The sequence below is a fragment of the Phaethon aethereus genome (assembly GCF_964289735.1).
Source record: "Phaethon aethereus genome assembly, chromosome: 2".
Classification (NCBI taxonomy): Eukaryota; Metazoa; Chordata; class Aves; order Phaethontiformes; family Phaethontidae; genus Phaethon; species Phaethon aethereus.
The window spans coordinates 136,099,623-136,343,415 of record NC_138582.1 but is presented as its reverse complement, the minus strand read 5'-3'; the positions used below and the strand labels follow the sequence as shown (position 1 = coordinate 136,343,415).

Below are 243,793 nucleotides of genomic sequence, written 5' to 3'. Positions count from 1 at the left end.
CGCCTGCTGCCTCTCCCCTTCGCACAGCTCCTGAGGAACAGCCCATCACTGCCCTCCCTCAACCGCTTTCAGCTTCAGTGAAAATGCAGGGAGGGCATCGAGCAGAATTGCAGGTCTTGGCCATTCAAGCTCCCTTTGGTTGACAGGAATGGAGAAGGCCTTGCAAGGCAGCCTGAAGAGCCATCATCTGGGGATCAGCGGCTGAGTGCAGCAGCCTCTTCTTGTGACTCCCGTAGCCCAGCCGGAGCTGCCAGGCAGCGACCCTCGGCCCCACGCCTTCCCCTTTGCAAATCATCATACAGGCACCGTCACTCCAGCTTCCTGTGACCGTCTCCCAGCAAGGCTGACGGGCGGAAGGAGAGCCCTCCAGTGCAAAGTGAGCTGCTTGCAGGCAGCCACGTGTGGCTTGACGGATCCAGCTGGCAACTGCAACAGGTCCAGAGGTACTGCCCAGGTCTCCTTCTGGGCCACGCTGTGGGGAGCAATGATCTCCAGTGAAGGGACAGTAACAAACAGCCGGGAGTGCAAATTCTTCAGCTTGCACAGCTGGATCTGGGGAAGGGTGTGTGCCTGTAAAGTATCTTTAAACATCGTTATAGAGCTGTGTCAACAATTCGGGCTTGTACTGTTTTAACTATTCCAGCTAAAACTCACCCTACCTGCATATTAATACTGGCACAAACACTTTGTAGGTCAGGCTTAAGACTATTCAAGGTGCAGGCACTGAGAGGACTGAGTACTGCCTATTTGTAAAGCACTTTGAACATACATCACGCTGTAAGTGCCAAGTGTTATTTCTGTGTGAAACAGCCATGTTTGGCTTAGTGGTTCCCAGGGTTTGCAAGTGGAAAGGGTGAAGGACAGGACAAGCCTCAGCTGCATCACAGAGCACTCGCAGCCCACCACGGGCTCTGCCTTCCCCACTGCTGACCAGCTGAGAGGAGGGAGAAGAAACCACGCTGGCAGGGACACCTGATGAAGCGGAAAGCGTCAGCTGCCCTCAGCAAGAGGATGAAGTGCTGATAAGCAGACACCAGAGGATATGAAGATAGATTTACTCCTCCCCTCTCCCACAGGGACTTCTCATGGTGGCTTCCAGGACCCTCTTAAGACTGCGCCGTGATGATAATGCACAGCTGAGACCCCATTAACATCATCTCTGCTTCTGAAACTGCCTGGAATGCATTGGTACCAGCAAATCCCACTGACCAGAGACGAACGAGCAGCTCTGCACAGGGTCAGGGTCCTGACCCTCCTGGTCTGCATCCACCTTGCAAACACCGCGAGGGTCTGTGGAACTGAACAACTGGGAGCATGAGCGTAAAATATTCCAGTTAGGAACAGTAACTACGTGTGACAGGCATGGAGGCACAGAGCCCAGACTTCATTAAGGTAGTTTTTATATTTTGAAAAGCAATATTAAAAAACACTGGAAAATACAAGGTAAATGTAACAGTTGCTTCTACAAGTTTTAACCTTATATTGCTTGGCCATTTTGACATATAAATTATTGCTTACTAGCTCTCATAAATACACAACACAACAATATGTACAGAGGCAGACAAGCATGAAATCTGAAAAAGAAAACATTGGCAACACTGATTCTGGTAAATCAGATTATTTCATACATACCAGGTCTCATAACGGAGGATAACTACTAGCTGTAGTCCCTGAGAAGTTAGGTAAATACCTTGATTTGGGGTTTTCTATTTTATTACTTTAAATGCAAGCTGACAGCATTATGGCACTCAGAGAGAATGGAACAGGCAGGTGTTCTTAAATCAGCTCACTGACTTCATCCCAGTATTTCTTAATAGTGTAATAAGATGACAATAAATAGGCTATGCAAATAAATATTATTCTGCTAAAATGTTTAGTATTTACACCTTTCCTTGTAATTTTACAGAAGCACATGTCTTACTACTTCTGATAACACCTTTTTCTTTTTTGCCACTGTCATGCAAATACAATTTATTCCTATCTATCTGAGACGGGGCTGGAATCAAAAAGATGTGTCATAGAAGCACCTAGATTTGATGCAACAAAATCCCACATCAAAGAGGTATAAAGTGACCCAGCTTTTTCCTTTGTTCTGTCTAATTACTCCTCCTAGCTACTAAGGAAAATATGCAGAGTATTTAACCCCAGGTGTGATTGTGATAAACTCAGATTTTATCCTATGTAACATAATTGCGCTATTGAAGGATTTAAAAATCACACAGTATCACCAGTGCTGGACCCTGGCAGAGGCTGGGTAGTGTCCCCCTCTCTTTCACAGGGTTTACTTCTGGTTCTCCTCCCAATCACCACACCTTCAAACTGCTTGCCAGTCTGCAGCCCAGCTCTGCAATGCTTCTGTTGAATGAAGACTCTGATGGGCCGTTTTTTGTAAGATATGCTAGTTTCAGATTTGGACTATTTGCCCTTCCTTTATGATAAATTATAATATCCATATTTTCCATGTGAAATTGATGCATCCAAGTTGGCCCCTCAGGCCAGAAAGTTATATTCTAATTATACAGGCCACTATGAAAACTAGCTTGTAAAGTTTTAAACAGTAGTCTAATTAGCCACAACACAGATAACAAAGTTAATTCTGGCTATGTGCCTTCAAACTGAGTTTATGCCAGCTGCAAGGGGTACATAACACTTGATTTAGTATAAAGTTACAGCGGTGCAGATAGATAGCCAAGACCCCAGCTGGCTTGAAGCCTAATGGTACAACGTTAACCAGTCCATCTACTTCAACCAGTTTGACCTGGCAGAGTTGAGGAGCCTTCAAGCTGGCTCTAGCACGCTTTCAAAGCAAAGCCTGAGCGTAGAGTCATCTTTCTACTTCTGTTTTCTTCTTTCTTTCTTTTTTTTCCCCTCCTTTCATTTCCTTGTCTTTTATTCTTCTCTGGCACCGCTACTGCTATCATCATCAGTAACTACCAAAACAGAGCCAAATGCAGTGAACTGAGGAACAGGCCCACTTTCTCACCCTGAATACCTTCTCATGCTCCTTCTCCCACAGATTTCAAGAGAACTTGCGGACTAGAGTATTACACCACGTGAGCTAAACCATGCAGGCTGGTCTACATACAGGCTCCTAAAAATAATGCCACATTAAAAAGATTTCGCAAGGGGGAGCTCAAAAACCATCAAACCACCCAGGTAATGCGTGTAGGTGGGGATTGGGGGAGTGCTGTACGTAGCCAGAGGAAGAACTGCAGTAAGACAAGCATCAAATTCTATCAAGTTTGTGTTCTTACATTGCAAAAAGGAGCCCATCGCAGCTAGTATCCTCATCCAAACAGTTTTGGTCTGTTTGCACAAAAGAGTTATTTACAATATGTGCAGTCACATCTACAGAAGAACATAGGAAATTTTTACTCCATGGCCAGCAAGAGTTTATTTTTTTTTCTTTTTACTGGGTAAAAAGAAGATTTTTTTTTCTTTTAAAAAAAAAAAAATCATATAGTATTTGATAATAACAAAGTACAAGCAAATACATTTCTGAAACATTTGTTTCCTTTACAATAGATCTATACAATATTTCACAGATGGGAAAACCAAACGCATTCTACAGATTCCCCCCCAGACTACTTGTTAAAGCTGCTTTTTTTTTTTAAATCCCTTTAAACCAGAGATAACACAATGATGAAGAGCATGCTACTTCAGTATTCCCACATCTCAGTAAAGGACCATTTTCTTGGAAGTCTTCCTCATGTGGAAAACATACAACAGAGATGGGCAAGCAATGCAACGTATCCTCACTGCTCTGTAAAGGGACCGCTACCACGTGTGCCAGACCACGTAGCACGCCGCACGTTGCCTGTGGCATTCACTGGATTATTTCAGGGCAACTTCTTAGCACTGAAAACCACAGCTATGGTGATGGTGGTGCTTAGATGTAGGTCAACTGTAGACAAGACTTTAGAAATGCTGCCTCAGTACATGCCCAGAAGTAGTACTTTTAGCTACATGAGAATTGGCTAGGGGAGGGGTATGAGAGGGACAGAAGCAGTAAAGGGACTCTAATGCTGAGAGCCCAGTGTGTATGCAGGTAATTACACTGGCACCCTGTAAGGTGTACCCTTTTTTCCTTTAAAAACTAGAAGCGTGGGCAAGTTAGGTGAAGTTTTACCTGCTGAAACAGTATTTCCAGGAGGTGAGTTAGGAATGTAGGTGGATCTAGGCATTGCCTCTGAATAGACACCAAGGAGGCTGTAATCCAAGCAGAAAACAAAGCTCCTGCTATAATAATTTATAACATGTTAACTGCAGGAGCTGGTGCTTAATCTGATATAACTGAAAAGGAAGAAAATAACGTGCTTTCAGTGTACAAACAATTGTGTCCAGAAATTGCAACAATAAGTGGATTGGTTCTTACAGTGTGTTTTATAAAGCAGATTCCTAAGGGGCCATAATAGTGTGAACTGTTTACTGCTGACCTCCACATCACGACGCGCTCTTGAGTTTCATCTGGTGCGCTGCCTTTTTATATTCCCATTCCTGGTTGTCTGCACTTATCTCAAATAAGATGCTCCAGTGGACTCAGGGGAGCTGCACGGATTGCACAGTTTTTGGCAACAACATTTTGGCAGCCTTGAATTGGTGAGGTACGTACAGCGGTGAAATGAGAATCAATCCCCTTGCGGCATGTTGCTTGCTGAAATGTTTGCTGCTGTGACAAAACGTTTCCTTTCATTCTAACACTGGCAGAATCTGCATTGAAAGCTACACTGGACCAAACACTATTTTCACAGAAACCAAGCTCCTGAGCTCAAAGGATGCTGCTCCGCTCCCTCCATCCCGGTGACCAGCGGGGATGGCACCAAGCTTGCCCTGCAACTCTATGAGCAGCTCCTTTGCTGGCTCTCGCCTGATTTTCCTGCGCATGTTGTGTGAGCTACTGATAAAACTCAGTAAACTGTTCTTATATAGGGAAGCAACATGCTTGGCATAAACATTCACTTAATTCAAAGTGCTGCAGTTACAAGGTTATATGAAGCTGTGTACGCTCACGCTCGCGGCTCTATCCTGTGAGAAAGCTCAAACAGAGCTTGCTGGCTGTCGATGACATGCAGGTGATGGACGTATGGCTTCAGCTCATGATGTTCTTTCGAAGGAACTTCATTGCCTGCAAGACAGGAGAAAGGGAATGGATCAGAAAGCCATGCCTTGCCTGCTCCTCTGTTCTGGGCGCTACAAAGCCCCTGGTGTGCCGCCCTGCCAGGTCACAGTCACAAAAAGTGTGGCCCGCCATCCCAACGACTTGCTGTTTTAAGTGCAAGGTGTGAGGTAACAGCTAGCTGCAGAAAAGGGGAGAAGAAAGAAAGAAGTAGGCAATCCTGGGCAGCTGGCATGCACGCGGGAGGGACAGGTTTATGGCAAGAAGCTGACTCTTCCCAAGTGGAAGGTTTACTGCTGCTGGCAGTACAGGCAGCCCATCCCCGGTACGGGTGGTTCCAGCTTTCCTTTGTGCCGCCCTGGCAGCACAACAGGACCTTCAGCAGGGGTGAGCGACCCAGCCTGCAACTTTTAAACAACCCTAACACAAGTAACACAAGACAGCAGGCCCTCAAATCATTTTCTTCGGAGCAGGTGAAAGGTGACAGTGCAGCAGATAGGCAAGAAAGCTCTTCAAAGCTGCTCTGACAGGCCCCCACATTTTGATCTGTTACGCTTTTGATTTCTGATCTAGTAACAAGATGAGAGTCATGCTGTCATTTCATGGGGGCTTACATGGCAAGAGGAATTAGCTGCCTAACAGACAACTTGAAGGGTGGCTCGAATAGCAGATGTTCTCTGTTACAGGTTTTTACACCCAACATCGGCTTGTGGGAACGTGCTGCCTGTGAAACCCTCCAGCATGGCTGGTGGTCAGCAGGCGTGGGAAAGGGAAGGCTAAGCCCATGGCCATGAGACCCATAGAGAGGCAGAGAAAGCAATGACACACGTTTCCCACACATTGCTGACTGCTGACAAACGAGTGAAGGTTGAAGAGCTCCATTCTAGTCCCTCTCCTCAAGGAACTTTTAATAACACTACCACAAATTAAAAAAAGAAAAAAAACCCTCAAAATTCCCTGACCCCATCAGCTTAACTCGCACATTCCCTCTCCTTTGTTTCATTCTCATCCTTTTCTCCACGCTCCGCAGCTACACAAGCAGCTTTCCAGGAACCGACCATCCCCAGCTTCTGAAGAGCACCCTTTGATGTGGGTGATCGGGGTGCCCATGCAGCCAGGTCTGCGGGCGGCTGCCGACGGGGCTCCCGGGCAGCTCTTTTCAGGTGCTATTTCTGAGCAGCTATCTGACTTGACAAACGTGGGGGAGAACAGGTCGACGTGATAAATTTCTGCTGGGATACAGAGATGACCTCTCTGTTCCGAGGGAATAGGATCCCAGCAGCTTGTGCTGAACATACTGAAATACATTTGTATTTCTCATTAATACCTGAAATTAGAAAAGCTTAAATTATGTTATTTGTTCAGGCTGCTTTGCCTTGTTTTGGAAACCCTGTTATTTGTCTTCAGGAGTTCGGATATAAAAGTATTGGAAACGCTATTATTTGTCTTCAGGAGTTAGGATATAAAAGTATTATTTCCATTAAAAAGGCATTTCAGTCTTGCTTGGAACCTAACCAGTTTTTAATCCAGAAAGATTTGGCCTGCAAGCTTAATACACATGATACAGTTCATAAACAATAATAATATTCTTTGCTTAGTTTTGTTTCAATTCTTTCCTTCAGTGAGATGCCTGCTCTTCTTCGGCCACTCTGGGAATCGATGCAGTAGAAAGATTCACATTCCTGAGAGCAAAATAAGCCCACTAGAAAAGGAAACTATCCATAGAGCCTCAATAAATATTCAGTGAATTCATTTCATGCCTAAACGAATTTAAGAAAAAAAGTGCCTACAGGGATGTCTGTATAAGCTACTACTTAAATGTCAGCTTCACAATAAATCAAGTCTGTGGTAAAATAAAGTAACGATCACGTACTTCAAAATACTAGATTATGTGATAAATCTCAGGTATTAACCTTGGATTTATGTTGTAACACTTACAAAACCACTTGGAGAAAAAAAGCAAAAAATGAGATGAAAGATTTGCAAAGAAGCTGCAAAAAAAAAATAAATCACATCATTAAAAGGAACTGATGCTACATTTTGTAACGCCAAATAAAAGACATTCTAACTTATAGAGATGTGGTTTGGAATCAGTATTTCCTTCAGTATCTGGTTTAACAGAATAAAAAGAAATGGCACGTCCTTCTCCCTCTTCTATACTTATATCAAAATAATACACAGAGTATAATAGTAAGCAGCCTTTGTTTAAAAAGCAGGACTGTACATACACAGGGTAATTCTATAGAACAAATATTGAGCAAAATTCTTAGCAGTACCTATCATTCTCCAAGGTACATGTATTTCTACACAAAATTATTATTATTTTTCTTTTTGACAAGAGTCCATGCTGACAGCTGCTGAAAATTCAGCTGGAAAAAAGAAATTACTTAAGCTCTTTTTCCCCAAAGCTACAGCACAATTCTGAACTTCTCTTTGGAGAAGAGGCTTCAGTGGCCTCAATAAATGACATTTTTAGTGTGTTTGGCTTAAAAACTCTAACCACTTCCTAATGTAGTGTTCCGTTTGTCCCCTTCTTGTGTTTAACCTCTCTGCAGAGAATAAGAAATGCTGAGAAGGAGAAAAACAAGCTTTCTCCTCTGTGAGCAGCAGAACAAAGCAAGCTGGGGTCTTCTGGCATGGTCCCTTCTGGCATGGTCCCTTAAGGTTGGATTCCCTGGTGGCAAATAAGGTGGAAACACACAAAAAAAGGGCCTTTCATGCAGCTGAGGTACTTGTAACTGTTCCCATCAGCGCAGATCCTCCAGGCAGAGCTCTGTTTGCAGGCTTCCTCTAGCAGAGGTACTCACACAACCTCCTCTTTTCTACCTTGTCAACTACTTTCATGAAACCCACAGGATCTCAGTATCTTCAATGCTTCTACCACTTTCTGAAATGTCCTTAAGAACCCAAACTAAGCAAACAATTGCTCTTGGTAAAAAGCCAAGTGAAACGCTGTGGTGATGAATACCATCTTTTAGCTGCTGGAAGCCAAGACAGCTGTGAATCCATTACCAAAACACAGACTAGAAGGAGACTGAGGTAACTCAGTTACAGCCGGGAAAGTGAGAAACCCCAGTGTACATCACAGGCATCCATTATTATGTGCAGCTGGCACAGAGGTTACACAGTATTTTGAAGAGGTAATAATTTTTGCAGGAAAATAATTTATAAAAAATTCGGAAGCTGTTTCTACAAACATTTTTGTAAAATAAAATTTCATTCTACTGTGGTTTCTGCTATGTTGACCTTACAACAATGATGCGCCTTCTTGCCAACTGGTTAAATAATTTTGCTGCTGTAGTACATCCGAGCAAGTGGGAAAAAAAAGAAAAAAACCAAACCCTCAAGGCTGTAAAAAGGCAAAAGTAGCAGCAAGTTTTGGTTACTCACCGAACTGGTTATTTCTACAATGTCTCAATGATCGAACAGTATCTGCAATCATGTGCTGCAAAGACAAGATATAAAACATCAGTGCAAAAATCTGAGCTGGATTCTCTCATTAGAAAGGCCTGAAAAAAACCTTCTTGTCCTACACTGTACAGCAAAAAGCAACTGTAGTAAGGTACAAAATGAAAACAGCAGGAGAGAGACTTTGCTCTTTGTCTTAGTGATAATATATGATGAAACAAGGTTAGTCTAGAAGGTCTTTACTGATATTACACAGATTAGATGAGAACAACTTCCTAAGAACCCATAGAAAGTGGCAATGAAAAATAGCCAAACAATGCGTTATTTTTGTTCCTGTGACTTTTATTAAACTGAAAGCCTATAGCAGGGAAGTCCTGTGGCCTAGGTGGGTGCTTCTGGATCCAACCACCAGCTTTAGTGCATTATTGAGGGCATTTGGTAGTCTGAAGCTTCTCCTTCGTCTCCACGTTGTCTAATTAGGCTGTAAGCCCTTTGCACCACAGACTACACCTTAGTGTATACTCGTACAATGCCGAGCACAATCAGGCACCAGTATCAGTGAAGCAGTTTTCTGCAGTGTGATAACCAACACCAAAAAACCCGGCCCATACCCTAAATGCTGTAGAGCAAGCACTCTGACATCTCTGCAGACATGTACTGAAGAAGACTACACTGTAGGCATACTATTTTAGGAAAAACTGGTGCTAAACAGAGGTATTGGATATCCACTTAGATTAAGCAGAGGAAATAAAAGGTTTAAGTTTGGTTTGCTATTCAGGCTCAGGTCTTCAACTTATGAAAACTGGAATTGTTCACTGTAAATCAGTGGGCTGCACTCATTTTCACTAGATTTCACCCATAAAGCTCTTGAGGCATTACATATTTCTCTTTAATTGACTGCTTCCGTGGTATAAAGGTGAAATTGGCAACTCTTCACCACATCTAGTAACTAATTTAAACAAATTGCAGTTATCAGGAATGATATAACAACTCATGCAAACAGCTGATGCTCTTCTCACATTTCCCTCAAAAATAATCAAGAGGCGGAAAGGATTAACTGTCTTGAGCAGAGTGTGTTTAAGACCAGAATGACACAGAATGGCTCATCTCTCAATACCAAGAGTGGCTTAGAAGGCTCCTCTACAGAAAAGCTTATCACAAGAGCATATTTAACGGAAACGTCATATTCCTTTCATCAGTGAATCAAAATAATTTTTCTTGTTACCTGCTGTGCTTCATTTGCTATAAAATCATACAATCTCTTGTGCTGCACCGATTATAATGAAGTTCTAATGAGATGGTCCAGATTCCATGGGCAATAGTGTGAATACTGGGAGAGCTACAGCTTCCACCCGTGCTGCCGTGACATTTTCCAGTTGAAACCCTTTGCATTTGGCTTTTCGAAGTAAGAGACCCCTTTATCACACACACTGTCATTCTTTGCTGTTTCTTGTTCGTAGTCAGTCAGTGTGGGGGTACACACCAAGACTGGCTTCTGAAGATGATGCCCTGGTGATGAAGAACCTCTTTGTGTAACACTCTCTTAAAGCAGAATCCCCAGTCTCCCTGCTGTAGTAGCCTAATTAGACATTTCTGTCTCTCTGTTTGCAATTTTCTGGGATCCAACTGTAATACAGAAAACCAGCCAATTCATCTGCAAAGCAAATACTATTTCCTGACTGTTTAAACAGGTACTGGCACACCATTAGTGTGGCGAGTAACACACATCTCTTGTGGCCTTTCAGCCTACTGGCTACCTAGGATCATTAGCACTCCTTTAACTGAGGATAGCAAAAACTCAGGCTTGGGCTTTGCACAGGTATTTGAGGGGTTAAGAACCTTCAGCTGCATATATACAGTCCTTACAGCTGAAGGCACTAGGCAAGAAGGTGTTATCTAAAATGGTAATGGCCACTGACCTGTATTAGAGTTTGCTGGAGTGTGGCTAAGACATGTCATTGCTAAGATATGGGTGATGGCTGACTGAGGAACAAAACCTGAAGCAGCCACATTTCAGTGAAGCAGCTCTGTAAATACCATAGAAATACCTTGAGATGCAACAGTATAAGACCATATTTTCATTTATTCCTTCAGATTTAGCTGAGGAAGTGGATATGGAACTAAGTATTGATCAAACATTATTCTAAACTCCATGTTTGCTAAACTCTAGTCAAGTAAATCACTGCAATTCCTTGAACTTTTTCTAAAACTGGGCAACAGTCCTGAATCAAAAGATAATTTCATTTTCTTCTCTTTGCAAATTATATCCTTTATATTTTGAATTAACTTTGTCTTCACTGCAATCATGTCATGTCAATCAAGTTCAATCACAGTAGGATTGTTGTGGCCACAACAGTCTAGAATATAAAGGAAACAGGGATTGTAGGGAGAGATAGTATCTTTTATTAAACCAACTGATATAGCTGGAAATAACAATGGTTCAGACTGAAGAGTCCTCCTTCAGGTCATGTGCTTAAAGCAGAAATGAAATATTTTAAAATACGGATCCAAATGGAGACATAAGAAACAGTCTTTGCTTTGAAATTCATGAGTAGAAATTCTATGCGTTCATGACAGTGAGTAAATTCCTTCCCCAAAGCAGTAATCTGCTACGGTAAAATAATTCTCCTTTTCTTTTTCTGCAACAGCAAATTTTCAGGTGAGTTTCAGTGGCTTGATCCAAACCAAGCAGCAATGCCAATCCTAATTCTTCTCAGCACAGGCCAAGAAGTGCTCAGCACAGTGCAAAACATGAGGAAGACAATCTTTCTTGGGACAAAGCCCTTATAATTAGAAAAGAAACATGAACTGATATATATACGTGATCATGTGTGATGGAGCTGGGTGGTACGTTCATGTCCATTGACTAAATACCTTGGCATCCAAGTGAAGCTGTGTAATATGCGTGCTGTCTGAGTTTCCACTACACTCATATTTACATCTCTCCTAAGCTCCCACTTTCCTGAGCCTCCACTATTGCCTGCACTCATATGTACCCAGGGCTCCGTGAGACAGCATGTTCCTGGAGGTGTGATCTGCCTACTAATTCGGAGGAAGTGTCAGTTTGAACAACGCTCACCCCATCACCATCACCTCAGACTCTCTCCTCCCATTTAAAATGCCCATTATCCATTTGCATGGAAAAGGTGAAACCCTGGCTCACGGAAGTCAATTAGCAAAGCTCCCACTGCCTCTGGAGACACAATGGTGACAGCAAGGTGACTGAGCAAGCCCAGCATACATTAAACATATACATGATTAAACAACAAACAAACAAACTAACTAACAATGTCTGGTTAAGATTGGAAGAAGAATCAGATCCTACATATTCACTAAATAAATATATGGGCCAGTGGGGGGATTTTAGTAACAATTATTGTGCATCAAGGGCTAGTTTAATTTACATGTTAATTGGATGTACTTCCAAGAGGCAATGAAGAAGAACATGCTAATGAGTTTTATGCAAACACCTAAAGGTCAAACAGTTAATGGACTTGGGACAAGAAAACCTTTCATTAAATGTTAATCAGTGCTCTTGTAAACTCTGCAACAAGGTACAGAAATCAAATAGAAAACACAAAAAGAGGAGCTCAGGTTCAAAAGTCAAAGTCTACATCTGCTTGCAAGTTGAAAGACAATGTACATTATGATAGGATGTGAAAATAAGTTCAACATCTGGCTCATGAATAACTCGATGGTTGCAAGCTCATCCTCAAACAAGTGTAAACACATGGAGAAAATAGTTAGGAACAATTCACCAGGCAGAGCCATCTGGACTAGCAGTCCCATAGCACATCTAGAGCAATGGGGAAGAACATTTTGGTTTCTTGATCAAATACTCCAGGCCAACAAAACAAAACAAAACAAAACAAAACAAACAAGAAAAAAATCAAAGTTTCCCCACTCCACCACTGTTCAGATATATAAACTGTAGCTTTCAGCGCTACAAAAATGTTATTGACAAAGAAATGAAATATGCAAATGAAAGCAATCAAACCTCTATCAGTAATATCATGCCAGAGTAGATGTCATATGATGTTGAGTAGATGTAGCCAAAGATACAATGTTAGTTAGTGCCCTTCTACATAAAATAGTGGTAGTTACTAGTATAGTAGGTAGTTAGTTAGTATAGTGGTGTTTACAGTCAGTTTAATTCATATTTCAGGCATTATTTTCTTCATCATCTAACCTAGATAAAAAATTTTACTTTCATTTAAGATCCCTGGAATTAGCGTATCAGTGGCAAGTGTTAAACTAGAGAAACCTTTTCTTTAGTACCTTGAGGAAAAAAAAAGAAACATAATTCAGAGAAAGCTGAAGCAGGAGAACTTAATTGAGGAGAAATGGTCCATGAGGTGGTGCAAAGGAGACAAAACTGTGTAGACTGTGCGGCACCTATGGCGGCCATCACTGGCTTAGCCATTTTGCACAGAATTGGGGGAGGAAGGAGTGAGAAGAGAGAGGAGCAAAGGAAAGGGGCAGGGGAGATAAACCGCTGGCTGTTTTATCCTGTTTACTCTTTTTTACCCCTGTTTACTTCTTCCCAATTCAGCCAGTAGAAAACCTTTTAGTCTTATAAGATAAGGAGGGGAAAGGGAAGAAGAGAATGTGAATCTCTTTGAAAAACAGGAAGGACAAAATTAGCTTACCAGCTTTTCAAAATTAACAAGGTTATCCAGAAAAGTTTTATTTCCTTCGTGGATGAATGTTACATCTAAAAAAAATAAAGGAAAAAGAATTATTTTTTATGTCTTTGTTATTCCATACAAAAAAGTAAAATGACTAAACAGCAACCAAAAAAAAAAAAAAAAAAGGAAAACATCCCATTAAGGACTGACCCAATACCTTACAACAGGGGAACAAAAGCCTGGTACAATGACATGCAGAGATTATTGGACAGCAATATTAGGTACATGTTGTAACCAGAGGATTTTCAAGTGGGAGCACGATTTCTTCTTAAACCTGGTCTGTGTTACTTGTGGGGCACGTATCATACAATGTCTGGGAGCAGGCGGGGGCATCCAGAGGGATGGTCCTGCATGGCGTGCCTCCTCTCCCCACCCTGTGGCACCCAGCCGGCTGCGCCGCCCGCGACTGTGCTCGGGCTGGGGCTGGCCGGTCCCTGAGCCCAGAGCTGCACTGGGGCAGAGCCACCAGACGCTGGAGTCGGCTCTGACACCCCTTCATCTCTCGCTGTGGGACACGGTGACTCTGAAGTCCCCTGCAAAGATGTGGGCTACAGCAGTAGCCGGCCAGGGAGATTACACGGAAGCCAGCAAACTGAAGTTCAAAGCCTTAAAATAAGCATTACGGCTAGGGAAAAAAAAACCAAACCACTTTTACACAGGGTTGTTGGAGAGAATTTGCAAAGGCAACAAAAAGGTCAATGAGAGGAAAAGGAAAAGGTCTATATTTGGCTCCAGGAAGGGAACGGAACACAGTGGGATCAACTGGAGGCAGGGGAAATATCAGGCAAAACAAATGTTGCTAAGTTAAGATTATAATTAAAACAGTAACTTGAGGTCATTGTCTCCATTTTTCTAATGCATTTTAGGACACAAAGCAAGACCTATCTTGGACATGAAGTACCAAGGACATGGCCAGACTCCTCGTGGGGACTGATGCTCTGCCTCCAATAGTGCATCCTCCGGGTCACTGAAAATACTAACAGGAGCTCCGCCACCATACTGTACCCTGCCAGCTCTCTCCTGGATGTGTGGGTACCCAGGAGCACCAGGAGGAGACAGCGCTGGTGTCATGAGATGGCACTCCCATACCAGTACTTCTTAAAAGTCACAGCAGGCAAATGGCACACAGCAAAGAGGCAACGTCTCTCTCTCGGCAGAGGTGCCAACCTCCAACCCACCAGCCTCACGGTGCATCTCAGCATTTCTCCTGTGCTCATCTCCAGGGCCCCCTCTGATGCCCCCTCGGTGCCCCTAGTTTCGGGGGATTTTGGGACTGGGAACCTGCAGCTGACACTGGGGGCTGCTTTGTCACCCCCCCCACTGCTTCATCCTCCCCCAAAACAGCCAACCTGATTTATTTCCTTTTGTTTCAAAGGCTCACTCTGTGCCCGAGGGGCATTTTGTAATTGCTTAGGATGGAAATGTTAACGGTTTCATACGCTGGTGGAAACCCAGGGCTGGGACTCATTAAGCAGAGCTGTGCGTGAGGGGTGACGGGGAGCTCCTGCACCCCTGGGGCGGCTGGGCTGGGGTCTGCTTTGGGCAGGCAGGACGCCAGCCTGGCCACGCAGGACACCAGCCGGCACTCCGGAGCAAGTGGGGCAAGCATGGGATATGCTGGGGATGCCTCCAGCACCTCTCTGCCCCTGGGCAGCATCCTAAAAATCAGGGGGAAAGGAGGGAGCGGAACCCTCTGCACCTCCTCTGCCGGGCTGCTTTGGGGCACCCAGGGAAAGAACACGGCTTCAGGACCCAGGCATTAGTCGTCTCTATATCAACGCAGTTAAAAACCATCTGCCACTTCCAATGAAAAAACTTACACTGGAAGCAGAAATTTCCACACAGGTTTTCAAGTCCATGACAGCAATGTGTATATCTCTGAGGTGGAAGGAACAGAAATTTGCTTTGCAGCCAACAACTAAGAGTGTAGATAAATTCAGTGGAGCAGAAAATTGCATCTGAGCTATGTTGTAAGGGTACATCACAGTATTTTATTACATATTTGAAAAATCTGCCTGATTTTCAAAAGCTGTGTCTGAGTGCCGTAAGAGAGCTCTGCATTTAAATTTAATTAACTTTAAAAGGACACTCTAAAGCTATTTTTCATAATTAATGAAAGGTTATTAATGATTTTCAGGGTTTTTTTTTGAAACTACTTTTATTCCTCTTGTGTTGAAATCCAGTAATTTGTTGAGTTACTAATGATTTCTATGTCATCAACGCTTATTTTACTGGTCTTGGAAATGATGTTAATATAAACAGGCTTGACCTGGAAATAAAGTCCTACGTACTGTGCAATACTTTAGGAATTGCCAACCTTGGCAACATCTCCTTATGGGTCACTGTACTGAAGAAGATCACTGTATTATTTTGCAAAGTCTCCTTGCTATCTCCAATACATTCTAGGCACAAATGCTGCTTACGTGCATGTTCTTATACACCATATTATAGCCATGAGCAAACATCATTGCTACAAGTTACTTTTTTATGTTTGCTGCCTGTGTTTGCAGGCAAGACATACTCCAGAACAGTTAAAAAAAAAGATTTTGAAGCCTCAATAATTGTATCCATCTGAATTAATGCAAACTCCTTTGATGTGTGCAAAGAGGGGAAGTGCCTGATGGCTCCCAAACTGTCACTGACTGATCTGGAGAAACGTCTTCAAACATTTCTAACTCACAGCAGCAGCAGGTTGGAATAAACAGCCTAAAGAGAACACTTTTGGAATACAGGAATAATCAAATGAATTTGCGGTGTTCAAAGACAAGGCAATTAATAATTAACGACTCCAAGACAATGGGATTATTTGAAATACCTGCCACTTACTTAGCTGCCCAGCTCACTGCGTTAAGCAAGTAGTTTTGGTTTGGTTCAAAAAAAAATTTTTTTTTAGTAAGTTGTTGTTTTTTTTTTTTTTAAATCTCTTTCAGACCTATAAGAGACTTGACAATCCCCTGGTCCCAGGACAGACAGATGGGGCAGGTTCTGCCTTCAGGATGACACCTCGGAGCAGCAGCGTGGCCGAGGCCGGTTGTGCGGGTGCGCCCAGCGCAGCCCCCTTCACTGGCGTTCTCCACCGCGGAGGATGCGGCCAGAGCAATGGCACACGGCTCTACCCATGCCTGACAGGAAGGTACTGAAGTCTGAAAAGCTGTGTGATTATTGCCACCTTCCCCCGTCTTAAAAGGCAGCCGTTTATTACCCAGACCGAGCACTACCTTGTGGACACCACTACATCTGCCACATACTTATCATAAGGCCACCTGAAGGAAAAAAATCACCTTACACTTACGTTAATTAACCACAAAGAAGAGGAGCAGCCAAGCTTTAACATTACCTTTCAGAAGTAAGGGCATGAAGGGGATTTTCGGAGATTTCATTTTCTTGAATGCATCTCTGTAAGCTTTGTGATTCAGAGACGGGTCCTACAAAACCATTTGGGTAATAGAGAGAAAAATCAATAGGCTATAAAAAGAGCAATTCTAAATCCATTACGGGCTTATGATCTGAACATGATTTAGATATAAAAGGTTTCTTCAGGAAACAAGGTAGACAGAGGTTTTCTAAGCTAGGTGACTTACTGAACTGAACAGGAAACATAAACAGTGAAAGGAACAAAAGCAATTACGTTCCTCTAGATGAAGCAGTACTAAAATGGGAGTAAGCGGCAGAACAGATTCACTGGGACTGCTCTCTAATTTCCCCACAAATTTCTATTAACAAAATCTCTTCAGCTTACTACCTAGCAAAAATGTATCCCGGAATGTATCGCTGGTTAATTTCTTCTTAAAAAACCCTCATACCAAACAACAACAAAAAAAATCCCAATAAAAACTGCTCTCAGATCAATGGAGCATATTGGACATTTTCAAAGACAGTAAGAGAGTATGTTTCAGTGGCGTTATGCAAGTAATTCAAAAAATCATCTCCATTTCCCATATAAACGAACATTTTTGTACACCAGCTCACACACAATCTTGAAAGCACATTAATTTATAAAGGACTCGAAGTACAGAAGCGTGACAACTGTTAATGGCTGGATCTCATGTTCCCCGCGCCAGGCGCTGATCTCACCACACACCCACTTCCACAACAGCCAGAGCAAACACTTGTTTATTCAGCCTTGATAATGGTGACAAAGACCTGTAGACTCGGATTTTTTTTTTTTTTTTTTTTTAAATAAACTATAAACTTCAGCTGTCCTCCTTTTCTCCTGATCTGCAGCACATTGCTTTGGATAAAGGCTGATTAACCACCAGAGCAAAAGAACAGCTTCCAAATAGATGCTGGGGAACTGACACTACATTTGCCCCTCTCTGCCCTTCCTCCAGCTGTCAGGGAGGCAGCCTTTTTCTTTTTCATGTTTGGAGACCACCTCTGAGCTCTGGAGGGCAGCGTGCTCTTCGGCAAATCACAGATCTGACATGACAAGTTCCAGCCCCAGACAATGACAGGCAGCCTCCAAATAAACAGGGAAGAAGGAAGGCAGGTAAAGACAAGCAATGCCGTCCTGCTGTCAACACCATACTCACCGTCAAACTTTCAAGTTCAGTGAAAAGCTTCTTGAACTTCCCAGGAATTTTCTGAAGTGGGGAAAACAGAGGAAAAAAAGTGAAGTTGATTAAAAAAAAAAAAAAAACAAAAAACCCATAGAAAAATGCTGAGGCATTTTTTTCCATGAGACTGTCATGTGTGAAGCGCCTGTTCTAAGTACCAAGAGACCACTTTGTCAGCCAGCTAACCTCCGCACCTCCGCTCCTCGGCTCCAGGAGCCCCAACTACAGACCGTGCTCGGTGCGGTGCCAGCAAGGCACCAGTCCCTGCAGCCTCGCCTTGGGGACCTGCATCCTTCTTCTACGGAAACTGCTTGTTAGCAGCTGTTTTTATCTTCTTCCCTAGCTTCCATGTCTGATGAATTTACCTTAACATCCATATCAAGGTAGAAGCAGTAACACAGGCTGAGAATTCAGATATTGTGATCACATCCAGGTTAAATAATTTGTTGTAATCAATCTTCCCCTGAAACATGGGTTCTACAAACGAACAGGCGTAACGCTCAGTGCTGTTTGAAACACCGTCCTCAGGGCTGACCAGTATTACTACTGGCACATAGTGGTGCCAGAGAAAGAAAACTTTCCTTAAAAACCAATTACTCCACCTCTGGTACGTTATCCCAATCCCACCCGGAGGTACACAAAACACCTTCCAAGGGAGCCCAAGCACACACTACTTTCTTGCTCCATATGATACCTGCTCTGCTCCACATGCATCCGCTTCTTTTTGTCTCTAAGATGCTCTCATGGATGCACCTCATTATACTCAAAGCAATAGTTCTTCAGTTTGAATTTTGCTGCTGGTATTTCAGATGAAGAATGGTGTGTGGACATTAAAGCCTGCCTATTTCTTCTAACCATGCTAGTTAGTCTAGTAAAAGATATCCCCTCTTAGTACAAATCCTGTCTTGCCTTTGTCCTTAGACCCTGACAGCCACAATGACACTACCAAGAGAAAAGAGATTTAGAACAATTAAGATTAAGTGGATGTGCTGTATGATTAAAATGCTAAAATAACTAAACATGGAATTGCAATTGCACATTTTAATATCTTCAATCAGGAAAAGTTAGGCTCATTAAAACGCTGCATAGTGTAGAAAAAAAGTTGTAAGAATATGCTTGGGAGCATACTACTTGTTTAAGAATTCAAGTGCAGAGACAATATAATTTAGTGTCTAAATGGTTGCTTAAATTTAGGTGGCTTCATTTACATGTGTAAGTAATTATAATTAATTTATAAACATTGCTCTACTTTCTACAAGTCACATTACTAATGCAAATAATCTTCTGCTTTTGAAATTTCCAGTGCAGTGAAGTTTTACAAATAAGAAAATATGCATGTGACTTCATAAATATTTTACACACAGAAATGCAATGTATTCACAATGATACATATGCGGATGCACTCCTTGTTCCGACAAGCAATACATTCTGCTTTTCCTGAGAGAAGTTCACCAGCAGCACATGATCTCCAGAGGTGCCTACGGGTGCCTTTGATACAATATCTAGTCCCTTCCACTCTCCTACCAAAGACCAGAGAAATGCGATGAAGGCAACCTGCAAGAGCGGGCAAGGGCAAAAGTTCCCTAGAAGGGTGTTTTAGAAATACACCTTTAGAAAGGTGTTTCTGTATTGTCATCCTCAGGTATGTATTTTTCTCTAAAATTTTTGCTTTATCTGCTATTTAAAGTTAGCTGCCCTTGCCTATTTGAGTCCCTGTAAACTCCTCCCTGCCAAAGCAGTCACTGCCCTTGTTTCTCTCTGTGCTGAAGCCACTGACATACACAGTGATGTTTCCATATGCATCATTTCAGCTAAGGGGGAAGTTTTTGCTCTGGACAGTGTCAGATAGCTTTGCAACTCTCTGATGCTGTGCCGGTTTTGGCTGGGATAGAGTTAATTTTCTCCATAGTAGCTAGTACGTTTTGGATTTGTGCTGAAAGCAGTGTTGATAACACAGGGATGTTTTTGCTATTGCTGAGCAGTGCTGACACAGAGTCAAGGCCTCTTCTGCTTCTCACCCCAGCCCGTCAGCGAGGAGGCTGGGGGAGTACAAGAAGTTGGGAGGGGACACAGCTGGGACAGCTGACCCCAACTGACCAAAGGAATATTCCATATCATATGATGTCATGCTCAGCATATAAACCTGGGGAAGAAGAAGGAAGGGGGAACACATCTGGAGTTACGGCATTTGTCTTCCCAAGTAACCATGACACGTGATGCAGCCTTGCTTCCCTGGAGATGGCTGAACACCTACCTGCCCATGGGGAGTGGTGAGTGGATTCCTGGTTTTGCTCTGCTTTTGTAGGTGGCTTTTGCTTTCCCTATTAAACTGTCTTTATCTCAACCCAGGAGTTTTCTCACTTTTACTCTTCTGATTCTGCCCCCCACCCCACTGCAGGGAGTGAGCGAGCAGCTGCACGCTGCTTAGCTGCCGGCTGGGGTTAAACCATGACAGGTGGCCACTTGGTTTCTGCTGTTGGTGCTCAAGAGTATCTCCAAGTCAGGAGATCACAGCCATTCCCTGTCACTTTGTATTACAGGTTGGTATTTTTTGAGTACTGCCTGCTTGTGGTGTTGGGGGCATGGGGTAGCGATGAAGCTTCACCCCATCACACTGTATTACTCCTTCCCCAATTTTTGGTTCATCAGCAGATATAGTGAGCTTGCAGATACTGCCACTCAATAATTTACTTAGATGAACAAAAAAATCCACAATATAAACACAGATCCCAGTGGGACCCTCCTCTAAATATCCCGTGCTCTGTCTAGCATCTGGTAGCTTCTTTAGCAGATAATCACTGTTCTCCAGAATGCTCTTATTCATGGTCCATTTCCTAACTTTGCTGTTCAAGATTAGCAGCTGCAAAAGAGCTGATAAAGGAAAGTTAAAGAGGGTTTATTTCTATTTTGTATTTTTTTTAATTAAATTATTCCATAATAAGGTATTGCTTGCTTGGAGTGACTTTTATAAGACTTTCTGTTCTGACATCTACTTAAAATGCAAGGATAATTTACCTGACTTTGTTTGTTTGTTTTTTGTTTTTTTAAAGAGGGTAAGATCTCCTTGCTCTTATTTAAAGGCTCCGGAAGGACACATTTAGTTTTATTTGAATAGCTGTGTATCTCATGTTTCAGGTCACAAAAGTTCCTCTATTGACACTCGCTCCTTGTTTGATTTCAGCATAAAAGCCCAATAATCAGAAAGAAAAGGTAATTCACCAGTACACAACCTCTATCAGAAATGGTTTTGACAGGGTCTGAATGATACAAAGACATGTCTTACCTCCCAGGTCTGAGACAGCCGGCTGACAGATGCAGTGTTGAGACCCATAACAATAGCAAAGAATGAATTCAGATTTCTTTGGGCTTTACAGCTGTGGAATAAAAATATGAATACTGTATTATGATATTTTGTACTCGGAATCAGAGATAAATGGAATGCACAGGTATCCTAGGTTACTGAGTCCCATTTCAACTCTCAGCACTAACATACAATCATCTTCCACATAACGAACTCATTAAATGTCCTCTCATGACCACCTGCAGTCTAGGTGATGGGGTGTCTAAGAAGTTTTTAGCAAATGTTCCACTGTCTCATCAACCCTGTTGTTGGCAGGTAATTTTTTTTTCCCTTTGCTGTCAAAAGTAATTTTCCCTTTTCAGTGTTCAAGTTACTCTCAGCTGTCCTTTACCATACAGAATAATTTCTTGACCTCTATTCTGTTGTATTATAAATATTTTCATCCCCTTTTTCATCTTTTCTGTAAATTGTACATCACTGGTTCCTTCAATTTCTCTCTGTGGTCATGGCCTGCAATCTCCTTTTCCATATTGTTATTATCCTTCATTGAATTCTTTGTCATTTATTTTAACTTTTCTCTCATGCGTTTCCTTCTTATCAAGGAAGACAGTGGGGAGAAAAGGATAAACATAATTACCATTTTGGCTCTAAGTTCTTACACCTTTCTCCTATGCAAGTATAAAACAAATATCAAATTATTTATTTGGAACAGCGTCACACTTTGTCCTTGCCTTTAATTTGTCATCTATTATCACCCAAAGACCTTTGTCGCAGTACTGTTCTTTACAATCATGCATTTATTTCTTCAGCTCAGTATTAGCATTCCCTAGCTGAATTACTTTGCATCTATCTAAATTAAATCTTATCCCACTGTTGTTTGCACACGCCACCAGACTCTTCAGATAATTCTTTTTTTTTTCTATCCTCCAATGCATTTGCAATCCCTCATCATTTTTATTGTCTGAAAATCTGATTAATGTTCAATTTATATATCCCTATAAATTAGTTGCAGTTAGCACTGGTTCCAATACAAGTCCCTACGGAATTTGCTTGATACCTCTATTCTTTGACATTTTCTTATATACGGCAAGTCCCTCTTATTTCTAGTCCATTAGGAAATTTGAAATCCTGAAATCCTGAAAGATCAAGTCCTTTTCAAACAAAAAGACTCCCCTTTCTCTTGCAGATTCTTGAAGACCACTATAAACATACGTGTGCATGCATGCGTGAGTCTGAGAATCCTCTTTTAAGGTAATTTTAAGTACCAATGAATCCATTGCCTTCACTGGGATTTATCATCAGGGAAAAGTACGTGCCAAGGCATTAGACTGGAAACACGCCAACACTTGTTACAAATTTTATAAAGCTTGCACTCATTGCTGTGTACTATCTTGAGATGGTGTATTTCTCACGTCACTTCAGCTGTCTTAAAGTTAATCCTAACTTTGTTGCTTAGACTCCTTTTATCATTACCCTCAGGCAGCTCCCAAAGGTAATTTATTCTAAAACAAGAAAGGTGTCCGGCACAGCTCGGATAAAGTCTCTATTGGATGGGCCCATTTCTCACAAATAACTGTAAAGAGAAGGTACTTTTACAGTTGGCCACCGCTTGCGAAGCAAGAAGGCTGCTGCTGTAATACGTTTATTCTAACCCTACGTTAACGTGTTTCTATTACTCCTCAGGATGTTTATTTCTAACAACATGCTAATTCATTCTCTCTATTGAATCACCTGTTTTCTATTTTGGACTAGCTCATCTACAGAAGCATAGGTATCCAGGTTCCAAACACTCTGTCTCTCCTTTACGTATTGACACGCTGTGTAAAGGCCTTCCATCTTCTTCAGGTGTTCCTCAACAACGAAGCACACAAACGTTGAACATGAGACCTTAGTCCTGGTGCTTTACCAACAAGCTGGAAGTCAGAGATACAGATTCCTGGCCAAATATGGGAGCAGAGAATAGGGAGCAGCCAGAGCTGCTCACAGCTTCCTACCTCTCTGCCTTAGTCATACACAAAATAGCAGCGCTGCTTGGCTTGTGCCTCATGATGAGAGTCCTGTGCCTGGCACACCATCCCTCCACCCTAATTGTTGCTCTTTCCTCTTTCATCAACTCTTCCACAACTGATGACATATGATAATGTCTTCTTTTAGAAAGATGCTTTTCTGACTAAAAAAAGATCTTGAAAAAACTAAACGCTTACTTATTTGTACATCCATTACTTCGCAATCTACACACTACAATGATGGGTGCTTGTGCAATGCCCTGGGAGAACCTCTCTACCATTTACTGACAACTGTATTTAGTCTCCACAACTTTAGCTTTTCACTTAACAGAGATGGAATTAATTCAAATAGAGCAACATTTCAGTCTGGTGACAAATATATCCCTATTCATGTGGGATAGACATGAAACTTTTCTTGGAATGCAAATTAATGCTACTGTGGTGCAAGGCAGGCACACAGAACCAACCATTTTTGACGCAATTGGACCAAACTCGGTCATTGATAAGGCAAAAAATTAATGTATTATTGGATACCATACAACTTGCAAACTAAATCAAATCACATTTATGAGTTACACTAGATTAGATTAGAAGAATTCATTTCACCAAAGGCACTGCTTCAGCCGAGAACGGTCCTTTCTATGTAAATCTTGCAAATTAAATCAACCCAGTCGATGAAGGAACAAATTATACATTTTCCACGAACATGCATATTCAAATATTGCTGAAGACCAACAACTAGAGAGAGGGGCGAGGAGAATGGTTGCACATATTTAAATTGCTCCTTTCCCTTGGTTACTAAAACAAGAGAGATTACACAGAAAAGAACTCTCTGTGTATAGTATATATTTGTATTCTGTTCCAAGGCATAGAATAAAGGTCAGCACTATTTAGTAATAGTGCAAGAATAGACCATCAAACTTAATTAATGAAGAACTCCCCCCTTCAATAAATAAAAGAGTACTCCAGAGAGGCCAACATGGGACAACAGCTTACTGTAGCCAGTTTCCCCTTTAGAGGTAGGGCTTTCAAGATTATAACAGAGTTGTTTGGTTTCTGTGCAGTCTTTGGTGAGTAACTTTGTTGCTACTCTAATAGTTTTTTAATACAGTCTTCAGATTACCTCTGCTAAGAAAGCAGGTATCTCTGCACCATCAGGGATTTTGCAGCTGACGCTGCAGATACAGCGGCTAAGCTGCTGGGGAAGATTTGAGCAGCATATATTCCACCACGTCTAGTCTTGGCCCGTGTTTGCTGTTGTTATTTATGGACTGTTTTATCTAAGCATGCTTACTACACTGTTAAAACATGGGATGACAAATTCTTTTCTCTTGCTTTTTTTTCTTTGCGCTTGCACCTACTTCTCCTTCCCCACCAAATAATGCATGTGAACGCAAGGATTTCTGTTGCAACTTTGGTAACTTACTGGGCAGCAATCTTGATGAACTTTTTGACTAGCTGTACACGTTTGCAGAGCTGGCTGCAGAGGAGTATCTCGGTGGCGACCCAAAGCTGGACCTCGTTGCACCTTTGAAGCAGAAGACTGAGATTCTCGGTGTTTTCAGCACTGCCCTGTCTGCTGAACGTGAAGTATATCAGCTCTTGCTGGAAGACATTGACAACATTATTCGGGATATAAAAACAATTTAAATGTAAATGAATTGTAAATTATTTAGAAGTATGTTTTTGAAACAAGACTTGGTTACAGACACTTATTTTTTCATTATCCATGAGTCAATCACAAATGATTCAGGGTCCAGATTTGGCTTAACAAAGTCTAGAGGCAGGTGGACTGCAAGATGTGCTTTTCTTGTGAGATTTCCTGCAATTCCACTTCTGGTGACAGCCAGATATAGCACATAAGCAATCTGTTTCTTTCTGTATTTCATCACTTCTGTTCCAGTATGAAAAAGCAACTATATCAGACCATTGCAGAATCTGAAAAATTTCTATTCAAATGTCTTCCTAAAAATAGCCCAGATTTCAGGAGAGGAGGCGTAGGTATTGATTTCTGCAAAAAAAAACCTTGACCGGTGCTATTTAAAGTGTCTAACCTGAATAAAAGAACCTGAAATGAAAGATCAAGGAAAGCATCTGATGAAAAGCAAGGGAATTTCCCATTCATTTTCTCAGAAAGCCACCATGCTTTTCAGTGAATGATATTTTCAAGTGACATTTTGTACTGTTAACTGTGTGTTTTACTCAGCAGCTCACACCAGAAACTATCAAAGCCATTGAAACAACCCAATGGGCACTGAAGTGGGCCATTATCCCATTTTATAAAGCCTGCCCAGTATTTTTTTACCTCACTGAAGCCTAACAAGAACAGTAATGTGACATCTAAACTGCTGAAACTGTGAATTCTTTTGTGATTAAAGTGATATCAAGGACACCTATTTGTGGAGTCCTATATACACTGGAACATTATGGAGTGCAAAGAACAATTTGCATATATAACATGTTCACACAGACAGTTTTTAGAGAATAATCATATTCTTTTACTGTCTGAGCCAAATCTCAACAAAACCCATCAGGTATACAGGGAAGACATGAGATGCCCCAGCCCAGGGAAGCTACAAACCTTTAACAAATTTCTTCAGAATCAAGGATTGCAACACATCTCTTGGACCTGATTCAATGCCACTACTACTGAGAGCTGCCAAATCATATTGCCATGATGGTGAACTGAGAACCAAGGAACCCTGATGCTCCAAAATGCTGGTGCAACATCAGGAAATCATAACGGCACAATGCAGCATGAGAGTAACATACCTGGAAGTGGACATAGTGCTTCTTACCTCATGAATCGCATTGAAGAGGCTCCAGTCAAAGTTTGTTAGTTCTAAGGCAAGATCCCAGGTGTTGATTCCCAAAATTCTCACAGACCTTTGCTGCAACTCCTCGTTTTCAGCAAACGGGTTCTAAATCAATAGCCAAGAACAAAAAGATCCTGAGCAAATGCCAAAAGTTCTGCAATGAAACAGCTACTGGACCAAAGTGCGAAACAGCCGAGTAAGTAATCTTCTCTAAGTGCACTCTGAGGGTTTTCCCTGCCACTAATCAAAATCAAGGAGTTACAGCCTATTTAATAAATAGCTTGAAAAAGGAAATGGGTCAATAGGCTCAATGACTTCCTATTGGATTATGCCTCTGCTTCTGTCTCTCTTTCTCTACACCTTCAGTATAAAACACTGACCAATGATGAAAAAATAAAATCCCTGAAACCACCAGAAAATAAAATCTGAATTAAGACACCAGGAAATTTTTGTATTATAAGATAAAGGCATCATTCTGCAAACACACCGGATTTAGAATAAATACACGCAACTTGCCCACCAATCCACCCTTACAAAGAACATAAATCCATCCATTTTATGATTAATTTACTCCAAATGTAATCACCAACGAACAGTAAAACACTGTGGGTCCTGATTCATAAAAGTTACTTTGCGTATTTCTGTAAAGTGCACTGGTACTGCTGGTATTAAAGGTCATTTGACATTTCCATTATTAGCTCAGATTTTCAGAGGTTTTGGAGGCTTGGGGTTTTTTACTTCATCAGGCTGAAACTTGGCACATGAACCATCTGCCAAGATGAAAGATTATTCTTATCAGTTAAACCATTACTTTGGTGCTATATTTCTGACAGCTGCAGCAAGTTTTGCAATTTTTATTACATAACTAATGAAACTAGATTGGCTGTCACCTGTCCGCACTGGAAACCTTCCCTTAATATTCGCATTTTTAGAGGTGGCTAGAACGCCAGAGATAATGGGGATGACAGATTACAATGATAGCGGTGTGTCAGCTCTTCGGGGCACAACCAATCCAACAAAATGTAAACAGACATTTCTCATCCCTAGGATGAATGCACAGATCCTAGTGGTACTGACAACGTGTAAAAGTCAGTTGCGATACCGTCCCTGCGCTTTCCTCAAAACGTCTGCATAATTAGCAGAAAACTATTGAAAGAGTAATTCTTTGAGTGCCTGACCATTTCTGCCTCACTCAGGTTTTGGGAAATCATGGGGAAAAAGAGTTTGCAATCCCAGCTTCTGAGGACAGAGGGAATGAGACAGACCTGCCGCCCTTCAACCTGCTCCCCTCCCCAGCACCAGCAAGAGGATGGAGAGACAGACAGACAGAAGGAAGGGAAGAGGACATACCACCAGCGATATATGCCAGCCACAGGCTGACCATGTGGCTGCCACAACACTGAGGTCACACTGATGCCCAGCAATTTTGGTAGAACTCACGTGACATCTATTTCCACATATAGCAGTTGCGCGGCGTTTGTCTATCACCTTGTATGATTATGTACCAGCCACCAGAGGCACAAGGTGGTGGTGGTGGAAATTTTTTTTAAAAGAGTCACACAGGCCCTGAATAATCCTCATCCCATCCCGTTCTGCACAAGCACAAAGTCAGCTTTTCCAAGCTGATATAGATTGAAAGATTTAAGCTGTACAGAAGCTTTGGTCTATTTGAAATTGATGAACAAATTCCATTACTGTTCAGTAACCACTGTTAATGCAAGTAAAGCTCAGTAAGCTTTACTAAGGAAGCAAAAAATAAATTCCGTATAGAAAAAGCCCTCTGAGAGGAATATTAAGTTCTCCATCCGGAGTCAGACAAATAAAAAATGGGAAGTGTACAATACAGATCCTTACCAAAGAATCAGTCAGATCTTTTCGGTAGACAAACATACGACTGGATGACTCAAAAGATTTTGAGATAGCCAAGTCATTTGGTTGTAGTTCATGTTTTTCTGTAAAAACAGAAAACAAAACACAAAAGCTTCAGTAAAGGAGTAAAAACTGTATAAAAATATGAGAAAAACATTACAAATATATTTGTAAAGCTACATCAACTTAGAATGTAACTAAACATCAAATCCAGTCCCTATGGGGACAATCACCACCACATTATTCAGGCACAATAAAGGTGAGATGTCTCTGATGCTGGACTAGAGCACAAAAACTTCCAGCATCTGCTTTCAACCTGGACTTCACATAGGATAGAACAGAAAGAAACCCTCAAATCATCCAGTCTAACACCCTATGCATTACAGAACATTTCATTTCAACCCAGTGTATTTACTGTAAATGTAGTGACTTTAGAGCAAAGTGTCTTGACCTCCAGAGGTGTCATCAATAGCCACAGCCATTCGACAGGAAAAGAAGTTTAAAGGATGCCAACGCCATGAAATTCACCTCATGGAGCAGAGCTGAAGAGTACTTCATAGTATGGTATTTACAGAAATTTCTCTAGGTCTAGAGTAATTCATTTAGGAAACATCTGAGTAAAAGAGCAGGATACACCAAACCAGTAATAAAGAGAAAGGACTTTTTTTTTTCCCCACTCAAGAAAACTGGTACAGCTCTAGGCAATCTGGGATGCACCAGAGAAAGGTGTAGGGAAAAAAAAAAACCAAAAACCCAGAACATAGCTAGAAGACTGCCCTGGTAAAACTGTCTCTTCCTGTGGGCTCCAAGCTGTCTTCTGGAGACCTGACACATGAGATCTGATTACAGTGATTGTATTAATGTAGACCCAAAAGCACTACATGAGGGAAGAGTAGGACCAGGAGGAGTCTGAGAGCCAAACATCATTTCAGACTGTTTTCCCTCTTTTATCCGTGCTCACACTGACACCAGATACATTTATGTTGAAATACCAGTACGTGTTTTCAAGGTGATTTTGAATAAAAAGAGCTAGCTTGTTCATTTCAGGAGAACAACAAAAACGCATTCTCCAACGCTCAAACTGCCGCCCTCCAAGTGGACAGCAGATGACAGTTCTGAGTCATGCAAACAGCAAAAAAACAAAGAAAAAAGAAAGCATGGCAGGCTGGTGTTTATTGCTCGCAGCACAGGAGTGACAATGCATAAGAACAAAGATACTGAAATTGTGGTATCTCAAATCAATTCAGGCAAATAACACTAAATAACACTTTGGGGGTTACAGTGGTCCTGTACAAATGACAGTCCTATTGTACCTGTATTTTAATTACTGTTTCTTATTGAACAGCTAAGTGGCAACCACTTCTATTGTGTGGCTTTCTTGGGAACCAATGTGGTCTAAAGACAATAGTGTGTTTCATTACTTATGAATTGTGGGTTTTCCTTAGCTAAGTAGGCAGTTAGCACCAGATTTATTGCTATCAGAGCAAAACTTGCCCTGCTCTTGCAACAGGAGTGCAAGACCTGAAAAACAACAGCAGGCACAATGATTTTCCAGTGCTGTAAAATGCACTGGAGGCGAGCTTGGGCACATGCAAGGGTAAAAAGAATATGCCTTCAAATGATGTAGCCCAGCTGGCCAGGACACCTACGTGTAATGCTCCCGTGCGGCCACTCCATGCCCAGGCTCTCGACAGCCAGAGCAGGGCACCATCTCCCTGCCACCCACACTGGTGCCCTGCAAAAAAATGGTTATTTAATTGAGCTCAGCATGGAGGCAAAAAATGTGACCTTCCACTTCTGAATCAAATAAATAAACAGAATAAGGCAGCCCTTGTGTGTATTTCATTTAACTAGACTGACAAAGTAGTAGCCATGAGCGCTGTATCTCCAAGGGTGCTTCCTTTGTCCCAGGGGATGGACACCGACTACTGGTATCTGAGAATATGGCCAAGATATTCTACTCTTTTAGCCCCTTTTTGTAGATCCAGCTTTGCATCTCTACGCAGTTAGTTAACTTGCTGCCTTTATATTCCCTTAGAGCCAAAAGAACCAAACAAGCAAAACAATCTGACCAAAGAGCTTGAGATGTGCCAGACACCAAAGAAAATCTTGGGGGGGGTTGGCTGGTCCCCAATATCAGCCCATGATCAGTCTGGTCTTCCTTAAAAAAGACAATAAGCCTTTCTGTTCAATGAGAAACACTACCGGAATAGGCAAAAAATGTCAGTTGTAAGCCAGACTGCTTACAAAGTATTGCTTAGATTGCTCCCAGTATCGCAACTGTGCAAATATGTCTCCCTCCTTTCTGCTGGAGAATATTAATTACCCATGCCATAAATGAGGAAACAGCCACGCATATAGTATTTGTTATTCCCTTTTATATTTTTAAAGCAAACCATGCCTCATCGCCTTCCAAATTAATTTAAATGTGAAAGTAGGAGATTTATCTATGGGGAAAAATTAAAATCCTGCAATACTGCTGGAGACTGAGAGTCCTTTGCACTCCCTTCCCAGCGAGGAGATGCCATATCCAACGGTACCCAAGAATGAGCTGTTGCCATGGAAACGACTCTCTGGGAAGCAGCTCCTCATTGTTCCCGTGGTCATCCAGCTGTGGGCCCGCACAGGAACAGCTGTATCCTTGCACCAGAAAATGTCGGCCCCCCGTTACGTGATGCACTAAAAGGTAAGTAATCAGACGAAGGGAAGTTATTTACCACCAGAGAACGTGACTGTCACCAGCGCCAACTCCTCCTCCGGGTACTGGATCTTTTCTGCTACAATCTTCAGTATCTCCTGAGCTGAAGTGGATCCTTGAGCTTTCACACTGACGTAGGAGTGCTCCGTTATATGCACACGGCAGAAAACTGCACAAAGGAAGACACACACACTCAGCAGTCGGCAGCGACACCTGAGCAGAGCAGGGGAGAATCTCGCAGACCTGACCATGGAAATGCCCCAGTAGCCTGGCGGCTGCTGCACCCTGACCTACAGGGACATGAAACTAAGCACAAACATCACCATTTTCCCCCTTCCCACCTCCTGTCCCTGGGAAATGAGAGGGCCGAGCAAATGGAAACAGAGACCCCATAGCCACATTTCAGCAATACCTATTTAAGACCTCCCACCGTGAGGATTTGTCACGGACAACCTCCTCTGCTGCCTCTCTTCTTTGCCAAATTCAGCTGTTGCCATCTTTTCCCCCTTTTTAAGTTTAGGTAAATCACCGTCCTTAGTGTAAATTTCACATCCGCTGCAGAAATTATTTTGGACCTCCACTTCCACCTGGAACAGGAGGCTGCACAAGCTCCCCTGGTCTTCAACCACTCCCACTAGCTTATCTGTCTAGACATCTAAACGACATGCACTGCCAGGGTGTTTTAGCACTAGTAGAGGCTGCCCAAACAGCACTGCAATTAGTTCTGACAACTCTTCCCCTGAACCACTTGCAGCACACATAAAAGAGGCTGGTTTGGAGAAATTCCATGGGCTCATCACTTCCACTGAAGTCCGTGAGTTGGTCCAGCTCCGAGAGGGAGATTCCCAGCAGTAATGTTGTGGTCAGCTCAAGCAGCACTTTGTTTCTGCTACAAAAAGGGATGTACATTCCACTCCCCCTGCTTGCCAGAATTTTAGGTTTACATCTTCTGCTGAATTTGCTGTAGCCAGTTCTTTGAAATACAGCTGCCATACTTAAAAGTGAAGAAACAGAGCTGCATAAATATTTCAAAAATTACATCGCTAACAAGAATCACCACAACTCTTGGTTTCACTCACTTCGGTGCTTAATTAAACTTGCCATTTCCTTCTACTCTAGCACTTACTGCAGACAGGCTGCTACCATGTCAGCACAACACAAAACTCTTCTTCTGCAGAAATGCTCTATTTTTAAAATTATTTGTATTGACAGATGTATGTAGCAATAGCTCTTTGTTTGTCCTACAAATCTTCATGGCTTCAGGGCACTTTAACTGAGATCATGCCAGAAGTGGTTAGGAATTCTATCCTCAAGAATATCTTTTTTTTGTGTGTTTTAGTAAAGAGAAAATGAAGATGAGAAGGAAGGAGGAACTTAACACTTAACCTTGGGGAAGAAAAGTAATTTGATTTTATAATTTTTTCTTAACCTGTCTCTGCTGACAGACAGTAAATCAAGATGCTGATCTTATGGCAGAATATCTCTTCAGAATGGATATAACTCATGAAAACATAAAGACATCAAATTGCACTCTAAACTACTAAGTAGAAAAATAAATTAAAAAAAACCTGACAGAAATATTTGGCCTCCGTATGCAGTGTGCAACACAACTTGCCTACAGTGAATTTGTCTGAAATCTCCCCCTCTCTGTCAGATGGGAGATGACAGCAGTATGTTAATTTATAACTGGGCTGCTGACATATGCTTTGTTTAACTTTGAACTAAACCAACCCACAGGTCAAGTCCTCAAGCACGACCATCACATTGATTCTCCCAAAGCCTGCTCCCACACACACCTTTCAAATGTCCTGTCTGCGGTATCTATTGGCACGGACCATGTCATCTCTTCCAGGAGCCTGTGCTGCTCCTCTCTGAGACACAGGAGGGAATGCCTGTAGGGGGAAGCAGCTACCGGCTGCAGGTCTCCCTGGTAATGCTTAGATCAGGAGATAAAACGCCTCCGGTCAAGTGGCATGGTGCGGCTTGGACAAACCCATCCACTGCACCGATTCAGATGTCCACGCTCAGCATCTGTCCCTCCTCTCCCCAACTCCACCTTTGCTATTTCATTCCCTCAATCCCATCATCTTTCATGGCTCATGCTCTCGAAGAGTGAGATAAAAGCAAAACAATTTAAGCATGTCGCAGCTGGCCTTGCTGGGTCCTGCCCTTTCCCCTTCCATGCAGCCTGTCCCCTCTCTGGTGCCGGGACACTTCCATTCCCATTCACCCACGAGCTGTGTCCAACTTTTTAAGAAGAACGAGGGTGTGGGTTTTCATCCAGAAATGACATTTTTAGAAGCAGCCTTGATAACATAATCCTCAAACAAAATTTATACTTGAAGCACGGAAAGAGGGTACCTATCAGCAGCATGTATTGTGTGGAAAGACTTGGCATTGAAGGAGCTCAGTTTTTATTCTGTCACAAATGAGCACTAAAAATATCCTGACTCCAAGTGAACTTCCGGAGATTTATTCCCAGTGAGAAATGAAGATGTATTGTCCAAGGGCGAGACTTCCAGGTAGGAAGCCCTTCTGCCTGTTCCCTGCTTGTGTACACAGTGCTATCCTCCTCTCTGCCTCCTTCCGCGTACAGGCACTACTGGAGGGCGACAGCCTCACTGTGTTACCGCATTAGTAGCGAGGAAGGGAAACTGCATTTTGAAGTGGTTGACAATAAAGCGAAATGGCACCTTGCACTCCACACGGAGACGTTTTCGAGGGGAGAAGGAACTAAGGCAGGTTCCCAGAGTTAGCAGGTCCTGGCCCATTTCATGTGACAGGCTTATTCATGCACCTTCTGTGACCAAGATCTAGGTCAAGAGACCGAGAGCATGAAATAGAGCAGGAGTAACGCCTGGTGGATGGGCTGCCAGCACTCCTGGGAGGCACACAGCTCTGCTACAGGGCTGCTTGGAGCAACCCGACCGGGGCAAAAAGCCCGTGAGACGTCATGTCACTGCTGAACCCCTGCAGAGTAGGAGGTGGAAAGGTAACCTTACACAATTAAATCTTTCTTCTTTTGTGGCCCTGAGGTCCTGTTCAGAAGCTGTATGTCAGTTGAAAAAAAATTTACATTATGGGCAGCTCTTGAGAAACAATTTTGCCATTTTGGAGTTTCTCGTCCACTCTTTCATTCATACTTACTTTCTTCTGTTTCATTCATGGTTCCTCTGTGCTGCAGCCAGTTCTCCTTTAGGCTGAAGTGGTGGAAAAAGGTTTTATTCTGTGAAGGAGTGTTGCAGAAGGGAAAAAAAAAAAAAAAAAAAAAGAAGACAACAGTGACTCTTTGCACCCCTGCCCTTTACAAAGCAGTAATTCACACAACACACAGCATTCAGCCCATACATCTGGCCAAAAAGGTTTCTGTATAGGAAATCTCCCCACCCTGTCTTGGATCAGTGAACTGGGAGTTGCCTTACTAGACAGTGGCCAAGGTGGGGATTTTGGAGGAAGTGGGACATGCCCAGGCTAAGCTGCCCGCACAATCCAAGGTTCTCCGTAGCCATGTTCAGAGCCTGTATCTTATACACTTATTCTTTCCTATGTACCAATCAGTCTATTTAGCAATTTCACTACAATCTCATGTTCTGCCTTCCACATCTCTGCAGTAACATTTTAAGCTTATTACACACTTCAGCCCAGTAAATTTCACAAGCACAGCAACTCACCTCTGTGCACTCTGTATGCCAACTTTCTCTGGCTGCATCTTCTCCCTCTGGTTAAATAGATTCCTGTTCCTCTCTTTCTTTCTCTGTCCCTGTCACAACAAATCCCCCACTGTGCCCTGTCTACTTGACATCCACAGTCAATGCCTGTGCTCAGCCTGGTTTGCCCAGGTTGATAGATCTCCCCAGCCTGGTGGGAACATGCTCCCAGGCCTCTCCTGAATGCTGACATCTCAGAGCATCTTATTAAGATGCTAATACTGCCACAGCCATTGCAGGTTAGCTCACACAGCTGATATCCAAGCTGCACTGGCAGAAAAAAAAAAAAATCCTTAATGTTGCAGGCCTAACCTCGCTGATGTACCCTGTCATGTTTTTGGCCACCAGTCACTTTCAATTGAGAAGCCAAGAAAAGAGAGTGAAGTGGGCAGAGGGGGAGAAAGTGAGATGAGAAGTTATCTAGCAACCAGCAACAATCAGGTTTGCATTACCTTTCGGTGAGGTGAATACTCATCTACAGTGCTGAAACAAAAAGGAAAATCCAAATTATTCTTTCCAGCCAAAGATTAGGAAAAGGAAGTTTTAGCTATTACAAAGTTTACAACGTAACAAAGTTTTTAACATTAAACGGCCACCGCAGAGTGGCTGCAGAGCTCTTTCAGGGAAAGCTAAGGGTGCCTGGCTCAGCCAGAAAACTTTTCTGTGACTGGCACAATTGATGTAGTGACAAGCAATGCAGCCCGCGAGCTGCCCGAGAACACGGACACAGCTTGGGCCCCCGGGGTAAGCAGCCAGGGTCACCCTCAGGGACACAGCTCTTTCCATTTCCCCAACAGTCAAACCACAGAAACAAACTCCATTTGTTGGAAAAACGTGTCAAGGAAGTATCTTTTATAAATACCATAATTATTAGTAAAATAATAACCCTGAGACAACTATTGCAAGAGAGACTTGCTTCTCAGTACTGCAGATTGCAGAGAGAGAATGAGAATGAATGTACCATCTGAAATCACAGACTGCAGCTTCTGAGGGAAATTTCACCAGCTTTTCCACAATGCATCACTCTACTTGCAAGTCATCCCCAGCAAAATTGAGGGGAGTCACTGCTGAACCACACACCACCCAGCAAACATCAGAGAAGACTGAATAATCTAGCTTTAGTGTAAAGAAGACATGATTTATAAAAATGAATATGGTACTTGTATCACTCATCACTTTATCCTTCCTGAATTACAGCAAGGTACAACAAAAATAAGTTACACTCTAAATAGAAGCAGACTTGATCACAAATATAATCAATACTTACTGACGACGATGCATGCCAAGTATCTTCTGAAATTCTTTCAGTTCCTTCTCAAGAATGGGATATTCATACACATCATCTAACACATTCCTGTATATCGTCTACAAAACAAAACAGTATTTGCAAACATCTGATAACTCAAACATAAATCTAAGGCATCACATCAGTGGTCTCAATCAATTCAGGCACTAGCCTACAAAACCAAAATTTCATTATTGTATTTATGCAAGTCCCATAAGGAGAGAATGCTCCTGTTTAAATTGCCAGACGGGTCAATATTCAGCTTGCCTTTGGTGAAACACTCTTTGTATCATCAGCAAGCGAGAGGGTAAAATGTTGACACTCATTAGTCTACAACAGGAAGATTTAAAATGGCACTTGTGGCTGTTAACGTGAAATCTGGGTTAGGTCAGAAGAACACATCCTCAAGCATGGGAACATACCACAACATCATTTATCCAAAAATGGTAACAAACAGGTTCATTTGATTACGACACTTAACACTTCACTTTTTCTCACACTTGCATGCATTTTAAATTTAGTTGATGTCTCTCACAAGCCAATAACAACATACTCCTAGTTGTAAAACAATAAATAAAAAAATAAATAAATAGAGAAATTTAACAAACAAACCCTGCTGCTTATTTTTGGGGGAGGCATTATCTGAGTATCATCGATCAGGAACCTCAGTTAAATGTAAAAGTCACTACCTCAGATAAGAGTTAAATAAACTGTATCGGCTTTCATGATTGAAATTGTAGGAAATATTTTCTCTAGACTTTTTCAGAATCTGCACATAGATCCTTCTCTTTCTCTTCTAAGAAAATGAGGATCATATGTGTGATCCTGAGTCATCAGGTTTGCTTCAGCCCAATTAACACTCCTACATTCATAAATTTCAGCATGAGTGGTTCTGGCCTACAATCCTATACATTGTGTTTGCACGTATATTCAACCGTCACTAACATTATTGCTGTTTAACATTGCACAGAAGCCTCAAGCAGAGAAGCTGTGTGACAACACACAGTCACACACCTCCATGGCCATAAAGACAAGCCCTGCATCAAGGTAGGTGCAACGCAGTGTAACCTGACAGCTGCAATGATGCCCGCTTTCCAGTACACACCTAGCACCAAACAGCAAAAATACGAAGGTCTCTGCTTCCATATGCAGTGTGTCCTAGTCCAAAAACAAAACAGAACAAAACAGGAAGCTCAAGACTTTCTTCAAATCTAGTTCAAAGTTTCATCCCCCTGTCTCGAGCAAATGATTGAAGAGAACAAAAAGGCCCTTAAGAAAATCTCCAGTTGCAGACAAAGAATTTCACCAGGAAACGTGGAAGATCCTGCAAAGTCTCCTAAAATACTTTCACCTTTCAACAAGCAGGGAAAAAACAAAAACAAAAAACCCAACAACCAGATGGATCTTGGGTCAGTGACGACATGGCTATTTGCAAATTTACAAGGGAGTTATAAAAGCTTTTGGGACTCCTTCAGAAAGATCAGAAGATCCTTGCTAATAAGTAAGAACATAATATTATTTATTAAAAATACATAAAGCAGTACTGCGCTCTGTGTGCACCTGACAAACACTGTGGAATAGCGTTTCACTCAGTCAAAGTAGCATCTCTTACAAGGACCACAAAGCTCTTTATCCGTGATCCCCTGGATAATGACTGTAGACCCTGTTCTGGCAGACACAACCAGAGTGTCCAAGGAACCTGGAGGTCTTTATAGTTCTCTTACCTTCCTAAATTTTCCCATTTTCTAGAGACCACAGAGTTCAGTAAGTTTCATATCTGAAAGTAATGTTTTTGACGCTGAATGTATTAACATTGCAGATTTTCTGTTCAAACTGACTATCTCCAAGGCATGCAAGGAAGACACATGTAAATCATTTTTTTATTATAGATTTCATGGAAAAAATTTAAGTATGAAAAATTATGCTTTACAGATTTTTGCTCTTGGGGCTTTTTAGACACAGTATATTAATTAAACAGCGTTGAGAAGTGTTTCAATACCTTTAAAAATTGTTTTAAATGCTCATCTTCATGTAACCAATCTTTGTAGAGAGAAGTCCACTGAGACACCAAATGCAAGACTTTTCGTTTTCTACAGGACACATCAGAGTCGTCTTCTTTCCCTTGGTGGTTCTTAGCACAATAGGTACAGTAGGTTAAGGAACAAATACTAAGGTCTCACTGAAGCCTAAAAATGAAGTGATGGGAAAGACTTTGCAATCCTCTTGTTTGCTAATGAAAGATTTTTTCACTATATTGCTCAGTTTTAACTGGTTTATCCCATCTGGAGCTTTAGGAGTTCCATGAACTTTTTGGAATGAAATCCTCAGTAACAGAAATGTCAGTTCATCCTCTGAGCCAACAGGGTTTTTTTCCTTTATAGATTAGAGAGGCAAGTCTATAAGAGTAAAATCAATTCAAGAGGAATTATACAATGTTGAGTCATATCTTTTCTGCAGAATGGGGAACGAACCTTTGTCTTGCACACTGATTGCCAACGTGAATGTCTGTGGGAAGGAGGCCAATGCATCATTAACAACAACAAAAAAAACCCAGGCAGAGGAAGTCGGTTTCTTTTTCCCTGCACAAATTACACTATCTGCAGAAATAACACTATTAAAATTTTTAAAAGGTGAAAATATCTATTTCCACCATTGTCCTCTATTCGCAAAGCAGAAACACCAAATGACAGAAGATACCTACTTCATACATTGTTCCCCTGCCTTTGATATTCTTTCCTTTATTAGATGAATAGATGATGTTTTCACCACAAAAGGTAAAGAGGAAAAAAGAAAAGAAGAAAAAAAAAAAGGCAAGTTCATTCAAACAATACTCCATAGCTTATGGAAGTAATTGGAAATACAAGAAAAAATTTCTTTTATCTCAGAATGAGTTAGACTTATATACTGTATCACATGATAAAAAGAGCAGAGATTGTAAACACTTACTTTTCCTTTTTTCTCTTCACACATTCTGAAATGTATTACACAGATATAGGTATTCTAGTAATTAACATACAGGTCTGGATAGGTTTTAACCCCATTTTAAGTGTGATTTTGTAACAGTTATAAAGACTTACATATCTTTTAAACAAAACCAGCAGATGTAAGATTACATTGCTGCTATGAGTTAGGCATCTGTTTCAATAGATCTTTCAAGCATTCTTGTGAAATAAGTATGCACATACACAAATGCGTATGTTTTGGACATAGGTTTATTCAGAGGCAGCTTTAGCTTTGTACATGCAACTTTAGAGCAGGATTTTTCTGTTCATTGATTCCTCAGCTATGCAAATTCTAAATGTTCATAAACGCGTATACATCTCTCTATATACAGGCACGTGCCAATTAGGGGGACTCATACCCAGATTTGGATTTAATGTTTCCAGTTTGAATCTTTTCCTCCATAAACCATTTGAATTAAGAAAACAATCTAACCTGAACTTTGAGAAGCTACAGATTTGAATGAAACTCCAAATACCATAAAACCTTATGAAAATTGGACTGGAGAAGAGATCTTGTAAGATCAGCTAAACTAGTCCATCCAAGTCCACCCTAACTAGTACACCCTAAGAGAGGCTCAAGTACATCCTATGTTATCCTTAGAATACATTTCTAGTTTCTTCTTCTTAGTATTCTCTAATATCAAAGATTCTACTGTCTCACAGTTTTTCCACTCCAGTGTTTCTTTTCTTAATGTAAAAAAATAGTATTTCCTGGTATCTAACATGAAAGTGTCTTGTAGCAATTTCATCTCACTGCCTCTTGTCCCATCCAGCAGTGATATGGGAACTGATTCTTCCCTTCCCCTTTGGTACCTGAAGACTGTCCCATTCATGGTTTCCCCTTTTCAGTAGAACAATCCCAATTCTTTCAATCTTTCTTTGTAGGTCTTTTTTTCCTAGAATACAGATAATTCCCATTGCTTTCTTCTGAAGTTTCTCCTATTTGTTCATGCACTTCTTGGGATCTGATACTAAAACCCCAGGTGCAGTCCACCTGTTAAGTGTGCCATAGTAAATACTAGACAATCGTTCTCTTTTTCACCATTTTTACATGCAACCTCAAAATAATCATGCAGGGTTTGTATTTCAATAATATCAATATGCAAAGAGCAAAACCAATTAGCCCAGGCATGCAGTTTACAACATTTGATATAAGGCTTAACAATATACAAACCTAGGTGTAACACTTAATAAAAGGATATTGCCTCAGAAGCGCCTGGCACAAGTCATCAGTCGTCATGAAGACTGTGTACGTGAGAAGGAAGTCATCCAGGAGAGTTTCTGCAGAGGAAGACAAAAAAGCCCAAGGTAGAATATATCACTGAGAGGAGGAAGAGAGTATCTGCTCCTGTTAGGGCACATGGCAGGAACAGGATCCCCCCTGAAAACAGAAGTCCAAAGTGTACGGAATATATCAATCTTCAAGTTTCAAACAGTTAACAACATGCTGCCACTGCAGAAATCAGATCCCTATTTAACAAGCACATCCTCATTTCTCAAGGAACCAACAAGCAGGAAAATAAGCCGCAGTTCAGGAATCAGTAAGAGTCCTTACCACGAACACCACCCTCCTGGTTGGCACTACTGCAGGCAAAGCAACCTTTCCACCAGCTAAGTTGTTCTGGAAATTCAGAAGCTTTTAGTAATAGGAGAGAGAAAGCTGTCATTGCCATGTACTGTGATTAACATCTACACAGAGTAGTTGAGATGCATGAATTAAAGATATTCATATCTTTAGCTCGTTAGTCTTGTGGCCACCACCATAAGCGCTGAGTAGTTTCCTCTAAGGTTTATTTAATTACATTATGGAAGGTTTCTTCCTCCATCTGGTTTCCATCAGTGTTACAAAAATGGGCTGAAGGTACTTCAGCATTCTGTGATGGGATTTGAGTTTGCTTATTTCTCCTTGGGGCCCAGCTCATCATACTGTAGCTCTTCTGGTCAGAATGAATGATTATTCACTTAAACGCATACTTAATTTTTAGAAAGTTGAATTCCTAAAGTGAGGGTTTTTTTCCTTTCAAATAAATACTTGAACCACCTTATTTCCCATCCCTGGAAACATTACAGGTCAGGTTGGACGGGGCTCTGAGCAACCTGGTCTAGTTGAAGATGTCCCTGCTCATTGCAAGGCGGTTGGACTAGATGGCCTCTAAAGGTCCCTTCCAACCCAAAGATTCTATGATTCTGTGACCATGATACTTCAGCCATCTCCACCCACTGCAGCTGTAGCAGCTCCGGCTCTCAGGAGGAACTGCACTGATGGTTCGGACCTCAGTGTAACGTCCTCATTCCTCATTCCCATGCCACATTAGTTTTAGGATTCTTCCAAACCTTTACCGCACACAGCAGGAAGGCTGAGAAAGGACTACGTTTGCTCTACGGTGAGAGGACTCGGGGGCAACCTTGAGGTGGTCTTCAACCCAAAGGCAGAGTAGAAATAAGGCCAAGCCAGACTTTTCCTGGAGGTGTGCAGCAAAATGACAAGGGGCAACCATCAGAGATTGCAACAATATAAGATTTGCCTAGATACAAGAGATTTTTTGGTTTTTTTCTCCTGTGAAGAGGGTCAAGCACTGGGACACGTTGCTTAGACAGACTATTCAACATCAGGTATATACAGGGCTTGCCTGGGGATGCCCTGAGCATCCTGATTTTACTGGACCTGCTTCGAGCAGGAGCTGGACGAGATGTCTTCACAGATCCCTTCCAACTGAAAGTATTCTACAGTTCTTTAATAAACTTCCTTCCAATTTTAATAGATTACTCATCTATGATGGCTGATCCAGGAATTAATTTGTATTTGGTTCACAAACAACAAAATCTTTAGCTTTCTGCAAACAGACAAGAGAATTATATTGATCTTTTCAACCCCCAAATAAAAATGTTTGTGTTCGGGTTTTTTTGTTTTGTTTTTTCTTCCCAAAATGGCAAGGCTTCCGTTGAGTTTTGAAGAGTTCCTGTTCACTGTATTTCTTTGAATACCAGCAAATATACCATGTTTCCTTTCACAAGAGTACAGGTTTGGACAACAACAGGAACAGCAGCAGCTGAACAATAACGGAAGTAATTCTGGTTATATCGCAGAGCAAAAAATACTTTACTACTGTAACTAGTTGTTACTAGTTAGTACCAATTATCCCGTTGCGATTTAAGTGGTGGATTTACAACTGTAAAGACTAAGGGACAAACCATACCTCACATTAAAAGGGATAAGGCTGAGTCCCCATTTCATCATCCCGATTTTCTCACCATTTGTTCATGATCTGTGCCGGTCCAAGGTAGTGCTTGTATACACGTGTGCAGCCGAGAGCATCCCAGCAGCTTTTCACGATAAGGCTGCAATTTCACAATAATTTAGACCAATTTCAGTTACAGCTGCCTTGGACCTCCTTGTCAGTAAATTATTGACCCCACAGCTGTGGTGCAGGATGGCAATAAGAATTCACCCATATATCATTCAAAGCCAGGTATCATGTGGCTATCACATGGACAGATAGCTAATGACATCCCACCCTGTGAGCATGGGATTCAAAATACCTCCATTGTCTTTAAAAAAAGAACAAAATCTAGATAGATCAATGCATTTAACACAGCTGGTCTAACAAGAGTCCTGATCTGAAGACGCACAGCTAAAACCCCTTGCATTCAGAAACAAAACAATTAAATTCTTTATATCTCACCAACATTGTTAAAAACGGTGGAAAGTATTATCTCTGTATAAAAAGAATATTTTGTCTCAGTAAATAAAAAGACATTGTGAACAGCTTGTTCTCTATGTGAAAGGTCATCTATTCATTCTGTTGCACATCTTTTGGGCGATACAATGCAGCTATTAAAGTTGGAGGTTTCACAAACATTTATTTGGAAACGGCTGATCTTGGAGTCAACAACCACATTTTAATTCTTCACTAAACTATGTGACCGTGCAGTGATCCTCATGAAGTCAGAGACATTTACAGCAGATTATTTCCCCAAGTCTATACTCTGTATAGGTGATACCCGAGTTTCAGCAATACATAACCATGTGTTCAGAAAAGAAATTAAGTACTAGCTGAAGGAAAACTGCAATGCTTATCAATGAACTTCTGCAACTGTTCAAAATAGCAGGACTTTTATCATACTAACTGGTGTTAAAATACCAACTTAAAAGTTTATATTTATTACCTGATCATCTGTTTTCCAGATTTTTATCTTCAATCCTTCCTGCAACCCAAAGTGCTGGGGAGGGAAGAAAGGCTGGTTTTGCTTAGATTTAAGGTTTTTGCTTTTTTGCTTAAACTTTTTGCAAGAACTATGCTACAGATATTACTAATGCAACTCTCCCCAAAAAATTAATGAAGGGAAGATTAAAATTGTATGTTTGTTCAGATCACTTACAAGTGTTTTTAAGCTCTCTGTTTATCTCCTCCTCTCTGCATGCTCAATCACATACATCTATTTATTCAGTCTCTGGCTTCTAACAACCGTCCCAAAACAAGGCGTATCAGTCAGATGACTTAAAGTCGCACATAAGTATACAGAGTGATTTCCTTTTTCTTCTAAATGCAGAGGAAATGCTAAGAAGAAGAAGAAAAGTTCACAAATGTTGATTCCCATAGCTTGCATATAGGCTAGATCTCTTCAAATTGCCTCTTGAGCTTGTTTAGAAATTTAAACCCTAAAAGAATGTTTTGAACAAAAACAGTCTGGATTCTGCATGTGGTCCACTAATAGCATCACTCATCCATTAAATTACTTTAACAAGTAAGCAATGAAAGTGCTTTGGCTAGATTAAATATCTATTACCACACATCATCTAAAGACTTTACAGTAATATTCCTATTTTAAAATGCCTGTACTAGCTTGTAGGTATTTCCCTCAAGTCCTACTGTTCACTGTAACTATCTTCTGTATTTTCTTCCTAAATGCACTGTAATTTAAAATCATACCAGAATGTTTTTTCATGCCATAGCAAGGACACAAGACCTGAGGGTATACTGATTCTTCAAAAATAATTTGTTCAAAACAAATGTTTGCACACTTCTCAGATACTTTTGGACATTAATACATGTCCACAAATAACGATCTGCTGGTCCTAACCTGCAAACAGAGAGAAAAGCTAAGCACGAGAGAATTTATTCACAGCAAATTTTTCATTCCGTGTTACTAACAGCCACTAAGAGCAGTAAATTTGAATGAGGATGGGCTCTAAACATAAAAGTTGGGCTGATAATTATGAACAGAAGTCTTCCTGGGGTTTTTCTGTTTAGTTACAGTTGATTTAAGAGTTTAAAAAAAGGCAATTCCAGTCGAATCATTAATTATTTACAGTGCACCATACCCTCACTCAGAACGGCAGTGAAATGCATACCTCTGCTTTTGAATTTTACTCTGTGCCCCAGTTTCTGCATAAATTTGTGACCATCTTCCCCACTATTCCCACAGAAAAAGTTTTTCTAATATTCGTAGCAAACAGGGAGAGTAAAATGCACAGAAATGGTTGGAAAAGAAAAAATCCCATTGGAAGGGAAGTCTTTGTGCAAAAGCCTGTGATGCCACGCTTTTTTAAAATTTCTCTTCTTCATGAATTTTTTATTTAATCATTTTCTTCTAGCCATCAATCTGATTTTTCTTTGTTCCTCACAATTTTTCTTTATTTGGCTAAGCAATTATTACAAAGTATGCAGTTAGCTTGCAGCTATGGAATACTTCATTTCAAAGACAATTTCAAGCATTTTAAAGCTTCATTAAGACATGCAACAGAACCAGCACGAGTTCAATGGGCTCCTGTTCTTGCAGCTCTTCGGGGGCAGCCTTCGGCAGCAATCTCACCACACTGAATGCAAGTACCGTAGCATAAAAATCATACAAAAAGCAGGCACTCTGCTTGTTTGGTATTAAATAATCAAGTCACACCAGCTTCTCCCGAGACAGTTTCTCACAGGCTGTGTCCCCCGCTTTCCCCAGGTGAATTAAGGCAGCACAGACACTAACCTCACTGGGAGCAGTCAGTACCGCTCTTCCCATCTTCCTGGGATACACGTAGAAGTCCTTCTGCAAGGTACACTCAGGGTGGCTGAGGGATGGCAAGAGCGATATAGACATGGGATGTTCTGACACACATGAATTACCCAGGGAACATTGGCTTTTGCCTCCTAACTAAAGGACCCAGCAATACGCCTACAAGAGAAGCTGCAACTGTATTGCGTGTATAAGGTGACGACAGCCCACGGCAACGACAGTGAATTTGGTGAGGAAGGGGGACCTTGAGTCCCAGAGACAATAAATGGTCATATATTTGGATAAATAACACATGGTACGTTCCCCTGTACTTCAAAAATCAGAGAGTTCCTTGCTACTTTCCATGTGCCCACTAACCTCTCTAACCAGATCAGACCCTTTCTCTCCGAAAGGGCAACTCCACACATGCCAACTCAATGTGAGGGCATGCTTTTAAATGCCAGGAGGGTAGAACAGGTTTCTCACATGGGTTTACACACCAAATTTGATTTTTCAGTGGTTTCTTTTCTCCCTTCTCTACCCTCTTCTCAGGCAGGGTATCAATTAGTAACCCTTAGGACAAAACTGAGTTTGGGTCTGTAGCCAGAAATCGTCCACGATGCACATTTAAGAAATCAGGCAGTACACTTCGTGGTGTTGCCATGCCTAACACCTGTAAGCTCTTCTCGAACTTGAGCATTTTCTTAAACTACCACAGCAGTACAAGGCATCAATGGAGCAGTCTCACATTAATGGCTTGCCACGTAAACATGAAAAGAGACTTCATCTAAAGGAAATGCCTTTGTCAAATGGTGTAAAAGGTAATTTCTTTTTATTAAATATATCTGAGGACAGTTTTTAAAAAGCAAATATTTCAGTAAATAAAGTAAAGTAAGGAGTAAAGAAGGAAAAGTAGGGAAATACTCCAGTGTTACAGGTAGATACACCTCTCTAACTACCCACCTAGCAATTTGGATGTCCATGTATTATTTACTAGCATGCATGTGCACCAACCAGTGTCTTTAGACCAGCACAGCTAAAACAATACTGTATACGCATTTACATTACAAATATGCTCAATAGTCCAAACTGTATTCCGAATATACCTATTGCTCTATTGCTAATATTAGACACCCTGTCCACCTAAGCCAGATATAATCATATAACCATGCCAGCACTGAGCCATTAATCCCTTTATACCCGCAAGAAGAGATAACTTGAAGACAAATTCGAGTTTGTCCTGGTTTTCTGATCACCCTGTTACATCCTCAATACTTTTTGTTTTGCTGCTTCTCAATGGCTACCAAAAAAACCCCCTAAACCTGGTGAAAAATAAGCCAGAGAAGTCCTCCCACTTTCAGTGACAAACTGTGATTGCCAAGGTGACAAGAACCTTTTCAACAGAAAAAGAACTCTTTTTCATATCAGACTTCACAAAGCAACTTTTCACAAGCTATTCTTCCCACTCTATAGCATTTCTGGTTCCATGTTTTTTCTTTGCTGTTACGTGCTTATTTACATATTAAGAAAAAATAAAGCTATGCAAAAAAAGAAGCCCGACATAATTTTAAATATGCAATGCATAAACCTTTTTTCTTATAATTAAATGGTTTACAAAAGGTAACTTCCTTTATACAGAGCAGTATAAACATATAGACACAGTGCATATAGACTATATATTCCTTTATCTGCAGACTGTCTGTATCACGTACTGATAGTTGAGGAGAGGGTACTAATAGTGAAATCTGTTAAACTGCAAAGAAAAACAGCTCATCTGTGTTTGTTTGGTTTTTTATTTTTTTTTAAGACTTATCACCATTCTGAACCCAAATCTCTTCCACTTTTGCACTGTACAAATCCATTGTGAATGGCTGTGCAAGAATTACAGAAAGATTTAAGGGTTTTTCAGACTTGTATTCCACACTAAATCGGATTATAAGAAAATATAGATAAAGTGCTGGAATGCAAGTCTTTTTTCCACTTTATGCAAAGCAGCTATTCAGCCTTCTCCAAGGATTTGCTGGAGGAGGCCAAACCTGTATGGAGATTGGGGAAAAAAAGAAAAAAAAAAATTGCCTGAATGAACAAGCCACTGGAATTCACAGTTAACTGTTAGGTTAAAACTACTCTTACAGCAATTAAACTGAGTAAAAGGATGAAAACTTGTGTACTGAATTAAAAACATTACTCTCTAAACCGTCTGCTTTCCAAGCCAAGGAAATTGCTAAATGCCCTTACTCCTCAATTTATCTTTCAGAAACACACCAAATAGAAGGAGATCATAAGATCTTCTTCATCCTGAAGCACGTTAGAACCTGAGTATAATGTATTGGTGGGCAGGCAGCGTGTAAGAACTCCAGCAGCATGAAATGTGAACGGGGGTTACACACACATTTTTCAAACATCAATGCAAACTCTGCGTTTTGTGTGGTAATGAGACCTCTTCGGAGTTTTGGGGGTGGATTTTTTGAGAAAGACAGAGAGAGAAATAAATGTATTTTAGACAACATACTGCAAATTCTAAGACTCTTTAGCTATGCCTTTTCCCGTTCGCGATTATGGCAAAGATGACGGGATGACCATATGGCCAGCTCCTGACATCCTCTTATGTTAATACACTTAGCAGTATTAGCCAGAATTCTGAATTTAAAAATGACCAACAACTTCAAAATTTGCTCTCATTTGCATTCACTGCATCATCCCTACCTTGCAGGGCCAACCGCTTCTCCTTAACATTTAGCAAGGCTCATCCTCCAGAGTATATTTGGGGGAAAAAAAAAACACCACAAAAACAACTGAATCCTTCAGGGTTTTTATCTTCCTGTGTATGACTGAAAAGCTGGGCTCAATAATGCTAATGCACCTTATGACTTCAAAACACATACTAGAAATATTTTCTTTGAAGAAAATATTCACTGATGCGGTTAGCAATGCTATAACTGCTCAGAAATAGTTAAAACTTGCATTTCTCACAACCATCAAGAAAAGTAGCCCTGTGAGATGGGGTTACAGCTGGGCAAACAGATGAGCTCCCTGTGCCTGAGTAAAATGAATGCTGATTATTTACTATTCTATAGGGACTAGACATTTTTTGCTGTTTTAAATATTCACTCACTGAGCTCAAATTAAACTAAATGAGGGCTACAGCACAGCCTCTCAGCACTGAAAGCTCTTAGGCTTGATAAATTTTGTCACCCCTCTTGCTCCTTTCTCTAAAAAGAGAAAAATTATAATCACACCTCGAGGCAGACACTGCTACACATAAAATTTTTTGCATGTTTTGGTTCATATAATACTATGCAATGTTCTGAAACCTTTCAGCAATGCAAATGCATGTCCAGCCAGTCGTGGCTGTAATCAGAAAATTGCTTGTTCTGCAGAAACGGAAAAACAATTCGAGGGCAATTCTTTTCAAAGATAGGAGTTTCTCAATAATCTGTAATTTCGCAGCAATTTACTAAAAATGTCAGGATGTCTCCAAGTACAAACAGTAAATGCAAACTGCTATCATTACTATCTGATCTAGCAAGACACTGCTCACGTCCGAGAGGCTGCTGAGTGGTCCCGATCTCCCCTGCATGCAGCAGATGGCAATGGTGCTCAGGACCCTGCAGGATTAGCCCTTAATCCAAAATCAAATCCTCTAAAAATGCTATGCCACCATGGACACAGCATGAAGCAAAAAATGAAAATTATGTTGAGAAAGGTCACTGGAAAAAAGAACGTCAATATATAATTTGCTGCTAATGTATTAAAACAATTATAGCAGTTATGTCACCTAACCACCAAAGCACCGAGAAATCAATGCACAAAGGAATAAAGAGCAAGCCATTTATTTCTGGCATCAGCTTAGAAAAAGAAAATACATAAGGGCAAGATATTTAACCTGTACAACCAGAGTTTTTATTAGAGCACAAAAATGAGAACTAGGAATAATTTCTAAGGTCATCTCACAGAGATTTCTGGCAGTATTTTGACATCTGCAAAATGAATCAAATGCATTCTGTCTGGTAAGGTCAAAGATCCTCCTAAAGTTGCATTCCAGTTGCTGCTATCACATGTATTGGAGCGGTTTCATATTTTGTTTGAGGGACAAAAAGCCCTGAAACTACAGGCAGAGAGCAAATGTCAAACTTGTCTGGCTTTAATGAGGCACTAATTTTTCCACATAGAAATCTGAAGCTCTTTTTTTTTTTCCCCCAGGTAGGAGGGAGCCCTGGTGATTAATGTGCAGCTATAACGGTAGAGGTTATTTGGAATTATTGGACAAGTCCACTATGCCTTATACTTTTTGAAGTATTAGAAATATTGCCTATAGCAGTCACCCTAAGATATTGCTACTTTTTGTTAAAAAAAGCCCTTGACTACTGCAACTAAAACACTCAAGCTTTCCACGCAGCAAAACTTCACTTGAGAGTAAGTGAGGTACTTTAACACGCAGGTGAAGCCCTCACGCAAGCCTGGCTGCAGAAGGCAGCCACCCCTTGTTCCATAAGGCATCTCCCAAAGTGCTTTAGGGGAAAAACCCATCCTCTCTTTCCATCAATTGTTTAAAACAAGCCAGCCAGGCCAGGATTGCCTGGAGCAGCAGGACTGAAGATAAAACATTTAATGGTTCCCTTTCATCCTTCTGCCTGGGGTCCAGCTGCCTTCTGGGGCAGAAGAGAGGGGCATGCTGCTGGCCTGTCCTCATGGCTGCCCTCCGGCAGGCACACCGCCTGCCACCCCCGTGGCCACTAGCCTGCTTCAGTGAAAGTTGCACGAGCAAGTGCAAGGCAACCTTCTGCTCTTCTGCTCCTGTCTTGCACCTGGACTTCCTTGCATCCCTGCCACCACCCTCTCCCCCAGGCACCCAAAGAGATGCAATGCTCTCCAGCCCGCACCCCTCAATGACGTGCGTTCAGGTGCCACCAAGAGCGGCCACTGCCTCAGTGGGGCCACTTGGACCTTCTGCTGCCTCATAGCAGCACAGTCATCGCACACAGCCATCCTCCCGCGACAGACGGCAGCGCACACGAAGGGACTGCCCCACCTGCCCCCCTGCCAGAGCAGGCTTGGTCCTACCAAGCGTCTGCTCAAAGGTGCTCGTGGCCAAAGCACTCAACCCGCTCCCCAGGTCCACCGGCTCAGCACGCATTTGAGTCTAAAGGGAACTTGAAAATTGGACTAGACATTTGACTTTCAGAATGTTAATATAAAGGAAGATGTACTTAATCTTCATCCTTTTCATCTTTGCTGTCCAACAGTCGTATGGCATTGAAGAAGAACCAAGCTTCAAGTTCACCATGTATTTCTCATCGCTGAATTGGAAAATCTACTCCTAGGAAACAGTAACCTTCAGATTTAATATTATATATTAAAATATCATCATATCTTCAAAAAAAGATAGTGAGTTTTTCTTTTGTGTGTCTTCGAGATACTTTAAAAGTGCCTACTTTTCAGTGACATTTCTTGAGACTATGAACCCAAATTTTCTGTTTACAACTCCAAAATAACATCTATATATATTAAAAAAAACCCCTTAATTGGCAGTATTTTCAAATACATAATAAGTTAAGACTATTAGCCCAAAAAGTTTTAACTTCAGTACCTAATGACAGGCTACAAAACCCACTGTGTTTGGACAATATCCAGTCCAGCAGATTGTGACGACTACAGTATAGTGACCAGAATACATTCTATACCAGTACATAATATGGATAAAGAACAGGTCAAACTACATATGGCAGTGCCATATGTAAAGCTCTGCAAGTCAGGTGCAACGCCTGGACTTCAGTGTGCAGTGTTATCCCCATTACCTGCTGCTAACTGCTTTCCATACCAACCAGCAGGATAGGTCCCTTAAGGGAACAGAAATGTACGGATCCACACTGTGTGTTTTTAAAAGTGTTTAGCAAGAAGCTTTGATCTATTATTTCCCCCCCATAAAGCAACATGGGGAAATTTCTTTGTGCTTCAGCGCAGGGAAGGAGATATATGAAGAATCTCATTTGCCCCTGGGAGTCGAATTATCATAAATATGCTAAGCAGTGCAAACTCCCCAACATGTGGCAGTGGAGCATGTGCAGTAAACATCACAGCATCTCTTCAGGAAAGCCTCGCACGACAAAGCCTCCACGGGCAAAACGCTCCTGGCTTCTATAGATTTGGCAGAACTGCCGACAAAGCGAATGACGGCATTTTCATCGGAGCAAGACCTGTTGGATGTGGTCCAAATCTCTGCAAAAGACGACAATAACGTGCCCTAGACTAACGTACAGACCATGGACTTCCTCCAGCGTTGTGAAATAGCAACACGTTGGGTCAAGTGGTGGAACAGTTTTGGTGTATTGGGTCACAGAGACTAGGTTAGGGTCTTGCAGCTGTGGCCCACTGTCATGTAACCTCATAGGCAGAGACTTTGCCATCATCTTCTGACACAGGGAGGCAAAAGGCCCAGGAAGAGTGCTGCATGGCTGCGATGCGTTACAGGCTCTGCTGGGCAGGGGGCAAGGAGGAGGGAATATATCCTGCAAACCCCATAAAAGACCCAAGAGGCATTAGCATACTGCAGTCTGGCTGGAGAATGCACTTCCAGCCTATTGCCCCAGGGTATACAATAGTTTAGGCTGGTGGCCAGACTGCTCAGTTTACCTCTGAAATAACTTACGCAATATCTAAACACCTACAACGCACAGCAGAGACCTCCTCATACTGGGAGGGCGACGGCAGGAGGGACACGACACCCAAAAGAACCCAAAACCCAAACAGGGCCATACTTGCATCTTACATCTCTCGCACCTGCCTTCGTCCCCGCTCCCCGCGGCAGCGAAGTGCGTCTTCACAGCATAAAACCAGAACAACGAGCGTCAAGAGCACTCATAAGGCAGCTGCATTTTGCCTTCCCATGTGGTGAATGGGTTCCAAAAACCCTGATGTGTTTCATGGTGGTAGTGTTGAAACACAACATTAATTGTAGACTTATTTACATGATGTATGTCCTTAAATTATGAACCTGAAACTGTACTTGCTATACTGAGACACCCAAATCATTCCAATGACAGGTTAACATGTAATTAAAGCCAGCTTTTCTCCTCATTATTACAACTCAATGGAAGACAGCAATAAAAAATACATCTTGTACATAGTCTGTGTATTTATTAAGAACATCTAACGACTTCAAACTATCGGGTTTGTCAGTACAACCCTGTACTGACAGCAGAATGAAAGTAGTAACAAAGGTTCTTGCTTGCACGGTTTAAAGATCATACAGGGGTAGGACACAAGGAACAGGCACTATCTGGAGTTCAGCTGCTTGTGAGTATTAAAACACCTGCACGGGCATCATACCCTGTGGCAGCAGAACTGCGTTCCTGTGCAAGGACCTTCAGCTGCTTGCCAAAGTAGTTCAGCGTTACACTTTGAAGAAAGAACACCTTTATTTTGATAATTTTCACTCACTGGAGGGCTCAGCATTAGATAGTTGATTCAGCTGTACCATAATTACTCAGGGATTTTATCTGATGGCCTTGCTTATTTCAGGTAAATAAAGCAGGGATATTAAGCAATTACAGGATGAAAGCCCGGTGGGGTAATTTTCTAAATGTGTGTATTCGCTTTTGCCATTATTTCAGATTTCTAGTGCTATTTATTGATTCAGTCACAAAAAATACACGTGGAATGCAACTCTCAGATAGGCATAACTTTGGACTGGTATAGTCCAGCTTTCTTCTTTTGTAGCTTGCTTTCCCAAGCCTTACGAGATCCTGTCTCTTTCATGCACAAATTGGAAAGCATCTGATGGAAGAGATGCATTCTGTATCTGGTAGGAATTGTTTTTTCAGGTTTTACCCCTTCATCAACACTGCCAGCTGTTCCCTGGACTTCCTCAGGGCCAAGGAATCTCCTCGGCCGAGATGTAAACCATATCTTTTTGCACAAGCATACATTAACTTGATGCAAAGGTAAAAAACGTGAACTGCGGTAACGGATACGATATGGTATCAAGCTGGGCATTTTGGCTCATCTGCTCCAGGACCACGCCTCACCACTACAGGTAACAACACCTGGCCGTGACTAGTGCTTGCTGCCATCTTTCATTCCTGTATCTCCTTTTGGCCACAAGTACCAGCACGGTTTTTGTAAAACGTGCAAGCTTTATTTTTCCCCTGTACAGAGAAAGGGAGGCGGGCACAGGCTCAGTGACGGCACCAGCTGAGGTGGGAGGTACCAGCCAAAGCTGAGAGGACAAACCCAGTATCCTCACTCCCCTTCTGCTCACCTCTCCGTGGTCCCATGCAGACAATACCTGTGCATTCGACCTCCTGCCAGTGAGGCCAAAACCACCAAATGGGAGATTCAAATGGTGATCCCACTGCAAATCACCTTTCTCTATCAAATTTCCAAACCCTTTTCAAATGAAATAGGCTAACAGCAGCATACTTCCTACTTTCCTTCAGCATTTCTTTTTCTTTCTTGTTCCCCAAAGGAAAACGGCTTTTGCAACTGAACTGTCTGTCTAGCTGTCTGTCAGTCTTGCTCTCCCTTACCCGGTAACCTTTGAATCTGCTGACAAATTTCAAATTTGAGACAGGGCAGCAAATTCTCAAAGACATGGTGTTGCTATGAGTAATGGGAGCAAGTGCATCTGTAGGAGAGAGAGAGAGAGAAATTATTGTCTCATTGAAGCAAAGGCTGCCGTGTAAGCACAGCTATACTTGTAGACATAAAATAACTCAGCCAAAGGAGATGTAGTGATAGTGCCTCAAGCTACTGTTAGTAGGACTGGGTTTTTTGATTAAAAGATACAATCTCAAACACTGGGACTACTAGCATCGCTGAGATAGCCTGCTAATTTAAAATTCTGCAAACTATGTCCATACCCAGTTTCTCTAACAAGGCTTCCTATCACTGCTGTTCCCGTCTCGCTGCTGCACCAGGTTGCGGGGTCTTCTCTTAGTGGATCCTGTAAATTCCCCAGGGCAGAGCGTTGTCTCTTTCTTACTTTGTGTTTGCATAGCACCAGTTACAGACACTGTGGCTTCTGAATGCCTCTATATATGTAAAATGATAACTCATTATCTTTCTGCATTTTTTTTCTGCAAATAAGGCTTTTTTTCATTAAACTGCTTTGCTTAGTTAGTCATTAAGGCCAATTAAAAAATGCATTTTTAATTTCGGGGGGAGGGGGGCGGTTCTTACTAAGAAGCAATATCCTTTCTATATTATCCCTGGCTAGTCTATGGAAAATCATCAGTTACGTGATGACAGTCTCCTTAAACAGACTGTAATCACTTGTCCACAGATGCAGCCCAGCAGACACTTCTGCTAGGGGTAACACTACCTATAGCTTCTTTCAGGTTACAAAATAGGGAGCATGTATTTATTTTCACTAAAGACTGCCTGTCAGAGAAGGTAGCGAAGCATCTCAAAGGAAGACTCTGAGGATTACGGACAACTCTTTGGCTAGCTAAATACTTCCTACATAAAAACATATATTTAAAAGCAATCTTCCAACTCAGTTTTTAGAAATACATCAGCAATTACAGTAAATATACAGGAGCTGGAGTCAATTCCATTACAAGCTGCTGCTTTAAAGACACGCTGCCCACATCCCAGAAGGACAATGAAGTATAATATGCAAGCTCATTTAATCACTGTATCCAATTACAAGGAGGAATAAATCATCACATGCATGCCTATGTCTGAATTTTAAAAAGTAAATAAATCATGAATAGTCAAGCCAAATGCTGTGAATCTCTGGATTCACAGATTAGCAGGAGAAGTGGTGCATTCACTTCCCATTTGAAATGAGAGTATCCAAAAACTATTAACAACATCTAATTATTTTAAGATAAATAGAAAAGCTGCCTTTTGTTTTTTTCCATTTGGAGACAGATCATACAGAGCTGCCATTCTCTGCAGCAGAGAGCACAAAATCCTGACAAACAGTGACCTCAACGGAGCTTGTATGTGGTCTAATGACAGACTCCCCTGGTCTCTCTGCCCTGATTCACACCCAGGACTCCCCTAAGCCACAGGGGTTCAGAAGAGGAGCTGGCACTCTTGCTAACACCAGGAATAACAGCACTTCAGGAACTGCTCCTGCCCTTGGCTCTAAAGTCCCTCATCCCGGACCTACATGACTGTACCCTCTAAGAGGATACAAATTACCTCTGTCAAGAAAACCCAATACAGCAGTTTCTTGCAAAGCTGATGGCATTTTCATGTTTTTCAGATGCTTTTAGAAAATTGTTAAAGATGTTATCAGTCTTTGACTCAGGAACATAGCTGTAACTTCCCAAACTGCATCTTACTAACCCTGATCCCTGACCAAGTTTCCAGTCCTTTAAACCGAGATGTTAAACCAAATGCCCTATGGCACATCTGCCTGTCAAAATCCTCACCCAACTAGGAAGATCAGATTCTCATTAATACCAACAGAATCTGTATGCACACATCAAAGAAAAAAAAAATGTTCAAAATATTTATATAAGCTCTCCATAAGCAATGTATAACATGTGCCAAAATTTTTGCCTGGAGAGATGGGCCATCACACTGGAGACCGTCACAAAAACTGCCTCATGCCAGCAACACCACACTGGGATAGACCTTGAGAAAATGCTTTCTTGCAACAGAAGAGAAACCCTGGGGAGAGTTCTGAGGGTCTGGGGAACATGTGGCAGAAGCCCAGCTTCACCTGGCAGAGACCCCCCCACCCCCCTGCCTACAGGTTTAGCCTTAGCCTGCCCAACGTGCCCAGGTTTCCTGACTGATGACCACATCCCAAAAATCTCCACGTTTGTGCTTTGGGGCTTCTGCCACAGCAAACCCGAGGGGACCAAGGGGCGGTGGGGCCACAATGGCAATGGCTGTCCAGGGTCTCACACCGCCGTGGGGAAGGGCTCCCTGCCCACCCAGCAGCCCAGCCGGTGGCTGGTGTCCCTTCAGCATGGCCAGGCCTGCTTCCTCGCAGTCAGGCTGGCCTCAAGCAGGCCAGAGGCCTGCATCTGCTTGCCCGTCCTGGGAACTACTCAGCTGCCCCTTTGCTCGTCCATGCCCCGTTGCTCGTCCCCATGCAGCTGAAGGTGGGGGTGAGGAGGCGTTTCACCCGTCGGGATGCCGGCGGGGTGCGTGTCTGCGTTCTGAATTTCGACACCATCCGGTTTGCTGCCTCCCTGCCGCTGCTCGCCGGCACAGACCAGGCTGGAGATCTTCCAGCCGCCGGTTACAGAGCTCTCTACAGACAGCACTGCAACTGCATGAGGAGAAGCGGCGGTCACCTTCGCAGGCTGTGTCCCTGCACTGGGGCACGCAAAACATGGCTGCACGCTCCCTTCTGCTTGAAGACTTGGGATGAAAACCCCTTGACAACAGGGATCTGACAAATGCAGTTTGTTAGCGGTGGTTTTCCGCTGTTGTTTGTTTGCTCGCCGCTTCCAGCTTGTGGCTGCGCATCCCCCACCACGTACCAGCAGTAACAACAAACAGGATCCCGGGGACAAGGCTCCTGTCGGGGCGGGACTGAAACCCAACAAGGGTTTCATTATTGTATTGATGCCAGGGTTCTGAAATCACGACTGGGAATGAACAAAGCCAGTATCTGGCTTACTGTTTCTAGCTGCAGCGGTTCCTAGAGAGAGGCCAACAAGCCCTGATCCCAAGAAATGGGGGTGGGAGAGGGCAAAAAAAAAAAAGGTTGCTTGGGGAACCGGAGAACCTTGTGGGCAGGAGAAGGAGGAGGGATAATGGCAGTAGGGGGATGCAGGACACAGGAAAAAAAAAAAGGGAAAGAAATTGAAAAGCAGTAGAAGGTGAAGTGTGAAGGCCTCTAACAGTCCCAGGTCAGACAGCATGATTTCTCCATGATTACATGCCTGATTCTGGCAATTTATATCTCCGTCAAAACTCAAGTTCAAGCAAAGGAATAAAAATCACAAGTCATCCCAAATGTTGTCACATGGAAGTCTAAGTTTAGATTATTAGCCTTCATCAGAGTTAGATCTATCAACGCTACCACTTTATTTACATTGATCTATTTTTCCTGTCCTCCCACCCCGCAATTTTTTTGCCCTCAGCGTCCTTGAAAGAAGCCGTCACATTTTCACTTCAGAGACACAGAACTGATTTGGTTTTGGAAGAATCTCACAAGCGTTTCTGAACTGAGACAAGGTCATCTCAGGATCTCAGCCTGGCTCAGGAGATGGCGATGCGAGCTGCTGCCACAGCTACAACTCACATCGGTATTTTTCACCTTGTCGAAAAGATGGGACAAGCAATTTACTTTATTGCAGTAACTGATGCTATTCCGAAAAGCTCTTCCTGCCAGAACCAGCCATATTCCGTGAGGGTAACTGACACCTCATGAGAAACCTTTGGCTGTCAAAGTGGTGTAATTCTACTCCTATTGCAATCTCTGAAAGGATCAAAATTGACTTAAAAAAAAAAAAAAATTGTCTCCAATGCCAACCACACAGACTCTCCTAAAAGGTGTTACATACCCCAACTGATACCAAACCGGATCAAGCCCTTTCTTCTAAAAAAGCGACAGCAATTTAAAGCCTGCATTATGAGCTCACCAACTGTAGTTAATGCACAAAGCTTCTGAATTTATGCCAAGCGCATTTTGCTCCATTATCTCCTTTTTGGACAGGCCTCTCCACTCTCACAAAAGTATTCCTACTACAACCATCTACTCTTACATGCAACAGCCAATCTTCTGACGTGCCCACTAAAATCAAAACCCAGCAAGATAACATAAACCACAGCAGAATGCCCCGCCAACCTCATCCAGCACAGAACAAATCTGGCCTTCAGTAGCTGCTGCCACAGCTGCTCTTCCCCTTTTTTTTTTCCCCTTGGACATGGTAGAGAAGGCAGTAGCCAACGTTAGGGCAAGGCAGAGCCGAGCTCCGCTGCGCTTGATAATCCAGACTGTGTTGGCACCAGCTTGCCAAAGCCACAGACAGGCTTCCTCAAGCAAAGCATTTCTTCAGCTACACAGCAAGCAGAGGCATTCGCTGCTTTAATGCAGCTCAGGGTTGGCAGCTATTAAGGGAGGTACTAAGAGCCCACAGAAGGCCTCATTGGGAGCCTTCACATCGAGAAATCGGCGATAATCTATCCCAATTAATGGTTTACAAATAGATCTTGGGTTGTGGCTTTTGTTCTTTATTTCCCTGGGTGTCCTCTGGATACAGAGATTTACAGGAAATGGTAAAGTGCGAAAGAAATGTACGACTGCATCAGCACACTATGCAACCACGTATCACCTAACTGGGAGTAACAGGCAGCATGACAGGGAGCTTAGTAAAGTAATGGTAATTGTAGTTTGGCTATAGCCAAAACCAGCCCTGCTCCTGCTCACAAAAAGACCGAGGCTGCTCCTTCCATAATCCCATGAAACCGTTTGAACTCAGGGCATGTTAAGAAGGATTGTGGGGGAAGGAGGAATTAACAGCGTGAGAGTAAATTTAGTTCACAAGGGGGAAAAAAGCAGCTTTGAAGAAGAGATTTCTTTCAGATTCTTAATACACAACCTCAAAGTACAGGTCTTCAGTGAATCCATCCTTCTACCCTGTGGGCGGGGAATGAACGCGCTCTTTATACTCCTCAGAAAATGTTAATCCAACAAAAAAATCATTGTATTATAGCAACTTTGAGCACTGGAAATGCTGGAATTCAAACCCTGGAGACAGTGTGTGAACTGTATTCTTGGACTCAAAGATGCAGCAAGTATGTCAAGATGCAGTTTTATGTTTTCAGCATTCTTACATAAAAACTCCCCCACCCCATGAAAGCTTCCTTCCAAAAAATTCTGAATTTCAGAGCACCGCATCAGAGTTTTTTAACATTACAAAGAGTCAGCTCTTGGGAAGGGGTGCTTTGCTCTCTTCTGAGAAGAGCTTCTGACTTAACAGCCATCACACTAAGTGCTAATAGCAACACAGGAGTCATTAACGGACAAACACCCCTACTTACATCAGCAGGTGGTGAATCTCTGTGTTGTGGAAGAGGAACATAAAAAGAGAGTACTGGAGACAGTGTCCAGCTTTTCAATAGTCTGCAGGTCAGGGCTTGATAGCAAAAAGCCTTAAGAAGGAAGCAAAGGAGAACAATGCTAAGTGGTGAGGATGAGCCAACACCCAGGAAAGACGGGAGACCTGTGGTGAAGGACACCGTGGTTGCTCGAAGGACTGCATGGTCTGTGTCTCCCGCTGAAGGAACAGGATGTGCGGACACTTCATAAGAAGTAGCAACACCGGTATTTCGGTTTTGCACTTCCAGTTCCTACTCTCACAAGTTAACTGACCTGCCAACCCACACACCATCTGTTGCTATTTCTCTTATGCTACTCTCTTATAAATCATGTCTCACTTTTCCTCTAGTAGAAACAACAACTTTGAGATAACTGTATATGTTTTATAATTAGTCAGCTTCAATGAGCCACATTGTGGGAAAACATGAAGGCAGGGCTGTATCTGGGGGCTGAGATGATCTAGAAAGTTGTGTCACCTTCCCAGTAGGCATTGTGCTCTCCCTTTACATATTTCACATTTGGTGGTTTGATCCCACCGCCTCAGGGGAAGGGATCTCCAGCAGACAGAAGCCAGTAAGAGTTACCACAGTTCAGATCCTTTCAGAATTTGGCTATGACTTTTTGCTAAGCCCCAATCAACGTTGACTTCCTTTGCCTGTGACGTTCTTAGGGCTCGCTAGAACCAATATGACATGAGTTGTAACAGAAGGCATCTGGCCTGCTTTGCCTGCAAACCTGCAGCTGTGGAACTGACCCAACCTCCAGTGCAGCATTTAAGCCAGCCCGGGGAATCAACCCAAGTGGCTGGTGTACTTCTAAGATGACATCTCCCTCACCAAGTGAGATCTCTTTAGCATCACCACTGTGCAGTGACTCAGTTTTCCTTTTTTCCTTTAGGGCCCTCAGTCCTAGCCATCTGACCTGGCAACAATATTTATTTGTGCTAGATTTGCCGCTGACTAGCCACAGTCAGGTAATTAGAAAAGGACTCAGACTAAGGCAGAAACTAAGAGGCAAGTTCTATTACTTTTTTATCACTAAAATACAAGCATTTTTTAAAATAGAACCTTTTGAGATTTTTTTATCCCTTCCATGCTCACTTCTTGGCTTAACAACACAAGACAATCATCAATTATCAAAAGCCCTATTCTGAAAAAAGTTCAAAAAAAAAAAAAATCAAATATACAAACATGTCTATAATCTCAGCTACTTAACGCATCTGTTAATTTAGAGATATATATGACCATATATCCTTTCATATATTTGAAATACTCCATTGGTTTCATAATTTGTATCACCTAGACTTCCAATGCCATTAGCGTGAAAAGTGATTTTACAAAGAACTGCTCAAAATTCTTTAGGGTCACATTGGCTTTCCAGAAACCCTACCAAATTCCCAGTGTCAAAACAATTTGTCTCCCAGGTGCCTCATGAAAATGTTTGTATCACCCAAGTCTATTCTGCAGTACAACAAATTAACACATTCTGCCTTTTACAGCTTTAAAAATAAATAAATTTAAAAGCCTTTTTTTCCACTGTCAAAAGAAAAATTATTGATCTTCACCCCTAAAAAAAGTTCTCCTGCTAGACCTGCACTTCCCGATTCCCTTCTGCTTAAACTGGTAAGATCATCAAAACCCCTGATATTGTCTACAGTGCACATCTTCATAATAAATGGTTTCACACTAGGCTTTCATGATGGCTCCTTATCACTTTCTCACATAGCAAAAGGTAACAACTAGCTATAATGAAGCACAGAATTAGAGAAAAGACTGAGGAAATAAGAATACTATGATCTAATTGACCAATCATATACAGTGGGTAGCTTTTCTTCTGCAAATTTGATTCAAACACAAAATACATGAAACACCTGGGGCCCTACCATCGTCCCAAGCTGTTCTTGCACAAGGTGCAAAAAAATTTGTTTAGGTGCCCGAGATGCCAAAAGATGCCTAGGTGCTCCTGGGCACACTGAAACCACGCGTTTGCCTGATGGCTACCTCGGTTCCTTTCCCTCCTTGAAAGTATCTCCTGTGCTAGGCATGCTTACACCATGAAAGCTATTTGTGGCGATGAACTGAAAAAATACAAGTATTTAGAGAGAGAGTCCTGATCACTAAGACAATGTCCTGCTTACTAAGGATGTTCATCAGTCCCCATGCTGCCTCTACATTCCCAATCATTGGATCGAATGGTGAAACAACCCAGGAGCAGCATCCCCGGCCTCTGCCCTTCCCAAAGTTTGCCCTAAACAAGCTTTAGTGCACAAGTGCAAAAAAAAAAACCAAACCAAACCAAAAAAAACCCCACAAACCACCTTTTTCAGGCTCTGAGTCCTCATTTCCCAGAAATAACTGTCTGAGCTCCTGCCAGGAGACAGCATCTTAAGACACATTCCCCTCGCTGGCATTTCCTATTAGCTTAGGCACCGCAGCGTGCGACACGCTGTCTGTAGTGAATCCCAGACACGGCACTCCTTTTGCAGGCTGATTCAGCTCACTAATGTGACAGAAAATAATCCTACCAAAGGGAAAAAAAAAAGTTTCCTACTAAGATACTTAGATTTACTTGGCACAAGGTCAAACCAAGTATAGCAGAGAAGAAGGGGCTACATGGCAATGAACAGGAGGACAGCTGCAGGATGTCAGATCTTCTTCCCATTTGAACAGAAGCCAGTGTCACTGCCAGCAGCCTTGGTCCCAACCCCATGCTATCCCCAGGGCTCCTGCCTCTCTCGTCCCAGCTCCAGGTCCCACCACGCCATTTGCAAAGCCATTCAGCAGAAACTGTTCACTCTCTGCTGCCAGCTGAACTGATAACTCGCTCAGTTGTCCAAGTGAAGGAACTAGTATCTTACGATAACCTTAGATTCTGATTAACTGCTTCCAAACTGCAACGTGCTGCATGCGACGTACTGGGTTACATCAAAGATCCCCATAAAACAGAACCAGACCTCTGATACGGGCAACAGAGGATGCCCAGGGGAAGAAAAAAAAAACTGAGAAAAATACAAATACAGTTATCTTTCTCTGATATACCCTCCTAGCTTCCAGCAACTGGCAACGTAGACTTTCCAAATCAGAATTTATATATTGACATGACTGCAGTGACGGAGTTTTTGCCAGGACTTTGCCTAATTTGTTTTTAAAACCTTCCAGTCTTTGGCTTACACAAAATCCTCACAACAATTAGTTTCACAGTTTAACTGTGCATCATATCAGAAAAGAACTTCTCTTTATTAGCTATAAACCAAATAATTTCACTGTGTTACCAAGCACTTCCCGCATTATGAGAAACATGAGTAATCTTTCCAAACTCACCTTCCCCGCAGAATTCATAGTCTCACAGATCACCATATGCCTCCTTTACAGAAATTGCTTTTCTATGACGACCTAGACTGTTTATTCTTAGTTTTATTTAATCTATACTTCTAATTGCCTTTGGTGCTCTTTTCAAGCTTTTTTTTCATTCATTTACAACCTTTCTGAGCTGGTGGAGAAGAAGGAACCATATTATACATACCATATTACACAGTTATACAATGGTATAACTATGGTTCTTGCTTGTCTTCTTTCCCAATTGTCCCAAATACCGTTTGCCTTTTTGATCAATGCTGTTCAAAAATTTCCAAGAACTATCCACACTATCTCCAAAGATCTATTTTCTGCATGATATTAGCCAATTCAGCACCTCTGCTGAATATGTATAATAAGGATTTCCTTTTCTCCATGTTAGAAAATGCATTACTTTGCATTTTTCAAACTTGCATCTCATCTGCAATTTTATCATGGAGTCACGCAGATTTTTATCCCTTTCATCTTTCTTCAGCCACAGGGCTGGTTTGAGGGGACCGACTCCCAACTTATTTTCCCAGTCCTACACTGCCCTGTTCTTTCCACTTTCTTGACTTTATTTTTGAGTTGGATCAGCTTCCTGATCTGACTCACCTTGCAGAGCCACCTAAGCAAAGTTTGTCATACTGACAATACAACAGCTCAAACAGGCAGTCAGAGGTGGGGATAACAGGGTGTACAAGAATATCATCTTGCATGGCTGCCAAAGGTGAAACCATGGCTTCACTGACACTAGAATCATAGAATCTTTGGCTTGGAGGGGACCTTCAAAGGCCATCTAGTCCAACCACCCTACAATGAGCAGGGACATCCACTAGATCAGGTTGCTCAGAGCCCCGTCCAACCTGACCTGGAATGTTTGCAAGGATGGGTCATCCACCACCTCTCTGGGCAACCTGTGCCAGTGTCTCACCACTTTCATTGTGAAAAATGTCTTCTTTATATCTAGTCTGAATCTGCCCTCTTTTAGCTTAAAACCATTAACCCTTGTCCTGTTGCAACAGGCCCTGCTAAAAGTCTGTCCCCATCTTTCTTATAAGTCCCGTTTAAGTACTGGAAGGCTGCAACAGGGTCTCCCCAGAGCTTTCTCCATGTGAAGAGAATAATCATGAGACCCTCAACCATTTATTATTATCAGCACATGCTGTTACTTCAGTTTTTATCCCACGCTCAGCAGCACCACAGTCTTCATGGTGACTTCTCTCTATTTTAAACACTGACAATTTACTCTTACCTTTCATTTTCTCTCTTTTAAGTGATCATCAGTCCTGAAAAGCATCTTACCCTTACAAAAAGGATCTTTAGATTTCTTTATGCATTTTTGGCAAGAGACTTTATCAAAAGCATTCTGGAAATACAAATATAAGATATAGGTAAACCAGAACTTCTATATCCTCATACTCCTTCAGATCTTTAACAGCTCTACAGGATACACAAGATCTGACCTACCTCTGCAAAAAAAGCCCATTTCCCTTCCCTCAGTACAATATTTCTGCATGCAATTCTTCCACTGTAATGCCACCCAATTTCCCACCACAAAGTCATAATTTACGCTACAGTCTTGCACCTAATCAAACTCCTGCAAGCAAGCCCAGCTGCTAAAGGCACCAGTCCTTCTCTCCCGCTGTCCTCACCTGGGCATCTCCCCCTCCCTGCCACCCTCTCCCTGTGTCAGGGGCAAACTTTGCACCACCGACAGATGAAGTGGATCAGGAAACTAATCCATCTTAAAATAAATAATTCAGTATTTCCTTGATTAGTATCAACCAGGATCAGCTCCCTACTCAGGTCTGCTACAGAGTCATGCGACAGGCTGTAAAGGCACAGAGGGACCAGTGCAGCAGGAGGATTGAGTGGTTGGGGAAGGCTGAGCTGCTTCTTTTGACTACAGCACCAGTTTATGCTGGAATACTGTAAAGGTAAAATGACAACCTTATTGCTTAGATGTTCCCCAAATAGAAACATGTCTTTTAATTGGCATCACATTTTCTACCTTCCTCTGCCACTGAAGCTGATTTATATGATGATAGATTATACACCACTGTTAGGAGTTCAGCAATTTCATATCCAAGTTCCTTTAGAAGTCTTTGGGGAGAGTAACATCTGATCCCAGTGATTTGTTACTATTCATTTTATTGATTTATTCTAAACTTACTTCTACTGATGCACCAATTTGAGACAGCTTAGAGTCATGCTACATGAAGTAATGGTCCTGTGCGAGAACCTCCCCAGGTTCTCTCATGCCGAACACTGAGATAAACGATTATTTTAGGTTTTCCACTATTCTTACGCTGATGTTGCTCCATGCATGTTAACTCCGCTAAACTCTTATTCTTCTTCTATGAGTGTGGCAGTAATATACATTTAGCCCACTCAGTACACCAAGTTTTTCTAAGACTTTGGGGAAAAGCTTACAAAATCCCACAGATACATGACAGTCAGCATGTCATTCATTACAAAGGACTCGTAAGAGAGAGGGCTAGCAGGCAATTATTCTCCCCATCCTAAAAGCTGGAAGAGGCAGAGCTATATCTCTTTTTGGCAGCACCATTTAGCAGCTGACTATGATCAGCTCATGCAAGACAGTACCATTCTCCTAAAAGGTCACATACAGTTCCACAGAGGTTGCCATTACCTGACATCAAAGCAGTGTCATTGGTGCAAGTGTAGAAACAGAATGGATTAAACAAAAGTAACCCTTACCTACATAGCGCTTCTAGGACAAACAAACATGGTCTGAAGGCCCCTCCTAAATGCTACGTTATGATCCTAAAGCCGAAACTGCTTCTGTGTGACAAGGTAGAGGTCCCACTAATCCAAGGATCACGCACAGTCCCAGATAAGTTGACACAGCATGGTGCAAAGGTCATTACTCCTTTCTTTTCCTATTCCTAAGAAATCCAAACCATACTTACATCTTTCTGCATCTTTTTTGCTACATCGTGAAGATTTGTTCTCTTTTTCTGTCCCGTTATCCCTTCTCCAAGCCTTTCATCATTTGCCATCCTAACTTCTGTGATTGGCCTGTCTAACAAAACTATCATGCCTCTCCCCTTGCCACAGTCCCTTTCACCCAGCCCACTGAAAAGACCCACGTTGCTCCAGTCATACCATTCCTCATTTACATACTTTCTCCGGGTCTCCATTTCCCACTGCTTCTTCCTCTCAAAGACCTTCACAAATCAATCTCTTCTTCTCCCTACTCATTCCCTAAAATGAATCCCACAGTAGGGAGGCAAGAGACAGGTAGTGTCATCAAATGTGGTAAGGGAGATTATGTTCTGCATAAGCTGCCTGAGAGAGGTGGCCCAGTGGCCTGAAGGAAATGATCCAAGGGATCCAAGCAGGCCTGAAGAAGTATTGGTGGATGTGATGATCACTGTGGCATTCCAAGGACACTGCGAGGCAAGCTGGTATGTTTGAATAGAGATCAGTCAGAGGATACTCCAAAGACTAGATGAGGATAATATCCAGAGAAGGAAATGCTGCTAATGCCCAAGAAATAAAAGCTTTTGCAGAAGACAGTAATTTTGACGAAATGTTGTAGTCAATGGGAAGGGATTAGAGATCCCAAGATGCTAAATTTTGGCCTCTTAGAGATTACTTGTTCAAATACCCATCCTAGATGAGGATTAGCCCAGGAGGTATGCCTTGCATTTTCTGTCAGGATATTGACATATTTGAAGCGTCTCACTGTTCAATTCTTAAAACTTCAAACTGCCCGCTAAAGTATGTGCTCAGCAGACATCCCCCAGTGATTCCAACAACCTTACAGATGACTCAGAAAAGTTGTCCATTACAGAAATTTAAAATTTCCAGCCATGTCATGGTAGGAAACAAGAACAGTCTCCTTAGGGGTGGTACATTACAGGTTATAGTAACTCAGCAAGATGAAAACTTTCTCCCTTTGAGATGGAAGACTGGCAAGACTTCGTTACTGGCAAGCCCCAATTTAAGAAGATGCCACAAGAACTCACATGTACTCTTTGACAGTCATTAAACTATTATTAAACACCTAAGCTTAGTGCCTTGCAGACCTCAGGCTTTCAAGACATCCTTGCCTACAGAAGTCATCTGAGCAATAGACTAGTCTACCCATGCACGTTGCGATATCCCTTTTACTGTCCTCAGTTCCTGTAACAGCGTTCAGCCACATCACAGACACTGGGACATTTCTGCAGGTTGGGTAAGAAAAGGCGTCCCTTCCTGTTTTTTATAAAAGAGGATGCCGCAGCAGAGCACTTAAGGTATCTTGCTACAGGTTTAGCAGCAGCTGAAGGCAGCCTTGAGGCCTGGGCTAGACCCCAGTTAAGTTTATTCCAGCCCAGCCCCAAAGCTTCCCTTTACTCTCCCAACTGCAAGTGGTACCTGCTGACTTGGGCTAGAAAATGGAGGACAGCTGGGAGCTATCATGGCGCATGATTCAGCCATGTCAGTGTTTATAAAAAGCGGTGCCCCATGATCATGCTAGCCCCAGGAAATAGTGGAATTTTTTTTTTTAATGACCACAGAGGATTGCAGTTATGATCTGTTATACAAAGGGCTGGAATGAAAACATCCAAAGCATCCCTCCTTGGGAAGCAGCACAAAGGGTCAACAGAACAACAGCCCCCTGCACACCAGTGTATGTAAGAACAACTCTTCCTCATGTTCTCTATAGATACAAATAAGCAAACCGGGTTGGGGGCTGCAGGGAAAACAGGAGGTCAAGGAAGTCATCCTGGAACTGGCAAACTGACAGCAGGAGCAGCAGCTGGGTACAACATCGTCCTTTTATGTTCTGCAAAGCTACGCCTGCTAAAACACAAGCCTGTGGGACTCTTCAACTCAACTGTCCTCTGAGACGGGACAGACGGGAGCTACAAAAAATACCTACAAAGAACAGCAAATCGAAGCACACAAACGGCAGAAGGATGCCTTCAGGTGCACACACAAAGATGTACATATGTACAGCCAGTATCCCACACTTCCTCATGCCAAATGCCACTGAGTCGGCAAATCAGACTCATCAAAACCATTACAGGGGCATCTGCCACAAAAAAACTACTGGGAAACATAACTCCCAAAGTCTTTCATTTTTATGAAGTTCTATATTACCAGATTAAAAAAGTCAGAAGAAAACAGCATATGAGGAACTACCCTTGAGGAAGTGGAAGACTGCTGGTCAAGGTTTAGCACACTTCTTTGTGCTGGCAAAAAAACTGAAGCCACAGCTACTTTGTTCTGACCCTAGGATCCAGTTAACCCTGGCTACAGGGCACAGCTAATTGTTTCTTTCTAAAAGGAGGTGGGATAAGGCAGAAGAGGAGGGGGGAAGCCAATCAACCTTTAAATACATTGCCATCTGCTAACAACCAGGCAAGTAGTGGTTTAGCATTTGTTTTAAGGGCAGTTTACCAGCCCCTCTCTATAACAATAAGAACAGGTATGAACAGCCTCCCGGTGATAGGAGAGGAAGCAAAGAGAAAAGAAAGAAAAGGTAGTACACGTGAGGATGTGTACAGCACCTAATGCTTTACGTAAGGTGTGCTTTGTACGTACAAACACTAAAATATAATGCATATCACCAGTGAAAACGTCGTTGTTTTCCAGCAAGATTATAAGCTCATTAAAAAAAGACGAAGCGGACTATAAAGGTGGGCAGCTAATGTCCCTCAATCTGCATATGACAAACGTTAATGGGGAAACTTATTCTGGGTCTAACATTTGACCTTAAAGGGCCAACGAAGGACCCTCACTACACTGCCTAAGAGCTGGCTCAAGTAAATTACACCCAGAACTAGTCTGAGGGCATCTGTGGAAGGAAAACAATCACAGCCTCTCTCTGCACTAAATATTAATGTCTAGGCAGACAAAAGCAGCACTAGGAATACCATAATAATATCACCAGCAGACACTCTATATGCTTCTTCAGGGCATTCACGCATCAGCACTAGGAATATGCCTATTGTCCCACATTAAACTAATGAGTTGTTCCGATAACCCAATCCTGGTGTTCCCCTGGGAATCGCAGATGTTATTTATATTTTCAGTCACTTAAAAGGATTAAAGTGTGTTTATTCTCAGTAATCTCATTTGTCGAGAGAGAAAAGATATATATAGGCAGCAGGAGTATGCGTTTTAACCCTATTGGGAACGATCAAATGCACAGCTCTGCTTCCAGCCAGCTGCCGTCCTCAGCTCTTCAGTATTCGGGACCTCCGAAAGTCACCAGCCCGGCCAGTGCCATTAAAACTATCTATGAATCGCAGGTTGCACGTCACTTCTGATAAACTACCCCAGGAGCTCGTGGTGACAGCAAGCTGCGCACAGAGCCGAGAGATCCAGCTGAAATTAAACTGCATGTCAAGTAGCCCGATCAATATAATAATTGCCCTAGGCTGGAACAAATTACAAGCTCTGGTTGAAGACACACAGCGTCAGGCTGTGTCCCGGGTTATAAGGGGAGTTTATAAGCCGCGCTTATGACACAGAAGATGTACCAAAGTACCGGCGCGGTGGCAAAACGCGTACTTAGCCAGGAGGCTGAAGTGCGCAGCCAATACCGTCACCCGCACAGCCACCGCGCTGCCCAGGAGCCGGGGCAGCCTCCGCCGGGAGCGCGGCGGGCTCCGCGCACGCCGCAGCCTGCGCTGCCCAGGCGGCCGCCGCAGCCAAAGCCGCGCGGGGAAGAGGCTCAAGTTGCCGCCAAGTACGCGGCTCCGCCGACCGCTGGCGGTCCTGCCCCGGGGCTGGGAGCCCCGCTTTGCCGCCCCTCGACTGCCGCACGCTCACGGCGTCCTCCCGGGTGGAATATCAAGCTAGCGGCCAGCTTTCGGGCACCGGGAGCCACCCCTGAGCCGCCCCGCTCTGCCGCCTCCGGGACCCTCTCCCCCATTCCCGCCCAGGGCCGGGGACAGACGCTTCCCCGGCCGCCGCCGCCTCCCCGCCGGGCCCGCTCCTTACCCGTCTCTTTGTCCTGGGCGGCTTCCAGGTGCAGGTCGCTGAGGAGATGCTCCAAAATCTTCTCCGGCGTCCCCGACACCACCACGTATCTGTCGGAAAGCAGAGAGTCCCCGGAGTCATCCTCGGTGGAGGACTGCGAGCGGCTGCTCCACTCGTCCTCCTCATCCTCCTCGTCGATGTACTTGAAGTAAGGCACGTCGAAGGTGGGCAGCGGCCGCTCCCCGCCGCGGCCCGCCAGCGCCTCAGGCACCCGCACCCCGCCGCTGCCCATGGCGGCCCGCTCCCCCTAGGCGCTCCCCCCGGCGGCCATCGCCCTGCCGCGGGCCGCCGCCCCCGCCCCGCCCGCCGCCGCGCCCGGCCCGGCCGGCCCAGCCCCGCGCTCCCGGAGCCTCGGAAGCCTTACCTCCCGCGCCGCTCGGGGGCCGGGCTGCGTGACCACACCTTCCGCAGCACCAGCGCTGCGCCGGCCTCCTCCCGCGCCCGGTCGCCGCCGCCGCCTCCATCGTCCACCTTCCGTGCGCCGAAGAGGGGGGAGAGGGACAGAGAGAGCGCGGTCAGTGCCCGCCGCCGGGGGTCTACACGGAGAGGGGGGCTCTTGGCACCGCGGGGCAGAGCCAGGGGACGGGCTCCCCTTTGTGAGCGGCGCTGGCATCGTGCTAATGCGGGCGTGGGGGGAGGTTGCGGGTTTCCGTGTCCCCGAGGTGATGGCTGCTTTAATTTCCAGCCGGTCAAATAAAGCAGGGACAGGAGGCAACAGTCAGAAACCGGCAGGCGCTCCCGAGCTCCAGTGATACACCGGCAGAATACACCTTCCGTAACGCTTCTCTCCCGTTCTCCAACAAAGGCAGTGAAAGCAGTGGGACAGGCACGCAACATACAGTCCTGAGCATCTCTCAAAATACTCTGTGTACAAATCTCCCTCCTTTTCAACAACTTTTTAACTTGGGAAACAAACACCCCCACAGAAAGTTAAGGCCAGTGAATCTCGGCTAAGCTGCGATTTGGACACTAACTTTCTCCCTCTTGGCTCCCTTAAAGGGAAGGGAGCTGCACAATCGTCCATTTCTGCACACGCAGCCCTCGTCCCCGGAGCAGCCAAAGCCAGCTGACTCTGCAGCGCAGGAGGTGAGGATTTGCTGCTGACTGAGCAGGGCCCATTGAAACAGGGAGACTGCCGAAAAGCTGCTCGCAGCCCCCCTGCCAGATCCTCCTGGAGGATTGGGTCACAGGAGCGTGAGCGACACAGCAGAGGCAGCTGTTTCAACAGCAGTACATCCAGCGGTTGCTGTTCCTCTAATTCTGACCTGGTTGTGTTACATCGTTCAGTATGTCAAACACATGTATGAAGGCAATACATGTACTACTCAAAGGAGAAAAAACAGCGTTTGTGCATCAAGTGCACAGCAAGCAGCAGTGACAAAGACTTCAGGTGGGCTAAAAATTGCTGAGGAACAGATCTCAGCAAAAGAAGGGAGAGAAACCACTTTAGAATCCCTCTATTATTTTATTCCTGTGCGTCTGATTGCTGCATGCCCAAATATGCAGCCCCTGCCCTGAAGAAGTTTTCTTTATCAGTAAACAACATGTAGAATTGATCTATGAAATTTCTGCAAGGTCAGACATACAGGTACTGAGCCAATTAATGTCAGATATTCAGTGTAACGCTCCCAGGGGACATAACTGAGCAGCCGCGTTACAGGAATACTGATGCATAATTGTAATCTTCCATTTCACCGGCCATGGTTTTTTGTTGCCTACATACTTGAAAAGCTGCAATGAAAGAAGCAGCAAAAGAGAAAGAGAGGAAGAACAAGAAACAGGTGCAGCATTAAAGCAATTCAGTAACAGGGAGGTTTACCCAAACAAATAAATCTCTCCATTTCTCTGTCTGTTCTCTGGCATCCTCTAAAATAGCCCCAATCCTCATTTCCCTGTGCTCACTGAGATGCCAAACTGCAGCACATATGGGGCATATATGTGACGTATGGTGCTGTATTTGTACAAACTATCTATTTCCACAGATATGGGAATGGATTTTAAGCATACACATTACATACATGAGCAGCTGGCAGCAAGTCAACAGGGAGCACTGGGAGGGGGAAAGTGCTCTCGTACTGAGGGGACATTAACAATGGTTGTTCTGGAAGACAGTGTTCCCGCTTCAGCATCTCACCAAGCAGAAACATTTTCAAAAAACCTTTTGGGTAACTGTACACAAATTTAACTGCATACAGTGTCTCAGTGGTGAGATTTTCATAAGGCTTTTCCTCTTGTCCTTGCCTGTTTTATCAATTTCAAGGAAGAGAAAAATCAATCTGTTTTATCAGGAAAGACAAAAATTGTGCAAAACCAAGGCCAATCAGGTTCAATTTGGATTTTCATTACCTATGATAATTATTTCCCAAAAAAGAGGAGAGATAGAGAGTTTCTTTATTTGGCTATCTTCTATTAAAGACAATTTCACTTTAAGGGAAGAATTATTATTATTTAATTAAAATCCCACTTATGCATGATGTATTTTTGTGTTCAGTCAGACCCTTTAATCATACCACAAGCAACAACAACTAACCTGAACAAAGCAAAACACGAAGACAAGTCCTATGTATTTTCCCAATTTTTACAAGTTCTGATTCCACTACAGATACTATTCTAAAATGACATCAAGGCACGCTTCATTTATCGGAGTCTTGAATGGTCCGTGAAATAATTAATTCTCGCTGGAAGGAAACCGGGCTGCTCTCCGCATGCTCCATCTAAATCCAGTGGCAGATGAGGAGGAGGATGCAAGGGGCCCCCAAGTGCCAGCAGCATGTACTGAAGAGCAAGGCAGCACCCTAACTGAGTCCCTAAAAGTCAGCAGACTGATTCAAGAGACGTTCACATCATGCCACCGATTAACAGCGAAGACCCCCAGCACTTTTTCAGACCTTTACGCAGCCCTTGCTTAAGCAACCTGCACCGACCACGCAGCAGCACAGCCGCTCGGCGTTACCACCTCTCTCATTTTATGGCCGGGCAGATGATTGGGGCAGAGAGGCTACTGCTGCACATCAACAGCGGAATCCCAGTTCAAACTCCGGTGACGCTACACTGGCACCTCAGCTTTCGGCCCCCCATGCTGCCTATTTGACAGTTTCAGCGCTGAGGGTGGGAAATGACTCCCAGCAGCCTGGGTCAGAATAGGTTTGGACGCGTGCTTTCGCAGCAGTGGGACAGGAGCGGGTAGAGCCCCAGAGATGCCGCAGAGGTTAATCGCTGTCGCGCTTCGCAGGTGGCCCTTCAGCGAGTCAACTTCTGCAGACTCGCCCTGTCTCAGTTGTCCCTTCAAACTGCATCCTGCTTGGATGTTATAATCAACCCCCGGTGCACTTTACCCACACTGGGAAATTTAGCTAGTGTCCATGAAGCCCTGTGTGTGTCAACCATTATATTTCACATTTATTACAGCTTTTAATTAATCATCTCTTGATAGCTAAGCACAGCACTATCGACCTCAACGTCACTCCCCAGTAGGAGTTTCAAGTAAACAGTAAGGCCCTTAGGACTCAGCGGATCTTCCAACTAGTATTATAGTTAGTTTTCCACTCCTCTCATCCATCTTCCTAATACTGTGATAAGCCATTTATCTCCTGGGTAATATATTTTAACAGCAGACAAGTGCTACCTTTATTTTCAGCATGAAAGGAACCCTGGGGTGGTATAAATATTTATATGCTATAGGAATGGAACAGCTGGAAGTCCTTGCTTAGCAGGCCTTAACTTGTGCAGGTTACGCTTTGCATGAGTAGGAATATGACCTTCTGAATTACCAGTGGGGCAGAAGAAGGGAAGGTTCGTATAGTAGTGTTGAAAACAGCTACCGTGTGCCAGCTTACTTACGGAAGACATTAGGTTTCTGGGTTATTTGCCATTGACAGGGAAGAACTCAATCTCTGGCCAAAGCAACCAGTAACTCTGGTATCAGTCAGGGATATTTCTGTGTCCCTTGAATTCCTGAGTTTGGCCTTTTAATGAATTAAAAGCAAAACCAACACCCAGAATGTGCTGCCTCCCCTCTTCCTAAGAGAAACATCCACTGCTAGATACAGCGCTGAAAAGCTGCTCTACTTTCTGACAACTTTCTAACAGAAAAAACCCAGTAAGCTCTACAATGTACGCAGTATATTCAGAAGCCTGCTCCACTGAAAAGAAATTGCCTTTTCACATCATTCCTCCACGGGACAGGACACCTGTGCCAAGATTTGTTTATCTTACCCATTACTGAAGTGCTTGTTTGGTTGAAACACCGCTAACTAGCAATGCAAACAGGCACTTCCCAATGACAGAATTTTTCTTCAGTATCCTTCCACCTGCTTTTTTAAAAAAGGGACCAGACACAGAGCTGCCCTGGCAAACCCCAGACCCAGAGAGACTCCCACACTGTTGGTTCCAGTTGGTAATAAGTAATACAGCACTCAAGAGATAACCTGACTAAGCTTAATGGAGCATGGAAAATCCAGTCTGCAGACAGATTTTCCTGTTGCCAAACAACTGAGCAAAGGCAAAGTGGATCTTCAGGCAACATGCAAGAACGCAAACTTTACACAAGCTATCTGCTTCAAAATCACATTCAGTAACAAAGAAATTGCCTCCTCTAGGAGTTATGGAGGGCAGGAACATTTTGTTTTCATAGCATAATTCGGTAAAACTGACTCAACGTAATCAGGTAATGCCGATCACCTCTGCTTCTATGTCTTTTGATGCTGGTGCAAGGGCATGCCCTTGAGAGATACGGGAAAAGGCATACGTGAAGAATTCCTGGAGCTGTTTATGTTCTGAAGAGGAGATTGTGTCCTCCCCAAATGAATCAATGCAGCTTCCCTGCACACACATGAATATTTCTGTGTAAGAAGTGTGAAATACAAGAATGGAGGCCGGAAGGGGGCTCAGAAGCACATGTGTAAACAGCCTTCCACTGCAGTGCAGGGAAGGTGCTCAAATAGGTGACAGCGCCGGACAAAAGCCACAAAATAACAAGATCCTCATTTCAAAAGACCGATTCTTTTCCTTTTTGCTTGGATGTTATAATCAAACCCTGACTCCTATTACCTATGGAGGGGATGCCCTGCAGAGGGACCTGGACAAGCTCGAGGAATGGGCCCATGTGAACCTCATGAGGTTCAACAAGGCCAAGTGCAGGGTCCTGCACCTGGGTCAGGGCAACCCCTTGGTATCAGTACAGGCTGGGGGTGTGAAGGGATTGAGAGCAGCCCTGTTGAGAAGGACTTGGGGGTACTGGTGAATGAAAAGCTGAGCCGAATGTGCACTTGTAGCCCAGAAGGCCAACCGTAACCTGGGCTGCATCCAAAGCAGCGTGGCCAGCAGGTCAAGGGAGGTGATTCTGCCCCTCTACTCCACTCTGGTGAGACCCCACCTGTAGACTTGCATCCAGCTCTGCAGCCCCAGGAAAGACATGGACCTGTTGGAGCAGATCCAGAGGAGGGCCACAGAAATGATCAGAGGGATGGAGCACCTCTCCCATGAAGAAAAGCTGAGAGGACTGGGGTTTTTCAGTCTGGAGAAGAGAAGGCTCTGGGGACACCGTATTGCAGCCTGCCAGTACATAAAGGGGGCTTATAAGAAAGATGGGGACAGACTTTTTAGCAGGGCCTGTTGTGATAGGACAAGGGATAGCGGTTTTAAACTGAAAGAGGGTAGATTTAGACTAGATATAAGGAAGACATTTTTCACAATGAGGGTGGTAAGCACTGGCACAGGTTGCCCAGAGAGGTGGGAGATGCCCCATCCCTGGAAACATTCCAGGTCAGGTTGGATGGGGCTCTGAGCAACCTGATCGAGTTGAACATGTCCCTGCTCATTGCAAGGGGGTTGGACTAGATGAGCTTTAAAGATCCCTTCCAACCCTAAGATTCTATGATTCTATGATAAAGGAAGAAAGGTCAAGTCTGAAAACTGGGAAACACTCACTGGTATTCTTTAATTTAGCATCTTTGAACATGACTTTTTTTTTTTTATTAATACTATGTCCTGCTCCTTCACTACAGCTCTGCCTTGTTTACCGTATATTGAGGACTTGCTGTGGGACTGGGTCAAAGCTGAGCCAAAACGTCCTTGTCTGTTGGGACCCTGAGTTACCCCCTGCAAAGGCTGGAAGCGGTCACCTCCGCAGTGTGACACAGAGGTCCCCAAACCTGCCCATTGAGAACTAGCTTGCACACAGCAAAAGTCACAGGGTTACAGCTGCTGTAGCTCAGAGCTCCATCCAGGCTCACTGCAAACTACAAGCAGATCCTGGCTGTAACAGCCAAGAGCTACGTCTGTAACGAAAACCCTTCACAGCTCAGGCTGAAGCATGCTCAGAGCTTGCCAAGCCTTCAAATATTAACCTGCAAAGCTCTGAAAACTCTTTACAAGTATGTACAAACTGCATTTTTTGGCCTCTAACTTGGGCCAGATTTGGGTGGATATTTATGAAGATGGCAAAAAAACAAAGACTCTTCCCCAAAGGGATTTCAGATCCCACTTCAGAAGTACAAGGGCATAAAAGCTTTTCAGAGAAATACTGCCAGAATTTTTTTTAACATAGCAAAACAGTATTTACCCCTAACCTTACCCTTAGCTTCTGAACCACGTTGGCTGCATTTTTCATTAAAAAATTAAATAGGCTGAGGCAGATACCTTCCAGAATAAGCAGATAAGATGCAACCATTCTTAGAAGCAACTGAAAATGAAGTCTTACAAATGTGAGGCATTTGCCAATGCTAGTAGTAGAGAATGAGATGAGTCCTAGCTGTAAAATACATATTTATATTACAAACATGAAAGAAGGTTAAAAAAAGTCTTAATCCATTCTATCAACAGCTTCTCCCATAAGAGACACTCTTTCAGACAGCATCTATCAAAGACTAAAGATGATTGCCTGCTTAGACTTCACTTACGTTTTTCCCTGGAATCAGTTATTGTGGAGACTGCAGAATTATACTTAAAGTCACGAAAGTACAAATAGATGTACAAAAATGACCCTATTCTTTAGAGGCTATTCCTCTTTATTTGTCAAGAAAATGGAAATGAACACATCACAATTAAAGTGGAGATGGATGACAATGTCTCTGATCTCTGTGTACAATCCAGCTCAGAATACGTTGCTGTATTTCAGTTTTGAGACAGACCAAAATCTGCATTAATAGGCTTGATTCACTTTCAGCTACAGCAGGAGAAAAGCATTTCAAAGTCACCAGCACAGCTTATCCCAGCTGTATAAGGAGAAGACTGGTACTTCTTCTGCCATGGTTACCCTCGCTTTATTCTAGAAAGATGAAAATAAAAAATAGCTACTATTCTACCTCTACTTAAAATATCAGAGCACAAAACGTTTTCAGTGGGACTACCTATTTTGTAGTCAGTTGCCTGATCACCACTTTTTCCAAATTTCAAGGGAAAAATTACCTTACAGGACTGCAGGAACATCAAGAGCAGCTTTTCATATGGTAAGTTTTAAGAATAAAAAAAATTCTTGCATAAAGCTGTGTTATTTTTTTTTCACTATAAAATACAGCTCACAGCATATTCATATTACATTTCATTATTTTTCTCATCTCATGAACTTTTCTCCAGTTCTTCTTTGCATTCTAATACTTTTGTTTCCCTCTGCAGTTGTTAAACCTAGTTTCATAAACATGCACTAATTCACAGTACACTGGAAGAAACAGAAATCCACTAATGACATTACAATGCGGTACACAGTGATTTTGTTTCAGCTCTCAGCGACTTCTGACCAGTCTATAAAACCATAAAATGCCTTAAATGATTCAACCACCACCTCCCCCAGCAAAGGGCACCCAAGGATCATACCAAAACTTCCCGGTGGTCTCACGCTGAGCTATCTGTCTCGGAGATGCCTAACAAAGAGCCAGTATTTGGCTCAACACAGCCTCCTCTGCATTTATCAACTTTGCAAATGGTGGTAAAATGAGCATGAGCCACATCATGTGGAAAAAATAAAAATCCTTTGTTGCTGAAGCCAATTTTGCATATTGCATCCAATAATGCAGAGAACAAGCCCTTTTAGAAAAACTGTTGGTGCTGTCACCTGCATACCGAGTATCTGCAGCAAAGGCAACGTTACTAACAAGTTATCCTTGTAGAAGGGTCAAAAGGACAGTGCTGGTAAGACAGAGATGACAGACAACAGGCATCAGGGAAAAGATTAATATCCCTACACAGTCATACATCAAGGAACTCAATTTTTGCCTGTAATCCCAAAACTGCTGAGAGTAGGATTATTTCTGCTTTCCCTATTACTAAGAAGAAAGAAACCGCTCATGGGAATAGGGCACTGCTAAATGCGAGTCCTTATGTGAGCAGAAAGGCTGCGGGTAGGTCCTACGGAAAAAAAAAAAGCTCAGTCGCGTGATGTTCCCCAGCGGTGGTCCCACTGAAAGCAAGGTTGGGGTTTCATTGCACAGGCCACTTAAAAAACAGGAAAAAAATCTGTGTAGTTCAAGAAAGACAAAAGGAGCGAGAGAAGAGGAGCCTCACGTGGCATTTCATAGCATGTTAGTAGCAAGAAATACCCTAAATGAAGACTAAATTGTCCATACCCCTGACTGGCCTCCAGTTACCTCCAAATATAATCATTTAAGGTGAGAGCACTTTTACAGATCAGTCTTTCACGGAAGGAAGCAATATGGCCAAACACAGGGAAAAGCGCACATTTTCTAAAATAACGTGAAAAAAAACATTACTGGTGTCACAACCACCAAAGTAATGATATCATAACCTTAACACGCCACAACTCTTTATCGGATAATGAAAAATGTCTTTTTAAGGCAACTGAAGGCTATGAATTTCGGTTTTCCCTTTCTTGAAGCACATGCCCTTCATAGCTATTAGTAGATAAGTTTGACAGCCTGACAGAGAGCTACCACCCTGGCAAGGACAACCTAGGAGACTTTCTCTGTAACCGTACAGAAGTGGAGGGAACAGAGAAAGGAGGCGGGAGTGGGGAGAGAGAGACAAAAGACGTGAGGACGGTATTAATATTGTTATCACTCTCTCACAGCTGGCAGGGCGGCACTTACTTCAAAAATACCAGGATATGGAAGAATTGCAGCCCTAGAGCATGTGTATTTGTAGAAAAACCTGCATTACTCCAGGGCAAATTAACCTCACTGCAGAACAAAAGAGGCAGGTGCCAACCATCCCTTCCAGCGGGCTTGCCATCAGTGTGGCGGGGTGTGGAGCGGGCTGGAAATTTTCCAGTACAACTTTTTTTTTTTCCTACTGAAAAAATGTGGATTCACTACAACTGAAACAGTGCCAGAACACATCGGTTTGAACACAAAGCAGCCTGCCAGGCTCCCCGCCACCGCCCACACATACTGCCCACCCCAGGCTGGCAGGGCTTCTGCATCCCCTGCCCTCCAGGAGCTCATCAGGCCTGGAGCTACAGCCTGGAGGTCCAGGTCCCAAGGTTTTCGCAGTGAGTGCCAGGAAAATTAAATCTGTATTTCTGCCCTAAGAGAGTTTTGCAACTGTATTATTTTCACCAGCATCAGGAAGGAAACTTTCTTCCCCCCAAGAATGTCATGTTTCTTACAGGGCAAATTTCAAGCACCAGACGCATCTCCCTTGCGCACGCAGATGAAGTAACGGTTCAATCCCAAAGCTACCGGAGTGTCTTCCAGTGATGTCGGTGGCAGTGGATCAAACCTTAGCTGCGGTGACAAGCACGAGGGAAATGATATGAAAACTGCAGGATTGACATCTTGGCCAGGAAGAGGGGAGAACCGCTGAGCTTCGAGGAGGACTGCAGCCTTAACCCAGGCACCGCAGAACTGCTAACACGTACTACTATCGTCGTATGCCTCAGGGAAAGAAGGACGGAAGACGACTGACTAGATATACAGAAGTTGTCCTTGGGAATAATCTTAACATCAGAAGGGTGAAAATCAAGAAATTACTGGGATACAAAGGGAACTAGATAACAACTTGATTAACATCCAACAGGGCTGGAACTTGGCTTCTACGGCAGCCCGCGTACAGCTTTCACACAAGAATGAAAACTGCAGAAGATAGCTCACTAACATAAGCCGATTTAATTTATTAAGGTAGACTAATATTCACCTTGATAAGGACATGTGTACAAAAAGCCTTACAAGCTTTAAAATGCACATAGCAATAAATAAGGTCTTCTGAAGGAATAGAAGAGAGGCGGCCGTAAATATATGACATTGTCAGCCTTCTATTGCTCTAACTACCAGCGTTGGACACATACAACCTCCAAGTCAAACAGACAAGACTGTTGACTCCTTTCTTTGCCTTTCACTCCAATTTATACTTGGTGTGAAGTAAAATATTATTTTTAAAAACCGACTTAGCCACTTACTGTCTGCCAGAGAAACCTTTGTCTCTTGCCTTATGTCCATAGCACCTCTCAATGCTGACAGTGCCATCACTCTAATTTAAAAAAAAATATAAAATTAAATATATACAGTATTCACATTATAAGCCACAATTCCAAACTAGGAAGACTAAAACTCGTCTATGAAACTGAGGTGCTGCTCATTACATTTATCGCTGTAAGGTATATATCTTTTTGTTGAACCACTACACTCACAGAAGGATGCAGCTGATTTTTCATGAGAGAGTACTCAGCAAAGGCCAGGAGCTGTTTCTGGCCTCGCGAAAGGCTTGAGATAAACTCTAAAGCTGGGAACACTATATAAAGCTCAAGCTCATTCTCTGGAACTTCAGAACGAAACTTTCTCAAATGCACTGACATTTAACACAGGCTTCTAAGAGCAAGTGTGAGAAAGCACTGAGTAAGGGAGTAAAAAAAGATCCAAAGCTAATATTTAAAATAAAACCAATTTATTTATCTGCTAGCCCAACAGTAGAAGTCACAAAGTAGAGTTTATACCTTGTGTTTTGGTGGTTGTTTTCAACTAAGTTAGATATAATGCAGTGATTTCTTTTAAAAAAAAGCATGAATCACTAGGATTACAATTTTCTTGTGTTCAGATGATGGTTTTAACTCCCTCCAAAACAGCCTGAAATGACGAGCCTTTTTACTAATGCTTTCTAATGGTTCTTTTCTTGCTAATTAATTCATGCATCTAAATCATTCAAAAATAGATAAGCCACTAATCACTTGCAGACTTGATAATGCATCCTAATGTGTAGAACATGCAATAAGGCTGCCAAAAAAGAAAGGAAAAAGGAGTTAGAAGGGAAAATAAAGCTCATGCCTTCCATCTAATAGCAGGAGATTTGATTCTGCATTTATTTTGTAGGATAAAATGCTCACTGACGTCAACACATGTCTACTACAGAAATGAGAAAATCGCACTGCTTCTCTACAGGATGCTTTTTTCTAATGTTACATGCACAGGAGCAAATTAAAGGCTCCATTATTTTTTTTTTCTTCCTTTGGTACAAGGTTTGTTGTCCAAATATAGCAAAAGTAAAAAAGAAAAGAATAAGGGGGGTAGGAAAAAGTGGGTTAACAATTAACCAGCTGTTGTCAGCAATAATTCATTCAAAAGTGGAAGCTGAAACACATGAAATAAAGATATTTTATTGCAAGATTATGACAAAGAAAAGAAGAAAAGTGCTTTCTTGCATACCTATGTAAAGAATAATACTATGAAGTGATAAATTTAATTACATTTTCATGTATTGAAGAAAACAAAGATGTCACAAACAATAAAAATTACAGACAAATATACAATGCCAGTCACTACATTATGAAGTAGCATTTTATATTTCTCCCATTTTACGATTTTAAATTAACTTACTTTTATTTTGTTCCAGATGGATCACGTACCTGCTTCTTAACTAACTACATGCTCTAAAAATTTATTTTGGTATGATTGTTGGGAGTTTTCTCTCTCCTTTCTTTAGTTAATACAATCGTGCTCAACTTTAGGAGGGACGTAAGTTAGTTATACCAAGGGCAATCTCAACATTTATTCAAGTTATAGAACGAAAAATGCATCGTTACCATGGCAACTGGTAAATCACATGGTATCTGCAATGAGATGCAAGGCATCTTGAGTAAACAGTCATCTGTGCGCTTGTGTGGCCTCCTCCGCACAGAATGGCTCCTTCGTGGAGGAACATGCACAATTTCACTCTCTTCTACAAAAGGTTGATAGAGGTAATCCAAAATGTTATTTTTGCATGGGGTAATTTAACCAGATCTATCATTAGAAGAGGAACAAATATTGGAAAAAAGATTAAATATTCAATGTTTTGCTAGGATTTACTTCAATCAAGACTGTGAAACCTTACCAATGACAGAGTGTAGCTCTCAAACTCACTTTGTACCCTGGCATCAGAAGACCGTTCACAACAAGCACTAGAAGAACAGCCTTCCTGACGGCGTGAGGAGCTGCCAGACGTGCAGCCGCACATCGCACTGGGGCCGCTGGAGCTGCTGCTGCCTCCAGCCATCTGCCCCACCCTTCTGATGGATGTGGCCACCTTCAAAACAAGGACATCTGATCTATCCTTGAATCAGCACTGAACCACGCTGCTGCGTGCCTTGCCGGGCTCAGATACTATCAGCAGCACACATACAACCTCTCCCTGAGAGGGTCTCCTCTCCTCTTCATGCCTAATGAAGACAACCCTTTCCACAACAACCCCCTCAAACCGTATCGCTCTACTGCCAATCCCATAAAGCGACAAATACCCATCAGTCACCGGGCTCTGACTGTACTTCCCTGCTGCCCTTTTCTAGCCCTTCTCCAGCCTCTGTCATGCCCACACAAGGCTTCTTCCCCGTCCTTTTAATTCACCATGGGAAGCAGCATCAACACCAGATTCCCGAGCAATCTCCCTTGGATTCCTCCCTTTCTCATCACTCAAAGTATCTCCTCCTTCTTGACCTCCTAGGCAACCTGAAGCAGTGTTATCTGTAGGGAGAAAGAGAGAGCCACACCGTGATGCCACTTGCCAGCTTCTGATATCACACTGTATGCACAGTGGTCTCTTCAGCCAGCAAGGGATCCCCTTGGGGATGCAAATGTCCACTGACACCTATCTTCTCCTGATCTCACTCTCTCTCCCACACCACATCCCATCACCATCAGACAGCATAGTATGGGCTACTCATATGATGTCACCCAAGAAATACCGAAACTCTCATGTATCTCTGATCCTGACCCCCATCCCCCCATTTTGGCTTCAATTCCTTCCTGACCTTCATAGCTTTATATAACTTATACAGCTTTATACAACTTATACAGCTTTATACAGGTTTATACTCTTTTTGTATATAAGCTCAAGATCTCATATAATCAACTTCCTCCTCCTTACTCAGGAAATTATTTTTATGTCATATGTCTCAGAAAGTCACCCTGCCCCCTAAGTCCTCCCAGTAATGACTTCTTAAACCTGTTTACTTTGTCATTGCTGGGCTCTTCCTTCCCACCTGGTTGGTCATTTGCTATTTGACCTGAACTTTGACAGGTAAGGAGATGGCGTGGGTGAAGAAGAGACAGGCTCTGGTATTCATCAACTGTCACAGAGCATTTGAGTAAAGGAAAGATAAAATGAGATGTGTGAACAAATGACCAGGTCTTAACTCCCTAATAGAACCCTGTGGAGAGGGTTACAATATCCAAGTACTCCAGGGAAATAACTAATGATCCTTTCTTCAGTTCAGTCATGTTTCAAGAAGCAATTGCCTGAGTTACTAAGTGCTTGAAACTGCCTCAGTAATTGCAATGATTTATTTTATGCATCATCGTAACTACAGCACTAGGTCAGGAGGACTTGTGCCTTACGGATGCTTTGAATTTTAACACGGGCATTGGAGGATTAAGAGACTGCAATCAGAAACACAGAGACCACAGTGATTTGACTGGGGAGGGATTTCACAGTGATTTTTAAAATCCTAGGTATCTAAAACATTAGGTTTCTGTTAGATTTTTAATAAAACCAATGATATTTTCAGGTGATCCTATGCAGAAGTTCCTTACATTTTCCTCTGCTCCCTTAAAATGCAAGTGATCATGATCTAATGCTCCTAAAGATCTCTGTTAGGATTTTTTTCCCAGTGTAAGTAAGTAATGAACATGCAGTTAACGGTGTAACTACCCACTCAGTAAAGACAAAACAACCCTGTTGTCTCTGCCTTATACTTCTACCTATTCCAGAGGAAACTCTCTCCCTGCAAAGTGTGTTTCTTCATCTACTCTTGGTCTGTACTGGTGCAGTGGCTGCCTGTTAATAGCCAGCAGAGAGGGACAAGACCTTAGGCTCACGGACATTTATTTGACATAAGAAGTACAAACTTCACACACAGATACTCACCTGACCTACCAAAACAATGCTGTGCCAAAGGACATTTTGTGAGGACACACACCCATGATGCAGGAGGAGATGTTTGCGCAGCAACAAGGGGGCTTGGTTAGCAGCTTCTCGGGCATCCCCATCCTCCTGACCTCACTCAAACCCCGTTCCCCAGCCACCTCTCCCTTTAGCTACGTGAGGCCTCACCGGCACAGAAGGACGTTTTTAGCATAATGGTCATTTAAAGTGCTGTCCTCACCAGAACTTTCAGGCTACTTGAAGATATTGAAGACAATTCCCCTCCACCCCCATAACTTCAAACTGTTCCCTCATGGTAACTGAAGTGAAACCATTGCTAACCTTTAGCACTGCTTTTTTCTAATTACCGTGTTTCAAGGTTAGCTATGTGGAAAAGATTAAACTAACAGGGTTTTCAAGGTCGAAATCAAAAACACAGCAATGATAGTCCACAGTAATTTTCATTCATTTGGTATTCAGGACGCATTCTTTCTGAATATCAAATCACAAAATCATTGCCAATTCATCAGATTTTAAGCTTTAGCTTATTAAAAATTAGACTATGCTAAAAATAAAATGCAGGGGTTTATTTGATCTGATTAAGATGTTTCTGTACAGCATGATCTAAGCCTCTAATTACCTGTATCTCTATATTATCTCAATTGTTTTTTCAACATAAGCAATTTCATAACAATACATTTTGATGGAAAACATTCATATACTAAAAAGTGGTAAAGCAATAGAAGTCAAAAAGCTGAATGTCAAGATGCTAAAAATGAAAATGTTTCTCTTCATTGTGTGTGCCAGAAAAGCAAGAGCTCACACGACATTTGGCAGTGATTTCCCACGATGAAGCAACTCTTCAGGGCTTTCATTTTCGTAAAAGCCCTGGTCTATTTAGAGCTAGCTCCTAGCTCCTTGCCCTTAACAATGCAATACAGATAAAGCTCATTAAATATATTGTCTAAGGTAGGAAAGTGAAGAGGTTTTGCTGTAGCAAGCATTTAACATGTGCATGGCAAATCAGAAGGAAAAAAAAGTAAAAAGGATTGGAATAAATTATTTGTTATAAAAGCAAAAGTGATACAGGCATATTGATATTACATGTTGTGCTGCATTAGCAAAATTGCCCAAATGAAGAATCCCCAGAATGGGAAGTATTTTTAGACCTTAATCAATAGGTTTTCTTTCAAGCAGGCTGGGCACCCAACCATTTGAGGCAGATCTTTTCCATGCACGAGAGCACTGGAATACCGGAAGCTGCAGTGCTAATGAATTCCAAGGAAAACTGCAAATGTCTACAATGGTATAGTTAATTTTCGCATTATAACGGTCAAGCAACTTTTACAGCTTGTTGATATCTCTGCTGGGATGCTACAGCAGGTAAGACATTAATTTCTACCATAATTAAATGAGTAAATTGCTATTTTTTTACTGTTTCTATTCTTAGGGGGTTCTTAATATATCTTGAACATTCACACAAATTAAAACTGAATCGCATTTTAAAACAACAGTTATATGCATGATTTACTGTATAGCTTTTTTCTAATACAAATATTTAATATTTACATGTCACTGCAATGAAAACAGTATGTGTCAATTGATTAACCCATAAATATTAGGCAGAGTTTAAGTGCATTACTACAGCAGCTGAAAAGGAAAATGATGTAGTGGAATTGTAGCCTTTTTCTTTGCATAGTACAAAACTACGTTTTGCACCAGGGAAGAAATAGTCATATCTGTACACATACATATGTGTGTCTGTGTAACAGCTGAGGGTGGGAGAGTGAGAACAGACGAATTACAGGGAGCACACGGCCACCCAGTGCAAGAACAGAGCAACTCTGTTCTACAGATGGGTGCGGATCCCACACAAATTAGCACAGATACCCACAGCTCTGTTGTAAAATTGGAGCATGCTCCTTCAGTTCCTGCCTAGGTTCCTACAAGGAAATGTCTAAAATGAAATAAGAGAGACAGACTTTGAGGGGTCTCCTGAAATGAAGGCTAGAGCTGCTCCTCTGGGAAAAAAAAAAATTAATAAAGGCCACCTTTAGGATAGTACCTGATTTGGGGGTCCCACGTTAAAAATCTGTCACCTGAAGCAATCTGTTCAGACTTTAAAAGGGAAGCTGCTTCAGCCTATCTGTAATGCTCCATAACTACTCAAACACCACATCAGTGTGGGAGAGCACCCCAAGAGCCGACGCTCACAACGTTCCTGAGAGCAGGAAGCAGCACTTCCAGGTACGAATGAGGATCTGAGGCACAGAGACGTTGCGTCATTAGCCCAAGGTCTCAGAGGAAGCCTGTGCAGGACAGGGAGCTCCCGAGTCCCCATCTGATGCCCCGACTCCACCACCCACCCTTCCTCTTCGGGGAGGCAGCTCTGGTAACGTGTACCTACAAAGAGTTACCTGCAAGATAACCCAGTGAACACACAGCCTGCATCTATCACCGCTTCCACCAGCGGGCACTGGACAGAGAGCAGAGGAAAGGTGACCTTCACAGCCCTGACGTCCCCAAGGTAGGGGCACAGAAGTTTGTACAGGTCTCAAATGCGATGCCCGAGATTCAGGTTTTGATCTGGAGAACTGAAAAGGAGATTGAAACTTTTCAGAAACTGCTAGATGAAAACCTGATGCAATCTGAAGAGAGAAGGAGGAGAGGCGTGTCAGAACAGATGGGTCACCAGGAAAAAGCAGCTTCTTTATGTTACCAACTGCTACTATGTGTAAAAATGACTAGTTATTCCTACAATGTGAAAAAAGGTTCCATAAGTAGCCCCTGTAAGCTATCAGCTTTGCTTTTGGCAAGATTTGCAGTCTCTTTAATGAATAAATACATAAAGCACACGTACACATTGGCACCTATCTCTACAGAAGGAGAACTGGGGGGACCATGAGTTCCTTGGTGGAGGAGGATTCTGTCATACCCTTGATGAAATCCCAGGAAAGGCTCCAGATGCAGGATACCATCACCTGCAACATGTGGGACTTGATGGCTTCCCAGTGGGACATTGGACACTGCTCAAATTCCTCCGGAAAATTTTCCCATGCCCAATGATAAAGCAGGTGGGACAATCCTCCACCATGGCTTAATTTTACTTCTGCCTCTGCGGGGAATAGGAGTAAAGAACTCGCTGCAAAGGGAGTTTTGTTTAGAAGCCACATGCTTCTTTTACACAAGTTCATCAAATCTATGAAACCAAAAAGAAATCAATATAGCCCAATGATTAGCTCGCCATAGGTACTGTGTACAGACAGATTATTTAGGCAGACTGAATCAATGTGTTGATTCCACTGAAAAGATCCAGGTTTCACACATGAGGAGACAAAGCCAGAGCGTTGGTACACTTTCCAGCCATTTGCCATCCACACAAGGAAACCCAGCCCTGAATGTGTCTGGTTTTTAGCTTGAAACCTGAACAACGAGGCTTTGCATGTGAGAACTGAAATTCTGGCCTACTCACTCCAGCCAGCCCTGATCAGTGTTTTCTCCCCTGACCCTGACCACATCAATTCTCTCTATTAACCTGCTAAATAAAGCCAAACAGCATACTTTGCAAACACTAAACTGATTTAACTGTTGTAGTTGTATCCACATGTATGTTTTTAAAGTTCCTGAGGTGAATAATCCCCTACTTGCGTACTGAAAGTATTTGGTGAAAAGGCCTAAACTGATATTGTATTCATTGAATAAAATATTCACGCCTCTAAAACGGAAAGAGACGCTGATTTTGCAACCAAACCAAAAAGGTGATGCATATTCGCGTTCTGTGCTCCTCCTACTCTATCAAAAGAGCAGGTTCTCCTTCGTTCCTCCCAGCACTGGGCTAAGGGGAAACGCTGCCCTTGACAGAGCACGCACAGGTCTACTCCCCTCGCCTCCCAGAGAAAATGGAGACGAATAAAGGGATGGTGCTCTCAGTCCAGCCACTCCAGGTGAAGGCAGCAGCGTCAGCCAGGCTGGTGGGGGACAGAGCCGATGCACAGCACAGCCAACAAGGGAGGTGAGCCGTATGCCCTGCCCTTGATCAAAGAGGGCTGTGTGCTTCAGCATCACCCCCTGTTCAGGGCTTACCCTGGTTCAGAGCTTGGAAATCCACCTAAGGTTCGATCTCCAGCGAGCTGTTAAAGGAAATACCAGCTGCTATTCATGATCTTCCTGAGTTAGGTCATTCTATTATTTTCCATGTCACCAAATGAGGCTAAAGTTCTTTTTCCTGCAAGGAGCAACTGCTGCCGCTCCCTCACGTCACAGCCTTCCCCACTCGGACGCGCACTTTCCAGTGCTGGGAACTGCCTGCCACATGGTATCAGAAAATGTATTTGAGGAAGGCCGCAAGGTCACTGCTAATTTCAAACCCTGTTTCATGTTTCCACATGAAACATCTAATTAAAACTTTTCACGGGTAGTTAAAATGAAATCCATGCACATGCACTTTGAGACCTCATTTTCACATGCTGTGAATTAGAATATTAGGAGGTGCTGCACACAGCAGTAGGAACAGTAATCGAGGAAGGAGAGGGGAATACCTGCTTTGATTTAGAGGAGGACAGTCAGCAAAAATACCACTAATCACCTGTGTCTTCATTCCTTTGCTCTTTGAGCCGCCACATACAACGAAGAAAAATGAATGCAAGTGGTGTATTAACTGCTACCGAATCAGCATTCTCCACAGGTGACCATGTGTCAAGCGCATCTTGCAAAATGCCACCACCTTCCAAAGCTACGGCGTGATGGAAGCATTGGACCCTAAGGGCTACACCCTGCTCTCACCAAAAAAATACCCATTAAGATCGGCAGGAGCTGAATTAAGCTTTAAAATGCAAGCACAGCGAGTGACAGAATGGCCATAGCAAAAGGATAACATTTGGAGATTTAAGGGATGCCTCATGATTAAAACAAATAAATCCTGGGAAAAAAGAAGCCTGCGAGAAAATACAAGGTCCAGTTGCTCTTCCCTTCTTGCTGTGGAGGAGGCTTCAGCAATGTAGACAGAGATAGACACTTTGCAGCTACCCCTTCTCCAAAACGCCCTCAGAGCGGGTAGCCTGACCCTGGTACAGGGGAGGCAGCTGAAAGAAAGGGAAAGGCTGAGTCCTCATACTGGCATGCTCCAGGTGGTCTCCAGAGCCTGCCTGCAGGAACAAATGCCAACAAATGCTGGTGGCATTTATTCCAGTGAGGTCCTGACACAGGCTGTCAGATCTCTGAAGAAAGCTTGGTCGCTCTGGCAGTTGGGGAGGGTTGTGGTGCCAGCCCAGCAGCACCTGATATCAAAGGAGGCCTCACCGACTCCAGAGCATCCTGCCACTGGAACCACACTGACCCTAGCACAGAGTGCAGATCTTGCTACAAAATATGCTATAGTGCAGTGCCTACTCCAAACAGGAGCACAGCTTGACAGCTTGACATGTAGAAACATATTCAGCCATTTAATGACACTAGCCACATATCTCCTGCATTACTGGCCCAAATCTCCACTTCAATGAAACTGAAGATTCTTCCTGAACTTATTTGGGAGGATAGGAGAGGGGGGAAAGAAAGAAAAAAAGAAAAGAAAAAAAAAAAGAAAAGAAAAAAAAAAGAAAAGAAAAAAAAAAAGAAAAGAAAAAAAGAAAGAGAGACCTAAAAGAGGTCTGAAGCACTGAATCCTTTTTACATGACTGATCTCTGGCCAGGCTACCAAATCTCAGACAACTTCCAAAGATGATGATGTGGTGGACAGCCATCAGCTTCTGGATTATCAACCAAGTTTTCCAGTTATGTTGGCTGTTTCTTCTCAGCCAGGCCCACACTGTGAGCCAAAGGCAGATGTCCTTGATTGGTTTCAATTCCAAGAGAAAAGCCTAGTAAAACAGTGAATGACTTAGAAGATCTGCACTGCTGAAAGGTGAAGGACAAAATTACTTCTCCTGAATTTCAGAAACTGCTTGGAATTTCTCACATAAGTTTGCATGGTACCTTATTCAAAGCATTATCAACTTTTCTTTTTAATTTCATCGAATTTAGGTAGCAAATTCCCTAACTTGACAGAGAGATCCAGGCACTTTTGTTATTCAGAGTTCCCAGGACAAGCGTAGAAGTAACGGTAAGGAAGTAAATGGCAGGAAACATCCACTCTATTATCAGCATAACTGGAAGTTTATTGATGTCATCAATCAAAAAAATGGAGAAAAGAACATTCAGAATGTCATCAAATGTACTGATCATACAAAGAGAGGGACAGAACAGTAAATTTAAACCCAGAAAACATTAAAGCAGGTGCTTTGAATTCATAAACTAGTAATTTCTACTTCTCTAAAGGGAGAAAATGATAGATTAATTTTAAGTAAGCCTTTGGACAGTCTAGAAACATACACAGGTAAGTGGTTCAGAATCTGGAGAGAAACACAGAAGCAGAGGACAGTGACAACCTGCAGACGAAAGCTTTCAGAGAGTTTCTCTGATTTTCCACATTGATAAATGGAGCAGAAGGCAGAACCAAGGAACCATGTTTTCAACGTTGGTGCTACCAGGAACTATGCAGTCCCTGTCTTTCACTGTCAGCAGCAGAGTAGCTCTCGCCATTCCCACCCCATACCCATATCCCCAAACCACAAGGGAAACTGATCCAGCTGGAAAATAACCCCACAAGAAAGGTATATTTATTTTATCTTTCAGCTGCATTATTCCTTGCGTCTCTTCACAGAGCAGCACAATGTGGGGCAGCCCGAGGCTGGGGACAAGCAGTCGGGGCAGGGATGCTGCCGACGGCACAGTCACGGAAGCGATGCCCGAGGACCCAAAGACTGCAAAGTGACTGCAACTGCTTGGCTTTGCCTCAGCTATGCTCGCGTTTTTAAAAAATACCCCCCTGGCCCTCAGCAGTTCAAAGTCCAACCCAATTCCAACTTGCTGGGATCCCCAAGCCACCTCTCAAGGGTCTCAAAGCAATTCATCAACATTCATTAACTACCGCAGGTTTTATAGCACCCCTTCAAGGTCCTACATGTTTAACACCCCATTTTATATCTGGGTAAACAAAGGTGCAGAGAAGTGACAGGACTTGAAGAAGGTTACATATTAAATAACCAATGGAGTCAGAAATAAAAATTCAATGTTCTGGCTCCCAGATTTCTGTTTTAGCCTGCTAAATACCACATGCCCTTTTTACCCCTTTCAGCCCAGTAGCTAAAGTATTGTCCCATACAAGAATGAGTCACTGTTCCACACCAAAGAAAGCCCAGCAGGCAAAATGTGTATGTGGAATTTCCTTCTATACAAAGTAGTTTAATGTTACAGAATAAATCAAAGAGGAGCAAATTAGGCTTTCTTTTCTTTTAAACACTAGGCTGAGCATCTGGAGGAAAGAAAGTATTATGGGAATATATAACTTGACTCAAAGAAAAAAGAGTGAGCTTCCCACTCAACATGTTCCTATACTGTGCTCACAACACATCATGTGCATACAAGCATGACTCCTCTCCAGTGCTTCATTTTTACTGAAGAAGGACCATATCACCTCACTGCTATTTTGCGCTCCTGGCAAGAGGGCATTCTCCTCCAAAACTCTGGCCATGTTAAATAGGCTCAACAAAAGGAACAGTAAGCCCTCTTAAAACTATATAGTAAATAAAAATACTCTTCTTATTAACAAAAGGGTTGCAAAAGACTGAAACAAAGCTTTTCCTGGCAGCCAGACGATCCCAGTCCTGCATCTGAGCAGGAGGATCCTTATCTCTGGCAAACTTCTTCCATTTCAAAAAGATGCCTGTGCCTGTTCTGCACTGAAAAAAATCCTAGGGCCTGCAGAAGTCTTTTCTTCACAGAAGATAAAGAGTTTGGCTTATGAAGAACAGGTGATCACCTGAGGCTATGCATTCATTCCAGCAGATGAAAAATTGACCGTCTGGAATAGGACGCTCCCTCCAGAACATGACAGAACTAGATTCAAGTCCCTGTTCCTCCTGATTCAGACCAGAGACTTGAACTTCAGGTTACCTCCACAACAAGCATGTACCTACCTCTTCATTACTTACTCTTACTCAACGCGTCAACACAGAGCTATAAACTTACAGCCTCACTGATAGACTAACTTTTTTTCTTGGCTTGTAGATGAAGACTATGTCAAAATGGCAAACTGTCATCTTAGCCTGGTACAGCTCTCTCTGCTAACACTGGCGTATCTAAGAGGTAGGAAGGGAAATAGCAAACTCCTGTGCTGACATGCTAAATCTGTTCTATTTCAATGACTTCAGACATCTCTACCATCTCATGGCTACTCAAGCCACAAAAGTTTCTGCAAAAACTTTTACTGTGCTCTGGTTGTTATGTCCACTTGATCCACAGTTCTGCAAGAGGTGCAGAATAGCCTCCAAAAGCCAAAAGCAGTAAATCTGCCCTTAAGCTACCCAATGTATCTGGCCCAGCTAGAACAGTTACAACAAAAGCAGCAACAAGGGTTTTTTTTTTAAATTAAAGCACAGATTTCAGTCACTGACTGCATTGAGACATCATTTGACATCATCGTATTGAAGAGTATTTTTCCCTCAGAGCCCTGATTGCTGACCATCAGTTCAACAGTACATCAGGACAGGGCCATGGCTTTGTTAAGTTAAGAAAAACTGCAGCTCTGGACACGTCCTGATGTTCATTCTTGTCTCTTTGCAGGCGTCCAGCTGGACAGGTAGCTGCACCCTAAACCTAAAATAACCTTGATGTGTCATGGCTGGAATTTCCTCAAGAAATTCCTCGGTCGTGAGTAATCTATACAACCTGAGGGTCTAAATCGTTAATCTTCTTTTGTAAGTCTTTTAACAGCTCAGCCCAGCCACTAACCTGCTTCAATGAGCGAATAATCTGTCTTCTTAATGAGACCACTGATTACAAAAGTTAGTACTCAGTAAATTAACAAAACTGTTCTTCAGTATCTGTTGTCCTTCTGAAAACTTACCTGCTCCCTAGAATATAACTCTTTCATCTTAAACTGGCTAAGCCACAGAATCAATACATTCAAGCTGTATGTACTCACACACTTTTAAACAGTATGTAACTAATTAATATATTCATTAAACTGTAAAGAGATTACAACACAGATTTAGGAAACATTCCCTTCCCCACTGATGCACGGAAGTACTAGAAGAGCCCCAGCCTAGAATATGATTTATAGAGTTGAAGAAATTAATTCCTATTCTTTAGTTCTCTAATGAATACATTAGAGAATTTTAAATTTCCTTTGAACATCAGTGTCAATTGGTAGAAAGCTTATTCTGTTGACCTGATGATGATGACAATATTATAATCTAAAGAATATTTTCCTCATATTGATGAGGTGAAAAACGCTTTTACAATTTTACTAAGACAACAACACTATAAACAGACATGATTTTCTTAATCAGTGCAACGCTTCATCGAAATAATAACTGGAAATACTGTACAAACAGTATCACATCTATTACAAAGGCATTATTTAATTGAGCCTGTAGCTGCTTAAAGGAGTTCCAAAAAAAAATGTTTTAGTGCAAATGTGCCTCAAACGCATCTCAAATGTATGCTTGAGCAAAAAAAGCTGTGATAAATTACTTCAAATGGCTTTATGTACAGAGCTTGCTTTCTATATTATAATTAACGCTAACAGCAAGCAAACTTCTCAAAAAAGCAGGCTCATTTTAGAGCTCAATATTCCCATACAGATTTTTCATCTATTTTCTGTCAAAGCAATTGTTTTAAAGGAATGAAATATTTAAATAACATAAAAATACAAATATTCAATTTTACATTTCCCTAGGCCTATGAATGTGCTTTGCATGTAATGATAAAATTAGAACTGGAAGCTTGCATAGTTATTTTTACTCTAGCCCACATCTGGTATTAAAATAATTTCTGTGCATTTTAGACAACCATTTAATTTTATTTATTTATCAATACATTGAATCTTATTGTAGGAATGCAACAGCACAGAGAAGTAGCTTACCTGCCTATTTAGAAACTTATTTACTACTATTTACTTTCTAATCATTAGCAAACTGATGTTTTAGGAAACCTAACACATGTGGTAGGTTCAGTCCCTTAAATTAAGAACCTTATTCTAACACATTAGCAAGTGGGAGTGGGGGGAAAAAAAAAATCACTATAATTTAGGGGTTTTTTCCCTCTGCAAGTCTGTGAGCACCATTACAGTTAGAGCACTTTGCAAACATTATATTCACCAGAGGAAGCTGGCACTGTGCGCTACAGAAGAACACTAATTCCAATATACCAGTCTAACCTGATCACAGCAAGCTTGCGGTGCCAAAAACAAATAAGCAGCTCATACATCATAGAGTTTTAGTACAAAACTTTTTAAATTATAGGACTTTTTCAGCACACTTTTTTATAAATAAATAAAACCCATAAATCTAAAAAGAAAGGATAGCATACCAGAAACCTGAAACAAAAGCAGTATGGACTTTCCGACTTGGGTACTTGAAGTATGAAGTAAAAATGTATGTGCGCACAAAATCATCATATACATGTATATATACACCCCAATTTTACACCCTCCAGAACACATTCAAACTGAAGGAATCCCTTCTCTCTCCCACTACGGTTCCAGATCGAGCTCTCCTCCAGCGAACCACCCAGCTGTCACGTTTTCCCTCTTCCAGACCATTTGCTTTCTCTGAGAAAAAAAAAATTATATTTCATCTCCTTCTGAACCATCCATGCTTCACCTGCCCATTGTGGGCCACAGACCTCCAACACCACACCTTGAAGAATACCTTTAGGTACTTTATCTGCCCGAAAACATCTGGAAGACCAGATCCTTGTTATCTGCCTTTCCTACGTGAGTCACAAAGTTCTGTCCTCAAACTCGGATGAAGATGGTGATTATTTATTTGAACGACAGGAGGGCTCACCAGTCCTCCTCGCAGCCTAGCTACCCATGGCGCTCCACACCCCATTCACTGTACAGGAAGAAAGTTACTGGGGTCAATGGGTACCAAATTCTTCAGTTAGGCCGAGAGCTCTTCCTTCTTCAAAGAAAAGTACAAGAGTCAGCAAAGCCCCATCATACTACATTTGTGTTTGCTGTTAATGCTGGAAAACCATGCGAGGTTGTACTCATCTGAAGGGGTGTGCCTTAGAAACATGGTGGGTAGCATCAGAGCAGCCCCAACTCCATTTCCCATCACGTGCGTGGGACGGAGTACGCAGGGAGGAATTGCGCATACGCACAATTCTAACCCTGCGTTCAAGTTGCGGGTTTTTTTGCATATTCCTAGAGGAGAACGAACCAGAACTCTGCTTTGGCAAAAAATTCCCCCTTGGCCATCTTGGAAAGAGCAGCTTTACGTCCAGGCGGGTTACAAACCCCCCAGCCTGGAACAGCGACGCTGCCCCGGGCTGGCTGCGACACACAGCCCTGCAAACCAGCAGCAACTTCTGCTTCCAGATGGGCTGCCTGGAGGCCAGCCCGGCCCGCCGGCTCTCCAAAGGTGGGGAGAGGAGCCTGGCTGAGTGTTCCGGCCTCTCATTTACAGACCGAACGCCGTCCCTTTGAGGAAGGCAGATCATCCGTGAAAGCGCAGTTTGAGCTCCCCAGGAGGGAGAGCTAGTGAAAGCCTCAGCGCAGGGACCCTTCTTGAGAAATGAGGGTCCTGCGAAGAACAGGCAGAGCCGCTCCATTTTACTGCCTACATCGAGTGCCCTTTACCCTGTGTTTCTAAGAAAGTAATGTAAGAGTAAGCTATGCTTTTAAAAGTAATACAAAGGAAACCAGACAGATGGGCATGCTACACATCCTTCTGTAAGGACACCACACCCTGACCATGTTCCTGTAACATTTACGACGAGCAGAAGGGACTGGGCAGTAAGCCAGTGCCAATGAATCCGCCATCGCTTCTGTAGCAGCAGGGCGAGACAGGAAGGTCTGAAAGCCCGCACCCGAGCGGTGCTCACTACCACCCAGCCCGCTGCTTTTCTCCATGGAGAGGGCACAGCTGCCCGGGGCAGGGAGCTCTGCCCAGCCAGCCCAACCCCGCCAGCCGCACGTGCGCCAGGGCAGCTCTCGGACCACACGGGAGGAAGGGAGGGAGAGGAAGGGATGGAAGCTCACATCTTCCTGAACGTATGTGACCCACCGCCCCCACTGCAGCAAAGCATGTTGGGTTTTTTTCCCAGTCAAAGGAAATTACCCGAGTCAGCTCAACTGAGGACCCTGCGACAGACCTTGCCCATGTTCGGTAATGCCTTCTTGGTGACTATTCCTAAGGAAATCATTAGGCTGGCTGGGGGCTTAGCAAACAGACCCGCACCGAGGACTGCAAGACTCACAGCTGGGCACGGGCTGCCGGGGCTGTCAGGCACAGCCACATCACCTCCCACCCGACAACCGGCACCGTGCAGAACGAGGCTGGGGGAGCACACCATAACTCGGCATTGCCAGCACTAGCTGTAAGACGCTCCCCTCCCAGAAATAAAGGGCACACGAGGAACGACCTGTGCTTCTGCAGTCTCCCAGGTGACATTTCTCCTTCCTGCCACCTCCTAGGTCTAAAGGCACATCCTTGCCCGTGGGCAGTTAACCGCCACGCTACGCCGCTCAGCATGGGTACGAGCAGCTTGCTCTCGCTCCCGCTAAACTGAAGTCACTCATCTCCTAAATAGCAGCAATTGCTAAGTACCATACTTTTCAAAGGAGAAGAAAAGCTGAGCACTTCTTTCCTTTCCATTTTTGGAACTGCGCTGTGATCTGTGCAGCTACAGAGCTGCAGCTGACACCACATCGCCCTGTGCAATGGCTGGAGTAAGCAGCAAAAATATCCACCGAATTTCTGGAGTATCAGTCCCAGCATTCCCCTCTACCCTTTGCCCACAGCATCTGTAATCTTGCTTCCAAATCCTGAAACACAATTAGAAACCTTCCCTGGCTTCAAATCTTCTTTACTTAAGCACCTAAGCTTTTAATTGCGCTTTGCTGATATGGTTTAAAGATATATGGAAATTCTGCCAGATATCCATGGCTAGTGGATCAGCTGAGGAACAATTCAAGCTCAGGGATTTGAGCCTGGCTAATTATCCTCCTCCCTCGTGCTCACCTACTGATACAATTACATATATAACTACACCAGCCTAGACCTTATACGCTGCCGAACAGAACAGCATGAAAGTCTGAAATAAGATTTCATCTTTCTCTTTTCCTTTGTGCAGGCTTACTTCAGTAGGAATGAGCTTGCAGATGAGCTGAAAAGTATTTCTTTTCTAAAGCACATGCCTTTTTTCTACTGTCCAGTGAGCAGAAAATGGAATAAATTATATATACATTAAAGCAAGACACATGAGGACTAGATGGGATTTTTGTTGTTTCTTGCAGTTATTATCCTGGGCACCTTTAGATGAATATGCAATCAAAATAGAAATCTTTACCAGGAGAGCAAAATTAGGATACATTGTGCTATCAGCAGAGCAGTCAAGTTTTAGTGCATTTTCAATCCAGTTATTAACATCTGAATAAGTGCTTTCAGAAGCAATAAACAGAACGCTGCTTTCTTCAGTGTAACTTCTGGTTGAAAACACATTTTTTAAAGAAACTGCTGAATTCCTACCCAGACCATTCTTTTCAATTCACACTGAAAAGCTCTAGACAATGCTTGCATCCAAATATACCAGCAGCAAAGTAATTTTCTATAAGACAATTTAAAGTAAGTACTTTAAGCACGCATATACCTTACATATTATTTAAATACACCCTAAAATCCAAATATTTCGCAATCATTTACAACAATTTGGTAGAAAGCATCCTGAAATCATCTGCTACTTCCTATCTGTGTAAGATATTGGTAACAGTAACTGACAGTTAATGACAACATAATAATTTAAGTGTGTTGACGATTATTGAACTGAACACACCTCAGAGAAATGTAAATGCCAGAGCAGAGCAGCTACAGCCCCATGACTAATGTGTGCCCCGGATTCTGACCATCAGCTTTGCTAGTTCAGTTTTGTGGCCGCAATCTTCCTCCCCTACCAGAAAGAAACAAAAAAAATCCAAACAAGAAATGTCTTACTTGTTCTGCCTTCTCCGGGGGTTTTCTATCCGCCTGCAAAAACTGGCAGTTTTCTCTCGCCAGCTTCTGGACCAGCTCAATCCGTCCGATGTCATCTCTTCCCTGAAGCTTGCACAAAACCCCTGCCTTAAGGGTGGGAGAAAGAGCAAACAGATACTTAAATCCACAATCCCAGGACATGACACCGCCACAAATTTCAACCTTATAAGGAACGCATCTGTTTTCTCATATTTGCGGTGCTTCGGTGCTGCTTGCTGAACACAAACAAGTTGCTGCTTCCTGGGAAACAACTGGAGAGGAGCTGAGGCACATCTGAATCTCCAAATGTATCTACTTTGGAGGAACGAAGGCAGAGCTAACTAAGTCAACCGCTCCTCTGCGTGTGACTATCAGATACGCTGTGTTTTATTTGTTCCTGTCAGCCTGTTTCCTGTTACATAAGAGAACAAGAGCAAGAGGTTAAAAACTCATGGGAAAGTTAGCCAGGAACAGCCCTGGAAAAAGAATGAAGCACAACACAAGGCACTCCTAAAAATAACAGGCTACAACTCCCTCTGCTCCCACTCCAACCATTTTTCACGTATGCAAGTCTCCAGCATTAAAAGACAGTTGTGCCGCATTTATTTATTCTGTAAATAACAAATCAATTCCTCCTGATTTTGCTTAGGGAAGAAAATGAGTTCTGCTTTAAAAACTACATTAGAACTATTTTTTGGGGTAATATTCTGCCAGTTGTTCAAGTTTTGCTGATAGCATTTCGTCAAAACATTCAGCACTTTATAAAACTGGTTGTTTTATAAAAATGCCACATAGATATACATAAAGACGGATACATGCATCCACACAGGCATACCAGACACATCACAAAGTTAGCTGATGAGGGCTGAATCAAAGCCTGCAAAGTCAGCGGCTAATATCACTGTCCATGGCTTGGTCATGGATATAGCCTCTGTGGAACTGAGACCTGGCTCGATGATACTGCTTGGCTTTTATTAGCCCAGATGTTTCCTGATGGGGAACATGGGCCAGGCATGTGGTGTGGCTATGGTATTGCAATCTGACTTCAAAGGCCATCTGCAAATCAACCTTTTTCCCCCACTTCCTCCACGCTTTTCTTTCTGCTGTTCATCCTGAGTTTTACTGAATCAGTATGTACTCCAAAACTCATAAAAGATCTTATGAGTCAGGACCAAAAGCCAGGGATGCTCTGACCACTAACCCATAGTGCCATGCAGGCTCCATTCCTTTGGCCTTGAGAAACTCCTGCCCATGACAGCTGAAGGCATGAGAGTGCCCACCCAAACCATCCTGCAGTCTGCTGTTTCTACAAGGAAGAGGGAGATGTGGGTTAAGGTTTCTTCAGCTGAAGCGGGTAAAAAATCCATTTTCTGAATAAGTGCTTTAACACTGGTGGAAAAAAAATAGGTTCCATGACCAAGTCCAAAGAGTCATCCTTACTGAATTACTTGAAAGAAATTTTTACACGCCTACATTCCTCCAGTCTGGCTGAAGGCATCTCCTCCCAAGTCTGCATCGGGCACTTGTGCTCTGGAGAAGGAAAGAATTTCAGATACAGCCTGTGCTTTGCATGTCCTATGCTTAGTCCCCCCTCCCCAGGAACCCAGCTTTCCCACATAAGGAACCTACGTGCTACTTTGAAAGTCAGAAATCCACTGAGAAAATAAGCAATTGCAGTGCCTAGACTGAAGGTCCTTACATCTTCTATGAGATTAGCTCAGTATCTTCTAAATAGAAGACACATTTATAAACCAGTTCTGACACACCGTTAAAACCTGCAGATCAGGAGTGAGACTGATTTTATCAAATGTGGAAGAATATACTGAACTAGTTGTTCAGACTCATTTAATCAATAGAGAAAAAGAGGTATTTGAGAATTATTTTTTTTTTTTTACTCCACAGTAGACATTTAAAAATGGTCAGATGAGCTGGTTCCTAAGATTCTCCTCTTTTTTTCTGTAATTTACACAGGGAACCTAGGCAATCGTCACAGACTTGGCTGAGGTCTGATGTCTGCACTTCACAACACTTTGATGGCCTGGGGACAGCAACTAGAGCCAAAGCTGCTTACTTCATGGCTTTGGGATGCTTCTAGCAGGGAGTATAACATCTGTGTGCTGTAATCCCCCCAGGCTTGTAGGCTAAGGTCAACTCCAAATGTTATGACCTATTAAGGGTTTGGGGCTATAAAGATGTGTGTGAGGCACTTCTCACACCTTCATGTTGCGCCCAGACAAGTCAGGCCATGACCTATGAGTGCATAGGTGGTTACGAGGACCTGTACTTCAAGTGTCAGATGGACATCAACAGAAATGTAGTGTTCACTCTGCTGAACAAATATTTATTGATCTTCAGTGTATGAAGCAAAGCCCAATGGTTAAAACCACTTATGTGAAGATGAGAAAGGGCAACTTCACTTTTGGGGTAACAGTTAGCTTCAGTATGTTCAAGTGGAAGAAACATCCCAGACAAGGACAACCTTTTGAACACATGGGCCTCGCTCTCTTTCACCCCTTGCCTTCTGCCTGTGTCCAGATAGAGCATATTACTGCTTTCTGCATGGATGAGCACCCCAGGGAAGAAGTAGCTCTAGATACAAGCCCATTAGTCCTGCCACAAATATGGTCTGTATTCAGAGTGGCAATTTCATTAAAGAATCCTATCGTTCTGTTTTAAACAACCACCAGGAAGAATCTTACATTTTAACATGTTTCCTCCTTCCCCAGCTATGCTTTAATTTAAAGAATTGCAGGGAACATCAAAAATGTATTTATTTTATTTGGTTTCCAGAGGATAAAAGGTCAACTAAAAAATTCTGGGGAGTGCTAAGGTATTATTAAGTTAATTGTACATGCTTAGCTCTGGGAGTAAACAATGTACTTGAAATACAAAAGGCTAAACATGCTTTTTCATAATTAAGAAGAAAAATATTATTCCCTCACTTTTAATTCTGATTTCCTCAATTATGCTGACTTTCCACTATAAATCTTTCTGCTAAATATTTATAAGAAAGCATTCAGGTCAACTAATTAATTAATTGATGACAGTCTCTAACAGCTGGTTGGGAAGATGTTGATAGAGTCTCCTATTACTGGTCATTTTCACTTGTCAATATAAATTTAATTTTCAAGCAGTATCTTTGAAGCTCTTTGTTAGACGAAAGGGTAAAGGCAAGCAAAGCGCAATTTCGATTTCTACTTTGTGTGGGCACACAGCCTACAAAATCCTGCATGCTCAAATGTTGGTGCTTAGTCCTCTAATTCATGTACACCAACAGAGATACAAGTACTAACTTATGTGAAGATGAAAATCACAAAGTTGCATATTTTAACTGGCTTTAATTTCATGAATGATAAAAGAACATAGGAGCTTTATACTAAGGCTTTAGTACCATTCACAGAACAAAATTACTATAATTAAAGGTGTTTATACAATATTTGAAATTAAATAAAAACACTTTATGGGAAGGAAAGTAAATTAGTCACTACTGAGGCTGGAAAAGCAAAGATGCTGACAACACATTTTCTATTTCAGCACATCCATTGGAAAATATTCCCTCTGCAAAGGCCATGAATGAATATGCTAGCAGTGACACAGAGGTGAATTAAGACAGCCCTAGGCAGACAGGATGGGGTTTTTTATTTACATTATTTCCATTGTTTACAGCATGCTTGCTTTTAAAAAATGCCTGTACTGATTTTTTTCCACACTTCTATCAGTTCTGTCAACTAACTTCAATGTAAGTCAAGCCTCCAACCCGCAGCGGTGGTTAGAGCAGGCACAACACCCTTCAACTCTGCTAACAGAAGAGGTTTGTGGTGGTTTGTTTTTTTCCCACTGCACCTCTGTCTCCTTCTGTGTCTGGTGAAAACGACGTAATTATTACAGGCTTCACCTTTGATCAACCCAAAAACACTGCCTCAAAAGGTCATTTGCTTTGCTTCAGTCACATGCAGTCTCACTAAAGTGGGGAAAAAAAAATCATTCACACCCTCAAACCAAACTGTATTTGGTGTTCGCAGGATGTCGTTTTTATGGCACTGACAAACAAGCTGGAGCAACAGCTGCTTCGATAATGCTTCCACTCTCCTCCCAGTTGGGCACTTGAACACTTTTGTTAACAGCTCACTTAATAATTGTTTAATTTTAAATGTGTTTCAAATTCTTTCAAATTTTAGAAGCTGGTTTCCAGCCAAATAAAAGCTAAGCGAATCAATATCCAATAATAAATTCTAATGGGTTTTTATAATCTACCCATGTAATCTTATTAGCTGGCTACTTAGGAGCTTTGAGCACACATGTCGTAGTCTTTCTTTTTACATCTCTGACATAAAATGTGAACAAACATTTTAAAATAATAATAATAAATACAACAATCAAGTAGAACTAAGCATATATGAAACACAGACAAAAAAAACCCCACAAAACAGAAAGACAGATTTTTTTGTACAGTGAGGTCACTATTTCCGCTTGGGTCTTTTCTATAGCTGTGTAATGCACACCTGAGCTCTACAAGACTGAACCTCAACCCCACACTCATGTGAATTAGGGATCAAAGTCAGGTAACAAAATTTTCACACATTAGAGCTCCTACTACACTTTTTTTAATAGATTTGAAACTGTGTGCAATTCCATTTCCCAACATCTTGCTTGAGCATGACTCTGATGACTACGCTAGCAAAGCCCAGATACACGCTGACGCAGTGGGCATATCAGCATGGTCCCCAACTCCTCTGCCTGCACTCTCCAGGTGTCTGCTATGGCCCAGGTCTGCTACTGGAGCTGCCTAAAGCCCCTCCTGGGCTCACTGTGGTCAAGACAGCCCCTACCTTTAGAAAAATATAGGTAACTGCAACCTCGGCTACATGGCTTGTACCCCTTCAGCTAGGCTTGCTCACAGACATCAGTGCAGATCCTGTCTTTCTCACACACAGCCTTCTAGCGGGCAAGGTGTTAGGAGATAAATCGGAAACAGGAACTGCAAGTTGCATATCTAAGAAGGAGCAAAGGTGGCAACTGGGGTGAAACATATGATTGTCAAGAGGAATAGAAGAAAAAAACAATGAAGACTGGGAGAAATCAATTTTAAATGAAAAGCAAAAATACAATAACAATTATAGTTACACTTGCGCAGTTTCAATGCATGAACTGAATGACTGAATGAACAGGAGATCAATCAAAAAAGATTCACAGAATAAAAAAAGGTAAGCAATTCCCCAATAAAATACTCTAAAATGCATATAAGTTTCTTCTCAGCAATATCTAGAAGTATGCTTTGGTTGTAAATGAGAAGTTAGAGTTAGAGAAGGAAAGAAAAAGGATGTTGCTTACACTCGAGTGACTAATAAGTATCCTCATTTCATTGCATCTCTACTTACAGTGATTAAAAGTCAATCAAAATGTCACATGCCTTTGCCTCCTAAAACACATCTCATTTTATTTTCACATCTGGTACATGCTGGTATTGCATACGCTTATATGCAGGTTGCGTATGCTGGTATGGTATATGCTCAATATTATCTAAAAAGAGCAGAGAGATGGTTGAAGAATGCTGTCCAATTGCAACATCATGGCATTAATTCCCAGAATAATCATCAATCTTATTCTAAATAGTCACATAAGACAAGATCCAGCAGATTTTCTCCTTGCTACAGGCTCCCTGTGCAGAACATCAAGAAAAATCCATTTCCCAGAGCTATTCAAAGCAAATCCTTCAACTTGTAGATCCAAAAAAGTCCCCGAGATGGCATTAATCTTACACATTTACCTGAGTATCAGAGGTATCCTTGAGCTCTTCTAGTCCTTTTATTTCATGACTGTTTTCTTCATTTTGATTAATTGCTAAAATAAGAAAGAGGGAATGTATTGGAAGCAGGCAGGTTCACATAACAAGATGCAGCAAAGCAGCATGGACCAGTTTAGATCAAACAGGACGACCATTCAAGAAACCACATTCCAAGTTTCGCTTTCTAGTTAACTCCTCAAGTGGTTTTGGACAAATCCTGTACAGTACACTTTATTTTTCCCAGGCAGTAAAATGCAGTACTAAATAGTTATATTCCTGCTCCTGTTAGTCCTGGTAAAACGGTGACATGTAAAGAAACTCCACTTTTCCATACATTATAAAAAGACCTAGTGACTCATGAAGAATAAAAAATCAGACATCCCTTTATTTTCATTATATTGCAGAGGGTGAATTCAGACTAAACAAAATAAGCAGATTTATCCCTCATCTCAGCCTTGGAAAATTCTTTGTAAGCAAATTGATCTCAATCTTAACAACCACCACTACTATCCCTGAAATTAATCTCCACAAATAAATGGTAGCATAAGATGATCTACTGAAGGTTATTTGCTGCTGGCACAATAAGAGAAACCAGTAACTTACCTCAATTAACACTGCTTAAAACCAGCGAGCTTTGCCAGACTTTAGAGAAAAAAAGGTTTGGATCAAACATGTAAGCTCTGGATGCATCTACATCAGAGTTATCAGTTTACCCAGCTAAAGAAACAAGGACTGCTTTTGAAGCGACACATCAGACTTCCATATTGCAAACAGCTCTATCTGTAGGTAGCTTTACTAGCTATAGCCCAAGGCACCCTCCCAGTCAACAAGCCCACCCGCTCTGTTTTAACAGGACATTAAGCCCTCAGCCATTCTGAAATGTGACACATGGCAGGTTAGGCAGGACAGACCCGATGAAACACGTGAGAAGTGACTTACAAGCACCATACTCAAATATTGTTGGACTCGTGTACACATTGAATGATTTGCCAGTGTAGCCATAGCAGCTGTGACAACAAAAGCATCCTTGACGCGGGAGAGCTGGCAAACCCATTTCCTGAACAACGCCAGGCACATGGCTCTGATGGATGGGCCGGAGCATTCAGCTTGTGTGCTTCCTCCCGTCCACCTCCTCTCTCCTTCACCTCTGGGTACCTGCGCTGGTCATCAGGCTGTATCAGAACAGCCACAGCTCATAGCACTGTGTCTTAAGACAAGCATCACCAGTCCCGTTTTGCCTTAAAACTATGTCTGTGAGCTGAGGCAGCCCAGGATTTGATTGACAAAGCAGATCATCTGTAGAGGTAGCAGTACTACCTTCATCAGCCACCTTCACCTAAGCTCTCCTCAACCTTTAGACATACAACCAGGTTACCACAGCTGAGCTGATACATGTAACGTGAGCCATGAGATCTGACTTGGTGTGTCTGCATGGGTGCTCTGGGTCTGCTGCAGACAAAAATCAGTCTAACCTTTAGACAGCATCCAGCAATTTAGAAGTAGCTTTAGACTGTTCTTGACCTCTAAAATAAAGCATACAGATTTATTTTCTTTTTACTGCAGAATTCCTGCTGATACTGCTATGCCATATAGGGTATAATTCTTCTTTCTTCCCCCACAGTTATGCTATCCAAAAAAAAAGGTGATAAAAATGCAATTGTAAAAGGCAAAAAAAAGTAATTTTGTCAATACAGTTTATTCAGGGATCTTCTTTAATCCATTATCAAAGGAAAACAGAGTCAAAGGAAAACAGAGGTCTGGTATAAATCTTCACTAGTGGGTTTGCTGACACCACTTTACCAGCCAACCTCTGAAATTCAAGGTGAATGCTGAAAACAGGGTCAATCTACAGCTGTAACGGAAAGCACGTGTAATGGGGGCTCTATCCCAGCAGCATTTAAAGCTAGCCAAAATGAAATCATGTTTGGGACATTGTGGCCTTTGCCCACCCCAGGTTGGAAAAATAATGACCCAATGAAGCAGTAACCAGAGTGACCGCCTCAACAGCCCTGTGTGGCCACTGCTTTCCTCGTTTGGGGCAGGGTTTCCCAAGGCAACCTTCTCTGTCTGACCAGGCGGGGGGCTCTGTGCAGCCCCTTCCCTTGTTAACCCACCTCCCAGCCTTCCTCACCAAGAGCTGCCTCGTCCTCATGCACACTTCCACGCGTGCGTGACCCCGTTCTACTGCTGCAGGGGGCACAAAGCATTCAGGACATCCATTTGCCGAACGGTAGAGCAACAGGCATAAGCTGGGAACATTGCAATGCCAGAAGGCATTAACAAATGCTAAAAAACGGTTGTTTGAGCAACTGCAAATTGCTGAAGTCTGTGGCTGCATCAGCAGAAACACAACATTTCCCCAACTCTCCTGTCAATTTTCTGATTTCGTCTAAAATCAATTTGCTGTAGCCACTGATGGGCAAAATATCCCCTCAGACATTGGCTATTAATCATGGCATTTAAAGGAGTGGCACCTTGCTAGTAACAAGACCATGGGTCCAGGTTTAAGTGATTTACATTGATCCAGCCAGCTTTTCCAAGAAGCCTGAGCAGATGGGCGCCCTGTAAACAGCTGTGCCAGGGGAAAAGGTTAGTGGCTGCCAACTGGCTTCTTGTCACTGGCCTCTGTTGCACATGTCTCCTTCCCTGCCCGATGCCAGGGCAAGCACCCTAGACCATCTTCAACGAAAGCAAACAGGAGGACCTTCAAGGAGCAGCACGCTGTTGCTAACCTGACTGGGCTGGCAGATTAGCAAGGGGACGGTATCTGGCCGGGGAGCTAGTGACAAGCAGCAAATATCCTGTGCTGAGCAGAGTAACATCTTTTACGTAGCACAAAGGGAAAGAGGAAAAGGGTACATGTCCACAACCCCAATGGATCCAGGTATCCTTGGGTGTTGAACAATGTCAGCATAAACAATTGTAAAGCTGATGAGCAATGACCTCAGCTTAGACATACCTAAGTGAGCAGGTTGAAAAAAAAAGAAAACACACGAAGAAAAAGCTGGTTTTATCTGCAATTTCACAGCTCAACTCTAAAAAAGCTGAAAAAGTTCATAATCCAAACCCAGCTCTCCTTGGCTTCAGTGTTGTTTAAACTGTGTAAGGAATGTAGAAAAGAACCAGTAAATATTTTCTTAAAGGAAAAAAAAAAATCCCAGACCTCACACTGACGTTCTCGCAGCCCTCTTGGGAAAAAGGGAGCAGTCGGCCTCTTTTTCAAGAAATTTCCATCACAAACTTGATTTTTGTGTTCTCTCTACCTCTTATCCAAACTCGTAAGAACCAGCCAGAATTTGAACCCTTTACCTATACCCAGGGGGCAATACTTACCATGTAATACATTTTTTTTTCCATCACAAGAACATAGTCCCTTGAAGGCTTAAGTGGCTACATAGGCAAACAACAGCTCTTAATTATGTTTTCTTAATTTCTGTATGAAAACGTTACTACGTGTTTTGTCTATAAAATACAGAAAAAACACAAATTTCTTAAAATATTCTAGTGTATTCAGAAATTGATGTTCACAGGGGTCATCACACACACAGAAGAAATCAATTGCTGTATTTCTATATACGGTGTGCCTCCTAACTCCCTAACAAGTCATAGACACCCCTTGAATTGGCCCAGGCACTGCCCTTATGGGGTCTTGTGCACGAAATACAAGTTCTGTCATAAAATATAAGAATCCAAGGATCATTTCCAACTTACTGTCAGTTGGCCATTTATTTTTTTAATAAAAAGGCTTGATGTTGCAAATTCAACTGTAGGAAAAGTGAGGGGAAGGTTAGGGTGGGATGGGAAAGTACTTCCCAGGCGAGTGTTGACTCTGGGACAGTTCCCTGAAGTTGTAACGTGTACATACAAAAAAGTTGTGAACTTTGGAACTGGGCCAAACCCTTCCTTCTCCACCAGCATAAACTGGTCTTTTCTCCTTAATATGAATACCCCAGCACATTTCACAAAGCAGCAACACCAAGGAAAGGCAAAGTGACCTACATGACCTATATGTATCTATTTAAGGTCATGTTTGGGTTCAGGCTTGAGATCTGTGACAGAAAAAACATGCAAACAAACATAGAGTGACCAATTCCCTTTTCTACCTGCAGCATTTCTCCTCCTCTGGAGGAGAGATCACCATGAATGAAAGCAAAATATGTTAAACGAGCATTAGCTTGCTAATGTGCAGTTCAAATGTGTCCGTTTGCAAATAAGCCTAGAGAATTCAGGATGTTGTTCTTTTATGGTCACTTAAGGATCACAAGGGCCATCATCTGGTCTGAGTTCCTTGTGTCCCCATGGACCAGAGCTGAGATTTTGCTAGCAGATTCTTCTATAAACGAATAGAGAATTCTTGCAGGGAAAAGTCTTGTCCTTTAGTAATCCCATTTCAGCTCATTAAATCATCAGAAAAAAATAACAAAGAAATAAGAAACAAAAGTAAATAATTTTGTACTAGCTACCTCAGCAGAATAAGCCATCACACGAGGGTGTGAAGGGAAAGGGAATGTAACCATCGCTCACGCCAGAACCGAGCACATCCTTTGTGTTGCCATTACTGACCAGCAGTGCTCCCCCGTTTTTACTGCCATGCTGCAAAGTTTAACATAGATTTAAGCCATGGGAAGGGATTTGTCTTCCCTGGCAGCACAGAGCGTCACAGGCATACCAAAAGGATGTCCTTAGCTAGACAGATTGGCATGCAGTCAGGGTCACAACAGCCACCTGCAGCACTCATGGACCTTCTCCTGCCTATGGAAGAATCCTGCCAAAGGTGCCAGGCTTACCTACAGAGCAGTGACCCCACGACACGCTGTTCTGCACAGCCCCAAACTGAAGGAAAATTTATTACTTTTCATGAGTAAGATTTTAAAAAGTCACATAACACAATGCACATTACTTCATTTTAATAGTTTGTCTTATTCAAAATAGCAGAATCTTTTACCCAACTGAAAGTGGAAAGGACAGTTAAAAAAAAAAATCCACCCATAAATCAACTCCTGGAACCTACAGCCTTGCAATCTTCCCAGAGGCTTTGCTGTATTGTGCTTTCTTCCTTTTCTGTAAATGAAGTTTCTTCTTTCTATCCCTTCTGGCTGCAGAGATAACCTTCGCAACACAAACCAAGGCACTGTCGTCATTCTGCTGCTGCAGCCAGCCAGACTGGAACAATAACACCAGGAGAGGTGTGAACTTCCTCCCTTTGGCTTAATAGGGTGTTACCTTTGAAAGTTGATTATTTAAATGTTTAAGAGAGGACTGCCATCACAGTTAACCATTTTGCTGCTGAACAGCATGACGTAAGGGACATCTGTCCATCCATAAGTGACTCGACAGGCAGCCTGTCTGGATGGCACCCACATGGCTATTCCAGGACAGAAAGCCAGCTTAGCTCCCCATCACTGCTGGCTGTCGTGTCCCCCGCCCCGTTCTTATATTCTTTCCCTGTACTACGAAAAAGCGTTTGGGATGACTTCTAGCCTGGCTCAGTTTGATGACCCGGGTGACAACTGACCCCCAGGCAGCAGGTAGGGCAGGGGACAGGGCACCCCACAAGCCGGCGTTGCTGCCAGACCCCTTCCGCCACACAGCTCCAGCTTCAGCCCTTGAGCTCGCTGTCAAGTCCAACTGCAGGACCAGGGCTGCCCGCCTTTCGGGGTGGGGACCCCATAAACGTCTCGCCTGCACTGCCCGAGGCTGCTCCCAAGACCGAACTCGCTTGGCACGCTGCGAACCCTCAGGCGCAGCCCCAGGAGCAGCCCAGGTGTGCGGCATCCCAGCTGCGCAGACACCCCCAGGCTCACCCGGGCAGCCTGTGCCCAGGGCGGATGAGGCGTTCGCTGTCCCCACGGCTGCTCCAGAGGCAGCTCTGCTCCCCGGACAAAGTTCGGTCACCCCTTAGGCTACGTGCCTCACGATTCAGTGACGCTTCTTCATTTCAAATGAGGACGTTCATTTATTATTTAGTGTTGTTCTTTAACCTGCTAACATCCTAGAACATCAAAACACTCTGCCCTTTGTAAGATGTCAATCCTTTCAGTACTATGTGATCAAAACATGTATCTGCATCTCTTTTTTTCCAGACAGTAAGCAAAAGGCACCTACGTGCCCTCTACAGATGGGAGACACACGCCACCTTGGAAGCGGTAAAGAGCCTACTTCTGAACAGAAGAACTTTGTTTATTTGACAAGCCAACAGATTTTCACCGTCTCATCCTTGCTGGATGGTTATAGTCTGTTTTTCTGTCCCTGTCAAACTATCACTGTTGAAAAGACCTCAGGAATCTGCAAGAACATTCCCCAGGGGAAGGCTCCAGTGCTCTGAATTGCCAGCAGCCTGCACCAGTTGATTTATCGTCAGCTGCTGGAACGCTCACAACGTCTAGCATTCTTCTTATATCCCAAATTTTTTGAGAGGCATGTTTCTTTTCTGTTTTTTTCCAAAGGAAGTTGCTAGCACGAAGCTTTTCAGAAACAAACAGCGCAAAAGCATTTTTTTAAAATCACATCATTCTAAGCTAATTTCTTGATTTTTGAAAACTTTACTGTTATTTTGAACAACGGAGCTTGTGGTATCCCTTGTTGTTCTTTGTGGAGGGTGTACAGCGAACTCTAGAGAGGCTGGTTACTATGGCAGCTCTGAGCTGTTTGACAGTGTTATAATGTTTGCTGATGCTTATTAATTTATCAGAGTGGAAAAAAATGAATAGCTCATACTGATACCACTGGGGAAACTAAAAGTCAGATCCTCTAGCTTACATAAGGCACTAGTGCTGAGCGGTGAAAAGGGAGATGAGTAGCAAGTAAATGCTTTACAAACCTCAGGTTTTGGGACCATTTTAAGCCAAAGCAGGTCCTTGTGCATACTCCTGTATTTTCCAAGTCCTATTTCCAAATTAAAGGGGGAAAACCAACAAGCACTGAATACCTCTGAAATCCCCAAAAGCTGCCTATAACAGACAGTGATAATCCCAGGAATAAAACCCTCCAACTGAGAATTGGTTCCTTATTTACCATGAAACTGTAATCTTTTCCCAGAAATTACTGAAAAGAGAAAGCTTTTTAAGCTCATCCTTAACATGTTTCCTTTTATTAGCAATACAAAAATCGCCTTTGAGCTTTCTCATTCCTTCCCACTATTTCTGCACATATATATGCAAATTATTGTACAGATTTCCCTTCACTGAGTACACTACATATCTCTGAAACAGTTGGCAGGCCCCTGAGGGGGTGTTGCCCAGACAGCTGTGCAATCAGCTGAGTAAATCAGCTAATTAAAAAACAAAGAAAATGCAAAAATTATTAAAGAGAGACTCCCCCTTACAGCATTGTTCAGCACCTCTGTATCTAAAAAAGCACAGCAAGCATGGGATGGAATAAAGGTGCTTGCAAACTGGGGAATGAACTATAGCACAAGCGACAATAAAGCCATTTTCTCTCAAACCCTAATCTGGGATTCATGATATTTATGCTTTGTAGTTTAAATCAATTTCATATAAATTACTCCAGCATTTTACTTCGGTTTAGAATTACAAAAGCATGAAATGTAACATTGGTTTCGTAACTGATTTCTGTATGTAAAAAATGGTCATTAACTTCTGCTTGACCTTAGCTGTAGAACCAATATTGAATTTGCACAGAGGGTACTCATTATGCTAGTCTAGTTTCCACACAGAAAAATAAGTTCCCAAGGGTCCTAGTGCTACAAGCCATTTCTCAGATCTCAAATAGGAAACAGGACTCCCCAAAATGATGCAAAAACATTTCCTCTCATTGCAGAGTTTATCAAAAGGAACAGATAACAGCAAGGGTAGGAATCTGCAATCTAAACAGAGCAAAGCCAGTGTGGTAGGAAAGGAGGCTGACAGATGTAGATTTGGTCTTGCTGATCCACACACCATTAAGGCACCGTTCCCTTCCACTGCATCTGAATGACCACAGGAAGGACAAACTTCAGTTTAAACGAGACTCAGGCCTGCCCTACGTTATATAGCCATTGTAAATTAAAGAATGAGCGTATCAAGTAAAGCCACTGATATTTCCTAACTCAGTCAGATTATGGCCAGGAGCCTTTGCTGCTATTTTTTTCACATTATCGTACAACTGGTTTTGTTAGGAAGTCCTGTTTATTTTATTTATCAGAACTGAAACCTTTCATCTGGGTTTGAAGGCCCATATTTCATCCAAGGTGGTGGTGCATTAGAAGAACATAATTTGTAAAACACCTCTGGATAAACAAGGGAGGAATTTTGTCATAGATAAACAACTACTGTTGATTCATGTGGCCAGGATAGGTTTGGTTTTCAATGCCAGGCACTTTGTGATACAGACAAAGGAAAAGCCACATTTTTACACACACTTGGTGAAGATAGGAACTCTTATCTTTTTTTATCAAGGAGAAAAGAAGTGGAAAACGAGTTGCAAACACTGTAGAATTACTACAGGAGCAGACAAAAGCAGTGTTCTTCGTAGCAGTAGCAGTTCAAGTAAAACCACTCGATGGCTGAATGCAGAAAGCTTTAACTTATACCCAGTGCTTTTAGACATTCATTCTCATGTGCATGATAATTAAAATTTAAAAAATCAAGGGGCAGTGAATCTGTCTGTAACAGTGTTGCCTGAAATGAGATGTTGGAAGGGTGTAGAAGAGCCCGTTACATGATCAGCAGGCACAGGGAGAATGATTGCTGGGAACTGATCAAACGAGGAGGTACGAGCCGTGGCTGAGCAGGCTGGTGCAAAGCGAAACACCACGCTCTACTCCATGGAAACATCCTGCGGGCACGGCCAGGAAAGGAGCAGGAAACAAAGAGGACTCTGAATAAATAAATTCTGTGAACTCTCTGTAAATGACTCTCCCAAAGCATTGGAAACAAAACATTCACCTGGGAATTGGGTTTTTTTTTTTTGCACAATTGCTGTCTTTCCAACCTTAACCGTGCAATCCCTTTTTGCGTATGTGCAAAACATCTGTCACCTACACAGCTATTCTGCATTGCTCATCTCTCATATGCAAGTGCCTTACAGATCACACAGGAAGAACTATGCCCAAAGATCTGAAACAACTGCAAAAACCAGACCGTAAACTGCCAAAATCCCTCTCAGCGTAATTCCCACCAGAGAGCCCTTAGAAGCCATTCTCCTTCTTTTTCCAAGGCTCAGAGTACATTCTGCTTTACATCAGCTGTTGAATACACAAAGGCTGGTGAGCGTAACCATGCAGTCCCTTCACTGATGCTGTCCAGGGCACTTCCCACCCCCAGCACGGCCCAGGGTGGGCACAAAGCAGGTGGGCACCGATTCAGCCAGGGCACAGTGGAGCTCTGTGTGTGTCACACATCGTGTTCCTGACCGGCCCCATTCCTCAGGGCTAGAAGGGGTCTGATCCCATCCTTTTGAAGCGCTGCCCGTTTCTTGGTATGCCTGATCTCAGGAATAATGGAAGAATCCCATGGGATGCAACAAGACATTGGTCCCTAGGGGTGGGCATTGCCTTCAATATGGCATAAAAATGTTTAAAAAGGATCGCTTAAAGAAGCCAACATGATTATCTTTCTTACTTCAAGGCATGAAATCCTCAAAGCACAACGTAACTTTAAAAATATTCCTAGCTATGTTTTCAGGTGCATCTTTTATTTTGAACCACATTTCAATGGGCAGAGGAAAAGTAAAGATAAAGTTACCACGACCCACCAGAAGCACGCCACTCCTGCACCTTACTTTGAGTGGTCATTTCTCCAGGGTGAATGCCATTACTACACTTGCAGAAGAACTGTTACTCCACACGTTTTGCTAAGTTCAACCCATGCTTTAAAGAAGTGAATGCTTGGAGGAATTTAAAGTTGTAATGAAGGAAGGTCTTACCTAAGTAAATAAACCCACTGAAGAAAGACACAAGGGAACATAGAAAACTAGTAAGATCCTACTGATCCTAACTTTTTCCCACTCTTCAAAGTTTCTCAAATTTTCCACAAGGGAAAATGCACCCCTCCCTAGCACATGACTGCCACTTTATTCGGTAAATAGGAGCAAGTTCTTTCATCTCTCTTTGTGCCCTTTTCTAGTGGCATAAAATAAGTGATAATAAACAGGCCACATTTTACACCAGGGATATTGTAGATCTGCTTGTTTACAAGACATGTAAATTCAAAGGGTACTTATCATGTTTGATATTGAGACTGAACTGCTCCACTCTTGAATGACCTTTGGTCATGTATTTGTAACCTCATTTCTCAAGTATGTGTACAAATCTAATTCAAATCTGTAATGACTTCCATGTCTATATAACAAGTTCTACAAGTAAATAAAACTAATAACATAGGACATTCATACAGCACCAAATGACAAAGTTTTTGCTAATTATTGTGGAGTAAAGTTACCAAGAAGTCTCACAAGGATCTGCAGCTTCCTGAGTTAACAAAGAGATAAAACAGCTTAATGCTGCCAAAAGGGTCTTATTGGGCTCCTTCCCACACCCCTCCACCTCCCCACCCTGATGATAAGAAGCTGCCACACTCACTTTGTACCAACTCCAGCAGATGCTGCTGCAATATTGAATGCTGCTTTGGCTGTCCCATCTAAAAAATAATATAATAGAAGATGTGGCAAAGATGATCAGATTTAATGGAATAGACTTGGTATGAGCAATGACTAGCGATTTAGCCTGGAAATGAGGCAACTCACAGGGATATGAGAGAGATGCACAAAATCCTGAAGAGTATGATGATGAACTGGGAAAATGGTGAATAATCCATTCCGTCACCAAAGAGCTATATCACAATAGAGTGAGGGTTGTGGGGAACATGTTTAAAACAAACAAGAAAAAATAGGCTTTCACATACCACATGTAAGGATTGTGGGACTCACTACTGCAAGAGCTGATGAAGGTCAGGACTATAAGCAGCCTCAAACAGCAATCCAACAAATTAATGAAAAAAAGGTCCACCAAGGGCTACCCAACACAAGAGCGTGGGTACGGCAAAATCCCTCTAGCGCAGGCTGGTAGGTGCTGAGTACACACATCAGAAAGACCGTTTGTACTTGCTCTAAGCATCCCCTACTCATCGCTCACAGTAGGATCAGAGCTGGATGGACTTTTAACCTGACCCAGCCTGGCTGTTCTCATGTTTTTAACCGGGCTGACATTGCCTGGAGTGTGCTAGAGCCGAGTCATGCAATCAGCTCTGACAGCAGCGCCGCAGAGGTGGCGCAGCGGCTGGGGAAAGGAAGAGCTGTTCGCAGCCTGCTTTTCATTCCTGTCGGCAGCGCTCAGGCCCCGGTGACTGCTTCGTATTGAATCGTCTGCCCTAAAGTAAAAATACTAAGCAAATCACATAGGCAGCTAAGCCTTGACAGAAGCAATACGAGAGAAAAAGCGGATGGTGGATGTGCATAGAGATAAATGTCAGAATGGGGGGGGGGGTGTAACACAGAAGATCTCAAATATAAAGTTAATACATTTTATAAATAAAATGTAAAAGACCCATTTTTTTAAAAAATCAATAGAGCTTGTCAATTTAAGAATGGCATGACTAGAAAGTATCTAACTATATTGTGGAACCTTGAGTATTGTTCTTAAGGGAGAGCAAAAATACACACAAAACCCTAGGGCTTTTGTGGCTGCCCTGCCCTTCACAGTGGGAGGCAGAAGCACCCACAGCCCTGACGCTGCTCTGGGGGGAAGCTGCTTGTTCCCCTCTTCCTACCTCATGGATACTGTCGGCTATCGTCTTAATTAGTCCCTGTATCAGAAACACAAGCACCAGAGCCATGCTCTTGCTAATGGCCCTTTACGTGAATAAAGCTATAGAAATTCCTTTTTATCTAAAGTTAGAGGAATCTGCTGGGTGATACCATGGGGTGCAGCTAGGTTGATGAACAGCAGTGCAAGGTGTCTGGTTTGTGGATGGGATTAACACCAGTTCAGAGCATCTACCTGACAGATTTTGATCCATTCAGATGTAGCTGTGTAGCTACGCCACCGGCTAAAGCCTCCAGCCTTAGGCTGTTTGCTGCTTTTTATCCTTGTTTTAGTTACCATCTCTAACACATAAGAAACATGTCATGAGCCGTGACAAGCAATTGAGATAAATGCCAACCCGTGTAAACCTTCAGCTGAGAGGCTGCATTTGTTATGTTTCAGCACATTTGTGGAAGCCATCAGAAACCAGCAAGGTATAAATAAACACAACAATTCTATTGCCAAGTTCCTACAATTAAAAACAAAATTTTCTTCTGTTCCAGTTACCTGCTTCCCCAAGACCTTTTACCAAACAAAGACAGACAGCATTTAATCTATTTCTTTCTAAGATCAAGCAAGAACAATTTCAGGGTATTTTTACAAGCCATAGAGAAGCGCACAAGCTCATTTTCCCCTCTCGGGTCATCTTTATCACGAGAGCTTTACTCTAATGAAATATAAATGTGCTTTCTAGTCAACAACGTTACTGAGGTCCATCAAAGCTTCAGGATTACAGACATTAATTTTACCGTTTTATTAGTTTTATTTGCAAAGAAGCTAAAAATGCTGAGCTCCCTCTGCATGAGGGCTCTCAAGTACTTCTCTATCGGCTTATACCTTGCTATTGGAGTGAGACACGTGCAGTGCACATCTGAAATATGATAAATGGAGCCCTTTTCCACAGCGTGGAAGTTTTCATTTTTCAAATTCTGCATTTTCCCTTCAGCCACCTGTCAGTTTTATGTGTTTCTCCTATTCTTCCACACCACAACAAAAACTGAAGAACACCTCTTGGGGAAAGGCATTCTCCCCCACACCCTACTGACTTTTTATTTTCTGGTAGCCGACATTCAGATCAAGTCAGATCCTGTACCAGCAAGAATTTGATACTCTGCCCTACCCCACAGCAGGCTCACATCTCTCCTCGGTTTTCAAAGCATTTCGTCAGTAGATACAGTGTCTAAATCTCTGAAACAGCCATTCTGGCCCAAGAACTGAAATAACTGTAATTATTCCTTCTCATATACATATACTAGGCAGCAAACCCAAGCTTCATTTAAACAAAAATAAACTGTTTCACCCTGGTAACCAAAGGCAATGTTTCCCCCCTCCAAGCATAGCAAACCTTCCTAGTTGGACCCTCTTCACCTCTTGCAGAGGCGTTTGTGTGCTTGTATAGCACCTTTCACGCAACGTAACCCGGTGATTACAACAACAGTCCTAGACAAGTAATAGGAAAGCTTTAATCAGCTCGTTTTTCTAGTACAATTAAATCACTGTGAAGTGCCTCTTTAAGGGCAGAGGTATATCCAGGAATTGAAGTAATTCAGGAACAAATTACACGGTCCTTGCATTAAGCAAAAATACTCTTTTTTTACTCGTATTGGTAGCGCTAACCAACTATCTAGAGGAAATATTTTGAAACACTGTAATTTAAAAACCACCAAACCATCAAAAACAGTACAGGAACTTCCGCAAAACAGCTTTGGGTTTTGGGCTGCCGATTTCTAGGAACGCTTTCGGTTAATGAACCCACTACCCACTGCAGGCAGGTTCCAGCCAGCGGGTTAGGGCCGTGCCCGTCGCCTGTACTCCCCACTCATGAATCCCAGGGTGGGTGAGCCAGACACCCACACTGTTCACACCAGCCTGGAAGCCAACCAGGGCAGCTGGCCCAATAGCCACGTTCCACTCTTTTCATGCCAAAATAAACTCCTTGTCTGATCTTTGTTGGTTTATTTCCTGGAATTATATGGAGTCTTGGACAGGGCTAGAAGAACAGTATCTTTGACAGATACTGTGGCTTTTAGCTCCAGAAGTTCTTTCTCTAAAATACGCTTCACTTCGCCAGGCACAGCATACCATAGCTTGATTGCAAGCAGTAACTGCTATGCTGTGGATTTAACCATCAGCAATAAAATTAAAAAGCACAGTCAACCACCCTAATTTACTCTGCTCCTACTCTAGTAAAGACATTAATGTAAATTAGACCTTACAGTTATACCTGACCATGTAGCCATTTTTTTACAGTCGTCCAAAATGAGACATAAAGAAATGCAAATTTCAACAACAAGCATGCACTAGTTAAACTGACTAAAGATGCATCTTTTGTTCAGATCTAAACTGATATCATGTTTACATTCATGTATTAGGAAAGGCTGGTCAGCACTTCAAAGCTCTATAGGGAGCTCTGTTTATTTAAGGCTGTGACTGTTAACTAAAATATTTCTACCTGCTCAATGTGGGTTTCAATTATACCAGTACAAAGGAGACTCCAAGAGCTATCCTTCTTTCCCATTTTCATTTCCTGCAGCTCATTCCTAATCCAACCCCCATTCCATTTTCTACTGACACAACCGTTTATGTAGCCATCCACCAAAAGGAAATGCGAGGCTAATTCAGGTTAAAATCAACTCTTTTGGGGAATGGTGTTTTTATTTATTACCACTAGCAGTAGTGATCCTTACTGACACAACTGCTGAGAAGCAGGGGAAGACATTTCTTAGAACTGTATAAGCACTAAGTAAAAAGGGACATGGCACCATACTCTTAGCCCATTTTACAGCAAAACAAAAAATTACTTTGAGTCCTTCCTTAAAGGAATCTGTTTTTCTCTGCACGGAACCAGAGCAGAAGCATTTCCATGTTCAGCCATTAGAATTCAGATGGGACTGGGGTGATACCAGGTAAGGGCAAGCAGTTGAGGTGTGTTAACATCATAAACTATTATAGCAGCTTCAGAAGGAAAGCTATTACACAGAAGAGATTTAAGTCTGAATTCACACTTAGACTTGTGTTTGCCTTCTGCAGATTTACATTTACAGACAACTCTGGATATCACCTATGGGTACTTCTATTTCCAGACAAACATGCATCAAACTGTGTCTAGAATACTTTTGTAATACTTACATTTTCACAAGGAAATATTTGCAGATATGCCAGCCACATCTGGTGCCTCCAGTTTAAGATATATTGTATGCAGTGTGTGTGTTGTGTGTAATAACTTTTGTGCTGTACTTTTAAGCCACAGATAGTCAGATATAGATATTATGACACAAAATTATTAACAGGTCAGAAAACAGCTCAAAAAGTGCAAGATCCATGAACTCGTTTTCTAACAAAATCACTGAAGACCACAAGGGATGCTCAGTGAAAATACTCCCCATGACCTCAATGGCTTTGGGAACACACCAATAATTTAAGTCAACTCCAATTCTGTTTTACTCTAGAAATACATTCAACTCTCACTTTGCCATAGACTGTTTGGCCTGAATGCAGATTAACTGCACTATACATGAAGGCACCAGGGGGTTAACTCCATCTAGAGTCAGGTCTGGTCAAATAGGTTGTGTTAGTTCCCGTGCCCAGAAAACACAGCTCCCTTGCTTCCACTCCAGTTTTGCAATGCAGTTACCTTCTGAAGCAGGCTGTGCTCCCAAAACCTGAGCTGAGATGACCACGTATTTCAGTGCCTTTGCACTGTATCACCGGTATTTGCTGTAAATCCTTATGCCGTCAGACATCTTTTAATTACCCATTTGCCTTTCCCCTTCTGCTGCCCTGATAACAGAGACTGGCCTCTACAGCCATCGGGGTGTACAGAGAAGTCTTCAGGAAAGAACAGACCCATGCTTGAAGTTGGCCTTTTGCTTTAGCATAAGGAAATACACCTGACTGGGCCAGTAAAACACAGCGAAAATGGCATGAGATACCAGGCCATAAAAGAAAACATGGGTAAATTATCAACTCGATTTGTCTTAAATGTAAGTCAAATAAACACGTAAGTTTCTTCTCTCAAGTGCAAACCCAGAGAAAATAGAGATGTTGGCCAGAAAGAGACCGAAGTTCACATTCAACTGTAACACTCTGATTTTATCAGCTAGGTCGTTAGATGTGATGAGCCCGGGGAAGCGAGGCTTGACAGTAATTGCATTGTGCTAAATACACAGATTCTCCAATGAGAGAGGAACGAGGTCCGCTATCTTTGCTTCCCCATGTTAGTAAGACAGCAATGACAATTCAAATACTTCAACAAATGGCAAAAGGGAAGAACGTTACAAAACCCCCTCTAAAGTCCAGCCTGACTCACCTGACTTCCTTGCTTTCAAGGCAATGACAGCAGCCAGTTCTCTCTGCACCTAAAATACCAGGAAAGGAAAGGATGGTTATAGGTACTGGCACTGCCAAACAAAACAAAATGCAACACTAGTAAGATACAGCCTATCAGTCATTTGGAGCAGTCAACTGCACATGGAATCATGCAGGTACTTGGTTTTGAAACTAGAGTCACTTTTCCTAGCAAGTCTATTTCCTTTTCAGCTGGGAATTCTGTGACAACTATTTAATTATTTTTTTTAACTTTAATTTTATGTAAATACTGCACATTCCTTAGGGACTGGGCAATTCAGTAGCCTGACCTGTAATTTATTTGCACAGCGTATCTCTTTCACAGGCACACACTTAAAGCTTCTTCCTTTCCTTGTTAAATGTTTGCTTTGCCTCTGCTAAGCACACTGTAATGCTGGATTTATTGTGTGACTCCAGGATAAGAGAGTTCTCCATGCTGAGGTTTGGCTGAGGTTCACATATATAATTGACATATGCCTTTTGGAGCCGTCAGGAGGAAACAACCTGCCTTAATAGCATGGCTGAGCATTTCAGGACCAAAATTTAGCTTGAGAGGAACATGAAGTAAGGGCTATCTGATTTCCAGATACATAGGCTCTCTCACTAGCCTATGATGAAACTCCCCTGCCATGTTAGCCAGCTCCCTCCCTCAGCCTCCTGTCTCTGCATTCTTTATATTTTCCCTATAATTTCTGTATTACCAGCTACAGTCCCTTTAGCCAGCTCAACTCTACATTCACTTCCTTCCATAGGTCTGTTCCTTTTTCTATCAGTAAAATTCTGTATTATGCCTTATTTTTATACTTCCTCACTGCCATCGTCTGTCCCATTGCAGCTGCTGCGAGCACCCTGCACTTGACCTACAGCACCCCAGACACTCTCTCCTGCATACACCGCAGGTCTTCCCTTCCTCTGCCCCATCCGCACTCCTGTACGCCTCCCAGCTTCTTCCAGTTTCCCTCATTTTCCCAAGACAGCCTGTCTTGAGTATTAAAAATATTATGGGACGTTCCAACTATTTTTCTAGGGACGGAACTACCCCTCTGTACCGTCTCCCACAGTGCGTACTAGCCATCTTGTCTAACAGACCTATGCAAAGCTCAAGGCTATGCTGCAGTGGGAGTTTTGACATCCAGTTTCTGAGAACACATGAAATTTAACACATCATTCCCAAGACATGTGGTATGATCGGAATAAGGCACTAAGCACATGAAGGATCCCTGAAGTAATACAATTACTAGCAACTGTCAACATCCCACACTCACGACTTTGAAGGTAAGTTTGAAAATGCGAAACAAGACTACTGAACGTTATTTTGGTCTGAGCATAAAGACAGACTGCTAGGAGAAGACAAAATTGCCCAGGACATCTCAATACAACGGTAACTCCAGCATCCGCTCGTCCGATACTCGGCAGCCACCCAGAAGTAAGTTCTACATGTGTCAGACACAGTCATACATCTGTCCTCTACTTGCATCCTTCCTTCTCTTGTGGAAAAGGACCAGGGAGCTTTTTTTGCTGTCCTTGCAAGATACAAGGATCTTTTATACTCCTTGATGCTGCCCCACTGAGAGGGACAGAGTTTTCTGCCACTCCAAGCAGGAAAATACGAAGGCAGTGCCACAGTTTTCTTAAATGTCATCCTGTTTCCAGCACAATTGTGCAAGCTGGCAGCATTACCTTCCCTTCCTTCCTTCCTGTACACTCATTCCCATGTCTGGAGAACTGTTAATCATGGTTAATGTAAGCATAAACTGCAAGTACGATGGGAAAGAACAGTTCTTCTGTGGAAAAACAACTTCTGTGCTTGCTTGCTTGCAGCAATTAATACACACTAGTAATAATACATACAAGGTATCCACAGTTAGAGTGGGATTTTCAATAAAATCACAAGTCATTTCTGAATAACACCACCATGACTTTTCATGGCTGAACTGCTCAGACCCTCTCCCTTCATTAAATTCAGCAGGAGGTACCAATGTCGATGCCCCGATTGTGGTCTATTCTCACTGGTTACTGACAGTAAGAAACAGTGCACTGATGTCTCATCTTTATCTTTTAACATTTAATAAATACATTATCTCAAGATTAGCCTTAGGAGACACTACAATCTGTAACAGTTGTAAACATACCAATTAACCCAATCAAACAATTGAAAAATGCAAATCTTTCTGTGAGTGTAAAGAAAAACCCATCTTCTCAGAAGAAAAAGCAGCATTGTGGCATCCTGCCTGCGGTTGTATCTGCAGTATTACTTTTGCCTATAAGGTGGCACTTTGCAAGTTTGAAAGACAGCGCTAACACCACGGGCAATAAAAAGGCTGGTTTTTTGTATTTTGTCTGTTATGCAAAACATCTCATTGTTTGCTGTGTGCCAGGAATGCAGCTGGCATATTACTTTAATCTGAGCAAAACTCTTCAGTTAAGCAGGAGAAAAAAATGTTCCTCTAGTCTTGAGATTAAGTAGACGTTCCTTCATCAAAGGGTTTCAGCCTGACTGAAGAGTCTGAGCTCCCTCTCATAGGACTCACTCACATCACAAAGAATCGGTACTGCTGAGCATCCTTCTGGACTTGCCTGGTGTCCCTAGATTTCAGAATCTATATGCTTTTGTCTATTTTAGCGTAAATGCACTTGACATCTCTGCTGGACATGCAATTCCTATGCATCATTACACCGATGGAAATCCGTGTACAACATCCATTCCTCACTGCACACATGCTACACATTATCATACTTCTTCCTAATAGGATTTCAGTTACTGCCTATTTGACAAAATCGATAGTTGCACATCACGTTGAAGACAATAATGTGGACTCAAAGTAAAATACACATTCAAACAAGAGCTATGCCTACCATAATAAATTGAGATATTCAATAAAAAAAATTGGTTTATACATATAGCTTGTTGCTACAAAGCTAACACTATCTAAATTGTATCCCATTTTGAGTAGCATTGCAGATGTCAAAACTGATTCAGTTTACAGGCCAGCTTATCACGCAGTATTCACAGAAATATTATGAAAGTCTGAAAGAGAACATTTTGAGTGTGTTGTTGGCACGTTATCACATCTTAATCAGTTTTCTTTCTGCAATATGAAAGAGCAAGAGTGTGCATAAGGAGTGGTACCCACATATACTTCCTGATTAAATACAAATGGCATGTTTATATGGTGAATCTTCTCATCTTCAAAGGACAGAGGTAGAGATTTTTCAAAAGTACATGACAACTACTATCCTTCTCTTAGCCATGAATCTGGTCATTTTATCATAGAAGGCATAGTTGTGCTTCTAGCAGACAGTGCATACCACCTCTACTTTTCTCCCATTGCTTTTTTTCTGCTTACAGTAGTCTTTTGCGAAACAGTATTCTAGGTGTCAATGTGCCAAATAGGGCTTCAGATCTAGAGACAAAGTGGCAGTCCTTACAGAATCTCAAAATGAAATCCTGCAACAGAAAGCTCTAAATAGCAGCATTTTGAAAAAGAAGTGTGTCTGGTCCACATTTTTGCATCTCAAGTAATGATAGTTTGATGGACTCTAAATGAAAGCAGTATCGGCTGACGTCTTAAAGTACCAGAAAACTTTATTTTCCACATATACTGCATTAACATCCTGATATGCTCTTCTACCCATCACAAGGCAAGGTAAGAGCTTTGCAGTGGAAACACTCATAGCCATCCCACTGTGCTCCGGTTTAGCAGACAAGACATTGAATATGAAGCTGCTCTTTGGGACACGACACAGGATGCATGACAGCTCTGGAATGCGTCTTTAAAACAAGGAGTAATCATTGCATTTTCTTAAAAATTCATGACTAAAAAGATTATACAATGCAAACGTATCTCAAATGGCACTTTGCACTGCTGGCATGTCAGCTGCCTTTACAATTTAAGTTTGATGGTGTTGTCAGTGCCTCATTGTAATGGAGCATATAATATGAGCATATAATTCGATAGGCTCTGTTCAGTCATCTTGACTGACTCTGCTTCTTCCATCATAGAATAAAGCATAAAGAAAAAAGTGAGACCCCAGACAAGCTAGTTTCTTATCTTTCGTATCTGACTCTGCTCTTAAAAGAGGTGTATTACATACATTATGCACAAATTAAGATGATAAGAAACCTCTGCACTTTTTTCCCGGCTGCCCTTCTGACTTGGCATCATTCACTGCAGCTATCACTATCATCTTTTACGATCTCCATAACCATTGTTTAAAACCAAGAGTGCATTTCCCTAACTAATCCGTTCTAGACAGGCTGAATCATCAAAAAAAAAAAAATCACAAATTGTGCAGTGAATGTGAAAAGCGGAACTCTACAAGAGAAACAACACCTGGTAGCAAAAAGCAGTAGGGAGTAAGTAATAACAGAAATGCCAACACAGAAAGTCGGGCTACAGTAAAGAAAAAAAGGTGGAGAGAGGAATTGACCAAACTTGTACAGATGCCTATGTCTGTGCTAGTCACTCTATACCCCCTTCACAGAGAGTGCATACCTTACCAGCAGAGCCTAAGGTATGACTGTTTTTTCCTAAAATACGACTTTCAAAATGAATCATATATTCAGCATCATAAAAGTGCCTATTTCTGTTCCCTGGCTGCAAGGAGTGCCTGGGGAAGCTAGCTCAGATGTAGATGCCTGCCATATGGTCACTTATATTTAGGTGAGGTGAGTTCTACTCTCAGGGTAGAACTGTTTTTATAAAGTTACAGAAATATATAGTTAGACTTTATGTGCATGCAAGCTTACAGTTTTTCCTGCGTTTTCATATGCTAAAACTGTGATTTCTATTTTAGGCACAGAGATTTCTCCAATGTTGCTTGAGCTGGATGTTCACAATCAGTTTAGGTTTGAAAAGTTGGGAATTTAATCCCTCCCCCAAAAAAGCTGACACAGAAGCATCCTTCTGACCTGACACAGGATCTTTTATTCCGTTACAAGAAAAGTAAAAAGAAAAGGAGAAGAGACAGTGGTACTATCAAAACCAATGGGGGGACTTGAACCTCCAAACCTAGAAATGTACAAAAAAGTCAAGTCTAATCTCTGGCTGTTTTAGTGCTGGGCTGGAATTAAGGTTTTTGTTGTTTTGGCTTTTTTCACTTCTGAAACACTGGTCTGAAGAGTATTGTGAACAGGATTCTGAATTATGAATTCTTCAAGGAAGACTGGTTTGATTCTGTACAAAATAGGTAAACATTCAGTGAGCTAAGAAGCAAGACAGTGTGAACACACTTCCAGTCATGGCTAATACCTTCACTTTTGGTTTCCAGGTCCTGCTCACAGGACTCTGTTTTTTTCCATGCAAATTCTGAAGCTGTCAGAAAAAAAAAAATGAGGATGTGTATCCTGGTGAGTCCAGCCCTCTGCTGAGTGGGGCAAGCTGAGGGTTCAATTCCCTTGGGACACATAAAAGATTTCCATAAACTTGCAGTAAGTACTTTAGATTCCAGTCTACTGTATGGAGGAAAAGTAATATTCTGGAGGGATAAGAGGGAGACGTTCATATACAGGTGTTCATATTTGGAGGATGCTGCTCTGGTCTTACATCTTTGCTCCAGGGTTAGGCTAGAAAATCGTTATAGAGAGCCTCCACAGTTTTGTGGAAAATCCAAACATGCAGGAGAAAAGATCTGTCTTTTTGACACCACCATGGCAATAGATGGGTCTCAGGCCATCTGGAGATGCAATTGCCTAATTTTTCTTTAGCTAGTTAGCTACAGCAATAAAATGGTTCATTTAAAAAAAAAAACAAACAAACCTGTCCATGTGCTCTGCTGCTGGAATCACTCAGGATGTCGTTCAAAGGTTTGACATTGCAAGCTAGATGTGAAGCACTCTGAACTCACTGTCACTTACTCACATGTTTAAGGATACACGTTTTACTCAAGTGTATCCAGCAACAGTTAGATCCAGTTCTTAAACTCAGAAACTCACTTTGTTTTGTTGAATGCTTCCCTTTTTTTAAACTGATGAAAAAACATTATTCTTCTGTTTTTGAGAGGCAAAACTTTTGAGGGATACTGGCAATGTTTTATAGAGTTGGTAGTTTTATGGGTTTTTGAAAAGATAAAACTTTGCAAAAAGTATTTTATGTTTTTCTATTTTTTCTCTCTATGGAACTAAAAATGGAGGATATTGAGGTTCTGAGTTCTCCCTTCATTTTCAGTTCAGAAAAAAAAGTAGAGAAAACAAGGAATTTGAATATAGAGAAAATAAAAAATAAAAAAACAATTTTAAAACACAAATTTTCTAATGCCATACATTTTAAGTTATTTTTGCATAAGGTTGAGCATACAGAACTGCTGGCTTTCCGAACACATTACAAAATGTCTTTTGTAAAGGAATTTGTCTACAAAATATAGCACAAATTCTCCTTTCCTTCCATTTTTCAGCAATTTCAAGATAGTACTTTATTCATTTTATTTAAAATAGCTCTTATCCTCATGCCTTTTTCATGACAACTTCATCCTGCTTGGTTCACTTTCACCTCTGTACTTTCTCACGTACCCAGAACAGAACTAGCACTAATTCCCTGTTTTTCTGATACCATGATTTAGGTGTGATGTTCACAGAACCATACAATCACTGAACGGCTGAGGTAGGAAGGCACCTCTGAAGGTCATCTGATGAAAAGCAGGGTCAGCTAGACCATGTCCAGTTGAGTTCTGAACATCTCCAAGGATAGAGACTCCACTACCTCTCTGGGTAACCTGTTCTACTGCTTGATCACCATCACAGTAAATAAGTTTTTTCTTATGCTTTTTCTTATACTTAAGTAGACTACCTTGAATTTCTTTTTGTGCCACTGCTTCCTGTCCTGTCACAAGATGTCACCGAGAAGAGCCTGGCTCTGTCTTCTTTATTCCCTTTCACCAGGTATTTATATACATTCACAAGATCCCCCCATAGCCTTCTGTTCTCCAAGTTCAACTCTCCAAGTTCAACTCTCAGCCTCTCCTTGCAAGTCAGATACTCTACTCCCCGATCATCTTCATGGTCACTTGCATACACTCCAGTACGTCCACATGTCTCTTGTACTGGGAGTTCAGAATAGGACCAAACACTCCAGATGTGTCACACCAGTGCTGAGTAGAGGGGAATGATCACCTCCCTTAGCCTGAGGGTAATGGTCTTATTAATGCAGCCCAGGAGGCAGTTGGCTTGCTTTGCCACAAGAGGCACATGTTCAACCTGCTGTTCACCATGACCCCCAGGTCCTTTTCTGCAAAGATGCTTTTCAGTCAGCCCCCAGCCTGTACAGGAGCATGAGGTTATTTCTCCCAAATGCAGGACATTGCATTGCCCTTTGTTGAGCTTCATGAGATTCCCATTGGCCCATCTCCCCAGCCTGTCAAGGTCCCTCTGAATGGCAGCACACCCATCTGGTGTGCCAACCATTCCTCCCAGTTTTGCATCACTTGCTGAGGGTACACTCCATACCATCGTACAGATTATATTAGATTGAGTGAATCTGAAGTCCTGTCTGTCTGCTTCTTAGAACAATGATCTTACAACAAGACAAACAAGATGCACCAAATTCTAGCACAGACAGGATAAGCTGCTGTTTATCATGATGGAGTTTATTGAGGCTAAACATAATTGGGAAGTCAGATACCCAGACTTCCCAGGTGGGTCTCCTCAGAAGCTTATTATCATCTACACCAGGGCTGCTGAGGCCCTTTTGTCCCACACCTCATCATCGTCTTCACACTGATGTCCACTTGACCAAGAGGATCTGAGTGTAAGCTACCAGGCAGAAAAATCACCATGATCCTCCAAACTGGTATCTCCTGAGCCATGAACAGCATGGATTACAAGAGAGCAGGCTGCAGCAGTCCTTGCTTGGACTGATTTTAATAGCATACTAAGACCTCAGTAAAACTTCCTCCTTTCAGAGACAAAAAAAGTAGTTTGCATTACAAACACCTGCTCACTAAGACTACGTCTTTAATTTGAAAGGATCCAAAACATGACAATATTTCAAACAAGATCAGTACAAACTTTGATGCAGTGACCTTACCGCAGAAGTGAGACGAGCAAGAATTTCAGCATTGGTTTCTGCCGTATCTTCTATTTTTTGATCAGGCCTTAAAAAAATAAAAATAAGATTTTATTATTTCTTTAATTCTATTTCAGTATCTTTTGATTCCTGTAAAGCACGGAACTGTGTAGCCACAGGCACTAATGTAAAAGGGCTTTTGAGATTACACATCAAAATGATGACTGCAGCATGACAATAATTAATTGTGTCGGTAACGACAGAGTACACCCTTTGTCCCTTGCTGTCAAAAACTCTTGGTTGGACTAATGTAAAACAGTCAGAGAGTTCTTCAGTTATAAAAATACGATGAAGAACTGAAGAATGCAGGACCCTCTTAGCTCAGAGTTGCTTATTTGAATGCATATTTTGCTCTGCTATAAACATACTCCATCGACAGAGCAAAGAGTTTTCCATCTGCCCGCCACCCAGCTTTGCTAAGGTTTGGAGCAACACCTATGGAATGCAAGCACACATAGATAAAAGCAGACAACATCAAAGCATGAAGTTTGACATTTAAAAAAAAATATGGGAAAACTAAAAGAATACATGTAAGAAGCCATAAATTAGCAAACTAAAGTAACGGCTGAGAACACTATTAGGTTGTCTTGACGGTTACTCACAAGACAGGGAGACTTAGTGTGTCTTTGCAAAAGTGGTGCAGTGCAGGAAGAACCCTTCTAGAAACTGTCACAGAAGTCTGGCCCACATGCAAAAAGCCACACAAAAGCTGCTGTGGACAGCACAGAGTAGGGCTGTGTTTTTCTTTAAAACAGTCTAATTCCCCATCACTAAAACTGTGAGCCTTTTGTAAGGTTTACTGACAAGCCGAAGAAAGAAACCAATATGATAGGGTTATTACTATGGGAAGAAGAAAAAGAAAATGCCCTTGAGATCTTTACTTTCCACGGTATTCAAGCCGCGTGGCATGCCAGCAAACTGAGGAGATACGCAAAACTGCAGCTGCTCTAATAAACATAAATCCCAGGTATTACCTTCTATCTTTGGCTAAATTATTTAATTGTTCATATGCCTTGATGTGTTTAGGGAGAGAACTGAAAACATGTCTGGAATATGCAGCTGGTATACTGTGGTTCTTACATCCCACGTCCAAAAATTTCTTTCTCTGATTAAAAAATTAAGGTCAGAAAGCACAGAATGACACATGCATTCATTCTGGGGCAAGCATATTCAGACCAAAATGGGAATTCAGATTAGCAATGACAATTGTTTTCACAACTGCCTTTCCTATTAAAAGAAAAATGTTATTTAACATTTTAAGTGTTATAAACAGCCCCAAAGAAATACATGAATGCAGTTTCAGTTACAAAGACTGATTTATTCAGTCTTTCTCTTCATAGTTTGGAATGAGATTAAAATAACTGACCTCTTTAGATGCCCATGTTTCCCTATACATCTGATCTCTTGTGATCTCTCAGAACCAGGCTAGGACCTGATTCTTCTAAATTGGAGGCAAAAGATAGCAGCTCAGTAGACACAGCCACAGATGCAATCTATAAACCCAGAACAGCATATAGCATAGCTATTTCCATCTTGGGCAACTTCATCTTCTATTTGAAAATACTCACAGTATTCATCTGCATATGAGCATTGAATACTTCTGAAGCCATTAATATACTAAAAACTATTGTCAGCTCTCCAGAATCAGAGGAAGACTGTATTATGATACCCAGGCTAATGGAAAAAAGACAGAATGGATACTGAGGAACAGAATCAGGATAGGTATCACCCTATTTTTTTTCAAAAGGGTCCAGCTAAGACCTAGTAGGGCTGGTACCACACGAGAGCTACAAAGCCCAGGCAAACCAGCCTAATGCTTATACAGCTCAGTGGTCCGTGGGCTCGGTAGTGTGTTAAGCAGAGCGAGATGCAGGGATGCTTGCCCTAGATCTGTATGCAGGCAAGTCAGGTCCAGCACAATTACTACTGTACACCATGTGAAAGCAACTACGGTGCTTCCCGACACATTGGCGGAGGAAGCAATACGGATACACCCATGGTCCTGTGCCTGAACCTCAACTGTCCAATGTGAAGCCACTACATATGTCTCTATACTGACTGTACAATCCACCTACAGTGCCAATAAAAGACCCAGAGATACCTGAGAGCTGTCTGCATTCAGCAAAATCTTTCCAGGAACTCCATAAGGCAGTAACTAAATGAATATTCCATTCTGGCTATTTGCATTAAAACCAAATTACTTTTAAGAACGGTTACTTTCCTGAAATTAGTAAAATGTAAATTATTTCAGGACAGAAGACACAGAATATAGTCTAACACTTCTGAAAAGAAAGTAACAAGTAATATGAGACAAACAAAAAAAATCCCCTTTTAACATCTCTTCAAATAATTTAAAAAAAATACTATGGGATACATTTCAATAGTCCAAGGTACCCAATGCATTCTTGAAATGTTCATTGAGTCTGTCAGTGGTTCTGGGAATTAGGTGTTGTTATAAACACAAAGAAGGAAATAGAAGCACATAAAGATTAAACACCTGATACAAAGCCATTGCAGTCACTGGAAAAGAATTCAGCAGGCATTGGATGAGAGCCTAAGTGATTGCTCAAGGCTGTAAGGAAGTCCATGGCACAGCTTTCAATACAGATCTTTTGTTCCCAGGCTATTGCAATATTCACTTCTTTTCTAGTCAAGTAGAATTGTCTGTGATTAACATAGGGTGTTTAATGACCCCAGGAGGCCCCTGCATTAGTCCCATCTCATTTGACAACATTTACAGGAGTTCAGTCCTGTGGAATACACATCACAACATTAACCTTCAGTTTAGTGTGAGCTGCTAAAAATCTGCTAGGTCCCACCAATGTTATGTTTCAAGTAGAGTATTTGCCAAGGTCAAAAGGCAACAGGGAGCATTTATTCAGGAACCGTAAGCACATCTCAGGCTTCAGAATGCTATTTTCATTGTAGAACTTACTACAGTATTATTTGGTAACATTGCTAAAACTGACCAGAAGCAAATACAAATCCATCAAAAATCTGTAGAGAAAGTTGAGACTGGGCCACATTTATTTAATAGAGTCTCCAGAAAAGCTGCTGAAGGAATTCCCCAGAACTGCTACTGCCTACTCAGGTCTAGAGAGTCCTTCTGGGAGACCAGATCCATGGGGCTCCACAGAGATCCACTGATGCACCCTGCAGTCCAGACAAGTGCAAGTCTGCTGCCCACCAGCTATGGAGGAGACAGAGCTTGTCTAGTTCCCGGGACCACCAGATGTCCAACATTGCCTTCTGGTATACAAGTAGGCAGCCGCTTCTGGTTTCATCAAAAGCAGGGAATATAATTAATAAGGTAAGAATTTCTCTATCCCTATGTATATACAGAATTAATGCCTTCAATATAGACTACGAGAAAATCTAGGACAGAAAAATGAATACAAAAATATTAAGTTACAAGAAAGACTATGCTTCTAATGGTATGCAAAACAGCTTATATATTTGAGAAAAGCCAAACATTCACTGCAAGGAAGAGTTTTTAGAATTGCCCTCTTTCTTTATGAAAAAGAGTATACGGGTTTATTTAACCTGGTCAAATAACTTTAACAAACACCTGATCACATCTATTCCCTTTCAGATTGTGTTTTAGCAGTGTATTATTTGCATCAAGCATGGAGAATTCTGAACCTGGAAAAGCCTTCTTTCCCTTCAATATCACACTCCCTCAAGAGTATACCATTATTTAAAATTTTATTCCTTCAATATATATTTTTTTAAAAAGCACCCTCACAATCTGACACGAAAAACCTCCAGAAAATAATCTTTCAGTGACAATGTTCCCAAAAGGAATCCAACTTCAACTAAAATTTGAATAATGTGAGCAGGAAGGAGCTGGAAAAGTATATTAATGAATAATTGTTCAATTCATGTGACAGGGATCATCCTCCACTAGAAATGACAGTTGCACTGGAATGATAAAACTGCAGAGCAGACTGTAAAATAGTGATATTCTCTGGCCAAGGTCAGCATGCAGGATACATTTTTAACTTGAACCTAAAAAGTCTTCAATCCATTTTCCTACCTAGCATCCTTCACATAACACATCAATATGACCTATCTGTTCCGTCTTTTTGATTCAAAGCCTTTGTAGAAGGAGTCATAAACCATGAAAAGTGGCCTGATTTGCAGTGATAATAAGGAAGATCCGAATTCCCAATGAAATCAAGATGGAATCACCCTGATAAACTGCTTAGCACCAGAGTAGGCTGGAAGACAAGAATTTCTATTTGCAAAAATATTCAAAGGTTTTCTCCCATATAAGTCATCTGCTTAGAAGACCACATTCAGTCCCCTGCTCTAGCCAATTTGGGGTCCTTGTCACTTGGCTACACGCAGTCAAGCTGACCAAATAAATGCGTTTCCAAGGAAATCCCCACTCCAGAACTGCCAATTTCTGGTTGATGAGGGCAGTCAGCAACAGGGGAGGCAATCACGTTTCTGCCCTGAGCCATGCATAAAAATTACTGAGATTTTTTTCTACCAGCTCAACATGTCTGAATTTAAGAACCTGGGCATCAGATAGTTTACAGGGACTTTGGGCTTTGTGTTCCTCTAAAATACTTCCGTTGGACATATATCTGAGAGAAAGTGTTTTTAAAATTGAATATGTAGAGAAGGAAAGTACTTATAGAAGAAAGTTTTGTCTTTGACATCAAAGAGTATAAATCCTAGTACTGGCAGAGTAACAGTTCTCCACAGTAAAATATCAGATTTGAGGATTCATCATGCTAGGAACAATGAAAGAATTTAACCCAACTTGTCTATTCAGGCCAGCTCCTGCAGATTTGCTAAGGCATGAGGGGTCACGAGCCTCCAGACCTCTCACTGACACCTTTTTCCTATATTTTGGCCTCTCACTGTGGCACAAATAACTATGATTTCCTTCTAGCTGCTCTAAATAGGCAACATGTAGAGTGCAGCTCTATCAGCCCAGAGGGTATGGTAACATCCAATAGTTAGGTGGAAGAAGAGACATACAGGAAGTGAAACTCTTAAAAGGCATATTCTGAAAAAGGAATAATAATGCGAGACTGCAGAGCTCTGGCAAACATGCAGTAGCTAACTAAAATCAGATGACTGAAACTACCAAATTTCTGCCCATCCTCTCTATCCATCTGATAGCTGATCCTGACATAGCACAACAGTATCTGATCGAGTCAATCAGCTCCACAGCATGCCTGCTGCCAAATTCATGACAAGCCTCCAAATGTAAGAGGAGACACCAAAAAAAAAAAAGCCATTTGCCCAGGTAATATAGCAAGCTAGAGTCAGCAAGCTAGTACATAAGAATCACAATATACCAAAAACCCCAAGTCAAGTGCCTGCCTTTATCTACCCACGCTGAGTTTCTCAGATGAAGAGCCCATCTCCACAAAGCTCCTGAACCCTGAAAAGAAAGCTGGCTCATTTGCACCGTGGTTTGGGGGTAAATAGTGTCACTATAAGCTAGGCATTTAAAAAACAGTAAGCAAAAGTTGCAAACAGCTGTACACGCACACTTACAGATTACACATGTCAACCCTGGGAGGGGACAATGGCAGTAGTTGAAGTAGGAGCTTTACTCCATTCTTCCATCCTTCCTCTTTCTCAAATTCACAGAAAAGGTAGGTACATTCATCCGCTGAGAACTGGTAGAAAGCATGAGTGTCTTGAAAATAGAGTTGTCTGTCCACTGTCAGAAAAAATAACATTAGATAGCTTTTAAACCTTTACCATGTAAAGGTTCTGGGTCCCCACCTCATTCTGTGTTGCACTTTAATGGTGAGTTGCACCACCACACAGGGCAAAAGGATCGCAAACTCAGCATAGAAGCAATCCTGCCCTCTCGTATTGACTCAGTTCATCCAAACAGGACAACCCCAAAACCTCAACTTGAAGATCTCCAGGCTCCTGAAATGCAAGCGTTAAGACTGCTGAGTATTTAACCGATTTTGAAATCAGTTCAGAATTAGGAGATTAAAACCTTCCACTTGTCAGATTTCTGAGCCTTGATTGCCACTGGCTTCTAATCTGTTGTCACCAATAACCAGGCTCTAGTAAACAAAGTTCAGTAATGGGGATGCAGCCCATCATTATCCCAGCTTCTCTTCAAATTCAGGGCTACTGGATTTGTAGACTAGATCTGGGTAAGATTATGCACGAGTACAACAGCTGCCATCTTCCCTGGCATAACTGGGATTGAACTGGGATTGAAGGATGTGGTCCAAAGCCAAAAGTACAAGCTCCTGTTGGGAGAGTCATTCAGCCTTGTTGAGGCTGCATGATCAGACATACTGTCAGTGTAGTTAGAGCAGAAGAAAACCTTTAAGTATATTGTCAGCATACTTAAGCAGAAATCTTCCATAACACCTCACCTTTTCATACGGAGGAAAGTTAAGTGTCTAGCACAGACCCCAGGGTGGGGTATGCTCTGAGTTGAGCTACCTAAGTAGTCCCAGCTACAAAGCAAAGTCCTTCAGATTTCCAGAGCTTGGTTACCAATTTAATTATCACCAACCACATTGGCTGGACCAAACCCCTAAATTTGGTGGGGAAGGTGGGGTGGCTGGGTAGAACCTAGAATCACCACTGTCTCAAGGAGCTGAATCCTGTCTCAATCCATTGTAATCTAAAACTATGAAAAACAGAGAGAGGAAGGGCAAATCACTAATAGCTAGAGAAGTCATCTGGCACAGCCATGATCTGCAGTGACTAAAGAGCTGCTGTCTTGTGGAAAGACTTAAAAGAGCTTGAGGAGAAAAAAAAAATATGCTGGAAGAGACACACATGCTGTCTGCAACTTGGCAATAGGCAATTACATTTGCAAAAGCAAAAGGAAGGAAATTGCCTAAAAAAAAAAAAAAGAGATTAATCTTTGGTATTTATTAAATTAAAGGTTACAGACGTGAGCCTACTGAAGAGATAGTAAAACAAACAACTGTCAAGAAAAATGGCTCAATCTGCATTTTTTTTCTTTCCCTCCTTCCTATCCTATCAAAAACATTAGTCTTATCCTATGGAGGAGAAATTGATAGCCTTCCTCACACTAGAAGCACTATCAAGACTGACCTGATAATATAATGCCCATATCCAGGAGGAGCTGCCACACTCCAGCTGCTGTAGATCTGCACTTAACAAAAGGGCACTGCTCCAAAAGCCAGTCTACCAGTTCCGATCCAACACAGCTTCTCCTGAAAATAAGCAAAACATCACTTCTTACACTACAGTAATGTTAAAATGCTCTTTTATAATAAAGAGCTGGTTTTTAAAGCTATTAAAAGTGAATCCTTTTGTTCAGCAGGGAAAACTCTTTGTCTCAATTACTAATTTTTGTAATCCTCTTCATTTCAAGGGAAGAAATTATTCTGGCAAGTCTCAGGGGATGCCCCTACTTACAACAAGGGTACTCATATTACATGAGTAAGTTCCCTTACATACCTAATTCATGCGGCATGCTTTACAATATGTAATATTTTCATCAATTTGTGCTGCATACAGACAGTCCTCCAAAGATGTACATGAGCTAAATAAAATCCAGCTTTTAGCCTCAAGATTTTATTTTCTTTCTGAGCATAGGCATAAGCAATACAGCTGCACAATATACGCGTAAGACCTTGAATGTTGCTCTAGGGTGTACTTCATCTTTCACATTATTGGTAAACTTATCTTTTTAAATCATAAAAAAATGAAGTTGTGGCTTTTTCTTAAATACGGATATGAATGAATGGTGCTATAATAGAGACCTGCACATTTTGGCATAATTGAAAATAGGAGGAAGCATTTATGCTGTAATGCAACACGAATGGAAAATCACTTCATTACAGAAATATTCCATAAATTACATGCAAAAATCACTGTGTAACTAAATCTTAGGAATCCAATTAATCTCTTTTATAACTCCAGACCAGAGCTGAATTGAATACTCTTTCTTTTCAACCAAATAACAACGAACAAATTGTATATGAAATCATAAGCAATTAAATTAATGGACATACAATCAGGCTACTGCTGCTTTGTGACAACTGACAAAGTAACATAAGAAAAGATATTAAAATACATGAGATTTTAAAGACTTTTTTTAGAAAATATTTTCAATTCTTAGTACACATACAAAATCTCACTCTCAGAATTTACTCTCTTGTCAAATCAGGGCATAAACAAATGCAAATAAAACCCATCCAGTTAATTAAAATGAATGATCCCAGGTTACCTGCAAATGCCAGTAAGGTACACCCTGTCTTTAATCAGGTCAGATGCTTGTAGAGTAAAAATGTTCCTGAGAGCTCTCCCAGCACAGGAAGAACTTTCTCCATAAATCTGAATAAGAAGAGAAATTGAAAACTGTGACAAACAGGGATTTATTCCTGCTGTAGTAAATTGCTTTGCCACCGTCCGCTCCCTCCCTCTGAGCAATGCCTTCTCCCCAGCTAAACGACAAGCGAGCAGGCAAAGCCTCATAGGAAATGCGCCCCAACTTCTGCCATAGCCAGTTGTACCACGGGTTGCAGATGCTCCCACGAGCTGGACTACTTTTATATTTGCTGCCTTAGAAAAGCAGAGGTTTTACTATCTGTCAGCTTTACCTTTGAACAACAGACAAGTTCAAATGAAAACAAGTGTTACTCTAGCAAAGCAAAAAGACAGTATTAAACATTGCAAAACCACACAAATTCAGTTAAAATTAAACATTAATCCATATGTATTTGAGTTAAATAATTTAATACAAGACTAATACACATTGAAACACCATTTCATAGTTCCTTCTTTTTGTTCAGAAACTTTGGAGGTATCCTGTGATAGCTACAGGTCAGTTCATCTGTACCTTGCCAGGAGGATGTGGCCTTCCAGAATGGACACACCTATGACTTCCCCCACACCTGGTTTCTACCTTACACCTCAAGGCTGCAGATGTGTGTATCAAAACAGGACCCAACTCCATCTTCCATAAAACCACGTTCCACCCAGACTCCGTATATCACTCCTTACTGATGAATTCAACTCAGGCTTCTGTTGTGATGTTTCCTCACCATCCCAGCAACACACATCAATAACACAAATAACTAACTTGAAAGAAAAACAATGCTGTGGCTTCACCTTTTTTGTTTGTTTGTTTGTTTCCTATGTTTAGGAATCTTCCAAGGAATATAAAAAAGTCCTGAGACAGTAAGGTCTTGTGAGATGCAAAAGCAGAAGTAAGCTAAACGGTGGCAACGGTTTAAATGGCTGGGAAGCGAGTGCATGTCGGAATTCACAACAATTCAGTTTGCAAATTCAGTAACAGAAGTAGACAATTTCTAACACACACAAATTATAACTGGTTAGCTGGATTTAACTGCAGACCACGTTCACAAGTGTCTTCAAAGCTATGATTAAGAGACTGAACCAAAGCAAAAAGATTCCTAACATGTTGTTTGATGGAATTCAAAAGAAACTTGACAAGTACCTTGTTTGAAGGAGTTTCCAAATAGGGATTTGAAATTCTTCTGGACAGGGTCTGTAAGACAATTTGGTAGAGCTTTAGTTTTGTTCTGGTTTTTGTACGAAAAAAAGCAGCAGCAACCTAGGTCTTTTAGATATTGAAATCTAACTAAAAAGAATTTATCAAATCATCTGAGTAGTCTAACTGAAGTCTCCAAATAATTTTTTTTTTTTCACATCATGAAAAAGGCTTGGTAAACTCAGTTCTGTGTTGTTTACTATATTTATTCTTGTTCTGGAAAAGAAAATGAGCAATGAGGTGGCAAAGCCTGTAGACAACACACAATTATTTGGGTCAGGAAAGACCAGAGACAACAGTGAAGAATTTCAGGATAAACCTAAAAAACTGCTAGGTGAAAAGACAGTATCATGATGAGCCCAACATTAAAAGCAGCATGTACTAGAGGGAGAAAATGTAATTACACATGCTCTAATACCTCTTAAAGCAAACTTTAGGAATTCGGTAAAGACACCTCAGGGTCACAGAACACTTCTCAAGGAAGACCACTCTTTTAAATTAAATTCTTAATTGTAGTTAAAAGAAAAAAAATAGGATAAATGAGGAATAAAATGGTGACCAGCAGGGAGGTAACATTGCTGTAATGTAGATCAGCATTATCTCTGCCATGCCACATGCTGCCCTAGTAACAGCATCTCAAAAAATGGATGCTCCAGTGTTAGAGGGGATTCAGACAATAACAGTGGTAGGAATAAGAAAGGATTTGGATAATTTTTAATATGAGAAGATACAGAAAAGACTGTGACTATTTACCTTACAAAGGAGACTTACAGGAGACATAATGCAATTATACAAAATAATGACATGGCACAGAGAAAAGACAGACTTTCTGTGCTCTGTTTTATGTAACACGAGCAAACTGATCACTCAATTAAATTAGAGAGGATTCATATTTGAGGAGATAGAAGGGAAAATGACATATAACTCTTCACAGCAGGGAGATGTAAATGCCAAAACCTTACTGCTGATCAATAAAGATCAGGGATTTAGAGATACAGAATTAACAGCGGACCAGAACTCTGGAAGGCAAACAGAGACAGGATAAACATCTCTACGAGAGTCAGGTTACTCCACCTTTACTCACCAGGTATCTTGTCAGTGTTAAAAGACAAAATATGGTCTACTCTGATGCCTACTGGCCACTTCTATTTTACTACAAGACGCAAATAAATATTGCCTAAAAAGTCTGGGAGTGGAACAGAAGACTTTGTGCAGGTGCACTGGCAGCACAATGGGAGGATTGTGTGGTGCTCCCTCACGTTACTCCATCATGTAGGCAGCATAATTAATTCCTCGCTTTGAGAAGGATCCAATTCACACTTGGTATATTGTAATCATAAAGAAAAATTCATCCTTCACACCCTGTAAGAATTACAGAATCCATATTTCACTGATGCCACCTGTTTTTTTCCCCCTATATTCTTCTTACTGTATTTTTAGAAGAGGAAGGGAAGTGACAAGGAACCACAGAAGCATCTAACGCGTCCACACTCATCACAAATGTTAGTGTAGTTCCACATGTAACAGTAGCTCCATATGGAAATACTATAACACAAAAGCTTAATTCCCCTTTCCCATACCCAGCAAAGATGCCGTAAGACTGCAACGTTGCCTCAGATCCCACTTACTCTTCCTTCCTCGCCAGCACATCGGTTCTGCAGCAGCCCTACATACCACCATTGCACTTGGTTTCCGACCAAGCTTTTCATTCAACAAGCCTCACCCACTGCAGCAGCTCGGCTAAAGCTTATACATCGATTTCCCCCCTCCCTGCCCCATTCCCAGGCTGGCACTAACGACGTTACCATCAGCGAGCTAATTCCAGCAATGCCGGTGGGAACTACAAGCCCTCGCATTGCACTGGCCCCATCCCCAGCATTGAGAGGACGGCTGAGCCTCAGCCGGGGAAAACACAGCTGCTGCAGGGTGCAGTTACACGACAGCATCAGACCAAACTCAGCAAAAGGGACAAATTTGGTGGCCTTCTACAATGGGGTTACAGCACTGGCAAGATAAGGGAAGAGCAACTGACATCATCTACCTGGACTTGTGCAATGCATTTCATACTGTCCCACCCACATCCTTGTCTCTAAAATGGCAAGACATGGATTTGACAGGTGGACCACTCAGTGGATAAGGAATTAGCGGGATGATGCACTCAAATTGTTGCGGTCAACAGCTTGATGTCCAGGTGGAGACCAGCGATGACTGGTGTCCCTCAGGGGTCCGGGGCCAGTATTATTTAGTATCTTTGTCAGGGACATGGACAGAGGGATTGAGTGCACCCTCAGCAAGTTTGCGGATGACATCAAGCTGAGTGGTGCGGTCGACATGCTGGAGGGAAGGGATGCCAGCCGGAGGGACCTTAACAGGCTTGAGAGGTGGCCCTTGCAAACCTCATGAAGTTGACCAAGGCCAAGCATAAGGTCCTGCACACAGGTTGGGGCAATCCCAAGCACAAATACAGGCTGAGCGATGAGTGGATTGAAAGTGTCCCTATGGAGGACTTGGGGGTACCAGTGGATGAAAAACTGAATATGAGCTGACAATGTGCACTCGCATCCCAGAAGGCCAACCGTAACCTGGGCTGCATCAAAAGAAGCGTGACCAGCAGGTCAAGGAAGGTGATTCTCCCCCTCTACTCTTCTCTGGTGAGACCCCACCTGGAGTCCTGCACCCAGCTCTGGGGCTCCCAGCATAAGAAAGACGTGGACCTGCTCGAGTGGGTCCAGAAGAGAGCCATGAAGACTATCAGGGTCTGGAGCTCCTCCCCTCTAAGGACAGGCTGAGAGAGTTGGGGTTGTTCAGCCTGGAGAAGAGAAGGCTCCAGGGAGACCTTACAGCAGCCTTCCAGTATTTAAAGGGGGCTTATAAGAAAGATGGGGAGGGACTCTTTAACAGGGAGCGTAGTGATAGGACAAGGAGTAATGGTTTTAAACTGGAAGAGGGTAGATTTAAACTAGATATTAGGAAGAAATTCCAAGGAGTCTGAAAAAGGTGACTGAGGCTGAAAGCTAGTAGAGAAAAAAAAATCTTCTAGTTTATCCTTCAAAATACACAGTGCTAGCTCTGGTGCAGGGGAGAGAATTCACAGCCCTGAAATGGGAGAAGGGAAGACAGGACAACGGCTTCTGTCAGTGGCAGTTTGAACGTATATCACCTCGGAGCAAGCATGACACATTGGAGAACCCAGGAGAGTACATTTAGCCTGTCATGCAGGAATCTACACCCACAAAATTTATACAAAGACAAGAAAATAGAAATTGCATAGGAGAAAATAAAACAAAAGTGAAAGTTGCATTCTGGAATAGAAAAAATTATCTTTCCTGTTGATGCTAGTGCAGCCTGTGTGATGTTGAAACACTCACTGCAGTTTGGCTGAAATTCATTACAATTTTAGGAGCTACCAAGCTAGATCCCCTTTTCTTTTCCTTTTTTTTTTTTTTATTAACCTGCCTCAAAAAAATCTTAGCTAGCACAAAATCCCTTCATTTTGTGCTACTGAGCACACCTCTTTTCAGTAGAGTTGACGTGGGCTGTTGGGGACAAATTGGCAGTCCTCTTCCAGACAGAGGAAGAAGGGGGAGTGAATCAGGGATCCAGGCTTTGTTTGAAAACCCCAACCTTCAGGCTGCTGTGTGGGGGAAGCACCACCCCTCCCTGAAAGGTTTTGGTAAATATAGACTGCTCCTCCCAAATGGTTTTGACACACACCAATTCAAAATGCATTTGCAAATAACTCTTAGAATGAGGCAGAATGTGCTTTTAAAACAAATCCATTAGTCATCAAGCAAACAACTCGTCTCTTGCGAAAACTACCCTGGAATGGCTATTGCTGCCTATGCCAAGCGCTGCTTTCCAGGCACCGTCACCCCGGTGTCCCCTTGTGCCTCCTCACCAGCTTGAGGAGAAGCTTTGCCAAACCGCGTGTCAGGGGGGAGATGGGGGATGTGGCAGCACGTATGGTCCTGGGACAGGAGAGCATATGTGGAGCAGATCCAGAGTGATAGGTGTCCTCCAGGAGGGCTCTCCCACCATACGTGAGTAGGTGTGCAAAGGTGGCTTCAGCTTCCCCACTGGGGATGCAGGAAGAAAGAGGCAGGGAGCTGGTGCCTTGGGCTGGGCCATCAGGAGTGTGAAATATGAACGTGGCACAGGGATGGCATCCTAGCTTGGGGACACGACTTGCATGTGACAGGAGAGGACAGTTGGCCCAGGAGAAGGTTTTGGAATAGACTGCTAGGATCTAAATCTGAATACACCACAGATAATTTAGTCTGAAATTAAGAAAAATTATAAAGGAGTTTACTGGTGTATTTAAAATCACTAGAAACACAGGGAGTAGAGCAATGGCGTTAAAAGAATGGGAGGATTAGAATAAAGTGACCAGCAAGTAATTTAAAAAAAATAGAAGGAAATATTTCTTTACAATCCATATGACCAGCTCATGGAATTATTAGCTAATGAATCAAATACATCAGATAGATTTTTAAAAGCACTAGCTAATTAAATGACTGATACTACTATGCAAGGTCCATATCTGGGTTTAAATTAGTATTGCTTCAACTGGACAATTATTTTTAAACAAGTTGAGAATTTCTGCCATTATTTAAAGGTAAAGATAATGATGATAATGTTTTAATACGTGAGCACAAACTGATTTTTGAAAGGTTTGGAAAGAAATTCCCCCACAACATACTACACAACAAGCAAAGAGTACTAATGAAGGCACATTTTGATTTCCATTGATAAGATCAAGCTGTATCTTACGGTCAGATGCTGACTTAGTTCTTTATCCAGCAGAGTATTGAACTGGCTCCACTACAGCAACTCCTTATGCATTTACTAGAACCTGGTTAATGTTCTAATCAAGGGCTAAAGACACTATAGAGCATGTTTGCAGTCATACCTTTTGGAGATAACATCTGAATTTTCTCCTTGTTTTTAGATCTGGGATTTTGCTTTGGCCTCATCTCAACTTCAGAGGATGACTTGACTACAAGTTGCTTGCGCTTTGCCTCCTGCCCAAGCTGTTCCAACAACTGCTGATATTTCTGCCATTGCCAGCACTGCAGTCGCGGTAGCATCAGCAGTGCTCCATACAATCTGCTAGCAATTTAATCACCATCATGCTCAGAGAGAAACAAAGCAAGAGTGTTTGGAGCTCCAGTTCAAGTGCTTTCCTCGGCTGGGATTTAGTACAGTGGTAGCAGCCAGCAACCTGTCTATATTAGAAGTCACACTGTAACACTACAGAAGAGGCCACAGAAATTGTAGGAAAATAGTAATTTCAAATATGGCATGCAAATGTTTTGCATTTCTTCTAAGAGCTTCTGATATTCCTGTGCAGTTAGCAAGAAAAAAAAGCTTTGGCAAAAATAGGGAAGTAAAAAAGAATTTTTATTAGTCAAGATTATTCCTTTTTCTAAATCTTTTACAGCGGGAGTTATAGTAGAACTAAAAGAAATGAGAAAAGGCAGAATCAGGGGTCTTCCCCACCCCCAGCAAATTGCTTAAGCTTCCATTCCAAGTTTTTCAAATAACTAGGTTTTTAACTGGTTGCGTTACCAAAGATGGAGCATAATGCCACATGAAGAGTTTGCTACGTGCAAACTTAACCTGTTTCCAGTTTACAACATGCTCATCAATATTTATCTGTTTAACCAGGGCTTAATTTGCAAACATGCCCATGATCAACTCCACACTGCTGAGCAGTTCTAAGAACATTTTTGTGTACAAATGTAAGAAAACAATTGTTCATAGTTTCAGGGCACTATCACTATGTCCCTAAAGAATTCAGTATAACACTTGTGCATTCCAAATTGGATTACTCAGTATACTTAAAATTAAGCAAATGCTTCAGTGTTGTGCTCTGTCAGAGTTTATTCCCTAAATATAAACAGCCTGAAAAAAAAATCATCTCACTTTGAAATGCACATGGTATAGCACAGACTACCTGGTAGTGAGATCATTTCTATTCCCTGACAGAGGGATTTCTGCAACCACTCAACACCTAAATTGCCTAATGTGACCACAAAGGAAATTATATATTCAGACAGATTTCCAACAAGCATTTAAGCATTCAAGCCTAAAATACACTTTCACAAATACTCATGTTGGAAACTTCTCACATTTCAACCATGAGAGACAGCGTACGGAAAAGGATCACAAATAAAGTTGAATCCAAACTCACTCTCAAAAACAATCATCTGTTTCTGCTTTTCTCTCTTTATTAATCACTCAACTCTAATAATAAAGTTGCTCAGGAAAAATAAAAAAAAATCCACCAGGGGTATTTACTTAATTTCCCTCAGGCTTCTCTCCCACTCCACGCACAAATCAAAAAGTAATTATTTTTTTCCTAGACAGATTTCTTTCTCTCATTACAAACCATGACAATGATAATGCCATAACAGCGAGAGAAACCACTGCAACTATTACAACTGGTGAAACCCTGTGGGTTGTTTTGTTTTGGTTTTTTTTCCTTCAGAAAGATTTGCTGGAGTTGCTAAAAGCATGCAGCTATAAAATTCACTCCAACCCCGATCCGAACAAGAATCCTGGAACAAAGCCGGGCTGTACCTGCCCGACACACCCTCCTCAACCTGCAACATAAGAAGGCAGCAATTTCTGCAGGAGCAAATTCTCATTTATTCCCAGTGCTTACTCATGCCAGGCAAGGAGTGGGGGAAGGGAAAGAAAATTACTGAACAATTTGGCTTTATCACTTTGCCACCTTCAAATTTTTGCATTTGACATGGCTTGCTGCTGTCTAAATTATAGGGTTTTTAAGCAGAAATAAGACATGGGTGCTGTGTTTAGCAGGTGAAATGCTACCGTTGTTTGAGGGTGGCTGGGTATAGGGAGTGTTGTCATGAATCCCAATCCGTTTCCATGTGGCAGCAGATTTTTCCTCGTGGTTGCTAAGGCACAGCAAGCAGAGTTGGTTGGGAAGCTAGCTGACTTTCAGCAGATATCATTCATACGAAACCACAGAATATGCCTGACTTTCTGCCAAATAATATTCGTAACAAACAACCTTCCCCCACTGCTCCTCTTGAAACCTGCTGTCGGAATTGATGGGTAACAAAGAACAACCAATGGAACAGTTCTCTCCATTCATATTTATTTAATATTAAATATAAAAGTCTTTATAAAGGATCCTCTTTATAAAGAAAAGATCTTCCCCTGATCATCTTAAACTTCATATACTTAGGTGTAGCACAAAAAGGTCAAAAAGCTGTAAAAAGAGAAATCTCTATTCAGCAGAGCTTGCAATGTAGGGTTCCCAGGTGAGCCTGCAAAGGTCTCTGGAGAAACCCAAATGGGTCATTACTGAGAGGAAACCAAAGAGTGTATTCTCACCTGTTTTCTGTATAAAAAGAACCTGCAATGAATCTGAGTAAGTTCTTTCACAAAAAGGAAACCCACAACTCATGGTTCATTCTCCCCTCCCGCAAAACAGAAAGGGATCTGCAAAGAAAATGGCTGCTCTTTATGAGGACAAGGAGTGCTCTTTAGGTTTAAAGACTTATTTCTGAGATGAGGGCAGGCAGGAAAGCAGTGCGTTTAGAAGCATTTCTGTATTCTCCAGCACCTACCAAACTAAATACGGCTGAATGGGCTTATGCTTCAAACAAAACTCTTCTTTAGTTCATCTGGCATAAGCCGGCCACTTTTAAAGTCTAGCAAGGAGTGTAATGTAGTGCGCAAGAGCAAATTTTGTTTGCAACGCCCTTTTCTTTACCCAAAAGAAGTTAAGAACAGAAAAGATATGACAGAAGACAATACGGCAGGACTGGCTGGTCGCCCTCCTCCATCTTCCCCGGCCCTACCGTAGGAGAAAAGCCCTGGATAAATGCAGTTTCAGGAAGGCACCAACACAGGCCTGAACCTGCTCTGTCCGTATCCTGTGCCTCAAATAAAGCTTCCTGACACGGAAGCCAACTCCGTTTGAGAGAAAGGGAGGAATGGTGGACGGCCAGAGGGGGAGGCCTGGATTAGAGAAACTTTATGTTCCTTAAAAACAGGAGGCGGCCACTCTCCTGCTAATGATGCATTCCCACGACCAGATTAATGCACCATAAAACAAGGCTGCTGACAAGCAGCTCATGTCCTCCCTCCACCTCCTGCTTCACCTTCCCATCCCCACCGCTCTTCTGCGTTGTGCTTCCGCACGTGTCTGTGAAGCCAGACCCTGAACCAAGCTGAAGGACCGAAAGCTTCGAACTGGCTCGTTAAATAACGATTGACACTAACCCAAACTATCGCCCTCCGCCAGGCCACCGGTACAGACAGGGTCGCTAGCAAGGCGGGCGGCAGGGGCACAGCGGTGGGACGCGGGGGGAGGCTGGAAGGGACGGCTGTGCTCGCAGGAAGCGCTTGTTTAGGCTGAATTCAAACCGTCCAAGGAACGATGGCACAAAACATGCCTAATAAATCCTCGGTGTCTCTGCTCTGTCAACGGAAAAGGAAGTTAACTATGCCCACAAAAAATGACAAGACAAAATTCGAAGGTGTCAGTAGTGGGGAACTTCACCTCCCACCTTCATGTTCACATAAGTGCATCATTTTAGGTAAAACAGAAATCCCATCTCTTTAACTCCATAGGTCAGTTGTAAATGGTGTGGGCTACAGCCGTAGTTTACAATGCAGAAACAGAGCTTGAACAAATTTTCTCTTCTCTTTCATATAATAACATTATGGACATTTTCAACTCATATGCTAATACAATGTTTGCAATGAGAATTCATTAAATATGAAAAGAATCAGAATTTTACTGCTTTTTATCATGCTTTATATAACACTACAATATGTGGAGTACAATTATTCGTGTTCCTTCATTAACCTAACTTTATTGCAGCATTTGTGCCTAGTTTGCCATTTCAGCCGTACCTTTCCTAATGCTACCTTAAAAGCTTCCCAGTGCATTTCTCTCCTCCTGGCTGTCAGCAGCATTTCACAGGAAAGCAGCATCCCCCCGTTCTTTTCAGCACAAAATAGGCACTGTACAGACCATCACCGTAAAAATTTAGCAATATTGTGCATTTATTTCTCTTTAAAACTGAGCACCTAATAAATAGAGTAGATGTTCTCTGTAATCTACCACCGTGTTCCTGGCCATCAGCATTTGGTTTGGTTTTGATCCGGAGGGTAGCACACAAAAGCAGGTGGGTGGGTGTTTTTAGTGATTATTAACATTTTATGCAACAATTAATATTTCTAATGATGCAAGTTATAATTTAATAATACATTATTTGGAGCTTTCAAAAGAATGTGCACTGGGTATTTCACACTATAATTAAAAAGATGTTCCCAGTGACAGGTTACCATTTCTTTTCAGATAGATCTAAATGAAGACATCAATAAAACAAGGAAAAGAGAGATCAGGAGTAGGAAAATGTGGATTGTCTGCATACTTAAAAGCATTTCAAACTACTTCTGTGGGCATATTTCTTGTGTTGCCAGCAAAATACCTTCTCATGACACATTTCCAAATAAAAAAAGAAAGCAGGATGGCACATCAATTTGGCAAAGACATTCTGCAAGCCAGGCAGCCTGACTCACAAGCCTGCATTAGTGAAAAGAAATTTCACAGGAAAATTGTGTGTCAATTTTCAAACAAGAACTAATGCCCAGGCTGTGCGGTCTCCTGCCCGTGGTTTTCATAACTTGACCAGACACAGCCCTGCACAACTGCTCTGGCTTTGAAGTTAGCCCTGCTCCGACCAGGGGCTGGATCAGACAACCACCGGTAGCTCCACTCTAACTTCAAATACCCATAGGACATTTAAAACACAACAAAACATGAATAAAACTGCCAACTTTTGCTTTTCCTGCTTCTGAGGTTTTTAGAGAGTGGGAGCAGCCTCCAAGCTTGGTGAAGAAGCTCTGGTTAAAGAAGCTTGCATTACAGCCTTAACAGCGTGAGGCTTTGCAGTGCCGCTGTTTGCATTGGCAGCACTCCGTTATGTGACCTCTTGGGAACAAGATTAATTTCACTGACAGTAGCTCTTGGCACAAGCTGGTGCCAACCTACTATGGGCTGGAGAGTGGGAGTTCTTAACCACTTCCAGAAGAACAGCTGTAATTTACTTTTTTGTAGAAAAATTATTAAACTATTTTAGTTTCACAAAGCAGCCAAGGCCTCCCCGTACAGAGAGCTTAAGAAGCGCTCCATATGCAAGGAAAGAAAAAAATTGCTCCCTTGGATCACACAAGCAGTTCCTTGACAAAGTAGATCCAGGAACTCCTCACCTGCTCTCAGCAGAGCCTCAGCGCTACTTGGAGCTCTGCTACTGGCACCTTAAAGCAGCCTGCAGAATGGGATCACGCTAACCCCGAACATCTTTTTTGTGTTTAAAAGCCTTGGTCTGGCTGTTGAAGCAGGAACACATGAAAACTCAAGTGCACTCCATCTCCAAAGGGAGGTTTGTTACCTCTGAGACGGGGAGGGACTTGAAAAACAAGGCAGTTCAGAAATCCCTGCACGCCTATCATTCAGTCCTGATCACTTAGCACATAGAGTAACATGGGGAGTAGTGCGCAATCACCATTAGATATGGAAGCGGATTAGAACCTGAACAGGAGTTTAGCATACACAAACAACCACTAAAAGCAGCTTAGGTAAATTTAGCTTTCACTAGACTGAAGTTACAGAATCAAAAAATATCACAGATGCAAGACACAAATGAGTCTTGTAAATTTTTGGACGTGGAAAAACAGCTCAAGTGCCAAGTACCTAACAGATACAAGTTTTACTTAGTACGATAAGATCATAAGCAAATAATATAAATGACATATCTTGTGCAGATTAAGCTATTAAGAAAGTAAAAGATGCGCTCAGCACCCACATAAGGTCACAGAAACAGCTCAGGCATCTTTACATAGGAACCTCCGTCATGAACATAGTATCAAGGAAAGAAGAGCACAGTCTTTGAAGTTAGGCAAGGCTTCTGCCCTAAAGAGGCAGATCTCCTTATCGATATTCTTTATCCTTAATTTTAATTACCTGCCTTTCTTCTGATATATGAATAAAGAATGAAAATAAAGATGTGTAACAATTGTCTGCACACATTTGATATTATTAAAGCACATGGATACGCCACATCATGTCTATCTATGCTGCGTTATTCTGAATTTACACGCTGTACATTTACTCACTCTAAACTCAATTAAGTCTACAAGTCCTTCTTCCTACTGCTGTGGAAGTTGGATCCCTCTGTGTGAGCGCTGGGGGTCTCTTTATCTCGTGAGGTTTTCCAGGCGGTACCAGGGAGTTTTCTCATTTTGATCTATATTTTTTAAGGGTAGGACCTTGCTCCAACAAGAGACATTTGAAAATGTCATGAATAGAACTGGTCCGTATAAGGATTCTTGACATTCATAATTTCATTTCAAGACAGCATGGGCAAGATAAGACAAGGCCTGCACAGGTGATCCCTGCACTTCTCCTCAGGCTTAGAATACAGATGTTCAACCAAACTCAGTTTAAGCAAAAAGCCACAAAACTTCATAAGCTATTCCTGTGAGATTAACACCCTCTGTGAGCATACCCCACTCAAATTCATAGAAAAAGGAAATATTAAACTTTGTTGCACTAAGCTGGAGAGCTTCCTGGCAGAAAAGGACCTGGGGGTGCTGGTTGACAGCCAGCTGAACATGAGCCGGCAGTGTGCCCAGGTGGCCAAGAAGGCCAACAGCATCCTGGCCTGTATCAGAAATAGTGTGGCCAGCAGGAGTAGGGAAGTGATCGTGCCCCTGTGCTTGGCACTGGTGAGGCTGCACCTTGAATCTTGTGTTCAGTTTTGGGCCCCTCACTACAAGAAGGACATTGAGTTGCTGGAGCGTGTCCAGAGAAGGGCACGAAGCTGGTGAGGGGTCTGGAGCACAAGTCTTCTGAGGAGCGGCTGAGGGAACTGGGGTTGTTTAGTCTGGAGAAGAGGAGGCTGAGGGGAGACCTTATCGCTCTCTACAACTACCTGAAAGGGGGTTGTGGTGAGGTGGGTGTTAGTCTCTTCTCCCAAGTAACCAGCAATAGGACAAGAAGAAATGGCCTCAAGTTGTGCCAGGGGAGGTTTACATGGGATATTAGGAAAAATTTCTTTGCTGAAAGAGTGGTCAAACATTGGAACAGGCTGCCCAGGGAAGTGGTGAAGTCATCATTCCCGGAGGTGTTCAAAAAACGTGTAGACGTGGCACTTCGGGACATGGTTTAGTGGGCATGGTCATGTCGGGTTGATGGTTGGACTTGATGATCTTAAAGGTCTTTTCCAACCTTAATGATTCTATAATCTTTTGTGGAGAAAGTGTATATGAAAGAACTAGTGTAAGCAACCTAACTAACTAAACACACAAACAAATAAATAAATAAATCTTCCTTCAATTGGTCTCACATCAGTCTCTTGTCCCACATGAGGTCGTTAATCCCTAATCTCCCAGCCCTCAGAAAAAAGCCCTCCAGAAACACTAGACCTGGTATTTAAAGCATAAAGTTCCTATCCCTTTGTTTCATTCCTTATGTGTATTAGGAGGCTTTTAACAATTAAAAAAGCACAATTATTTCTTCCTTTACAAGAAAGGTATTATTCCTTAAACAGAAAAAAAAGCCTCACAATTTGAGAGTCAAAGGATTAGAAGACTTTTCTGTTTTTACATCTGATTAAATTATCTGAATTAATTAACATTTAATTGCGTTTGCAACTATTATCTAGTTTTGCATCCCAACAGAAGTCCCACCATATGATGTCTATATCCTAGTCAATCTTATTCCCATATTCGAAGGCACATGGGGGGGGTGGGGGGGAAAGAGTGCTAGAGTCTAAATTAGCATGCAAAACGTGTGCAGTGGAAAAAAGAAGTCCATAGTATTACAGCATTGCAGGGGTCTGAGGTGAATGGTATGTTATGAAGTCGAACGTACATGCATGTGTAAGACGTGTCCCTTGACAAAGAGATTGAATACTCTATGATTTCAACAAGATCTGTGTACATCAGGTAAAGATGTCCCTGCTCACTGCAGGGGGGTTGGACTGGATGACCATTAAAGGTCCCTTCCAACCCAAAGATTCTGTGATTGTATCAGGTGGTGTAAGGAAGATTACTCCTCCAGAGGAACTGTTTCAGGGTTACTTATCTCACCATGGAACAGGCCAGGCGTCCACTAGATATGGGGATAGTCCAGAAAATACGTAATAGAAGATCATGCTAAGGGTTTTACTGTAGCTAGCACAGTCCAGTGAAACTATTAAGCAGCCTTCCTACTCAACAGATTATAAGGTTTTGCTTTAAAACAGAAGTCTTGAAAGTTGTGGATGACCTTTTTAAGACTGTTTCAAAACATACATGAGGCAGTAACCACAGCTTGCACCTGCAGAATCTGAAATAACAACCCAGAAGAGTACCTCATCCCTCACTGAAGACAGCAGTGGTAGCACTATAACTATTGTTAAAAAAATACTCATTAGAACACGTAAGAGAGAAGCAGAAGGACACAATGTGAACATAAGCACGCTTATCAGTTGTGTGAACCAGGGCATATGAAAGAAAAGTAGAATAGCCTCTGCATTACTCACAGCCAAAGTATAGCTGAGCATATCCTGAACAAAGCAACCTCAAAGAGCCAGCAGAATGGTCTGCTGATGCCATAGTACAATCAGAGGAAAAGACTCACACATCACTGCCTTTCTACAAGGGTTGTATTTCCACCACCTGGGGACAGTCAGGCCTGGCAGCCAGCGCTACGAAAAAGTGTATTTGAGGAGCTTCTGACCACCAGACTAAGCAGCAGCTCACACATTCCCTGTGCTACATGGAGCTGCTCCTCTTTGCCCTACCACACACAACACTGTCCAGGGCTCTTCCAGGTTCCTCCTTTACATATCCATGTAAAGCAGCAATGCAGAACTGAGCTACCTTCTTCTGCGTCAGCAGATTGAGTCTTCACCCCAAAACCCTTGAAGGGTGCTTTGTCCCATGGAAATAAAAGGACCAGAGGTAGATGGACCATGTTTTTTCAGGGCTAGAACAAAGTGAATTAATCTTCTTCCTCTTTAATATACCCCATCATAGCCAACGCTTGCAACATCGATCACTTCAATATGCTGTTATCCTCCTCCCACTTGCCCACTGTATCCTGGTTACCAGCCCACCCAGATTTAAAAGTCAGTAATAAATATCATTTTAAGACAGCAAATGTTTTCTGACCTACGCAAAGCAGGAGGCGGGAGAAAGAGAGGAGAGAGGGGAGAGATGGGGAACTGCTGTCTTTAAAAGTTGGTTCAAGCAATATGCCTGTGGAAGATGCCAATTTGTTAAGGAAATTTAGACTGAAATTAGGGAAGCAAAATGATCCAAAAGATTAATATACTCTAGTATCCCCCACCACAGTGACTGATCTGTCAGGGACTAGCAGAGATGCTCTGCCTGTGTTTCTAAAAACACTAACAAAAAGCAAGGTGTCAGTGACATCCTAATAGTCTGCTGTGACGCTCAGTCTGCCGTCACCAATCCACCAAAGCAGCCTGGGCCATCCTGGATGCCCTATTAAAGTTTGTAATACCTGTTCAGACTCTTCCAGCCCCTTCACCATGACAATCTCAAAAGCCTGTCCAGCTCGATAGCTCATTCTGCAGCAAGGACACCCAAGCCATTAGTTAAACTCCGGCACTAGAGCACATGGATGGCAAATCACCACTTACTGTAAGAGACCTTTGTTTTGAGATACACTGTCTTCAAGAACCAGTTGATTCTCACCTCAATCAACTTGCTCGCTGTTCCATCCTTTCCCACGCCAGCTTTTTAGTCCTTGTCTCAGTGGAACCACCACCACAAACCACATGGGCTTCACCAATTTCACCTAAGCCTATGGGATAACGTATCTATTTGGTCACCTCTCAAGTGACAAAAACAACTGTAGCAAAACAGAGTTTCAGCACCTTCTTGGTATGCAGATACACACACGGAGACTTACTCAAAATGCAAAGCTTGCAAAAAGATTAACAAAAGTTTTTTCACCTCTATTTGCTGCCTTTTCTCTATGCAATGCCATACTGTCTGTTGTGGGCACCGGACACACCAGCAGAAGGTAACCGGACAGGGCCTCTAGGGACACCATTCCTGGTCAGTACGCCCTTGCCTTGGAATTCACCTCCCTGCTCCCTCCACCAACATATGATCAAAAGATCAGATGGGTGCATGAACAAAGTAATGGGAACAGGAACGCTCTGGGGTTTGGAAGATTACACGGGAGGTTTGTTTGCGTGTTTTTAGCGTGGCTCATGCTTGTTGACGTTTTCAGCTTCTCCACTTGTGCCAAGAGATAACAATGACTAACTTAGGAGGGAAAAAGTCATGGTATAAAGAAACAAGCATATACATACTGAAACTGGAGCTGGCTCAGGCTGAAAAGAAGATGACTCACAGACCCTCAGTATTTAGCTTTGTTTCTAAAAGTCAGATAACACCAAGAACTGCTAAAGCAAGGGTTGAAGATTCAGTCTGTTTTCTTGCTTAGCTCAAATTAAAAATGAAAAAAATCAGCCAGTTTTGGAAGTCTCACAAAATTTACCATTAGGTCTTCAGTGACAGAGGACAGTTTTTAACACAGGTTTATAAAAAGAAACTATTGTTGTCCCTGGGTAGCTTCTTTGGAATTATTTTTATTTACAGAATGGAAGAATGTAATGTTTCCTCATCCGCTCCCACCATCCTGCCATAAATTTTCCTGTAACACATCTTGCTATTAATAAGCAACTGAAGTAGGTCCTTTCCTACAGCCATGATAAATGGATTCTCAAAGAGCATAAGCTTGCGTTGTTTTTAGTAAGACCACAACTTTGACTTAATAGCAGTGTTGCTGTGTTAGCTACACTTTGTGCTTAAATGCAAAAGACCACTACAGGGACATTTTGTGTCCCAGTTTTTAATAAGGAGCTTTATAAAATTAGAGAACAGCTGTCTGTAATGTGACACTTCAAAAATCTTTGGTGATTTACCTGTTAGACAGTTTTGTTCCTAGTAACAGTTTTGCCTCATCAGAAAAATGGAAAAAAAAAAGAACAACACACACTCTTCCCCTTCCTGCTCTTTCTTCTTCAATGTATTGGACAGGTAGCTACTTCTCAACAGCATATTCTCTACTCCATCCCTGCAGTTTTTAAAAGAAAATACTGATAGTAGCAGAGCCAAGAGATACTCTTGCAGAGCACTGCTCAGAGATTATTTGACAAAGTTGTTGGTTATTAGTCTGTGTAGAGCCTTCCAAATATTTGTCCACCCACTGAACAGGAGCTTCACCAGTCATGAATATTCTTACATTCCTTACAATAACAGGAAAGCCTTTGGCATGGTATGTAGTAACAAGGTCAAGACTGACATGATATTAGCTGGTTTTCTTATATGTTCAGCGACCACCTACACAGTAATGCTCTACAGGTGTACCTCCAACTTCAACAGAGATGCTATAGACTCAACCAAGCACACAAAAGTCCTCAAAAGAAGCTAAAGCAGTCTTTCCTGGAGAGGCAAAATATTGTAGTTGATCAAGAAATAGCAAAGTAATTAAGGACAAGAATAGGATTAAACAGGCTGTTTTCATTAAGAAGAGGAAAATACAAAGATGCATTTTATTACATTACATCCTAGGCCAAATGCTGTTTAATAAAACATATTTGTGATGACAGCATCAAGATAAGCAAATTTTGCTTATATGATTTTGGTTTAGTCACAATCAGAAGTCTATAAACAACTTCAGATGGAGCTAGTCAAGGTAGGTGAGTGACCAACTCCATGTTAAATTATGTTTATCCACATCAAATGCAAAAGAATGCCCATGGAAGGCAAAAAATGCTGACAACTTATATGGTTTTAAATTAACTATATCAATTTAAAGAAAGCAACCTAACAGCTGTGAAGACATTTCAGTGAAGAGCTAATCTGTGCCACCAGGAACTCTAAAAAGATAGCAAATTATTAGGATGAAAAGCCTACATGATGGAGAGAGGGAGGAAATTGCATGATTTATATAAATCAGCGGTGCAGTCTCAGCTAGAATATTACATTCAGCGCAAGCCATCACAAGTTCAAAGGGACATTGCAGAACTAGATAGAGTTCAAAACAAGGTAACAAAGATTATTACATCATAGAAAGAGTGATCTAGAGGGACTGGGATTGCTTGCTTTAAAAAACAGCTGTAAAAAAGAATATATGAAAACTAACTGTACAGAAGTTGGAAGTTCCCTGCCTCACAGGAACAACAGAAGGGTCATTGAAATTAAAGGTGGGATATTCAAAACTGATTAAAAAGAAATGCTTTCATTAACAACAGAATAAAATAAAATGTATTTTTCCTCACCCTGCAAAGTCATTATCACCAAACCCCCCACACAAGCTCTGTAAATGCGAGTTCCAAGATGAGTCTGAAGCCAAAATACTAGCCAGATTCATTAAAAGGCTGGATTTGTACACGTGTAACATGAAAAGCTGTAACTAGCACTGTTAATGTTTACAATGCCCAGGCATCAGAGTATAAGGTATCTCTGGATATTTGAAACCAGAAAAAAAAACAATGTGGAAGGCAGACTATACAGCATTTGCCCACACACTCTCTTGAAAGCACAAGAAACATCGTATTTGTGGCTAAAACTGTTACCTGTTAGATTAACCTTAAAATGTACGGATCTAGGACTACATGAACCATCATCTTGAACCACTACAACACTTTTTTTAACTACACTAGCTTCCTCTGAAATAACTGTTTTTATTGCCACATTGAATTGCAAACGATCAACTCAAAAATTGGACTTTTTAAGTAGGGCATCAGATAAATTCTCAGTTTATGCATACACCGTATGAACTGAGGACAGACATCTCAATGGAAAAACCGAGAGACATCACTCCGCTATTCAGCTTGGAGACTCACCAGTTTTAATGCATGTCCTGGCAACCTAAGAGACCTATTGATTTGCAGCCATTCATTCAAGTGCAGTGAAAGCCATAATTAGATAAATAGCTTTGGTAAAACTAATCTGAAACTCATTTGTTTTGGGACTGTCTGTTTAATGAGATAAAACAAGAAATTAAGTATCTGCTGAATGTTCCTCTTTGTATCCTTCAACACAGTAATAGAAATATAAATAAAGAGGTATTCATTTAACTACCATTATTATTTTTTGCATTGTATGTATTTTGTTCCAGCAATTGCTGTCAAAGACAATTACAAAAGCAGTATTTATAAATGACTATGATAAAACTGGTCAGCCTGTTAGAGAAATCTCTTTCATACATGTGGATACTGAGGAATAAAAAGAACAGGTCTTTTAATAATTTCTAAACACTCTTTGAGCTGACAGAGTATAGCTTTAAGATGGGTGTGCACGGTATAAGCTTTTAAAGTATCAAAGTTCCATTTTTGGACACTATTATGCTGTTCTTCGTGAACAGAAGTTAAATTCTGGTTATGTTTTCCAAAGTGTTTATAACAATTAAATCTAGCAGGTTTATTATATTTTGTTCCTCAACTAATTTTTTCCAACAAAATGCTGAGGAAGGCTACTTTTAAAGAATTCCTATGCACAAATCACTGCCAGCATGGACAGATGTTACAGTTTATCCTTCTTAAGCCGAAACACACTTAAGCTTGGGATGCGCTGCATCCTCAGATTTCTCCTTTGGCAGCTAACTACTACATTCTGCTTTTGTTCCTTTAGGACTTGCATCTCCCACGAGTTTGGCCTTCCTTAACAAACACCACAAACCTCAGTTCGTCCTGCCACACAGACTCAGCAGCAGACTCGCAGCCCATGCCCCCAGATTTGTTTTCGCTGCCAAGAGGCTTCAAGCGCTGCAGAAATGACAAACCGCAACAAAGCACTGGCTTGTACACAAGCTGGGACCCAGACCAGACCTAAGGGATTCTTTTAGCTCATTCCTTCAGCCATCCAGTAAACAGCAGCTTTGCGACTTTCAGAGCTAACCATGCATGTGCATTGTTTTTCCTCCCCTTCTTTCCACATTTTAAAATCAATTTATGCATCACTGAAGTGCATTCACCTATGGGATGAAATGGAGCATCTGCTTAACAGCGTGCAGTAGCAGTCTATGACAGCAAATGATTACCACATCCATCTGAAATTAGGAAGTGTTTTAGGATCACTGGGTCTAACTCTGTCAGACAGAAATTGGCCAGAAAACCACAATTAAATGCTTATCATCTTAAAAAATACACAAACAAAACCCAAACACCTGCTCTCCCTCCCTCTCCCTCCTCCAAGCCACATCATAAATTCTTGATGCTCATGAGTGGTCTGGACCTCAATTTTGTGTTGTTTTTTTTTTTTTGTTGGCCTTTTTTTAGTTGGGGGGTGGGGAGTTAAATCCAAAATGCAGTACTTCCTCTACTTCACTGCTTCTCAATATTGACCTGCAGACTGCATACCATCTAGTGCATCACAAAGGGTATGGTTTGACATATATTCCTTTCAGCAGTAGCATCACTGCAGGCAGCCACTGCCCCTTGCTTGGTGCTGCTTGTTCCACCGTCCCAGTGATGATGCTGTGCGATGACACACAACCTGCAGAGATGCTCAGAAGGGCCAGTCGCAGGAGAAGCTACCAGCAGATCACAATAAAGCACACACATATAAAACCCACTCCATAATTAAGCAACAAGACTGATGGAGAGGCTCTAAACTATTTCTTTCCTTACTGCTTTAACTCACTGAGCCCATGTGTGTCTCAGTCATATAAAGACTTAGATATGAGGTTCAGGAAGCAAGGAAAGAAAGGCAGCCCCCCCAGATCAAGGGCGGAGGGGGGGGGAAGAAAAAGTTGCATTCCTCACAATCATTTATAAAAGGCAAAATGGAAACCATCCAGCATTTTAAGCATGAGTCAACTCGGTTCTAAAACTGAAGGCAAAAAATCCTTGCTGATGCTATGAATACAGCTTTACTGATATTTATATAGATTGAAGAGGTTTTGTTCCCTCTCAATCAGCAGAATATTTTCTTTTTGCACTATAAAAAGTGTATTGACTTTTAATCAGTTAGCCTGCTGTGTCCTCTCCAGGAAAATATCTTGTGAAAAAGGAATTAATCAGAGAAAACTGAATACTGTAGGATTTAAATATTAATAATTGACCCTAGCTTCATATAACAGTTATAAGCAGATCATTTTACAAGGTCAGACTAACCCAAGCCAAACCATAAGTTAACTGAGATAAAAGACACAGTGACAATTATGAATAGCTACTGCCTTTTACACCTGGAACTTGAAAATACTCAGATCCTGCTTCCATGGCTTTTAACTTTAGAGCCTCAGTGACTTCATTTTTATCCTTAAACTTTTGCCAGAAGCACAGATATAATGAAAATTGTTTAAATCAAAAGGTGTCACGGATAAAGTTTATACAGCAGGTACTAAAAACCAACCTAGAATATTCCACTGAAATGGATCCATGTATGTGAACCCTACAGGATCTGCAAGGCAGCCTGATCTGGGGCAAAAAAAGAGGTTTAGGAGTTTGTGCACGAAGAGCAGAGCAATGTATGGATGGCCCAGCCAAGGCAGCCCTGAGGGACTATAGAAGAACAGGGCAGCCTCTCTCTCTGTCCAGAGTTAAAAGGTGTCCCATTTTATTCTCAGTCCTACAGCACCATACTGAGCCCCAACCAGCCATAAGGCTCTTTTTCTAAGCGTTAATATGAACCCCTAATAGAAGATGGCTCACATCCCAAGGAGATGAAGGTGTGACCAGACCTACAAGCATCTGAGTGCCCGGCAGCCAGGCACAGAAACGCGGCGAGACCCATCTAGGGTCTTGAGTAGTGCGTCAGAGCCAGACCAAAAGCCTGCGTACCGAACCCCATCGCTTCGCACACTGGCTCTCACACCCAGCACCCGCCCACGGCAGGGTCAGGAACCAGGGGTGGACAGGAAGACTTCATCTATAACTGAATAAGCAGGTTATATAATATTAAGTATAAAGTTACATAGTATTAGTATGAAGAACAAGCACCTTCCTTTCCCATATGTGAAATATTACTTTAATTGTTACATATTAAGGATAAATCTGTTTTATTACAATGGCTTTTCCATGACTTAGGTTGAAAAGGCTTTCCTTTTTTTTCTTTTCTCCTTTTAAAAAGCTCTTGCTACCTATTTTCAGCATTTTCATCAGCATAAAAATGCACAGCTTGTTCTGCAATTTCCTCACGGCGCAAAGGGAATTGAAACCACCGGGGCCATACAAGTAACAACAGCTGAATACAATCCTTAACAGAGTTTGTCACAATTGTGGAGTGTGGCGTTGTTCATTCATCCTGGCGGCTGGGAAATCTAGCATGAATTAACCAATAATGCAGGTTTGCAACCAAGCAAATTAAAGTATACAATTCCACAACGTGAATTTTCTTTATTTCCCGTTAAATATATAACTAAGGGGACAATCAGCTCACATTTAAATCGAGCCATTCATCAAGATGTAACACTAGCTGAAATCCAGCAAATACTCAAATATACTCCTTTTAATTCCAATGGGGTTGATCTTGTTTCCTACGTGGATTTCCTCGACAGGTTTCAAGCCACACATGGCAGCACCACACCTGAGGATCTGCAGGCTACGTCCCTCAGAAACAGAACCAAAACCAAAAGTGAAAGTAGCGAGATCCTTGTTCAACCCGAATTACAAAAACACGCAGGGCTGATCGATATTTTCTATCCAAGTCCCTAACTGAAGGTGTTATTACTAACACAAGAAAAGCAGCACTTTAAAGACTGAGCATGGGCAAAATTAACTCCAGGTGTTTTCAGCCTGAGCTTCATTTGCAGTGTGGGCAAGAGATTAAAGACAAGACCATTTTATAGCAGCCAACTGTGGGTCAAAGAGGGACTTGCCAAGATACGCTCTGGCCAGCACAGAGAGGGGAAACTCAGAACCTGTCCCATAGCTTCGAGCAAGCTGCTGCACTTTCTCCTGTGTCATGGGGTCGATGTCAATTTTATGCACCTTCCATGAGCAAAAGCCACATGATGGCACATCTTGCCCATGTGTCGACAGTGGCACCTGCTAGTGCTGTACCTGGCCCTTTCCAGGGATGCTAGAAAGCAGCTGAGATGTCAGTCCAGGCGCTGCCAGCCTCACACCCAGTGCCAGTGTAAGACCACAGGCAGTGGGTATCATCCTGGCAACCAGGCTAATCCCCCGCCTCAGGGAGAAAAATGATTTTGCAGGCAGCAAAACTTACTACGTTACTTCCTAGGGCAGAAGAGTGGGCTTACCTTCCACTTCATTCAACTGTAGTTAATCAAACCCTGGCACAACTTCTCAGATGTCATAACACACGGGCTAATTAAGAAGTATTCTCAATTTAGTAATTCACTGAACACTGACTATGAAAAAAATTATTATGCAAATAAACACAAGAGACACTGAAATTCCCCATCAGCTACCGTGGTCACTGTCGCTAAGCTATCTTACTCATTACTCAACATTTCATGTGTCACCAGTCACAGACCTGACAAGTTAAAGGATACTGTGAAAGACAATTATCTTAATCAAATACATTTAGCAGGAATACATAATAAGCCTGATTACAATAGGAAAAATTCAAGACTACTTACTGAGACTATTTTTAGTCACATAATAACTGACAAAGTGATGGGGGTATTAAGTTACTGAGTAGAACCTCTACGGCAGGCTTTAAAGCAAAATGTCACCAGTATCAAGCAACCTACTTCAATAATAGTTCTGACAGTAAAACTTTTGATTCACTGAGTATTTTTGTGCGCTGATTTCAGCCACTACAGCATCTACACACCACGACACCACATCTTTTCAATGCAGGAGAAATTCCAAAGTTAAAGCCTTTATAGCACATATAAACATAGATACCACAGCAATTTTTCTCCTGATTTTTTTCTCCTCATTAACAACACTGGTCAAATGAGCATAAAGGTGCCAATGAAACGTGTTGATGGCACAAAACTGGAGGCATTACCAAAACAAATGTAAACAGAATGGCCTACAGGAAGATTAGGTGACTTCGAGAAGTGGAATGTTGGGAAAAGAGTGTAGTTCAACAGCATGAAGTAGAAGGTCACTCAGGCATTACTCAGATGAAGAGCTGCCAACAAGGATATGGACTGCTATAAATGTCAGTCGTTGGTGAGAAAATTACCTGAGCACAAGGCAGATATATATGCTTAACTCAATCAAAACATAACCACCACCATAATGTAGCCATGGAAAGGGTGGAAAGGACGGGAAATTCTGAGTATTTCCAGCAGGGAATTTCTAATGTCCTGGCAAAACCTCATCTACAACACCATGGTTTCCCCAATCGCAGGATGAATCATTAGAGGAAAGTAACATGAATGACATAAGCAACTGAAAGCTTCTTACAAGAGACGAATAAAAGTTTAGCAAAATATAGGTTGAGAGGTTCGGATACTTTATTTAATTAAAACAGATTGCATATAATTTGATTTTTTTCCCCTGCCAAAGAAGAGTTGTATCCAACAGCATGACAACTGCCAGTGCCAGAATATATGATATCTCTAATATGCTCCAATCCTCCAGCTACTTTCAGCTTGGCAACCTTCTCTGCCTGATGAGGATTATGTATGTTCAACACGCTTCTCTTCTATGAACTCCTCCAGTCTCACCCTGAACTCATTTAAACTTTTAGCATCCATACCCTAACTCCTGCAGTTTATTTTCAACCAGTAACCCTACAGTCAGTTTACGTCCTGACATACACATACAGCAAAGTTGTCACTCAAAACAGAGCTAAGGTAAAGAACATTTGCCTGGCCAAAGACCTCTAGGAACCTCACAAAAGTCACTACAGGGTCTCAGAAGAGAAAATACTCATGGTATCTCTTCAACTTCCAGCAAGCCAAAAGGCATGTCCTACGGTGAAGGTTTGTACAAGCCAACAAGGTCTTTCATAATATCAGAGTAATAGGGTTTGACACCATGACATCCAAAAGTTTTTCCAGCTCCACTGCTGTGACAAAGAGCAACATCCATGCTCACATAGAACAGTATTTTGCTTGTGTGTAAATATGAACCTAGAAAGCAAAAGAGGTCATTAAAAATGCGTGTGTCTGTGTGGAAGGTAATTCCTCCTCTAACTTCTGAGCACCTCCCTGCTCTCTCAGGAGGCACTCAGGAGACCATTAGCTCCATTAAGAGTCAAACAGAGTGTGGTGAAAAGGACTGTCGGCATGATGGAGTGACTGCTGCACTGACGTGCCTACAGGACCTCACTGCTGGCGTTCCTGGTGCTTCCAGGGGCAGGGACCAATATTTCATCACTAATTACAAGAAAAAGAGGAGGAGAGGAAGACATCTTCAGCAAGCACCAGGAAGAACAGCAAAGACGGTTCATAACCAAAACACTCATGCTTGCTACATGTACGCATAACCACATACCTCAAGGAGGCAAACTGGGAAACAGAAGGATCCCACTTTCCAAAGATTTTTGAGAAAGCACATGGCAGAGAGGAATGGTTCTACAGGGCACAGCAACCCAACCTCTGCACAAGCTCTGAAATACAGACACGCACAGACACAACTGCCACAGCAAAAGACTGGATCATCTTCTGCTGTTTTATGCAGCAGAAACAAAGAAGCACCAAGCAGAGGATGAGGAGTAAAAGCCACCCTCCCACCGCTCACTGTCCAACTGCAGCCTAACCCCCAGTGCCATCTCAGACACCTGTGCTGCACCTGCCCTAAGAGTGAAGAAAAACTACCATCAAGGACAAAGCCAAAGCCTAGTTTAAAGTTCAGGAGCTTTAAAAAAAGCATTCCCTAGCAAAGGAGTTGGAGGTTAGTTTTACATGTTACCAAACAGTCCAGTGCCAAGGGCCAAGGACCGAGAGGCCCAAAGAGATTTAACAAATTTATTCCAGCCCATACTGGTTTGCAAAATTTATTGAATTTTTTATGTGTACTACCCTCTACTACACAATGCCATCCTCTCCCCGCCCCGCACCACAGGAACTATTTGAACAGTGCAGTGAAGTACATCCTTAAAACAATTATAGCACCCTTAACACTTTCATTATATTTTATTATCCATAGTCCCCAAGCATGCACACATGCAGATTATCCCCACTTTATAGATGAAGAAGCAAACTGCACTGCAGGTAGTCTCTCTGCAAGTCAGCATCAGAGGAAGACCCCCTGCTCAGGGGTCATAATATTTTTCTAGGAAATTAAACAAGCCAGAATTTCAGCTGGTCAGCATTTACTTGAAAACAGCTCACCTAAGTGAACAACATTCCTGATGAAACCAGCTGGACAAATAAGACTCTCAGCTTGGCGTTTGAACAAACAAAAAAGCACAAAGAAAAAGTCACTGGAGAGGAAGATCAGACTAATTTTTTTTTTTTCCAAAGGGATAGAGGGAATGGAGATTTCATAAGCAAACAAAACCCTCCAAAAATTAACTGTGGATTAACTTATTTTGTTGAGGTGAAAAAAAGGCATCTTTGTTTCATGTTTGTGTTACTCAAACTTTCTCCAACCTTATTTTAAGGATTTTTTTTAATTTAAGAGTCATGTTTGAAAGGGAAAGTCTAAAAAAATGCTGCAATTTATTATCTTAACATATCCTTTCCCTCTCCCAAATAGTGTCATTTTCAGGTTGAAGTTAGTCTCCACATTAAATAGAAATATGTGAAAAGCATCGTGCGCCTAGAATTCCATTTCTGGGGGGAAAAGTCACACACACGGAGCAGCGAGGAATCAACACAGAGCACTACTAACAGCCAGACTGCTCCCTGGAGCATCGCATGTGTGGGAGAGACCCTCCATGCACCCCAAGTGTCCACTTTGTTTCCAAAGGGAACAAGTGACATTAATGTCACTACTGGATTCCTAGCACTGTCTGCGCCTCGGAACACTGCACTGGACTCCTGCGCTGATGAATAATTCCAGCTGCAGAAGAATCCCTGCAAACCCAGAGACAGCAAGGCACAGCAGTCTCGTGGTCCACAGAGGACCAAGCCAGAAGGTCCTGCTGGAGCCATACAGCATCTCCACGCAGCACTGCCCACTGATCCAAGGTCTGCTGGGCTGACTCCAGGCTGACTTTCAAACTCACCATCCTCCCTCCAGCCTTCTTCCTACCAGCATAGACAGTTCAAGAAAAACTTTGCAAGATGACCCACAGGGTACTGGGAGGCAAAGCCACAGATGACACCACCACTACATCTGTCACGCTGTGTTTGCTGGTCTGTAACGTGGCGCATCGGCAAAGACAGGCAGAGCCCCAGCTGGGACTGTACGAGGCAAGACAGGACCATGGCTTCAGCAAGCACAGCTGAGGAGCTGCACAACCCAGGAGCTACCCAGGCTTCTCACCAGGGTGTTAACTCACCCACTCCAAATATTTACCATTGTACCACTCGCTTGTCAAATGCTTTCAGTGGCGATGAGGAATAACCAGGAGGATAAACCTGAGCCGGCTCTGCATGCTGTCTCCTTGAAGCCTCATGAATTCGTTGTGCTAAAACAGTATTTCAGACCTGCCTGCAAACAAGCACTGTTGCCAGCAGTGGTTCTGCGCTGCTTCTCACCTCCTCACTGCATGTTGACTCCACTTCTTTGATAGTGTGCTTTTAAAGCGGAACAAATCAAACTCAATTCAGAAAAGGTCTCATCTTCATGGGAAGAGATACCTGCCGTGAACATCCTGTTAGGGCAGAGCAAGGCTTGGCTATTTAAAATTAAGTGAACCCCCTTAGCTCTGTGTTCATGTGGACAACTTGTCAAGTGGATTACTATTTCACCCAAACAATAAAACTCATTAGGCATCTCCATACAGATTATTTATTCTGTGGTTTAAACTCACTTGAGGAAAGAAATTAATCTAGAACAGGAATCTGAATCAAAATATTACTCAGAAATAGCTATTCTGGAGTAAATGTATATACAACCTTAAACCTATTTTTCATTCTTGCACAGATATCTTCTTATAACAAAGCATTCACCCAGGAAGTTTGGTTTCAAATTTACACCGTACTGTATTTCTCAACAACTTCCCCATGCAGGAAAGCATTTACCCAGGTAAAGTACTACAAAGTTGATGACGGTACAAATACACATCATGCCGACTTCTCCCCACTAATTCCCTGCAAAGGCATTTATCAGTGCACCAAAACTACACAGCAGCTCACTTGACTCCCCTCGAACCCAACCTCATGCAGGTAAACCCAAGCCCTTCATTTCAACTAGTCAGATGGGGGCGTTCAGTCCAGTTTTGGCCTGCAAGCGAGTTTTTGCTGTGACCTGATGGCAATCCCAGCCCCAGAACAGCTGCGAGACTTCACAAGCCAGAGTGGCCGCCCACCACCGTGGTTCCCTGCTGCGGTGGTGTCACACCGGGCTTCATCAGGGCGCTGCTTCCCACCAAGCCAGCCCCATAAAGCCATACCACCAGTCTTTCTAAAAATGAGTGAACTTGAGTGAAATTTGGCCAGGGATTTCCACAACGCCCACCTGACCCCACGGCCTCAGTCTCTGGAGGCATGCGATACCAGGGGCAGAACGCGCCCGGGAAAGCCTTCTCGCTGCAAAAACGTGGGTGCACGTGGAAGTTCACTGCTTTAACACGCGTTTGCACAAGCGCCCGAGCACACTCGCGCAGCATCTCCTGTCATACGAGAGCATGCATCGGCCCACGCAAGTTCTGCCACACGCCAGGGAAAAGGAGGGGTGAGAAGAGCCACAGGAGGCACAAGCAGCTCCGGCCAGGGGCGCGCACTCACCCAGACGGACACTTCGGCTTTTCCACCGGGGCTGGCAGCGGCGGGCCGAGCCGAGGCCCGGCCTGCGGGCACCCCCGCCCGGGGCCGCCCCACCGCCCGGCCACCCGCCCGCCCGCCCGCGTGGCGGCTCCCCGCGGAAGGCAAGCGCCGGGACCCCGCGGCCCGCCCCCCACCGCGGCCCGGCCGGGGGCGCTGCGGGCGCCGTCGTGGGCACCGGCGCCCGGCGGGCAGGGCGGGGGGCGGCCCCGGCGGGCAGGCGGCGGGGGGCGCTGCCCCGGGCCGCCCGCTGGCTCACTCACCCGGCCGGCGGCGGCCGCGCTCTTCCTCCGCAGCGTCAGCCCGCTCCGCAGCAGCGCCGGCAGCTCCCGCAGCTTCTGCCGCAGCTGCACCGGCGGCGGCGGCTCGTGGGCTCGGCCGCCGGGGCTCCAGCTGCGGGCCAGCTCCGCGCCCTCACACGGCGACGGCATTTTTACGGAGCCCACGGCCATGCCGCATCCCTGCCGGGCTGCGGCGCGCAGACACGCTCGCCCGCCCGCTCGCTCTGCCCGCCCGCCTTCCCCTCGCGTCGCCCCAGCCCCGCTCCCACCCACGGGCGGGAGGCACACGGGCGGGCACTGGCTCGCACCGCGCTCCCCTCGCACACCTTCCCCTGCCTGCGCCGAGCGCGGCCCCGCACGCCGCTGCCCCGCCGGGCGGCAGGCAGGAAGGGCCCCGCCGCGGCGGGCGGCCCCGGGCGGCGCAGGAAGCCCCGGCGGCCCCGCACCGCTCCCGCCCCGCGCCGCCGCGCCGGCGGTGATACAGTGCAGGTAATGAGGCGGGTGGAGGAGGCGCGGGCGGGAAGAGGCAGAAAGTCCTGTTAACTCCTTTGCGCTCGGGGACCGCCGCCCGGGCCCCGTCCCCACCTCTCCCGGTGGCCAGCGCCCAGCACAGACCCCGTACCCACGGCGAGGGGCACGGGGGGAGTGTGGCCGGGGCCGAGCTGAGGCGAGAGGAGTTCAGGCTCCCCCAGGGGCTGGGCGGTCTGCGCTCGCTCTTGGGGGTTGCCAAGCCAGGCCGGAGGAAGCCCCGAGCAGCCCGGTCTGAGCGGAGCCGAGCCTGCTGGGGCTGGAGGCCTCCCAGGGCGCCCACCTGCCCGAGTCACCCTGAGATCCTCAGGGCCAGTTTATGGCTGCAGGGGGTGAAGAGCTTCACCTTCTCCCTTCCTGGTGGTTTCTTGACCCAATGAGGTGTTTTGTCCTCCATGTCAGTGTCGATACTGGAGAAGCGGAGCAGTTCATCCCAGGTTGCCTCCAGTTATTCTGGTAATCCCTGGAAGGGAACTCTCAATGCCAGAAACCAGTTCCGTTACTCCTTGTATAAGGAACAAAGATACATTCAAGGCAATCATCTAGAATTCGGTACCTTGAATTATAGGGGCTTTATTTACCAGAGTTTGCCTTTTCTACCTCAGTGGCACAGGCGTTGCTTTCTTTCTGACAGACTCTATTCTCATCTATTTAGGTCGGAGAACTGAAATGTAAGGTGGGGCTCCCCTTACATATACCTTCTGCCTTAGAGCTACAAATAAGGCTGACCTGCTCTTCCAGGTAGAATTCACCAGTGCCTAAACATCTCTGTAAACAACATTGTTGTCAAGCCAATCTCACAGACGCATAATGGAAAGCTGTCAGGCTGTCCCAGGCATGAGGTCCCATTGGTTTCAGGGACTCACCATAGTACCCCTCTGGCCCTGCAGGGAACTGGCTTAACCATCAAACTAGCCTTGCAAAAAAAGCAATAATTTTTTCCTCACTGATGTGCTTCCTAAACCAACTCTGCTGGGATGACAGAGGTACCCATAGTGGAAAGGACGTGACAGATGTGCCCAACCTGTGTCAGGGTGCCAAGATGCAGAATGGCCCCTTCCAGCATCAGGTTGACATTGGGGTTTCTGTCAGTTGAACGCAGCAGAAGTAGCCTGGCCTTTTGGCTATGCTAACCTGACAGCAGGCTGCTGAGGAATGGTGGTCCTGCCTGCAACACATGGATGTCTACTCCCTTCACATCCCTTCCATGGGATCTGGTAGCCATCCAGCTCTAGTCAGCTGATCAATCTGGTGGAAAAATAACACCTCAGCAAGTAATTAATTTTCCACTGGCTAGGCAGCTGAATTGATCCACCTTGTGACCACACAGCCGCAGGATCAAGGAAGGCAGAAACCTGGACGTGAGGGAAAGCAGAACTGCTCCTTTCAGCAGCCGTCTGTCATTATATCAGCTTACCTGCCTCCTGTGTGCATGACTTCATGAGCAGTGTAAACCAGGCTAACCCATGGACTCGTGAAAAGGATGGGTTTTGCTCCAGCTGCATTCTGCCACCACCTCCTTCCTGCTGGTACCAGCAATCATTGCCCATAACACGGGTCAAATCAGAGGACTAATCCATCTTGAAAAGTTAAGTGTAAAAAAAATCAGCTGTTTTAGTGGAGTGATGTGGCCCATCACATGATGCCTATTGCTGACATGAAAGACAGAAGAGGGACAGGAATGTGACAGCCCAAACATAGATGAAAAGTGTGTTGCAGACCCCTCAACCCCAAAACGCCCGGGAGACCTCTGAGCCCCAATTGTCAACATCAACGCCAGCCCCTTTGCAAGGGCAAGTGAGATTATGCCATAAAGATGCTTTAGTGTCTTTAGTATCAAGGCCACGCTTCATAATCAGGTCTGAGGAACACGAAGAGCACTGCCTGTTCTGTGTGATGCCTCGTGTCCCAAACATTTCTATTATTTCACTTGATTTGTGCTCTCCAACTGCCCTGCAATGTGGTTTTGACAGCTTTGTTGCCTGGCAGCCACTTTGTCACAGCTCAGGATGTAATTAGGAGGAGAGGTGTATCTACACCCAAAAGAATAACAGATTCTTAGTGTACGGGCTTCACAAAAGGACCATGGTCTTTGTCCGGCTCTCTAGGCGCTGCTGCAACACAAACAGCAGTAAGACAACTCAATAAAGTGTGACTTAACGTGACAGACTGGAGTATAACCAGAAGTAATTTGATTATGTTAAGAAAGGGTAAAATTACGGCAGTGCTCAGAATTTCTTGTTTGTTTTTTAGCTGAGCAAGATAAGCATAACTTGTGAACAGTATCGAAAGAGAGAGAAATATGCTCTGCAGTGTGTTTAAAAATAATCAGCTGCCAGATAACATAATTTGGACTAACAATTGTCAGGAAAATGGAGTAGATAGTAGTTAGGCCATTCTATTTCTAGTTTGCATCATTCCAGTTTTTGGGAAGATCGTGATAGGAATTGTTTAATATTAAATCTTGTGTTGCTTTTTTGTTAAGTCGCAGAAGGTTTAGCTTGGTGAATGAGTCTTGATACCTGTTCTTTTTCCTCACAGGGAAGGGGGCAGAGGGCAGAGAGCAAAACTAGATCTGGTCGGGAAGTATCTGGCAAAACAGTTTCATTTAAAAAAAAAACCAAAAACCAACAGTGTGTTGCACCCAAAATGTTGTGTTCAGAGCATCTTGCTTTCAGTGAACTGTCACTGAAGGGAGAGCAGGTCTCTGCAGGAACGTGGTCCCTACTCCCGACAGGTTTGAACCCCAGCTGACTGCAGATTTCCTGCTCCTTGAAGGCAGCAGCAGTAACACAAAAGGGGTATCAGATCCACTGACCATGTGCTGGCACTGGAGAACTTCCAGTTCTCCAGATTAAACACTTTTCATTTGGTCTGATATAAAGCCAAACCAAGGAGATAGATACTCTCTCCAGTACTTCTAGCAAGAAATCTAGGTTTGAATATACCTCCCAGAGTAGTGTCTGGACAAGGTTTTGTCTCTTGCTTGCAGGCAACTTCATATAAATATAGAAACATCTCTGTTTAAATGGATACAGGATGGGGTCTGGAGACCTAAGCAACTCTACTGCAACTTTACAGATGTGGGGCCTGGGAGTGTCTGCTTTTTTTTAATGTGTTTGTTTTTGTTTCATGGTGTAGCACAATCAAAAGAAATGCAGTAAAAACAATACAAGTTGTTTCATGCCTGTATGTGTTTCATATCAGTTCTTAAGTAGATCATTGGGAAAAAAAAAGAATTATCTGGAATCAGACATTTCCTGACAAAGCATAATAAACTCTCATTTTGGACTTAAAGTATTGGGAGTTCTTGACTCTGTTGGAAAAATCGATAGATGCCACTTTGGTTTTTTTCCCTGCATGAAGTGAAGGTAGGTAGTGCAGGGATAGAACTGCGGAGTACTGGGGTGCAAGAGCCAAGTGGGAGGAAGCCCTCGACAGGCAGCGGTCCCAAGCCAGCTGCTTGCAGCAGACCTTTGTGAACATTTGCTCTCCCTGACCTGGCAGGAGTCATTCAAAAGAAAGCAATTTTTTTCCAAAGCAAAACCACCCCCCATACAACCAGCCAAACATCACTTCCCTTCCACGGGCGGTCCTGCCGGAGTGGGGATGGGGGGACAATGCTTTTCTACCCTTTCTGAAAGGGTAAAAAAAAAGTTTTTCTTCTTCCCATCTCTTCAGAAAGCTAGTAAGCAGGTTTTTCTTCGTAACACCTCTTCTCCCATGCAGGAGGAGGTGAGCTGTGTGCTGCCCACCTCCCCGTGCCACATCCAGGTGAACCTCAAAGGAGGTCCCCTTCTGTGGGACCTGTCCCATGCTCTCATGAGACTCATATCTGACAAACTTTAATTTGCCAAATGTTATTCAAGGCGTATGAATTACAGACTGTCTCTGTTACGCTCTGAGATCCTGCCAGCTCTCAGGCCCCTCATATGGGGTAGTCTGGCCTGGCAGATTTTTATTTCTAGCTTTAAATGCACTATTGTGCAATGACCCAGTAAACAAAAAGGGTTGGGGAAGGCTTTGCACCATCCTTCTGCTTCAGCACCTCAAAGGGGTTTCAGGGCACATTCCCCAGTCCCAGGAAGGAACATGCGTGCCTCTCATCACTTCAGCTATAGCACAAGTGTGGCAGGTGACCATCCAGGCACCATGTTGTGGGCTGGAGATGCACACTGCAAAAGTCGGGGCACCTCTCATGTTCTTCTGCTTTGGAAAGTCCTCATCACCCCATCAGACTTCAAAAGAAAACCCAAGCTGTTCACCCTCAGAGCTGCTAGGCTGAACAGCTTTTTAGCTGAATAACTGGCTTCAGGCTTTTGAGTTGTTAGTTCCCTTCTACCTGATCAAAGAGTGGGATCTCAGTTGCATTTTAAATGTTGGATATTGCCAACTTACTGTGGATATAGATAGCATAAATTGATTATCAGAACCCTATACATCAGGGGCATGTATGTGGGTCATGTACAATTTTTAAGTCAGCCAGTCATTGATTTAGTTTCTCCAGTCTTTTTTTTTTTTTTTTTGAAAGAAAGCTTTCCAGCTGGTTTAGTACCGTGTTATCACATAGACCAAATATTCAGTGACTTAAGCTCAGAAGCACTGCTTGCAGCATTTTGGAGATGTGAAGGGTCTGCAAAATGTAACGTACGCTCAGCAACAGAAAGATACTAAAATGGAGATCAGCGCAGGGTGTGACTTGAAAGACAGCAGAACAGGAGAATAACTGCAAAAAAGAGGGAAGAGGTGAAAGATAAAGGAGATGTATGAGTAGGTGAAATATTTCAAGTAGTTTAGTGATTTGTGTGACTCATAGGTGGAAAGGCTGAAGCTGCCTCTATTAATTCAACCCCCAGTTTTCTTTTGACGGCCCGTGAACCTCTTAACTTCAGCGTCTGATCCCTTCCACCCCTGCGTCGCTCTGACAGCCGCCTGCCCCTCTGCCCCCAGCACTTCTTCCAGGCTTCAAAACTCGAGGCATCTTCAAATGGCTGCTCAGCCCACGTCCTGCCCGCGATTCGTCCAGGGAATCAGGACACAGTTGCTGCTATTGACTCTTCAACGCTCCAAACTGAGAGAGCTCAGGAGCATCCCGAGCCACTGGGTTTGTTGCTGCCGTTGCTTGAACCAGAATTATAGCACCGGTCAGAGGATGGGTGGAAGGAGGGATGGGGGGGTGTTTATAAACCTAAATGGATCTCTCTTTGCATTTCCTTTAGTCATTTGGTCCTTTTTAAGACTCACGGGGCCATGACGACAGGGGCAAAACTAATGTAAATAGAGCCAAAAGCATTGTTTGGTGCCTAGAAAAACTTTTGTTTTAATACAAACCCAAGGAAGAATGGATTTGCTGTATTAATTGTGATTTGCTGGAGCTAATGAACCTGACTCAAGTCTTCAGTTTGATTTGTCTTTTTAACATACTTGGAAGCAGGGGACCTTATGACCCCTCAGGGAAATTAAAACTCTTAAAGCTCTCATGTCTGGCTTTTTCTGTCAAAACAATGTTGTCATTGAGCTATTGCTCTTTCTGTTACAGGCCAAAATTAAACTCCAAAGCCAATAAGATCCTCAGTGGAGTTTGTTGAGTATTTCTTTTTTTTTTTTTTTAACTAAACACAGAAATCTCAAAGTGACAAATCAATATCTTTTAATTAAAAATTAAAAAAGAAACACATAAATGGACCCATGGAATCAGAAAGTTTTTCTGACAGCTGCAACCAAAATTCAAGTTCATTTACCCCCAGGCACATGGGTGTATGCATGATTTTTTTAAAAATGTCCAATGTGAGATGCTTTACATACATTTAGAGAAGAGATTGTCTAGGAGATTTTGAAGTTCCCACATTTAGGGAAGTGATTGTGCCCCTGTACTCGGCACTGGTGAGGCCGCACCTTGAATACTGTGTTCAGTTTTGGGCCCCTCACTACAAGAAGGATGTTGAGGTGCTGGAGCATGTCCAGAGAAGGGCAACGAAGCTGGTGAGGGGTCTGGAGCACATGTCTTATGAGGAGCGGCTGAGGGAACTGGGGTTGTTTAGTCTGGAGAAGAGGAGGCTGAGGGGAGACCTTATCGCTCTCTACAACTACCTGAAAGGGGGTTGTGGCGATGAGGGTGTTGGTCTCTTCTCCCAAGTAACTAGTGATAGGACAAGAGGAAATGGCCTCAAGTTGCGCCAGGGGAGGTTTAGATTGGATATTAGTAAAAATTTCTTCACTGAGAGGGTGGTCAGGCATTGGAACAGGCTGCCCAGGGAGGTGGTGGAGTCGCCATCCCTGGAAGTGTTCAAAAAACGTGTGGATGTGGCACTTCAGGACATGGTTTAGGGGACATGGTGGTTCTGGATTAATGGTTGGACTTGATGATCTTAAAGGTCCTTTCCAACCTAGTGATTCTGTGATTCTGTGATTCTGTGAAAGAGACAAATCGCAATTAGGTGCTAAATTCTCAACGAAAGTCAATGGAAAATCTCCCCTGTGTGATTGATGGTTAATCTGCATATTTATCTTTTCTTCTTCAGCTGTTAAGTTCCGTATTTATGTTTAAATTCATGTTTTCTGTTTTAAATCATATTTTATGTTTCTTCTCTGTATGTATAAGTGTGAGGATGCTTTAGCCTGATTTTGTAGAAACTGAGTTTAAGACAGTGCACTGCCTCTTTGTATGTCTGAGATCTCTCTGTGCATCTTAAAATGCGTAAGCTCGTCAAGCACATTTGACAGAGGTATTAAAATCCAAAAACTATTAAGTCCTTAAAAGTATTCTGAAAATAGGCAGCCAGTTAAGAACTGTGGTTAATGCTTCACTGAGGTAAAAAGTGCAGCATTTCATATGAGACCTTGGAAAATCCAGATAGGGTCTCAACCTCAAGACAGAAATCCATACAAAATCAGGCTTCATTGATCCCCCTGCTCACAGAACCACTACAGAACTGTGATATATGCATATACACACACACACGTTTCTATAGTGTATTCATCCCTACAGTGTCCACTCAGCTTTCATATGAGTAAGCTACTGTAATGTAACAGTAATGACTTTCTTATATGATTATATTTTCATTTGTAAAAAGAGATATTTGCATACATATGCACACATATATGCAAGGTCACCTTTTCTTTTAAGTACAGTGTCAGTATGTCTCACTGCCTCCATGTGAACAGACCTTAGCCCCACATAATCTCTTTGATGAAGGGAAAATACAAACCCCCATGCCAAATACTTTGAGTTTTCAGCATAAACCTGCATCCATGTTGACAAGCTTTTCCCAGGGATAGTAAACCCAGTAAAATATTTTCATTCCAATTTCTTGGGAGGTTGGAAAAATCAACAAAAGAATCACATGAGACAGATTGCCAGCAATAATATTACCATTTTAAACATAAAACCATCTCACAACATCTTGTGAGTAATGAAATGCTCTAAAACATTTTCTTTAATTTGATTTGTTTGTCTTGTGTTCTGGCTTTTGTTTTGTTTTAAACGTGCCTGATTTTTCCTGCTGAATAAGAGCACCACAGCTGTTGAACAGAAACAGCAAGGCAGATGACTAGAAGAGAAAATTGTGTCCAGTCGGGGGTTCAGAAGAGAGTCTCCCCTGTACAAGGGGAGGTGTAGGTTTGCCCAGTGACTAGATAGATTTCTCTGGTTTTGTTAGGGATAACATTTCCTCCTGGTAGAGGTACAGCCAGACTAGCACCAGCACAGGTAATAAAGGCTGTGGACAAATGCAGGTGGCTTTGTCCTTTCCATTTGGGCAGTGGTAGTGCAGGGAGGGCTCACTCCAGCAAGTCTGCTGGCACAAGCTGAAGGCCAAGGAAAGATGTTGTCTTCCACATCTGCCAGCACGGGAAGGTGAAGTGCTTTTGAAGAAAGCATGTGCCTATGGTCTAGTAAATGGCTTTTGAAGGGACCCACACAGGGGCATTTTCAACTCTTATGTCCAGAGTTATGGCTTGATGAGCCATCAACTCTCTCTCCAACAGCCCTTCTGGGATTCCTGACTGTCCCACAGGACAACTGTTCAAAGGGTCTGTGGAAAAACATGATCAAAGCAATCTTGTAATTAATCTTGTAATTATTTTTGTAATGACCTGTTCAAGGAAGTAGTAGAGAGCAGGGGCAGGGGCAGGGAAGGAGAGATGGTAGACCAAAACAGCTCTCCCTGTGCTGAGATATCCAGCACACCTGGAGAAAAGAAGAAATTGGCTGTGTTCTGCCTACCCCCATCTCTTACCCCTTCAGCCTCCTCCAACTGCTTACAGACATCCCTGGAGACTTCTGAAAGGCAACAGGGGTTGCGGAGTTAAAGAAATTAGGAGAGCAAACCAGCTTGCCCTAGGACGTAAATTGGTGGGTCCAGCTGAGACCATCTGTGGAAGGTTATGGTTGCTGCCTTGTAAAGAGGGGTCGGTTTCAGTGAGAGCTTCGGCTACGTGTAGACTGAAAACATTTATGATTTTTGATCTTGCCAGGTACACTTCTGCATGAGAACAGTACTAGCTCTGAGGTGTGCATGCGTTTAGTTGTCTGAAATGTGTTTACGTTACCTGGGAGCACCCAGAACTGTAAAATAGGACACCTATGGTCCAGTCCCCTGACAAGCCACATCAGCAGCCATGCAAAAGCTGCCGGAGGAGAGTCCCAGCAAATGCACAGCATTTATAAGGTGAATTTTCCTTGCCCACGAGGAAAAACTGTTCCCTCTCACTGAAGCCCTGGAAAAAGACCTTTTTTGTATTCTGCCTGCAAGACATCTACAGTGTTTTCCGAGACTTGGATACACTACCATTGTAAACAATGTTATACATGTAACTGTAATGAAATACAATTATAAAATCATATAAAGGTTAAGCTGTTTCCAACAAAATACCAAACCACATTAGTCCAATTAACAAGTTGATATTGAACATATTAGCTTACGGACAAGCAATTCTAAACTATCTAATAACGTATTATGCTAACAGCCCAAACAACAGCAGTACCAAAGGGAAACTAAGACACATATTCTGCCAACTAGAGGACTTGGCTAAACTAATACATTCGTAGCTGAGACTAATTTTTGAATTAGCGCTTCAATAATACTATTATGGCAGCCTGCCTAGACTGTTGTGGTTAGACAACAGCAATTCTTCCATTTTCTTCCAGTATTTTTATCCATTTGGAACACAATTTTTGAAGAATTTAGCTTGAAAGCCAGCCCAGCGTCCCACATCGCAATTAATACTCAAACCTATAACATGGTAGTTACGACACACGTTATTACCCCAACCGTATATGTGACCACCTCAACACTCAGATGTTTACAGCTAGACACTTATTTCTAAGCAGTGTCCTCAGAAGCGATTCTAAAAAAAACCTAACAGACATTAAAGAAGGAAACAGAAAAATACTTCATTATATATTTGAGTGTCTGCTTCCCAATTCTTGCCAAACTGCATTTGTTTCAGGGAGACTGAATTGCTCTTTAGTTAAGACCTAGGTAGATTTCTGGTAATAATAAACTAATGGACTAGTAAACTACCCTTACTGGCTCGCAGTGACTAAATTTCTAGTATTACTTGGTTCTTCTAACTTGTTAGAAAAGTAAATACCTGTTGTGAATCTTTCCCAGGTTCAAGTGTCTCTCTCCCCACAGTTTTTCAGCAAGCTAATAAAAGGCACTTGGGAAAGAAAGAAGGTAAGTGGCTGGAGAAGGCTGATAAAAATAGGATGAAATATAGTGAGTCCCTCTAAGCTTATATTAGGCCTGTATTACAAACCAAGAACATCTTCCTATCAGCCTTCACTGGAGCTGCCAGTCAGTAAGTACTGATTACTGATTAAGTAATTCATTCTATTTTGGCAAGCGAGAATGCTGTCTGAATGGGAAGTTACTAAAACTAAATGGGTGATGTAAAATCAGGCAGCTTGTCCTGTGAGCTCCGCTGAAAAAGCTGAGCCAACTTGAAGAATGGCTGAGAACTTCTTGTACTGTTTGAGAACTTCAAAGCACATCGGATCTCGTTAAAGACGAAATAAATGTATTTCAAAATGGAGAAAAAATGGAACGGAACCAGTTCCTCATATTGATTCTTCACCTCTGGGTTTTATTTACTGACAGTGTATCCACACGTGAACCGATCAGGCAGGCTCCCTTTCCTGCCAGCGGAGAAAAATGGGAGTTTGTGGGTTTGGATTCAACCACTGTGTTTTGGATGAAGCATGTCTTACAAATGACATTTTATCTCCAGTGACTATAAAGTGAATTAAGGCAAGCAGCTCAAATCTAGGCAGCTGCACTGCAGTCACCTAAATTTTGCACTGGGTTTTCAGTCATAGTTCTGCAAAATGGGCATAAAATGTAACTAAGCCGGGAAGGAACATTTATATTATCCATAACAATGCAGATTGATCATGTGCAGTACAAGGAATTTTTAAAGTGAGCTTTATAGGCCTGCTCCACAGTCATTTATTTCTTAGCAAAAGCTGCACAGATTTGTGTTAAGAGCAGAACCCATCTACATTGCTGGTTTATTTATATTTTTTTCTTTGCAAAGTCCAAAATCCCCTGCCACTAATTCCCTGAGTCTTCCATAACACAAGTCCATATGCAAAGAAGTTTGTTGTATCTAACAAGAGTTGCATTGATTGCGTATACATTGTGCAATACCTGTGGTTGGCAGTTTACCAGTGTATCAGTTGCTGGCTTGTTTATGCAAAAAAAAAAAGTGTTTGAATAACTTCAGCCAAAACTAACCAACCTCTCAGGTAAACATATGCCATACATGCCCTACGTGTTCATTGTGTTTGATATCAATTACATGCCTTAATTAAATAAACAGTCTTTATCTTTTGTTACATCACAAGAAAATGATATATACCTGCCTGTAAAACTATCTGGTGAGATCCACAAGACAGAGTCTGGGTCTGAAACCTTTGTCCTACCTAAGTTATAGGGAAAACACTAACTTGCAGGAAAGCCATATACAAACAGGCATTTGTTGTTTAACCCTTTCTCTGGAGGCTGTGTTGCTACGGATGAATAAACAGCGCCTGACACTGTTCAGACTCACTGTGTTTTCCAGCCAGTAAAGACAACGGGGGAGAGGAGCAGCGGAGGAAGGAGGGGTAAATCACACATTTGCACGCTGCCACAGACTCCAGTGTGTGCAAAAAAAGTCAAGGATATTTTGAAGATAGTGAAATAATTCAGACAGTTCATCCAGTTTCAGCAACACTGTGATGAGACTGCTGAAGTAAACCCACCAAATTCTTCCCTCTTTCTTCTTTAGGACTGTCACAGATAATCTCTGGCCAAGTAGATAGTCAGATGCTGCTCGCCAGCCCAGCTATCAAGATTATGAACACCACAACCGTCGCATTGACAGACCATCATTTCATTAGGACACCAGCTGTAAGCCCAGAGCCACTTACTTTACCACAAAGACTTCAACAGCCATCAAGGTTTGCTAAAATCCAAATATCCTCTTCCCTGGAGGAAAACATGAGGGGCTTGTAGAGCATTACCACTGACACCACTGACAGCCATATGGCTCTGTCTTCCTACGATCTACATACGCCTCCCTAGCTTTCTGGCACTCCATGTGTTCCCCTGTCAGAGGCATGAAACGTGAGTGCCAAGTAGCAGAAAATAAAAGCTGAGGCTGCCCCACACTCCCACAAAACCTTCCTGCCCACCTTCCTCTACTGATATTGCCAAATCTCACTCCAAGCATTCCTGTGATTCACAGATGATTTAATCAGTTCTGAACAGATAGATCTTGTGATTGAACAAGGACCAGAAATGCAAGGCACCAGAAAAGGACACCACCATACCCAGCAGTCCATCAGAGCTCCCAGAGCCCAGTACCTTCAAAGCACAAAGTTTTACAAGTTCTACATGCTCAGGAGAGGACATGAACCAAGAACTTTGAATACAACAGTTGCTTTTCCTCCACCATGGTAAGCAGGTGCCACGACCAAAATAGCTGACATGGAACCCATAGTAGAGGGCTGTCTTCTTCAAAGGCATGGTTTGGCATGCAAAGTGTCCTGGGTGCATGGACAACAGCCTGCTATTGACTATGGTCAATGCTTCTCCACTCTATTCCTAAGCAAGTTCACAAATAAAATAACCAAAGATGAAGTGTAGCCCTGTATAACTGAAGCTTAATGACTACATTCAGATCCAGGACTTGGATGTCAAACCATTTTAGTATATGCAAAATCTCCTCTAGTCAGTGGCTATACAGTAAACATCCTTTCTCACTCTCCTGGAACTGCCTAAAGCGTTTCATGCCGCCTCAGAGACTCGGTTCCTTTTCCTGAGAAAAAATGCAATGTCCAGGGTAAAAATCTGAAATGGTCTGACATCTTTCTGCAGCGGGGCACTCAAAAAGTAATGAGAGAAAACTGCAGCTTTATCACAAACTTTCACACAGCTCTTCTTCAACATCTACAAGAAATCGCTAGATAGAGCAGTTGGAAAACCAGTCACTTGTACCACTTTTCTGAAATCAAGACCTTGCATAGCTCATCTAACAGTCATTCCTAGCTGGCTAGGAAATTTTTCCCTGGTAGATTATAATCTGTTTTTAGTAAATCATGCCCTGATCATCCATCATCTGACTGTAGCACCCAGTATATGTTGTCAGGAAACTGCAATTACTGTAAAATACTGCCAGGTATCTTCTCAGAAACACAGGCTATCACAAGCATGCCAAACTTTGCTACCATAGGAAGTCACCCTGTTGTATACAGTTCTCCCCTCAGGAGGAGCACACGGTAAAGCACACCACGGACCCGACTCAATTTGCTCAGCACATTGTGAGAACGTACAATGGAACTGCAGTGTAAGAACCACCCCCCCCCAAGCCGGGACACACACACACACATTTACAAATATTCACACTCAGCTGAAAGACTGCAAGTGATGACAAATTGAAATTACTTTTGAAATAGATTCCAACACTTAATTATGCTCACAGTTAAAACTTTGCTCTTTAGAAAGGTATTTATAACAAACATTTTAGTCATCTAATTAAACTGTGATTCAGAACACGTAAGCCTGAGATCCTGACTTCCCTGCATGTCCAAAGGGACAGATATGGATGCTGGCACATGGCTCAGAGCGCCTAAATAGACGCAGAGAATCAGACAATGTGATATCTATCTCTGCCTTCGTTAGTTTAAGATAACCTAGAGCCATGTTCCAGTTCAGGCTTGTCACCTTCACATAATTACTTCTGACATAGCAGAGAAACATTGAAGCAGAGCAAATCTGTTTGTGGATGTAGTGAGAACCTTAATACTGCAACATGCAACCAGCAGCACAGCTGGAACTTCAGCCCACACTTCTGTGCCTTGCTGGCTTGGGATCGGCTTAAGTATGTACTTATGCCCCACTCAGTAGGGCCTGTAGAAACAGATCTCAGCTGTTACAACAAAGCTTTTGTCTCTGGCATGCATCCGTCCAAGGGATTCCAGCTTCTCTGACTTCCTAAGTATTGTTCGTTTCCTGGAACATTTGGAAGCGTCACAACTGTCTTCCTCATTTCTCTGCCAACCTGTCTTCCAGGGCAAAGGGTTCAAGTGGCTTCATCTGATTCACTTTTAACGGAGTTTCTCTTTTATTTCTGATAAGGAGTAAACAAATAACCTGGAGTGCTAGGTAAAAACAAACAATCCCCCGCTATGCTTCATTTCTTGTCTACTGTCCTGTGGAAAAACTTAGTGTTACAAAATATTTGCTTCATGTTCACAATCTTCTGACTTCACTAGCTACTCCTTCAGTCATAAAACTCAGCCGCTGTTCTTCTTAATAGCCATTTTCCAGTGTATCTAATGCTGTAGAACTTTGGGGCAACTCTACAGGCTGCTCTCCAGAAATGCAACATTGCTCTCTTCTCACAGCAGTGCAACACTGGCTTGTGCTGGTGTAGCCAGGGCTCCAGGAGGAGTTAAAAAACTGCTGAGATTCCCATGTTCCTGGCAGTGACCGTGTCCCCTCATCCCCTACCCTCATTGTTCTCCTGTTTTATTCTAGCATGAGGCTCAGGAGAAGAAACAACAGACTGGACAGAACTATCTCAGGAGCAGAGCAGGCCCTCAAGGTCATCACAGGTAAACTACTTGATTTTCCTCTGATCAGCGACAACACAACTGTTTCAGTTTCACATCTCACTGACAAAATCAGGAGCAGAACAATGTGGGGCTGCCTTGGCTTTCTGAATGATTGAGCATATGTTCTCCCTCTGCTCCCAGGTGGTGTAAAGCACAATCACTGTCTTTTGTTGATGGTGTTTTGCTTTCTGAAAGATTGAATTCTACATCCTGGCTTTCAAAAACCCAGTTCACCGTGTTCTGTATTTGACTGCTCTAGTGCAAATAGGGGCAGTAGTAAAACACCAGCATGGGAGTCTGTGCAGGTTGATGGCTGCACTTTTACACTCAGCCATGCAGAAGGCTTTGGATGATATAGGAAATAGTTTTCTAATGCCTTCACATACACTTTCCTGCTGGAAATTCTTTACAGGTTGTTATTTCCCTCACCTGAAGTTTTACAAATGAATCACCAGCACAAATCTGACTCTTCTTACGCTGGCGGCCGGTCACAAGCGGTGTTCCCCAGGGCTCGGTTCTGGGGCCGGTCTTGTTCAATATCTTTATCGATGATCTAGATGACAGAATCGAGTGCTCCCTCAGTAAGTTTGCAGAAGACACCAAGTTGGGTGGGAGTGTTGATCTGCTGGAGGGTAGGAGGGCTCTGCAGAAGGATCTTGACAGGCTGGATCGATGGGCAGAGGCCAACTGTATGAGGTTTAATAAGGCCAAGTGCTGGGTCCTGCATTTTGGCCACAACAACCCCATGCAACACTACAGGCTTGGGGAGGAGTGCTGGAGAGCTGCCCGGCGGAAAGGGACCTGGGGGTGCTGGTTGACAGCCGGCTGAATATGAGCCGGCAGTGTGCCCAGGTGGTCAAGAAGGCCAACAGCATCCTGGCCTGTATTAGAAATAGTGTGGCCAGCAGGAGTAGGGAAGTGATCGTGCCCCTGTACTCGGCACTGGTGAGGCTGCAGCTTGAATCCTGTGTTCAGTTTTGGGCCCTTCACTACTAGAAGGATGCTGAGGTGCTGGAGCATGTCCAGAGAAGGGGAACAAAGCTGGTGAGGGGTCTGGAGCACAAGTCTTATGAGGAGCGGCTGAGGGAACTGGGGTTGTTTAGTCTGGAGAAGAGGAGGCTGAGGGGAGACCTTATCGCTCTCTACAACTACCTGAAAGGGGGTTGTGGCGACGAGGGTGTTGGCCTCTTCTCCCAAGTAACTAGCAATAGGACAAGAGGAAATGGCCTCAAGTTGCGCCAGGGGAGGTTTAAGATTGGATATTAGTAAAAATTTCTTCACTGAGAGGGTGGTCAGGCATTGGAACAGGCTGCCCAGGGAGGTGGTGGAGTCACCATCTCTGGAAGTGTTCAAAAAACGTGTGGATGTGGCACTTCAAGACATGGTTTAGGGAACATGGTGGTGCTGGATTAATGGTTGGACTTGATGATCTTGAAGGTCCTTTCCAACCTAGTGATTCTGTGATTCTGAGATTCTGTGATTCTGATATTCTGTGATTCTGAGATTCTGTGATCTTTTAGACAGCCCAGACAGAAACCGTTTGGTATTCAAAAGAGTCTCAATAGGCAAAAGAGTTAAAATCTAACCCCTCATTGACAGACATCTAGAAAATGTCACCTTACCTTGAGGACCACCTCACCTGCTCTTGAGGCTGAAGTTTCTGAGAAAAATGTGCAAAAGAATCATAGAATCATAGAATAGTTTAAGTTGTAAGTGACCTTTAAAGATCATCTAGTGATGAGCTGCAGTGAGCAGGAACATCTTCAACTAGACCAGGTTGCTCAGAGCCCCAACAAACCTGACCTTGACGGTTTCCCAGGGATGGGACATCTGCCACCTCTCTGGGGAACCTGTGCCAGTGTTTCACCACCCTCATTGTGAAAAATGTCTTCCTTACATCTATTCTAAATCTACCCTCTTTCAGTTTAAAACCATTGCCCCTTGTCCTATTGCAACAGGCCCTGCTAAAAACTCTGTCCCCATCTTTCTTATAAGCCCCCTTAATTACTGGAAGGCTGCAATAAGGTCTCCCCGGAGCCTTCTCTTCTTCAGGCTGAACAACCCCAACTCTCTCAGCCTGTCCTTATAGGGGTGGAGTCCCATCCCTCTGATCATTTTTGTGGCCCTCCTCTGGACCCTCTCCAACAGGTCAATGTCTTTCCTGCGCGGAGGGCTCCAGAGCTGGATGCAGGACTCCAGGTGGGGTCTCACCAGAGTGGAGTAGCAATGAAGACGCTGATAATGCACAGATGTACTCACACAACATATGCACCTTGAAAGAGTGTTAATTTTTATTTACTTTTACTTGTCTTTTTTTTGCATGCCCTTTCATGTAAACTCACTATGTGCATCTCTGTACGTGTTTGCAATGGTATTAAGAAAGTATCTTTTCCAGTGGTATCTCTAAATCATTGAGTATTCTGTCCATCACTGCCCCTGTAAACTGTCTACAGAATATAGAAACACACTGCCTTTTATATATGCATCAACCTGCATTATGTCATTGGCATCAATTAATCTCCATGATAAGCATTTTTTTAAAAGGCTGTCCAGTGCAAAGCTTTATATAAAAATTACATGGATAGAGGCACTAGGTTAAAAACAACTGAGTTCCCATGGCACAGGCAATCCATCAGCTGAATCACAATAATTGACTATGGGCATATTCTTAGCATGCCCCAATTGCAAAGTAAAATGTGTTAGTTTAAACTACCATGAAGGTGCCCGCACCCTCAGACAGTCAATAGGCTGCCATGTAGCTACTACAACTTACAGTTGTCACCACATCTTAGGACAGGCTTAACTGTGACCTTGGTATGGCTTGGAAGCTTCCACTGTTGCATGCCAGACAATGAAGAGCCAGAAGAGCTGTTTGTTATTATCAGATTACAGTAAAGAAAAAAACAAGGATCAAGAACTACCATCAATACTGCTTCGAGCAACAAGGCATAAGATCTCCACCTTGGGCTGGTCAAAACAGTGACATCTCACCATGTCATGAATTGTGAATCTTGGAAGCACGTGGTCCACTTCAGCTCTCAGCAGTTACAGAAAGTTTTAAAGCTACCTGAAACAGAAAACTGACATTTCAAAAGCTCCCATGAAACACTGTTTTTTAAATTTTGGGTTCACAGTATAAAACTGTTTCATTTTGACTACACAACCTGTTTATGAAACAGATACGCCATGATTTTATATTACAATAATGCTGCTACTTTTCCTAGTATCCTTTAACACAATCCAAAACAGTGCTTACTTACTCATTTAGTGAAGCAGGTTATTTGATACTATTGAAAAATCTGCCTAATATTGTTAAAAGAAGCAAAGTCAGGTGATACTTTTCAACTTGATCAAAAGTTTCATCAAAATCCAAAGGCTTCAGTGGAAATTTTTTGATTTGAAAAAAAAGATGTACTGCTGCAGGGGAAATGTGAAAGGTGAAACTATACAGAGTGAGTAGTAAGAGTGCTTATAGTGTCTGTTAGCTACAAATACATTTGTGATGGTACAGGTCTTATCCCTGTACAAATCCATACTTTGCTGGTCTTGGCTTCAGTCCCCTCACTTTAGGCCTTATTTTTTCCCACACTCTACTTCCTCAAAGATTTCTGGAAACCCAAAGGAGATTTAAACAAGAATAATAAACTCCTATTAGTCTTTGAGAAATGCAACTACTTTCTAAAAAGAGTCTCAAAATGGAAAGCAGGCTGAATAATCAGAATTTTATTTTATTCAGACAGCTGTTTAAATCCTGCAAGTCCTGAGTATTCTGCTCCAAGTTACCTCCATCACAAAGAAGAGAAGTAGTAGCAGAATTTTTGCCTCGTTCTGAAATAACTGATACAAGATGGATGAGAAGTTGGGCCGTTGGGCTCAAAAGACAACATTCAACAGTCAGTATAATGAGCAGTTATCCGGCTATGAATGGCGATACCAGTGCTGGCACTGCTAAACGTCTTCATCAGCAACACGGACGGCGGGATAGAGTGCACCCGCAGCAAACGCACAGATCAAACCTATATAGTCAGCATGTAGAAGGAAACAGTTCCTCTCCTTGGTGTTTGTGAAACCAATGTGTGTAGTTATACATCCCTCAGTACAGGAGTGAGATCAAAAAACTGGAGTGAGCTGAGCAGAGGGCCACCGAGATGGTTGCGGCTGGAGCGTTTGCCCAGTGAGGCAAGGCTGAGGGAACTGGGTTTGTTCAACCTGGAAAAGAGACAGCCTCTGGGGACCTACCAGCAGCCTGCCAGAGCCTTTGGGGGATTGCAGAGATGATGGGGCCAGGCTCTTCAGAGGTGCACAGTGAAGGGACAAGAGGCAGCAGACACAAATTTCAGCAAGGGAAATTCTGGCTGGATGGAAGGAAACAATTGCACTGTGAAGGTGGTTAAGCAATGAAAGATGTGTGGTCTCCATAGAGATACTCAAAATTAGCTAGACAAGGCTCTGAGCAACCTAATGTATCTTTGAACTTGGCCCTGCTCTGAACTGGGGCTAGGACCAAATGACCTCTAGAAGTCCCTTTCAACCTACATTTTTTTTGTGATTCTGTGACTCTTTTTGTCTATAAAATTAATTTTTACTTTAAAATGCTTTATATGTATTTGTAAAGAAAGGAAAGCGAATGCCTTAAAATGTAACCTTTTAATTCATACAATCAGGTAAAATGAAATTATTTACAATTTAATGTAGAAGTACGTGTTCATCCGAGCCTTTAATCATGCAAATGACAACTATTGCTTTCCTTCTCTATAGGTTCATAAGCTGCGCTCATCAACATAGTATCTGATCATCTTCTAGTAGCACTCTAAGCAACATGACTAACATCTGGCATGTAGTTTGTTTTGTGGTTGCTGGCATTCTCTTCTATCTGTTCAGATCTTGACTCCTTTTGTTAGGGACATTCACATAAACAGGATGTTTCTCTTTCTGCCTGTACTGATATCATACTGATGCAAGTTCTCCTGCAATAGCCATTTTTAGCAAGGTAACATTAAAGGCGGTGATTACCAGCAAACAAAATCAAACCTGCATTCAAAATGACAAAATAAAATAGAATCTTGTCCAGATCCTGCTAGAAAAACTGCTCTCTGTCTCCACTTTATCTGATAGCAGCAAATGTAATTTACACAGCTGTTCTTCAGGGACTTACACAAAGGCTTCAGGCTCTGGGAAGACCTAACCTTTGTTTCTTTCTGGGCTGATTCTATCTCATTTTTATAAGGTCATAAATCAAGGCTAGAGAGAGATAAAATATATTTGGGCTTTTGAATGCAAAAAGAATGCAAAAAAAAAGCTGTCATTTAAAGTAAAGTCCTTCCCCCAACCCTTTTTCTTCCCAAGTGCAAGCTCCCTGCTGTACAAATCAAAAGTACGCACCGAGATGGTGCCTAAATCTTTTATGAAATGGGCCCTTCACTTGCACTTCAATGCAGCTTGCTGTGCATTAAAATTTCTTTTAATGGCAGAAAGATATGACTCTGCAGTTAAGGCACAGTGCTCCCTGCTGCACCTGGTATTTGGGCTGGATATGGGGCGGATGAACAACAGAAGGGAAAGAGAATTGGTGTTAGTACCTTTATGCTGTCTCCTCATGGACCACAAGACCTGAAGGTCTCTACAGTCCTGCCAGGGTAGAAAAGATGTAGATCTTGAGATCCATAAGGTCCTCATACATAGTCCCTGCGTAGTTCTTATGCCCATGCTCTGTTGCCTGACCTGCAACGTCACCTGTCCTGCAGCAGGCATGTGGTAGCATGGGGATAGTTAAGCAACCCAAATCTCAAGCCAAGGTGGGAAGTAAGCCAGCAAGGGTGGTCAAGGTGCATGCTAGCACTCTCCCGCAGGGAGCACGTGGAAATGCCCCTGGGAAGGTACGACTGTCTTCCTCGGATGAATGCCTCCTGGTGTTCCCTCAGCTCTCCAGCGTACTCACCTCATGGCTCAAGGACACACAGGGGTTTTGACATCAGGTAGCTCATGGACATGCACCAATTTGCCCAGCCATGGAGACTGGATTCTCTGATGTCGGGCATGCTCCTTTCTTACTCAGCTCTCTTACTTCTCCCCAGCCACTTTGTTGCCTGTGCAAGTCCCCCCCACTAACCACGAGTCAGAGGATATAAGAGTACTACCTTCTTTCCCCAAATCCTCCCTCTTGCACAATATCCTCTGTACCATAGGAAGCATCTCTGCAGTTCCTCACCCTTGTGCAGACATCTGAGGGTTGAAAGAATTGCTTCATTCTTTTCTTAAGTTGTTGACATTCATGTAGCCCAGGCAAGACTAACTCAGATCAATGCAGCTCACAAGGGTGCATGCTCACAGACGCATTCGCCCCAGCCTTCAAAGAAACCCCCTCAAGCCCAAAAACAACAAAAAGGAGGCTTCAAAGGATATGTCTACCCCCTCCACAACATAACGTCCCATGCTCGCTGCAAACAATAGTAACAGAAAAATCTGCCCAAACAAGATTCAAGGAAGACATTGAAGTAAGCTCAGCTGGATTCCCTAGGAAGAACAGACTCCTCCAACATGGAAGAGAGATTTTTTTTCTAAATGGTAGGTATGTTTAATAATACAAAAGCTGCAGTATCATCGTACAAATATTTGTTTTTATCTCTGTGCAGGCAAGCCTGGCTCTGTTCAGTCTGATCTTGCTTTACTATACACTTCCAGTGTGGAATCCTTCCCTACATGTTTTTGAGTTTTATAAATACCCACACTCCCTCTAATGCACCCTTCGTTGTATTATTTAGGTATAAACTCAAATTACAGACTCATGGGTAGAGCAGGGAAAAGCCCTCATTTCCTTATACTTTAACCTGGCATATGTTAGTGTGTCGGTTGCTGCTCTGTTTCTACCTGGCATCAGATATGAGATGTAAATTGCGCTTAGAAAAATTTTTTATCATTGCTTCTTGCAGCTGCCAGCGAGTTTATTAAAACTGAAAAGGTAATACCCCATATTCCTTTATGTATGCTGGTTTTTCTCTTCCAGTTCCTTTTGACTGAACCAGTGTCATTGAATCTAATCAGGATTTTTTAACACAAATTTAAGGAAAAAATGCAGTAGAGGGTTTGTGGTGTTGGGTGGGTTTTTTCTGAGAACTAGATGTACAGCTATGATAAAAATATTTTTGATGTCATGTTGCAGTATGCTACATTTCTGCCTGTGCTGTCTTTGTACATTCTGTATCCTATTTTATTTCAGCCCGTTTCTCTATTCAGAAGCAAATGGTAAAGTGTATCACTACTGTATGTTCTTGTGAAGGCTTGTACTGAAGTACAGAGCTAAGATCAAAGTTCATTCAAGCTTTCTAGGTGCTACTGAAATGAAGTGGGTTTTTTGCTACTGATAATTGTAGGAGAAGTTTGTAATGAGAGAAAAGATATTTTCTCTGTCTTTCTCAGTCTGTGTTTATTTGGAATATTACAATAAGACACAAAAAAAGCTGTTAGAAATGCCACTGAATATCTTGAATTATAATTTGTTTTAATCTTGTCTACATAGTTTCTGTCCAATCACTGAAATCTCATTTTCTTCTCCAAAAATTAACAACAAAGAACCACCACATAATTTTAGGAAGATATAATATATTTGGAAATACCGGCTTCCCGCAGTCATCCTCCATTCTCATATTCTCATCTTAATTTACCCCAAACTCCAACAGCACAGCTAAGTAACAACTACTATACATATAGGCAGATAGATGGATAGCCCCCCTCATATATTTTGATTTCCGTATCTACCAGATTAAGGGTTTACTATCTGGAATGTCCTTTCCTATAATCTTGTTCAGTAAAACATCTTCCTTTCTGTTCCAACTTCAAAAGACAACACAAAGGTATCTTTTAATCTATAGTGACTGGCGGATGGTCATTACCTAGTATTGTACTTTCCTTGAGTGTAGTTTATCAATGCTGCATCGATGCCATTCTCTCTTTGACGTTAGAAAACTTGAGTTTGCAGAGTGTTGGGGTTTTTTTTTTCCAGAAATCACATTCCATTCTCTGCAATCATTGTCTATTCTCATTTTCACATAATTGCCGTTTTATTAAGCAAAGTATTTAGAAAGTTCCTCCCGAAACCTTTACACCGAGTGCTTTTCAAAAATTAAATGCCAACAGAACAATTTCCTCTCCCTTCTCTCCTTTCCATTGCTAGAAGAATGTTAATTAGCAGGGCTGTTTTTCTCTTTTTTTTTTCTTCAATCTTCTCCCCTCAAATTTCTATGTGACAGTTAGAGACCATACTGATGTGGGCGGCATAAGAACCGGAATAGAATAAAGAACTATTAGAACAGCACAATATGGGAGAGTACATTGCCTGTCCTCGTGAAGGTACACACAAGAAGAAGTGGTGCTGGGAAAGGCATTTGAGAGAGGAAGTAGAGAAATGGAAGAGAATTTTTATGGTTTAGTTTGGACCCAGTCTTGCAAGTACCTGCTGCTGAGGCCATACTCTGCGGACCTGACTGCAAAATTTCACATGGTACATAATCACGTTAGAAGGCAACAACAGCAGAACTGAGCCAATGCTGATGCGGTGTCAAGTAACCACGGGAGAAGGTTCACGTATTTAAAACTATTGTTTTATTTCACGCAGACAACTGAATATTGCAACAGTGGCATTCACAGTGTTTTGCTGATGCTCTAACTGGCTGCTCAGCCTTAATTGTAGGCAGACATGGCAGGAACATGCATGAAAATGAAATCTTGGTTGCTGGGGTACTTGGAGAGCAACTGTTCCAGCAGCAGTCACTAGCAAGTGGCAGCCACCACTAGAAAGATGACACCTTTCCAATGAAGCTGGAGCCAAGAAGCCAGTAGGATACCTCGTAATGTGAACATGGATACAGAGAAACATGAGCTTTTCTTCCACATTACTTATTCCTGGTGAACAGTCAAACATCACTCTGGGAGGAAGATGTTTGAGAGGGGATGAGGTAGCTCAAATCTGAAGGTGCACGGAGCCAAACCACTAACCTCAGCATTGACACTTGGTACATATGCAGCTATGTACTGGCTTCACAACAGCCTTCTCATTTAGTGTGCATGGCTTTTATTATCTCCCTCTGCATACTACCTAGCAAATAGCCACCATGCCATTTAGTGTTTACTATAACTTTCAATAAATTGAATCCTGGCAAACACAGATACAATTCTTCCAAAATAGTAGAACTTTGCCCACTGAGAAAATTTTCAGGCCATTTCTGTGGCACCCTGCAGGCTCTACAGAAGGGATGGGGAGAAGGAGATCCACAACATCACAGAGCTTATTACATCGATATGAGTTCAGATAATGCCTGAAGGAACATTACTTAAGAGCATGCTTTATTAATATGTATTGTAGAGGTGTACTGCAATGTACACATGCACTATGTACTCAAAGTTAACAATGCGGTGGGATTTCTTTGACAGAGGTACAGAACTTCCATCAAAAGCCAGCTCCTTCCAACATGCTGTGGAAGATGCAAATACCTTGTCTCACCTCAAACGTTTGACATACTGCCAATCTTGAGTAGGCATTATTATCATAGCATCATAGAATCATTTAGGTTGGAAAAGACCTTTAAGGTCATCGAGTCATTAAGGTCATCAACCATTAACCTTATCATAGAATCATAGAATAGATTGGGTTGGAAGGGACCTTTAAAGCTCATCTAGTCCAACATCCCTGCAACAAATCATAGAATCTGATATACGAATGCATTACAGTACTTGTTTTAACTTCCTCCACTGCCTCTTAGGAGAGGATGAAACCTCCCCAGATGAAGAATCAAACCACACAGAGGGTCTGGATCAGTGTTTGGGAAAATAGAGATTAGTTCTTTCTGTGATGTTTGAGGATGAGCATTACCAATTCCTTTCTAGCTATTAGAGACACCTCTTGGAGCTTGACACACAGAATCATAGAATAGTTTCAGTTGGAAGGAACCTTTAAAGCTCATCTAGTCCAACCACCCTGCAGTGAGCAGGGACATCTTCAATTAGAATAGGTTGCTCAGAGCCCCATCCAACCTGACCTTGAATGTTTCCAGGGATGGGGCATCTCCCACCTCTCTGGGCAACCTGTGCCAATGTTTCACCACCCTCATTGTGAAAAATTTCTTCCTGATATCTAATTTAAATCTACTCTCTTTTAGTTCAAAACCATTACCCCTCGTCCTATTGCAAAAGGCCCTAGTGCTGTATGTTTAGAACAACTTTTTGAAAGCATGTTGCCATCGCTTTGCCAAGTTTCACAGTTCGTACAATCATAGAACCACTGAGGCTGGAAGGGACCTTGGGAGGCACCTAGACAGCCTCCTGTTGAGGTTTCTTATGGCTTTGCCCAGTCAGGTCTTGAAAACCGGTGACAGAGATTCCATAGCTTCTCTGGGCAACATCTTCAGTTATAACTGTTTTCAGTTCTCCTCTTTAAAAAAAACAAAAACAACAAAAAAACCCCCAACTTAAAAAAGACTTTTCCATTCTAGGCAACAGAAAACATTTTTTCTCCCAATTTGCTGAAATGGTTTCAATAGATTCAACAAGTGTCAACCAGTCAGGAGGAAATTCCAGCAGCAGTTACATAAATGCCTGAAAACAGGCACGTTTAGGGAGGGAATGCTGATGCTGAGCCATGGCTGTGTCACTACAGGTATTGCTAAACTTAAAAGAGACAGCACTACATTAGTAACCCTCATCTGGATGACCCCAAGTCAGCTCTAGTTGGATGAGGTGTATATTTATATATCTTCACATCAAAGAAAGCGGAGAAATAATTACATCTACATCCACCACTTTCATTTTTAAAGCAATTCATCCATTGTGGTTGTCTCTAATCAAAATGTTACCTCCAAAAAAACTTTGCACTAGATATATTTTTTTTATAGCAGGCAAAGCAATCACTTCCTCCTGTTGTGAAGGAACAGATCGTTCAAGACAGAAGCCTGGCTGTACCAAAGGCACTTAAAATTGCAGCCAGTTCCCAAAATAGATATCAAAAGCCCAGCAGGCTCATCTTCCCTCCATGGCTGCCCACATTTTGGGAACCATTCCACCATCATTATGCTTGTTATCTCTTCTCCCACCTCCCCAGACCCAAGAAGGAGACCCGGCCTTCTGACTCCATGCTTAGTCCTGCCCACACATTCCTTAGTCCCTCAGACTGGCTGGGTTTAGCTCAAGAGTTTAGCCCTGGAGAGCATCTGCAAATTTGTGTAGTTAATTTACACAAAAGTAAAGAGTAAAATTGGTATCTGGCTGCTTTTTTATATCCAGACCATGCATGCTGAGGAGAAACCCAGCCCTGCATGGGGAAGCAGATTTTAAGCCACCAGCGTGTAAGCACAGAGCTGATGGAATAGAGATTCCCACGTTCAGCAGATGGCAGATGAAATACCCCATGTGCTCATCCAGGCTGGCAATAAACAAGGAAGCTCTCCTCATCCTTCAGCGGGCACAACTTGTGTTGGCACAGTCCACAGGCCCCACAAAACCATTCCCTCTCCCTACCTGCAGTACTGCAGTGGGACTCCAGCCATGCCTTTTATGGAGGTAACCTGTTCCTGGGTAACAGGGACGCTTTGGCCTCCAGAAATATATTGCAGCACCCAGTAGCACTAAACATCTCCAGGGTGAAGCACCATGGAGGTGATTGCAACCTGGACCTTCCACTGTGATCTCCTGCTTTATAATGCCATGCTCGCAGTCACCCAGCTAGCAAAAATCAGTGTGGATGCAGTTGGCCAGAGAGAGCAGAACGTGGGAGGGAGCTTTCTGCTTTGTGTCTCCTCCAAGCCTTTTATCAGCATCACACAGCTTGGGCTGAGGACAGAGCTGAGAGCAAGTTCTGGCCTCCCAGGCTCGAGGACCCTTCAGGTGCTGCAAATTTGTCTTTGGCAGCAGTTTATTGCCAGGGGAACTGCCTAATTCCTATCACACTGCAAGAAAACCCCTCAATCCCTCTGTCTCCCTGCTATCTTTTTCAGTGTGTTTGGAGTGTCAATCCTGAGGCTACCAGTACCCAGGCTTCCTCTCCCAGCTCTCCCCAAAATGCCAGTAACAAAGCAATCAGGACAGTTCAGCAATCAGCGTCTTGATATAATCCTTCCTCTTTGACAGTTGGTAAGAAATAAATCACTCGCTGGAGCCTACAAATACACAACCCAGGCACAGATAACATCCCTAAAAAAGGATGTGAAAGACAAGGACTAATCAAGGATTCTGCAGCTATCAGAGGAAGGTATTTTCTATGGCAGAGAAAATACCTCATTTTCCTGAGTATTTCCCATGCAATTTTAATTCACACAAACTGTAAACCTATAGAGCCAGAAACCCAAGAGTTCTCTGGAAGTTCTGTGAATTTTCAACATCATTAAGCATAGGATTAAATTAAATTGGAAGCAAAATACAAACTTTCTGGTGTCCAGTATATATATTCTTACATGAAGGTTAGGTGAGGTGAAGGAGAGATAGAAGTGGCCAGGAGGAAGGCCATATAAAATTTCATCTTTCAACATAAGCTAAATGGAAAGCTGGAATAGCTATCAAAATAGTGAAACAGCAGCCTCAAAACACCTATTGATAGCAATAGGTTTAGCTTAGAAAAGGATTCTTGTGCTCCAAATGTTTTTGTAAGTACTTTGCTGACATATGAATGCATTAGAGTACTCGTTTTAACTTCCTCCACCGCCTCTTAGGAGAGGATGAAACCTCCCCAGATGAAGAATCAAACCATACAGAGGGTCTGGATCAGTGTTTGGGAAAATAGATTAGTTCTTTTTGTGATGTTTGAGGATGAGCATTACCAACTCCTTTCTAGCTATTAGAGACACCTCTTGGAGCTTGACACACAGAATCATAGAATAGTTTCAGTTGGAAGAAACCTTTAAAGCTCATCTAGTCCAACCCGCCCTGCAATGAGTAGGGACATCTTCAATTAGAATAGGTTGCTCAGAGCCCCATCCAACCTGATGTTGAATGTGTCCAGGGATGTGGCATCTCCCACCTCTCTGGGCAACCTGTGCCAGTGTTTCACCACCCTCGTGAAAAATTTCCTCCTTATATCTAGTGTAAATCTGTCCTCTTTTAGTTTAAAACTCCTTGTCCTATCACTATGGGCCCAGAGCAGAGTAGAAGGGCAGAATCACCTCCCTCGACCTGGTGGCCACACTTCTTTTGATGCAGCCCAGGATACGATTGGCCTTCTGGGCTGCGAGCGCACATTGCCGGCTCATGTCCAGCTTTTCATCCACATGATCCAAGTACTCTCAAGTCCTTCTTGGCAGGTCTGCTCTCAATCCCTTCATCCCCCAGCCTTTATTGATGCCAGGAGTTACCTCGACCCAGGTGCAGGACCCTGCACTTGGTCTTGTTGAACCTCAGGAGGTTCACATGGGCCCATGCCTTGAGCTTGTCCAGGTCCCTCTGGATGTCATCCCATCCCTCAGGCGTGTCAACTGCACCACTCAGCTTGGTGTCATCTGCAAACTTGCTGAGGGTGCACTCGATCTCACTGTCCGTGTAATTGATGAGGATATTAAACAGTACTCGTCCCAACACGGACCCCTGAGGGACACCACTTGTCACCAATCTCCATCTGGACATTGAGCCATTGACCACTACCTTCAACGCAACCATCCAGCCAATTTCTCATCCACCCAACAGACCAGCCATCAAATCCATCTCTCTCCAATTTAGAGAGAAGGATGTTGTGGGGGACCGTGTCAAAGGCTTTACAGAATTCCAGATAGATGACATCGGTAGCTCTTCCCTTGTGCATTGATGTAGTCACTCCATCCTAGAAGGCCACTCAGTCAATCAGGCAGGACTTGCCCTTGGTGAAGCCATGCTGGCTGTCTCACATCACCTCCCTGCCCTCCATGTGCCTTAGCATAGCTTCCAGGAGGATCTGTTCCATGATCTTCCCAGGCACAGAGGTGAGGCTGATGGGTCAGTAGTTCCCAGGGTCTTCCTTTCTACCCTTTTTAAAAATGGGTGCAATGTTTCCCTTTTTCCATTCTCCAGGGACTTCACCTCACTGCCATAGCTTTTCAAATATCATGGAGAGTGACTTGGAAACTACATCAGCCATATCCACATTTAAATTCCAGTTCAGTAGGTTTAGAAATCTATCAGCAGAGTGCTCTGTCCAAAGCACACTGCCTATTGCTGAACATTTCTGAAACATGCATTGATTTCAAAAGGTAATAGATGTATTTTTACTCCAACTTTTAACTTCTTCACTCTGTAATTTATCTCATCACTCCTCAAAAAAAAGCTGATGAGGCTGACAGCTCATTATTATTTTTTATTGCCTTTTTAGTGATGATAGCATTAGAATTCGTCACCTTGAGAAGGCACAGCGATATTCAGGTTGCAGGAACTTTATGTTTAAGGTTATAATTTTGCTTTGAAGCACCACATCCTAAGACTTCAAAAGGAATTTTTCTCTGCAGTAAGAAAGGGACAGAGGATGAGAAAAAAATAGCCGTAATATTGCAAGTTATGGTAGCTGATCTCACAGTGTAAAATACCTTGGAAGTTGTACCTGAATTTATCTTAGTATTTACTGAAGACAAACCCTGAACTACCAAAAATCTAGTAACTGCAATTTGCAAATGACTGCTGAGTCTTAGATCACTGACCATACTTCTTCACACTTATGATGTCATTGTACCTTTTTGCACACCATGTGTTAAAGACAGGCCAAGTGTGATATTATAAAAGAATTTGATAAGTCTTTCTGCTCCCTGGGCTCTCTGCTGTTATTCCCATCAGATGACTAATGCACAAGCAGGACAAACTGAACCCAGTCTCTAATTAGCCAAGATAATTAGTTCCAGTAAAATAAGACCCAAACCTTTTCACTATTCTAGAGGAAAAAAAATAAAAATCTAATTTCACTTCCCACACCTAGTTTCCCCAGTTAAAACTGATCTCATCTCCCGGTATTTACACACCTGATAGCCTGCCAACATTCACACATGCTGGCAGGTTAACAGAATCAAGGAAACAGGGAAATCCATGGGCATAAAACAGGCAGCAAATACCCAAAGGGATGCTCTCCTTCATGTCTAAAGCACATACATGTGTCTGTAGCTCACCTATTAGCTGTTTCTAATTCTTTTGGATGTTGAATGCATTATTCTGATAAAATTTTGCCAAAACCAAGCCTTTACTTTTTTTTTGCCTACATCAAAGCAGATTGGGGGTTCTTAAAAACTGAATGTTCTAAGCCTAGTTTTCATTTATTACTTAATAGCTAATTAAAAAAAAATAAAGGCAGAGAACCTCTTGATTCCTTGGGAGTTGTCTTATATCCAGTAACATATGTGTGACACAGACTGTGTTATACGAGCTCTTCCCCAAGATAACTTCCACCTTCCAATGAAAAACAGATGGACAGACTCATGACTAGCCCAAGACTTAGTCATATCCAAGACTGCTACCCAAGGAGAGACCCTGAACTGTACTTGGGCAGAACACCAGTAGGTGCAGCAAAGGCTGGCACGCGCTGTGGAAGGCAGCAAAGGTGGCTGGTGCCAGGACACAGAAGAGGAGCGGTGGGGAGGGAGCCTGGGAGGTGCATTGCACAGGTCTGGGTGTCCCACTGCCAAGGGAAGGCTGCGCTGGGGGAGTAGGGACTGGGTCAGGTGAGTAGACATGGACAGGAGGCATCAGACAGAAGGTTGTTTAGTTGTTTGGAGATACCAATGACACCTTCAGAAAGGCCAAGGAAGGGAAGTTCCCAGAGCAGCTGAGCTTGTCCCCAACGGTTTCGTCCCCTTTGTGCTCTCTGCTGCGGCTGGTTGAGGTCATTCCCCCTTCCTCTTCCTCTTCTCTTTTGTGGTGAAGTGACATCTTTGGATCCAAACCGGACAAGGGCAGAGCAGACAGCATGATTATTTCCTTCCCAAGGCAGGTCAGGTCTCCGTCAGGGGTGTCTTAAGGCTTTTCAAGGCCATCAACACATAGACGATGAAGGACCTGTGGTCCCCAGTGGCAGAGGAGCTGCTGCATTTCTGCTAAGCAACTTAGGCAATGTTTTGCGCCCAAGGCACCACCCTGCTAAAGAGGAAAGGGGAAAGGTGTGTCCACAAGGGAAATACCACCCTGCAGTCAGGGGCTGTCCCCATGGTTTGAAGACGCAGGAGGCACAGCTCTTGAGTACACACAAGAAACCAGCTCAGTGTTTCCTCTAGTTCCTCTGTTTTCTTTTCAAATATTCATTTGGAGATCCTGTATTCGTAACACACGTGCTTCACACTCTATAAAGAAGCCTTATACAAGAAAGGAAATGGGAGCCTGGCTGTCTGGGAGATGTGGAGGTTACTCCAGCAGAAATGGTTTGGTGATTTCAGGCCAGCTTTATCCTCAGCCTGACAAAATCTGCTGCTTTTAGCATAAACCCGACATAGTTTAGGCTCCCTTGGCTGGATCTGCACGTCTGTGTTTCGGGCTGTGGTCATAGCACAGAGCAGCCATGCAGCCCCACATTCATCCTCGTGGGGCACATTCTGTTGGTGTTCGGGGAGGGGATGCTTTGGTAGGCATGGACTACGTTGTTTTCAGAGGAAACTTAACCAGGTGCTGTGATCCAGGTGTGCAGAGAGGAAAATGTACTTTAAGCTTTGCTGGGAATGCAAAGGCCCAAATGAATGAGTAGGTGCATTCACCTGAAGGACCAGACTAACCCTGCTTTGGAGTAAAGGGGCAAATTGCATACAATGAAGGTGCAGGGGCCCCAGCACTGACATCTTTGATCCATGGGTCCACTCCTGTCACACACACCCCAAACTGGACAGTTCAGAGAAGAGGGAAACAGACAGAAATCCCTTTCTCTCCTTGTCTCTGCTTTGAGTTATAGCCTGGAGCATGTATGAAGGGCAGTTTAGGGAACCTGACACTGGTGCAGTTCAGTGGCAGTAAGTATGATATAGGTAAGCAGAAATTTCTGGTATATGTTACTTTTAACCAGCCACCTTTAGTCAGTACAAATTCAGTGTAAAGCAAGCAAAAAGGAGAAGGGATTACGAAAAGTTGGACCTGTTTCATCCTGTAAACAGTGGTGCTAAGGCACTTGGGACAAACACTAAAACCACCATATGAAAATATAATGGCTCAAGCCAAAACAAGACCTGACAAAACATTTGATATACCAGAAAGAAATCTGCAAGAGAATTCATTATATGGGAGGCTAGGAGAAATAAGGGTAAACTATAATTAGCTAATATACCATCAGAATATGTGATGCCACTTGCATCCAGAAACATTTTTAATCAATCTTCCCCATATTACACATTTATAAAGCTTTAGAAAAGCTTAGCAGTTCAGTGGTGTTTTGTAACTATAAATCACGATGTGTGTCAGTGGCACTGCAACCCCATAAACCAAACCTTGGCTGTTAAATGAGCAGAATCCCAACTGATCTGACGCACGATTTAACTTGTCTGGTGAAAGGCTCCAATCTGTCTTGTTCCCAAGTTATTTGGAGGCAATGGCCGATAACCGCAGCTCTGCGTGTGCAGATAAAAACGTGACTCTGAGCGATCCGTAAAAACGGATGCCTACCGAGCCGCCTTTCCTGCTGCGTGTGGCTTGTCCGCCCCTCGCCCGGCTGCGAAACCATTGCCCGGAGCAGGATGTGAAGCCGGCCCCAAGGTCGGACGGATGCCAGCAGGCACCCCACCACGGGCCGTGGCCATTTCCCCCCCAGATAGCTGCATCGTTCTCACCAGGGCCAAGGGTTGTTCAGACTCCGGCAATCGGCGGGGCGATAAGGTTACTGAGCCCTGAAGCGCTGCAGGCAGCCTCAGGGGGTTGTTCTCAGCGTCAAGTGAGGGCTGCGTGCCAGGGAGAGAAACAAACCTCACAGGCCTAGGCAGCACCCAGGAAGGACAAAAGATTCAGCCTGGAGCCAAAGCTCAGCTAAGTCTAGCTGTATTTCAAGCGTCCAAGCCACTACGCTAAAATACCCAACACCCTGCAGCTAACAGCTGTTCTGTGATAAGATACCTTTTCCTAGGCCTGACATTTTAATTCGTTACTTCTTTCTTTTTTTCCATTTCTGTGAGAATTTGTGGAGTTTTAAGCACCATTTAAATGGAAATGTCAAATACTAACAAACTGTGTCATGGCACCTAACACAATGCAACGCAAAGCTGGTTCTCCAGCATGTTACTACATGAAAACCCTACAGCACTGTAGGGGAAAACCAGTAATCAATAAAATACTATTGCGTGTGGAGCTTAAAACAAAAGGCAGTATTCTTCAGAGAGCAGTACTTAAAGAATAGACTTCCGTGAGCATACTGGTACTCAGACCTCATTAAATAAAAGCACTATCAGATTAATTAGTTAATGTCTGCTAAGCCCTTTGAAGAAATATGGTATTGTGTATATCAGTGCCAGCTGTTATTTATTTCAGGGGTAGTGGAGCATATTCTGTATTTGACTGTGCCAGTACGATCCCCTTTGGCTTCAACTGTGAGATCTGAATAAAGACAGGGTATAAGATCAGGACAGAATTTGGCCTTTAAAAACACTGCTTTTACCATCTGCCATCTCCTCCAGACTTAAAATTCTGCCCCAAAGCAGATAAAACAAACCTTTGTTATACAAATGAAAGGTATATTATACCCACAAAAAGCAGTTCTCCCTTACCTACAATTTCCACACAAGCCATAAAACACTATAAGATAGCTGGAGACGGAAGCAAGCTCAGGCAGCTCAGACACACACAAAACATGAAAATGGCAGAAGTACAACAGAATAGAGGTATGGACAACAGGGGAGTTATTACACTACGAAGGAAGCATACCCAGACTACACTGGCTCCTAATGGTTCTTCACAAAAATCACATTAGACTCATCTGTGCCAATGTCAAAAGATAAGACCTAAAATGCGCCCTAAAACACAGCCCATGCAGTTCCATAAGTGTACTTGAGAGGATTGTGTTGAGGCAGGAAAATACTTGCTAGAAAGCTATCAATAAATATAAATTCTCCTAGAAAGATAATGTTAGATACCATCTCTAGTTGTCCTTAGTACTTACACCCTCCTTTAAGCTGATCTTCACATATTTCTTAGACAAAAAGTTGAGTGTGAAGCTCTCCAGTATACCTATGCAGCAGTATGCCTAAAGTCCAAAACAAATGAGGCCTCCCTAGAGAGATGATGGGCTTTTGGTTTGGTTTTGTCCTCCAGAGAGGTGCCGTAAGGGTGGGAACAGACAGACACCTCCCACCAGCAAGCATTCTGTCTCCAGTAGCAATCCCTGGCCAAACAATTATGCCTCTACTCTGTAGAGAAGCCAGCTGTGCAATTCACCTCAGGAGGACATCGCCTAAGCCATCCAGACAGCATCCGGAAAGCTCAGCTCCTTTGACATTTCTGTTCAGACAACACATGGCAGGCATCTTTCTATGTGTGAAGCCAGTACAGATCTCAGTTCTTTGGAAATGACACAAATAATTATATATATGTAATTATATATATATATTATCTCATCATAAGTTATACCTTCAAATTATGTCAACTCTTTACTGCCTAGAGCTTGCCTGTATTAGTAAGACAAGTGCATAAGTTAAGAAAATTAATTAGTATATATTGCTAATTTAAAATTCTGTTCTTTAACAACCCTAAGAAAGGACAATCTTATATAAGAGAAAGAGGAATTTATTTCAAGATAAACCAGTATTGCCAATTCCAGAATAGACTATTAGCCCTATACAGAGTTAAGTCTGAGTACCCCAGCATTAATAACCCTGGAGGCTCTGCATGCATGTAAATACACCTCTCTGTCCATCCAACTGCGTGATCACTCTGCAAAACCTCAAAGAAAGCAAAATCTTTTTTTTTTCCCCTGAACAAATGCAAAGAGTAAAACCAATCAGATAACCCAAAAAGGCCAAACTATGAAAAATAGATTTCATTACTGAACCAAAAGGTGGGACCATTCAGGAAACTGGAAGCATGGATTATTACCTCGGGAAACTAAAAAAGTCTTTCTTCTACTATATTAACTCTTCCCATCTATTATTCATCATGGAAGCCAAATTAGATAGTTTTCACGTCAGATCCCTTCAAGGCAAGCTGCAGCAGCCTGCCTTGCCAGCAAGGGGCCAGGGGACAGCAGGGCTGGTGTGACATAAGTGAGTTCTGGGGATGAGGGGCCAACACCATCCCACCTCAACCTTTCTTGAACAGGAGTGGTTATCCCAGGTTAGTGGGCTCTGGGACACAGAGCTTTCCTGCCTGCAGGAGCAGGGACAAGTTTTGCTTCTCCCTGAAATACAAGCTGCACCATTTCAGGCCCTAATTCTTGCCTACCGTTACAAAAAACAACTCCTTGTAGGATTTTATGCTAGGCTTCTTCATATTCTTGCACCACTGAGGTGTTTGAAGGAAACTCAGAGAGGGATAGGAGCAAATAAAGGAAGAAGACAGATTAAAAGGCTCCAAGGATACTTTACTATTCTGTCTACTATTCTAAAGGTGCATTCTGACACCATGCCTTCTACATGCCCCATCCCCTTTACTCTGCCCCTATGTGCTTTGGCACTGCTTGCCCCATATTTCCGGCAGTGCCAGCACCCCCTGCTCCCTTTCTCTCCCGGCAGCTATCATTCTCTTTCTCCACTGCAAAGGGCTAGCAATTCCCCCCTTCATTATCATTCTCTTTCTTCTTTTCTTCCTCTTCCAGAGCATCATTTTTTAAAGGCTGCCCTGGGAGGCTGGGAAGAACTAAGACCATATCTGTGTGTGTGTATACGTGTATGTGAGTACACGTGTATGTCAGTACACGTGTGCGTAACATTTCCCCACTCGCAGGACCAGCAGAAACGCATTGTCCTTCACTGCAGTCCGAGAGGGTAAGGAGCGTAAGAGTGCACACTCCTGGGGACAGGCAAAGGCCCACAGACTGAGGCAGAGGAGCAGCAGTTGGTGGGGTCTGAAGCCCCCAGTGAATCTGCCCCAGCATACCAACAAGTCCCATGTCCCACAGTGTCAGTTCACAATCCAGTGCCACAGATGGCAGCAGCCTGGGAAATAAGCCAAAGAGGACACATACAGGCCATCCCATTCCTTTTTGACATTTCAAAACTAGCATTTCCCAGATAATTTTAGCTTGCTTTACCAGTTGATTCTGAGAGCAGAGGGAAATTCTGTTTTTTCTCTTAACACTGTTGTACAATATTGTGTTGAACTACATCCATACAGCTGGAGGGAAAACTAGGCTTAGCAAGTACTTCTTCTTGGCAATCAGTTTTCAAACAGATGTTCAGCTGTCGTAAGATGCATTGTGGTAGTGGGCTGGGCCCTAGTACAATGCTCAGCCAAGGATGTAGCGACAATTGTACAGGATTAATTAAACTTCCTGAATGACCTCACTTAAAGGCTCTGCAGAGACCAGATAAGAATCACAGAGCTTGGCCAAGAGCTTTAAAAGGGAAAGGAAAGGGAGGGAAAAAGACTTTCCGTAAATGTGTGCTTCTTTCTCCAGTTCGGGTTGTGGAGCAGCACCTGCGGGGCTTGGCAGAGAGGGAGGCACTGCTGCTGCTCTTGTTCAGTTTAAGCAGAAAGCACCGGAGGGGTCAGATGTGCAAGCAGACTGCCAAGGGCAGCCCTGGGACCTTACAGTAGCACGCAGAGCAAGCTCCTTCCTCCTGCTTCCCCAGCAGTGCTGCTGCCCTCGTCCATCGTTGTGTTGCACTTACACAGCACTTCCCATCCGTTCCAGGAACCCAAAGCACAGAGAGACCCACCAACACAAAGTTGGGGGCAGCTATGCTGCAAATAATGTAATTTTCTAGCTGACTCCCTCAATCCGGTGATCACCCACACTGCATGAATGCACTGAAAGCTGGCTCAGTCCAGCTGACAATAATCATCCCACAGTCTGAGGCATGAAAGAAACCATCACAAATTTGGCTCTTTCCTCCTATATCAATCTTCCAGCACTACCCTAGCTGGCTTTGGAACCTGAAAACACCCCATGGATGCCCACTTGCCACATCCCAGGACATATAAGCCATACAGCCCGGTGTCATGCTACCAAAACAGCATCTGTCAGGCTGTGATGCAGCACTCAGGCACGCTGAACTGCAAAGGTACTGCAAAATAATGACATCTTGGGTCACGGAGGAAACGCAGATACTAGGGAACTAAACAGGCCCAGGACACAAACTTAATCACTGCCCTGACCCAGTTGTGTCTCCCAAGCAATGCCCAGGCATGCTTCAGGGGATACCATGATGTAGTGACTATCCTTAAGAGAAAAAATGGCCAAGACTACCTTGTTCTGAAGAGAAAGAGCTTATCCATCAGCTGTGCAGCATCCTTTTGGGAGGCCCAGGCTATAGCATATTTTACTTGCCTAGCAGGGTCACCATGCAAGGTCTGGAGATATCCTCTGGTGCTGTTCTCTTGATACGAACCACTTTACAGACCTTCGGCTAGGAACGAGGGACTGTTCCTTGGGGCAGATGCCTCTAGCAGTGTAGATGTAGCCAAAGGTATTCAAGTGCTCAGCTTCTTTTGATTTCAGGCACACGAGTACTTTAAAAAAATAGAGGCTGAATTTTGCCACAATGCTGGGAGCAAGATTTCATGTCACAGTTAATGTCATGCCCCACCAGGATGGTCCTGCTCTCTACCACCCCTCATCAGTTTTGGTGGCTCCATTTTCCATCACGCCAATCAATTTACCAAGCAAGGGCACGATCACAAAGTGCCTGGCCAGTAAAGCAGTGTGCCATGCAGCCAGAGATGGACTGAAGGAGAGAGGGGATGATCCTTTCCACAGCAGGCAGATTGTCTTAGATGTAGGAAGTTCAACTGGAGAAATAAGCGAGATTGCAGTTTCTAGGGAGTAACGTGGCTGCTGCTCTTCTCTGCACTAGCATTGCTTGCTGGGTCCTACAATGGTGGAGAAAACACACTGCTGTAGACCTAGGTCTGCACACCTTTCCAATCGGCACCCTGCTATGAGCACCAAGTGCCAAATGAAGTCCTTAAGGCTCTAATCACACAGACTTGCAGGTGACCTTGAAAGGGCGTTTTGCCCAGAGAACCTATGGAAAGAAAAGTTCAGAAAATTACCCTTAGAATGGAAAATATTCTCCTACACAAATTATATTTCACAGTGTAGGAAATTCCTTTGGCCTTTCCTACCCACAATCCTGCACAGGAAACCTGTGTGTCAGGAGAGTGACCACAGATGAATGTTTGGTCATCTTAATGTTTTTAATATTACACATACATCTAAAGTATTTACATGTCATTCTTACTGTGTTACATATAGTGCAATGGGTTGTGAAATACTGCTGGAAAAGGCAAGAGACTAGAGGAGTTAAATAACTTGCTGAAGTCCACAGCAAGTCACTGACAAGAATCAAGAACAGAATCCATGTGAAACAGCAAAACAGAGCAGAATCCAAAGTGATTGGCAGGATGCCTATTGATTTCAAAGGGACCACAATTTAATCCCCAGAGCCTTGACTTCTAATCTGCCCTTCTTGTGGCACAGCAGATTATCAGCAGAGAAACTGCTCTGTTCCAGGTTGATCAGCAGGATGAAACATGACATGCATCTTGATAAGCAAGTTATCATAAATGTATTTTTTAAATACAGTTTAACAAAATAGGTCTAGTACATATTACTGCCATCAAAAATGTGGTAACAATGTTTTCCTAGATTTTCTTGATTTGTGGTCCAGAAACCTAGTCCCTGCTATTCCTCCACAGCCAAAAAGTACAGAAAATTTATCATTTGCTTCAGCAAAACTCAGTAAATTTCCTTCCCAAATAAGGAGTAAGCTCCATAAAAATTAGAATAGCACATTCAAATAGTGTTAAACACCTTTATTTAATCTTTAGCATTACTGTATGGGTTGATTTCCTGGAGTTTTCTCTTTACAATTAGACACCACAAAGGAGGTAATGAAGGACAAGAAGAAAGGAAGAGCTGTGGATGTCACCACACTCATTATGGAGCATCTCTCCTCTGTAAAATAGCCAAAAAGTTGTGCTGCTTCTGTGCGAAGGAGAGAGCTATCCTTATTTGGCAACGCACATCTTGTAGGAAGGCAGTGGCTAGCCTGGCTACCAAAACACCCCAGCCCTTGAGCACCTCTGAAATAGGGGTAGAAAAGCCGACCTTTCTCTCCCAGACCAACCCTTCCTGCAGTAAGAGGCAAATGCAGAACTGCCCTTGGCAGCCCCAGAGAGCTGCTAGCTTCCTGCGTGCCCTGGGTCGGCTCTGGCCCTGCACTGAGAACATGCGAGCCGAGCTTCCAGCGGGAGCCAAGGGCAGCTGGAGGCTGCCCAGAGATACCCGCAAACACTGAGCCTGTACCAGAGGGACTGGTGGGCAGCACTCATTGTGTTCTTTGCATGATGAGAAAATAGCAGTCACAACCTCTGCACGGTCATAAAGCAACCATGTCCATGCCCTTTGTTGTTAAAAAGGTACTGTTCTCGGAAAAGAGCACTGCAGAATACACATTTTCAACTTTGTTTTCCACAAATGGGGCTCAATTTAGTTTTAATTCCTCTAAAAGCACATGCAAACACGCTTAGTGACCTTGTGCAGATTCCCAGGTGAATGCTTTCTGCACAATGCCCAGGCTTTACCTGTAATAATGTCTCTTAACTGGAAAAGTAACAATAGGAAATGAAAATTCATAATAAATAAACTATAAATGCGTTGTTAAAACAAGTATGTTAACATGTTTGCAGTGGAGGAACAGAGCACTCTCTCATGGACAGAGGACCTGAAAGCACAGCCCAGCTCCCAGGTGGACACGTCTCCAGCAGTGCCAGTGCCACTCTAAAATAACTCCCTGTAAACCCAAGGCTGAAGGATTGATCTATGTCCTGCAGTAGAGCAACGGTTACAGAGGCCCTTCTCAGCCTAACGTTTCAGATGGAAATAGCCCCAAGGTTCAGAGATCCTTAATTCCAGCTCAGGTCTGTGATTAAAAAGAAAAAAGCAGAAACCTTTTTCTTACAATAAAAAGCACCCACAGTTTAAACAATTATTGTTTGATCCAAAGTACATATGAACATGATCCTTTGGGACTTATTCAGATAATGTTCTTACAATCACAACAGCGGTATTCACCAAGTGATTAAAGCAATTATTTTCTTTCAGTACAGTTTTGAAAATTATATTGATAACAAAGCAAAGAACAATAAAATACTTTGAAAATTCATGGATCATTTAGATAAAAAAATCAGCTTTGTCATCTGTGCACAAATTTTCTTGGATGAGGTGAGATTTGGAAATCCTAGGAATGGCCAAGAACTCAGCATTTTAAAATTCAGGAGAAAAAAGACAAGAAAGAAAAATTTGGTGAGTTTTTTTTTTCTTTCCTGAGCTTTGTTATTTTAAAAAAATTCATTTGCTCAGGAAAAAAATTTTCCATCCCATATTTGACAAAGCAATTCAGATAACATTTTGGACAAGCCCCCATGCAAAACAAGTGTTTTTCAGACCTCCACCTTTAAGCTTTTCCATGAGCCTTCTGTTGCACACCAATGTCTCTGCCACTACACAAGCACGCACTTTCATTTGGCTCAAGCCTTCCCAGTGTTGCAGAGCTCCAGTGCCGTCCCAGCGCACACACATTTCCAGGCACCACCAGCAACCCTTGGCAATTGCCTTTCCAAGTGCCTTGATGTTCCTCTTGGCTGATGCTCCTCCAGCAATCCCAGAGGGTTTTTTAGTGTTGTGTTCACACAGGAAGGCAGCTAAGTTCCCCCGCAATTGACACTGGCACCTGCTGAGCAGCAGGGTCTCCGGGGCCTCCCGTGGAATTAGTCTATCATTAGATAAGACCAGGCCCATTCCAGTCAAGAAGAAAGTACTACATTCACAGCATCAGCATAAGATAATTGAAATATTTCCAGGTTTTCTTGTGGCTAAAGTAGTTCACTATCTGTTATGCCAACACTTCAGCTTTGTAACCTAGAAAGCAATTATTTTGCTATCCAATCCCAACATCATATGTATAATCTTTAACGTAGAAAGGAGATTACTGCAAATGGGTAAGAAACTCTCTGCGGGCAGCAGGGTATGTTGCTCAGAGTAGCTATATCCTTACCTCCCCCAGTAAGCTATATTAACTGCTCTGACACCTCTTTGTAACAGATAATATCCCCACTGACAAACACCTGACTCTGTCTAAGTACCTGTTAAAAGTGTCACTGTCACTCCAGTGGGAGCTCTGCCTAACGCTCCTCTCCGGGTGAGGGGGAGCAGCTCAGCACAGAGGGTTTGCTCCACCGCTGCAACCTTCTTGCAATGCGCCGCATGCGCCTGCTTTTCCACGTCCTACAGAGTGCTAGCCTTTTCTGCCATGCTCCCTAGAGGTGCTGGCAGGATACAGTTCCAGTCCAAGGAACAAGGAAGCCCTCTTGCATTTGCCAACAGAAGCTGCTGAATAGGGTATCAAAGCTTTTAAATTGACATTGCATAAAAATTCCCAGATGCTTTCAATATTTCAGTTAAAGACAAGAGGGTATATATCTATATAAGATAGCAATATACTTCAAATCTACTTCTTAGAGGCAGAAAGAGCATTCAGCTGCAGTTTTGCCAGGGTCTTCCTTCCCTTTAACAGCATGTTCTGCCCTGCAGGACTTTGGTTAGCAGCAGTGCCCAGCTCAGGAAATACGGGTGCAGTGCAATGGACTTGTGAAAAGCTGTGATAAACACAGCGGGGTGGAGGGGGGGAAGAAGGTAGGAACCAACTGGATTTGTATTCTATAGACACTAGTTCTGCCAGCTAACATAAATTTAAAGAAGCAGCAAAACAGCAGTCAGAGGGAAACACCTGCAGCTCTTTGAGAGCCCCTCAGCTTTGACTTTGAACTTCTTTGTTTCACTAGTTTAAATTAAGCAATTAGTCAGTAATGTGCTGCCAAATTTTAACATGCCTCCCAAATAAATGTTATCCATGAGCCTTTGATAAGACCATGGCACAGAAAGGGCGCATAGGAGATGGCTCCAAAATTTGTTGTCACATTTAAGGGATAAAAAGCCTTTTCTCTGTCCTAGGGGTGGGGAAGAGCCAAGTATTTGAATCAAATTAGCCTGCTGGGTACCTAAGAAAGATAAGTGCATGCAGAGTGTATTGACCACATACTGTTCAGGCAGGGGGTTGATAGGGAACATATGTAAAGACTTGATGGTGCTGAAAGGATCTGAAGACTCCCTCCTCCCCACCAGTGAGCTCTCTTTTGGCTGCACAGTTTGAACCTGGTTCAGTGCCTCTACTCCTCTGATCTCCACCATCACGCCTGTGCAACCAGTGCTAGAATTCCCCAATGAAAGCAAAAAGTTTTACATAATCTGTCTCCTGGAAATGTTAATCTCAGCAGTCCTTCTCCTCCCGTGGTTGTCTTCTCTAAATCCTGCTGCTCTCTCTGCATTAATCCCCCAGATAATTCTGCATGTGCTTAAGTGATGCCTGGGAATAGGAAACTTTCTCCAGTGGGGAAAGGGAGAGAAAAACAGAATAAGTTAAAGCTCATTTTAAAATGTTTTTTTAATGTCTGAGTGAGAGAGTCCACCGAGACAGCATTGAACTGTACATTTCCTAGGCAGTAGCTAGTACTGCAGCCTCAGCTCTATTCCCTTTAGACCAGGGAGCTTTGTGGAGCAGAAGACTTTTCCCGTGAGACTCCACTTCCCAGGAAGGTTTATTTCCCCACAGCCTGAGATCTGAGACCACATGCCTGGAAGTGGAGAAAGGACCCTGCCCCTCCATCTTAACCCTTTGTACCACACAAACCACTAACCTACAAACTCCCCTGACCTGCCACGGTTGCCTCAGCTGCACATCGCACTTTCCAGGACACTGGAAAGGCCGTGGGAACATTTTGTGAACCAGGAGGGTGCGTGCTGTGCAATTGTGCTTATGGATTTGAACATCCTCAAGATCTCCCATCAAGGAGAAGCTAAAAGGGGCCTCAGACACAGGATGTGCTGTATCTTACCATATCACGAACCCCACAGGGCCCACGCAAGCAAAAATCAGGTCCATTCACTGACACCTATGTCCCTTTAGTATCTATGCATCAGCAAAAGTCATGCAGTCTTCTGCCTGCATTTAATCCACGGGGTTCATTTTAAAGTTATCTTTGAATTAACACGGCACAGCTGCAAATGCTAAACCTTAAGTTTGACTGCTGAGGCTTTAACAAGGGCAAATACAGCATAAATATAACGGGAGTGCCAATTCCTAGCAGAAAGGACTTAGTAAAGCCACAGGTAGATGTACTTTTTGTAACTTAAATTTTTTGAACGCACATAAGGAACAAAGATCGAGCCACCATCACATACAATCACAATACTAAAACTGGCCCAAAACCAAAAAAAATGAGGGCAGAGAAACACAAAGTTACATTTCTGCATGGCTTTTTTACCTCCCAAAAGCGGAGGAGCCGCCGCTGCCTCTGCCACCTCCCTCCACCACCTCTGCCCGCTGGCTTTGCCAAGCTGGGCCTGGAGCAGCTCCAGGCCGCCTTGAGTGGAAATGGCAGGCACTTCCCTCTGCCCCCTCCCCTCCACCATTTGCTAGCCACTGTGTTTCGTGGCCCTACATTTGTATTTACATCTGTAGACCTGGCGGATTTAGCCCCAACGCCCTGGAAAGGCTGGGCTGCCATGCTGCCTCACGCCTGCAGGCCCTGGGCCGGGGAGGTTTAGCAGGGGGGGAGCAGAAGATTTTCCAGAGGAAAGCCTCTGCAAACAGCCTTTTGGGAAGAAAGCCATGCTCAGATTTACATCTGTGGTCCTAAGTTAAGGGTAAAGGGAAACTCTAAGTGCCATAAGAGCAACGTTTTCTTGAGTGAGCACGCTGCACCGCTGCTACGCCGCGGGATAGATAAGCCACCTCCGTGGTGATGTCCCCTGCCCTCTGCAGCTCTCGGCCCACCGCCGAGGGGCTTTGGTTCTCCTCTGCCTCCTTCTGCCGGCGTCTGTCTTGGGCAAGACCAGTCCTGAACGCGCTGGGGCAATGTGGTCCCCCGGGACCCTCTCGCTGTGCAGCGCGCACGCCCCAGGAGTGGGGCGCTTCCCTCCATGGTCTGCACCAAGTCCCACCTGCTTTTGACAGCAGCCCGCGGGATGGACATTGCCCAGTTTAGCTGGAGGACAAGATTTCAGCACAAAAGGCACAATCATTTGTCACCGAGCCGATTGATTTGGACTTGTCAACACGTAAATGGTTCGGAGTAGTCCAACTCAACGCTGCATGTGGCAAAGGGCTTAACTACTTGAAAGCTTGTCCGTCCATCCTGCCCTCCCCCCCCAAACTTTAGCTATTGCCTATTAGAAAAATGGCTTCTCCTACGGCTCCAGACCATATGGCTGCGTTAGTATCATTACTGGGATTAAGTACTTTCAGCCATCTGCTGAGCCGTCAGCACCCGTTCCCTGCCTGTCCCCTGCCCCACCACGGCAGGCTGCTCCGGGGGCAGAGCGTGTCCCCGGGAGAGGGGGGATTTCTCTACCCAGCCCCGGAGCTGCAAACAAGGTGGGCTGGCTATGCCACCGCTTACTGATTTGGGACGCGCAAAGCTTCTGGGGAAGCAGAGAAACCTCCTGTCTCTGCATGGGAGATGAGGCTGACAACCAAAGGCAGCTAAAAAATTTGGCTGCCTTAGCAAAGCCATCATTCCCTTCTCACTCCATTGGTGCCACTATTCCTGAATATTAGGTTAACCAAAAAAACCTGAATTTTTGTAAAGTCTCTTTTCTTGTATTGGAATGAACAATGTCACCAACACACCTTGAAATCTCATGGAAATGTAAACTTCTGGCAAGGAGGAAAATCAAGCCACGTGAAGATTTTATTGTTATTTTTATAAAATTCTAGATTGCTATAGTTTGCAGGTGAAGAGTATTCCATTGTGCACATGCCACTCGGGCCATTGACAGGAGCCATTACTAACTAGATTGTACACAACACAGCCTGAATACAGCCCAGTCAGCACTAAAGGAAAATATTGCTAATGAGGTGAAACAGAAGTACCTCAGCCTGGCAACACGGAGAGCGGCAACTAATGAAGCACCAATGTTGCATCTCAGGTGACCAATCTCGGTAACTTTTCAAACTCGTTGTTCTACATTTAAATATTTTAATATTAATTTATTCTAATGTCGTTTCAAATGAATAGTTAATGTTATCAGAATTGTGGTTTTGGAAACCTACAACAACAAAAATACCTGAGTCTTATAGATCAGCCTCCCCTGGTTATTAAAACACAGAACACCAATTTTAAGCGGAAAACCTCTCCATAATGAACTCCCCAAAGGTTATTCAGCCAACTACAACAATTTTGCATTTACCTTGAAAGCAGTCATTAGTATAGTCCAATGATGTCTAAAACCATGCCTTAAACCTGTGGTTATGGGCTAAATAACTTATACAGTCTAGAATTAATTCAGTAGGAAATGCTGTAATAAGAACAAGAGTGTAATAAGTAACAATTAACATATGGGCAAAATGCACCAAAAGTACAGACAGGGTAGGAATTTCTGAAGTTCCCTGCATCATTTTTTCCTGACTGCAGTGATTCTTCCAGCCCCTCCAAAACAGAATGGGTGTTTCTCAGGATTTCTACATAGCTCACTTCCAAAACAAAAAACCCCAACAAATCCTCAACTGATATTTTGCATTTTCTGGGGCAGTCAAAAAATGTCAGCCAGTTCTTATGTTTGACCTCCAAATGGTGTTTTCATTTAAATTAATTTATCAAAGCATAGGGTGAAAATTAGTATTTTCGTTTTTCAGCCCTTCTCAGACACCTTTACTCCTGTAAAGAACAATACCAGATTAAAGTGATTTCCCCCTCTACATAAGAGGTCAAAAGGAAATTCAGAAAACAAAGCTAAACAATTCTTTTCATGGCCTATTTCAGTTAGTACCTCGCTAAAGTTATAATTCTACTGTTATAATTGTCTAAAGGGCCAACCCTCATATAGTTTTAGATACTAAAGTGACTTGGCATAGCATACGCAGCCCTTCTAGGACAGGGTTAGCTTGCCTGTGGCCATCAGGAGCACACCATCGCAGGCTCACCAGCTCCTCAGCTGGCATGGCCATGGGAGTCAGACCCTCCTGCTCCTCGATGCCGCTGCATCTCTGCACTCTCCTGCCAGCACTACCATTCGCAGTGGACTGGGCTGGAAAACTGATCCAGCTAAAAATCAGCTAAAATAATCCGTCCCATAACCAGTAGCTTTCCCTGTCCAGCACAATGACATCTGAATCTGGCTTTTTGCTTTTGGAGCACCTCCTCCCTTTTCGTTCATTGAAGAGGGCGCTGTCCTCCTACTGTAGGCTTCAATTCCGCGTTGTTCTCCATGCTGCTCTCATCTCTTCTTCCTCTCAAGGATGCTTGTAGAGATTAAGAACCATTTGTGTACCTGCCCAAAACTTTCTCTCTTCATCCACCACTTTAAGAAAAATATTAACTGTCCTTCCAAAGTCTTCGTCTTTTTTTTTTCCTCTGTGGTCAATATTAGAAGAAAGTGATTTTAGATGACATATACGTACTGTAGAGATGTTAGCTCACAGAGCATTACCACCACAGGTAACACTTAAGGTACCATCATTCCATAAAAGCCTGATGAAACCCCATTGCTATTGCTGAACAACTCCAGACAGGGAGGCCTGCTTGCTTTTGGCATCATGAAGGAATGACTGACATGTGAAAGTTAGCAGGATCTATGAGCAGGCCATGAGCTACTTTTCAAAAAGAGCAGCTGACGGAGGACATTTCAGCTTTGGTGAATCCGGGTATATTAAAAACTTCACAACCCAGCACATGTAGCTCCAGTTCAGACATTGGTCCTGTTTTATATGTTATTAATGTTCCATTCAGCTGTCATGATTTCTTCCCTAAAATTGGGGGATCTTATTTTAAGAAGAAAATTAAAATAAACTATGTCAGCAATGTCTCAAATCATCACAGCCGTATTTTCTAAATTCAGCACTTTGTGGATTACAATTTTTTTTTTCTTCAATCTCTCTTCCCAACAGCAAGTAACAAGAAAATTTTAAGGAGATGAAGTGAGTGAGAGGAGGTAAGATGCTGTCTTTAAGAGTAGAAAGAGTTATTCAGAGAATGGGAAATCAGTCTGAATTTGGTTGTCCTGCCAGGTAGCAAGCTCCATGGGCTGTCTCTTTGTGTGAGAAGTCAGAGAACCTGTGCTTAAGTATTTCCTTTAGTGTCAGCTCAGTGCCTGAAGTTCCTGTGAATATATTTTTTTTTAATTTATGAGTTCCCATCATGCTGGCATCAGTATTTCCAGTCCTGTAGCCAGACTGTTTTCACTGAGCCTACTAATCTCACCCACAAATCTGTGACAGTTCCTTCTAATGAGCGTTGCATTTGGTAGAGAAGGAGGCAACATGGCCCAGGAAATAATTTTAATTTATGAACCACTGCCTCACTAAAGGAAGAGCTCTTTCTGGTTTTCCCTCCATAGTGGCTATGGTGGAAGACTGTACATAGCCCTTCTATGCCGGCTTGCTTGCGTGACTACAGTGTTAAACAAATCGCACCTTTTAGACAAGGCCATGGGAACTGGTGGATTACACCACGGCTATTACTGCTGACTGATGGAAGACTGCCAGGTTTTGACTCAGCGACTGCTCAGGTTCTTCAACAACAAAATAGTAAAGACAGGTTTCAAACACAAGTCATTCAACCAAAGCATCATCAATGCATTACTGTTCTGAAAGGTGAAGAGAGGCAATCAAGGAAACTGAACCAAGAGACAAAGGTCTGCAGCCTGGCACTCTTTTCCTGGATGCAGCTGAAGCAGCAACACCCCTAAGAAATTAGTATTCAGTAGTGCAACCAGAACTACACAACGCAACAGAATGTCATAAATATCCAATGCATAGATGGCTGAGGCCTTACTGCTGCAACTCTGCTTCTGCAAGGATCAAAGCACTCTGAAATGGATCAAATGAATAATTAATAACTATTGCCTATACCCCACCAGCATGAGGTTTCTCATTTAATTCTAATCAAAATTAAGTCTTGGTTTTCCAAGACTTGACTTATTATAAGCTTTACTGCAAAATCCCAGTGTTCTAAAGATGTTTTTCCAATGCCATTTACATTTTGGGTTTCGTGATATCCTGAAAGAGTTTGCTCTCTTCATTGCTTGCCTCACATGGGTGAATTACACAGCAGTAGCAATCTGCAGGATGCACAACCATAAAAACAGCAGTCAAAAATGCAATAGCTGCAGAGCAACTTGACCTATCAGTATCTACATCTTAGGACTGGAAGCAGAAGCTACAAGAGGACGTATATGAGATCAGCAAGCGAGACAGTGACCTATAGTTCAGACATGGATTCACTTCACAAATTATGTTAGCTTTCATCTCTTCAGACACAATCTTTCCTCTTTACGTGCACTCCCTCTGTAGAGGCAGAGTTAACAAGGATCTTTCAGTTTGACCCCTTTCACCTCCCTGGCACTCCCTCAGGGTCCCTGGCTTTAGCACTCTTGACCACCAGACAAACAAGGCTAGATGCAACTCTACAGAACATGTCAAAGAAACATCGAAACTCAGCCGCAAGAAATCAAACAAGGCAGAAGGTTATTCCAGAGAAATTCTCTATGGGGGTGCCTGGATTATCTTAATAACTTTGTTGGCTTAAGCATAGTTCAGGGTTTGTCTGTTCTGAGTCCTGCCTCCCCAGAAGAAGCCCATAGGGACCTTGTTCTCATATTTTCATTGCTTTTTTACTTTGATCCAAGGGCAGAGGCATCTAGCTGATAAGAAATAGGCTCACAGAGCTAGTAGAGTAAGTTTTCTGAACATGATCCTTGGAGTTTCTGTCCTGGGAATACAGCAACTTTCTATCATATCACAGTGACCATCAGTAAGATAGCTGACCTAAAACTTAATCTGCTCTTAATATTTTATCATTAACATCAGAATGAGTTCTAGCACTATTCATATATCCTTGGAGCCCCTGACCTTTAAGAATTAAATTATTTGAAAGAACATCAAAAACATGAAGAAACATCTGCTTTCCCAGTTGAAACTAATTTCTGCTTTCCCTATCTCCAACTAATATATTATGTAGGGGCAGCTCAAAATTACGTAAGAATTTTTTTCAATGGAACATTTTCCCGAAATAGCCCAACATACAACCTTAAGAACATTTGCGGTAAGCAAATTATGACAATGGGAACACTGGGAGTGAACATGTTAGCAGGATCTGACCAAGGACTCCAGCCCTACCACAAAGCACTGAAGCAGCTTTTCTGAGGGCTGCAACCTTCCATCTGCATTTCCTCCAGAAATTTGAGAGCCCAGCAGGGGACTGCAGGTGGGAAACTGCACTGACTGGGAGCAGAGAACTTAGGACAACAATAACAGTGATGTTTTAATGACTTGGCCAACGCTACTGAAAATGAGAACAACTGCCTGTACGTGTTTGTATTCCACTGAAGGCACACAGTACATTATGTGGCACATTAGACTTAAAAGCTCCCAGTGTACACAAATGAATTATGCAGCAGTGTTTATTGAACACTTTTACTAATAAGCCATCTTAGATTTAAGTAATAATAATTTTGCATGTAAGGCATACAGTAAAAATGATTCATGCATTCTAAGTGCCTGGAGCAAAGCATACCTTCCTTAGCAAGAGGCTTACTGGGAGCCAACAGCTGAGGATTTACCAGCTATGGCAACAAGAGGGACAATATGCCTCTAGTTCCTCCTGCCATTTCAGCCATCCTAGAGCTAGCCTTGTCATGGGAGCTCAGGACTGTAAATAATACAAGTGATAGGCTTTACCACTGAGAGTAACTAGGGGCCTTAGCTGGCAGCTGCAGATCATTCCTTTATGCACATCTAGTACTAGCTGTAGCCAGAGATAAGCAGCAGCTGATGAAAAACAAGTGAGAGCTGCAAGATGGGGAAGTGGCAATATAATGATTTGGGGATTTTGGTCCCATTACTAGGGATCACCCAAATATTCCAAGCAGGCCATCTGTCGTGAATCGTGATTTAGGTTCCTGCCAACTACACCAATTTGTCATGGAAGAGAGGGCTTAGATTGCTTAAAGAACCACTGTCAAAGGTGTTAGCAAAAAGTGGTTTTAATATGATGTTGTAAAAGTGTGATATCAAGTTCAATGGCAAGGTTCACGACAATTACTGCATGGAAAAAACATACAAAGGAAAATTGAGTTCCACTTGAGTTAGAACAGCTCTGAGAGATCAGAGTCAAAAAGGATAAGGATATCCTCCCGTTGACTCACGAGGTTCAGAATGGACCCTCTTGGTTTCTAAACTTCTTTTCAGAGAGGAGTCTAGGTGCAGCTGGATTCCAGACTTAGTCAACAGTTTGTCTAAAGGATTATATATGCAAAGTTTATGTAATATTTCATTAGCATCAATCCAGCATGCAATCAAAGTCACCAAGGCAAAAATCAAGGTTATCATGCTACAGGGTTATGTGCGGTATCAGTCACTTCCCGAAGACTTGCCATTGGTAAAAGACTTCTCTGCCTCGAGGAACAACCTTGAGAGGTGTCCCAGCTCAAGGGGAGATCACCACCATGCAGCCACGCTGCCTAGCAGGGAAAGCTTAAAGAAGCCTCACTTCAGCTGTCACATTTATAGGATAAAGTGGCTGGCCTGTTGTCAAATTACATGTGACGGAAGAGGTATGCATGAGACTCCTTGCACCCACAACTTCCTCAGTTCCTTGATAAATGAGCCTTGGAAAAGCCACCCACTATTCATGTGTTAATCGCTTGATTGGTGATCCAAGCTCATATGCACCAATGCTCACCGTGTCAGTCTGCTCCTTTGTGGGCCTTCAGAGAACAGATTGAAACCAGAGGACTTCACAGCGCGGCCGTGGCTCAAGCCTTCACCTCCTCCGCAGCCCTCACCAAACCACCACCAGTCTGGTCTGGGGGTCAAGCGCACCCGTTACACCATCGGGAAGGAGAACCAGAATTTTGCAGCACTGCTCCATGTGCTTTAGGGTTTTAACAATTTCTATATTAGTATAATATGTAATATTATAATTTGCTTCAATTATGTAATTGTGGTGATACTACAAAATATTTTAATGACTAAAATTGGTATCATAATGTTGCATAATTATAATCTGCAATATAATACATGGAACGAATTGTATACTATGTAACATTACCTTAACATCACGTAACATTACATAACACCAACATTCTGGCATTTCCGATGCTCCAATTGCAAATTGCCAGTTAAAGCACTTCCTTAAATCCCTATCCACAGCTCACTTCTGCTTTCCAACCTACCTTAAGTTCTTTTCTATCTTCGTCACACAGTTTCTGCCTAATCTGGCTTGCTCACTGGCTTGTGTTCCACCACAATGTTTTCGCCTTGGCACATGTGATATTCAAACCTGGTTCTGGTGGATTACAAACCATTTTGAATTAATGCAGAGTTGTTCAAGAACGTAATCAGAAAACTACATAAAAATAAATCTTCTCCACCACTTAGAGCCTGACTTTGTCTTTTCTGCTAACTAGAAAATTATAATCTTTTGGAACTATTAGTGGAGCACAGAAACATCCTTTAGCTTGAGTAATATACTGTAAATTAGCATATCTACAACATGATTGTTGAGCATATCTGGAACCAATGGATCTGCTACAGTCTCTAACAGTCATCTTATAGCTCTATTAGTCATGACAGCAATGGAGCCTTGCCCTGGATCACCCAGGGACCTGCAGCCTCCTTTCCAGCTTTGCTGTCTGCTTTGCACACTCCTAGCCAACCTCCCAGGGGTAACAATCACTTTTTTCTATATTAATTTGGCAATAACATTTAATAATTAGATATCAGGTTTCCATTCTGCCAATTCAAATCCAAACACATTACCTGTATTACTGTCACCTATGGACTTTGTTCCAGTTTTAGCCAACTTTAAAAATATGGCTATTTCATGTTTTTCCATTAGTTTACAAAGGATTATCTATGTAATTAAGGGAGCAAATCCCACAGCTATCTGGAAATTTTGTTAAAATTTTTTCATTCATAGCTGAAAGGTTTTCCTTTATGTGAAATTTCTACTATTTCTAGGAAATTATTCATGGTTTTCTTGGAGAAAAAAGACAACATTCTGAAGCACAATTTTTAAAAAAGCCATCTTTTTTATAAAAAACAAAGTTTTGACTACAGGAAATGAGAAATTGGGATTTCCTGCAATACCAAGTTGGATTTGTAGCTTTGGGGGCTGAATCTCCCCTCTGAATTAGAGGGTCCCACCAGACTCTGTGACAGTGGTAGAGCCAATCAGCCAGACAGGGGTGATGCCATCCAGCCACAAAAAGAACAAGCCAGATGCATTTCCAATAGCATCTTCAATGTTTCTAAGTCTTCCATTTTAATTTTAACACAGAAGTAGCATTTCACATAGAATTTAAGACTCTGTTATGAGTGTCTTCCCCCTGCCACAAACTTCTCCTAGCTGAAGGTAAAGCAGGGAGCTCAGCACCTCAGAGAGTGCTCAGCAGAATAAAGCACCAACTCTGATCATAAGTGATTCAGCAGTTGACCAAAGGGCATAGCTGAAAAGACTCTAACCTTGAACTTACCTCTTCTTAATTGAATTTGCATTAAATGCCTTTCTATTGGTCTCTTAATACAATCTACTTGGCATTACATATACAAGTAAATCTTCCTGGGTTGTGTTTTTTTCCCCTCCTCCTCCACCACTTATATCACATTCATTGGGAGAGAAATGGACAAAAAATACTTTTGAATTAATCCAGAATTAATCCAACACCCTTTAACTCTTCTTCCCTCTACCTATTAGTGTAATGTTTTATAAAGTTTGGCCTAGATTTTGTGACCAGATCACGTCCTTCAAGGGAAAAATTTCCAGAGGCCATTTGTCTTTCAGTATGGGGCGAGAGAGCTGCCTTGCTCACTGATCAGGCTGGGAAGCCATGCTCACGCCATACTGATCACCTTGGATAACCTGCTCTGATGAGATGGGTGATTCTGGTTTCTGACCTTACATACTTTAAAGAGGCCAAATTATTATACACCACTGAACAGTCACCCTGTGAAAATCAGACCCTGAGGATACATTTGGCTGAGTAACCCATTCATCAGATACTCGTGAAAATTTTGGTCATTGTGGGCTGGTGTTTTCGATCATGATTAGTACTTAAGTAATACTGTTTACAGTGTTATTTATAAACTATTTAATAGTTAGATTCCTATCTCCTTACCATAACCTCACTATCTGCTTTCTTGTAACCTAAAGCTTACTATTCTTGTTTACCTTTAGCAATAAGTGGCATGCTCCGGTTTTAAGCTAAACCCCATCTTCTCTTTGAATCCCCGTCGGCTGCCGGAGGAATAAACCACTAGCTCACACGACTCTGGAAGGCAGGGGAGAGGCTCCCACGGCGAGCTTTCCCCCGCACGGAGAGAAAGCCCCCTACGCTGCCGTAGGGAGAGCCGGGCGCAGCGGCGGCACCTCCCGCAGCAGGGCCGGGATGCGGGGAGCGGCGGGCGGGCTCCACCTAGTGCCGGCTGCTCCCCGCTTTTACCGGGCCCGGGGAGCGCCCAGTGGAAGCGGCGGGCGAGTGAAGAACTTTTGGCCCGGCCACAGTTTGCCCTTGCCTTCGTACAGGGGAGCAGAAAGATGCAGCTTCACAAACACAAGAGAGATTCTCTGTGATTTAGAAAAAGATAATAATAATAATTTTGAAACTTAAAAGTGAGCACCAAACTGGTTTAGTATTTTTTATTTTAAAAATCTTTATTTCTAGGACTGGGGCATAAGGAAAGTACTTCTTCCCAAACAATTAATTGAAAGACCACTCCTCTGACAAATGCTGGGGAGCTTTGACTGTGGTACCACCGAGCTTCAGGGAAAAGGCAGAACAAGCCTGGAGCTCCAGGCATGGCAGGGCTGGAGAGCAGCCACCACGGAGAGTCAGTGCTGACAGTAAGTGGAAATGCTGGCTGCATTAACTGTCTGCTCGGGGGCTGATAGATGGATCCTCTTACCTGGATGGCTGGGGTTAAAAGAGGACCTGTGGCCCCGTGAGGAGTGGGGCTGGAAGGGTCCTGTCAGAAAGCATGTGAAGGACACAACGTAAAAACCTGCTCTGCTCCGTCTCCCTAAGGATGTTTTACTGACTACCGTTTTGGGGAAACTCTGCAGTTCAACTTTGGGAATATTTTCCTGCCATAATTACATGCAGCTGTATTTTTAGCCCCTCCATTAAATACATATTAGCTCTTTTTTTAAAGAGCTCTCAGGGGATTTAATAGATTACTAGAAGGGTTTTTTTTTATCCTTTATTTTCTCTTTAATTAACTGTTATTCACACAAATTGGGCCAATACTAATTGAAAAATATTTTCATGAAATTCACCACACGCAAACTAAAACCTCTTTTTTACATTATTTCTGTGAAATCAGGGCTATTTTGTTCTTATTCCCTGTTGCTTTATCATACACCATCTGTGCACAAATTTGGCCAAATACAACTTCTTAGTATTCCCAATTCTACCTAACTGATACCGGCGACCTTGCCCAGCAAACCCTGACATCATCATTGCACGGACATGAGAGTCACTAGTCTGCACCATGCCCATAAGCTGGCAGAAAACAAATGTGGTGAAACCAGTCCTTTCCCAGCCCCCTCTTCTGAACACAACCAAGCGCATCATGTACTGCCGTCACTCCCATACCTCGTAAGGGTTTGTGTTTTCTGTAACCAGTATTTTTCTCTGATGTCAGAATAATTCTTGTTGATAAGATGTGGTGGTATATATATTGCTGTATGATACTGAGGTTTTTTTTTTTCTTAAAACAAAGACTGGGTCAGGATCAGCATGTTCAGAACTAGATGGATCTCCACTGCAACAGGAGATGGGCAGGAAATCAGTCACCTCATATCTTTCTACCCATTAAAGCTCCTCTCATAAAGGTTCATATAAAATCTTGATTATGGGTTGGGATTTGTATAAAGCTACAAAGGATCAGCAAGCCAGCTGCTCCACCGGTTAGCAGAATTTAACAAGCTTTTGACAAAGCTGCTGTTAACACTACACTGCCACAGTCCACAAGGCAGGGCCAGCAAAGAGCAAGCAGCTGCTGCTCTAAGAACGAGGGATGAGCTATAGCAGCTGTACCAGGTCCACACCTCAGAAGAGGGTTTGAAGCCCTTGCTCCAGTGAGCACTGTGCAGCCCCAGCAGGGACTTGGCATGCAGAGAAGCCACTGCCCAGCTGCATCCCGACCATCCCAGCTGGCCACCACCTTCTGTGTGCAAAGGCAGGTGGCAGGGACCCCCGCAGCCCTACTCAAGCTCCCGCCACTCTCACCGGTCCTCCAGAGAACTATCCTGGCCCACAACAGCATGATGGCAACTGGCATTATGGCTAGTGGCCATTTGGTTTTGTTTTAGAGGATGAGTGGACTGAAACTACTGCAAACATGCAATATTCCCTCCCTATAAGAACATATGTGGCAGCTCTGCTTGCAGATCAGAGGAGACAACATCACTGGGCAAGACTAGCATTTTAACCATAGGATTCACACTAAGAGCACGTACTATGATTTTGCAATCATACTTCTGTCCAGCACTGGTTCCTTTAGCACCTCAGGATATCTTTTGTGGTGAACTGATGTCTCAAATGTTCCAGTTTCTCAGCAAGGGACATTTACTTTATAGGAAAGACTGGAAACAAATTTGGCTTGCACTGAAATGATTTAAAACCTTCCAATTAGGGAGAGTTGAGGAGAGTTCTGAACCAACTAAAGCCCATTCTGACATGCAAGAAACAAATGTGAGAGAAAGGGCCCATGGAAAGTCAGACATGTCCTAGCTGAGCTCAAATGCAAAAGGAAAGCACACAGAGGTAGAAGCAGAGACAGGCTACCCAAGAGGAATATAGAAACTTTGCTTGAATTTACAGGATTGAAGGTAGAAAGGCCAAGACTCAGCTTGGATAGAACCTGTAGGAGGCATGCAGGTCAGCAAGAAGGACTTCCATATGCATGTTGGCAGCAAAATCTAAGGAAGACACAGCCCTGCTATGTAGTAGGCCAACAAACCTAGTGACAAAAGACATGGAGTGGGCTGAAGTATTCAAAGCTTTTCTTTCTGGGCTTACGTTTCACTAGTAAGGTCTGCCATCTGGTCTCCCATTTCCCAGATCCTACTAGCCTAATCTGTGGGAGCATATCAGGAGGCAGCAAGTGGAGGGCTGCTCCACCAAGGAGGATGAGCCAAGGGTAAGGACAGGACAGGCAGGGATCTCGCCAATGGGGCCCAGTCCCACAGCCCCCAAGCAGTAGTGACAGCAACAAGTCCCATCAACCATCCAGTGATCATCAGGCAAAGGCAAGGTAACAGATCACATCCAAGGTCAATCCAGGAAATCCAAATAATGACTCATGACCACCAGGAAACAGAACTGGAAACAGATCCCACAACTGCAATATTGCTCAGGAAGTGATTTACTGCCTGGGCCTGAGCTTAAGAGAGCTCCTGGCCACACAGTCAGTGGGTGTGTGGGTGGAAGTCCTAGGTGGGGGTGGTCAAGGCAATTACAGCCTATTAGTGCACTCAGGGTCCCATCAGAGTGAAGAGTTGCTCACAGTTGAGGAAGATAGAGTTAAGGAGTACTGGAGCCAATTGGATAGCTGCAAGTCTGCAGGACCGGATAGGATGCACCTGAAATCACTGAGGTAGTTATTGTGAGGCCCCTCTCTACCATTTTTGAAAGGTCATTGTGACTGGGGAAGATGCCTGAATGTTTAGAAAAAACGCAAACATCTCAGCTACCTTCAAGAAGGGCAACCCAGGGAAATGCAGGCCAATCAGCTTTGTCTTAGGTCCAGGGAAGGTTATGGAGCAAATAATCCCGGAAATCATTTCCAGCCACATGAAGGTCACGAAGACGATTTGGAACAGTCAGCATAAATTGTTCAAAGGCAAATCATAGCTGACTAACCTGACCTCCTCTGATGAGATGCCTGGTTCTGGGGATAAGGGAAGGGCAAGATCCCAAGCTCTGGGTCTCAAGAACCTTTTCAGGGCACAGTGTTTCCTTTGCACAACATAAACATGTTGAAAGACTTCAGCTATGTTTTGCCCAGGCCAGCTTCCATAGACCATACCATCCCTGGAAACATTCAAGGTCAGGTTGGATGGGGCTCTGAGCAACCTGATCTAGTTGAAGATGTCCCTGCTCATTGCAGGAGGATTGGACTAGATGACCTTTAAAGAGCCCTTCCGACCTTAACTATTCTATGATTCTATGAATTTTGCTAGATATATACACTCATAAACTGGATTAGACAAGGCATCCTGGTCCTGCAGCATAACTGTTTTCTGTGTTTTCCCATGAAGGTCTTGTGAGGTTTTATTTCTTGCTTAAAGTAGTAAACTATGTCTGCCAGTTTTGTTTTTATTGCCTTTATCTGAGCAGCAGAGCAGAGAGGGGGGTGCTGTTGGCTCAGGCCAGCAGGAAAGCTTGTGGAAAGTGTCACTGCTGAGACCTGGAGTTTCACATAGTGTGTGGCATCAGGATGGTCATATTTCAGTCCAGTACAGCCAGGCTCAAGGAAAGCACAGTCTGTCTTTCAATGAAATGTATGAATCAACCTTAAATATTTTGTCACCTGAAGACAGTAGGTTGTTACAGGACTGCAGTTCAGTGGGAATATATTTGGAGTAATAGGGGGATAGTTTCTTAGAGGTCCACTACTGAACAAAGGAGTCACTCATGGGAATGAGCCCAACTGGGGCACCCACCCCACTCCAGGCAGAATTCCTCTTTGTTGTGCACAGCTTTGCACTAAGTCCTGATGCTTTTCCCAAACCTATTTCTAAATCCCACCAACGCACCCCAGACCCATAACTAATGGAGATAAACAATGCATTAAATCAGTTAACTTGTTCTTCTAATGCCAATGCAGGTCCACGTTAGACTTGCAGCAGCTTTAGTGGAGCCACTTGTTAAAAGAGGAGGCAAGTGCCTTTGTAAAGTGTGTATCTGGGCATTGAAATTGGACGTCCTCTTTGCTAAAGGAATGGGATCTTCATGCATTAAATAAAACCCAATAAATGATGTTAATGGTTAACTGCACTGAGGAAAAACAAGTAATGTCTAGACGCTATTTTTCTTATTCATGTGCTAACATTTCTCAACTCCTTAAGTGTGATGAAATATTTTCCTTCACAAACCACATTGCTTTTCAAAATGTGAAGGCTGTAGCTTCTTATGTAATGGCTTCAATGTCCTTTAAACCACAGAAAACATAGGTTCCTCTGCATGATACTTCTTTACATTCAGGTAATATTTCTTTCACATTCAGGTCATAAATGTGAAAGGCAAAATATACCAAAGCGGCAAACGATTTAAATAAAAAAACTGAGAAATTACAATGGATTGAAAATAAAGTTATACTTAGTTTTGTAACTGAGGAACTTATCAGAGAAAAATGTTTCCTGCATATAGTACTTTGCAGAACAAAAATAATTAGGCTATATCTAAAATTGAACACCATTTCCTGCAAAGCTCAAATATGAATCACATGATGCTCAGCACTATGGCTGAACCTCTGATTCCTAGACAGGTTCTTGTGATTACTCATGCAAGCAGTTTTAGCATCAAAATGTTCTTCCTCACAAAGTCTGTGGCCTTGAATCCTTCTGAGGACTTAATATTATGGGACCACAGCAAGCAGGCTCCCCGTTTGGCTTCTGCTGGGATCTGGGGACAGGCTTTGTGCGGGCACCGGCTCCAACAAAAACTGGAGGTCTCTGTGTATTGACTCTGACAAAATACCATTACTCCTGGGGACACCTGCTAGCTAGGAAGGGTTGATGTGCTCCATGATCTACCTGTGCCCCTCACCAATGCCACAACATACCTTACAAGAAGATCTTTCTCTTTGCCACTGCCTGGAGCAATCAGCTGCTTCAACTCCATGAAAGTTTTAAAGTAGTATGGTTAAAAAGAGGCTCTTTAGGTTTTTTTAATGAGTCATGGAAAAAATTAAATTGTGATGATGGAAGTGCCACTGCAGTCATACTTGTTGCACTGTACTATTCCTTCCTCTACAACTGTATGCAAATTCTTCAATGAGTTTTACTGGGATCTGATGTAGGCTGTTGTTGTTCTCTGATGTTTAGGGAAATTCCCAAATTAAAATTATTCCAGTACCAATTTCATAATTCCGTGAAAAGTTTCATAAAAATGCCATTCATGTCACTCCCTGAAATCATCCTTGCAATTGCAGAATATGTGGTTATTGTAGAAAGGGACAATGATTTGTTAAAATGCAGGTATGTATATATATATAAATTATTATAACAATTTATAATAATATAATAACATAAAATATATTGTTGTTATGTTATATGCTTTATATATAAAATATATTAAAATACACATATTCTAATGTATATAAATGTATATACTGGTATATATATATATATGTGTATGTACTACAGTTCATAACTACTTCCTAAGACCACAGTACTTGGAGCTATGTTAGGCTAAGGCCTAGCACTCGCATTTTAGGAACACTGATAGAAAAAAAAATAATTGAATAAATGGGTGAAAACAGATGCGTATGATGTACCGAGAAAGACTCAACAAAGCTTTTCCAAATGGAAAGTTATGTTTCACAAATCTATTGAAGTTCTTTTAAGAAGTCTACAAGCATATAGGCTAGGTGGATCCAGTTGATACAGTCCACTGAGATCTCCAAAGAGCATTTGACATTGGCTTTTAACGGAACAAAGTTTCCATGGGATAAGAGTGAAGGACTTTGCATGGCTAAGCAATGATTAAAAGATAAAAAGACAGATATAAGAATAAACAGTCTTCTTCACAGTGGAGGAAAATCACTAACTGAATCCAACAGTCTTGTGTTAGAGCCTCTATTGTCTAATATATTCCCGTATTGTGTGAAAAAGGCTGACTACTGAAGTAGCGATGTTTGCTGATGACACTATTCTACTTCTTTATGCTGGAAGTAGTCACACTCTGGAACCTGTTGCTATGAGAAATTCCTGAGGCAGAGAGTATCAGCAGGTTCAGAAAAGGATTAGGCAAATTCAGGACCATAATGTCCATAAATCAGGACAATGAAGTGGCATCATTTATTTTCCCTGTTGGCAGCAGATCACCGAGTTAGGAAGACTATTGCTTTAAGTAGAGAATTTCTTATATTTTGTGTACACTAGCTTTTTCAGGGTAGTAAAGATGCAGGCTAAATATGAAGAACTGCGGAAGCAGTCCTGAGATCTGTCGGAGGTAAAATGGCCTGTGGATAAATGTGACTGTGGTGCACGTCAAAATAAAAATCTTAACTTCTCAAACAGTGTGATGACCTCTGAAATAAATATTATTGCTCAGGAATGAGATCTTGGAGTTCTAACAGAAAGTGCTATGGGAACATCCGTTGAGCGTCCAGTAGCACTGCATAAAGTCAAATTAATTGTCAGGAAGAGTATGACAGAAACCATCATTATGCCATCAATTACATTTAGAGTGTGTCTGCATTCTGAATAGTTTCATAGATCTCCATCCTGAGGAGGTGAAATAACTGAAAAGGAAAACAGCAAGGACTAACAGGGACAATAAAATGTATGGAATAGCTCCTAAATAAGAAATTATTAAAAAGGATAGGACTCTTCTGCCTGGAAAAGAGACGGTTGAGAAGGGGTTTTTCAAAGGTCTATAAAGCCACCCATGGTGCAAAAATGGTGGAACATTGCCTCTTCTAGAACAAACTCAGAAGGGAGGGGGGTCTAAAAGGCGAATAAGAAGAAGAAAGTTCAAAATAAACAATGCATAGTAAAGCATTGTACCTACTTTTCTTTACCAAAAAAATATTAAAAAACATTTCCTTTACAAAAGTAAATGTTCCTTTACACAGGCTGTTGTGGCTGCTAAAAGCTTAGATGGACGCAGAAAGAGATCAGAGATGTTTTTCATGGGTTTACTGATCAAAGGCTATCAGTTACAAAGATAAAACAGCTGGTTCCTGAAGTGACTGAGCCAAAAATCATTAGACTCTGAAGGAATGTATCAGGGAAGTGTGGCTGTATGGTTGGGCTCTGCTTACATGACCCCTAATCAACCTTCCTTCTGGTTCCTGCCAGAAGGGTTTAGTGCAAACCCAAGAATAGTCCAGCCTTGGCAAAGAGGTGCAGGCCACACCTGCGGTCATCACAGTCTTCCCTTGACACCCTCTGTGCAGTGATGGCCCTGCGCATGACATTCTCCGTAAAACCTTCAGCATCCAATGAGCCTCATGATGTGTGAGGTGCACTGTACGCTGCCACGGGTGGGCCAGGCAGCAGAAAATGAGCTTGGTGATGCCCTAGACATTGTCAGAAAGAATCTCGTTACCTCTGTTCCCTAGCCCTTGACCTCCTTCTCCACAGCCGGACATAGTAAAGGCACAGCCAGGTATCTCCAGATCCTAACCTAGACAAACTTCTGTTCTTGTTCCGTTTATCTCAGCATCTCCTTCCCACTTCAACGTCACCCACAGTTTGTGTTGCACAAGCTCTGTTGTCTACCAAGGTCTCCACCCCTATCCACTAGAGACAAGTAAGAACTAGGGCACACCTCATTAAATGCACGTACGTAACTAATTCCCATTCAAAGCATCGCCATGTTCACTAACCACTTACAGACTGGAAAAACATATGGTATTTAACATTACATTACATTATACTTAACATTACATTTAATACTATAAGACATTCCAGAGCTCCAATAGACATTTAATGCAGAAGAATTAAATTTAAGATTATATTCCACACTCCTAGATGCGAAAGTCACTGGCTAACATAGTCTAGCTTTATGTCTGTACCAATAGTGAACAGGTTTCCTTCTTGTACGTATCTTCCTACCATAAATAGATACCCTGAACAGCCATTATTAGCTCTGTGTTTTTAAACAATGTTTAGTTTTCTTCTAATTGTCATGTAAACATTTTTTTCTATTGTAGATTTGGTCACTGTATGCATCTTGGTGCAACATTAAGAGTATGAGCAGCAAGCTAGACCAGCATGGACCACTGTTACCATGAAATTCTAAATCTGTTCAGAAAAGACCTGGAAAATAGAGTGTTTGTAGTGGTGATGGGCCATTCTACATCTCTGCAGGTTTTGTGGTCCTGTAGCAACAGAGCTTAACCAGGGCAAGGGCACCAGAAAGACATCCTGAAAAAGCTCTGTGCAGACGATGTAGACATAGCACATACACGATGCAGGTCAGGCATCAGAAACAGCAGGGGAACAGAGTCCCAGCATCGTGAATTTGCTGCACGGAGAAATGTCTTTTGTATCAACACACATGGGCTCCAGTACCTGCGCATGCTTCACATCCACACACCGGCTACCATTTTTGCACTGATGCAGGCAGAGACTGTTCCTCTAACAAAGGCTGATGCATCAAAATCATGTCGCAGATGGGCAATTGCAAAACGCATATTTTCAACCAGACTAGAAAACTTATTTCAATGGATCATGCCATTGCTCAAAATAGAGGGAAAAGCATTTTAAAACAAAGTTTTGTCATCAAAATTTTCAGACAATTAAAAAGGCATAAAGTTTAGGACAGCAGGAGTTCTTGGAAAGAAATCCAATTTTGAGTAGGGTAGTCTTAGAGACAGCTAGAGTAGGCTGTCAAATCAGTATAACTGATAGGCAATTAGGTACGTGACAAGGTACTGCACATTTGTTTAAATCCTTCCAGAATAAGAGATCTTAACAAAAACAAAACATTGGCCAGAGACCTTTTTTTTTCCTTCTAATTTGTGGTTTTAATTCACTATTGCTTTCTTGAACTAATTGCAGAATCCATTACCACATAACTTGCTTTCATTTTCTTATATGAGCATGTTTTTCCTTGCCTCAAGTGAAACAGGATACCCATCTTTCAGAACTTCTGTCCTACATTTTGCAATACCATTCATTTGTATGTGGTAAGAGCACCAGCATTTAGCAAATCACATTGTGGTTAAAGGAATTTTGCAGCTTTTCTATTGCAATAGGATAAAGCTTTTGTTGAGCTACAAGGTTGACTAATGTGGGACACTTCCTACTTCCCCTTACTTTGATGTCATATGTTTAAGAGAAGAACAGCAGAAATAATAACTGTATTTTACGGCTTATTTTTCTTATTTTGTCATGCCACTGACATTTAATAAGAGCAGGTTTAAAGAGCACATAGACCAGTTGAATGTGCCCCTTTGAATCCCATGACCTTAGGCAGACTACCCCAGTGCCATCCATGCAAAGAGTATGGGAACTGCCTTCACCCCATTAATGATGTATAGTGATTTTCTTTTTTAAAGAAAATGCTAACAGTTAAATGTCTATGCTGCATTGTCATTAGTAACAAAAAATAGCTAAAAATCATGAAGACAGCTTGAAAAACAAACAGATTTTGCTAAGCATATTTTTCAATTATATTTAACATAGTATGACAAGAACGGTATACATATTAATTTCTTAATAATTTGCTCTCCAAATTTTTTTTTTTTATTTTGGAAGGAAAGGAGTCACTGAAGTAGAATTTTAGGGCCTCTTTGCTCTAGGAAAATCCACGATGATGAGGAGGTAACTAGGGAACCAAACACTGGCACTGCAAAGTGAGAGTTGAGCAGCTATGACTATTTAGCTAGATTGTTTCTCCTTTTACAATTTTCAGTTTACCAACTTTTCAGCTTCACTAGCTGGTTAACTTTTGGGCTTGAAGAAGAGCAGAAAGAACTTGGCTAATGACTCAACATCTCTGCCACTTCAGCATGAGACCTTGCAAAGCCTGGTCTCAAAGACATCCAGGAGATCCTCCACCAAATGTGGAAAACCTTGGCCAACCTGCTCCATGGAGTTAAGGTAGGAAATGAGAAAAAAGAGGCTGTATTTGAACAGAAATATCAATTTTTCCATATTAATTAAAAAGGACATGGAAACCAATATCACTGCTTAAAAAAAAAAAAAAAAGAGCTTCCAGCTGTTTTTAAAACATTTTCTTTACTTGCAAAGGGACTTTGATTCTTCAAGTGGAATTACATGCATATGTGCCCTTTAAAAAGTATTTTGTAGGGATCCTGTAAAGGTTCATCCACTTAAGCCCGTGGCTACTCTGTAATGAATATTACCTACCACTTAAAGATAAGTGGGTTAGAAGGACTTTGCTTACTTAGAAGCACATTAGCAGGCCTGGGTCACGCTGGCTCCTTCTGGGTTTATACTTTGTGAGATTGCCTTTACTGCCAGGAACAGGAACTATTTTCCCTGGGGGATTCTCACCTCATGCAGAGTCCGGGATGAGTGCTGCTCAGGGGAGGAGACAGCTGCTCAGCCCTTTCACTCTTTGTTCAACAGATGATCCCTCTCTCACCTACCACCATCTGTGTCTTTCCTGAAGTTTTCTACTCCAGGAATGGTGGAGAGGTGTTAATCACAACAGGGTTTCTACCACAACCTTCTAAAACCTCAAAAATATTAATCTATCTGAGGGAAAAGCTTTTCCTGAGGCTATCCATAGATTGGACAAAAAAATTGTGACATTTTTCATAAAAAGTTTCATTCACAAAAGTTGCCTCATGAAATAAAATTATTTCAAGACAACTTCAGCTACACAAAATAATGCCAGAGGAATTAGGTCTTCCTCCCTTCTGATACTGTCTCCATTCCTTCAGATATCACAGTTTCTTTGCTAAGATGCTGAACACTGCAATAACTTCAGCTTTAGGTATGTGGAAAATGAAAAACACTGCAGTTGTTTTAGCTTTTAAAGCCTGGTGATTTTTAGTGGCCTACAGGGACTTCTTAGAGCAGCCAAGACATTGCCAGTGGTTCACCTTCTGTAGCACAGAAGGTAACAAAAGGACCATGCCTGAATCCTTCTCTAATGGTGGTAACTTGCAGTGCCAAGTGAAAAAAGTCTTTGAGCAATTATAGGAATTAATGTGTCTCTACAAGTTCTTCAAACTGAGGTCTTTAATTTATTTTTCGTTTTGAACCAAGCATGTCTCTCAATATTAGGTTTAGGGTTTGACTGGGAGGGGGTCATTTTGAACCCCTTCATTTTATGTCCTAAACTGTGGAGGGCAGCTGCTTTATCCTTAATATGCAGCATATAATTAGTATCTAAAAGATTATAAAATACTTCAGGGAAGAAAATGTTTTAAAATACTCTGAGGACTAACCCTAAACAAGAAGATATGGGGGGCGGGGGGGAAAGAAGTTTTCAACATTGTTTCATTGTTTTTAAAAGGGTCGAGACCATTCTGCAGGAGCAAATCAACCCGTGGGGTCATCTTTTCCACTGAAGATGGTTACAGTACAAGCAAACTTTCAAACAATGTCCCCTCAGACCTCATTCTTAATCTGCCTCTTCCGTTTTACATATCATTTCCAGCAGTGAATAAAGCCCTGAGGAGAAATAAACCTAATCCTACATGGCCCCCCACAGTATCCAACTTGTGTCAAGCGAGAGTCATTCTGCTGACGCACCTCCCGCCACTCGGCCGTACAGTATAGCGGTGGCTCTCCTTCCCTCTTTTTGCTTTCCCTCTCCACTTGGCAGAGGCACATGTGTGGGATTTCACAGGGTCATCTGCCAACTTTGAAATGAGAGATGTGTCCAATGACTATTGGTTGCTCTCAATTTGTAAGGGCTAAAACAACATTATTTGAAGCTTCAGACAAATACCAGGAAGGAAAAAAAAATCTCTGCTGTTGATTTACTGGAACACACTATCATCAAGACTTGAAGGGAAGGAATTTAAAAGAAACAAATTGCATGGATTGCGCAAACTATTAATTTTCCAATTTGATGAACAAGCCCAGTAATGCATGCCGTAATGTGAGAACGTAAGGTAACAAAACACCACAATTCACAGCCGTCATGTCTATCTTAAACCGATCTGCATAACTTCCCAGACTAACCAGCTACTACACTTTCTCAAATAACAGCTGAATTCGCCCCTTTCTCCTCTGTCTGTTGCTTCCAAAATAATTTCCTTAATACAGTCGGAGCACAGATAGTAAGACTTTTAGGGATTAAACTCAAGATCATTACAATATACCTAAACTGGCTATTAACGGAATATTATACAAACACTAACAAGCACACACAACCTTTTTCGAAACATAACCTGGAGGTTGCATTTCCTATATACAGTATCTCAACTCCTTAATATGGTATATCAGCCAGGGTATCTTATTCAAGAGTCATCATAGGATGTTTGTGCGTGTTGGAGCAGAAGGAAGAATAAGAGGTCTATTAAACACTGAACCTAATGCTGAAATGCAACGCAGGACTTTGCACAAAGACTGAGTGCCAGATATACGCATCTTGCTCACCAAAATTAGCAGCCAGAGAATTCACAAGACGTTTAAAGCACATTAATACAATGAAGATTCTTTCTAAAAAATTGCTAGGTAGGTTTTGTAACAATATTGTGCAAGGTAAAAGAGTAAAAATAACTCATAAATATCTTAAGGTAAGAAAAACTTTTCAACCATTTTGGCCAACAATGAGTTCTGCTATTTAAGTAAGATTCTGGAAATTTTCTTTATTCCTAGGACTTCCTAGGCATTATCACTGAGCAGCCAGAGAGGACCTCATATTAGTTTGATAAAAAGAATTTGTCCTGACCTAAAACTACTTATTAGCTGTTAGAAGGTAGCAGGAGTCTATGTTGCTATTTTTAAAAAGCTACTCTGTTGATCCAAAAAACCCACGCCATTCCTAAGAAATGCAAAATATTCTGAAAGACTGATAAACGTTCGGGTTTTTTAAAAAGTTTTCCTCCAAGCAATTTTCCACTGCCAAAACATAAGTAATTTTTCCAACGCAGTAACTCATTTGGGGGTAGTTGTTTTCGCATCATATCAGAGACCATTTTACGTTCCTTATCGTCCAGATGGTCCTAAAAAGCTACCTAGTACAACTCTGGTGCAGCTAAGAAACTCATCACCTTGCAGGTGCTTTACCGTTTCCTCAAACATGTCCTTCATCTTCTGCCACCTTCTTCAGTCTTTCCACCTCACCCCAACCCCAGCCCCATTGCTGCCACCTCCCCCAGCTCCCCGTGCCCATCTCTCAGGGCAGAGGCATTGCTGAGCCCACAGAGAGCAGGCGTGGGAGTATCTTGTGGCTGTCCTCCAGAGAGCTCCCTTGCCTTCCCGGGAGATGTAGGGTGGGCCATACATTCTGAACAACATGCACGCATTTGCAGGGGGGAGCTGAAACTGAACTGCTTGCAAGGACCATTTGCCCAGCTCTGTAACAGAGGAATGAATTAAACCTGTGGAGGCTGTACATGAAGATGGCTGCTGGTCTCAGTAGCCTTTCTGCATGGCAGTTCAGTGTTCAGTGCATTTCATATCCCTTTATTTTGTCTCTGACTGTCAATACAAAATACTGTTAGTTCCAAAGATCGACTGTAAATTCCCACAAAGGGGATTTTGTCATGTGCTTCTCCATTCCCCTCCTGAGAGTATTGCCATTCTGTTCAGGCAGCTTTTTTTTAACATAAGATATAGGGCCAAGAGTCAGACCTTAAATCCAACAAGGTAAGGTTGATACCTATATCCTGCTATACCTAAGCTTTTAAACTAATCGTAGAGTCATAGAATCATTAAGGTTGGAAAAGACCTTCAAGATCATCAAGTCCAACCATCAACCCAACACCACCATGCCCACTAAACCATGTCCTGAAATGCCATGTCTACACGTTTTTTGAACACTTCCAGTGTGGTGACTCCACCACCTCCCTGGGCAGCCTGTTCCAATGCTTGACCACACTCTCAGTAAATTTTTCCTAATATCCAATCTAAACCTCCCCTGGTGCAACTTGAGGCCATTTCCTCTCATCCTATCGCTAGTTACTTGGGAGAGGAGACCAACACCCACCTCACCACAACCCCCTTTCAGGTAGTTGTAGAGAGTGATAAGGTCTCCCCTCAGCCTCCTCTTCTCCAGACTGAACCCCAATTCTCTCAGCCGCTACTCATGGCAATACTGAGTTTAAAGATAAGTACTCAATTAACTCCGCAACTTTCTAGGAAAGTTTTGCACTTTCTACTGAACCTCATGCTACCATGAATATAATGCCAAAAGATGCTCAAGATAGCTACTTCAGAACACAAGGACCTCAGCCACTGCATTTACCGCAAAAATCACCAGTACAGGGTCCTGGTGGAATCCTTTTGTTACTGCCTTCAGTTTCCAGTAACCTCCATCCCCAGGGCCTTGAAGGCAAAGAAATGGGAGCTTTTTACCCATGCTAAGCAGAGGTCGAAGAGGGTCAGTCTAGTACTCTCCTGGCCTGCCCACAGATTAGTGTGGACATGTAGTGTTCTCATCCCTCTCATTTCCCTGCAAAAAGTGATGAACTTCCCTTCCAGAACAGGCATGCACGCAGCATGCTTATAGGTGACTAATGCTGTATTCCATGTTCCAAATGTGCTTTATTCTGTTGTCATTACTTTTTCCACAGTCAGCCCAAGAGTGATCCTTGTTCTATTTTATCTCATAGTAATGGGATAGTTTGGCAACAATATCACTCACCAACTGTTGATGGGTGTTGCTTTTTCTCCTTCTGAAGAGAGAATACATTTTTCAAATGTCCGTTTTCTGAAAACCGTGGAGCTGGGTTTTTTTGCCAAAGAAATGGGTGAGTCAGGCTGCTCACAGATAGTACATGCAGATCTTTTAGAAGCGTATTAAGCCATTCCTGGGAAATAGCTCACATCTGACTTCACAGTCTGACACAGCCAGCGCGATCTGAGCAGAACACCCGCTAGCACATGAGTCATGGCAGAACAGGTAGCTCAACACACGTTATGTCACAGTTACATCAATGCTCAGGGTAATAAAAGAGAGAATAAAGACAAAGAGACAGTATACAACTGTATTATTTAGCCTGATTAGAAGCCAAAATATTGTGATGAGCCAGCCAAAAAGCACAAACACATTTCCCCCACCACCAGTACTGTCCAGTGGGGTAAAGCCCCGGGAAAGGTAGGAAGTCAGAGAAAGATCACAGCATCCACTGCCCCTGTAAACCTTTAGCAAAGAGAGACTATTTGCTGCAGTTTAGTTCTGCTACACAAGAAAAAGATTGGAAAAAAGACAGTGCACATGGGAAGGGGACTAAGGTCACCACCAAACATTATTACAGTGCATTTTCTTGTCTCTGTAACTGAGACTTACTTCACTCTTTACATGGGATGAGGACACCAGGACTGCTTGGGAGCCTTTCCAGGCCCCATGCTGCCTTGGTGCACAATTTCCTCCACTACAGCTCTGATGGAGCAACTTTCTCACTTCCTATCCGCTTACAGAAATACCCACCTGCTTTCTATATGCCAAAATTAGCCAGCTGTCTTAATGTCCACCACATTGAGTAGAAACACCTTAGTGTGATTTATTTCAGAGAAACACCATGAGACACAAACACACTGAGAAGTGAAAAGACTTGCTTGTTGGGTATCAGTACAGCGACCCAGTAAGGTAATGCTTCTGCTAGGTCACTGTTTCCAGAAAAGTATTTGAAGGTGCCATTTCCAGAGAGGTGGAGTGAGAAAGTCTTTCCTAAGAAGGTAACTCCAAAATAATTTAGGGGACTATTGAAAACATGGTTTCTGAGGGGTAGGATTCACTGGAAGAGACACCATGACATTTTCAAAACTGAAGCCCAGGATGCCAGAGTTGTGTTCTTTGACATGATTAATCTAACACAAAAGCTAGATCCCTGTGGGACGGTTACCATTTCTTGTGCATTGAATTCTGCACAGTTTTATTTCAGAGTCAGAAACAGTAAAAAGTAAGAGCTGTACCCAAGCTACAATATGCTCTTAAGTACAGGATACTCTTAAGGACACTGAGACATAGCCCCCATCACTATTGAAAAACACAGTGGTCAAACAGGGAGATGTGACAAGAGTACACAGCTTTCAGAGCATTGCAGGAAAAGATCATCCTATTTCAGAGAGGATGTTGGTGTATGTAATTTGTTTTTCATTTCAACTGATATTAAGCCAAACATTATAAAACACTTAGTGACTGGGTCCTTTCCTTCAGCATACTGCTGGGAAGCTGCAGCGTTTAGAGGCTGTGATCTCACTGACTGCAAAGAAATCCAGCAACAGCATCAACAGCCGAAGAGATGGCAGCAAGCCAGTCCAGTTTCACTCAGAAATTTCTGCTGCTGGTTTATGCAGAGCTGTCAAAACCCCAGTGAGTGTCATCGAGCTGACTTGAGAACTGGGGGAGTTTCACACCATTGCCCTGTGCTGGGGAACCAGCAACTTCCCAGCCCTCGTGCTCCAGAATATGCTTTACCAAATTTATTTTTCAATTAACCCTTGTTAATTGAAATAAAGAGGAGAAGAAGAAGAAGAAGAAGAAGAAGAAGAAGAAGAAGGCGGCGGCACCAGATTTTCTCAGTGAGAATTACTTGTAAGGACAGAAATGTTAATGTTTAAGCAGCAAAGACCAGCAGTGCAACATGAGGCCATCCAGTGTTAACGCAAGGCACTCCTGGATGTACAAGGAAATTAGGAGAGATGACAGCTTCAGGGAAAAAAAGGAAGAAATAGAACAACTTTCCTTGCTGAAATGCCCAAAGCCCCAAAACCAGTCTGAAAAGCTACAGTCACATAGTGTGGTACGTGGTAAGGAGATAAGAGGGAGGCTGGAAAAAGTGATACTGAGATGAAGCAATCAGCCACACTCATAGGAAAGAGCCATGTTCCACATTCTTCCAAACAAACCCCAAACACTTAGGGGGTCTTGTCCAGTTTTGGTTCGTATCTATGACCCTGTTATATTGCTGCAAAATAATAATTAGGGGTGGGAGGGGGAAGAAAGATTAGACTTGCACTGACAGACTTCTGAATACACAGCTGCAGAGAGGAATATGATGGTGCTCGTGAGCTTCAATATAGGGTAAATAGCTTCCAACTGTAACTCCTATAACTTCTTTTAGAGAGTGCCATCTCCATGTCTGTTCTAGCCCACAAGATCTGAAAACATTAAAACCGCACTTGTTTGAGATACAGTCTATAGAGAAAATTCACAAAGCTCAGTGTCTTTTAAAAGCTTTAGGGAGCAAGCACGGCTCATCACAAACCCTGAAGCTGGAAGAATGGAGCATAACATTTTGTGCTGTGACAAAAAGCTTATCATGATCCTAATGAATATGTGTTTAAACTCCAAATGCCTGTTGGTCAATTATTCAGTGCTGTGAATATTAAGAAGACTCTTTTTGTAAAGAGTCCAATTGTAATGAGTCCCGCTCTGGGTGATGCTGAGAAAAACCTGCTACGTAATTGCAATGTGCCCTGCTGCTTTTCTGGTTAGAGCTGGCCGGGATCTCTCTTAGCCTATGCTATCAGGGCAAAATCTGCACATTTGCATTCAGCAGATGAAGCATCAAAAATATGGTTATTTCTTTAAGAAACCCTGATCTTTTAAACACTGTCTCTAGAAAACAGGCAGCAAATTACCCTTGGGGTTCAGGTTCATTGCATTTTATGATTAACCTCCAGGTGTGAGGTTTTCTTACCTTTAATTCTAATGTTGGACCTATAAATTTAAATTGTCACATGGCTTGAATTATCAGTAAAGACACACGCATGCAAAACATCAGTTAAATACTTTTGAAGATGTATCTAACCGGCAATGTGGGCATTTGAAATTAGCATTTGGCCTCAAGGATTTTCATGTGGTCTTTGATGCTAATTCATTAGGTGTCTTCGCACAAGACGACTCGCATTTTGAATTCCCTGCCTGTACAATGAAGGGAATGACTGTAGTTAATCTACAAGGGATTGTCAGTTTGATTAATTATTGTAATATCACTACAGCTAGCAGCTACAGAGTAAGCCAGCCATCACAGTTTCTTCACACACCGGAGCCACCCCAGTTCATCACAGTTTCCATCACAGAAAAAGGAATCAGGAGAGGACCCTGTACAATCCTGGAAGCCTTTGAACAAGGGCTCTTGCCCTTGCTTTGTGAGAAGTCACCGCTGTGTTCACTTGCATTTTCCCTTTAGCAGGCTTGCTGTTATACTGACTAGCCATGGCTGACAAGAGGCACTGAACACCTTTGGGTCAGTTATTCAGTGAGTCATCTTCAGCCTGTGAAAAATCAGATCAAAGAGCTTACGAAATGAGGAATGGAGATAAGGGGATAACATTCTCTTTTTTTCTCTTCACTGGCTTCCCTGGACATATGGTAAGTGGCTCCAGCATTTCAGCCAGCTGCAAGGCTTGTGGCTTCTCTGTTTCGTTCTCAGCAGGTACATCTGGTTTCTAGTCATGGGATGGCCCTTCACCTTCCCTTTTTCCTCTGAAACGAAACAAAACATGGACATCTGCCGAGTAATGAGAATGAAACCACTTCATTCACTTTCAGGGAGACTGAGTGAAGTTTCCTGAAATGTAACAGGATGTGAAAGCAGCAGCAGCACTTTCAGCAGAGCTCTGCAAGCCTCGGCAGCAGCAGCACATCTTGCTGCAACACCAAGCTGCCCGGGGAACTTCTGTTCATTCAACACAACCTCTTCCAATGACATCTTACACTAGTTCATTGCTTTGAAGTTATTGCCTCTGACGTCCAATGTTTGGCAAGGGCGGTCTAATCTGAAAAAAAAAAAAAGTTAATAAAATCAAATCTGTTTCTTCTTCTGTCCATCTTGAGGATATTTGGAAATTTCACAACAACAATTGCCAAATTTCATTCACATTCCCCCCACCTTCCTGACCAACTAACTTTACTCCAGACCTCAGATACAGTAGATTTGGCTCACATCCCGACATCCATTCATCCTAGCCTTCTGTTTGCAGCAGTGTTGTGACAGCTGTTCCTTGTGTCAGGACTGACCAGCTGGGGAGAGCTGGGGGATGAGATAAATATGACAAAGGCTGTTGTGACACCAGCTTTGTGCAAAGGAGATTAGGGATTGTGTTTCAAGTACGGCTAAATTGTGACGGCTCTTATGTATACAAACGCTCAGTTTTCAAAAACTATGATTTTCTACTTAGAATCATAGAATAATTTAGGTTGGACAAGACCCTTAAGATCATCAAGTCCAACTGTTAACCTAGCACTGCCAAGTCCACCAATAAACCAATGTCCCTAAACACCACATCTACACTTCTAAATATTTCTAGGGATGGTGACTCAACCACTTCCCTGGGAAGCCTGTTTCAGTACTTGACAACCCTTTCAGTGAAGAAATCTTTCCTAATATCTAACCTAAACCTCTCCTGGCACAACCTGAGGTAATTTTCCCTTGTCCTGTGGCTTCTTACTTGGGAGAAGAGACAGACAACCCACCTTGCTACAACCTCCTTTCAGGTAGATGTAGAGAGCAATAAGGTCTCCCCTCAGCCTCCTTTTCTCCAAGCTAAACAGTTCCCTCAGCCACTCCTCACAAGACTTGTGCTCTAGACCTTTCACCAGCTTTGTTGCCCTTCTTTGGATGCGACCCAGCTCCTCAATATCTTTCTTGTAGTGAGGGGCCCAAAACTGAATGCAGTATTCAAGGTGCAGCCTCACCAGTGCTGAGTACAGGGGGATGATCACTTCTGTAGGCCTGCTGGCCACACTATTTCTGATGCAAGCCAGGATGCTGTTGGCCTTCTTGGCCACCTGCCCGCTCATATTCAGATGGCTGTCGACCAACACTCCCAGGTCCTTTTCCACCAGGCAGCTCTCCAGCCACTCCTGCCCAAGCCTGTAGCATTGCATGGGGTTGTTGTGACCCAAGTGAAGGATTTGGCACTTGGTCTTGTTGAATCTCATACAGATGGCCTCGGCCCATCTATCCAGCCTGTCCAGACCCCTCTGCAGAGCCCTTCTACCCTCAAGCAGATCAACACTCCCGCCCAACTTGGTGTCATCTGCAAACTTGCTGAGGGAGCACTCGATCCCCTCGTCCAGATCATTGTTAAAGGTATTAAACAGAACTGGCCCCAATACTGAGCCCTGGGGAATACCACTTGTGACCAGACCCCAACTGGATTTAACTCCATTCACCAGAACTCCTTGGGCCTGGCCATCCAGACAGTTTTTTACCCAGCGAAGCGCTTGCCCATCCAAGCCATGAGAAGTCAGTTTCTCCAGGAAAATGCTGTGGGAAATGGTGTCAAAAGGTTTACTGAAGTCTAGATAAAAAACGTCCACAGCCTTTCGCTCAGCCACTAAGCAGGTCACTTTGTCATAGAAGGAGATCAGGTTAGTCAAGCAAGACCTACCTTTCATAAACCCATGGTGACTGGGCCTGATCCCCTGGTTGTCCTGTACATGCCATATGGTGGCCCTCAGGATGATCTGCTCCATAACCTTTCCCAGCACCAAGATCAGACTGACAGGCTTGTAGTTCCCTGGATCCTCCTTCCAGCCCTTCTTGTAGATGGGTGTCACATTTGCTAACCTCCAGTCAACTGGGATCTCCCTATTTAGACAGGACTGCTGATAAATGACGGAAAGTGGCTTGGTGAGAACCTCTGCCAGCTTCCTCAGTACCCTTGGGTGGATCCCATCTGGCCCCATAGGCCTGTGTGTGTCTAAGTGGTGTAGTAGGTTGCTATCCATTTCCTCTTGGATTATGGGGGCTTCATTCTGCTCCCTATCCCAGTCTTCCAGCTCAGGGGGCTGGGTACCTAGAGAACAACTGGTGTTGCTATTAAAGACTGAGACAAAGATGGCATTCAGTACCTCAGCCTTTTCCTCAGCCTTTGTCACTATGTTTCTCCCTGCATCCAATAAAGGATGGAGATTCTCCTTAGCCCTCATTTGGCTGTTAATGTACGTATAGAAACATTTTTAATTGTCTTTTATGGCAGTAGCCAGATTGAATTCTAGCTGGGCTTTGGCCAGAAATTTTCTCTCACAACATCCTTGTAGTCCTCCTGAGTTGCCTGCCCCTTCTTCCAAAGGTCATAAACTTTTTTCTCCTGAGTTCCAGCAAAATTTCTCTCTTCAACCTGGTGAGTCTTCTTCCCCACTGGCTCCTCGACACATGGGGACAGCCTACTCCTGTGCCTTTAAGAGTTCCTTCCTGAAGATTGTCCAGCCTTCCTGGACTCCTTTACCCTTCAGTTCCCAAGGGACTCTGTCAACCAGGCTCCTAAATAGGCCAAAGTCTGCTCTCTGGAAGTCCAAGGTGGCAATTCTGCTGACCCCTCTCCTTCTCCAGGAATCGAAAACACTATCATTTCGTGATTGCTGGTGCCCAAGCAGTCTCCAACCATCACATCACCCACAAGTCCTCCTCTGTTCATGAACAACAGGTCCAGCAGGGCGCCTTCCCTGGTTGGCTCACTCACCAGCTGTGTCAGGAAGTTATCTTCCACACACTCCAGGACTCCTAGACTCCTAGACTGTTTCCTCGCTGCTGTATTGTATTTCCAGCAGACATCTGGTAAGTTGAAGCTCTGCATGAGAACAAGGTTTAGCGATTGTGAGACTTCTCCCAGCTGCTTACAGAGTATTTCTTCTGCCTCTTCATCCTGGTTGGGCAGTCTACAGCAGATTCCCACTCTGATATCTGCCTTATTGGCCTTCCCCCTGATTCTTCCCTCTGATTCTTACCCATAAACACTCAAGCCTATTGTCACCGTCATCAAGTTCTAGACCATCAAAACACACAGGGCTACCCCACCGCCTCTCCTTCCTTGCCTACCCCTTCTGAAGAGTTTATAGACATCCATTGCAGCACTCCAGTTGTGCGAGTCATTCCACCATGTTTCCTTGATGACAACTATATCATAGTTTTCCCGCTGCACAGTGGCTTCCACCTCCTCCTGTTTGTTGCCCATGCTGCGTGCATTGGTGTAGATGCACCTCAGTTGGGCTATCGGTCCTGCCACCTTTTTGGTGCATTTTTTAAACTTTTAATCAAGCCCTGGCCACAAGTCTTTAACTGAAAGTAACTTTGCCTCCCCCCTCCAGTGTCAGAAGTGACACCACCTTCCACAAACACAGGCCTCCGGACCGCAATGTTTGGCCAAGCTGTGGTGCCTTCGGGTGCCTGACGCATGCTGACATCCTGCAGCGTTAGCTATGTTAGCTTATTACGAGCGAGCTCACAGACTTCACCGGATAGGCTTTCCGCAGAATCCTAGCCAAAAAAAATAAAGACCCAACGCTTTTCTCCCTGAAACCCATGATCAATAGAAAAATAAACCACAGCCCCATATTGGCACCTGGATTATTAAAAGCGGGATTTGAGCCTCATGATTTGCTTTTGAACCTGACCTGCTTCAGCATATACTGTTTGCTGTTGCTGACAATAGGTACCTCTAGCTCCATGCCTCTGGAGGTCGGTGTGCTCCTCAGTGGCCTTGCTCTGCCAGTGAAGTGAGGTCAGCCCAGAGATGTCCAAAGTGTTTCATAACACTCAAGTGAGAAAACACTGCTCAGGACCCAGATTCCTGTCGCGGCTCGGTCAGGGCTGGGCTGCAGGCTCTGGAAAGCTTATCCGCTGATGTCAAGAGTGATTTAACATGTGACGGTGCATGGAATCTGGCTGTGCAAGCTGTTGCAACATACAGTAAGAACAGCAAAGGCAGCAGGAGTACTACAAGCACTTTGCTACCACAGCAGTTCATGCCAAAGAAAATCCCCATAAAAAGCACTTACAGCCATCCTCTGGCAGAGGCTGGTTGAATAAGATGGATAATAAGTGGGATAACTGGAGGTTTCCTAAGGCAGCCATGGTGGTTCCCATACCCCAGAGATAAGTTTGGGTGTGAGCAGGAGCCAGGAAAAAGGGGGAGGTGATGTAAAACAGAGCCGAATCCACATTTTCCATGACCCGGGCACTTCCCCCAGGGCAGGAGAGAGCAGAAATCAGAAGCAGATTTGCTGTTTCTCTGGGTTAAAGAAGGGCTTAATCACAAGGGGAAAACGCTTTGTAATACTGTGACTCAGCAGAAAAAGTTACTTACTTGGAAGCAGCTGGAGGACACAGCCAGGACACAGCAGTGAGTCAGGGAAACCTGGGATTTGGGCTGCTGCCTTCATCCTTCCCTCCAGCCTTCATTTAACAGTCTGAGCATCTGGGAATAAGACAATCACTTATAAAGAGATACCTCATGTTGTCTTGTGCAGCTGGTATGGATTTAGACTGCGCAGCACAAATAGAAGTACAGACGACGTTCTTCCCCCTTTTGTACTTTTTGGCACTGATCTTTCTACACCAGGTCCTGTGCCATAGTCCTAGCAAAACAGGATGGTGAACTACAGATAAGCCCTCCATCACATACGGTAATATAAATTCATAGTAACACAGACCTGGATCACGAGCTTTTCCACAGGAAAAAAAAATGTGAGGAAGAAAACCTCATCTCATCACAGCCTTATATTCTGTGGTGGTTTTAGGGTAAGATCCCTCAGAAAAGAGGATATACTTTCTAATAAAACATCTGTTAGCTTTTTTGAGAACCACCGCAAAGGCGCTGGAGCAATGAAGTGTGTTTCCAAGATGGTCACCTAACTTGACCTTTCATCGCATGGAGTCAAAAGACAGGAATAAGTCTCATTCCCAGGAAAGACTTTGCAAGGGTAGGATGCTATCCACTGTGCTCTCCTGCCTGATTTACTTCAGCACTGCTGCAGAGAAAAGAATGGTATCTGAGTACCTGAGTACTAACTCATGAGTTAAAGGAGTTTTTCAGACTTTCAGGTTGTCCTATGCACCTTTCAGAAAATGTTAATTTTCCCTAAACCCTTCAGATGGACCTGTGTAGTGTTTTTGTTCTCACTGTTTAATGTTACAGAACAGTCTGGACACCCCAGCCAGAAGTAAATCTCATGGTCAGTGGCAGTGTGTAACTCACCGGGAAGCTGACTTTCCCCCTGAGATTTTATAACCCAAGATACAGGCAATAGGCAGCAGGTTAATAGGAAAGAGAACCTAAGTAAAATAAATAGCCTAAATAAAACCTGAATAAAATTAAATAGCAGACAAGGGAAAGGTGATACACAGTGACAGTGAAGGCAGGTGTGATTACATCGCCTAGTCACCACAAAGACCTGGGTAATTACAAGCTGTTTCTGGGTCGTTTGTGTGTCAGACAGCATGAAGGGGTAGGCTTTGGTGAAGGCAAAATGATGCTCTCATGAATTTGAAGTTGTGCAATATAAAAAAAACACTATTTTTTTTTTATTGGCTGGATGGATTCATGGATTTACTACAAGACCATGAAACTGAACCTGGGATCTACAGTGTTATTTTTATCAGTCACGGTGAACAATCACTCTTTCCTTCTTGCTATTCTTCTCTTTTTAAGTCTCGTTGCTCATCACTCTGACATCTTCTGAAAGATTAAAATGAGCAACACTGGTGGTTTTTTTTCCCCTAAATTTCTGCTGACAAACCTTGGAGACATGTTAGAATACACTGTTGGTGCTGGGCCACTGCCAGAGGATGAGCCAAGAAACCGGCTGCAGGAAGCATCACCAGACCTTACAGCTAAAATTATAGGAGTTAAATTCAACTTTGCAATAATTAGGCATGACTGCATACTCACAGATGTAGCTAGGTCAGGCTCCTGGCTTAGACCCTGGTTTCTATCATGTCTGAACAGCACAGTTTCTAACCCAGGCTGCCAGAGGTCATCCAAGGACTGCAGTGTCTTCACTGGTGTCTCCCCTGAGGACAGATGTGCATGCAAGCTCAAAGCTGCCCTTAACTTCTTCTCTTAGGAGTCCTCTCTGAAAAGTAGCCCTCTCTTCAGTGCTAACTAAAACAGAGGCTATAGCTTACCACGTGTTAAGGAAGGGTCTATGCCAAAACAAAAAGATAGCAAAAATTCCTCCAGTCCCACATTGCTTATTCCCATCACTGTTCATCTTCTTCCCCCTCTCTTTTTCCCCCTCTCCATCAGCAGCACAGGCATGAACCAGATCTGGAAAATGTTTCAGCTGAAAACGATATCTCACCACGTGTTTCTCTTTGTTGGGGGCTTTCTGTTAGGTTGACTAGTGTGGCCAGCAGGCCTAGGGAGTGATCATCCCCCTGTACTCAGCACTGGTGAGGCCACACCTTGAATACTGCATTCAGTTTTGGGCCCCTCACTACAAGAAAGACGTTGAGGAGCTGCAGGATGTCCAAAGAAGGGCAACAAAGCGGTTGAAGGGGTTGTTCAGTCTGGAGAAGAGGAGGCTGAGAGGAGGCCTTATCACTCTCTACAACTACCTGAAAGGAGGTTGTAGCAAAGTGGATGTCAGTCTCTTCTCCCAAGTAAGAAGGATAGGACAAGAGGAAATGACCTCAGGTTGTGCCAGGGGAGGTTTAGTTGGGTAGTAATAAAAAAATTTTCACCAAAAGGGTGGTCAAGCACTGGAACAGGCTTCCCAGGGAAGTGGTTGAGTCACCATCCCTGGAGCTATTTAAAAGATGTGGCACTTAGGGTCATGGTTTAGTGGTAGACT

At 42.8% G+C, this 243,793-nt stretch overlaps 1 protein-coding gene across 1 annotated transcript; it reads right to left on the bottom strand.

Annotated features, from left to right (window-relative positions):
* Positions 1–4,052: 4,052 nt before the first annotated feature.
* Positions 4,053–165,282, bottom strand: RAPGEF5 (Rap guanine nucleotide exchange factor 5; the record flags this gene model as incomplete). The annotated part of the gene is made up of 27 exons (XM_082015389.1): positions 164,625–165,282; positions 136,491–136,541; positions 135,258–135,364; positions 134,117–134,238; positions 132,572–132,740; positions 127,016–127,082; positions 118,957–119,005; positions 102,890–102,963; positions 97,105–97,230; positions 69,153–69,259; positions 68,750–68,838; positions 39,640–39,733; positions 37,450–37,618; positions 35,433–35,530; positions 34,618–34,648; positions 33,606–33,684; positions 30,478–30,627; positions 27,746–27,843; positions 25,874–25,996; positions 24,502–24,680; positions 21,052–21,142; positions 17,745–17,795; positions 16,550–16,637; positions 13,174–13,238; positions 8,507–8,561; positions 5,011–5,125; positions 4,053–4,209 (listed from the first exon to the last, which is right to left on the bottom strand). Exons 1-27 carry the CDS (start codon positions 164,811–164,813, stop codon positions 4,053–4,055), a joined length of 2,793 nt encoding a protein of 930 aa, XP_081871515.1. The 5' UTR covers positions 164,814–165,282.
* Between the last annotated feature and the right edge of the window lie 78,511 nt (positions 165,283–243,793).